This window comes from Pinus tabuliformis, chromosome 2_2, assembly GCF_031772625.1.
Source record: "Pinus tabuliformis cultivar Carrire ecotype Pingquan chromosome 2_2, CPIR1, whole genome shotgun sequence".
Lineage (NCBI taxonomy): Eukaryota > Viridiplantae > Streptophyta > Pinopsida > Pinales > Pinaceae > Pinus > Pinus tabuliformis.
Window position 1 is genome coordinate 372,020,160 of NC_142300.1, and position 288,358 is coordinate 372,308,517.

The following is a 288,358-nucleotide window of genomic DNA, read 5'->3' on the forward strand; positions in this document are numbered from 1 at the left end:
TATGCCGGAATAGCCTCTGCGAAGTCTTATGCTAAGACAAATGGTTGAGTCGTTGCCTATGTCGTATTCTTTTAGCTTGCACTCCTCCTGCAAAACTTTTCCTGTGTAGATTAGGAGTTGTTTGTAGGGTGGGATTCCAATCCTTTCTTGTATCCTCTATTTGAGTGTTTTTATCGCCTCCCATTTCCCTATCTTGATGCATACTGTGTTCCCTTCCATGGATCTGATAAAGAGAGTACTTTTGCTACCTTCGAGCATTTCAGGAGCAAATGCTTCAGGCTCCAATGTTGGGATGTTTGCTTGATCCTGCATAATCATCGCATCTCTCTATTACCAGCTCTAATCTATGATATGAGGCTATGATCTAGGGCAGAGAGGAGACTTTTTGTGATCAGGCCTCCAGATTTGGGTTTGGTGTAGACCAATTTGTTTGTTGAGCACCAGATCTATTTGGTCAATGGCAGATCTGAGGTTTTTACACCAATGGGCATACAAATTGGAGCTTCCTGCAGCTTCTCGATTACACCCAGTTTTCCATGTTTCATGTTTAAAGAAGGTTATAGACGACAAGCTCCCAGTTCAAACAATATTGCCAGAACATGACGAGGAAGGAAAAATTATATTGGAACCGGAAGCAGTCACAGAAACAAGAACTCGACAGCTACAAAATCGATCAATTTCAGAGTATCTTATCAAGTGGAAGAACTTATCCGCTGAAGATTCCACATGGGAGGATGAGAATTTTATGCAGAAGTATCCAGAACTACTCAAGCGTCGAGGAAAACACTTTTTTTGAAGGAGAGGGGCATGTTGGGTCCCTATAATACTAGTGATTACCCCATTACTATTGTAGTTATACCCCTTATTTATATTGTTGTGCCCCTATTACCCCCATGTTGTTATTTCTGTGCCCCATAGAATCCCTCTATTGTTATTTTTGTGGCTTTATATTATTATTGTTAGGTCGGCTGGATTATATTGTGACTCCTTAGACTCCTATATATAGAAAGGAGGTTTTGTCATTTGTATCATCGAAGAATTGTTCATTTATGTAATGTAAAGGATGTTGCCCCCTCGAAGAGGTTGAATTCTAAGGCGTTGATCTATCTTTTCTTGAGCTGGTTTCATAACAAACGCAACTATGGAGAAGGCAATCAACATCCAAGGACTAGAATATTTGACTATGATATATCCATGGGAAATATATGAAGATCCTAATAAAGTCTGAAAAAGAAAGAGACCCTTGACGTTGTATAGATTTTTGGAGATGTGTCAATACATATGTAGGATGTTGATTCAAACAAGGAGATGTCATGATGAAAGACCATCATAAAGGTAAATTTTATTTAATGTTCATTTTCTATTTTTTAGTAATATCTGGATGGGCTAATGCAGGGCTAATAAAGGAAGAGTTGTAGATTTCATCTACAACTGACACTCATGTGGTAGGATGAAAGAAGCTAAAGGAAACATGATGCAAAGAAGGTAGCAAGGTATGAATGAAAGGCCAAATATGGACTAATGAGTCACTTTCCAATGAAAGAAACGATGACATGACTGGCATGATTCATGAATGAAAGTGATGGATGGTCGATGCCCTACGAATAAGTCCCAAAAAGATGAAGACTCATGAAAAAAGAAAAAGAAGTTCATGACATCGAAAGGAGGAGCTCTTCAAGCAATTGGTTATCCCATGATCCCCACCTAAAGAGCTGCTGGAAGCAAGTCCCTGGTCAAGAGGGAGCTTGGTCAAGTCCTTGATTAAGAGGGAGTTTGGGTACATTCCTAAAAACATTCCTTCACTGGAATGGGCATATCCTCCCTAATTGAGAGGCAGAGATAGACACATCATTCTTGTCTTCACCTGGGAAGATAAAATGGAGGATTGGGTAAGCATCTGGCATCTGATACTCTTTGAGGATGTGGTAGGGCATCCAAGATAAGAGTAGTTGTAGAGGACTAATATTCTTTGAGGACTGGGAATCCAAGATAAGAATAGTCCTGGTGGAACATACTTTGAGAGAACTCAGGTGGGGTATGTTCCGAGAGAAAATGATGAGGGTGTCTATAAATTATTGGTCTCGCCAGCATTGTGCTTTGATCTTGTAGAGAGATAGAGTTGTTAGTCAAGGTCTTGCTATGTGATAATGCTAGATGATATGATGCTATACAGAGGGGTTACCAATTCGACTCTTCTTATGAGAATTCTTCGAATTAAGAATTTCGAAGTACTTTGTATGGATTATGAATACCTCCCTAGTTAAAAGGGAGTGTTGAAATATGTAACTAGGTTCGGTCTTCATAATGGATGTAATCGTGATTTTATGTATTTAATGAGAAGAGAAAAACAAATTTATTATTTGTATTCTTAAGGCATGGGTTTCATGCTCAAGGGAAATTTATTTTTAGGTCAAGCACCCATTGAGTGCTTCTAGGTTTTTCATGAAGTCAATTAAGTCATTGTCATGTATTAAAGACCCATTTGGACATGTTACATATGGTAAAGAAAAATGTATTGAGTCAAAAGACCCTCGAAGACCTCGTCATGGCACAAAGATCAAGTCGGCCTACATGAAGGGACCGGTTGACCTCAAGATAGCGATTTGTACCCCTCACAAATCTATAAATAAGAAGGAATTCAACCTCATTTGCACATTAACTCAAGCAAGTTTGATCTCCTCAAGATAGAAGCTGGAAAAAGACGAAGAAGAAGATCAAGATCGAAGTTTTTGGGTCTCTCTCTCTCTCTCTCTCTCTCTCTCTCTCTCTCGTTAGGGTTTCTACAATTTCTAGGCAAGACGCAATTCTGCAGTTGCATCGAAGCTGTGAAACTGCAAGGTTGAAGTTGTGAAGATGCCTCTAGATCAAAGTTGTGAAGCTGCAAGGTCGAAGCTATGAAGCTGCCTCTAGATCGAAGCTGTGAAGCTATTAGGTCAAATTTGTTAAAGTTGCATTGAGGTCGAAGCTATGAGGCTGTCAGGGCGAAGTTGATGACATTGTTAGGTCGAAGTTGCAAAAATTGTTGTTGTGGATCAAAGTTTGTTGCTGGAAGTTGTGCAAATCAAGAAGGAAGGTTGACTTGGTCTTGGAGGAGCCTTGGTCAAGGGTCAGGTCTTGGATTCTTGCAGGTTTTCCTCTGAAGTTGGAGATGTTTTGGCCCTAGTTGATCGCCTATATCTAGTGTCCTTTGTCTTATTGTTCTTTATGGTTTGGTAGTTGTTTGATGAAGAGAACACAATAATAATCAAGTTCAAAAAGAAGCTAATCAAGATAAGCAAAAAGATATCACAAGCAATTATCAAATAAGAGAAATCACCTAATTTAGTTGCCCCCCAGATTTTTCAATGATTTCTAGCATATAAATTGAAGTTCCCAAGTGATGACCAGATGAAATTGAACTGCTCTCTATATATACACATCCAGGAGGTCGAATAGGTCCCTTCCAGGGCCAACTTGTCCACGCAGGGTTGACTTGGTCTTGTGGAGACAAAATTTACTATTTTGACTCAAATAAAATTATTTTTCCACTTTCTTTCAAAAGTCCAAATGGGACTTGACTCCAGTATAATAAATTGACTCATGGAATTATTTTGATTCAAAAAACCCTAGAAGCATGTAGAACATACTTGACTAATGAAATAATTACTACTATTATTATTATTCTTTTGTTTTTTCATGGAAAATACAATGATAATTATGAAGACCGAACCTAGTAAATTTTTCCAATAATAACATCATAATATCATAGAATCTACATGTCATAATAAGAATACAACTCATCATTAAAAGTGCATGAAATTATCATATGCTATAAAATCATGAAATTTCATCATAATGTTATAACATAAACACATCTATCAAATATATATTATTATATCAACATCATAAATAGAACCACATGTTAGTATAGCATCATATCAATATTATAATCATCTCAACACATCACATAGAGAGATACATAATCATAACCATGCTTATAATTCATGAGGCAAAATCATATTCATTAACATGCATAAATAGTGAATATTGTCTATCTCATTTAATGTAACAATGTTATTACACATCCATATCGAAGCTATTTGGCTAAGTTAGTCAATCTAGTTTGGATCATTAGCACTATGAGTGTCTTGTTCTCATCAAGATACCAATCACTTTCCAATAATCATTTCCACTTGTTTCAACTAAGAAGTTGACAATTTACACGGTAGGTATAGTCATTTAAGTACATTGTCAAACTTCAAATGAGTCTCATTATATTGAACCTTAATCTCTAGTCATGTATTCTTCCTTCCCCAAGGAAATTCAATGCAATTCATCATAAAGATATTACTAGTCGCAAAATCATTCCTTAAATCATCAATATCAAAATTAAAATTCCAAGATCACTATACACATTTTTATTATCCATTATAATTTCATTCTACTCAATGGCACACAACACTAGGCCATCATTGTTTGAGTTTGTTATAATGCTTAATTCACTTGCACAAGGGACTTTTGATCCATGACGATTTATCCATTACTTAGTCACTATCATTGTTCATCCTCCAAAAGATGTGCTTATCTCATCAAGTTCCCGTCTCAATATCACAATGGATCTCTTGAATATCCACTTTAATGATATTCTCACAAACATGGCAAACTTCCAAAGTCAAATTTAAAGAACAAAAATTAAAAATACTAAAACTAGTGTTACAGTTATTGCAATAATATCGGAATTATCGTGATAATATTGGCAAAACCAACCTCGACAATAATATTAGCTGTAAATATCACAATAATTTTCCCTTTCAAAATTATTGCCTTGTCTTTGTCAATTTCAACTTACTACCATTTTTTTTCTTTTAATCATACTTTTTTAAAAGTGAGTTAAGGGATTGAACTATGAGGATATTCTGACTATTTTTATCAAGCAAACAACGGGTAATCTACTACTTTCATTTTCCATGATTCATCTCATGAGAAACATACCTTAGTAGTTAATGGTGATATTAAATTCTTAAAGTAAAATGACTTTTGCTTACCATTAATTGACTTAGGGTGTTTGAGAGTGGTCTTGAGCTCATTGGATTTCATATGGAGAACGTAAAATTTTAGATCTCACTCAAAATCCAGCAGACTTAACAATTTTTAGAATTTGAGGATTGTTGGTATTGCAATATTTCCACTGGATTTTGTGATGTATGAAGGTATGGAACTAACATTTAATCAAGATCACCAAGCCCTCTATGTACCTCAATGTTGGTGGCATTGATTGTTGAGCTCCTCCATGACCCTAGTAAAAATGTACACTTCACTCAAGAAAAATCATTGATTAAGATGTTAAACATTTTCGATCTTATTTTAATTCTTAGAGGGTGATCTTCATGAGGAGTATCCCAATATAGGCAATTATTTTGATGCTATGTAGCTATTTGTTATAGCATGATTTTCGTTGGATTCGGAGGCCATTTAGAGCCTCTATTGATTCTATTTTGATTCAGAGATGGATTGCATTCAATGATATTTTGGTTCTATGCACCTTTGCTATATACATGAAAAATTTTGCATATTTTTGTATAATAATTAAGTTTCATATATACACATGTATTATAAGTTTTTTTCAAAATTTGAACCGTTTGTATCTTTTTTGGGCAACAAATCTTTTCGTCCAATTTCGATAATATTATTGAAGATGTTGTGACCATTTTCCATAAAAAAAAAAACAAGGGAAGATCCATTGTTTTCATGTTTTGATATGATATTTGTATCATTTTATTAAATCTTATGACTTAAGACAAATATAATATTTCAATATACATCTTATATCGATTTTATTTTCCTATATATATATATATATATATATAAACTTTTTTATAATTTCCAATACTTCTCCCAATATTACTGATAATTTAAATTTTGGATCCCTAACACTAAATAATCGAAAACCATAAATGTAACATTGACTAAAACTATGGAGCATGCACGGCGAATAACAAGAATTAAAGTCATTATATAGACACTTCAAAATCGATGCGTTTTTGAACATTCAAAAACTCTAATTTTCTCAAAAACTCTAATTTTCTCATCCCTATTTATAGAGATTAGTTTTAAATGATCAACTTCTAGTTTTAAAAATTATTCTTAAAATAAATTACTTCTGGACTTTTCTTTTCCAAGGATTTTTAAACTCGGCCATACTGCTGATACAATTAAGTGACTAATAAGATTTGATACAATTAAGTGAATAATAAGGTTTGACGGTACCTTAGCAGCACCATTACAATAATCTACCTGAAGGCTACATCAAACAATAATCACTAGCTATATCTGGCAAAACCCCGCATAGGGGAGGTAAATGTCCCCCAGCAGCACCATTACAATAATCTACCTGAAGGCTACATCAAACAATAATCAATATGATCACAAGCTATATCTGGCAAACCCCGCATAGGGGGAGGTAAATGTCCCCCAGGATTTGAACCTGGATCATTGTTATAACAATCGCACCAAGTTGCCACTAGACCATACCCGAACAAATTACTACTAGACTTGAAAACAGTATGTGGATGCTATTTTATTATCGCTTCTTTTTGTGACACCTTAACTTCTTTGTATTTTACAGTCAATTTAATATACAACTTTATATTGGTTTTCCTCACCTTTTGTGGGGATGGGGAATGGGGTGAAGACCTGAACTTTCTACAAAATTTCTATATGAGAATTTATTGCAACTCATGACTTCTTGTGACACTTTAACTTTGTATTTTACAGTTCTTGATTTAATTTACAACTTTATATTGATTTTTCCTACCTTTTGTGGGGTTGGGGAATAGGGTGAAGGCGTGAAATTTCTAAAATATTTATATAAAAGGAACTACTCTACTTTGAATTTTCGAAATTAAAAAATATGATAGGTTTAAGAGTTGTCTTGAACACTTATCTTTGAGACTGAAAAACATGGTAACTGCTCAATTCAAAAATCACAATTGCTATGAATATTGATTAAAAAAAGGCATACAAGATATGAATGTGGGGTTGTCTCCTCAGTTCTGCATTGAAGATGGATGTTTTTCTTGCCTCTGCATGTCCATGTTTAACCAAATGAATGTCTCTTTGTACTCTTACCTACCTTCCTTGAAGCGACTCCTCCAACTTTGCAATGAACTTAATTCCTATGCCATAGCATTTCCTTTTGAGAACCGCTAAGTTTAAGTTATGCGCTGTCAGCTCTAGCAGAAATAATACCCACTAAACACTCTCCCATGCGGATAGATCTTGCAATTTCCTCAAAGCAAAGCAGAGTAGGGAACAAAGTAAAAAATTAAATAGAAGATAATGAGCACTGATGAACAAATAGTTTCCCTGATATCTAAAGTCATTTACAGTTCATATGTGCTGCTCTTCACTGACAAGAAACTTTCCAGCAGGCATACATATGAAATATGCTCACTCTCGAACTAGATAGTATTTACTGAGCTGTCTGCATACAATTTCTTTGGGGTAACATTAGTAAGAAAGTTTGAATGTGAGTTGCGATGAGCATTTTTAGCATTGTTACAAAAGGGTAACAAAAGCCAGTAAATGGACAGAAATGGCTCATCCAACTGTATTGGAGGAATCATATGTCTCCATTGAATTTATGTCCTAAATCAACCAATGAAGTAGGATATTGGTATACCACTTTCAACAAGTAAACTAGACTTTGCTTCTGGATCAAAACATAACTGACAATGACCTCATATTCTTCACATTCTATGGTGCCACTCAGTGCATCACTGCATTGAATATGTCCATAGTGGTTGGACATTAACAGAAAAGTTGTTCTGATTAGAATCTATGACAACTGTCACAGGTTGATTATATCCTATTCTTGAACATGAATTTTACCCCAGATGAGCCCATGCCAGTTCTCCTTGCCGTTATCTGCATCAAAGCACCATCTACAAGCATACGCTGCAGTATACGTGTAATGTTTTGTGCATCATCAATTCCTACATGATGTGATCCAATTATTGGCATACTCAAGCCCTTCAGCATTGTCATCATTCCTGCAGCCTATCATTAGCAATCCCATCCCATTAGAGCAGGGAAAGGCTGTTTGTACATGAGATTACTCATGTTTAGATTCTGGAACCGCATGGAAAAAAACAGAAACCAGTATTCATCGAAGACAGCATGAAAATCCTCCAAACCATTGTTATTGGAACACATTACCATATCATAAAGACAGTGGTGGTAAACTTACCCGATGATTGTAGAAATTCAGATAGACATCCTTTATATTTATCCACTCCATAAAATATGGCGGCAGCTTTATCCCTGAAACTCGGCATTGTTCTGGAATCTTTGTCTTCACATCCCAATTTCCACTAAGCTTCAACAAAAACAAACAGATCAAATTGGGATACAACTAAAGGTATGATAATAAGATAGAAAGTGGAAATAAATAGCAGCTTGGTGCAATGATCCTCTAGTAATTTATCAATCATTTGCAAAGTACACATCATACTGTCTATAGTGCCTCTTGAAATTCAGATATTTCATTTCAAAATATTGAAACAAATTCACATTATACAATTTTAACAAGTATCTTAAAGAAACAACAATATAAAACGTCACAATTCTCTAAACAGCAAGCTAGCTCATAATAACTGACATTGCAGAGTTCCATAAAAAACATGTTTAAATTTGAAGAATGAAGACTAAATAAATATCCAGCTTTTTTATTGTACTAGCCTAGAGTACACTACATAACACAAGTAACTTTTCTCACGTTAGGAGCACCAAAAATAACTTTGTGATAAAAGCTATTATAAATAGATCATAGTTATTTTAATGCTCATTATTTCCTCCCTACTTAGGAAATTGCCATGAGTTTGGCAAAGTTATTAAAGGGTAAGATTATTTTCCAAGTAACTATTGATTTTTGTGTAGCATCAGGAGGTATTCCTGCATGCCAAAGAGGTCTTCAGGTCGGCCTAAGAAAATTAAAATTAAAATTTATTTTTGAGGCAACAAGTTGGTCCAGCTCATGAAAGGGTGTGTTCCTTGGGTTAATTTAACCCCATTCGACTAGTATATATAGATGATGTGACATCTCATTTTCACCACCAACCAAGTGAGTTTCTTTTTCATTTTTTTGAGGTCTCTTGGACAATTGAACAAAGAGCGAGGACTATTCTCATGTGGAAAAGGGAAGCAAGGAGCCAAGCATGAAGGAGGCCAAGTTAGAAGGCTTCAGGGCCTGATTTTTGACATAGTTGACCAGGGTTGACAAGTATGAGTTTGACCAGATTTGACTAGTATGAGTTTGACTAGGTTTGATTGGTAATTGACTTGGAATATTGGCACAGATTTCTAGACAAATTGTTGATTTGTAAACCTTGCTAAAGAATAATTTCTCCTAAAGAAAAGTTGTTGGATTTTCTCCCAAGGTTGGGTTTCCTAGGGTAAAAATATTGTCTCTATTGTGCATGGTTGTCTTTCTATGATCTTTCTTGTTTCCACTGCACTAACTGTTGATAATAGATATTTTCCGTGTATAATTGTTCAATGATATCAGTGGCATGAGATAAATTGATTAAAGATCATTAAGTACTAATTATCAAATCAGAAAATTGTTTTCTTCTGCTCACTTTGTAGAAAATTCAACATGGTATCAGAGATTTGTTGAAAGATCAGCCATTGAAGTCAGCCTATGAGACAAGTGTTCAACAACTTAGACTGGTTTTTAGATCTCTTACCAAATGGTGCCAAGTCTCAGAATGAAAGACGGGTTTGATTGTGTTACAATCTTTAGAAAGAAGTCATTCCAGAACCAGAGGGAGCTAAGAAGAAAGTCAAGTATAAGGCTAAGAGAATATTGGTAGATTCCATAAAGGACCACTTGATTTCTCATGTAGCTATATTGAAGAGGAAGTATATGATGCTTTGGTAGAATGAGAACATCAACACTAGCAAGAAGCTAACCTTGAGAAATTGACTCCATGATGACTAGATCAAGTTTTGTTGTCTTGTATCTCATGAGAGTCTCCCGGATCAGAGATGAGCTTGTTACAGTGACTCTCAATGGATTCCCTTTCTCATGGGAGCCATTTATTCAGGGAAGTCGTGCATGAGAAAAACTGCCCAAGTTTGATAAGCTATGAACTGGTTGTTTCCTTGAAGAGGCCAGGTTGTTCACAAAAATAGCTTGCAAAGTCCGTAGGACGAGGAAACTCCAGCCCTTGCAGCTCATGAAAGGAAAAGGAAAGGAAAGCAGCATGCATCAGGAGCTTATGTGGTAACAAATATGAACATCCACCACAGAAGAAGACAAAGGAATCTAAGCTTGATGAAATTGCAGGAATTCTGCGAGGAGGGGATCAAGAGGGAGTTGATTGTTCCCTACAATCCTTAGCAATTTCTACCTTAATCAAATGATAAGTACTTCATATTTTTCTCCCTTGATTATTACTATTATTTTTATTTTTTGGTCTGCCTCTTGTCCTTGTATTTTGCTTGGTTTTAAGAAAGAATTGTGGAGCCTACCAATGCATGATTCATGCAGTAGATGGAAGCATCAAGAAAGACAAAGCAAATTTTGTGGCAAGAGGGTTCTCCCAGAAAGAGGGAGTGGACTATGAGGATATTTTTGCTCCAGTCACCAAATGTTCAGGTTCTTGTATGTCCTAAGAGCTCGACCATAGATTCAACAGGAGTGATTGATATTTGAGAGGAAGGATTGTACATATTGTTAGGACATCCAAGACCATGTCAGATGATTGGAAGAGCTTTCATTTACGAGGAAGCAAACAGTCAGGCAAAATGGAAGGAGAATTCTTCTAAGAGGATGTCATGGGTTGAGATTGTCAGACTAGATGCTCAGAGACGTGAGGTCTCTAGGAGCAGTATGCCTTCTATGAGAGGACCATGCCAAATGGCAAGATATGCTTCAATGACAGAGGGAACAAAAGTGGCAAGAGGATTTTCCTCTATGACAAAAGGGAGTAGCTAGGATTGCCACAAGAGGATTTGCTTTAGTGTCAGAGGGAGCACCTAGTCAAGGTGACTAGAAAGTAGTTGCAGTGATGGATACAAGGAAGGAAGTTGGTCAGTTTTTGGTTGAGCTGAGGCATGCGGAGGTACTTGCATCGTACAATTGGATATGGTTTGATATATGTCTTAGATGGTGAAGTGAGGTTGTGAGGATATACGGATTTAGACTGGGCAAGGAGTGCACAAGGAAAAAAGTGTTGAAAATGTAACTAAAATGTAACTAGTTCCGGACTTCATAATTATCTTTGTACGTGTATCAATATGTATTTCATGTAAAAGCAAAAGAAGAAAAAGAATTTATTATTATTATTATTAGTAGTAGTAGTAGTAGTAGTCAAAGCATGTCCATGCTTTTAGGGTTGTTTGAGTCAAAAGAAAATTTGTCATGAGTCAAGAAAATGTGAGTCAAAGTCCCATTTGGACTTCTTGTATGAAAAAGAAAAATATTTATTTTTAGGTCAAAGGAGTCAAAAATGTCACCACAAGACCAAGTCGGCCCTCCTTGGGAAACAAGCTGACCTGGGCTCCAACAGCCACCTATTCAACCTCTTGGATGTGTATATGTAGAGGGAAGCTTGACCACTTTGGAGACAATTCATTCACTCACTCATGTACAACGATTTATGTGCCAAGAGAAGATGTTAAAATTTGGCAGCTCATGGATGAATTTCTCCTAGAAGACATCATATCTTTCAATTTTGTTTGAACCACCTGTAATAAAATTTCATTTCTGACAATTCTAATATGACTTTTCAAAATAGTAAGTCACATCTCAATTTGTAAGTGACTTTCCAAAATAAAAAGTCGTGTCTAGACTCTAAATTATCAAGGATGATCTTGACATATGGAATCCACTTTAAAATCAAATCAATCATGATTATATAAGTCAAGAACTAATATTTTTATCCTTACTAGTATTATTATTATTATGATACCATTATTTATAAAATAGCCTAAAGTGTCAACCCTGAACCCCAGAGTAAAATTTATTTTCCAAACATGACCTTTCCATCGATCAATGCCACCTTGAATCCTTTGTCCTCCATGGCTGAAATGGACACCAGGTTCTTCTTGAGATCAAGTACATATAGTACTTCTTGCAAATGAATAGTGTTACCTTGATTCAATTGAAGGGTAACATTCCCTACTCCCTTCACGGGATAGGTGGCATCGTCTCCAAGGATGATCTCCAAGTTTGTCTCCTTTTCTATCAAATTAGAGAGGGCTTCCTTGTATCCGGTGAAGTGCCTTGAGGCACCACTATCAATCAGCCAATTTCCCAAAGTGTCCGAAGGAGAGGCAGTGGAGAGGGCCGATATAAGATAGTACTCTTTTTGCTTATTGTTAACAACATTTGATTCTTCATACCTGGAGTTCCTTGATTTCTTGGAGGGTCGACCATTTCCTTGATGTCCCGCATTCCTTTTTCCTTTGCCATTGGACCTGCCATTCCTTTGATCGTTGTTGTTGAAGTTGCCCCTAGAATGATTGTGATCATCATCATGTGATGTGTCCCTTCTATTTGGACACTCCCTTGCATAGTGGCCAAACTTATTGCAAACAAAGCACCTGCCCTTCCTTCCTCCCTTAGATCCAGGCTTTCCATGGAAATGACCTTTAGACCCTGCATTATTTCTCCTTTTGGCATGAGCGAAGAATGCAGTGAGGTTGCTTCTATTAGAAGCAATTTCTTGCTCCATCATTCTTATTTCTTCTTGAATGCATCTCGACATCAATTCTTCAAAACCTGGAATTCGATCATCGTTGAGGACAGTGGTTCTAAATACATAACAGTCAGGTGGGAGTCCTCCAAGGGTGGTGAGAGTAAGTTCCTTGTATTTCTCCTTTTGGCATGAGCGAAGAATGCAGTGAGGTTGCTTCTATTAGAAGCAATTTCTTGCTCCATCATTCTTATTTCTTCTTGAATGCATCTCGACATCAATTCTTCAAAACCTGGAATTCGATCATTGTTGAGGACAGTGGTTCTAAATACATAACAGTCAGGTGGGAGTCCTCCAAGGGTGGTGAGAGTAAGTTCCTTGTCAGGAATGACTTCTCCAATCAAGAGTAGATCATTCTTGATCTCAGTAATCCTCAAGAAATAGGATTGAATATCCTCGTCCTTGCCCTTCTTAATATCCTTCAACTTATTCTTGAGAAATAGAATTTGATTAGCATTACTAACCTTGAACATGTCGACCAACCTGTCGTAGATCTCCTTGGAGGTCTTCAATTCAGAGATGTAGGCCACCAGATGCTTGTCAATGGAATCCCTGATAATCTTCTTTGCTTTGACTTCAGCCCTATTGTACTTGGTCTTTGCAGCAGTCGGTGCATTTGAAGGAGGTTCAAGGATTTTACCCTGCACATAGTCCATCACTTCTTTTTCTTCCAAGGTCAAATCAAGAGACATCTTCCATCCATGATAGTCAGATTTATCATGGAGCTTGTCTTCAGCCGAGAAGTAGGATGAGGAACCCATTGAACCTTTTGTCCTTATCCAACTGTCTTTGGTGATTGCTCTTTCACTCTTGCTTGGGCTTTGTCTTCACCTCACCTCTGATACCATGTTAATATTAGGAAACAATGGTATGTTCTATGCTTTAGAGCAATTTTACTTCAATTTCTTTATTAGCCCAATATCAATATTCAGCTTAGCAATCACATCAACATGATAGTAAAATGTAGATAGAACATAAACATAAACAGTAGAAGACAAGCCAAGACAAGAGGACACAAGATGTGGGGAAACCCTTGATCAAATCTTCTTTCAGTCTCCAATAGTTCAACAGATAGGGATAGTACAATTTACAAATCTGATAATTTATAACAGCAACAAAAGAGCCCTAACAAGAAAAGTCAACGTTGGTCAATAGGGAATATTTGACCCTCACCAATCGGTCAACTTTAGTCAACTTTGACCTCCAAACAGCAAGATAAAACAACCCTCAAAACAGTGAAATTTAGCCCAATCAAGGTCTGGTCAAACATCCCACCTGTGGTCAACCCTAGTTGCAGTCAATGCTGGTCAACAGTGAACATTTAGCCTCAATTTTTGTGCTCAAAAATGCGGCCTACCCAAACAAAGATAGCCCTCACAAAAACGCAGTCAAAGGAACCCATTGAACCTTTTGTCCTTGTTCAATTGTCTTTGGTGATTGCTCTTTCACTCTTGCTTCGGCTTTGTTTTCACCTCACCTCTAATACCATGTTAATTTTAGGCAACAATGATATGTTCTATGCTTTAGAGCAATTTTACTTCAATTTCTTTATTAGCCCAATATCAATATTCAGATTAGCAATCACATCAACATGATAGTAAAATGCAGATAGAACATAAACATAAACAATAGAAGACAAGCCAAGACAAGAGGACACAAGATGTGGCACCAGCCAAGGACAAACCCCAATGTGGGGAAACCCTTGATCAAATCTTCTTTTACTCTTCAATAATTCAGCAGAAAGAGATAGTACAATTTACAAATCTAATAATTTATAATAGCAGCAAAAGAGCCCTGACCAGAAAAGTCAACGTTGGTCAATAGGGTAGATTTGACCCTCGCCAAATCGGTCAACTTCAATCAAATTCAGCCTCCAAACAGCAAGATAAAAGTGCTCAAAACAGTGAAATTCAGCCCAATCAAAGTCTGGTCAAACAGCCCACCTGCGGTCAACCCTAGCTGCAATCAACGCTGGTCAACAGTCAACATTTAGCCTTGATTTATGTGCCCAAAAATGCGGCCTGCCCAAACAAAGATAGCCCTCACAAAAACGCAGTCAAAGAAACCCATTGAACCTTTTGTCCTTGTCCAATTGCCTTTGGTGATTGCTCTTTCACTCTTGCCTGGGCTTTGTCTTCACTTCACCTCTGATACCATGTTAATTTTAGGAAACAAGGATATGTTCAATGCTTTAGAGCAATTTTATTTCAATTTATTTATTAGCCCAGTATCAATATTCAAATTAGCAATCACATCAACATGATAGTAAAATGCAGATAGAACATAAACATAAACAGTAGAAGACAAGTCAAGACAAGAGGACACAAGATGTGGCACCAGCGAGGGACAAACCCCAATGTGGGGAAACCCTTGATCAAATATTCTTTTAATCTTCAATAGTTCAGCTGAGAGAGATAGTACAATATACAAATCTGATAATTTATAACAATAGTGAAAGAGCCCTAACCAGAAAAGTCAACATTGGTCAATAGGGAAAATTTGACCCTCAGCAAATCGGTCAACTTCAGCCTCCAAACAACAAGATTAAACAACCCTCAAAACAATCAAATTCAGCACAATCAAAGTCTGGTCAAATAGCCCACCTGCGGTCAACCCTAGCTGCAGTCAACACTGGTCAACAGTCAACATTTAGCCTCGATTTTTGTGCCCAAAAATGTGCCCTGCCCAAACAAAGATAGCCCTCACAAAAATGCAGTCAAAGGAATCCATTGAACCTTTTGTCCTTGTCCAACTATCTTTGTTGATTGCTCTTTCACTCTTCCTTCGGCTTTGTCTTCACCTCACCTCTGATACCATGTTAATTTTAGGCAACAATGGTATGTTCTATGCTTTAGAGAAATTTTACTTCAATTTCTCTATTAGCCCAATATCAATATTCAGATTAGCAATCACATCAACATCATAGTAAAATGCAAATAGAACAAAAACATAAACAGTGGAAGACAGGCCAAGACAAGAGGACACAAGATGTGGCGCCAACCAGGGACAAACCCCAATGTGGGGAAACCCTTGATCAAATCTTCTTTTAGTCTTCAATAGTTCAGCAGAGAGAGATAGTACAATTTACAAATCTGATAATTTATCACAGCAGCAAAAGAGCCCTGACCAAAAAAGTCAACGTTGGTCAATAGGGCAGATTTGACCCTCACCAAATCGGTCAACTTCAGTCAACTTCGGCCTCCAAACAGCGAGATAAAACAGCCCTCAAAAGAGTCAAATTCAGCCCAATCAAAATCTGGTCAAACAGCCCACCTGCGGTCAGCCCTAGCTGCAGTCAACCCTGGTCAACAATCAACATTTAGCCTCGATTTTTGTGCCCAAAAATGTGGCTTGCCCAAACAAAGATAGCCCTCACAAAAATGCAGTCAAAGGAGGTCAACGCATGCTGATCAATGCTTGGTCAAACTATCCAAAAATTCGGTCTCCTGAAATTTCGCCTTCTTGAAATTACGGCCTCATGAAATTTCGCTCTCCTAAAATTTCGAACATGTGGAGAGAGCAAGGCCCAGAGATCCGTACCAAATCAATGAAGAGAGAGAGAGAGAAGTGTGAAGATGAGTGTGTCCAAATGAGGCTAAGTCACCTTCTATTTATATGCAACGTGTTGGATGAATAGACGTGACTATTGGGCCTCTGAGCCTACATAAGTTAGTTGGCCATCCTTGACAATTTGACCATAATCAAATAAATTCATAACTTCATTTGTACATGTCAAAATCGAATGATCTTTAGATCAATCTTACACCTCTCGGAGAGAGGAATCCAAAATAAATATCCACTGTCATAAATAAGATGACCCATGTGGAGTTTGGCCTTAGTTGCCAATTTTAACAAGACTCGTTTTGCAAAATCACCTTAGACTCAGAAAACTTGCCAAAGTCATGAGTCTCAAACCTAGACTAGAAATTCTGACTCTCGACCAAGAAGATGGCCACATGTGCAATTTGACTTATCAAGCTTGTTTTGGAGGAACTATTAGGAGGGAAATAAAGCATTTGAGAGTGTATAAACTTTTATTAAGACATTTCTTTCCTCATTCTTTCTCATTCCATACATCTTCAAGAGCCATTTCATCCTTAGAAGAGAGTTGTGCACTATCACTATGAGAAGGTTGAGTTCATCATCATTTACGAAGGTGATTGTAGGTGGTTTCATCACCATTAGTGATCACTGCCTTGCATGAAGGAGACTTCAATTCATCATTGGCTGCTATGTGGAGGAGTTCAAGGAGGTATAAGAGCTCAACCTTCAAAGTTCAGGTAAGTGGGCAATTTTCATTTTAGGTTTAAATACTACAACCTGTTCTGTAGGCTATAATGTCGGCCTACAGGCCTGTAGGCTAACATTACAACCTACGAGCTTAGCTTTTTTTTGTTTTTTCCAATGTTCCACCAAGACTTCGGGATGGGGAGATGCAGGTGCAGGGAGACGCACAAGGGGGACGTGTGGGAGTACCCTCAAGTTTTAGGTAAATTTTGGGGGGACGGGGGGGTGTCGGGGTATATAGTTTTTTTTCTTTTTTATATATATATATATATATATATATATATTTCAAATTCATATTCATATTCAATAATGAAAGCATAAATACAATGATACATACATAATTGAATTAAATAATAAAATATATTGATCCATACTCATCATCCTTACTAATACATACATGATTCATCCATAGACCACGAGATTCAATAATGAAATACTCTGGTCCATATTCATCATTCATTATTCACCATTCTAGAATCTACATTGATTTAAAAATTAAAGTCATCATTCATCATTCTGGATTCCAAAATTGATTTAAAATTAAAATTCATCATTCATCATTCTAGAATCTAATTAGTACTAAGCAAAATAGACTATAGTAGATACTGAAATCTGAAGACTAGAATAGTAAATTGATATAAATAAAACTCAAAACCAATGGAGTGATGAGTCTAAAAGTCACTCTAAAGTACAAAGAGGGCTTGGTGCTCTTGATTAAATACTAATTCCATACCTTTGTACATGACAAAATGCAATGGAAACATTGCAATCCATTGAACCCTAAATTCCTGAAAAACTGTTAAGTCTGCTAGATTTTGAGTGAAATCTAAAATTCTACTTTCTCCATATGAAATCCAATGAGGTTGGAACCACTCTCAAACATCCTGAGTCATTTCATGGTAATGTTAAAAATTTAAGTAGAAGGATGCAAATGAAAGATAAAGGAGAATGTCACATTTACTAGCATTAGTAGGGCAATATGGTAAATACTAGGCTTCCTTTGTCATAAATCGTTGTTTACAAGCAAATTTAAGGGGGGACGCATAGCCCATTTTGAGGGGTGTCCCCCTTTTGGGGAGTCGCGTCCCCCACAATTGGGAAACATCCCCCCTTGCGTCTCCCCAAAAGGGGGACGTGGGGAACCATTTCCCCAGACGTCCCCCTGTCCCGGTTGTGTGGGGTGCAAGGGGTGCGCACACCTAACCTTGGAGGATGCGTCCCCATGGAACACTGGTTTTTTCTATTTGTTGAGTCTTTACCAAATCGCCAAGTACCAGGCCAGTTGAGCCTTTGCCACACCCAAGTCTGACAACTTTGGTTAGAATATAAGGCTTACATATGTAACAAGCTCACCATAGTGGCTTAAGCTAAAATTTAGGATTTTTGGTTACTATTAGTTTTTAGAGTTTTGGACAAATATGACCTCTTGAACTCCAAATAAGAGCGATGAATCTCATAGTAATAGCGTGAAGTATTTCCTAATCTGTCTCAAATCTATGGTTTTGACATTTAGTGATTTGGCACATTTTGTGATAAGCCTCCTAAGCACTATATGATCATAACTTTAAAGTTTATACCTTACATTACAAAATAATAATCCTTAGCTCATTTATAAATGGTTGTATTTTACATAGCACAATTGTTATGTCCAAAAACACAACAATGATGATAAAACTGGTCCTAATAGAAATCACTGATCACTAATGAATATTTCAGAATAAGAGGTGGGGGGAAGGCGAAACAGTGGAACTGCGAACGAATAGCTAGGGTTTCAGGTTTCTGAGATCCATGGAGGCGCGCAAAGGGGGGAGCTCCACTCCCTCCTACAAGCAGGCAGTGGCCAGTCGCGGTAAGAAACCTTTAGAATCTATCAGAGGGTCTGCTGAAGAAAGGAAAAAGAATCTGGAAGAGGATCAGGAGTTTACCAAACCAAGAGAGGTCAGTAGCATGAAAGACAATGAGGAAGAAGACAAAAAACAGGGAGCAAAAAACAAGGCACAAAAGGGGCCATGTAAATTCAAGACTGTGGTCACTCCCAAAGTAGTTTTAAATGACCCTGCTCTGCAGGCACATAAGGACCACATGCAGACCTATGCTATCATTTGTAAATTCATGGGATTATGGCCCACTAAAAGGCATTATAAACGTGGATTAAATACCACTGGAAACCAAAAGGAAGTATAGACCTACACCTTGGGTCAAAGGGATTCTTCACTGTGGTCTTTACAAATATTGAAGATAGAGACAGAGTGTTTGAAGGAGGACCTGTTAAATTTGGACAACTAGGTCCAAACTCCATGTTCTGATGCTCAGATTAAGAGGCTAATATTTTTGTTGGATTCCTCTTTCTGAGAGGTGTAAAATCCATATAAAAATAGTCTTAATCCGATGAGCAGAACTTATATTTTGAATTTATTATTCTTAATAAATTATATGTGCAAGGTCAGCCAGTTTTGTAATGTAGGCTCACATGCCCAACAGATGTGTCACACACCCTCATTGATGGATATATATACAGGAAAAGTTGGAGAGAATTTGAACTCAACTCAACTCACATCTTCCTCTCTCATCCTTAAAATACGAACTACCAGGAGGGTTGTTGTGACACATGCTGGGCTGGCTGACCAAAGGAGACTTTGCTGGTTGAAGCATCCTGTTGACCGCCAAAACGAACACATTCATTTTTCTTGTTTCTGATTTGTCTTCTGAAGATCTGCTTATATGTTCTATCTGCATTTTGCTTATCTACTTGTATGATTGCTGTGAGTAAAGTGAAATTGCTCTTAGCATAGAACATCTACAAATCTTAACATGGAATCAGAGCTGAGGTGAAGACAAACTCTATCTATAGCAATCATCATCAAAGAATCGGTCTCTCTCTTGAGTATCGGAATTTAGCTCTGCGTAACGGTGAAGGAGTGCGCGTCTCTTGTGCGTGACTCCGAAGATACAGATCTGAAATAAGGTGCTGAATTAAGGTTGAGGGATCGGTTGGGATCTAAAACAGTATATATCCTTGCGCAGGTTTATGAGCGTTGAACGCTCAGATAATAACGCAAAGGGATAAATATATTCGGCCAAGCTGCCTCTATCGAAGGGCGACTATACAATGGTTATAATCGAAGCAGCGTGCGCATAATTCTGTACAAGGTTATGGACGCTGGGGTGTTCAGATAATCACACGGAAGTTACAGGAGGGCCGCGTGGACAAGGTCCTGTAACGTTCGCAGTCGCTGGCGGATGGGCACGTGACTGTGATATATATATATGCGCAGAGTTATGCGGCAGAACGTTCGGAAGCAGCCAGCAAAGTAAGAAGCAGGTCTACCGGGAGGTAGACACGTGGGCGAAGTCGATAATACAACCCAGATTGAATATGCGTATGCTGGTACGTCGAAGTAGAAGACGACGCGTGGACAGATACGTATAGACGCAGGCTGAACATATATATGCGGTGCGTTGAAGGGGCAACGCGGAACTATATATGGACAGCAAACTATAAGTGGCATATCGGTTGACTGTGGAAGACACGTGGATAAGAACCGTCGACAGACGCGCAGCTAAGATATATATGTGCTGGATCATATATATATGTGTCGGGGCGTTTGGACTGTTGATAAATTGACGCGTGGATAAGAGTTACAACACAGCGCTGAGAGGTTCGAGAGATCGGTGTGTTGGGAGTAATATCCGAGGCAGCGGATTGGTGGTTCAACACATCAGTGAAGCAGGTTGCCAAAGACTGACGTGTGGCAAAGGTATACGGCGCAATGGAGGTTGGATTGCGCGGTGTATCCAAGCACCGGCACGTGGATAGTAACAGCATCTTGCAGAAACGAATTAAAAGGATCTCACGTGGGATGCGGTTGTGAATACAGTTCTATAGCTTCGGGTTTATATACGACCGGAGGACGTAACCGTGCACAGGTTTATGAAGCGGGGTACGCTGAGATAAACAGTGCAAAGGTTCTTCATATATATTGGACTGTCGGATTAATAAAACAGTTCATATATATATAACGGTGCGGGATTATACGAATGTCTGGGACGTTCAAGGTATAAATGCGTAGAGATTTACATGTGAACAGTGGGCTGTCGAAGTGTTATCGGTGGATGGCTGTAGAACTGTCACGTGGACAGACCAGAGGGCTGCTACGTGGGCAGTAATAAATATATTGTGCAGGTTTTTGGGTGTCGGTATAACAGCACAGAAATTTGTACAAACAGCGAGCCATTGGGTGGACAATCGTGGACGTGTTCATGTGCAGGTTTATGAGAGCGTGGAACGCTCGAATAAACAGCACGAAGGTCATGTAGGCTGCAGGACTGTCTCGTGGACGGACTAGAGGTTGGTACGTGGACAGAAGTATACCATTACACAGGTTTATAAAGAGCGTTGGTGGACTCTAATAAACAGCGTAGTAATATACGCATGCAGCTGACTGTTGAGTAAAAGGTGCACGATATAGCGCAGGGGTTTGTGCAGTCTTATCGTGGAATTATCCTGTGTACAGAGATACGGTTTGTACAGCACATATATGTGTAAAAGCAGAGGTCTGTTTTGTATATATTAAGTGTGGCCGAAGGTTTGCCGGCACACTTGCTTGTGTTGTAATTCTGATATATCAATTATAAATGGATGCCTGATTTTGGAAATAATCATAAAGGTGTATGTAAGGGCTGTGCTGAAGGAAAACATACATGGGGACCTTTTCCCTCAAGTGTCACAAAGACATCTGAGATATTGCAACTGGTCCATTCTGATCTTTCCGGTATGTTGCCTGTAACATCCCTGGGGGGATGTTCTTACTATATGGCATTTACTGATGACTTCTCTCGCAAAACCTGGATATACTTCTTGAAGAAGAAGGATGAGGCTTTCATGTGGTTCCGTACCTTCAAAGCCTTAGTGGAAAATATGACCGGAAAGAAGATCAAGATTTTGAGGACTGACAATGGCACTGAATATGAGTCAAATGAGTTCAAAGACTTTTGCAGAGAAGCTGGCATTAAGAGGGAGACTACCACTGCATATACTCCTGATCAGAATGGTGTTGCTGAACGCAAGAATAGGACTATTGTGAAAGCTGCCCGTGCCATGCTATGTGACCAGGGTCTTCCAAAGTTTCTGTGGGGAGAAGCTGCAAATACTGCTGTGTACATTCAATACCGATGCCGTCATTCCGCTTTGGACTCCAAAACTCCCGAAGAGGTTTTCTCTGGTAAGAAACCTGATGTCTCACATTTTAGAATTTTTGGATGTCCTGTCTATTTTCATGTGCCGAAAGAAAAGAGAAGTAAGCTGGATGCTACTGGAAAGAAAGGAATGTTTGTGGGCTACAGTGAGACTTCTAAGGCATATAGAGTCTATGCACCTGGTCAAAGGGAAGTAGAGATAAGCCATGATGTCACTTTTGACGAAGATGCTTCCCTGAAGAAAGTAGTAGATCTTCCTAGATCTGAAGAAAACCATGAAGAAAGACCTGGAAATCTGGAAGAACCCCAGGATGAGACTATGCCTGATGTTGAAGGGCCAATGGACCCCATTGATCCTTCCCCTTCTCTAGGAAAGAGGCCATCATGGCTCAGGGACACCCTCGAAGATGTTGAGGGTCATGCTGCCCCAAGGGGAACATTCCGAGAAAGCAAGAAGCCGTGTAGATACCAAGGGTATCTAGCTGCCATGAGTACTATTATACAATCTGAACCTGGATCTTTTGAGGAAGCCATCAAGCATCAAGTCTGGAAGGATGCTATGCATGAAGAATATGAGGCTATTATGAAGAATGATGTCTGGGATGTGGTCCCAAGACCGAAGGACAAATTTGTTGTCACCGCTAAATGGCTCTACAAGATTAAACATGGATCTGATGGGAGTGTTGAAAAGTTTAAGGCAAGATTTGTTGCCCGTGGCTTCTCTCAAAAGGAAGGAATTGACTATGACGATATATTTGCACCTGTGACTCGATATACCACCATCCGATCCATCATAGCCCTTGCTGCTACGCAAGGATGGAGTCTTCATCAGATGAATGTCAAGACCGCTTTTCTGCATGGTGCAATAAAGGAAGAGGTGTATGTAGAACAACCTCTGGGATTTGAAGTTCAAGATCGAGACACTTATGTCTGCAGGTTGAAGAAAGCCCTCTATGGGTTAAAGCAAGCACCCAGAGCTTGGTATGAGAGGATGGATAGTTACTTGATGAAGCCGGGCTTCACTCGAAGTAATGCTGATCCAAACCTTTACTTTAAGGTTGAGGAAGGAAAGCCTCTCATTCTATTGCTGTATGTGGACGACCTCTTCCTGACAGGTGATGACCCTCTCATTCATCAATGTAAGAGGGAGCTTGCTGCTGAGTTCGAGATGAAAGACCTAGGACTGATGCACTATTTCCTAGGCCTGGAGGTCTGGCAGAGACCTGGAGAGATTCTCCTTTCTCAAGGAAAGTATATTGTGAAGCTTCTGGAAAGATTTGGGATGGTGGACTGTAAGTCCGTGTCGACACCAATGGAACTCAACTTTAAGAAGTTGAGTGGCAGCGCTGCAGGGCCCATCTTGGCCAATCCTACTGAGTATCGTCAACTCATAGGAGCTTTGATGTTCTTAGTGAACACCCGTCCGGACATATGTTTTGCAGTGAATACTTTGAGTCAACAGATGGTTGAGCCTCATCATTTTCACTGGGTTGGTGCCAACAATCTTTTGAGATATCTTCGGGGCACGATAAACCATGGGCTGAGATACACTGCCGGGAGTGTGATACTCCGGGGATATACTGATGCCGATTAGGGCTGGCAGTGTGGTGGATCGTAAAAGCACATCTGGATGCTGTTTCAATCTTGGTTCTGCTTCGATCTCATGAATGAGCAGGAAGCAGAAGTCGGTGGCTTTGAGCACCGCGGAGGCCGAATACATTGCTGCTAGTATGGCCTGTTGTGAAGCAGTTTGGTTGAGGAAGCTCTTTAGTGAGCTGTTCCAACATGTGCTAGATACCACTGTAATACTCTGTGATAATCAGAGTGGGATTCGTATGACTGAGAATCCTGTGTTCCACGACCGATCCAAGCATATTGATATCAGGTACCACTTTATCCGGGATATGGTACAGCGAGGCGCCGTAAGGCTCGATCATATAGGAACTGATGAGCAGGTCGCGGATATTCTCACTAAGCCCCTGGGGAAGGTCAAGTTCCTAACCTTCCGTGAGAATCTTGGTGTCGTGGAAAGACCCTATGATATGGGTCCTGTTGGACGATGAGCTCTGGGAGCTCTGGGGGGGCTTTGGGGATAGCTTCTCGGAGCTATAAGCACTCATAATGCTTCTGCCCCACCTTTGTGATTATTGAGCTGGTTCGCCACTCATTTAATCTGTGCCCCGTATGCATCCTACCCATTGAGTTCAGGGCTCATGGGAAGTACCTCTCATTTGGCCAATGAGGTGTGGAAAAGCTAGAGACTATTAGCAAAGACTGATGGACGCATCAGAGATTGCCGTACTCTCTATCTAGGATGGCATGGTACAACCACTTGATCTGGGATCAAGATTTGTGAGGTCTGGGACCTCTGGACTGATTATGTCAGTCGGGGAATGATGTCTTTGTGACTGACCCACTTCTGTTCTGAAATAAAGAAGCCAGCAAAGCAAGTTTCGGCGGGATGACTCACGATGTTAATTGCACTAATAGATGGAGTTCTCCCTAGTTGAGAGGGAGTGTTAAATTTGGACAACTAGGTCCAAACTCCATGTTCTGATGCTCAGATTAAGAGGCTAATATTTTTGTTGGATTCCTCTTTCTGAGAGGTGTAAAATCCATATAAAAATAGTCTTAATCCGATGAGCAGAACTTATATTTTGAATTTATTATTCTTAATAAATTATATGTGCAAGGTCAGCGAGTTTTGTAATGTAGGCTCACATGCCCAACAGATGTGTCACACACCCTCATTGATGGATATATATACAGGAAAAGTTGGAGAGAATTTGAACTCAACTCAACTCACATCTTCCTCTCTCATCCTTAAAATACGAACTACCAGGAGGGTTGTTGTGACACATGCTGGGCTGGCTGACCAAAGGAGACTTTGCTGGTTGAAGCATCCTGTTGACCGCCGAAACGAACACATTCATTTTTCTTGTTTCTGATTTGTCTTCTGAAGATCTGCTTATATGTTCTATCTGCATTTTGCTTATCTACTTGTATGATTGCTGTGAGTAAAGTGAAATTGCTCTTAGCATAGAACATCTACAAATCTTAACAGGACCCTATTTCTATGCGGCAGCAGGCCTCCACATTCGGCCATGGATGATGAATTTTGTCCCAGAGCGTGAAACTTTTACTTCAGTCCCAGTCTGGGTTAGACTCTACTCCTTACCTCTTGATTACTGGCAAACAGAATCGTTATCTGCAATAGGTAATAAACTAGGGCATTTTGTTAAAGCCTCTAAGGCCACCAGAAGGGGAAAATATACTTCCTTTGCAAGAATATGTGTAGAGATGGACCTATCGGGAGCCCTACCAGATGAAGTTATCTTGGAAGTTTTTGATGAAGAAAGGGTGTAAACAGTAGATTATGAACATATTCCTTTCAGATGTCACAGATGCCATGAGTATGGACACCTATTTAGAGAATGCACTCTCAGCAAGACAAAGAACAGAGGCAAAACAACCACAATGAAAGACACTGAGATCTTTCACAAAGTGGGTCATAGAGGAAAAGGGGGCAAAAGGGGGCCAAAGCAACAACAAACAGAAGGGCAACAGGCCAGTCTGAACAGGTTCCAAGTTCTCGAAGAAGAGGAAGAAATACCAAAAGAAGATCAGGTAATGGAAGGAAGCTCAGGGGAGAAGGAGAAAGAAGAAGATAGGGAACTAGCACAAGGTGTTACTAAACAGAAGGAAACAATGATGAGCGATGGGGAACTTGAGATGGATCAAGAAATGACTCAAAGTGAGATGGAAATAGAGGATAATGAACTACAGGAGATTCTGGAAAGAGAAAACCTAGATCTAGAAGGATCCTTGAAACAGGGCACCATTGGAGGGGTAGACTCATTACCTCAAGAAGAGTTTAACTGAGTACAACAGCTATTTCTATGGAAAACTCAGGCAAAAGAACAGGAAAGGCAAAACAACAATGATAGGCAAGGCAGCGAAGGAGTGAAAACTATGAAAACCACACCAGGATTAGCTCCCAGAAATCCAGGAAAGAAACGAGGCAGGAAAAAGCTGAATGAGCTACTAATGGAATGTGGAAAGCTAATGATAGATTCAGGTAAGATGAAAGATCTATCCAGTTACTCTTTCACAAATCTTTAATAATGAAGTTCACAACTTGGAATATCAGAGGCTTAGGTAGTAAAAGAAAACAGAGAATACTTAGCAATAGAATGAAACAAGAAGCTCCAAATATGATCTTTATCCAGGAAACTAAATGTTCCATTCAAAAAATCAAAGAAATTCATAGTAAATGGCTCAATAGATTTGAGTTTCTAGAAGTTAAAGCAGATAACACAGCAGGAGGCATACTCACTCTTTGGAATCCCCAAAAGATTGGCATAATAGATGCTGAGGCAACTAGGAATTATTTATCAGTGATTATTCAGCCTGTAGGAGACAACGAGACTTATCTGGTCACGAATGTTTATGGCCCACAAAGAATGGATGACAAACTCAGATTTCTAGATTCTCTTGTAGAACTAAGAGATAGGCATGCAGGAGTTCCATGGATCATGGGTGGGGACTTCAACATGATCAAATCACTGATGGAAAAAAAGGGGGAACAAGAACTTTAAGCAAAGATTCTACAACTTTTCAAACTTTCATAGATAATATGAAGCTAGTTGACACTGAAATGAATAATGGCCTTTTTATTGGAACAACAAGAGAGGATGGGAGTCTCAAAGTTAGACAGATTCATTGTTTCAGAGGACCTTATGCTCACAGACAAGGAAATGATAGTGAGAATTCTCCCCTTTGGAGGCTCGGACCATTGGCCTGTCCAAATGGAGGTACAGGGTATTGGAACACCAAAGAATAGACCTTTCAGATTTGAGAATATATGGCCTACCCACCCAAATTTTATCAGCAACATAGCAAGATGGTGGAAAGAAGATCTGAATATTCAGGGAACAAGAATGTTTCTGCTCCACAAAAGACTAAAATACATCAAGCTCAGACTCAAAGACTGGAACAAGAATGAATTTGGCAACATTTTTGCAGAGAAAAAAGAGGTTGAAGATAAAATGCAGACTCAATCAAACTCTTATTACAAAGGGTTTTGATAGCGGCAGAGATGAACAAGTCACCAAACTTCATCAAGACTGGGAGAACTTATGTAAACAAGAGGAAATGTATTGGAGACAAAAATATAGAGTGCAATGGCTAAAAGAAGGGGAACGAAACACCAGTTTTTTCCACAGACCCACCATGGCAAACAAATCCCACAATATGATCTCTTCTATCAAGGACGAGGAAGGTCATCTTTGCAATTCCCATGAAGAGATTGAAATTGTGTTAGTACAGCACTTTCAAGGTATAGCGAAGGAAACCAATGCAGACAGAGACCATTTTATTAGAGATTTAACTAGGCATATACCTAGACTAGTTTCAAGAGAGGATAATTTCAACCTCAACAAGCCAGTGACTGAAGAGGAGGTAAGTGAGGTAGTTAAGGAGATGCAGAATGGCAAAGCGCCAGGCCCTGATGGTTTTAAATTTTAATGTGGATTTCTTTAAAGCCTGTTGGAGCATTGTTAAACAAGATATTGTGAAAGTAGTGGAGGATTCTAGATTGGATAAAACCATTCTGAAGGCGCTCAATACTTCTTTCATATCCTTGATCCCCAAACAGGATAATGCTTTGTCTCCAGACAGATTCAGACCCATAGCTTTGTGCAATGTGATGTATAAAATAATATCCAAAGTGGTTGCCAATAGACTAAAACCCCTTCTTCCTACTCTAGTTTAAATGGAGCAGTCAGGTTATGTGAAGGGTAGACAAATTCTCAACAACATCATTCAAGCGCATGAAGTGGTACATTCATTGTTAAGCAATAGGAAGGCGGGAATGATCATGCAATTGGACCTTGCCAAAGCATATGATAAACTGAATTGGACCTATATTAGGAAGGTCCTAGCCTTTGGCTTCGATTATAACTGGGTGAGATGGGTCATGGAATTGGTCACTTCCTCTAGCTTTTCAATTTTGGTCGATGGTTCTCCTTCCAAGACCTTTTCTCCTTCAAGAGGTCTTAGACAGGGAGATCTGCTCTCTCCCTTTCTCTTTATCCTCATGATGGAAGGACTTGGGCGATCCATCAAGCATGCAAAGAAGGGGGTACCATCAAGGGTATCCAACTTTCTGAAACTGGTAAAGCTTTGTCCCATCAACAATTTGTTGATGACACTATGCTGCAGGGAATCCCCACGGTAAAAGAAGCTCTTGCTTATAAACAAATCCTACGAGACTTTGCCATGGCCACAAGTGTGGAGGTAAATCTATCCAAATCTAAGATTTTTTTCTTTAATACTAATGTCACTATTCAGAGAAATATCTCTAGAATTCTAGGTTTTCAAGGGAGGTCCTTCATCCAAGTACCTGGGAGTCCCTCTAACTGATAAACCCTTGCACAAAAGCATCTGGGAGCCGGTCATTAATAAGATGCAAGACAAAATCAGAAAATGGACTATCATATCTTTAAACTTGGCGGGTCGGTTGGTGCTGACAAAAGCAGTTTTGCAATCAATCCCCGTCTTTATGCTTTCAGATCTTCCAGCTCCAAAGGGAGTTTTACATCAATTCATAACCATTCAAAGAGACTTTCTTTGGGGTAAGGGGGAGGAGAGAAATAAATGGGCCTTAGTAGCCTCGGATAAGATCTGCAAACCGAAAACCCACGGAGGTCTTAGTCTGGATGATCCTGATGTACTCAGCAAGGCTCTAGGAGCAAAATTATGGTGGCGTTGGGTGAAAGAACCAAAGGCTCAATGGGCTAGTGTTTGGAAGGAAAAATATGCCAGCACTTGGCAAGATAATGATCACATAAGGATGACGGGTAGCATAAAAGGATCCCACATTTGGAATAAGGCATGGGAGAACAAAGACCTAGTGCAGAAAAACAGTTTCTAGGAGATCAGAGAAGGAGACCTGGCTTTGTTTTGGGAAGATAAATGGCAACAAGAACCTACACTGTTAAGAGAGGACCTTTTGGACCTTAAGAGAGAAACTGACACCAAAGGGCTTTTAAGGGTTAGAGATTTTTGGGAACAAACCAGTACAAAAGACAAATGGAGAACCTGGAAGAATTTAGAATTTGGGAATTATAACCCCTTGAAAGCAAAAGCAAAAGCACTACTGACTATTTTGGAACAAAGGAAGATTCTTGTTTCAGAAGGGCATGACCAACTCAGATGGGGCAACAACAAAGAAGGCACCTTCAATATTAAGGAGGCCAAAAAGATATTGCTTGAGCGGAATTACAATGCACCAGACAAAGTGTGGCAAAACCTGTGGAGGTAGCAAGGTTGGATGAAAATCAAACTCTTCATGTGGTTGGTGCATCATAAAAAAATTCTGACTTGGGACAATATTAGAAAGAGGGGTGTTCTGGGACCTTCTAGATGCCAGCTCTGTGAAGCTCAAGAGGAGACAATGGAGCACCTTCTCAATGATTGCATCTTTACCTCTAGGTTGTGGGACACCTTTGCCACAATTTTTCAATAGACGGACAGGGACAGAGAAAGCATTAGCAATACCCTAAATAACTGGAGACGAAACTTCTCGAGTATGAGTTTCTTCGCCTGGCATGGGTTTTAACCAGTGTTGTTAAAAGCGCGATTAAATCGCGCTTTTTTCAAAAAATCGCACTTGTTTCCCTAAGCCGATTTAATCGCGCGTTTTATGGGAATGAAGCGGCTAATTTTTTTGGGCGCTTTTTTCCGAAAAAGCGCGCTTTTTTCAAAAAAAAAGGCGCTCTTTTTTCTAAAAAATCGCGCTTTTTTCGGAAAAACGCGCAGGGTGTCGGGGCAACGGGTTTTATAATCCGATTTTTGATTTTTTTTTGTTCATTTGGACTGTGGGCGCGCGTAGGAGGAGGAGAACGTCTTGGAGAGAGCAGCTGGAGGGTTTGTGAGCAAATCTAAGTGCTTGTAGGACAAATTCAAGAGGAGACCACCAATTTCTCCATAAAAACGGTATGTGGATTAATTTTTTTTGTTTTCCTTGTTTAAAAACATTGTTTTTCATTGTTTTTGGTTGGGAAACTTCATATGGGCACCATTTTCCTTTTGTTTTCATTGTTTTTAAAGAATTTGTTGTATTTTTTCATTGATTTGGGATGGGTAAATTGGTATGACTATGGGAACCAATTTTTTTTTTTTTCATTTTTTTTAAACATTGTTTATGTTTTTTCATTGTTTTTGACATTTGCCATTTGGTTGGGTAACTTGGGTTTGGAACTTTGGATTCTGGAAATTTGTAACTTATAATTTTGTAAATGCTAAATTGTAATCCTAAATTCCTATTTCCTAATCCTTATTTTCCCATAGGTTTGCAAATTCAAAATTCAAAAACAAACATGCCAAGGAAATTGGATCCTTTCTGGGAATATGGTGAACCTAAAGCTCCGAATGATAGACAAAACTTGAATTGCAAGTTGTGTGGAAAAGAGATACGCGGGGGGGTGTACAGGTTGAAGTTTCACCTTGCACAAATCCCTGGACATGATGTGGGGCCCTGTATAAATACAAATCCTGAACTTATCCAAAGAGCCATGAGAGCATTGGGAGAATTAGAGCACACTAGAGAGGCCAAAGAAGAACTCAAAAGGCAACTAAAAAGGTCAGTTGAAGGAAGTGGGCCAAGTGGCACTGGTTCTACTGCAGCATCAGTCAATCTGGTAGCTGCATCATCATTTTTTGTTCCTCGAACCACACCTGGTTCACAACCATCTATCGGTTCAATGCTAAAAAGAACTGAAAAAGAACAGGCTGACAGGTTGATGGCAAAATTTCTCCTCTGGAGTGATATTCCTTTCAGCATTGTAAGGAATAATCCATTTTTCCAACCTACTGTTGATGCTATTGCCAGTGTTGGCCCGGGTACAAAATCCCTTCTTATCATGATTTCAGAGGCCGGATTCTTCAAGATGAAAAGCATGACTGCACCCAAAGATTGGAGGATTTTAAGGCATCATGGGCACAAACAGGATGCACTGTTATGTCAGATGGTTGGACTGACCAAAAGGAGAGAACCCTTATAAACTTCTTGGTTAGTTGTCCCAAGGGGACTATGTTTATCAAATCTGTTGATGCATCTCATCAAATCAAAGATGCAAAAACTTTATGTGATTTGCTGGATGTGTTTATTTTGGAGGTGGGTGAACAACATGTTGTCCAAGTCATAACGGACAATGCTGCAAATTATGTTACTGCTGGTAGAATGCTTATGGACAGGCATCCTACTTTATTTTGGACACCTTGTGTTGCCCATTGTATTGATTTGATGTTAGAGGACATAGGGAAAATTCCCTTTGTCAAAGATATTGTTGACTCATCAAAAAGCATCACAAAATTTATATATAATCATACATCTGTGCTTAGCTTAATGAGAAGATTCACCAACAACAAAGAGTTGGTGCGCCCCGCCATTACACGGTTTGCCACGAGTTTCATATCTCTTCAATCCCTCGTGAATTCTATGTGGGACGTGAAGAGAATGTTTCTTTCAGAGGAGTGGCATGCTATGTCAATGAGCCGCAAACCAGAAGGAGAGGCCGTATGCAGATTAGTTTCATACCAGGAAGACTTCTGGGCGGGAGTGCAGGAGGTGTGCGCCGTTACTGAACCTTTGGTAAAGGTTCTTCGGTTGGTTGATGGTGAGAAGCCCGCAATGGGCTATTTGTATGAAGCCATGGGCAGGGCCAAAGAAACCATTCGGACCTACTATGATGATAAGGGAGATGATGGGTTTCAGAAACAACTCCTTCTATGGGGAGTGATTGATGAGCGATGGAACAACACACTCCATCGTCCCATTCATGCTGCTGGGCTTTTCCTGAACCCTGCATTTTCTTATGCATGTGGGTTTGATTTTGATGTTGAGATCATGGATGGATTCATATCCTGTGTCCAGAAGATGGTGCGATCTCCAGAACAACGTATAGAGATCTCTAAACAAATTGAGACATATAAGATGGCAGGTGGCACATTTGGCTTTGAGATGGCTGTCACTGATAGTACGATTAAAATGCCAGGTATTTTTTAGTTTGTAACTTTGTTTCAAATTTCATTATCTCTTCAAATTCCATTTTTTTCTTATGTTTATTTAAAATATTATTTGTAATTTTGTTGTAGATTGTTAAAATTGGACAACTAGGTCCAAACTCCATGTTCTGATGCTCAGATTAAGAGGCTGATATTTTTGTTGGATTCCTCTTTCTGAGAGGTGTAAAATCCATATAAAAATAGACTTAATCCGATGAGCAGAACTTATATTTTGAATTTATTATTCTTAATAAATTATATGTGCAAGGTCAGCCTGTTTTGTAATGTAGGCTCACATGCCCAACAGATGTGTCACACACCCTCATTGATGGATATATATACAGGAAAAGTTGGAGAGAATTTGAACACAACACAACTCATCTTCCTCTCTCATCCTAAAAGTACGAGCTACCTGGAGGACGAATTTCAGCCACACGTGGGAAGGACGAAGAGGGTTTCTGCTGCTAGGGTTTCGTAGAAGTTTCAGGACAGCGCTGACTTTTGTAGAACTGACTTGGGTTGACTCATCTACTGGTTGGAGGGTTGTTGTGACACATGCTGGGCTGGCTGACCAAAGGAGACTTTGCTAGTTGAAGCATCCTGTTGACCGCCGAAACGAACACATACATTTTTCTTGTTTCTGATTTGTCTTCTGTAAGATCTGCTTATATGTTCTATCTGCATTTTGCTTATCTACTTGTATGATTGCTGTGAGAAAAGTGAAATTGCTCTTAGCATAGAACATCTACAAAACTTTACATGGTATCAGAGCTGAGGTGAAGACAAACTCTATCTATAGCAATCATCATCGAAGAAAATGGATTCCTCTAAGCTGGAAGTCATCACTTGGAGTCATAAGCACAACCTCTTCATGTGTAGTCTCCTCCTCTCCACGTCTGGGTTTTTGGTGAAGGAGAGAGACACCATGAGTGATACGCTAGTCTTCAAGTGATGCCCTAGCTGTTGTACATTGCCCTAGCCGCAGAGATCTTAACGCAGTCAAGGGAGGCATTGTTACGCTGCACAAGAAGCCTTTATACGCTGCCTGTAGCAGCCTAAACGCAGACTTGTTCACGTAGTCAATGGAGGAAGAAGAGCCGCAGTCATCAAGCATAGAAGAATTCATAGGAGATCTGGCCGCAGTTGAAAGGAGACCTGTAGCTGCCAAGCCAATACGCAGTGTGAAGGTTCACGTAGCCCTAAACTTCAGCCACGTCCCTAAACGCTGTAAAGGAGAAGACATTATGTATGCACAGCACTATACGCTGTCATGATACGCATACGAAATTAAGGAAACTATACACACAGCGTGGACATCTATATGCTCAGTTATGGACAGTCTATACGCTGTCACCTTATACGCAGTTATGGACACTATACGTTGTCACCTTATACGCATACGCAGCAAGTCTATACGCTGTCACCTTATACGCAGTTATGGAAACTATACGTTGTCACCTTATACGCATACGCAGCAAATCTATACGCTGTCATTATACGCAGCAATGGAGAATCTTCGCATAAGGGAGCCGCATCCGCAGCAAGGTATTGACTGCACCATGGTGCAGTCATGACACTCTCGGCATCCTGTAACGTTCGTTGATCTGGCAGCGTGGGATCTGGCAACATAGATCAGGCAGCGTGTATTAAATGATCTCGGCATAAGGACGCAGTCACCATGAATGAATACCCTCGACCTCCAACGATATACCTGTAGTTGATCTATTATAAAGCAGTTATACTACAGCATGGGATCCGTGTTAATGCCACGTAACTGTAGGTAACAGCGTGGTAAAATCCAACGTTGTCTATGAGAAGAAGCAGTCTTGACACCAGATCTTGGTGGTTCTTCTATAGATGTTTAAGTATATTGAATAACAGTATGAAGATAATCCAGTAACGTATCTATTGCAAACAGTGATCTGAATTACAAGAAGTGACAAGGGTAAGGATCTCGGTTGGATGAAAATCTCGAATGAAGGGACCGAGTTATCTCACACAACAGTCCTGAAATACAGTCTCGGTGAAATCTCAGTAAAGGATTTCGGTGCTATCTCAGGGACAAGGTCTTGTTACTATCTCAAGAAAAAGTCTCGGTGCTACCACAAAGGACAGTGACTTCAATTCGGTGTTGTAATTTCAGTTTCGGTGTTATTGCAGAAGGAGAGGTTCAGTGCCATTGTAGAGATAAACTCAGTGACCACAAGATTCGGTACTATTAGAGTGACCTCAGCTTGGTACCATCACATGACCACTATGAGAGGACGTTCTACTTCAACAACCTTAGTGATGCATGAGATCAAGAGCAGCATGATGATGCATGATGCATATGCAGTGGTGCAGCTTGAGAACCTGATGTAGGATGATGATAGGTGAAGGAGTCACCTTGGAGGATCAGTTGAAGCAGAATGTCTTCAACTGATCTCATCGTTATATGAGATGATCTATGCTCAGATCTAGACAAGTCAAAGTGTTGACTTCTGTTGTAAATGTACACTCTCTCTCCTTCTCTGCTGCACTTTGAAGATAAAAGAAGAATTGATCAAGGGTTTCCCCACACAACTGATCTCATCCTTGGGGGGATGTTCTTACTATATGACATTTACTGATGACTTCTCTCGCAAAACCTGGATATACTTCTTGAAGAAGAAGGATGAGGCTTTCATGTGGTTCTGTACCTTCAAAGCCTCGGTGGAAAATATGACCGGAAAGAAGAACAAGATTTTGAGGACTGACAATGGCACTGAATATGAGTCAAATGAGTTCAAAGACTTTTGCAGAGAAGCTGGCATTAAGAGGGAGACTACCACTGCATATACTCCTGAGCAGAATGGTGTTGCTGAACGCAAGAATAGGACTATTGTGGAAGCTGCCCGTGCCATGCTATGTGACCAGGGTCTTCCAAAGTTTCTGTGGGGAGAAGCTGCAAATACTGCTGTGTACATTCAAAACCGATGCCCTCATTCCGCTTTGGACTCCAAAACTCCCGAAGAGGTTTTCTCTGGTAAGAAACCTGATGTCTCACATTTTAGAATTTTTGGATGTCCTGTCTATTTTCATGTGCCGAAAGAAAAGAGAAGTAAGCTGGATGCTACTGGGAAGAAAGGAATGTTTGTGGGCTACAGTGAGACTTCTAAGGCATATAGAGTCTATGTACCTGGTCAAAGGGAAGTAGAGATAAGCCATGATGTCACTTTTGACGAAGATGCCTCCCTGAAGAAAGTAGTAGATCTTCCTAGATCTAAAAAAAACCATGAAGAAAGACCTGGAAATCTGGAAGAACCCCAGGATGAGACTATGCCTGATGTTGAAGGGCAAATGGACCCTATTGATCCTTCCCCTTCTCTAGGAAAGAGGCCATCATGGCTCAGGGACACCCTCGAAGATGCTGAGGGTCATGCTGCCCCAAGGGGATCATTCCGAGAAAGCAAGAAGCCGTGTAGATACCAAGGGTATCTAGCTGCCATAAGTACTATTATACAATCTGAACCTGGATCTTTTGAGGAAGCCATCAAGCATCAAGTCTGGAAGGATGCTATGCATGAAGAATATGAGGCTATTATGAAGAATGATGTCTGGGATGTGGTCCCGAAACCGAAGGACAAATCTGTTGTCACCGCTAAATGGCTCTACAAGATTAAACATGGATCTGATGGGAGCGCTGAAAAGTTTAAGGCAAGATTTGTTGCCCGTGGCTTCTCTCAAAAGGAAGGAATTGACTATGACGATATATTTGCACCTGTGGCTCGATATACCACCATCCAATCCATCATAGCCCTTGCTGCTACGCAAGGATGGAGTCTTCATCAGATGGATGTCAAGACCGCTTTTTTTTGCATGGTGCAATAAAGGAAGAGGTGTATGTAGAACAACCTCTGGGATTTGAAGTTCAAGATCGAGACACTTATGTCTGCAGGTTGAAGAAAGCCCTCTATGGGTTAAAGCAAGCACCCAGAGCTTGGTATGAGAGGATGGATAGTTACTTGATGAAGCTGGGCTTCACTCGAAGCAATGCTGATCCAAACCTTTACTTTAAGGTTGAGGAAGGAAAGCCTCTCATTCTAGTGCTGTATGTGGACGACCTCTTCCTGACAGGTGATGACCCTCTCATTCATCAATGTAAGAGGGAGCTTGCTGCTGAGTTCGAGATGAAAGACCTAGGACTGATGCACTATTTCCTAGGCCTGGAGGTCTGGCAGAGACCTGGAGAGATTTTCCTTTCTCAAGGAAAGTATAATGTGAAGCTTCTGGAAAGATTTGGGATGGTGGACTGTAAGTCCGTGTCGACACCAATGGAACTCAACTTTAAGAAGTTGAGTGGCAGCGCTGCTGGGCCTATCTTGGCCAATCCTACTGAGTATCGTCAACTCATAGGAGCTTTGATGTTCTTAGTGAACACCCGTCCGGACATATGTTTTGCAGTGAATACTTTGAGTCAACAGATGGTTGAGCCTCATCATTTTCACTGGGTTGGTGCCAAGAACCTTTTGAGATATCTTCGGGGCACGATAAACCATGGGCTGAGATACACTGCCGGGAGTGTGATACTCCGGGGATATACTGATGCCGATTGGGCTGGCAGTGTGGTGGATCGTAAGAGCACATCTGGATGCTGTTTCAATCTTGGTTCTGCTTCGATCTCATGGATGAGCAGGAAGCAGAAGTCGGTGGCTTTGAGCACCGCGGAGGCCGAATACATTGCTGCTAGTATGGCCTGTTGTGAAGCAGTTTGGTTGAGGAAGCTCTTTAGTGAGCTGTTCCAACATGTGCTAGATACCACTGTAATACTCTGTGATAATCAGAGTGGGATTCGTATGACTGAGAATCCTGTGTTCCACGACCGATCCAAGCATATTGATATCAGGTACCACTTTATCCGGGATATGGTACAGCGAGGCGCCGTAAGGCTCGATCATATAGGAACTGATGAGCAGGTCGCGGATATTCTCACTAAGCCCCTGGGGAAGGTCAAGTTCCTAACCTTCCGTGAGAGTCTTGGTGTCGTGGAAAGACCCTATGATGTGGGTCCTGTTGGACGATGAGCTCTGGGAGCTCTGGGGGGCTTTGGGGATAGCTTCTCGGAGCTATAAGCACTCATAATGCTTCTGCCCCACCCTTGTGATTATTGAGCTGGTTCGCCACTCATTTAATCTGTGCCCCGTATGCATCCTACCCATTGAGTTCAGGGCTCATGGGAAGTACCTCTCATTTGGCCAATGAGGTGTGGAAAAGCTAGAGACTATTAGCAAAGACTGATGGACGCATCAGAGATTGCCGTACTCTCTATCTAGGATGGCATGGTCCAACCACTTGATCTGGGATCAAGATTTGTGAGGTCTGGGACCTCTGGACTGATTATGTCAGTCGGGGAATGATGTCTTTGTGACTGACCCACTTCTGTTCTGAAATAAAGAAGCCAGCAAAGCAAGTTTCGGCGGGATGACTCACGATGTTAATTGCACTAATAGATGGAGTTCTCCCTAGTTGAGAGGGAGTGTTAAAATTGGACAACTAGGTCCAAACTCCATGTTCTGATGCTCAGATTAAGAGGCTGATATTTTTGTTGGATTCCTCTTTCTGAGAGGTGTAAAATCCATATAAAAATAGTCTTAATCCGATGAGCAGAACTTATATTTTGAATTTATTATTCTTAATAAATTATATGTGCAAGGTCAGCCAGTTTTGTAATGTAGGCTCACATGCCCAACAGATGTGTCACACACCCTCATTGATGGATATATATACAGGAAAAGTTGGAGAGAATTTGAACACAACACAACTCATCTTCCTCTCTCATCCTAAAAGTACGAGCTACCTGGAGGACGAATTTCAGCCACACGTGGGAAGGACGAAGAGGGTTTCTGCTGCTAGGGTTTCGTAGAAGTTTCAGGACAGCGTTGACTTTTGTAGAACTGACTTGGGTTGACTCATCTACTGGTTGGAGGGTTGTTGTGACACATGCTGGGCTGGCTGACCAAAGGAGACTTTGCTGGTTGAAGCATCCTGTTGACCGCCGAAACGAACACATACATTTTTCTTGTTTCTGATTTGTCTTCTGTAAGATCTGCTTATATGTTCTATCTGCATTTTGCTTATCTACTTGTATGATTGCTGTGAGAAAAGTGAAATTGCTCTTAGCATAGAACATCTACAAAACTTTACATAGATGCATGGTGGAAGATGTATGGTGGCAGAGTACCCCTTTTGCAAAAGCTTGTCGTACGCATCCTCAGCCAAACATGCAGCTCCTCAGGATGTGAGCGCAACTGGAGTGTATTTGAAAAAATACACAACAAGAAGTGCAACAGGTTAACACTTACACATTTAAAATATTGCAAATTTCCAAATAAATTTTTGAATTCATTAAACAATATTTTTTTTATAATATTAATTATTAATTATTATTTCATGATCTTTGTACAGGTTGGAGTCCCAGCGACTTAATGACATGGTCTACGTCTACTACAATCTTCGATTGTGGGTGAGGCAACTTGAGAGGACACCTGATGTGGATGCCATCTCATTGGATGGGATTGACACCACTGCTGCATGGAGGGTTGAGGCCGAGAGGCCTCTCATGGATTCTGCTGATGATTGGTTAGTGCAGGATGTAGTGGAGGGGGAGGAGGAGGAGCAGGAGCAGGAGGAGGAGGTGACACCGCCTACCCGGGCTACCACTGCCACCAGTAGAGGACGTGGTCTACCTCCTGTAGCTCATACTTCTAGTTCTTCAGCTTCTAGAGCACATCAGACTCCACTGCCATTTCCACCAGCATCTACATCTAGAGGGAAAGGGAAAGTTGTGACATTTTCTCGCAAGAGGGGCAGAGGAAATCAATAGGATTAGACTTTCATTTTATTGTATATGAGTCTATGACATTATGACATGATGAGATACATTATCATATTTTTTGTTGATATTTTGAGGCTGAGCTGGGACTCAGGAGTCAAGACTTACTATTCAGGACATGATTCAATGTTATGTGTGATTTTAGCGCTAGAAATGATATTAAACATCTTATATATTAGTTTTTTATCATATTTATGTGTTAATGTATTTATTTATGTTGTAGATGGTTTAGATATTAAAAAAATTGAAAAAAAATGAAAAAAATGAATATTTTTGTACCAAACGCTTTTTCCCGCCTTTTTCCGCTTTTTTCCCGATTTTTCCGATTTTTTCCGCTTCATTCCCGGCGCCGATTTAATCCTGCTCGCGCTTTTCACAACATTGGTTTTAACTCCAGGCTTCTTAATTTGGAATGTTTGGAAGGAAAGGAACAATAGAATTTTCAAAAATATTCACAGCACCACCCATCTCATTTTTGAGAGGATCTTAAGACAGCTCAAAGAGATGGTGGGCACTATTGTGAAAAACTCCCCAAAAAACCCTCCTTCTGAAACAGAGATGCAGATTCTGCGTCGGCTGGGGATGCAACGGCTAATACATGGACAAGAAGCTTATGAATCCTACTAATAAGCCAAATTATTGGCATCCTCCCCCTTAGGGTTTTCTGAAATTCAACATTGATGGGGCCTCAAAGGGAAACCCAGGTCTTGCTGGTTTTGGAGGAGTGCTACGTGATGAGAATGGTTGTATTCTCTTTATCTTCCATTGCCATCTAGGAAGAGCTACAAATAATATGGCTGAATTAATGGCTCTTGAACAGAGTTTAGATTTCCTGAAGCGGGATAATCTCCATAACACTATTATTGAAGTCGATTCTGAGTTGATCATTAACTCGGTCAAAAGAATATGTTGTGGAACAGAGCCGGAAAAAGTCTCAAGTAATTGGAGGCTAATCCAGGTCTTTCAAAGGATACAAATTCACCTCCAAGATCTTCGCACGGTGAGTTTCACTCATGTCCAAATGACGGCCAATAAACTGGCAGACATTACGGCCAATCAAGGAGTTGTATACACTAAAAACAGGGTCATGTTGATATGGCGAGAGATGTCTCAGAACAGAATAAAGGAGCAGTGTTGTGGTTAGGGGGAAGAGGACAATAAGATTTTATGAAACAAGGCCATGGAAACGGGGCCGGATTGATTTTTTTTGCACTTGTAAGTATGCTTTTAGCGTGCAGGTACCAGAATGGCAACAGCGTACCAAAAATGTCAAGGAGATGGTCGAAAAAAGGGAGCTTTATCTTCCTTTGGTCGGGAACCGGAATCCAGTTCTCCGCGGCAGCTGCAAAACCACATTTTATTTCGGTAGTGACTTTACCACCCTTGAAGCGGTTTCCGATATTTCGCACCGCTTTTAGGATGGAAGCGGTTTTTTTCATTTTGGGGCAATTCCACTCACGACGCAACACGTGGCAGAGAGTGGGGAGGAAATACCGCCCCTCATCGCACGGTAAACTTTGGTGGGTTTAGGTTGCGCGATATCAATTGCAACTGTTGGATCAATCGCAATCAACCTACGGCCAGGATTTATCGAGCTAGTTGGTGGGTCCATTTTGGGGGTTAATGTTCGAGCTGTTTGCGCGTTTCTTCTAGAATCGCACGCATTCGACAGATTTCGGGAGGAAAACTACATGATGGTTATGTGGAAAATAGACCCGATGTATTTATCAATTGAGAACTATTGAATCCTTCAGGTCCGTTTTACCTGGTCAACGGTGTGCTTGTTGGCCACCTGATTTGTTTCTCAGCCGCTGGATCTTTCGATCTAGATCTAACGGCTAGTTGTGGGCTTATGCCTTTTGTATACTATTTCTTTTTTATAAATATGAATAGAAGGATCCACTCTTGCCTTAGCAAAAAAAAGAATATTTCAGAATGAGAACTGACGCAAATGAAGAGAAGATAACCATTGCAGCAAATACCAGATTAGAAAGTGTAAGTTGAAAACGAGACAATAGCATAAAACACTATCCAAAGGGTCACTCTCGCCATCCTTAATACAATAGCATAGCCAAATCCACAAACAAGTTGCATTGGTGGCAAAAAAACAAAATTAAATTAAAAGGCAATATCCAATCATAAGAGCCAACCAAATTCATGAGCCAATTCATTAGCAGCAAAAAATGCAGTTATATTGAAAGACAATACCAATCCCACAAGAGCCTGCATATCTAGCCCAAAACTCAAGATTGTTTGGTCTACTGTTGCTTTGCTTTCCCAATTAATACATAACACAAAGGATAATCGCATTCTATTCATTTTAAGTGATCCATAGCACATACATATTTCGATTTCTCATGCACACAAGCAGACAAAAACCTATGCAAAGCTTATCGAGTACATGAATAAATGAAATGAAAAAAGTCTCCAATTAAAATAAATAAACTCTGTTTCAGACTTGCAGCTAATTTTGCAGGTCTAATGTACTAGTGCAGGAAAGAAACCAGTCAAATTAGAAAAAAAACTCTGTGCAGAAATGTATAATCCACTTTAACACGCAAAAAATTATAAGAATATTTCAACAGATTTCAACAGCAGAGACATAATTGTAGGTAGAGATACAAATCCTCTTTGATACCCTACAAGAACGTAGAAGATTTAAATGTTTAATAAATAAATTAAACAATAAGCAGAGTATGTGACAGAATCTAGAGTTCAAAATTTAAATAATAGATGGTGCAGCTGACCAGGTGACAAATGCTGCATGGTGAAGGGTCAAGGCCCCTTTTTCCCACAACTGATGATGTCTCAACCAATTTTCAAACTGCTGGAGCATTTCTGCAAATGGGATAGACGTATCATGCCACACCCTGTCAAATAACAAATTGCCTTATTATCAAATAAGAAAGAATCAAAAAGACATTAAGGAAATGTACTATGTAATCAGTTAATGCAGAGAAAAGCAAAATATGTACATACTGCACAAAGAACAAGGGGTTAGCTCAATTGATTGTTGCCAACGTTGCTGCCCATTTGACTAGTTTCATACTAGCAGGTATCCCATTTGACTAGTTTCAGGTTTCCCTGTGAGGTTTCCTTGGAAAAAAGAATATGTACATTTTGCACAGAGTGACATGAATAGGGAAATAACCAAACTTCTACTAATGGCATTATCTCTTTAAATTACAAATCATAATACATGAAAACTTTCTTATGAGTGGCTAACTAGAATATGAAAAGATTATAAACCATTAGCCTCTGACTGAGTAATGATGATTGACTATGGTTGAAGTTACATCACCAAGAGTAATGTAGGATTTGTGTTGGGAGTGGGAAGAAGTGGAAACGGTAGAGAGCCAATTCCCAGAAAACACTGGGAGTCAAGCATCCCAAGTGGGTGTTATATGAACCATGTAATTTTTATATATTTTAATGCACATATATTCAGAAAAAAGATGCAGAATAGCAATTTAGTTGCAGAAAATTTTATTTGTGCTACTTATATATGATTACTTCATTTTGAAGAAGCTAAACTGTAAACCAGAGTAGATTAATCATTAGAGGAGGATCCATTTAGTACACAACACCATTCAATGAACTATCAGTCCAAAAGTTTCAAAAAATCACTGTTAACATCTATCATCAAAATATAACAGATAACATCGACCATGAAATGAAATAGGCCATTGGACATATGACAGAGTGTTATAATATGCACTAAACTCTTATAGATTGTTTACAATGAAGACCATGTTACCAAATGTATAAAATGCATCGTAGAACTAAAAACACTAAAGTCTATGACAAGCACATGACAAGTTAAGAAATGAAAAAAGACAACAATTCATCATTATAATTCTACTATCTACCTGGTTGTTTTCTTGCCACAAGGCACTTCTTTAATTTCCCATGATTTAATACTAGGTGCATTGTGATAAACACTCTGGTAAATTCTCCACACAACTATGGATGTCCTACTTATGCAGAAATATCGAAATAATTTTTTCCCTTTCAAGGATACTTGACTTCTATTACTCACTAAGTTTTACCTCCTTTGTTCAAGTTTTTTTAAGGCATATTGTTTTGTACTAGGAAATTTGACGTACATTGTGGAGTAGCCAACACATAATGCACCAGTCAAACTGAACCCCAAGTATTTATGAAACAGCTAAGTTCATTGCTATTGTATCATTCAAATGTTCCCCAAGCATTTTCTTCTTAACAGGAGTTCAAATCCTAAATTTTGATCTCATAATCCTAACTTGCCCACTTCGGGGGTCTAGGAGAGAAAGGGTTGCACTGCCTCAATTCACAAAATGATAAAATGTTGAAATGTCAATCTTTACTTTCTCTTTGTGAGGTACCATGGGTCTGAATCCATTAAAAAACATCCAGAAATTGGATCCCAGTTAAACTTTTAATTTTGAAAACTCAAATTACTGTTGATATTTATAACCTTATAACTTATATTTCACTTTTATAATGGTAACAGTTAAATAACATTCCAAAACCTCTAGGAAGTGTTTTGCTTAGGGTCAGAAGTGTGCTATCCAAAATGCTCCCTGTTACCCACCAGAAAGTGGGTAACCACCCACAGGAGAAAATTTTTCTCCTCTTTGGACAGCCGGCCAGCCAGCTAGCAGCCCTATATGATCAGCACATAACATTATGCCAGGTATCTCCACATCTTTCTCCGGTCAGATTTCTCTCCCATCCAACATTCCTTCTTGAAGGATGGTGTGTCATCCATTGGCAAGTACTTTAATACTAAGTTGCACGAAATGTCAAAATGTCTAGAAGTTTCCGAAATGGGTACAGGTCGAAATGCAACCCTTGTAAAATGGAAACATCACACACACACACACACACACATATATATATATGAGTTAATAAGACATTAATTTGCAAGAAAAGAAGAAAAGAAAGAATGAGACACATAAATGATGTTTTAGAAGGAAAACCAAGTCTACATTAACTCTCATAGATCATTACATGATGCAAAAATCCAAAACTGGCCTTCATAGATGAGGCTATATGTGCTAAAACTGAAATAAAACATCAGCTAAAGGCAATCACTGGCTACATTAACATGCCATTAATCATAAAAATCCTCATCCTTATCAGCAAAAATTGAACAGGATGTTTGTTCAGCAGAAGAGGCAACTCTACTAGTACTTGCAAGTTGCACTTGCAGTTCCACTTGCATCACCACTGGCGCTGCTGCCACAAAATCTAGTAGGCCTTGGAGAGCTGCACCCTACAAGACTAAAACTAGACCAAGTGATAACAATGGGGTGATGACCCACTGTCATCACAAGCCAAAACCCCCTTCTTTTTATGGAGTTTCACCAATGAAAGGAGTCTCAGTATGTGAGGAGGTCACCTAATGGATATTCTAAGGTTAGGGTACAAGGTGACACAATGAGGTTCTCTACAAGAAAGGCACAATTTAGGCTCGAGGCTCCAATTGGAGGCAATTTGCTTTCTTGACAAAGACTTATTAGATGAGGCAGAAGACCTTGGGCTTAGTTAGTGGGTTGAGTGTTGGGATGGCCAAAGGTCATGGCGAAGGATAAAGGGCTTCCAACACTAATATTCACAAGAAAAAGGTACATGAAACCCTCAAAAAGTGCCCAAGCTGAAGCTAAACCCAAACTAAGGTTATCTTAGGCCTAGTAACTAGGGCAAAGAAATTTATGCAGGAGATTGAAGTGAATCCTACAAAAAAGGGATTTTATGGCAACCAATCTTCTCTTGGCATTTAGATTCTCCAAATTCGAAAATTCCTCCTCCCTAGAAATTCACACCAATCCCTTGCTTGGTCGCTTGGCCTTAAAGGGATTAAATTAGGACAAAGGAGAGGAGAAATTAATGGATTAAAAATTAAATTGATTATCCACAAGGACGGCCAATGCCTAGATCCTTGCAAGGGTGGAGTCTATGTTGTTTTTCCATGGCACTAGAGAATCTAGGTTAGGGTCTTAGAATATCTTACTCAACTAACTCAAATGCCACAAAAAACTACTTTGCACAGCAGAATAAATACAACAACAAATCAACTACTGCACAGATAGACAACTTTTTACAATTTTTCAACAACCCAACTTCGTCATATTATCAATCTATAAAACAACTATCTAGGGCTCTTGTACCAGGGATCATGACCGCAATCCAATCATTGATACAAGAATACAAACTAGGGTTTGGTGTCAACAACTATGACCAACAATCTACCCTGAACAAGATATCAAATGACCTACTAGCTGATGTACTACACTTCACAGTTCCACTTCATCCATGTATCCTGAACACATTTATTGATCCTTCTACTCCCAATCTGCAACAACACGAATCTGCCTCTATCAATAAATTTTGTTCCTTTAGGTCACTGAACACGGCTCATCAAATGTTTGCCCTCTAGCTGATCATTAGTCCATCAATGAGTCAACACATAGGGACTTTTGTGAGTTGTTCACAACTCCGTTTGTGAGAAGCTCCTAAGTTGCCAACTTGTTGCTCCTTGGTCCTTCAAAAACACAACACTTTGGGACTTCTTCCCACTACTTCCTTCCTTTGTTGCTATACAAAGACGGACTTAGGGCATGGAGGTCTCCCTCTATTACTGTCAAAAGTCCTTCTCCAACAGTCAACTTAGGACTATGCAAACTGCTCCCTTGGTTGCCCTTTTATCCCTTCAAAGAACAACCCCTGGCCTTCAAACTTCTGCCACTCCTAGTAGACCTAATAGTCCTTCACAAGTCTACATTTAGGGCACACAAGACACCTTGCTGCTTCCCTCCAAACAATCCATAAGATGCCCAATCTGATTGTCCAAACTACGACTCTCATCCACTAGCAACAAAATCAACTTGAAAACACCATTAAACATACATTTTCATACATTTTGGGCCTATGCACACTGTTGTAAGTTCTCGGCTTGGTTAGTGCTTCCAACAGTGCACGTTAGCCCTTCCTTTATGTTCCCAAAAACCTTCCTCAAGTTGTGGTCCTCCTCTGCCTACAAGCTCCTTCCATACAATGGCTTCTAGGGTTGTTTCTAGCCCAATGTTAGGCCTTTTGGGCCTCTTCAATTCCGAAGTGACGAGCTTGGCCCTCTTACCCAAAATGCACAAAATTGCGGCCTAATTTCAGACAGGTTACACCACTAAAATTTAGCACAAAATGTGAGATTTCTAATACAAAATTCTACTGCAGTAATTGATTTACTTCACCTACTTATCTCTCACAATAAGTTATTTACGAAAACCCTTCAGTAAACATTAAAATAAATTCTACTTCAGTTATCACATAATTACATGGAGAAAATAACAGTGATATACAAGCACAAAAATAAATCACATCAACACAGTTGTTTTTGGACAATTGTCCCCGGAAAAACCCAATGTGGGAAAACCAGTGCAACACATGAGGGTTTTATTAATCTTCAGCAACAATTGCTTTACAAGGAATGATTCCACAGAGAAACTGAGATACTTCTGAGAGAAAACACCTGAGACAAAGTTCCTCCTCTTCCTGGAAAAGTTTTGACACCTTGGAGACCCTTCACCCACCTCTGCATCACTTCTGCGTCAACCTGTGTGAGGACTGCATCTCCAATGGTGTTGTTTGCCTGCTCTTCCCTCTACGTTGTCTCTCGAATGCCCTGCATCACCTCCTCCTCAGTCATTGACTGTTATTAATGCCCTCCTCTTCCTACACCTTGCAACTCTCCCTCTGAAATCAAACTCCTTCTCCTTGAGAATCGATTTCCCTCAGGACACTGAGTATTTGCCCAGTGTGTTTCAAAATGACTCTCAAGTCTTCTCTTATAGTTTTCCTATTGATGAATCAATGGCCAAGATTAAGTCTCTAATCAACGGCTAAGATTAAAATAGACTTGATCCTCGTCTCTTAGAAGCTTCTCACCCATATCTTTATTAATACCCATTAATATTTTTATTTTCCTAAGTTTAGACTTAGGAACCCATTAAAAATATTAATTATTTTAATAACTCCTCATCTGGGTGGAATTTCTCCAAACGATTTCTAGGTCTTGGAGATCTCATGTGTTCTAGCCCCTCCACAAAATTTCGGAGCTAGAGCACATCCGATGCTACCCAAAATCAACACTCCCTCTTAGCGAGGAATGTGCCCTAGCAATACTTCCCAACAGAAGCATCACACTGATCCACAACATCAGTCCTCTGCATTGTTGATGCTCAGTCAACTGCCCCTCATCCACTGCAATGCTGCAACCTGTACTGCTGCCCATGACATTGTAAATGTCACTGCTACATTTGTACCATAGCTCCCTCTAAATATGCTACATCATGCTGCCCATAGCACTCACTGTTAACTATTGCACTGCAACTCCTTATGCTATTCGCTTCTACTACTGAAACGGATTCTTCACCATCCACATCTTCTCCCTAAACTTTGTTCTTTCTAGGGCCTTGGTGAGAATGCCTGCAACCTATTCTCCTGTTGGGGTGTACATCCACTGTACTGCCCCTCGTTGGACACAGTATCTGATAAAGTGACACCTAATATCAATGTGCTTCGACCGATCATGAAAGAATGGATTCTCAGAGAGCTTGATGCAACTCTGATTATCACACAAAATACTGGTCGCTTCCACCTTTCTCCTGAATAGATTCACAAGCAATTTCCTAAGCCATATGGCTTCGCACGAAGCTGTGCTAATTGCCATATATTCAGCTTCACCTGAACTCAGAACCACGGATTTTTGTTTCCTACTACACCAGGAGGTCATTCCTAATCCAATGTTGAAACAGTACTTAGTGGTACTTTTCCGATCTACTGAACTTCCAACCCAATCTGCATCATTGGACCCACTCAACCTGATGTCATTGCCTTGGGTGTACATTAGTCCATGCTCAACTGTTCCTCATATATATCTGAGAACATGCTTGGTTGCTGCCTAGTGTGCCCTCTTTGGTTCTACCATGCACTAACTGAGGGTGTTGACAGCATGGCAAATGTCTGGCCTGGTATTCACCAGATACATCAGGGACCCTATGAGTTGCCTATACAAGGTCGGATCGACTTCTTTATCTTTGGATGCATCAATCTTCTTCCAGTTGGTGATCATTGGAGTAGCCATAGGTCTACAGTCTTTCATTCTGAACCCTTCCAAAATCTTTGTAGCGTATCTCCCTTGCCCTAGGAAAATTGCACCCTTTTGCTGCCAAACTTCCAACCCCAAGAAATAATGCATCCGTCCCAAATCCTTCATGTCGAATTCTGTGGCTAGGTTCTCCTTGCAATCTTTTATGAGCCTGGATGATCCTGTCAAAAAGAGACCATCCACATATAAAACTAGGATTAGAGGTTCATTCTCTACAACCAGATAGTAGAGGTTAGGATCTGAGTCACTCTTAATGAATCCCATCTTCTACAAGTATTCTCCACCATTGTCGATGTATTCTCCACCATTGTCTGAGCGCAATATCTTTATCTTCTTTCCTGTCAGATTCTCAACTAGAGCCTTGAACTCTTTGAATCAACCAAAAACCTCATCCTTGTTTTTCAAAAAGTAGATCCAAGTCTTTCTGGAATGGTCATCAATGAAGGTGACGAAATATTCGGCACCACTAAGAGCTTTTGTGGACATGGGTCCGCAAATATCTGAGTGTATCAATCCCAAAACACTCTTAGCCCTATTGTTGCTGTTGATTTGGGGTAGCATCGGATGTGCTCTAGCCAAGAAATTTGGTGGAGAGGAGAGGTTGAGGCACATGAGATCTCCAATACCCAAAAAGGGTTTGGGCAGATTCTAAACAGATCAGGAGATATTAGAATAATTAATATTTTTAATGGAGTCCCTAAGTCTAAACTTAGGGAAAATAAATATTAATGTGTATTAATATGAATCTATGTTAGAGTGGTCCAAAAGACATGGATCAAGCCAAATCTAATCTTAGCTGTTGATTAGGGACTTAATCTCGGCCGTTGATATGTCAACAGGAAAAGTATAAGAGGAGGCTTAAGGGTCACTTGGAGAAGACACAAGAGTGATCAGTCATTCTATTCTCTAGAGCGGGGTTTGCTAAGAGAGATAGAATCAGTGATCAGAGAGCAGCTAAGGGGCATTGAGTACAGAGAGACAGAGAGGCAGAGATAGTGCCGAGAGAGCAGCAGAGTAGCCAGAGAGAGTGACGCAGGAGCAACCAATGCTCATGCAGGGCCACGCAGAAGCAGCTAAGTGATGCGCAGAGCACCAGAGAGGCCAGCGTAGCTGACGCAGGGCTTCCTGGGGCTGACGCAAGCCAAGATAGGCTGACGCAGGGCTAGCGCTGGGCTAGGAGAGGCCGACGCAGTCCAGATTGGGCAGACGCTGGGGTTTCTGGGGCAGATTTGTGCTGAGTAGCTGCCAGAAAGATTATCCGGGGTTTCAGCCAAGAGATTTGTCAGAAACAGAGAGTTATTACTGCCAAGGAAATTCTCTGTTGGGTAGGCCAGTTTCGGCACCCAAATTGTACTCTGATATTGCTTAATAAGAAAACCCTCAGATAGCTGCACCAGTTTTCCCGTATTGGGTTTTTCCAAGGACATTGGTCCAAAAATAATGGTGTCATGTGGTGTGTTTGTTCTTGTTTCTTTTAGTTGTTGATCTGTAATATGTTGAGCATGCACTGGTGTTTATTTTCAGTATTTACTTTGTAAATAACTTGTTAAAGAAAAATAACAAGTAGGTAGGAATAAATCAGAAAAAGTGCATGAAGGGTTTCTAAACTAAGTAAACTTAGAAATTTCAACATGGTATTAGAGCATGACTGCAGATCATGGGAGGACTAAAAGACATCAGCCGAGCGGAGCAATAGTAGCAGAAAACAGCTGTCCCGAGGTGACAGAAGTTGTTTCTAGCAGCGCAGAAGCCAAGAAGTGTGACGCAGAGCCAGCCAGAGCCACGCAGAAGAAGCTGGGAGCTGCGCAGAGCCTCAAAGAGGCCAGCGTCGCTGGCACAGAGGGCCAGAGGGCTGACGTAGGGCATCCCAGGGCTAATGCAGACCCATATGGGGTGACGCAGAGCCAGCGTGACGCAGAGAGGGGTTGACACAGTTCACATAGAGGTAGTTGTTGGAGTCTAGAAGGCTGCAGAAATATTGCAGAGTGGAGCTGGTGAGGTAATGTAGTCAGAACAGTACCTGATAGAGCAGGGCCAAAGGAGTTGTTACTGAGGGTTTCTAGCCGAGGAACTTGGATCAGCAATGCAGTTGCATAAGACGATCAGAGTAGGGGGCATCTCAACAAGCGGCAGAAGGATTTCTAGGAGGGAAATCGGGACTCAGAGGGAGTCCAGAAGAGAACTCCCAGACGAGAAGTAGAGACTCAGAGGAGTCGAACAGAGAACTTCTAGGAGGGAAGTAGAGGAGCGTCATGGCACTACATGGGGTAAGAGACCAGGACAGACTGGACGAAGCATCGAACTTCGCAGTCTGGAAGGCCAAAATCTTAAAAGTGCTTGACAGAAATCGTGTCAAAAACTTCGCCTTGAAGGTTATAGCTATCCCAGTCGACCCCAATGATAACAACAAGTATGAAGAGGCGATGGCGAGGGCCAAGTGCATTATCCTTGACAGGGTCAAGGATCATGTGATACCACATATAGCCAAGAAGGAAACGACATTTGACATGTGGGAGGCTTTCAAGAAGTTGTACCAACATACTTCTGTGCAGAGAAGAATGTTGCTCGAGAATCAGAGGAGGTCGTATCAGATGAAGAAGGGTCAATCGATTGACACCTTCCTTGGAGCACTAAATGAGATCCGAGACCAGTTGACTGCTATAGGAGTGACACCAGATCAGGAGCTTATGGTGAGGACAACCCTGAATGTTGTCTCAAAAGATTGAGAAGTATTTGTCCAAAGTATCCTGAGCAGAGGGACTCTCCCACCTTGGGACGAGATGTGGGCAGCTCTTCGCCAGGAAGAGATCAGATGGAAATCGAAGACAGGTAGCAACAACAAAGGGATCAAGGTCAAGCAGGAGGAGGAGGATGCGGCCCTAGCATCTGAGGGAAAGCAGGAGAAGCGGAAGAAGAAAGATCTCTCCAAGATCAAGTGCTTCCACTGAGGGGAGCTGGGTCATTATGCGACCCAGTGTCCAAGGAAGAAAAGTAAGGGAGAGTCTTCCGAGACTAAGGTAGCGCCAGCATAGGCAAAGAAGGAGGTTTTGACAGACGATGATTGTGCCATGAGTGGGCACATGCCACTTGAGCGGAAGTGGGGAGACATCGAGCTGTAGTCAGGCGGACTACAGGCGATGAGGGTTAGGATCCTTGAGGTACCCAGCGTCTTGGATTAGACCTTGCTACGGGATCCCCGACCAGGAGTAGCAGGACTGGCTGGGTGGGTAGAGACAAATGCGGATGGGGCGACAGAGAGAGCTACAGTGCAGGAGTCCCAAGACAGTGCGAGGCTAGCAGGCTGCAGTAGTGCGAGAGGCACAAGAGTGTTGCACCAGTGCAAGACGACATAGAGAGGTGTGCAATAGTGCGAGATGCAAGAGAGTTGTTGCAACAACATAGAGATCAGAGAGGGAGCACTTGTCAGCAGCAGAGGGAGCTTCAGCATCCGCGGGTGTCTCTAGCCCAACAGGGAGGTCAGTTGGGAGATCAATTACTTACTTCTCAGTAACTGAGTTGCAGTGTAGCAGTGAGCAACACAACGCAACATGATGAGAGGAGGTGCAGTGCGGATGCAGTGCTGGGAGAAAGGACCAATAGCAGCACAGATGCAGAGGGAGCTGTCGTACAGATGCAACAGTGGCAGTGGCAAAACCATGGGTAATAGTACAGGAGGCAGCAGTACAGAGGATGTTGGGCAGGAAGGCCTAGCATCAGCACAGGTACCGATGTCGGATGATCAGAGTAGTACTCAGTGAGGAGTATTGCTAGAGCACAATCCTCACTAAGAGGGAGTGTTGATTTGGGGTAGCATCGGATGTGCTCTAGCCACAAAATTTGGTGGAAAGGTTGGGGCACATGAGATCTCCAATACCCATAAAGGGTTTGGACAGATTCTAAACAGATCAGGAGATATTAAAATAATTAATATTTTTAATGGAGTCCCTAAGTCTAAACTTAGGGAAAATAAAATATTAATGTGTATTAATATGAATCTGTGTTAGAGTAGTCCAAAAGACATGGATCAAGCCAGATCTAATCTTAGCCGTTGATTAAGGACTTAATCTCGGTCGTTGATATGTCAACAAGAAAAGTATAAGATGAGGCTTGAGGGTCACTTGGAGAAGACACCAGAGTGATCAGTGATTCTATTCTCTAGAGCGGGGTTTTCTAAGAGAGATAGAATCAGTGATCAAAGAGTAGCTGAGGGGCATTGAGTACAAAGAGATAGAGAGGCAGAGATAGTGCCGAGAGAGCAGAAGCGCAGCCAAAGAGAGTGATGCAGAAGCAGCCAGTGCTCACGCAGGGCCACACAGAAGCAGCTAAGTGATGCGCAAAGCACTAGAGAGGCCAGCGTAGCTGACACAGAGGCTCAGAGAGCTGACGCAGGGCCTCCTTGGGCTGACGCAGGCCAAGATAGGCTAACGCAGGGCCAACGCTGGGCTAGGAGAGGCTAACGCAATCCAAATTCGACAGACGCTAGGGTTTCTGGGGCAGATTTGTGCTGAGTAGCTGCCGGAAGGATTATCTGGGGTTTTAGCCAGGAGATTTGTTAGAAACAGAGTTATTACTGCCAAGGAAATTCTCTGTTGGGTAGGCTAGTTTCGGCACCCAAATTGTACTCTGATATTGCTTAATAAGAAAACCCTCAGATAGCTGCACCGGTTTTCCTGCATTGGGTTTTTCCAGGGACATTGGTCCAAAAATAATGGTGTCATGTGGTGTGTTTGTTCTTGTTTCTTTTAGTTGTTGATCTGTAATATGTTGAGCATGCACTGGTGTTTATTTTCAGTATTTACTTTGTTAATAACTTGTTAAAGAAAAATAACAAGTCTGTAGGAATAAATCAAAAAAAGTGCATGAAGGGTTTCTAAACCAAGTAAACTAGAAACTTCAACAGTTTCTTCTGGAAAATGTTGCCTTAGCGTACTTGCCTAGTGCGCATCCTCTGCATACATCATCTCGTTCGGTATTTAATTCTGGAACTCTTGATATTGTTTTCCCTAGAATTCTTAGAGCCCCATGGTGTAAGTGTCCCATCCTCTTGTCCCATAGCTCATTCAAATCTTTATCCCCACTGCTGCCTATTAAGGTATTAAACATATACTTTCTCCTTAACGAAGAAAACTTCATAGCCCTTGTTTTGAAGCTGAGATACAGAGAGTAAGTTCATCCCCAATCCTAGCACACGCAACACATTGGTTGCTCGAAGCCGATCCCCTACTTCTATTTTAAAGGCTACAGTACCTCTTCCTACGGGGGAACACTTTGCCTTATTTCCCATGGTGATCTGAAAATTCATCTTTTCTTCATGATAATTCGAAAAACATTCTCGTATTCCTGTCAAATGCCAGAAAGCTCCACTATCTATATACCAAACCTCAGAGGAGGCAGAGCTTGCTAGGCAAGCGACTTCTTCTTCCAGAGTAGAACCTAGCATAGAATAATTATGATCCATGTTCTTCGTGCTCTCTTCTAGAGACCTGTGTGAGTCCCTCTAAGTTGATGCCTCGTCATCATGCTCCTGAATCATAGCAGATCCTTCTATCATGTTTCCCAATCTCTGCTCTGATACCATGTGAGAATTTCTAATATGAAATTCTACTGCAGTAACTAATTTATTTCACCAACTTATCTCCCAAAAAAAGTTATTTACAAAAACCCTTCAGTAAACATTAAAATAAGTTCTACTTCAGTTATCACATAATTACATAGAGAAAATAACAGTGATATACAAGCACAAGAATCAATCACATCAACACAATTGTTTTTGGACAATTGTCCCCGGGAAAACCCAATGTGAGAAAATCGGTGCAGCAGACGACAATCTTATTAATCTTCAGCAACAATCGCTTTACAGGGAATGATTTCATAGAGAAACTGAGATACTTCTAAGAGAAAACACCTAAGACAAAGTTTCTCCTCTTCCTGGAGAAGTTCTGACACCCTGGAGACCCTTCACCCACCTCTATGTCACTCTGCACCACTTTGCGTGAGGACTACGTCTCCAATAGTGTTGTCTGCCTGCTCTTCCCTCTACGTTGTCTCTCGAATGCCCTAGTCACCTCCTCCTCAGTCATTGACTGCAACTAATGCCCTCCTCTTCCTCCACGCTGCAACTCTCCCTCTGAAATCGAAATCCTCCTCCTTGAGAATCAATTTCCCTCAGGATATTGAGTAGTTGCTTGGCGTGTTTCCAAATGACTCTCAAGTCTTCTCTTATACTTTTCCTGTTGATGAATCAATGGTCGAGATTAAGTCTCTAATCAATGGCTAAGATTAAAATAGACTTGATCCTCATCTCTTAGAAGCTTCTCACCCATATCTTTATTAATACCCTGCAACTCTTCCTCTGAAATCAAACTCCTCCTCCTTGTGAATCGATTTCCCTCGGGATATTGAGTATTTGCCTGGTGTGTTTCCAAATGACTCTCAAGTCTTCTCTTATACTTTTTTTGTTGATGAATCAACGGTCGAGATTAAGTCTCTAATCAATGGCTAAGATTAAAATAGACTTGATCCTCATCTCTTAGAAGCTTCTCACCCATATCTTTATTACTACCCATTAATATTTTTATTTTCCTAAGTTTAGACTTAGGAATAGGAACCCATTAAAAATATTAATTATTTTAATAACTACTCATCAAGATGGAATTTCTCCAAACGATTTCTAGGTCTTGGAGATCTCATGTGTTTTAGCCCCTCCACAAAATTTCGGAGCTAGAGCACATCCGATGATACCCAAAATCAACACTCCCTCTTAGCGAGGAATATGCCCTAGCAATACTTCCCAATAGAAGCATCACACTGATCCATAGCATCGGTCCTCTGCATTGTTGATGCTCGACCAACTGCCCCTCATCCACTATGTTGCTGCAACCTGTACTGCTGCGCATGACACTGTAACTGTCACTGCTACATTTGTACCACAGATCCCTCTGAATATGTTACATCATGCTGCCCATAGCACTGTCACTGTTAACTGTTGCACTACAACTCCTTATACTGTCCTCTTCTACTACTGAAACGGATTCTTCACCATCTCCATCTTCTCCCCGAAGTAAACAAACTTTGTTCTTCCTAGGGCCTTGGTGAGAATGTTTGCCACCTGTTCTCCAGTTGGGGTGTACCTCAACTGTATTGCCCCTCGTTGGACACAATCTCTGATAAAGTGACACCTGATATCAATGTGCTTTAACCGATCATGAACGACTGGATTCTTAGAGAGCTTGATGCAACCCTGATTATCACACAAAATACTGGTCGCTTCCATCTTTCTCCTGAATAGATTCACAAGCAATTTCCTAAGCCATATGGCTTCGCACGAAGTTGTGCTAGTTGCCATATATTCAGCTTCAGTTGAGCTTAGAGCCATGGATTTTTGTTTCCTACTACACCAAGAGGTCGTTCCTGATCCAATGCTGAAACGGTACCCAGTGGTACTTTTCCGATCTACTGAACTTCCAACCCAATTTGTGTCAGTGAACCCACTCAACCTGATGTCATTGCCTTGAGTGTACATTAGTCCATGCTCGATTGTTCCTCGTATATATCTAAGAACATACTTGGTTGCTACCCAGTGTGCCCGCTTTGGTACTACCATGAACTGACTCAGGGTGTTGACAGCATAACAAATGTTTGCCCTGGTATTGACCAGATACATCAGGGACCCTATGAGTTGCCTGTACAAGGTCAAATCGACTTCTTTATCTTTGAATGCATCAATCTTCTTCCAGTTGGTGATCATTGGAGTAGCCATAGGTCTACAGTCCTACATTCTAAACCTTTTCAAAATCTATGTAGCATATCTCCCTTGCCCTAGGAAAATTTCACCCTTCTGCTGCCAAACTTCCAACCCCAGAAAATAATGCATCCGTCCCAAATCCTTCATGTCGAATTTTGTGGTTAGGTTCTCCTTGCAATCTTTGATGAGCCTAGATGATCCTGTCAAAAAGAGATCATCCACATATAAAACCAGGATTAGAGGTTCATTCTCTACAACCAGATAGTTGAGGTTAGGATCTGCGTCACTCTTGACGAATCCCATCTTCTACAAGTAGCCATCAATTCGACCGTACCATGCTCTAGGTGCCTGTTTAAGCCCATACAGATCTTTCTTCAATCTGCATACATGAGATTCCTTCTCATGTGTCTCAAAACCCTCTGGTTGTTCAATCTATACTCCTTCTTCTATCACCCCGTTCAAGAATGTCGTTTTGACATCCATCTGGTGAATCTCCCACCCCATCTTAGCTACAAGGGATATCACAGATCTAATAGAAGTATACCTAGCTACTGGGACGAAGGTTTCTTCTTAGTCTATCCCTTCCTTCTGAGCAAACCCCTTAGCCACAAACCTGGCTTTGTATTTTTCTACACTGCCATTTGCAGCGTATTTGACTTTGTAGAGCCATCTCGACCCTACAACTGACCTGTCCTGAGGCCTAGGTACCACTTCCCAGACATCATTGACCATTATGGAACTGTATTCCTCCACCATAGCATCTACCCATACTTGATGTTGAACGGCCTCCTGAAAACTGGAGGGTTCTCCAACCTGAGCCACCAAGGCTTGGTATCTATCTGGCTGTCTACGCTCCCTTTTCTCATTCCTGGGCGCCCCGACAAAATCCTTTGCATCTTGTAGTATCTGTTGAAGTTCCCAGCTCGCTCTACCACTGGTAGTGGGTATATCTATCTGCTCCTCCTCTTCCTAAGGCTCCACCTCTAGAGTTTTGTCTTTAGGAGAAATACTAGCGCTAGTTTCCGCTAATCGAAGTGGCTAAACCAAAGGATCATCCTTTGACTTCTCCTCGAAAGGCATTTCTCGGATTTTCTGAAGGCTCTGTCCTCCATGAACTTCACATCCCATCGAATTACGATCTTCCTATTCCCCGAAAGATACATTCTATATGCCTTAGCATTCTTGCTATATCCTACAAGATATCCTTTCTCTACAGTCTGATCCAATTTCTTCCTCTTCTCTTTGGGTACATGGTAGTATGCCAAACTCCAAAATATCTTGAAATGACTCACCTCAGGCTTCTTCCTTGTGAAGACACTTTCCGGAGTAATCTTATCTAATGCCCTGTGAGGAGTTTTGTTCAGGATATACACTGTCGTGTTGCATGCTTCTGCCCATAGAAACCTGGGCATATCCTGATCATGCAACATTGCCCTAGCTGCTTCAAAAATAGTATGGTTCTTCCTTTCTGCTACTCCATTCTGCTCCAGATTATAGGGGACGTCCACTCCCTTCTGATGCTGGCCCTTGCGCAAAAATCAGTGAAGTCCTTGTCGATGTATTCTCCACCATTGTCTGAGCGCAACATCTTTATCTTCTTTCCTATCAGATTCTCAACTAGAGCCTTGAACTCTTTGAATCAACCAAAATCTCATCCTTGGTTTTCAGAAAGTAGATCCAAGTCTTTCTGGAATGGTCATCAATGAAGGTGATGAAATATTCGGCACCACTAAGAGCTTTTGTGGACATGGGTCCGCAGATATCTGAGTGTATCAATCCCAGAACACTCTTAGCCCTATTGTTGCTTCTGGAAAATGTTGCCTTGGCGTACTTGCCTAGTGCGCATCCTCTGCATACATCATCTTGTTCGGTACTTAATTCTGGAACCCCTGATATTGTTTTCCCGAGAATTCTCAGAGCCCCATGGTGTAAGTGTCCCATCCTCCTGTGCCATAGTTCATTCAAATTTTTACCCCCATTGCTGCGTATTAGTGCCATTGGAGATTCTAGTTGTAATCTATACAGCCTGTTACTTCTAATTCCAATTTGGGCCTTCTTTTTCCAACTTGGGTGTTTGACATATACTTTCTCCTTAATGAAGAAAATGTCATAGCCCTTGTTTTGAAGCTGAGATATAGAGAGTAATTTCATCCCCAATCCTGGCACACGCATCACATTGGTTGCTCGAAGTCGATCCCCTGCTTCTGTTTGAAAGACTACAATACCTCTTCCTATGGGGGTACACTTTGCCTTATTTCCCATGGTGATCTGAAAATTCATCATTTCTTCCTGATAATTCAAAAAACATTATCGTATTCCTGTCATCTGCCAGGAAGCTCCACTATCTATTTACCAAACCTCAAAGGAGGCAGAGCTTGCTAGGCAAGGGACTTCTTCTTCCAGTCTGGAAGCTAGCATAGAATAATCATGATCCATGTCCTTCGTGCTCTCTTCTGGAGATTTGAGTGAGTCCCTCTGAGTTGATGCCTCGGCATCATGCCCCTGACTCATAGTAGATCCTTCTATCCTGTTGCCCGAACTCTGCTCTGATACCATGTGAGAATTTCTAATACGAAATTCTACTGTAGTAACTGATTTATTTCACCTACTTATCTCTCGCAATAAGTTATTTATGAACACCCTTTAGTAAACATTAAAATAAATTCTACTTCAGTTATCACATTACATACAGAAAATAACAGTGATATACAAGCACAAGAATCAATCACATCAACACAGTTGCTTTTGAACAATTCTCCCCGGAAAAACCCAATGTGGGAAAACCAGTGCGGCAAATGAGGGTTTTATTAATCTTCAACAACAATCACTTTACAAGGAATGATTTCACAGAGAAACTGAGATACTTCTGAGAGAAAACACCTGAGACAAAGTTTCTCCTCTTCCTGGAGAAGTTTTGACACTCTGGAGACCCTTCACCCACCTCTGCGTCACTTTTGCGTCAGTCTGCGTCAACCTGTGGTTGCGTCTCCAATGGTGTTGCCTCCTGCTCTTCCCTCTGCGTTGTCTCTGAATGCCCTGCATCACCTCCTCAGTCATTGACTGTTGCTAATGCCCTCCTCTTCCTCCACCTTGCAACTCACTCTCTGAAATCGAACTCCTTCTCCTTGATAATTGATTTCCCTCGGGATACTGAGTATTTGCCCAGTGTGTTTCCAAATGACTCTCAAGTCTTCTCTTATACTTTTCCTGTTGATGAATCAACGGCCAAGATTAAGTCTCTAAACAATAGCTAATATTGAAATAGACTTCATCCTCGTCTCTTAGAAGCTTCTCACCCATATCTTTATTAATACCCATTAATATTTTAATTTTCCTAAGTTTAGACTTAGGAAACCATTAAAAATATTAATTATTTTAATAACTCCTCATCCGGGTGGAATTTCTCCAGACAATTTCTGGGTCTTGGAGATCTCATGTGTTCTATCCCCTCCACAAAATTTCGGAGCTAGAGCACATCTGATGCTACCCAAAATCAACAAAAAATACTTCCCAGAATATCCCTTCTTGTCACGACTTGCACTCCTAATCAACTCGGCTCTCTAGTTGTCACAAAAATCACCCCAAAACAGGTCTCCTTCCTCCTTTGTTGAGCTCCTTCATCTATGGCCTCATTTAGATAATGTTTTCCTATGATTTGTTGCACTTAGGATGCTGAAATGAGCCTCCCTCCTCACTCTAATTATATAACTCTATCAGGGCAACGTCTAGCCCTTAAGGGAACCCTTAGGCCGACTTGTCTTTAGTGCCACAATCCCACACAAAAACACATAAAAATTTATTTCTACCAAACGACACGGGTTGTCCCCTTGCTCCTTTAAAGGTGCTCCATCATCTCCAAGTGCCAAATCATCAAAAACATGCTTAATTGCACACCCACAAGCTAGAGTTCAAAACCCACCTCTTCGGGTTTCGTTGCCAAAATCTAGCAGGGGTCCTAGGAGGGGTTTCTAAGGGATGACTACTTGACCAAATGGAAACAAGGGGACAAGTACCCATTGTCACCTCAGTCAATGTCCCTTACTCTTTACGGACTTTCACCAATGGGAGGAGTCCTAGCATGAAGGAAATCACTAGAAGGATGAGGTCAATAACAATGTACAATGTGATTTCCAAAGCCCATTCAAAGGAGAGGCTCAAATAATGGCTCACTTGCTTCAAGAGCAAGAGCAGGGTTCTCCAAGAAAGGCTTATTGGTAGGAGGCCTAGACCTAGGTGAAAGGGTATTCAATAGAAGATTTATGCCTAGATCAAGGTTTCCTAGAAAGGGAAAAGGACCTCTCTTAAGGTTTTGTGAGATAGAGATCATATGATGATTGGGACCACAAGAGAGACCTAAGGGGTACCAAAACTAGGCTTAGGGTTCGATAGATCAATGTGGGAATAGATGCCCTAAAAACTAGTAAAGGTAAGATAGGCCAATGAATGGTTAACTTCCAATGAGTTTTCAAGTAGAATTGACCTATGGGAAGCCACTAACCAAAGAAACCTAGGGATAAAAATGATGTTGGAGCTAGGGCTTGGGGTTTCTCCAAATCTAGCCACAGGATTTGCTTCAAAATTGGAGGGCACCTAGAGAAAACCCCAACGCAGTAGCTTGCCAATTTGCACTTCAAGATGACCACCCTAATGCAATTCACACTAGGCCCTAGGAGACCCTCTAGGGTTAGGGCAGAAAATGGGAGAGGGAGAGAAAAGAAGAATTTGATGTGATCAAACTAGGATTTAAGACCAATGACTAGCTATTGGGAGGATTGGAGTCAAAATGATCCTGACTTTGTCACCTTCGTTCTTCAAGGAGGCCTAAAGCAGTAGCTTCACTATTTATGGATGCAACTACACAACAACTTTAGACATTTATACTTCGATGGCAAATATTATGGATTTCAAAGATGCACATGCAAATGATCCCCTAGGAACATTCATTCATTCATCATCTTTATTGAGTAACACATGCAAAATTTTCCAATAGCATCAAGTCCTAAAATAAGTTTTTTTATGAATTAGGGCACAATAATAAACATAAGAAAGAAATTCCATCCATTAGACTATCATTATTTTAGAAATATAGCATTAAAAGGCACTTACAATATAATGAAAAATATATCCAACCACAATATTGCAACAAGAAGCTCCAAGAAAAGATAGCGAAGATGTAATGTCCCTTCCTAAATTATTTTGGAACAAGATTAATTTCTACATTTTGGGGGCAATTTTGGAGGCGATGGGGCCCATTCGATTTTATTTAGAAGACTTAGGAGTTAGAAGTAAGTTATTTTGGTCTATTAGTAGCGTGTGGGGGCCACCACACTAGGAAATACTCACTCCCTAAGCTAGTGGGTCAAATTTCATTGAGAGGGAAATTGAAAGGTTAGTGCGTTGAAGAATCTAGGGAATTTAGGTTGGGGTGAGATTCTTCTGACGATGATAAATATTTGTGAAGTACTTTTTACTTTTTCTTATTAGCACAATGTACTCTTATTATTATTAGTGTGTGTTCTCTTACTTCATCAAAATGTTACCAAAACAAAAGAGACAAGAACAAAAGATGTTGGCTCTCAGCTAGGCCATAACCTCTCTCTCCTAGAGAGGAAAACCCTTCTGCAAATTTCTCTTATTGAAGCTTCAATTGACAAATGCCAAACCCTAGACCCTTGACTAGTAGATCCTCCAAGCACAAGACACAATCTCTCTTTTGAACCTTTTCTTTCTGTGAAAATTCTATCACTGCAACAACTGATTTACTTTTCCTGCTTATTTCATCATAAGTTATTCATGAAATTGCTTCAACAAACATTAAAATAAATACTGCTGCAGATATCACATCGTATACAAAAACAAAAATATGCACACATTGACAGTTATTTTGGACTAATGTCCCCGGAAAAACCCAATGTGGGAAAACCGATGCAGCAAGGGAGGATTTTATTGTTCAGCAATTTTCTTTTACAACAAGGTGCCAAACTGGCTTACCCACAGATAGACAAACTTCCAACACTTTCCTAAACTCAGCGTAGGCCCTACTGACCTCTGCTACAGCCTGAAACCCTCTGCGTCAGCCTAATAAGGCTCTACGCAGCCTCTCTGGGCTTCTGCGTCACTCCTGCAGCCTCTGCGTGGATGACGCAGACCCTTCTGGCTTTGCGTAGTCTTTGCTGCCTCTACGTGGCTTCCTCTAGCTCTGCGTCTGCCTCTTCTATGCTGATCTCCCGTCTCTCTATTCCGTACTCGCTGCCTTCTAACTGCTCTCCAGACCACTGGTTCAATTTCTCAGCAAACTCCGCTCTAGAAATTGAACTGACTGGTCTCCCTCAGTGTATCCTCCAAGTGCCTCTCAAACCTCCTCTTATACTTTTTCTGTTGATATCTCAACGACCAGGATTAAGTCCCTAATCAACAGCTAACATTAGATTTGGCTTGATCCATGTCTTTTGGACCATTCTAATACGGATTCATATTAATACACATTAATATTTTATTTTCCCTAAGTTTAGACTTAGGGACTCCATTAAAAATATTAATTATTTTAATATCTCCTGATCTGTTTAGAATCTGCTCAAACCCTTTTTGGGTATTGGAGATCTCATGTGCCCCAACCTCTCCACCAAATTTCGTGGCTAAAGCACATCCGATGCTACCCCAAATCAACACTCCCTCTTAGTGAGGACTGTGCTCTAGCAATACTCCTCACTGAGAATTACTCTGATCATCCGACATCGGTACCTGTGCTGATGCTAGACCTCCCTGCCCAACATCCTCTACACTGTTGTGTCCTATACCGCTGCCCATGGTTCTGCCATTGCCACTGCTACATCTATACGATAGCTCCCTCTGCATCCGTGTTGTTGTTGGTCCTTTCTCCCAGCACCGCATCCGCACTGCACCTTCCTCTGCATATGTGCTGTTGTTGGACCTTTCTCCCAACACTACATCTGCACTGCAACTCCCTCTGCATCTGTGCTACTATTGGTCCTTTCTCCCAACACTGCAACTCCCTCTTCATTCGTGCTGTTAACACACTACTTCTGAAAGGGGTTCTTTACCATCCCCATCTTTTCTCTGAAGTAGTCAAATTTTGACTTTCCAAGGGCCTTGGTGAGGATATCTGCCACTTGTTCCCCTATAGGAGTGTAGCTCAACTGTACAGCTCCACGTTGGACACAATCTCTGACAAAGTGACACTGAATATCAATATCCTTTGACCTATCATGAAATATCGGATTCTCAGAGAGTTTGATGCAACTCTGATTATCACACATGATCCTGGTCGCCTCCATATTTCTTCTGAATAGGTTTACCAGCAGTTTTCTAAGCCATATGGCCTCACACGAAGTTGTGCTTGCTGCCATATATTCTGCCTCACACGAGCTCAGAGCCGCGGACTTCTATTTCCTACTGCACCAGGAGGTTATTCCTGATCCAATGTTGAAACAGTACCCAGAGGTATTTTTCCGATCCACTGAACTTCCTGCCCAATCTACATCAGTATATCCACTCAACCTGATATCCTTCCCCTTGTTGTACAAGATCCCATAATCAACTGTTCCCTGTAAATACTTGAGAATGTGCTTGGCTATTGCCCAGTGAGCCCTCCTTGGTTCCACCATGAACTGACTGAGGGTGTTGACAGCGTAGCAAATATCTGGCCTAGTATTGACTAGATACATCAAGGACCCTATGAGCTGTCGGTATAGGGTGGGATCGACATCCTTGTCTTCTGATGCATCAATCTTCTTCCAGTTGGTGATCATTAGCGTAGCCATAGGTCTACAGTCTCCCAACCCGAACCTTTTCAGAATTTCTATAGCATACCTTCCTTGCCCAAGGAAGATTTCTCCTTTCTGCTGCCAAACTTCCAACCCTAGAAAATAGTGCATTCATCCCAAATCCTTCATATCGAACTCTGTGGCTAGATTCTTCTTGCGGTCTTCAATGAGTCTGGATGATCCTGTCAGGAAGAGATCATCCACATATAATAATAAGATACGTGGCTCGCTCTCTACGACCAGATAGTAGAGATTCGGATCCGCGTCACTCTTGACAAACTCCATCTTCTGCAAGTAGCCATCTATTCGACCATACCATGCTCTTGGTGCCTGCTTCAGCCCATAGAAGGCTTTCTTCAGTCTGCATACATGAGACTTCTTCTCATGAGTTTCAAAGCCCTCTGGTTGTTCAATGTATACTTCTTCTTCTATTACCCCGTTCAGAAATTCCGTCTTGACATCCATCTGATGGATCTCCCATCCCATCTGGGCTGCAAGAGATATCACGGTCCTAATAGATGTGTTACCTGGCTACTGGGGCAAAGGTTTCCTCATAATCAATCCCTTCCTTTTGAACATACCCATTAGCCACAAACCTGCCTTTGTATTTTTCAATACTGTCATCTGCAGCATATTTGATCTTGTAGATCCATCTTGAACCTACCACAAATTTGTCTTAAGGCCTTGACACCACCTCCCAAACATCGTTTACCATTATGGAGTTATACTCCTCCACCATCGCATCTAGCCAGACCTGATGCTGAGCTGCCTCCTTGAAGCTGGCAGGCTCTCCATCCTGAGCTACTAATGCCTGATACCTGTCTGGCTGTTTTCACTCCCTTTTACTGTTCCTTGGCTCTCCGATGAAGTTCTCTGCATCACGCAGAATCTGACGAAGTTCCCTGTTGGTTCTTCCTCTGCCAACAGGTGCTTCTGTTTGCTCCTCTTCCTCATCCTGAGAATCTTCCTGATCTGAGGAAGGATTCTTCACTTCCGTTGGTTGAAGAGGCATGACCAATGGATCCTCTTTCAACTGCTCCTTGGAAGGCATTTCGCGAGATCTTCTGAAAGCTCTGTCCTCCATGAACTTTACATCTCGTCGTACTACTACCTTCCTGCTCCCTGGAAGATAGATCCTGTATGCCTTAGCATTCTCGCTATATCCTGCCAAATACCCCTTTTCTGCAGTCTGATCCAGCTTCTTCCTCTTTTCTTCGGGTATGCGACAATATGCCAAACTCCCAAATATCCTGAAATGACTGACTTCAGGTGTCTTCCCAGTGAAGACTTTCTCTGGAGTAATCTTGCCCAATGCCCGATGAGGAGTCCTGTTATACTTTTTCTATTGAGTCTTCAACGGCCGAGATTACATCTCTAATCAACGGCTAAGATTAGATTTGGCTTGATCCATGTCATTTAGAACCTTCTCACCCAGTTTTATATTAATACCCATTAATATTTTTATTTTCCTAAGTTTAGAGTTAATAACCCATTAAAAATATTTATTATTTTAATACTTCCTTCATCAGGTAGAATTTCCCCAAACCATTTCTGGGTCTTGGAGATCTCATGTGCTTTAGCCTTTCCACCAATTTTCATGGCTAGAGCACATCCAATGCTACTCCAAATCAACATCTTCCTCATACCCTAAACTGAGTCCACTTGGCCCCATGTGGTCCCACTCCTTTGAAATACCATTCTTCAAGAACCATCCGGGATACCAATTCTAACAATGATTTTAGGGATTGGGAAACTCCCTCACAAGTCTTATCCCATAAACCGACTCCTCAAATTCTCTCTTCCTTTTCCCTAGATTACCTATTACCTTGCTTACCAATCAAACAATCTTTATCCTTCAAATTCTGGGAAAGGGTTATTCGATTCACTCATATCCATTGACTTATCTTTCATTGGTGACTCCACAAATACCAAGTCTCCTCCCCTCGGTGATAGTCGTAAATAGAAGGGAGGCTTAGCTGAGGTGACAGTGGACTAAGACTCCATTTGTTGCCCTTGGCCTAGCATTTTCCCTTTAGGGATTCCCCTTAGGTCCCGTGCTAGTTTGAGCGGTAACAAAGACCATGTGCACTATCAAAGGGAGAGGAGGTTGTGACTGTGAAATAATTTTTGATATCACCCTTCTTTTTAATTTTACCCTTGCCCTTTTCTTGAATAGACTCCAAAGAGGGAGGAACACAGTGAAAGGGGTTGACCGTTGGATGCATCAATGCAAGGGATAGATGAAGAGCCCTCATAATCAAAATTGGGGTTGGCAGCGATCATGTGTTTTATACTCCTCTTCCTCCCAATTTCAACCACTATTTCTTTTTGCCTAGATTTTTCTTCCTCAATCTTCTCAAATTCTTCTAGCAACCCCTTCCTAATATCCCCAATTTGTTCTGTTGGTGCTGCACATGGAACAATTTGGCCTCTAATACCCGCCAAGTGTTGTTTCAACCTATGAATGCCCCCTCCACCTCCCTTAATTTTTTAATGACAAAAATTGCAATGCATTTGATTATCAATCATCTCAGCATATGCCCAAGTAGCATCTTTCATTCTAGGAGCCATTTTCTGATATTTGGACTTGGAAATGAAAGGACAAAAATCTGAAAATGAAAGAAAAAAAAACAATTCTTCAATGTTCATTTGTTTTACAAAAATTACTCTTTTCAATTTCCAGATTTGCAAAAAAAAACAAGCAAAGGAAAATTTGAGAAGTGAAAAAAAAAAATACCTCTAGGCTCTAGCCTCCTCAACATTAGTCCAATGACTGCCATAGAAGCTCCACATTGTTCCTCCAATGATTTCCCAAGAGACTCCTCACTGCTGCTCCAAAAACCAACTCCAACTCTTCACAAACTCCTCACAAATGCTCACACAACTGCAATGAGATAGTTGTGAGGAAATGTGAGGGAGTTCGGTAACTTTTATAGGCTTGGGAGAGGTTAGATGGAGTGCAAAAAACCTAAGACCCAGAAAAAAATCGTTTTGGAGCCTGCGTTTCTCTCCTTTTTCCATCGCGCACTGGCTAGGCATGGTTATGACGGGCTCGTTCGAGCCAACCAATCCGTTACCGAACTGGCAGAGACGATGATCGGCTCGACCAGTTCGGTAACGGGTCAGCCTTTGGTCTGGTTTTTGTACCAGGCTGGCTCAGGCAGGGGTCCGACTCGATCAACCAAGCCGACTTCGTTTAGATTCGACTGATTTTTAAAACACTAGTTATTATGAATACCTCCCTACTGAAGAGGGAGTGTTGAACAATGTAACTAGGTTCAGTCTTCACAAATGTATTTGAGTCATTATGCAATGAAATTGTCAAAAGAATGAAAAAGAAAAATTTTATTATTATTACAATGACTTATTAAAGCATGGATTTCATGCTTGGGTCATCTTTTATTAGTCAAAGTCCCCATTGTGGACTCCTAGGGTGTATATTGAGTCATTAGAGTCATTGTACATTTTATGAGACCCTTTTTAGGCTTTTGAATCATGTAAAAAGGATTATTATTGAGTCAAATGAGGTATTTGGCACCTACACACCAAGTAGACCTCAAAATGGGCAATTCGACCTCACCTAAAGGGTATATATACAAGCAATTGGAATTCATTTGGAGCATCTCTCTCACAAGTTCATTATCCAAGAAAAAGAAGGCAAAAAAAGTGTGGAATTCCAAGAAGAGAAGAAGTGTTGGAAGGATCAAGGTCGAAGGTTTTGGGTATCTCTTTCTCTCTCTTATCCGAAGTTACTAGTTCAGTTGTTGGATCAAAGTTTTACAACTGGAATGAAATTCTAAAAGTGTTGGGTCGAAGATTCTGTTGTTGGAAGGCCGAAATTCTGGATTTACTAGGTCGAAGTGTTGCTGCTGCAAGGTCGAAGTTGCTAAAAGGAGAGGCTAACTTGGTGGTTGGAGGAGGTCTTTGTCTAGGTTGAAGAGTCTCAAGAAAACTATTGAAGGAAGAGATTTAGACTAGGTTTTCCCCTAGGTAGGGATTTTGCCCTAGCAGAGTGCCTACATTTTGTGTCTCGTGTTTTTGTGATCTTCATACACACATAATATAGTAATTGCTTGGCGAAAGATAATATAACAAATAAGTAAAAGAAGCCAACTCAATTCACAAGTAATTATCAAGAAAGAGAAATCTAACCCTAACTCTACTACCATTGATTTCTCAACAGTGAAGACGACTTTGAGACAAGAGTAATCACCCCTTGAAGATATCTTATCTATTGTTGAAGATCATTTGACTTGGTCAAGATTTCTACCTCATACTTCAAGATTGAGGAGAAACTAAATGATTCCCCAAACTTTGTTGCTTGGAGGGCAAGGTTCGATCTCACTTTGGAAGAGAATGATATTATGGAATATGTTGAAGGCAAGGTACTTGAGCCTCTGGAGAATGCAGTTGCTGCTATCAAGTCCAAGTATAAGATAGGAGAAATCAAAGATAAAAGGATCATTATTGATTCTTTGAAGGATCATCTGTTTGCTTATGTGTCAAAGATGAATATGTCTAAGGAAATGTATGACAAGTTGATTGGAATGCATGAGGTCAACAATTTGAGCCTGTTGACCACTACGTGTCAACGACCCATAGCAATACAACCCCCTTTTTTTCACAAAAGGGATAGCACCTAATCGATGAGTCTGTGTCATTCAGCGATCATCATCAGCCTGATTTCCAAGATGTTATAATGTAAACCCATTCTGCATGTATATGATGTAAATAATCTTAGCAGATCCATGTCATGTATGTAACGACCTAGGTAAACCTACTTTTCTGGTGACAATCTACATTTTGGGAGGTTTTTTGTCTCACCGATCCATTCTTGGATGGTTAGCAGAGTTTTCCTTCAATCTTACCCCAAAGCTGGAATGGATTTTGTCGCTAGGATCTTAAGCAAGTCCTAGTGTTTTAGATCGAGTCTAATGTAAAATTGATTTGGGAATAATCCTAACTATTTGGTTAAGTTATTTTATTACAAATTGTTTGGTCTGTTGGATTATATTTGTGTCGCAAAAATGGGTAGTCTGTGAGGGTTTATTATAAATGGGTTTTCCCCCCTGTGATGTAAAAAATATGAAAATCAAGATGTTAAGTGTCTTGAGGGTTGGAAAAATAATTTATTCCCTCATAGGTTAACTAATTAAATTTTTTGGCCAAAAATTAATTAAAATCTTAAACCAGAAATTTAATTAATTTTGGGTCCTACATAAATTTAAATTCTCCAAAGACAAAATTCGTCGGTCCTAAAAAATAAAATTTTAAAAGGTCCAGGGACTAAGGTAAATTAATTATTTTGATAAATTTTAAACCTTTGATCCCTGGGGTTAAGTCAAAATCAAAATTTTGGAGAAATTAACTCAAAATTTTAATTTTTTAGTTAATTAAAATACATTTAATTGAAAAATTCGAATTTCCTCAAAAATTAAATATTTCGACCGATGAAATTAAAAGAAATTTTAATCTTCATCAACGGTCGAAATTACTTTGACAATGATCACTCAAACTAGCCGTTGGAGGATTTATCTTTAAATAGCAAGTCATTTGTCAGTCGATCGATCCAATCATAAAGTTGTGTGCTAAGCAAAAAGTTCGTGTAATCTTTTTTTCTAGCTAATAAAGAAAGACTTTGGGATTAAATTCCGTTGGTGTTACTCTTCATGGAAATATTGTAAGATGTGTTGTTTTCATGCATAATTTTTTTAAGCCATTGATGATAGCTTCTGAAGAGTGATTTGAGTACAGGTATCTTGCTCAGTCACTGAGGTTTAAATAATTATTTAAATTTTGAACATAATAGCAGGTATCTCCATTTGTCTAAATTTTATTATTATTTTCTCGCTCTATTTTGACAGTTGGATTGAGTTTTGCAGGAAAATCTTGATTTTTAGATCCTCGAGTGTTAGGGGAAGCTTTCAGTTGGACCAATCAACTCCCGATCTGTGTTTTTTGGAGAGCCCAACTAAATTAGCTCTAGGCTTGTCATAAGATTTTATTGGTGATATAGGAAGGGTTTTGAGTTAAGCACCTCCTTTAAAATTTAAAAATTTAATTTTTGTGGGGGAAATTGGTAGATCTGGCTATTGAGAGCCTTAGATTATTAAATCTGGAAGCGGAGTTGGACTCATACTCAGATCTGATAGATCTACCATTCTTGTGCATAGACCTATAATTTTTTTTTGGTTTTCTGACTTCAGTTTCTAGGGTTTTATTTATTTTTGTATATCTGGGCTCTAGGTGTTTTTGTTTTCGTTTTTTGCAGGTATAGGTTGTAGATCTAAAAGAGCAGTTTGATTTGAAGCCAGATCTAGGCCCTGGAGGGTAAGATCTGGCCTCAATACCATTTTGCAGAGAAATTATTCAAAATATTTTACAGTCTTAAGGGTTTCAAATTTTCTGAGGATTTCATTAGTTTTGTGAAAGAAAATTTTAAGCAGGACGTATCATTTTCATCAAAATTATCTAAAATTTTACAAGGGTTTCAAGGCCAAATCTAAAGCATAAAAAATATATTGATGTGATATTCCTTTTTTTGGGGTTTATTTTGGGTTTTTAAAGCTACCATTGGCTGCCTGGAACAGTTGTCTGGGTTTTTCTTTTTTATTCTTCTTGCTGTAGAAAATTTCGAATTTCTTTTTAAGAGAATCCTTTTGCAACTCCTTGTCTTTGATGCATTCTCTCCATCACTTCCTGCATTTTCACTGCTCGAAGCTCCCTCTTTTTTGATTTGCAAGGTAAAGTCGTCATTCCTTGCAGCTCCCTCCTTCGAAACCCTTCTCTGTGGCTCCAATTTCTCTACGGTTCCCTCTTCCCTGCGTTTTCCTCACTCATCTATTTGCAACCTCCTCAAACCACCTGCAACTCCTGCTTTTCTCTCTTACACCGAGGCTCTCTCTCCATCGCTGCTACAAACCCTCCATCCATAGTGACAACAAGCCTACTTCCCTTTCCGCTTTTCCTCCTCGCATGCTCTCCCTTCCTACAAACCTACAACCTGCAGCTACAGTTGCCTCCTCCCTATCTCTGTGTTTTTCGCTGCCATTTCCCTGCTTCTCTTCTGTCAAAAAACACATCCCTACCCGCGGCTTCTGGTGCTCCCTCTTGACCCACAGCTCCCTCCATCCTGCATCCTCATTTCTCCGCTGCCCAAACTGCTTTTCCTCTACGTACTGCCTCCTCTCCCTCGCTCGAGCTCCTCTTTGCCGCCGTCGTCCAAACCTGCAAGTAAACAAAAAACAATAACATTCAAATTCCTTTTTTTTCCTTCTTATGTATTGGCTTGTTAGGGTTTTAACTCTAACAAATTCAATTTTTTTTTCTTTAGGTTTCATTTATTTATTTTTTAGTTTTCTTGTTTCAAATTTTTATTTTATGTTTGATTTTCTTCGAAAACTTCGAAAGAATTAAAAAGCTTTTTGATCTTAATCTTTGTGACATTTGAATTTTTTTAGAAATTTAATTTTTCTTATTTTGTCTCACATTTTGATTTTGTTCTTTCACTTATGATTTTTTGTTTTTTTTTTCGTTTAAAAATTTTTAAAATATTTAAAAAAACATTAAAAAAAAATCATATTTTATGTGACTTTGATATTCCTAGAAATTTAAATCAAAAGAGGATTTGTGCTTTCACATTAAAAAAAATCAATGTAGCCTATGGCCCATTAAAATTTCAATTTATTAACCCTTTTGATTTACTTTTGTCACATTAAAAATTCAATTTCTTCGTTTACCACATTAAATTGATTGCCTAAGAGATAATTAACATTCAAATTTAAAGTTCCTTGGTGTCATTGGTGTTAAGTGTAAAATTTTAATTTTTGTGGTATTGATTTCTCTATTAGCAAATGCGATTAATGTTTTGAAAATTATATTGCTTGTATGAGAAATATAAATCCTTCTAGATATGGGATTTAATTGCTAGAAACTCTTGCATGATAAAGTTTTGAGCATTCACATTTAAGTTTTCATGATCGTCGTTTTGCAACATTTATAAATTTGCTCTGGATAACTTGTTTTTATTTAGTCTATGGTTAATTCAATATAAAGGCACTGGCGTATAATCAATTTTATCTTGTGGTCTATCCATCTCAATTGACCAAGACTTGTTCTAAATTCATCAAGTTGTTAATTCTTAAAATCTCCTAAAGCCTATGTTCCACAGACTATCTTCATCCATTCACCTTAGGGACTACCCCACTTGACTTGTCTAGGAGAGAGTCGAAATGGAGTGAATAAATATTAGAGTGACAACCCTTACTCTGAGTGTTGTCGTGGTGCCTAGACACTTTGTGCGACAACATTTCTTGGCATCGTTGCCGAGGACAGAGTTTTCTGTCCTTGGTCCTCTCAATCTCTTCTCATCATTTGACCCATTCATCTTCATCTCATTTTCATCATATCATCTTCTGTGTCTAAGTTAGATTTATGTCCAGGTGGCAACTCCACTTCCATCATCTTCTACAGGGGCGTGTACTAGGAGGAACCCAAGTATCTTGGCTAATCATGCTTTGAATCCTGAAAGGGCTCTCAAAGCTAGATTACACAAGCTCTCTTCTCGTACACTCCTTGACAATCTCGGCTAGGAAGCTCTCTGTGACATCCATTGACTCTTCTTGAATCCTCCCGTTCCAGACATCATGGATATCTATGGGCCTCTTAACTTTGCTAACATCTAGGGTTATCCCCATAACCTTTCTAATAATGGTCTAGACAAGCTACCCGCTTTCCAAGGAAATAATGCAATCACTATTAAAAATCATTTATATGCTTTTCAGACTTGGTAGGCTAAATTCACTCAAGCTCAAAATTATGAGGATGTGCAAATGAAATGCTTCGTCTTGACCCTTTAGCAGGATGCTATGGATTGCTTTAGGGATAGGCTTGATCATAGCATTGATTCATATGATTCCCTCCTTAATGCTTTTAGAGAGAAATTTGGTGATAAGAAAGACGATCGATTTCTAGCAAAAGCCATTAGCGTCATTAAAAAGAAAGAAAATGAGATGTGTGAAGAATTTAATAGAAGGTTTAATGGTATGCTTAAAGAAATATCTACTGATTACAAACCAACTGAGAAAATGCTTCTAGAATACTATCTCGATGCTTTCAATACTGACACTTCTTATGAACTAAGAAGGTCCAACACTAGTGACTACAAGGCTTGTCAAATCACAGCTGAAGAGCTGGAAAAAGATAAGAAGGCTTCTGGAAAATCTGAAATTCCTGGGTTTGATAGATCTGCTATTAAATTAAAAGAACCTAAAGGAAAAGAAAAGGAATTTGAAGAAGAACCTATGCAAAAATTGCTTAAGAAGTTAGAAAATATGGAGTTAAATCAAGCTAGGATGATTGTTGATCATGCTAAGGAGATAACTACATTACAGTCTAGGTTGATTCAAATGGAACAAGCTCAAATGCATCAACCTAGGGGTCAGAATAATAATAATAATAATAATCGGAATAATTGGCAGAAGAAAGGTCAGTATAGTGAGTAGAGGCCTCCTCACCCTCTTGAAACGGATAATCTTGTGAGGGATACCCCTCCTTATTGTAGAGCATGTCATGAGCTTCATGAAGAAGCCACTTGTCCTATTATCAAGAGAATCATGCATGAGATGCTTGGGACAAGCAACCAAACAAATGTGGTTGGTAAAAAATATTGTTTGTCGCAGGAAAATGGGAAGAGGTCAAGGGAAATAGTCAATCCGTCAGACCTTTTACATCTTCATATAGTATCAATAATTTTGGTCATGAAACTGATGTCTTAGTTAAGCTCTTTGGTGAGAAACCTCCGCCTCAGCGAGTCCTTGAAATCGCTAAGGACAAGGTGTTAACTTATCAAAGGAGAAATCAAAATGATAATCTAGTTAATTCTCGAAGTCTTAATTTTGGATCAGTTTCTGGAATGAATATTGATTTAGGAGGTTGGTTTAATAACTCTAAAGTTTTGGTCCCTGTCACCGAAATAGTAAAGATTCCCTCCCAAAGGACTAAGTTATTGAATGTTATTAGTAGCACCCAGGTAAATGCAACTCAAGAGGAACCTCTTGAGGCTTTCTATCAAGATGCTCCCATATACTTGCAAAGTATGGACTCTGATAATAAAGAACACTCTCCGTTCTTCATTATTTTGCTTGTGAACAATTATCGCTTATATAACTGCATGCTTGACTCTAGTGCTTCCACTTGTGTAATGACTAAGAGAGTCATGGAACAACTTAATTTAAGGATATCTAGGTCATACTATAACATATAAACCATGGATTTAAAGAAAATTGAAATTCATGGGTTGATTAAGGACTTACAAGTCCATCTGTCTGTCTACCCTGACATCATGATTGTCATGGACATAGTTGTGGTTGATGTGCCTGATGCTTGGGGTATGTTGTTGTCTAGGAAATGGGCCTCTGATTTAGGAGGAAGCATACAAATGAACTGGTCATATGCTATGATTCCTTCCCCTAATGGTCAAAGATATCTTAAGTTAAACAGAGAGCCTGAAAGGAGATTCCATGTGGAAGATCCTAAAAGTCCCCACAATGAAATCATAAGTGAACAACCTAGCCTAGGGAATCATGCTATCCTGCCTAATTCTATCATTCCCTTAAAGGCCATGGTTGAAGAAAAAGTGGGTAATTTAAAAGATAAGGTTTGGTATTTATACTTTGATGGTGCATCATCTAAGCATGGTAAAGGTGCGGGGATTGTCTTAAAATCTCCCCTTGGTCATATTTTCAAATTTTAATCATTCATTGATTAAAATTTCTAATAAGAAACTGCTAATAAGATCACAGACGATCTTATTTGAATAAAATACATAAATGAGCATTAAACACTAAAATAGCAGTATTCTAATACCCTCCCTTAAAGCTCAATCTATTTACAACACCTATAGACCCTCTGAATTTTACAAACTTATCAGGACCAAGGGGCTTGGTGAAGATGTCTGTTGGCTGCTCCGTTGTGGGAACATACAGCAACTGAATGGATCCATCTTCAACAAGCTGTCGAATGTAGTGACAATGGGTTTCCACATGCTTTGTTCGTTCATGGAAGATTGGATTCTTGGCGAGTTTGAGCACTCCCTGATTATCACAAAATAAGGGAGTAGGACCTGCCTGGGAAACATGCATATCCGCAAGCATACGTCGAAGCCAAACTGCCTCACAAGATGCCTTAACTGCTCCCCGATACTCTACTTCTGTCGAGGAGAGAGCCACTGCCTACTGCTTCTTACTAGTCCATGTGACAGCACCGGATCCCAGACTAAACACATACCCAGCCCAGTCGGAATCTGTGTAACCACTGAGCATAGGATTTGAACTCCGAGTGTACAGAAGTCCATAATTAAGAGTGCCACTCACATAACGCAGCACACGCTTCGCTGCTATCCAATGATCAGCTTTAGGAGCTGCCATGAAGCGTGAAATGTAGCTCACTACAAAACTAATATCAGGTCTAGTGGTAGTAAGGTAGATGAGGTTGCCCATTAATTGCCTAAATAAAAATTCATCCACAATTGGTGAGGATGACTGAGCTAAAAGTTTGAGCCCTGGTTCCATAGGATTCGTGGAAGGTTTGCAATCTTGCATTCTCAACCTATCCACAAGACTGCTGGCATACTTCGACTGAGAGAGAAGGATGTTGTTCTCAGTCTGCCAAACTTCAACCCCCAAACAGTAATGAAGAAGTCCCAAATCTATCATATCAAAAGTGTTGCACAAATCCTATTTGATCCCATGGATCAAATGCGCTGAACTGCCAGTAATGATAAGGTCATCCACATAGACAACCACAAACAGAATATCATCACCAGTATGCTTGATATACAGGTTTGCATCAAATGGACTCTGCTGAAAGCCACGATATGTTAGGTACTTATCAATTTTCATGTACCAAGCCCGAGGGGCTTGTTTCAGACCATTGAGTGCTTTGACTAATCTACAAACTTTCTATTCTTGACCGGCAACCTTGAATCCTGGAGGCTGCGTCATGTAGATTTCTTCCTGTAAGTCACCATTCAGAAAAGCACTCTTTACATCCATCTGATGGACTTTCCAACTGAACTGAGCTGCTAAGGCAAGGACGAGCCGTATGCTACTCATCTTGGTTGTAGGAGCAAAGGTCTCCTCATATTCTATGCCTTCCTTCTATGAGAACCCTCAAGCAACAAGGCAAGCCTTATTCTTGTCTAGGGTTTTGTCAGCTTTGTATTTCACTTTATACACCCATTTGCAGCTAATGGGCTTCTTCCCTGCAGGAAGATCAGAAAGGGTCCAAGTGTGATTCTTCTGAAGACTCTGGAATTCAGCTTCCATAGCCTGTTCCCACTCAGGTATACCCTTAGCCTCTGAATAGGTTTGAGGCTCAAAAACACTGTGTAGGTTAGCCATAAGAGCAAAATTTACTGTAGGCTGTTGTTTGCTCTTATTTCTGGAAGTTCTACCTTCAAGGAGCTCATTATCCTGGAGATCACCAATAGTTTTAGCCCACCATTTAGGCCGAAGAGTAGAAGAACCAATATCTGGAGTAGGTGGAGGAGGCTCAGGAACAACAGGAGCAGCGAGAGGAGGATTATTTTCCGGAGGGAACTCAGGTAGTGCATCATCAAATACTGATGCTGCATCATCCCTCCCATCAGGTGGACCTAACGGAAGAAGAACACTATGAGGCTGATCCTCAGAACACTGCTCAGAAGGAGGGGACTGAAAGAACCCTCTGTCTTCATCAAATACTACGTCCCGACTGAAGATAAGACAATCAGTGTCTATATCTATCAGCCTATAGGCCTTGTGGTGATCACTATACCCTGTCATCATGAGTTTCTGGCTTTTGGAATCCAACTTAGAGCGCTTAGCAGCTGGAATCCAAACATATGCAACCGAGCCAAACACTTTGAGGTGACTAATCTTAGGCTTACGGCCAAACCAAACCTCTTCTGGAGTCTTCCCCTTAATAGCCTGAGTAGGTGATCGGTTAAGAAGATAGACAGCAGTAAACACTGCTTCAGCCCAAAATTTGTTCAGAACACTCCTGTGTTGTAACATGGAACGAGCCATTTCAACAACCGTACGGTTGCGACATTCGACAACACTGTTCTACTGAGGAGTGTAGGGTGTAGTTAACTGGCGTTTGATGCCATGGGTATCATAGAAGTTGGAGAAAGAAAAAGAACAAATTCCCCCCCCCCCCCTTATCTATCCTAAGAGTTATGATCTTACAGCCAGACTCTTTTTCAACTAAGGACTTAAACTTCTGAAAGATACTAAATACATCAGATTTATGTTTTAGAAAGTACACCCACATCTTTTTACTGAAATCATCTACAATAAGCAAAAAAATATTTGCAACCAGTCACTGAAGATGTATTCATAGGACCACAAATATCAGCATGAATTAACTGGAGTACCTTAGATGCGCGCCAAGATTCTCCATCCTTGAATGAAGACCGATGTTGCTTGCCAGCTTGACAGGCACCGCACACTCCCAAATGTTGAGTCTGAATATCAGGTAACCCTGACACAAGTCCCTCCCGAGATAGCTGAGAGAGATACTGAATGTTTAGATGCCCATATCTCTGATGCCACAGAGTGCTGATGGGAGAAACACAAGATGCTAGAGCCACTTCTGGAGAATCACCAGTGTCAAGAAGCCTGTATAGGCCATGATCCTCTAGGCCAACAGCAACCGTAAGATGAGTTTCCTTGTCAATAATGGAGCACTTGTGCGCACTGAACACCACATCGAGCTGAGGAGAGTTCCTCATAATCTGGCTGACAGATAGCAAATTAAGTTCCATACCAGGAACATAGTACACATTTAGGAAGATGAGTGTGTGCCCATCAGACTAGATTTGAACTGCACCTCTGCCAACCACTGTGTACTCCTCACCTACGCCGAATACCACAGAATCACTGAAAGATGAGAAGTCAGTAAACCAATCACGCTTGTGAGAGAAATGACGTGATGCACCAAAGTCAATGTACCAGGCAGAAGACGGGGCATGATCTGAGGACCTCTTAGCCATAAAGGCATAAAAGGCAGATTCCTTCTGCTCGGAATGTTCTGCAACATTCGCTTTCTGATGAGACCCTCCCTGCTTCTTTTGTTTAGAAGCAATCCTCTGTCGGCAATCTTTCTTCATGTGGCCGAACTTGTGACAGTAATTACACTGCACATTTTTCTTCTTAGCAGGATCAGAAGGCTAAGAAGAATTTTTCTGTTGAAAGGACTGAGAGGACTGATATTTGGCAGCAAAAGTATTTTCTGAGGATGTTGATGAAGCACCACTACCAAACTGTTGTTTCCAACGATCCTGCTGCAAGAATTTGGTGCATAACTCCGGAAACTTCAGATCAACATTAGTGGAGGTAATGTTGAGTGTTTCTATGAAGTGCTCATAAGGTTTTGGTAGACTTTTCAGAGTGATGACTACCATATCTTCTTCCTCCATGGTCCGACCAATGGCTTTGAGCTGATCTCGAATGTCTTTAATCTTGTTAAGATGTTCCTGTAAAGACATACGTTCGTCCATCATGATGGAAAACAATTGATTCTTTAGAAAGAAAGCTTTGCTCTTGTCGGATATCTCGTGCAATTCCTTCAAATGTTGCCAGATTTCGGCAGTTGTCTTGCCGGAAGGAATCTGTGGTAACCGATCATCAATCACAGAGAGTTTGAGAAGCATAGCAGCGTCTCGATTTCGATCATCAAACTTATCTTGATCTGCACCAGGTGTACCAGGACTGAGCTCTTTGCCCAAAATGATCTGGTCAAGACACCTATATTCAAAAATGGTCAACATTCTCTGTTTCCAGATGTTATAATTGGTGCCATTAAAGCATTGATTGCCTTCCAACATCAGATTGGTTAGCGAGGCCATCTGCACGTTTCCCAAGACACAAAAAACAACAAAGGAGTCTGGCACGGATTTCAATGCAAATGCCGGCTGATCCAGACAAAATCTGACAGGTGCTGGTGCAATATGAAATAGAACCAGAAATCGTTCTGAGAAGCTTTGGCAGGGAGAAACTAATTACATGCCCAGAAACTAACGTGTATGCAAAAAATCTATGTTTTTTGAAGACAAAAAACATATACTGTGAGAGAGATTGATACGGGCAGGCATGGGCAATCTGGACGCAGTAGGGATCCGTCCACGCTGGATTCGAATTTGAATATGAGCTTGCGTGGCGGCACCTCCGGGCGGCGGGAGTACTACGTGGGTCACAAGGGCAACGCCAAAACTCCAAGCAGAATTCAACCTCGAAGAAACAGGCACCAACGACAGTTGTCTCACCACCACCACCAGCAGATCGAGGTTTTCTGGGCCAACTAGATGCACGAAATCAAGCACACTATCGATTTCAGAAATCACAATCTCCTTCTCGCGAGAATCAAGATGATAATGAAGTCAAACGACGAGAATGTCAGGATGATATCTGCGGAGGCTCCAATGGTGTTTTCCAAGGCCTGCGAGACGTTCATCAATGAGCTTACTCTCAGGGCCTGGATTCACACTGAAGAAAACAAGAGACGAACCCTGCAGAAGAATGATATTGTTGACGTACACATGAAGCTCGAAGCCCAACCTGCTTCGAATCCCAAATCGCAAACTAACTCGCACCTGTCGAACTCCAGCGGAAAACAAACGCGACGCCCAATTAAAAAAAAAAACTGTGGCTCAGAAATTGTGACGCCCAGTAAAAAAAAAATTCAGACTCCTAAAGAGCAATTTCGAAATGAAGCACGAAATTTTTCAAACAATGAAAATTTATTTCAAAAAAAATACCCGAGCTCTGATACCATAATCAATGAATGAATTGAATTGATTTACAATGAGCAATGAAGCTCAATAATTAATACAAATGTATTTACAGAAACAAGAAGTTTCTACTAAGAAACAGAAATAGCGAGTTTCTAATAAGAAACTGCTAATAAGATCACAGACAATCTTATCTGAATAAAATACATAAATGAGCATTAAACACTAAAATAGCATTACTCTAATAAATTTGTCTATCGGTTAGAATTTGAAGCGACCAACAATGTGGCTGAATATGAACTTATGAAGCCTTGTTGTTGGATATTGAATTGGAAAAAGCTTTAAAAGTTAAATTGATAAGTATCAAGGGTGATTCAGATTTAGTTATCATGCAAGTTAAAAATAAATTCACATGTAAAAATCAAAGATTAAAAAATTATAGGAATGTTGTGTGAGATACCATGGAGTATTTTGATGTCATTAACCTTGAAGCTATCCCAAGGGAACAAAATAGTTTGACCGATGAGTTAGTTGTTGCTGCTTCCACCATGCAATTATCTGATAATTTAATCGAAGATAAAATTAAGATGGAAATTGTTTTTAGATCTTCTGTCCCAGATAATTCTGAGCATTGGCAAGTCTTTGACGATGAAAAACAGATCATTCACTTCTTAGACAATTTGGATGAGTTTTAGGGTTTTCAAGTAAATTACAAGGAGGATGGACTTGATATCGATGAAGATATTTTAAATCCTACTCCTTGGAATGTTGTTGCTCTTGAGCAACACTTTGATTGGCATGATGCTATTAAGAAGAAGAGGAAAATAAAATTGATCCTGGAGAGTTTGTTGAAGTAGACATTGGTACATCTAAAGATCCTAGAATTATTAAAATTGGTAAAGGTACTAATGAAGATGAAAGAAAGAAATTAATAAATTTACTTCTCGAGTATAGGGATGTTTTAGCTTTTTCTTACGATGAATTAAAAGGCTATAGGGAAGATGTTATGGAACATACCATTCCCTTAAAGGCTGAAAATGCGAAGCCATTTCGTCAGAAACTTAGACAAATAAATCCTAAATTGGCACCCTTAGTCCAAAAGGAGCTCACAAAGATGTTGGTTGCTGGCATTATTGCTCAAACTAGACATTCTACATGGTGCTCAAATTTGGTGATCGTCAGGAAAAAGAAAGGTACAATCAGATTGTGTGTTGATTTTAGAAACCTTAATTTAGTTTGTAAAAAGGATAATTACCCTTTGCCTAATATGGAAACCATGTTGCAAAGAGTGACAGATCTGGGATGATGTCATTGTTAGATGGTTTTTCTGGATTAATCAAGTTTGGGTAAAAAAGGAGGATCGACATAAAACGACTTTCACCACACCATGGGGAACATTTGAATAAATAAGAATGTCTTTCGGTTTAACGAATGTTGGGGCTACTTTCCAAAGGGCCATGGACTATGCTTTTAAAGGTTTAATTGGAAAATTCATTGAAATGTATCAAGATGACCTTACTGCGTTTCCTAAGAATTGTATTGATCATACAAGTAATCTTAGGCAAGTTTTTGACAAATGTAGGGAGTTTGACATTTCCTTAAGTCCTACTAGATCTCTCTTTGGGGTAACTAAAAGGAAGTTACTTGGTCACATAATATCAAAGGATGGGATCAAGATTGATCCTAAAAGGGTTGAGGCAATTCAAAAGGTTCCTCTACCCATAATCTAAAATCCCTCCAGTCCTTCCTAGGAAAAATAAATTTCCTTAGAAGATTTATTCCGAATTACGCCGAATTAACAAAGCCTATTCAAAGTCTTTTGAAAAAAGATGCAAATTTTATGTGGAAAGAAGACAATAGAACGACTTTTCAAGAATTAAAGAATGCTATAGCCAAATCTCTTGTTTTAATCAATCCCACTTATTCCAAGGATTTCATGATTTTCTCTTTTGCTTCTGAGGATACCATTGTTGGTGTCTTACTTCAGAAAAATAAGGAGGGGCAAAAACAATGAATTGTTTTCATGAGTAGAGCGCTTCAGAATTCTGAGTTAAATTACACTACCATGGAAAAGCAAGCTTATGCCCTAGTTAAATCTCTTAAGCATTTCAGGACATATGTGGGATATTCCAAAGTCATAGCTTACGTCCTGCATTATGTTGTCAAAGATATATTAACTCAAACTGATTGCTTAGGGACCCGTGCTAAGTGGGTAATGAAAATTCAAGAATATGATTTGGAAATTAAACCCACCAAGTTGGTCAAGGGCCAAGGTCTAGCCGAGATGTTAACTAAAAATAACAAGAAAGCTCTTGGTTTGATTTGTCTCAACGATTCATCTTCACCTAAGCTGCAAAGGTTAGGAGAGCATGAATGGTACAAGGAGAGAATGCAGTTGTTGCTATCAAGTCCAAGTACAAGATAGGAGAAATCAAAGCTAAAAGGATCATTATTCATTCTTTGAAGGATCATTATTGATTCTTTGAAGGATCATTTGTTTGCTTATGTGTCAAAGATGAATAAGTCTAAGGAAATGTATGACAAGCTGATTGGAATGCATGAGGTCAACAATTTGAGCCTGTTGACCACTATGTGTCAATGACCCATAGCAGTATAGCCCCCTTTTTCCGCAAAAGGGATAGCGCCTGATCAATGTGTCCATGTCGTTCAACTATCAAGATCAGCCTGATTTCCAAGATGTTATAATGTAAACCCATTCTGCATGTATATGAGTTAAATAATCTCACCAGATTCGTGTCATGTATGTAACGACCTAGGTAAACCTATTTTCTGGCGACGAACTACATTCTAGGAGGTTTTTTGTCTCACCGATCCATTCTCGGATGGTTGGCAAAGTTTTCCTTCAGTCTTACCCCAAAGCTGGAATGGATTTTGTCGCTAGGATCTTAGGCGAGTCCTAGTGTTCTAGATCGAGTCTAATGTAAAAATGATTTGGAATAATCCTAACTATTTGGTTAGGTTATTGTATTACATATTTCTTGGTCTGCTGGATTATATTTGTGTCGCAGAAATGGGTAGTCTGTGAGGGTCTATTACAAATGGGTTTTTCTTCTTGTGATATAAAAAAATGCAAAACAGGATATTAAGTGTCTTGAGGGTTGGAAAAATAATTTATCCCCTCATAGGTTAATTAATTAAATTTTCTGGCCAAAAAATAATTAAAATCCTAAGCCAAAAATTTAATTAATTCTAGTTCCTAAGTAAATTTAAATTGTCCAAAGGCAAAATTCGTCAGTCCTAAAAAATTAAATTTTAAGAGGTCCAGGGACTAAGGTAAAATAATTATTTTGATAAATTTTAAACCTTTGATACCTGGAGTTAAGTCAAAATCAAAATTTTGGGGAAATTAACTCAAAAAATTAATTTTTGAGTTAATTAAAATACATTTAGTTGAAAAATTCAAATTTCCTCAAGAATTAAATATTTCGACCAATGAGATTAAAAAAAAATTAAACATCATCAACAGTCGAGATTGCTTTGACGAGGATCACTCGAACTAGCTGTTGTAGGATTTATTTTTAAATAGCAAGTCATTTGTCAGTCGATCGATCCGATCTCTGAGTCGTGTGCTAAGCAAAAAGCTCTTGTGTAATCTTTTTTTTGGATAATAAAGAAAGACTTTGGGGTTAAATTCCGTTGGTGTTACTCTTCATGGAAACACTGTAAGATGTGTTGTTTTCATGCATAATTTTTTTAAGCCATTGAAGATAGCTTTTGAAGAGTGATTTGAGTACAGGTATCTTGCTCAATCGCTGGGGTTTAAATAATAATTTAAATTTTGAACGTAATAGCAGGTATCTCTATTTCACTGAATTTTATTATTATTTTCTTGCTCTATTTTGATAGTTGGATTGAGTTTTGCAGAGAAATCTTGATTTTTAGATCCTCGAGTGTTAGGGGAAGTTTTAAGTTGGACCAGCGAACTCCTGATTTGTGTTTTCTGGAGAGCCCAGCTAAATTAGCTCAGGGCTTATCATAAGATTTTATTGGTGATATACGAAGAGTTTTGAGTTAAGCACCTCCTTTAAAATTTAAAAATTTAATTTTTGTGTGGGAAATTGATAAATCTGGCTATTGAGAGCCTTAGATTATCAGATCTAGGAGAGGAGTTGGACTCATACTCCTAAGATCTGATAGATTTACCATTCTTATGCATAGATCTGTAAAAAAAAAATTGGTTTTCTGACTTGGGTTTCTGGGATTTTATTTATTTTTGTATATCTGGGTTTTGGGTGTTTTTGTTATCGTTTTTTGCAGGTATAGGTTGCAGATCTGAAAGAGAAGTTTGATTTGACGCCAAATCTAGGCCCTGGAGGGTAATATTTGGCCTCAATACCATTTTGCAGGAATATTATTCAAAAGATTTTACAATTTGAAGGGTTTCAAATTTTCTGAGGATTTCATAAGTTTTGTAAAAGAAAATTTTAAGCAGAATATATCATTTTAATCAAAATTATCTGGAATTTTACAAGGGTTTCAAGGCCAAATCTGAAGCATAAAAAATATATTGATGTGATATTTATTTTTCCGGGTTTATTTTGGGTTTTTAAAGCTACCATTGGCTGCCTAGAACTGTTGTCTAGGTTTTTCTTCCTTATTCTTCTTGCTGTAGAAAATTTCGAAAATTTTTTTAAGAGAATCCTTCTGCAGCTCCTTGTCCTTGCTGCATTCTCTCCATCACTGTCTCCATTTTCGCTGCTTGAAGCTCCCTCTTTTTCAACCTACAAGATAAACCCCTCATTCCTTGCGGCTCCCTCCTTCGAAACCCTTCTCTGCAACTCCCATTTCTCTGTGGCTCCCTTTTCCTTGCGTTTTCCTCACTCATCTATTTGCAGCCTCCTCAAACTACCCGCAGCTCCTGCTTTTCTCTCTTAAACCGAGGCTCTCTCTGCATTGTTGCTGCAAACCCTCCATCCGCAGCCACGCCAAGCCTGCTTTGCTTTCCGCTCTTCCTCTTCGCGTGTTATCCCTTCCTACAAACCTGCAACCCGCAGTTACATCTCCCTCCTCCCTAGCTCTACGTTTTTCGTTGCCATTTCCCTCCTCTTTTGTCAAAAAACGCATCCCTACCTGCGGCTTCTGTTGCTCCCTCTTGACCCACGGCTCCCTCCATCTTGCATCCTCATTTCTCCGCTGCCCAAACCACTTTTCCTCTGCGTACTACCTCCTCTCCCTCGCTCGAGCTCCTCTTTGTCGTCATTGTCCAAACCTACAGGTAAACAAAAAACAATAACATTTGAATTCCTTTTTGTTTTCCTTTTTATGTTTTGGCTTGTTAGGGTTTTAACTCTAACAAATTCAATTTATTTTTTTAGGTTTCATTTATTTATTTTTTAGTTTCTTGTTTCAAATTTTTATTTTAAGTTTGGTTTTCTTCGAAAACTTGGAAAGAATTAAAAAGCCTTTTGATCTTAATCTTTGTGACATTTGATTTTTTTTAGACATTTAATTTTTCTTATTTTGTCTCACATTTTGATTTTGTTCTTTTACTTTTTGATTTTTTTTTTCATTTAAAAATTTAAAAAAACATTACAAATCTAAAAAAATAAAAAATCATTTTTCATGTGACTTTGATATTCCTAGAAATTTAAATCAAAAGAGGATTTGCGCTTTCACATTAAAAAAATTTAATGTGGCCTATGGCCCATTAAGTTTTCAATTTATTAACCCTTTTGATTTACTTTTGCACATTAAAAATTCAATTTCTTCATTTACCACATTAAATTGATTGCCTAAGGGATAATTAACAATCAAATTTAAGGTTCCTTGGTGTCATTGGTGTTAAGTGTAAAATTTTAATTTTTGTGGTATTTATTTCTCTATTGGCAAGTGCAATTAATGTTTTGAAAATTATATTGCCTATAGGAGAAAGATAAGTTCTTCTAGATCTAGGATTTAATTGCTAGAAACTCTTGCATGATAAAGTTTTGAGCATTCACATTTAAGTTTTCATGATCGTCGTTTTGCCACATTTATAAATTTTCTCTAGATAACTTGTTTTTATTTAGTCTATGGTTAATTCAATATAAAGGCACTGGTCTATAAATCAATTTTATCTTGTGGTCTATCCATCTCAATTAACCAAGACTTGTTCTAAATTCATCAAGTTGTTCATCCTTAAAATCTCCTAAAGCATGTGTTCCACAGACTATCTTCATCCATTCACCTTAGGGACTACCCCCCTGACTTGTGTAGGAGAGAGTCTAAACGGAGTGAGTAAGGATTAGAGTGACAACCCTTACTCTGAGCGTTGTCACAATGCCTAGACACTTTGTGCGACAACAAAGCCATATCATCACTTTGAAGAATAAACGCAGGGACATCAAGATGAATAAGGGTGAGACCATTCAAGCATACTTCATGAGGATATCACAAGTCAAGGATCAACTTTTGTCTATTGGTGAAATTATATCTGATAGAGAGTTGGTGTTGGTTACACTTGGAGGCCTCCCTATGTATTGGGAGACATTTATCACAACCATTAGCAACAATGACAAGCTTCCCACATTTGATGAGCTCTTAGGCAAGTGCACTCAAGAGGATTCCAAGATTATCTCTAGAGGAAGAAATCAAAAGCATGAAGAAGGAGAACCGATTGCATTTTCTACCCAAGCCAAGAAGAAGAAAGACAAAGGAAGGCCCTAAAATTGGAAGTCAAGGATTCAAGAAAGACATGATCCAAAATGGATCTAACATAGACTTCTAAGTCTATGAATTCTCCTCACAAAGGAAAAATGAAAGTCAAAGGATGCTCTTGGGAATAGTCTCATTGCGTAGATCTTTTCAATCTGAATCTACTGCAATTTGAATGGACTAGAATGGACTCCGAATGAAGGAGTTATTGCAAAAAGAAGATTGCCCATTATCCTTAGAAAAGGAGGCAAATCCCTATAGAAATGGACTTAAAGGCTCATTGAAGGAAATCGCATTGAAAGAGTTCAAAGGGAGGACTTAAGCAAAGGCGAAAGGACTCCCCGATAGCGATCTCCGATATATCGCAGTGGAGGAAGGCCTTCGTGCGACATCGAAACCCTGGGTAAGCCGAATTGCGATGTGCCGATATTGCGATGTGTGATAAAGCGATCGGCGAAGGAGCGATATGAAAGCGGACCCGAAATACTATATTCCGCAACCTAAAACCCTTATCGAATCTGTAAGACATATCGGATCGAAGCTTTGAAGGGATAAAGGCCTGGCCGGAGGACATTGCAATATGTGATATGCGATGCGGCGATAGCGCGATCGGTGATCGGATCGCAACAATGCAGAGGGGAGCGCTATACCATGCGACATGTGATTGCGACTTGCGATAAAGCGTGGACCCGATAAGGCTTATGGACGCGATTTCATTTAATTTGAAATCCGGCTTTGCGGATTTTCTTTGTATTTTCCGTGTATTGGGTTGTTTTGGCCTACACAATGCAATTGCGATATTGCGATAAAGGGACGGACCCGAAGGGTTTATAAATGTGGCTACATATTATTTGAAGTCCGGGTTAAAGGCTCACAATGTGTTTTTGTGAGTTTTCCTGTGTATTTCCATTACGAACAGGAATGCGTTATTTCGTGGATTTCATCCTGGAAAGTGCCCGCTGGTTCATTTCCATTTGGAAACAGCCATCACACCTGTGCCACGCTATGAGCGGGCGTTTCTGTAACAATGATGTGTTATGTAATACGCAGAGCCACAGAGCTAGCGAGCCAGATGGCCAATCGCAGAGCCACAGAGCCAGAGAGCCAAAGGGCCAGTGGAAGAAACGCAGAGGCAGAGGAATGATTACACACAGAGAAATGGATAGGAAGTCGCAAAGCCGGAAGGATGCCTCACAAAAGCCAAAGAGCACAATTGACAGGGAAGCTTGGAGTCGCTTGGAGGTCGAGCGAAACCAGAGAGCTCAATTGACGGGAGTCGCTTGGACGTCGAGCGAACCCAGAAGCTCATGAGAGCCAGAGCCAAGAGCCAGAGCCAAGAGCTAGAGCTGAGAGTAGAAGCAAAGGCCGCCAGAGGTTGGAGGCAGTTGCAGAGAATAGAGCCAACGTTCATTCTCAAGGTTCCAATAGTCGAGGTGACTATAGGGGACTGCTAAACCCATTGAGATGGAGTTCAGAAAATCCTGAAGACTTCTAAGAGCCATGGAGCAGCAATGAAGTTTCAGAACAACAAAAAGATAAAATGATCAAGCTATTGCTGATGTCCAAAGTGTGTTGAAAACAAAAGAAGGAATTCCAGAGACAATAAAAGAATTCTGAGGGAGTTGGTGCAAGCAAGGAGCTCAAGATAGCCCAGAGCGCTGATTGAATGAATATAGTCCAAAGAAGCCTAGATCTGTCTGCAGAGTAAGGACAGCCAGGGGTAAGATGGTATTCTAAGCCCATAGGTACAGTTGTAAACCTATGGAGTTAAGTGTGGAACTTGTAAAAGAAGAATTACCATAATCCCAAAGAGCCTAGCCGAGTTGATTAGCGCTCAAGGAGACGTAGCCTAAGAGATTTGGGTGAACTCCATATTATATTGTTGTCTTATGTGTTTGTTTATTTGCTGCATTTTACTGTTATGTGTGTTTATATATCAATCATAAGCAAATAAAATTAAGGAAACTAAGCAGTCAAAGGCAAATGAAAAGCATACACCTATTTCTAGTTATTTATTCCGCAAATTATCACTCATAAGCATAGATCTTGGGAATATATAAGCTTTGGAGTGGGAGAGTTTCTTGTAAGCATGACAAGAAGCCGTTAGTGCCCCATTTCAGATCAAGACATGTCCAAGATCCAATGCTACAATTGCAACAAGCATGGTCACTATGCTCGAGATTGTCTAGAAGGAAAAAGTGCTCCAAGGAAAAACTTTCATCAAAGAAGGAAGAGAGGAGGACCCCCTACTCGAAAAAAGATCAAGGAATTCAAGGTATTAGAATATCGTAATAATGAAGTTGAAACACAATCTGAATACTTACTTATTTCCACTCTTTCTAGTTCCTCTCCTCTGAATCCTTTTGATAGATGGTTGGTAGATAGTGGGGCTTCTAGACACTTCACTGGTTATCGTGAAGTTCTCTCAAACTTGGTTGAGAGGGAGTCAAATTTGAAAATTATTCTTGGAGATAATGTTACATATCCTATTGAGGGAACTAGGTTTGTTTCCTTCCATTTGGATTTTGGCCAAACTATACATCTACAAGATGTTTTGTATGTGTCGCGATTGAAAAAGAATCTTGTATCTATATCTGCCCTCAAGGACAAAGGATTCAAAGCTGCTTTCATATATGGAAAAGTCCTTGTCTGGCCAAGAGGGTCGAACTTGAAGGATGCCTTCACTTTGGGGTCAAGAATTGAAGGCCTTTATAAAGTCAATGGAAGACCAATCCAAGCATTGGTCCATGGTAGTACTCATCAATGTGAGTGGTGGTTGTTAGAATTTCTAAGTTTAACCCGTTAAAAATTCTTCCTATACTATCTAGTTTATTTCTTTCTACTTGTTCAATTATTTAACAAGTTATTTACCATGTAAACACTGAAAATAAACACAAGTGCAGTATCAACATCTACATATCATCAACTGAAAGTAAACAAGCACACAAGTGACACCGTTATTTTTGGACCAATGTCCCCGGAAAAACCCAATGCAGGAAAACCGGTGCAGCTATTCAGAGGGTTTTATTATTATGTAGTTTTCAGAATACAACCAGGGTGCCAGAAATGGCTCACCCAACAGAGAATATGCCCTCGGCAATAGTACCTCTCCTCAGACACAGATATTTCGGATGATAAATCACTGGATGAACAATCCCACAGCAACAATTGCAACTTCCACTGCTCTACATCACCCTATCTAGCAGCTAGCTCACCAGCTCCCAGTCTATCCCACAAAATCCTCCTAGCATTACCTCTTGGCCCTGCGTCAGCTCTGCTAGCCTCTAAATTAGCCCCTAGACCCTCTACATCTCACACGCTAGCTTGTCCTAGCTCTCCACAGCTCCTAGCTGCCTCTATGTAGCCTCTAGCTGCCTCTGCGTAGCCTCCAGCTACCTCTGCATCAACCTCTCTAGGCTTTGTGCTGTCTCTCTGGTACCAACTCTGCCTCTCTGCTATGTATTCACTACCCCTAGCTGATGATCATTGATTCTATTTCTCTTAGCAAACCACGCTCTAGAAAATAGAATGACTGATCACTCTGGTGTATCTTCCAACTAACCCTCAAGCCTCCTCTTATACTTTTCTCTTTGGTCCATCAACGATCGAGATCAATGTTGCACGAAGCGCCCCCCCACCCCCCCCGGTTCCAAGCCTGGAAGCGCGTCCCGTGCGGAAGCGTCTAGGAAGCTTCGGCGGAAGCACGCTTCTGCCTGATTTTGCCGCTTCGTGGAATTTTTCTGAAGCGTGGCTCGGAAGCGCGCTTTGTACGGCGCTTCGGCAGTACGAAGCGTGGCACTTCGGAGGGCGAAGCGTACGCTTCCGTACGATTCCGGAAAAACGTTTAGAAAATTGTTTTTTTTTCAATTTTTTTTTAATTTTAGGTGAGTTTGCTTGTTGGGGGTGGGTCCACCTTGGGTTAGGGTGAGGAATGAAGGCAAAAAAAATATTAAAAAAATATAAATATAGCAGATGCTCCCTCATGGTAATGTTAAATTCTTAAAGTAAAAGTGACATTCTCTTTTATTTTTCATTTTCATCCTTTTACTTAAATTTTTAACATTACCATGAAATGACTCAGGATGTTTGAGAGTGGTTCCAGCCTCATTGGACTTCATATGGAGAAAATAGAATTTCATATCCTATTCAAAATTCAGCAGACTTAACAGTTTTCAGGTGTTCAGGATCAATAGGATTGTGGCATTTCATTAGATTATATCAAGTATGAAGGTATGCGATTAGCATTTAATCAAGAGCACCAAGCCCTATATGTACCCTAGTGTTGGTGGTGTTAATTGTTGAACTCCTTTGTCACACGGGGCGCCCTTAGCAAAAAATTACCTTTCAATCAAGTCAAAATCATCGATCAAGCATGTTAAGCTTTTTCTACCATATTTTAAGTCTTGAATTAGGTAGTTTGATCAAAATTGGGCAATGTTGAATAATATCCCTAGACAATCGAGGTAGAGGCAAAGGCTAGACAAGAGGAGAAGAATCTAGATTCTAGATGGTTGATGCATCTAAATGGTTGATGCTCGAATAATTAATCATTAATGTACAATGGATGTTATATCTATCTTGATTTATGCAAAAATATGCATGTTTTCATGTCTTCTACAACTAATTTGGTATTTGGGATGTTTGTTTTGAGTATAAATGCAAAAAAATATAAATATATATATATATAGCAGACGCTTCTGCAGACACTTCGCTTCCTAGATTTTTGGAAAATGACGCTTCGGCATCCCCGCTTCCAAAAAAGTCCCCACTTCGTGCAACATTGGTCGAGATTAAATCTCTAATCAATAGCTAAGATTAGATTTGGCTTGATCCATGACTTTTGGAACATTCTAACCCAGTTTTATATTAGTACCCATTAATATTTTATTTTTCCTAAGTTTAGACTTAGGAACTCCATCAAAAATATTAATTATTTTAATATCTCCCAAACCGGTTAGAATCTACCCAAACCCTTTCTGGTCTTGAAGATTTCATGTGCTTTAGCCTCTCCACCAATTTTCATGGCTATAGCACATCCGATGCTACCCCAAATCAACAGTGGCATCGAAGGTTCACTCACCTTCACTACAAAGCTTTGCCTAATGTGAGAAAGATGGTTTCTGGGATGCCTGAGATATGACTAGATCATGATGGAGTTTGTCAAGCATGTGCAAGTGGAAAACATGTGAAGGGACAATTTCCTTCTAGGAGCAAGAGTAATGGAATACTTCAACTTATACATTTTGATCTTTGTGGACCTATGCCTGTGACCTCTCTTGGTGGCTATTTGTACTATATAATCTTTGTGGATGACTTTTCCCGCAAGACATGGATTTTCTTCTTAAAGAAAAAGGACCAAGCATTTGACATGTTCAGGGACTTCAAGGCACTAGTGGAAAATCAAACTGGAAAGAAGATCAAAATTTTGAGGACTAACAATGGAGGAGAATTCACTTCAAATGAATTCATTGACTTTTGCAAGGAAGCTAGAATCAAGAAGGAGACCATCATACCTTATAACCCTAAACAAAATGGTGTAGTTGAAAGGAAGAACAAGACTGTCATGGAAGCATCCAAAGCTATGTTGCATGATCAAAAGCTGCCAATGTTTCTATGGGGAGAAGTTGCTAACACTGTTGTCTATGTTCAAAATAGAACTCCTCACCGAGTCTTAGGTGACAAGACTCCTGAAGAAGCCTTCACAGGTATGAAGCCTGAGGTTGGACACTTGAGGATCTTTGGCTACCCCATTTACTTTCATGTGCCAAAGGAGAAGAGGACCAAACTAGAAGCTTCAAGAAAGAAAGGTACTTTTGTTGGTTACTGTGAAAATTCTAAAGCTTATAGAATATATGTACCTAGTCAAAGGAATATAGAGTTTAGCAGGGATGTGACATTTGATGAAGATGTTGCTCTTGGGAAAGCAAGGGAGACTCCTACCCCTACCAATGTTGAGAGAAAGGATGATGCCATGGATGTGCAAGAAAAGCCTCCTATGTCTGAGCCTGTGCCTAATTTTGTTGATGAACCCATGGATCCTTTGGATCCCCCTCTGTCGGATCCTTCCCCTACTAGCAACAGACCCTATGGCTTTGTGACACTTTACATGATGCTGACAGAAATGTTGCCCCGAGAGGAACCTTCAGAGATAGCAAGAAGCCATGCTAATACCAAGGATACGTTGCAACTATGAGCAACATTATACAAGTAAAACCATGCACTTTTGAAGAAGTTGTTAAAGAACAAGTTTAGAAGGATGCTATGGCTGAAGAATATAAGTCCATTATGAAGAATGATGGATGGGAAGTGGTTCCTATTGGAAAAAGTAACTATGTTCGGTCTTTAATAATGTACATTATGTAATGTACTTGTCAAAAGAATAAAGAAAAGAATTTTTATTATTATTATTGTGACTTATTAAAGCACGGGTTTCATGTTTGGGTCACCATGTTTTAGGTCAAAGTCCCCAATGGTGACTTCTAGGATTTACTCTGAGTCTATAGAATTATTGTACATTTAAAGAGACCCTTCTTGGGCTTTTGAATCATGTAAAAAGGTTAAGTATTGAGTCAAACATGAATTATGGAACCTCCACACCATGTCGGCCTTAGGGAAGATCAACTCGGCCTAAGACCCTATTCAACCCCACAAGAAGCCTATAAAAGGAAGGACATCGAATTCATTTGGAGCATCATTTCTCATCTAGTTCGAATTCTCTCTACTAGGCAGAAGTGCAAAAATTTGTTCGTTGGGCAGAAATGCGAAGTGGGTAGCTGGGAAAGTTTGTTGCCAGGAAGCCAAAGTGAATGCGAGTTTGGATGAGTCTAAGGAGTCAAGGAAAATCGAAATTTTGGTGGTGGTCTCTCTTTGTTTCGTGCTCTGGATTAGGAGATCAAAGTCTTCCAAGTTGGATTGCTGCTGCAAGTTGCTGCATAGTCGAAGTTGTTGGGAAGAGGTCAATCTTTTGGAGGCTGACTTGGTGTGGAGGGAAGATCTGGTCAAGGTCTAGGGTGAAGAGTCTCAAAGAATACTATTGAAAGGAAGAATTACTTTGACTAGGTTTTCCCCACGAGGAGGGTTTTGCCCTGGCATGGGACTACATCTTGTGTCCATTGTTTTATGTGTTGCTGCTTTTGGTAATTGCTTGATGAACTAAAGAAATAAGATACAAAGAATAATAATAATAAGAAACATCACAAGTAATTATCAAGATCGAGAAAATCTTTACTTCCTTTCTGATTTTCCAACAGGTCCCAGACCGGAAGGTAAATCTATTGTGACTTCAAAGTGGATCTACAAAATCAAGCATGGTGTTGATGGAAGTGTTGAATAGTACAAGGCAAGGTTTGTGGCTAGAGGATTCTCTCAAAATGAGGGAGAGGACTATAATGAGATTGCTGCACTTGTTGCTCGATATACTACCATATGATCTATCAATGCTCTTACTGCTAACCAGGGACGGAAACTTCATCATATGGATGTGAAGACCACATTTCTTCATGGCATGCTCAAGGAAGAAGTATACTTGGAGCAACCACCAAGCTTTGAGGAGCATTATAGGAAGACTTATGTGTGCAGGTTGAAGAAAGTCCTTTATGAATTAAAGCAAGCGCCTAGGGCTTGTTATGCTCGAATTGATAGCTATCTAATGAAGATTGGATTTACTGGAAGCAATGCTGATCTGAACCTCTACTACAAAGTTGACCAAGGTATGCCTTTGATTCTGGTACTATATTTTGATGATTTATTCTTGACAGGTGGAGAGCCTCTTATTCTCTAGTGTAAGAGGGAGTTGGCCTCTGAGTTTGAGATAAAAGACCTTGGTCTAATGCACTACTCCCTGGGCTTAGAGGTGTGACAGATACCTGGAGAGATTTTCCTTTCTCAAGGAAAATATGTCGTCGAATTGTTGGAAAGATTTGGAATGGAGGAATGTAAAACCATGGCCACACCGATGGAAATGAATTTCGGAAAAGTATGTGGTGAAACTGCAAGACCAAATTTAGCTAATCCTTCTGAGTACCGGAAGCTGATTGGGGCATTGATGTTCTTAGTGAACACTAGACCATACATATGTTTTGTTGTCAACACTTTGAGCCAATTTATGGTGGAGCCATTACATGCACATTTGGTTGTTGCTAAGCATGTGCTGAGATAACTGCATGGGGCTATCAATCATGGATCAAGATATACTTATGGCGAGATGAGACTTCATGCATGTACTAATGTTAACTGTGATGGTAGCATTGTTAAAGGGAAGAGTACATTTGGGTGTTGTTTTAGCTTGGGGTCTTGATCCGAATTGGATCCATAGAAAGACTGTCGAGAACCATGATTGGATCAGGTCGAACAAATCTCTAAAGAAATCCAAAACAGTATGAAAAACACCCTGAACTAGTGGCCATGGTAGCCGACGTGGAACGACGAGGACCTCGGTCAAAACACGTTGACCGAGGCCCATGGAGACCGTTCAGGAGGCCAAAGTAGCCCCTGGGAGCCCCGGAATGGGAAAAGGAAAAGGTTTTTGATGCGCGATTAGCGCGAATAGGGCCCTGAAGGGGAAGCCCGAGCACTCGGTCACATTGGGAGCCAGGAAACCACGGGCAGAAAAAGCAAAAAAGGCTAACGTACGAAGGCGAGACCCGCGCACTGGAAAACCGGCGGTATTGATCGAGGTGCCCTTAAACGGTAAGAGGTTTTGGACAGGAGCGGAGCGATTCCATAGACTGATCGACGCGTGGCAAGCGGAGGTGAGAGAAAATCGTCGTTGATTGCGCGCTATCGGTCGAGCAAGTCAACCGCGCGAAACGTGCGTCTGGTGTCGGATCTGGAGGGCCTAGATCGGACGGCTAAGATTGCACCCGATGGAAAGAAGCGGAATCGACAAGGAATTAAGTCGTGTTCTAAAGGGATTTGGAATCCATTTGCCCGCCACAGTGGAGGAAAAACGCATCCACAGCGTAACTGAAGAAACGAACCGATGAAGCATGCTGGCGTCATTTAGAGGAGGACAAGTGGCCACTCCCTGAGCGTTCATGATGACGTCGAACGCAGGGAACTCCAAGCGCAACTGCAGAAGGTGAGTCAACACAGGCAGAAGTGGAACCGAACAGGCATAGGGATCGAATGGCTAAAGCCGTGAACAGAGACAGTCGAATCAGTTAGATTTGGAGTCAGAATTGAGAAGAGTCCAAGCAACCAAGAGAGACAATGAACAATGAACCCTGAGAGGAGGACTGAACACAGAGAACAGTAAAGCTAAGCAGAAGAGACAGAGGGCCGAGCTGACCAGAGGCAGCATCGAGCACCAGAGAGCTTGAAGATTCAAGCCTTCCCATAGAGGAATCTGTCCGGACTGAGCATCACATTTGGCTCTTTCCACTGTAGACCAAGGGTCACAGAGCTAGTAGGAAGAAGAAGAGTCTGTGTACTCCAAGTAGCTTGGGGAATCCAAGAACCACCCTGCCAAGCAAAATCTGCTTCAGAGAACTCATATTGAGTCCCTGCATTGTAATTTCTCTGCTGAAAGACACAATAAAACAAGGCTACCACTAAAGCTCGACCGGAGACGTAGCCCTGGAGAATAGGGTGAACTCCTTATTAAAATTGCTTGTCTTTATGATTGGTTACTGTATTTCTCTGTTGTCTTTCCATTTTATTTGTCTGTGTATTGGCAATCTGATTGATCCGTTGTTTCAATAACATAGAACACACACCAGCACATGAGTCTCTAATACCTTAGTTTAATAAATCTTTAACTTATGGCGCTCATAGGGTGAATATCAGATCAAGTGGTATTAGAGGCTAGAGCTCAAGGTTGTAAGGTTAGACAAGCTTGTGTTGGTATAGCTGTGAATGCTCACAAGATCAAAGCTCAAATTAGGAGAAGGAGAGTTGGTGGAAACTAATACTGAAATTGGAAGAGTCTATCCTCGAAAGACCATGTCAGAAGAAAGTTCTATGGGGCCAGACCCTCAATTCATAGAGAGTTTCCTAGCTATAAAGTCTATGGTTGAAGAAATGTGCAAAGACTTTAGAAAGCAAAAGGAGGAAGATGCATCAGGCTCTAAGCAAGAGAAAGAAGAAGATGAGTCTCACTTCCATGACAACTCCAAAGGAAAGGGGAAAGAGGAAAACTTTCTCACACCTCCTAATAGCCGTGTAAATAATAAGAAAGCATCTTTGATTAAGTTAGATGTTAAATTTGATTTGCCCATATATGATGGAGAGCTAAATGCTGAAAAATTTGACAATTGGATTAGACAAATTGATGTGTATTGCAGGGTACAGAACATAAATTCAGACAAGAGTAAGATTTCGCTGGCAAGCCTACGCCTAGGAGGCACTGCCTTCGTTTGGTGGGAAGGTAGAACCCAAGCTGATATGAAAAGACATGGTAAGACCATCTCTGTCTGGAGTGACTTTGTTTCTGCAATCAAAAAGCAGTTCTATCCATTGGCCTACATGCAACAAGCCATGATGAGTTGGCAAACTCTTCGGCAGTTGAAGGGGCAAAGTGTACAAGGGTATACTCAAGAGTTCAGAAAGAGAGCATTGATGTTGGGTATCTCACTAGACTCACCAGAGACTCTTTTGAAGTACATTGGTGGTCTACACAGCTACATGAGGCATACCATCCTCATGTTTAATCCCACTAGTATAGATGAGGTATCTGTACAAGCTACTCATCTAGAGGCTAGAGGAAAGAATGGCAATCCAAAAGTTGGGGGACCATCCCAACCCACTATAAGCAAGAGCAAGGAGAAAAGAAAACAGAAATGGAAGGCAAGGAAGGCTAACACTGCACAAAAAGCCAAAGCTTCATGCACTCACTGTAAAAAGGAGGGGCATGATGCTGAGCATTGTTGGATTCTGCATCCAAAGCTGAGACCTAAGAAGTCCGAGGGCAAGAAGAAGAACATAGCTGCAACTATTCAGAGAGATTTGGGGTCAGACTCAGGAGATGAAACAACTATAGCAGCCACAGGTATAAGAGGTAAGAATTCTGAAGCATCTACTAATAATTCTGCTCAATCTGTTATTGATAAAGAAAATGAGAGAAAAAGACATGAGCTTTTCCATATTCGAGTTATTTCCAAAAATCAAAAGATTGATACTTTGTTTGATAGTGGCTCTCAAGTAAATTTGATTTCTGAAGCAATTGTAAAGAAATTGGGATTAGCAACTACACCTCACAAGAAACCATACGCATTAGGATGGTTGAATGATAAAGCACAACTACAAGTGACTAGACAGTGCAAACTCAAGTTTTCTTTTCGGTCAGCTTTTGTAGATGAGGTTGAGTTAGACATAATTCCTTTGGATATATGTGGAATTGTTTTAGGAAGTCCTTACTTGTATGATAGAAAGGCTATTTTCTATAGAGCTGAGAACAAGTATCTACTGGTTAAAGATGGAATCGAATACTTTGTAAGAGCTTATAAGCTCAAGAATAATTATACTCGCATAAACTCAGGACAGATGAAAAGAATGATTAATTCATGCAAAAAATTCTTACTGATGGTTGTAAAGGAAAAGAAACCTGATAAAACCAATGTATTTGAGCGCTGTAATGCTGAACAGCAAGCTAATATAGAAAAGGTTGTTTCAGAGTATGACGTCTTGTTTCAAGAACCTAAAGGTCTGCCACCCAGAAAGGGAATAGTACATGATATTATTTTGCAGCAAGATGTTCCATTGCCTAACATTGGGATGTACAGGTTGTCTGCTTTAGAGAATGGTGAAATCAAAAAGCAGGTGCAGGAGTTGCTCGAGAAGGGCTTCATCAGGCATAGCACATCACCATGTGGGTCACCAATCGTTTTGGTGAGAAAGAAAGATGGTAATCAATGTTGTGGAGAATGTGCATTGATTACCGAGCACTGAATAAGATAACAATCAAAAATCGTTATCCCCTTCCTCGCATAGATGATCTTTTAAATCAATTAAAAGAAGTTGTTTATTTCACCAAGCTGGATTTGCACAATGGACCATCAAGTCAGAGTTGCAAAGCAAGATGCATGGAAGACTGCTTTCAAAACAAAGCAGGGATTGTATGAATGGTTGGTTATGCCTTTTGGCTTAACTAATGCTCCTGCTACTTTCATGAGATTAATGATGATGTTCTCAGACCTTTTCTTGATGATTTTGTTATTGTGTATCTGGATGACACTCTGATTTTTAGTAAAATGTGGGAAGAACATTTAAAGCATGTTAAGCAGACATTAGATGTTTTGAAAAGAGAAAAACTTTATGTTAAACTCTCAAAATGTGAATTTGGCAAAACACCTCTAAACTACTTGGGTCATATAGTAGGGGGAGGTGAATTGAAAATAGATCCCTCTAAAGTGGCAATCATTGTGAACTGGCCTAAACCCAGGTCTGCTACAGAAGTGAGAAGCTTCCTAGGAGCAGCACAATATTGGAGGAAGTTCATTTCTAACTTCTCCTCGATTGCAACTCTCTTACATGCTTTAACAGGATTGAATAAGGTGTTTCAGTAGGGAGGCAAACATCAAAAAGCCTTCGACAGCTTGAATGAGAAAATAAGTACAGCACCTGTACTAGCACTGCCAGATTTACAAAGACCATTTGAGATCCAAACAGATGCCAATGAGTATGCTATGGGAGCAGTGTTGGCACAGCATGGAAAACCCATATGTTATCATTCTGAGACTTTTAATCCTGCAATAGTTAACTATCCTACGTATGATAAAGAATTGTATGCATTAGTTCAGAGTGTAAAAAAGTGGAAACATTATTTAATGGGCAAAGAGACAGTAATACATACTGATCATCAGCCACTTCAATATCTGCACTCCCAAACTAAGTTGCAACAATCAAGACATTACAGATAGATGGGTTTTCTACAACAGTTTCACTTAGTCATCAGATATAAAAAGGGCATACATAACAAGGTTGCAGACATGTTATCTAGACCCATTATAAATGCATCTACCATACTTAAGCATAATTCTGTGCTACATGAAAGCTACATAGAACAATATGCTCAGGATATGGATTTTAAAGATGTATATGCAACTTTGAGTCAAGGCAAAAGAGTAGAAGAATTGGACTATCATATAAGGGACCGACTCTTATACCATTGTGGGAAACTCTGCATTCCACAAACTGAGAGGATAAAGATAATTAGGGAAGCACATACTTCTCTGATATCAGGTCACTTTGGGGTAAGCAAAACAGTTGCACAGCTGCAAAGATTCTGCTATTGGCCGAAAATGAATGAGACAGTTTCTAGATATGTAAGAAGGTGTGCCATGTGTGCTAAAATCAAGCCCAGCAATAGAAAACTAGGCTTGTACACTCCATTTCTAGTTCCTTCTCACCCTTGGGAAAGTGTTTCCATGGATTTTGTTGGAGGACTGCCTAAATCTAGGAAAGGTCATGATTATCTATATGTTGTTGTGGATAGGTTCAGCAAAATGTGTATTTTGATACCTTGTAGTAAACAAATCACAGCTGAACAGACTGCAAAATTGTTCTTTGAACATGTATGGGTTCATTTTGGATTACCCACTTCCATTGTATCTGATCGAGACACCCGATTTGTGGAGAAGTTTTGGTCTAGTTTGTGGGAACTGATGGACACCACGTTAAAGAAAAGCACAGCTTTTCATCCACAAACAGATGGCCAGACAGAAGTAGTAAACGAGACTGTGATCCAGTTACTAAGAGGTTATTGCAGTAAACATCCTAAGCTTTGGGATGAACACTTGTGTTATGCGCAGCATGCTTACAACAGAGCCAAACACTCCTCTACATAGAGATCTCCTTTTGAGACCTGCTTTGGTTTCACACCAAGGTCTCCTTTGGATTGTGTCTTTGGTAAAGACACCATGGTTGATGGACACAGTGATGTGGACAAGGCAACCAGGTTCATTGAACAGATCTAGGAGATCCATTAGGCAGTACAGGAACAGCTGGAAAAGAGCCAGGCCAAGTACAAGGCTAGGCATGATAAGCATCGGATGGAGCATAGTTTTCAAGTTGGAGACCAAGTCTGGTTGTATATCAGCAAGGACAAGATGCAAGGTGAAGGTAAAAAGCTAAAGCCTATCAGGTATGGACCTTTTAGGATACTTGAGAAAATTGGTGAAAATGTGTTTCGCCTTGATCTACCAGCTTACATGCACATCTACTCAGTCGTAAATGCAGACTGCTTGAGATTGTTTGAACCTTCAATGATTGAGGACCCTGAAGAGCAAAGTCAATTGCCTTCTATTGATGACCTGCTACCTGAATACCTCAATGAGTTGCAGGAAGACACCATGTTGGACAGGAAGGTGAGGACAACGCGCAGGGGAGATGTTGAGTACCTCAGGATTGGGCTCAAAGGTTCAAAGCCGAGCAGCGCAAAGTGGATTGAGATTGGACAAGTGAAGAAACAGTATCCTCACTTAGTCGATGCTTGAAAACCAACTTTTGGTGGTCCAAAAGCTTTTTCAGTAGGGAGGCCGTGATCCAAATTGGATCCATAGAAAGATTGTCGAGAACCATGACTGAATCAGGTCGAACAAATCTCTAAAGAAATCCAAAACAATATCAAAAACACCCTGAACCAGTGGCCATGGCAGCTGACGTGGAACGACGAGGACCTCGGTCAAAGCGCGCTAACCGAGGCCCATGGAGACCGCACAGGAGGCCAAAGTAGCCCCTGGGAGCCCCAAAATGGGAAAAGGAAGAGGTTTTTGATGCGCGATTAGCACTTAGCTAGGCGAACAGGGCCTTGAAGGGGAAGCCCGAGCACTCGGTCACATCGGGAGCTAGGAAACCGCGGGCAGAAAAAGCGAAAAACACTAATGTACAAAGGCGGGACCCGCGCGCTGGAAAACCGGCAGTATTGGTCGGGGTGCCCTTAAACGGTAAGAGGTTTTGGACAGGAGCGGAGCGATTCCATACACTGATCGACGCGTGGCAAGCGGAGGTGAGAGAAAACCGTCGTTGATTGCGCTATCGGTCGAGCAAGTCAACTGCGCGAAACATGCGTCTGGCGTCGGATCTGGAGAGCCCAGATCAAACGGCTGAGATTGCACCTGATGGAAAGAAGCGAAATCAACAGGGAATTAAGCCGCGTTGTAAAGGGATTTGGAATCCGTTTCACTGCCATTGTGGAGGAAAAACGCATCCATGGCGTAACTGAAGAAACGAACCGACAAAGCATGTTGGCATCATTTAGAGGAGGACAAGTGGCCACTCCTTGAGCATTTATGATGACGCCAAACGCAAGGAACTCCAAGCGCAGCTGCAGAAGGTGAATCGACACAAGCGGAAGAAGAACCGAACAGGCATAGGGATCGAATGGCTAAAGCCGTGAACGGAGACAGTCGAATCAGTTAGATTTGGAGTCAGAATTGAGAAGAGTACAAGTGACCAAGAGAGACAGTGAACAACGAACCCTGAGAGGAGGACTGAACACAGAGAACAGTAAAGCTAAGCCGAAGAGACAGAGGGCCGAGCTAACCAGAGGCAGCATCGAGCACTAAAGAGCTTGAAGATTCAAGCCTTCCCATAGAGGAATCTGTCCGGACTGAGCATCACATTTGGCTCTTTCCACTGTAGACCAAGGGTCACAGAGCTGGTAGGAAGAAGAAGAGTCTGTGTACTCCAAGTGGCTTGGGGAATCCAAGAACCACCCTGCCAAGCAAAATCTGCTTCAGGAGAACTCATATTGAGTCCCTGTATTGTAATTTCTCTGCTGAAAGACACAATAAAACAAGGCCACCACTGAAGCTGGACCAGAGACGTAGCCCTGGAGAATAGGGTGAACTCCTTATTAAAATTGCTTGTGTCTTTATGATTGCTTACTGTATTTCTCTGTTGTCTTTCCATTTTATTTGTCTGTGTATTGGCAATCTGATCGATCCATTGTTTCAATAACACAGAACACACACCAGCACATGAGTCTGTAATACCTTAGTTTAATAAATCTTTAACTGATGGCACTCATAGGGTGAATATCAGATCAAGTCTGCCATGATATCTTGGATAACCAAGAAGCAGAAGTTTGTTGCCCTTAATACGGTTGAAGCTGAGTACATTGCTACTAGCATGGCTAATTATGAGGCAGTATGGTTGAGAAAGCTCTCTGGAGAGTTGTTTGAGCAGGTACTAGATACGACTGTGATATACTGCGGCAATCGGAGTGGGATCCGACTTCCGTAGAATCCCTTGTTTCATGATAGGTCCAAGCACATTGAGATTAAATATCACTATATCCGGGATATGGTGCGGAGAGGAGTAGTGAGGCTCCAACACATCTCAATTGATGAGCAGATAGTTGACATTCTTACTAAGCCTTTGTCGAAGGGGAAATTCTTGGTCTTTAGAGAGAAGCTTGGATTGGTGGATGTGATCCTTCCGGGAAGGGGTCACAATTGATCATGAGCATTGAGCTCTGGGAGCTCCTAGAGGCATGGGGTACTCCTTGGAGTTATAGGGTTTGGAGGATCCTTATCATTTTGATAAGTTGATCTCCCCCAGTCAAGTTAGGGACTTGACAAAGTACATACCCCAACATGCATCCTACCCACAAGCCAGGCTTGTTGGATTGCCACTCATCTGGCCAATGAGTGACGGGACTTAGGTATGGAGGATCCTTACCTATGGTGGACGCATCTGGTAAATTGACCAAAATTGTTGGGTTAAAGGAAGGCCACATTCATTGTTGGGTTGACTGAAGTTGTTTGAGCAAGTTTGACCATTGACTTTGACTGGTTAGGGTAGGTCATTGATTGTGATATACTGTACTTCCACAGGGTCGAAAATTGCAGATTGGTACTTTTACTAGATTTGACTTTATCTCTCATCTTTGATTGGTTTTTGGATTGTTGATTTGGAAAGTCAAGGCATTGACTTTGGCTTATTGATGGATGTACTATTTCTTTGCTAGACATTTGATAAATATCTAAAGAAGAAGAATTTGGTTGTGTTTTCTGAGTTCTCCCTTGTAGGGTTTTTCCCTAGTCTCTGACCTAAATCTCTATGTCTCATTGATCTTGGTTGTCTTCTATTGTGCATATTGTTTACTATTCTATCTACAATTGCTTATTGTTATTGGGTGATTGAATTTTATATTGGGAAAGTGAATGCTATTAGAAGAAGAAATTTTTTAGGTGATTGTTACAACATAGAACATTGTGAAAAAATAACATTTCACACTCGCTAAACCGTAGCGAAGGAAATCTATCACCAAATGTTCATGGTTTCCAATCTTCACTTGATGGTTTGAGCAACATTGTGGTATAATCCCTCTTCACTCTTGCTCAACTTTATAGCAAGTCGTCACTCTCATGGTTTAACTCTGATGTGCCAAATAACACACATTAAGGCTTATAAATTTCATATGTCCATTGGTTATCCTTATTGGCATATTGGATATTTAAACTTTTACTTTCTTATGGGCATAATTACCTTGATGGATTTCAATTTCATGGTGCATAGTTGAGATGAATCAATCCCTTAACCGAATCACGCTTAAACTTGTTCATTTCACATAAGCGATTATTAATTTTTGGTAGCATCGGATGTGCTCTAAGCCTAAAAATTTACAGGGAGGCTAGGACACATGTATTCCACAATACCTAGAAATCGTTTTGGGAAATTCCACCCGGAGATAGTTTTATTAAAATAATTAATTATTTTTAATGGGTACCTAAGTCTAAACTTAGGAAATTAAAATAATTACAGGGTATTAATTAAACTGGGGGTGAAACTTCTAGAAGAAGACAAGGATCAAGTCAATATGATCTAAGCCAATGATTAGAATCTAATCTAGGTCGTTGATTACTCAACTAGAGGATTATAAGAAGACGCTTGATGGGCATTTGGAAAACACATCGGAGAGAGATCAGGAGATCGAATTTCTTAAAGAGGGCAGCGCAACAGTTGCTAGAGAAGAGATCGAAGTGATTTCTTGCAGTGAGGGCAGCAATAGTTTCCGAGGGAATTTTCTCTGGTCCAGAGAGTACAAGGCAGAGAGGGCAGAAAAATATCCAGAGAGGTTGACGTAGGGCCACGCAGAGCTTCAGAGGGAGACCGAAATTCTACTAAGGAACAATTGGGATCTAATGCCGGAGCCAAGGTGTGAGATCGAGAGGCCAAAGGCCCGAAGTTTCCAGCCAGCAGAGGATCAAAAGGAGGTGCAGCGTAGTCCCAGCCGCAGTGACTGTGTGGGTGTGACGCAGTACTGCGTAGAGGCAGCATAGAGGCTCAACTCCAACATAGATCAGTGTCGGTTCTTCTAGTGACAAGGTGAGATCATCTCACTACTTTATGCCTAGTTAGATATCTATATAGGATTGCCAGTTTGGGCATCCGAAGAATTGTATTCAGAAAACCACTGCTTAATAATACAAACCCTCAGTTGCTACATAAGTTTTCCTGCATTGGGTTTTTCCAAAGACATTTGTGCAAAAATAACGGTGTCACTTGTGTTGTGTATTTCTTCTTGCTCGGTTCTTGTTTCCGCATATAATTTTAGGTAGTGAAGGCTGTAGTGTATTGCTTTCGATATTTACTGTAGAACACAGTAAATAATTTGTTCATTTATTTAACAAATAGAAGAAACTTAATCAGTTGTTGCAGTAGTGATTCGGGTGGATTCTCGAATTTTCACATGGTATCAGAGCATAGGTGACGCAAGAGAGCAAACCAGAAGAGCCAAGCATTGAAGAGAAAGAGGGAGATCAAATTGTTGCATATGCAGCAAATCGAATCCCTAGAGGGATTGCGTAGTCCAAGCCAAGAGGGCAAGACTCTTGTGGAAAATCTCTCTCTGAGTGAGGTGACAGAGGGGTAAGATTTCCAGATCAAGATTTGTTAGTGGCAGAGGGAGCACCATAGCAAAAGCTTCAACGCAAAGTAGTCTTCAAGTTAGATAGTTTTTTGCAACAGTTGCTGGGGTAGAAAAACGTCAAAAGAAGGAGACACTTTTGAGGGAACTTCTTCCTTAGAGAATTCCTAGCCAGGGAATTCGATTTCTCAAACGCTGAGCGGCAGCAAAGAGGAGCAGATCTACTAACTCCAGCAAGGAGTGCGTAGGCCAGCCTAGTGTTGTGCAAAGGAGAGAGGAGGCGCTTCAACATTTCGTTGGCAAAGATGGCAGCTAATGGGTTAAGAGATCAAGATCGGCTGGACAGGGCATGGGTTGAGAGATCAAGATCGGTTGGATAGGGCATCCAACTATGTGATCTGGAAGGCTAGGATCTCCTGTCTTCTGGATGAGCATAATATCAAAGCCTACGTCGATAGTCTAGTAGTTGTACTTGAGATGCAGATCCACTCAAGAAATACAAGGCAGAAATTATTAGAATATTTCTATTTAGTATTTAATGCTCATTCTTTTAGTTGTTGCTATTTTTATTCTTTTAGCAGTTTCTTAGATGAAACTGATTGTTTCCATATTCTACATAGAAACCTGATGTTTCTATTATTGTAAATATCTCTGTATTATCATTGAGCTGTTTGCTCATTCTGAATTAATTCATTCAACATTCTTTTATGGTATCAGAGCCCTAATTTCCTGAACAGTTGTTCTCTCTGCATTCTAATTTCTTGAGTCCTTTCTTTCATTCCTTTCTAAGGTCGAGCCCTCTGTAAGCCAGGTAGCCTTCACTGAGTCTTAGCCTCGGCTTTGCTCACTGTGATAAATGCTTACAGTCGTCTATCTCGATACAGAAATGGATTCTGCTTCTGGATTCTTTCTTTGAGTTACTGTCGTATTCTTCATTTAAATCCCTCATTTAAATCTGTATTCTCTGTCGTTTTCTCTGTCGTATTTTTCTGTGTCTCTGCTCACCGTGATAAACGCTTCATAAATTGGACGGGATCGTGGCCGGTTTTCTCGTGCACGCACAGCGCAGCACGCACGGAAGATCAGAGGCGACGGGGAAGTCATTCCAGACCAGCTTCATGCTTTGCAAGAATCGAAACCCTACTCGATTGAATGTGACAGTTTAATCGCATTAGCATGTGTGGTTGGAGGCAGCCAAAGGTTTGAAATTGGATGTCAAGATCGTGGCAGCACGTATAAAAGCACGCACCGTGGACGGGATCGGGACCGTGAAACCGCTTTCGAATTATTTGTTTGCTCCAAAATCTACGAATTACGTAACGTGTGATCCCGTTGACTATCTCAGAATTCTGTACACGGAGGGGTTTGCTATCAGTGTTTTGTTTAATATCGTGGGTCATTTTCGGCGGCTACCACAAATCCGATTACAAACCACGTAATCATTCCTGGTGTGCGTTTTGCGGCAGTCTCTCCCTTTAGTGGCGTTGCACCATCGATGTATTTGTGACAGCGGCTTTCTCCAGCAGTAACAGTCGGCAAAATTTGTTTTTTTATGCAACAGTCAGCCTCTTCAGCTATCGGTTCAACATTTCTTGGTCCGAAAGAGGTGACTTTGGATTAGTAAAGGCAGCGGAAACCATAGAGAGCATCCATACTGCAAACAGCCGGTATTTCAGATTTAATCGGACAGCAGCTTGTATTTTCAAAATTTTCAGAAGTTTTCTGTACTTCATTTTTTCAGCAGATTTGAAATTTGTTTCCAGCATCTGTCCAAATTTTGTCCGGATCAGCCGGCATCTGCATTGAAATTCGTGCCAGAGTCCTTTGTTGTGTTTCGTGTCTTGAGAAACGGGAAAATGGCCACGCTCACCAATCTGATGTTAGAAGGAAATCAACGCTTTAATGGCAGCAACTATAACATTTGGAAACAAAGAATGCTGACCATTTTTGAATACAGGCGTCTTGATCAGCTCATTTTGGGCAAAGAGCCTCGTCCCGGTACAGCTGGTACCGATCAAGAAAAATTTGATGATCGAAATCGAGAGGTTGTTATGCTTCTCAAGCTCTCTGTCGCTGATGATCAGTTACCACAGATTCCTTCTGGCAAGACAGCTGCCGAAATCTGGCAATAGTTGAAAGAACTGCACGAGACATCTGACAAAAGCAGAGCATTTTTTCTCAAAAATCAGTGGTTCTCCATCATGATGGATGAACATATGTCTTTACAGGAACATCTCAACAAAATTAAAGACATTCGAGATTAGCTCGAAGCCATTGGTCGGACCATGGAGGAAGAAGATATGGTAGTCATTACTCTGAAAAGTCTACCGAAATCTTATGAACACTTCATAGAAACACTCAACATTACGACCACAAATGTTGATCTGAAGTTTCCAGATTTATGTACCAAACTTCTGCAGCAGGATCGGTGGAAACAACAGTTTGGTAGTGGTGCTTCATCAGTGACCTCGGAAAATGCATTTGCTGCAAAATACCAGTCCTCTCAGTCCTTTCAGCAGAAAGGCTCTTCTCAGCCTTTTGATCCTGCTAGGAAGAAAAGTGTGCAGTGTAATTACTGTCACAGGTTCGGTCACATGAAGAAAGATTGCCGACATAGGATTGCTTCTGAACAGAAGAAACAGGGAGGGCCACATCAGACAGCAAATGTTGCAGAACATTCCGAGCAGATAGATTCTGCCTTTTACACCTTTATGGCTAAAAGGTCTTCAGAACATGTTCCTTCCTCTGCATGGTACATTGATTCTGGTGCATCACGCCACTTCTCTCACAGGCGTGACTGGTTTATTGACTTCTCACCTTTCAGTGATTCCGTGGTATTTGGTGGAGGTGAAAAGTACACTGTAGCTGGCAGGGGTACAGTTCAAATTCAGTCTGGTGGACGCACACTCATATTTCTGAATGTATACTATGTTCCTGGTATGGAAATTAATCTGCTATCTGTCAGCCAGATTATGAGGAATTCTCCTCAGCTTGATGTTGTGTTCAGTGCACACAAGTGCTCCATCATTGACAGGGAGACCAGTCTAACAGTTGTTGTTGGCCTAGAGGACCATGGTCTATACAGGCTACTTGACACCGGTGACTCTCCAGAAGTGGCTCTAGCGGCACGTCTATCCCATCAGCACTCTATGGCATCAGCGATATGGGCATCTAAATATGCAGTATCTCTCTCAGCTCTCTCGAGAGGGACTTGTGTCAGGATTACCTGATATTCAGACTCAGCAGTTGGGGGTATGCAGCGCCTGTCAAGCGGGAAAGCAACATCGATCTTCATTCAAAGATGGAGAATCTTGGCGCGCATCTAAGGTACTTCAGTTACTTCATGCTGATATTTATGGTCCTATGAATACAGCTTCTATCACTGCTCGCAAATATTTTTTACTTATTGTAGATGACTTTAGTAGAAAGACGTGGGTGTATTTTTTAAAAAATAAATCTAATGCTCTTAGTACCTTTCAGAAGTTTAAAACCTTAGTTGAAAAAGAATCTGGTTGTAATATCATGACCCTTAGGACCGACAATGGGGGGGAATTTTGTTCCTCATCTTTTGCCAACTTCCGTGATATTCATGGCATCAAACGTCAATTAACCACACCTTACACTCCCCAGCAGAACAGTGTTGTCGAGCGTCGCAACCGCACGGTTGTTGAAATGGCTCGTTCCATGTTACAACACAGGAGTGTTCCAAATAAATTCTGGGCTGAAGCAGTATTTACTGATGTTTACCTTCTTAACCGATCACCTACTCAGGCTGTTAAAGGGAAGACTCCTGAAGAAGTTTGGTCTGGTCATAAGCCTAAGATCAGTCACCTCAAAGTATTTGGCTCAGTTGCATATGTTTGGATTCCACCTGCTAAGCGCTCTAAGTTGGATTCCAAAAGCCAGAAACTCATGATGACAGGTTACAGTGATCATCACAAGGCCTATAGGCTGATAGATATAGCCATTGGTCGTCTTAGCTTCAGTCGAGATGTAGTATTTGATGAAGACAGAGGATTCTTTCAGTCTTCTTCTTCTGAGCAGTATTTTGAGGATCAGCCTCACAGTGTTCTTCTTCCGGTCGGTCCACCTGATGGGAGGGATGATGTAGCATCAGTATTTGATAATACTCTATCTGAGCTTCCTCCAGAAAATAACCCTCCCCTTGCTGCCCCTATTGCTCTTGAGTCTTCTCCACCTCCTCCTGATATTGGTTCCTCTACTCCTGATATTGGTTCTTCTACTCTTCGGCCTAAATGGTGGGCTAAAACCATTGGTGATCTCCGGGATGATGAGCTCCTTGAAGGTAGAACTTCTAGACATAAGAACAGACAACAGTCTACAGTCAATTTTGCTCTTATGGCTAACCTAGACAGTATTTTTGAGCCTCAAACCTATTCAGAGGCTAAGGGTACATCTGAGTGGGAACAGGCTATGGAAGCCGAATTCCAGAGTCTTCAGAAGAATCACACCTGGACACTTTCTAATCTTCCTGCCGGAAAAAAGCCCATAGGCTGCAAATGGGTGTATAAAGTGAAATACAAAGTTGATGGAACCATAGACAAGTATAAAGCTCGTCTTGTGGCTCGAGGGTTCTCACAGAAGGAAGGCATCGACTATGAGGAGACTTTTGCTCCTACAGCCAAGATGAGTACCATAAGGCTTGTGCTTGCCCTAGCAGCTCAGTTCAATTGGAAAGTTCATCAGATGGATGTAAAGAGTGCTTTCCTAAATGGTGATCTCCAAGAAGAAGTCTACATGACGCAGCCTCCAGGATTCAAGGTGCTGGTCAAGAACAGAAAGTGTGTCGGTTAGCTAAAGCAATCTATGGATTGAAACAAGCTCCTCGGGCTTGGTACATGAAAATTGATCAGTACCTGACAGATCAGGGTTTTCAGCGGAGCCCATCTGATGCAAACCTGTATATCAAGCATACTGGTGATGATATCTTGTTTGTGGTTGTCTATGTGGATGACCTTATCATTACTGGCAGCTCTGCACATTTGATCCATGGGATCAAACAAGATCTATGCAGAACTTTTGAGATGACAGACTTGGGACTTCTTCATTACTGTCTGGGGGTTGAAGTTTGGCAGACTGAAAATCAGATCTTTCTCTCTCAGTCCAAGTATGCCAAAAATCTTGTGGAAAGGTTCAGAATGCAGGATTGCAAACCGGCCACGACTCCTATGGAACCAGGGCTCAAACTTTCAGCACAGTCACCCTCTCCCCTTGTGGATGAAACTTTATTCAGGCAATTAGTGGGCAGTCTCATCTATCTTACTGCTACCAGACCTGACATCAGTTTTGCAGTAAGCTACATTTCCCGCTTCATGTCAGCTCCTAAAGCTGATCATTGGATAGCAGCAAAGCGGGTGCTACGATATGTGCGTGGTACTTCTGATTATGGCCTCTTATATACTCGCAGTTCCAATCCTATTCTCAGTGGCTACACTGACTCTGACTGGGCAGGTTCGGTTGATGACCGTAAATCTACAGCTGGGTATGTGTTTAGTCTAGGATCTGGTGCTGTTACTTGGACTAGTAAGAAGCAACAGGCAGTGGCTCTCTCCTCAACAGAAGCAGAGTATCGAGGAGCAGTTAAGGCATCCTGGGAGGCAGTTTGGCTTCGACGTATGCTTGCAGATATGCATGTTTTCCAGACAGGGCCTACTTCTTTGTTTTGTGATAATCAGGGAGTGCTCAAACTTGCCAAGAATCCAGTCTTTCATGAACGAACAAAGCATGTGGAAACTCATTGCCACTACATTCGCCAGCTGGTTGAAGACGGCTCAGTTCAGTTGCAATATGTTCTCACAACAGAGCAGCCCGCTGACATTTTCACCAAGCCTCTTGGTCCTGATAAATTTGTAAAATTCCGAGGGTCTATTGGTGTTGTAAATAGATTGAGCATTAAGGGAGGGTATTAGAATATTTCTATTTAGTATTTAATGCTCATTCTTTTAGCTGTTGCTATTTTTATTCTTTTAGCAGTTTCTTAGATGAAATTGATTGTTTCCATATTCTACATAGAAACCTGATGTTTCTATTATTGTAAATATCTTTGTATTATCATTGAGTTGTTTGCTCATTCTGAATTAATTCATTCAACATTCTTTTAGAAATGGAAAAAGCCAAGCAGTTGATACTCGATGGAGTGAGGGCTCACGTAGCGTGTCACATTGTTGACAAAGGGATTGCCAAGCAGATGTGGGATGCCTTGGCCAGGTGGGATCTTCCGAGCAGTAGAAGATGTACTTGGAGCAGAAGATGAGATCACGACGATGCAGAAGGGGAACGCATTGATCCATTCCTAACGAAGCTTCAGCAAACCCAAGACTCATTGGCAGTTGTGGGATCAACACCTCAGCGTACTGAGATGGTGAGGTTGGCCCTGAATTCAGTCTAAGAAGAATGGCAAGTGTTTGTCCAGACTCCAAAGTATCATGGGAAGAGAGAGATTGTCGGATTGGAAAGGGATGTAGGCCGCTCTTTAGTAGGAAGAGATGAGGAGAGACTTAGTCAAGTGTAAACTTGATAGCAGCAGCAGTGGGACGAAGCCGAAGATGAATGAAGAGAATGCGGCCCTTGCATCTAAGGGGTAGCAGGAGCAGCGGAGGCGGAAGAAGGACGTCTCGAAGATCAAATGTTTCCGATGTGGTGAATTTGGTCACTACGCTACACAGAGTCCTCTCAAGAAGAAGGACAAAGACGAGAAGCATGATCCAAAGGAGTTTGCCATGGTTGCCTAGATAGCTCCAGGGGAGAGGTGGAGTGATTTAATACTATAGCTCGAAAGAACTGTTGATGGGCAGCATCCTTGAGGAGTCCACCTCTCAGATCAATACCTTGCTATAGGAGCTCATATCAGTAGTAGTAGGATGGACCAGTGTCAGTTGGTGCAGCGCAGTGCTAGAGTGAGTTGCAGTGGCTAGGAGCACCAGAGACTGAGCAGCGCAGAGCAGAGTTGACAGTAGTGTAGTTGGCACAAAGCAGAGGTCAGCAGTAGCGCAGAGGCCTCAGAGGGTCAACACAAAGACTAGCAGCAGTCAGAACTCCAGCAATAGATGCATCACACTGAACACCTGTTCAGTAATTTTGGATGTTTTTCTGTTGTTGATGCAGTAGCAGCAGTAGTTGGAGAAGGTTGCAGTGTAGATGCAGTGTTGGCAGTGGCAGGGCCAGCAACAGCACAGATGCAGAATTTGCGAGGGTTGCAGTACAGATGCATTGTTGGCAGTGGCAAGGCCAGTAGCAGCATAGATGTAGCATTTGCGCAGTAGTTGGTGGGCAATGATGTCAAACATCAGCAGCATAGAGGGAGATGTTTCAAAGTCAGGGTGGTGCTTCAGCAGGTTGCATTACTAGAGCACATTCCTCGCTAAGAGGGAGTGTTGATTGTTGGTAGCATCGGATGTGCTCTAAGCCTCAAAATTTGCAGGGAGGCTAGGACAATGTATTCCACAATACCCAGAAATCGTTTTGGGAAATTCCACCTGGAGACAGTTTTATTAAAATAATTAATTATTTTTAATGGGTACCTAAGTCTAAAATTAGGAAACTAAAATAATTAAAGGGTATTAATTAAACTGACGGTGAAACTTCTAGAAGAAGACAAGGATCAAGTCACTATGATCTGAGCCATTGATTAGAATCTAATTTGGGTCGTTGATTACTCAACTGGAGGATTATAAGAAGAGGCTTGATGGGCATTTGGAAAACACATCGGAGAGAGATCAGGAGATCGAATTTCTCAGAGAGGGCAACACAGTGGTTGCTAGAGAATAGATCGAAGTGATTTCTTGCAGCGAGGGGCAGGGATAGTTTCCAGGGTAGTTTTCCTAGTCTAGAGAGTACAAGGCAGAGAGGGCAAAAAGACGTCCAAAGAGGCTAACGCAAGGCCATGTAGAGCTACGCTGTGGAAGCATAGAGCTTCAGAGGGAGACCTAAATTCTACTGAGGAAAAGTCGAGATCTAGTGCCGGAGCCAGGGTGTGAGACCGAGAGGTCAGAGGGCCGAAGTTTCCAGCCAGCAGAGGATCAGAAAGGTGCAACATAGTCCCAGCTGCAGTGACGCAGTGACTACATGGGTGTGACACAATATTGCATAGAGGCTCATCTCCAGCACAGATCAGTGCCGGTTCTTCCAATGACAGGGTGAGATCATCTCACTACTTTATACCCAGTTATATCTCTGTATAGGATTGCCAGTTTGGGCATCTGAAGAATTGTATTCATAAAACTATTGATTAATAATACAAACCCTCAGTTGTTGCACCAGTTTTCCCGCATTGGGTTTTTCCAGGGACATTTGTCCAAAAATAATGGTGTCACTTGTGTTGTGTATTGTTAAAATTGGCAACTAGGGCCAAACTCCACATGGGTCATCTTATTTATGGCAGCTGATATTTTTCTTGGATTCCTCTCTCCGAGAGGTGTAGGATTGATCTAAAGATCATCCGATTTTGACATGGACAAATGAAGTTATGAATTTATTTTGATTATGATCAAATTGCCAAGGACGGCCAGCAAACTTAAGTAGGCTCAGAAGCCCAACATTCACGTCTATTCATCCTCAACGTTGCATATAAATAGAAGGTGACTTAGCCTCATTTGGACACACTCATCTTCACACTTCTCTCTCTCTCTTCATTGATTGGGTACGAATTTCTGGGCCTCTCTCTCTCCACACGTCAGAAATTTCAAGAGGCCAAAATTTCAGAAGAGCGAAAGTTCAGGAGGTCGAAATTTCAGGAGAGCGAAATTTCAGGGGACCGAATTTCTAAACAGTTTGACCAAGCGTTGACCAGCATGCGTTGACCTCCTTTGACTACGTTTTTGTAAGGGCTATCTCTGTTTGGGCAGGCCGCATATCTGAGCACAGAAATCGAGGCTAAACATTGACTGTTAACCAGTGTTGACTGTAGCTAGGGCTAACCATAGGTGGGTTGTTTGACCAGACTTTGATTTGGCTGAATTTGACTGTTTTGAGGGTTGTTTTACCTTGTTGTTTGGAGGCCAAAGTTGAATGAAGTTGACCGATTTGCTAAGGGTCAAATCTGCCCTTTCGACCAACGTTGACTTTTTTGGTTAGGGCTCTTTTGCTGTTGTTATAAATTATCAGATTTGTAAATTGTACTATCTTTCTCTGCTGAACTATTGAAGACTAAAAGAAGATTTGATCAAGGGTTTCCCCACATTGGGGTTTGTCCCTCACTGGTGCCACATCTTGTGTCCTCTTGTCTTGACTTGTCTTCTATTGTTTATGTTTATGTTCTATCTGCATTTTACTATCATGTTGATGTGATTGCTAATTTGAATATTGATACTGGGCTAATAAAGAAATTGAAGTAAAATTGCTCTAAAGCATAGAACATATCATTGTTGCCTAAAATTAACATGGTATCAGAGGTGAGGTGAAGACAAAGCTCAATCAAGAGTGAAAGAACAATCACCAAAGACAGTTGAACAAGGACAAATGATCCAATGGGTTCCTCACAGTGTTGCAGGAAACGTCCCCCCCCAGATCAAAACCGCGATCCGTACGAATGCGTGGGGGAAGCGTCGTCCAAAACACGTTTCGGGTTGATAAACACGCTTCCTGGAAATTTCAAGAATCGTGTGCCCGAAATGCATTTCAGTTTTTCCGAACAGCGTTTCGATTTTTTCGAACCGCGTTTCGATTTTTTCGAACCGCGTTTCGGTCTTTTCAGAACCACGTTTCGGTTTTTCCGAAATGAGTTTCGTACGGCGCTTCGGCCGTATGAAGAGTCAAGCTTCCGAAAAAAAATTATAAAAAAATGCAAAAAAAATATAAAAATATATAGATATAGCAAAAAAAATATAAATATAGTAGATGCAAGTTTTGAATACAAATGCAAAAAAATGTAAAAAAATATATATATAAATATAGGAGACACTTCGCTTCCTAGATTTTTGGAAAATGACGCTTCTGCATCCCCACTTCCAAAAAACGTCCCTGTTTCGTCCTCGCTTCGTGCAACATTGGTTCCTCATCCTACTTCCCGGTTGAAGACAAGCTCCATGATAAATCTGACTACCATGGATGGAAGATGTCTCTTGATTTGACCTTGGAAGAAAAAGAAGTGATGGACTATGTGCAGGGTAAAATCCCCGAACCTCCTTCAAATGCATCAACTGCTGCGAAGACCAAGTACAATAGGGTTGAAGTCAAAGCAAAGAAGATTATCAGGGATTCCATTGACAAGCATCTGGTGGCCTACATCTCTGAATTGAAGACCTCCAAGGAGATCTACGACAGGTTGGTTGGCATGTTCAAGGTTAGTAATGCTAATCAAATTCTATTTCTCAAGAATAAGTTGAAGGATATTAAGAAGGGCAAGGACAAGGATATTCAATCCTATTTCTTGAGAATTCTTGAGGATTGGAGAAGTCATTCCTGACAAGGAACTTACTCTCACCACCCTTGGAGGACTCCCACCTGAGTGGTATGTGTTTAGAACCACTGTCCTCAACAATGATCGAATTCCAGGGTTTGAAGAATTGATGTCGAGATGCATTCAAGAAGAAATAAGAATGGTGGAGCAAGAAATGCCTTCTAATAGAAGCAACCCCACTGCATTCTCTGCTCATGCCAAAAGGAGAAATAATGCAGGGTCTAAAGGTCATTTCCATGGAAAGCCTAGATCTAAGGGAGGAAGGAAGGGCAGGTGCTTTGTTTGCAATAAGTTTGGCCATTATGCAAGGGAGTGTCCAAATAGAAGGGACACACCGCATGATGATGATCACAATCATTCCAGGGGCAACTTCAACAACAACAATCAAAGGAATGGTAGGTCCAATGGAAAAGGACAAAGGAATGCGGGACATCAAGGAAATGGTCGACCCTCCAAGAAATCAAGGAACTCCAAGTATGAAGAATCAAATGTTGTTAACAATAAGAAAAAAGAGTACTATCTTATATCGGCCCTCTCCACTGCCTCTCCTCCGAACACTTTGGGAAATTGGCTGATTGATAGTGGTGCCTCAAGGCACTTCACCGGATACAAGGAAGCCCTCTCTAATCTGATGGAAAATGAAACAAACTTGGAGATCATCCTTGGAGACAATGCCACCTATCCCGTGAAGGGAGTAGGGAATGTTACCCTTCAATTGAATCAAGGTAACACTTTATTTGCAAGAAGTACTATATGTACCTGATCTCAAGAAGAACCTGGTGTCCATTTCAGCCATGGAGGACAAAGGATTCAAGGTGGCATTCATCGATGGAAAGCTACGTGTTTGGCAAAAAAAAAAAATTAAAGATGATTTTACTCTTGGGTTCAAGGTTGACACTTTGTATCAAGTTGGAGGAAGTCCATTGGGAGCCATGTCTTGCGACACATCTCTACAATATGAACTATGGCACCGGAGGTTTGCCCACCTTCATTATAAGGCCCTACCCAATGTAAGACAGATGGTGACAAGTATGCTCGTGTTCAAAGTAGAGCATGAAGGTGAATGTACAAGATGTGCCGAAGGAAAACTTACAAGGGGACCATTCCCCTCAAGTAATAGCAAGACCATAGACATATTGCAATTGATCCACTCCAACATATTTGGTATGATGCCTGTAAACTCCTTGGGAGGATACTTATATTATCTCCCCTTTGTGGATGATTAGTCTCGCAAGACCTGGATCTACTTCTTGAAGAAGAAGAATGAAGTGTTCACCTAGTTCCAACATTTCAAAGCCTTGATCGAAAAGAAAATCAAGATATTGAGGACTAATAATGGGACCGAGTACGATTCCATTGAATTCCAAGATTATGGTAGAGAAGTTGGCGTTAAGAGGGAGAATACAATGCCATACACTCCCGAGCAAAATGGTGTGGCTGAAAGGAAGAATCGCTCTATTGTAGAAGCAGTTTGTGCCATGCTTCATGATCAAGGCCTTCCGAAGTTTCTATGGGCTGAAGCTACAAATACCGTCATGTACATTCAAAACCGATGCCCTCATCAAGCATTGGACTCTAAGACTCCCGAAGAAATGTTCACTGGTAAGAAACCCGATGTCTCTCATTTTAGAATTTTTGGAAGCCCCGTTTATATTCATGTGCCAAAAGAGAAAAGAAGCAAATTGGATGCATCTGGGAAGAAAGGAATCTTTGTGGGCTATAGTGAAAATTCTAAGGGATATAGAATCTATGTGATTGGTCAAGAGGAAGTTGAGATAAGTCATGACGTCACCTTCGACGAAGATATGGCCTTCAGGAAGATCAACAACCTTCCTATCCTAAGGAAGAACAAAGACGCTGACACTGGAAATCAGGGTGAAAAAGAGGACGAAACGATGTCTGATTTTGATGAACCTATGGATCCTATTGATCCTCCTCCTCATGAGCCCTCCTCCAAAAGGATACCCTCATGGCTTAGGGAGACTTTCGAAGATGCTGAGACGCACATTGCACCAAGGGGGACTTTCCGTGAAAGCGAGAAATCGAACAAGTATCAAGGATATTTGACCACCATGAGCACTATCATTCAAAATGAGCCTTCATCATTCGAAGAAGTCGTGAAGTAACAAGTATGGAAGGATGCTATGAATGAAGAATACAAGTCAATTATGAAGAACGATGTCTAGGATGTGGTCCCTAGACCCCAGGACAAATTGGTTGTCACCTCTAAGTGGCTCTACAAAATCAAGCATGGAGTTGATGGAACTGTAGACCCTCTCATTCACAAATGTAAGAGTGAGTTGGCTTCTGAATTTGAGATGAAAGACCTAGGACCGACGTACTAGTTCCTAGGGTTGGTGGTCTGGCAAAAGCCAGGTGAAATTTTCCTCTCTCAAGCAAAATTTGTGAAGATATTGGAAAGACTGCAAGCCTGTGACACTGCAAGACTGCAAGCAAAATTTGTGAAGATATTTGGGATGGTGGACTGCAAGCCTGTGACTATTCCGATGGAACTTAACTTTAAGAAGTTATGTGGTAGTGCTATTGGACCTGAATTGGGAAATGCTTCTGAGTATCGTCAACTCAGATACAATCACTCATGGACTGAGATACACTGTCGGAGATGTGAGGTTGCATGGTTATTATAATGTTGATTGGGCTCGCAGTGTGGTGGATCGCAAGAGAACTTCTAGATGTTGTTTTTCTTTGGGTTCTGCTTCGATATCCTAGATGAGCAGGAAGCAGAAATCGTTTGCCTTGAGCACCGCCGAGGTCGAATACATAGCTACTAGTATGGCCTCCTGAGAAGCTGTCTGGTTGAGGAAGTCCTTTAGTGAGTTGTTTGGACATGTGCTGGATACCATCGTGATCCTCTGCGACAATCAGAGTGGGATCCGATTATTAGAGAATCTCGTGTTTCATGAGCACTCCAAGCATATAGATATCATGTACCACTTTATCCAGGATATGGTACAACGAGGAGCAATAAGGCTCCATTACATTGGGACTGATGAGCAAGTCGTCGATATTCTGACAAAGCCCCTAGGGAAGGTCAAGTTCTTGGCCTTCCGAGAACGACTTTGGAGTCGTGGAAAGAGCCTCTTATGAGGGTCCTGTATGAGATGGACATTAAGCTCTAGGAGCTCAGGGGGACTTGGGGTACTTCTTGGAGCGATGAGCAACCATAGCGTGAGTGGTTCAGCCTTCCCCTAGAGGTTTGTTGTGTATAGGGTGAGTGGTTCAGCCTTCCCCTGCGATATCCCTTGGCGACATGTAGGCAGGCTGAGTGGTTCATCCTTCTCCTACTGAGACATCCTACCCATGCAATCTGGGACTCATGGGAAGTACCTCTCATCTGGCCAATGAGTAGGGAAATGAGGATAGGGACCATAGTACTACCGATGGACGAATCGTGTACTATCATACTCCCTATGCTAAGATGACCGATATTGATCTGAGATCAATGGGAACTGACTTTGAGTCAGTAAGAGTGGTATGAGATACTCTCTTTTGATTGGAATTGACTTCGGGTCAGTAAGAGTGGTATGAGACACTCTCTTTTTATTGGGACTGACTTCAGGTCAGTAGAGAATGGTATGATACATTCTCGATCACTTCTTCTTCATAGTTCAGCAAAGCAGAGCAGTGCATTGATGGCAGAGATAGTACAGATTGGCAGATGGATTAGCAAATAGAGTTCTCCCTAGTTGAGAGGGAGTGTTAAAATTGACAACTAGGGCCAAACTCCACATGGGTCATCTTATTTATGACAACTGATATTTTTCTTGGATTCCTCTCTCCGAGAGGTGTAGGATTGATCTAAAAATCATCTGATTCTGACATGTACAAATGAAGTTATGAATTTATTTTGATTATGGTCAAATTGTCAAGGTCGGCCAGCAAACTTATGTAGGCTCAGAAGCCCAACAGTCACATCTATTCATCCTCAATGTTGCATATAAATAGAAGGTGACTTAGCCTCATTTGGACACACTCATCTTCACACTTCTCTCTCTCTCCTCATTGATGGGGTACGGACTTCTGGACCTCTCTCTCTCCACACATCCAAAATTTCAAGAGCGCAGCATATCAGGAGACCGAAATTTCAAGAGAGTGAAATTTCAGAAGGCCGAAATTTCAGGAGAGTAAAATTTCAGGAGACCGAATTTCTGGACAGTTCAACCAAGCGTTGACCAGCATGCGTTGACTTCCTTTGACTGTGTTTTTATGAGGGCTATCTCTATTTGGGCAGGCTGCATTTCTAGGCACAGAAATCAAGGCTAAACGTTGACCGTTGACCAACGTTGACTGCAGCTAGGGCTAACCACAGGTGGGCTGTTTGACGAGATTTTGATTGGGCTGAATCACTATTTTGAGGGTTGTTTTATCTTGCTGTTTGGAGGCCGAAGTTGACTAAAGTTAACGGATTTGCTGAGGGTCAAATCTTCCCTATTGACCAGCGTTGACTTTTCTAGTTAGGGCTCTTTTGCTGCTGTTGTAAATTATCAGATTTGTAAATTGTACTATCTCTCTCTACTGAACTATTGAAGACTAAAAGAAGATTTGATCAAGGGTTTCCCCACATTGGGGTTTGTCCCTGGCTGGTGCCACATCTTGTGTCCTCTTGTCTTGGCTTGTCTTCTATTGTTTATGTTTATGTTTATCTACATATTACTATCATGCTAAGATACCGGATCCGGCAGAGGCAGGTGGAGAACCGCCGGATCCACGGATCTGAACCGGATCCGGATCCGGATTCGGCAAAATACGTTGAAAAATACGTTTTTTTTAAATCGCGGTTTTTTTGAAACGGCTCGCCTTTACCGGATACGGATCCCGCCGGTGACGCCGGAAGCGGTGGATAGGTGGCCGAAAAGTTAAAAAGCGAATCGTTTTTTAGGTTTTGTGGTCCCGCACGCGGTGTTTTTTAGGTTTATTATAACCCTTCTTTTGTCCGACTCGACTGTCATTCCTGCACAAACTGTTTCGTTCCGACCGCCGGCCCCTCCTGCACAGTAATTTTTGGTTGATTCGTTCCGACTCCGGCCCCACTGCACGCGGTGTTCACTGTTAACTCAGTCGGGCAGAGTGTTCACGCCGGTTCCCCTGCACGCGGTGGCGGTGTTCACTGTTCAGACAGTCGGGTTTACAGCTTAACAGGTATTCTTCTGCGCGTGTTTATTGTTACAGTGATTTAATATTTATATTGTTTAATATTTGTGTTTATTATATATATATGTTATATGTATAATGTTATATGTTTATTATAATATTTATGTTAAATATTTATTATATATATATATGTTATATCATTATATGTTATATATGTTATTAATAATTATATTTACGGTCATATAAACAGTTATATATGTTATACGTATCAGTGTGTCTATTATTTAATATTTATATTATTTAATAATTAATATTTATGTTTATAACTTTAAATTAATATAACTTTATAACTTTATGTTTATAACTTTATAACTTTATATTAATATAACTTTATAACTTTATGTTATACGTATCAGTGTGTCTATTATTTAATATTTATATTATTTAATAATTAATATTTATGTTTATAACTTTATATTAATATGTTATATTAATATAGCATAGTGATAATAATAACAGTTATATTAAAATTTAATATTTAATATATGTTATTTAAATTTTTTAAATGTATTTAAATTTTAAATTTAATTTTTTTTAATGTTTTAATTTTTAATTGTTTATAAATAATATTAATATATTATAATTTGATTTTTAAATGCAGTTGCAAGTAACTCTAGAGTCTATACCATTATCATAATGGAACCATCACAAGATTCACAACATGAGCATGGTGAAGGGGAAATCATCAAAACAGATCCAAAATCTCCTCTGTGGCAGTATGTGGAGATTATTGGAAAAAATCCCGGAGGTGGTTCATTTAAATGGAAGTGCAATGAATGCCAAGATATAAAAAATGGCTCATATACTAGAGTGAAGGCCCATCTCACCGGTCAAACTAACACAGGGGTGCAAGTATGCACCGGGCCAAAAGATGCAAATGGCAAACCTGGCCAAGGTTTGAGTCCTGGAAAAATGAAATTCTATGCATCTTTGCAAGAAGCTGCTGATAGGAAACTTGCTAAGGGAAAACACCCTGTGCAAAGTTCTACAACTAGGGCTCCATTGCCATCTAGGCCTGTTGCTACATCTAATAAAAGGGCCACTCTAGGCCCTCTTGAAGCGTGTTTCAATAATCAAGGTAGAGACATCGCTGATGAACATGTAGCTCGTTGCATCTATGCAAATGGGCTAGCATTCAATTTGGTGCGTTCCCCTTACTGGCAACAAATTATTAAGGCAGTTAATGAAGCGCCAAAGGGGTACAAAAGCCCTGGATATGAAAAGGTCCGCACTACCTTGTTGGCATCAGAAAGGCAATCCGTGGATAGACAGCTACAGGCAATCCGGGATACATGGGCAGAAACAGGGGTGTCCATCATTTCTGATGGATGGAGAGACCAAAGAAACCGCCCATTAATTAATGTTGTTGCAGTATGCCCCCAAGGGGCAATGTTTTTGAAGGCTGTTGATTGCAGTGGAATAGAGAAAGATGCATCTTTCATATCCACAATTCTTATTGATGCAATAGAAAGTGTGGGGCCACATAATGTTGTCCAAGTCATTACGGACAACGCACAGGTTTGTAAAGCTGCAGGTTTGATTGTGGAGGGTCGATATGACCACATCTTTTGGACTCCATGTGCAGTCCATTCATTGAACCTGATGCTTGCCAAGATTGGTGAGATTGAATGGATTAATGAAATATATGTAGCATCAAAAGAAATCCAAATGTTCATAACAAATCATTCAATGTCCCAAGCCATTTATCGGGGTTTTGCAAAGTTGGAGCTACTGAAGGTAATTTTTTTAATCAATACTATTTGTATTAGAAATAATGAAATTCTTATTTTTAATTACAAATTTATATATGGTTTCTCATTTGAGATTTGGCCTTTTGAAACTTATAGGTTGCTCAAACTCGTTTTGCCTCCCACACTCTTGTCATAAAGAGACTTGTGGAGGTGAGACAAGCACTACAAGCAATGGTCATTGACCCTCTTTGGGAATCATGGAGGACTTCCACTTCTGATAGAGGGCAAAAAATCAAGTCCATCATTCTTGATGATGCATGGTGGGACAAGGTTCAATATCTTCTACGGTTCACTGAACCAATCTTGACCTTGATCAGGGCATTTGATACAGATACACCTTGCTTGGGGGAAGTTTATGAAAACATTGATAGTATGTTGGAGAGGATAAGGGAAATTATCAGGGCAAGTGAAAATGACCCTCATGAAACATTCTATGATTTAGTGAAGGACATAGTTACAGAAAGGTGGAACAAAATGACCACGCCATTACACCTTCTGGCATATGCATTGCACCCTAAATACTATCATTCTAAAACTTTGTCTTTACCTGGTAGAGCAGCACCAAACAAAGATTCTGAAGTGGTACAAGGATACAAGACAGCCTTGAAGAAAATTTATAGAGATATGGGAGTTGCAATGGAAGTCCGCCAAGAATTTGGAGGGTTTGTACAGTCTACTGGTAGCTTTTCAGATCCAGTAGCTATGGATGATCGAGGACATCTTGATCCTATTACTTGGTGGGGCTTCCATGGTGGGGATAGCATTCATCTGTCTACTCTAGCCACTAGGTTGTTATCACAAGTTGCTAGTTCCTCATCAGCTGAGAGGAATTGGAGTACATATGGCTTCATCCATTCAGTGAAGCGAAACAGGTTGGGAGCGGCAAAGGCTGAGGACCTTGTTTATGTTCATTCCAACCTCCGTCTTCTATCACATGTTGAACCAGAGTATAAAAAAGGTCCGAGCAGGATGTGGGATGTGGAGCCTGAGATCTCTGACTTGAACCTGACACTGAATGCCATGACTCACCTCAACCTACTTGAGGATATTGTTCCACCACCAGTTCAGCCTACTGATGCAACTTCCTACATTCCAGGACCCCCATCATCTATTCATGATGTAGAGTTGCAATATGCAGAAGATATAGATCCATTTGAGGATATGTAAATGTATTTACTATTATCATTCATGATATTATGAATCATGATCCTTAGACCTTTTTGTTACTTTGTATGAGGGACGATGCACCATTTCAATGTTTTAACTTTTAAGTTTTAATCTTCATATTTATGATTTTATGATTTATCATTCAATGTTCTAAAAATGTTTGATGGTTTCATGGAATATTTGATTTTTTAGCTTTAAGGTGTTTTTTAAAAGTTTAAATATATATATATATATATATATATATATTGATTGTACGTGACGTATCCTTGCCGTATCCGGATCTTAGATTTTCAAAAAACTAGCGGATCCGGATCCGGATCCGTATCCGTATCCGTATCCGAATCCTGGTAACTTAGCTATCATGTTGATGTGATTGCTAATCTGAATATTGATATTGGGCTAATAAAGAAATTGAAGTAAAATTTCTCTAAAGCTTAGAACATACCATTGTTGCCTAAAATTAACATGTATTTCTTCTTGCTCAGTGCTTGTTTCTGCATATAATTTTAAGTAGTGAAGGTTGCAGTGTATTGGTTTCGATATTTACTGTAGAACACAGTAAATAATTTGTTCAGTTATTTAACAAATAGAAGAAACTTAATCAGTTGCTGCAATAGTGATTCGGGTGGATTCTCGAATTTTCACAGCAATTTGAAGCTTGAATTAACTAAAGCCCAAAGTCTCTACCATTAATACAATGATTAGGCTTGAGTTAACCATTTAGGTATTACCCCTCAACAAGGAGTTTTCATTAATCAAAAATGAGAGGCAAGACCACTGAGGTAATGGGTGGCTTGCCTAGTAGTTGCCTCTATGTTCTCACCAATTGTAGTTGGGAAGTTTTACACCTAATGAGAATTTGAGCAGTAAAAATAGACATAAATGACAGTTTAATAGAAAACTCATGTATATGTTAGCTCCCATAGATGATTACACTTAGATCTCAGCTTCATCAAACTCTTCATTAGGGAAAAAAATATTTTAAACTACACCCGTGGTGGGCATTGAGAACGAGTTTCAAATCTAGGTATGAAGGATATGGTGTAAGGACTATGATCCAGTGTCCTAAGAGTGGAATGGTGCCAAATGTAATGGATTACCAATATGCCCTATGTTTTTTACACTGTAAACAATAGCCTCTCACTTTTCTTTGTTTATAAAATGAATTTGCAGCACCAACATGGCATTGTTCACTAGTGATGAAGACAGACTATTAAGTCATCCACCAAGGTTCCATTTTATTGTTGTCTACTCCACCTGAATGGCATGAGGTCATAAAGGATGAGGCTGGATACAAGTCCTAGATAATTTTGGAAGAATAGCTACCCCTCAGAGTTGGCACCTAAGCCAAGAAAAGTCTGCTCTATATAGTGCAACCCCTAAGGGCATGTTTCTCAAAGCACTTCCAACAAAATGAAAAAACAACTAAAAAGGTAAGGGTTTCCTGCACTTCAAGAAATGAATAGAAATAGTAATTTTCTCCCTTTCCTTATTCATGGATGTCACCTTATCTCTCTTAAAAAAAAAAAACATTACTTGGGGTTATTCACCAAATTATCAGACCGAGAACCTCTAGAGTTTCTGTCAACGTAAGAACTCTCTAAAAGCAGTATGTAGCATACTTTCTCAAATCCTTTCTAAATAAATACTTAACCAAGTAGCAAAACAATTATGATTTGAACAATAACCAACCAAGGAAAGCTGAGGCCATACATTTTAATTAAACAAATCTTGAGTTTTCAATAAATGGCACGTATGAACCTGATTCCTACCATTGTTTAGCACAGAATGACTTGTCTCCAGTGAAAAGCATCCACATTTAGTCACTGTGACTTCAATAACAACACTATCCAGAATTGCACGCATTTAGATTGAGTAAATTGGGAATCAACATACCGGTCAAGACGTAGCTTGCCATATTTTCCGTTAATGTACTCTTCAACTCTTTTCTCGCTCATCTTGATTGGTCTTACAAATCTGTAGATTAATATACATTTCAATGTCAAGGGACAAACTAAGTTACCTCTAAAATAGGACTGAATGAAAATTTCTCTGACTGATTGTAAATTGCAATCTAATCATTTCTATTGAAACAAAGACAGCATTTACCTGAAAAGGATAGACACAGACAAGAATGGAATTTTTAAAGAAGTTATGCATTCATGGGTGAGTTCTGAAATTTTAAATGTCTAAGGTACATGAAGGATTCAATGATTATCCTGTCAATCTCAGACTTGTAGATTTTCCGCAGGAATGCAGATAGGAGAAAAAGAGCACTCTGTACGTTGCAAAGAATATACTTTTAATATTTTATAGAGAACCGTTCTGGAAAGTTTTTTTTTGACAAAGTTAAAATTTGTTCAATAAATGTCCTGAACGAAGGTACGAATCATGACAGTCTCTGAAGTCTCTTACATGTGATCAGGCTGCTAGTAGATGTCTAGAATAAGTACTAGATGGATCTAATTACCAGGGGGCATATTTTCTCTTTTTTGAAATGCTGTTATATTACTTCATGAAACCAATAAGTACATCGTATGTTGGAGAGTTACATCACACAAATGGGGGTAACGGGAAATTCCCACCCTTAAAACAAAAAGAAAAGCATATGTTCCTGCACACCAAGAGAAAGAGACTCAACACCAGTCAGGCAGATACTTTCCTGTTTAGCTGGGAGACTAGAGGCCATATTATGTGAACAAAATTTGCTTTGATAATTAGCTTCTAACCTCAAAAACTAGGTGTTTTATTCAATCCTCGTTTGCTCATTAATGAAGTATATGCTACATTGTCAAAATAATAAATCTACATATAGAATATTTTTAGTATGCTATATCAATTATTCGTATGCCATATCAATTATGATTCATGACTGTTACCGCAAAATCTAATAGGCCTAGTGCAAAGCTTCACTAGGCAACCCAGGTCTTATAGCAACAAGAGATCAGCCACCATTGTCACCTCAGTGGCTTCTCTCCATCGGTTTAGCGGTGGATATTATCCCCACAAGCAAGGCTTCCCTAAAAACATCACCAACAAGATATTCAACTAAAGAGGGCTCAAGGATATTCCAAGGTCTAATAATTGAAGAAAAAGATATTGCCAAGCCTTGAAAGGTTGAGATAAGAGTTGCCTAGAGTTCATGTACACTTTTCTAATACCTTTATAATTTAGAAGAAGGTTACTCTAAGTTAAAGCTTTTATGATATGCAGATTTAGGATATACAATGGCATATAGCAGCTTGGTAAAATAACCCGAGTGGTATAATCAACAAAGGAGCAAAGGCTCTGAAGGAGGCAAGCTAGGGTTAAGTAAACGATGGTTTTTAATGGCCGAAAATGCATATGACAGCAATTAAAGTCAATATGTCAGCCCTAATTTTGGGGTGAAGACATGCAATTAATGCTAGATTTTGCCTTCTCATATTTATTAAGTGCAATCCATTTCAATATGGAAACAACAAATGGACAGTAAATTGCTATTAAATACAAGTTTAAGCTAACCCTAACCCTAACCCTCGTTACCATAAATTTTGAGAGAAAAATAATAAATTTAAATGACCACAACAAGCTAGTCTAGTGCCTTCTCTCAATTGGGCAATGGAGTTAATGATGGTGAGGTCAAAGATAGAGGAATCCGAATGAGGTGGGTGGAGGACTAAGAAGCCTCTCCTAGAAACACTAACAAATTTCTTTATGTGGAGATTTAAGATAAAAGGAGGCATATACAAAGTTCCTTTGATGGATTCTTCAAAGACTAATTTTGCAAAGCATAAAGAAACAGGGTTTCATAGAAGATATTGCACTTTTTAATATGGCACAAGAAAACCAGAAATTTGCATGCAAAATGGAAGAAATCTAGTAATAAACTTACACCATTCAATCAAGAATAACCTCATCAATCCAAGACAAGTCTCCTCATGGAAGAATATCCCTCCCAAGACAATTCACTCCACCAAGATCACATTGCATCCAACGGAAAAGAGCAAGAGAGATAGTGTGCACTTCTGAAGAGAGAGAGAAGCGATGTGAAGTGTGATGATTCAAAATGAAAGTGACTCCCCTCTATTATATGAGGGTAACCAAGTCACTTCTCATTAATTTACAAGTAAATGCCCTAAAAGTTTACTCGAGCACTCAACTAGGCCTAAAGGTTGTTGAAATTCCAATGCAAGGGAGAATTTCTTAACATGATAATTACATGTGAAGTTATTTAGTGTTCTTCTTTATTTTTCCTTTCTTAGTCATCAAACAATTACCATTCAAAATGAGAAAATAGAGATCATAGTGCACAAAAGACAAGAGACAACAGAAATTAGGCTCCAAGCCAAGACAAAACACCACGAGGGGGAAAACCCAAAAACAATCCTTCTCTTATAAAATTAGATCAAAATGAGATATCCAAGACTCAAAACTGCCACCAAAAGCTCCAAGCCCAACCCTCCTCCAAGTCACCTCCGAAGTCAAAAGTCAACATAAGTCAAACTAGTCTTCCTAAAATTCAACGCTTGAAATTTCGGGCCTATTACCCACCATTTTGTGAGTGATATCCCTAGCAGAAATTTTTTCTCCAAGATGGTCCGTAGTCGGTAGCTAGCAGCCCCTTGTAGCGACCAACTAACTCGTTGTGCCACTTCTCGCCACCTGAGCCAACCATGTGGTCCATCGTATGTTTTAAGGTAGGCCTCCCGAGCCTAAAGGTATGCATTGTCATTTGGTAATTGAGTATTGTAGTTTGTTTATCATGGACACTTATAGGCATGGATTAATGGGGGGATTCGGCGGAAAGAATGGGCTAGGTTTGTGCTCTTGTCCCCAAGACCCCCTTTTGGATGTTAACCTTGGATCTAGTCTTGTGGGATCTCTCTTACTAACCCTTCGGCTTTAGGGATGGTATTACATGGGAAACCCTGATTTTGGTTGCGTGGTCCCGCTCCCTCATCCATATATATTACTGCCTTTCCACTCATTATAACCCCTTTCGTCATTTCTCCACCTAGGTCCACCTTCCTCCACTGGGTCCACATAGAGTCATCCTTCCCCTCCCCCTTGCCCACACCTTGCGTCAGGCCTGGATTGATGCCCCAGAGGTTGATTCAGTTGAAAAGAAAGTAAAAGCATAATTGGCCACACTCAACAGGAAATGTACCACAAAATGCCACAAAGATGGCCTGGACAAACACATTTAGCACGTGGGCAAAAGCCAATACATGAGCTCTACCCCATCATCATGGCCATCACCTTGGTTCCTATAGGCCCTAGATGAGCCTCCTTCATCATATAGGAAACCATGATTGTCCCAAGTTCCAACCCCTGGTGGGCAATGAACCACCCTACCTTAAAAGGGGGTATCCACTGCTATAACTCACACATCATGCTCTTACCACTTGAGCCCCAAGCAGTTTATTAAAGAAAAATCATAAAAGGCATATAAAAAATGGTGGAAAAATCAAGGTCGGGGCACCTCATGTACAACGATTGCTCCCTCCTATACATTATATACCCAAGTGTCGGCTTCCCTTTCACTAGCTACCCTTGTACCCCAATATGTGGCCCAGGGTTGTCCCTTTTCATTCCCCACTCCACTCATCTCTTTACCACATGCCACCACCTTTTGAAGGATGTACCTTGGGCATATTATCCCTTTCAGAAGTAGAAACCACTTAATAGGATACTTGGTTAACCCCATTTGGAGCTTGGAGACATTAGCACATGCCAAAGCCCATTATGGAAGGGCAGGCCATTATTAAGTCCATGGATCCCTAGAGATGTTTAGAGATTGCTCGAGGTTCACCTATTGGATGAGGAAGATGCACCTAGTTCACCTTTGCCTAGCCTGCCCCATAGTTGTACCATGCACTTGGAATATGACCCAGGACTTGTATGTTGATGTGGCATCACTTACACCATCATCTAAGCCCTTACAGATGGTCTACATGCATCTTCGACTTACTTGGAGACCTATGAGATCACTTGTGTGCCCTCATAGCCATTGAGAGCACTACAAGTTTGGAAGTCCAACTCATCATTTTGGCACTAATGGACCTCATCGGGTCTCTTAAAGAGCCCAACGACATGCATTATTGATTATTCAACCTCTTGGGAGGCTTATTATTTTATTTATGAGCTAGTTTGGTGAGCTTGTCACCAATAGATAGTTATTTGCACATTATTTTAGTTGATGGGCTAATGTAGGCTCAAATTAGGTAATTCGACTCCTAATGAGTGTATAAATAGGAGAGACATGAATTCATTTGTATCATCACTTTGGATTGGATCATTCTCTCTCTTGAGAATTTCGCATTTCTTTCTTGGAGGATGAATTGGAGCATGGATGAATTTTGATGTTTGGATTGGATTTTCATATCTTGGAGCTTCTTTATTGGCAAATGTATTTATGGTTGGATATATTCTCTTACATGTAAGTACGATATTGATGCTTTTTTTCTTTTACTTTGTCACATACATTGATCATGGGATTTTTGCTATTTTAGGGCTAATTGTTGCATGCATTTATTGCTTCATTGTGGAATAATGTTTCTATATAGTATATCTCTATGTATGGGCCATGTTTGTTGAACGAATTGTCTTAGAGATCGAAGTTATCTTGATAAGCAATCTTCATTTGCAAGCGAAGTATAAATGCTTTAAGGTCACTTTCTTTTTTGCCCTAACATAGGACGAAGTTGCCCCTAGAGCCTCCTTGAGCTAGAAACAAGATCCTTCTTCATAATTCTTCCCGACTCCATGTCCCAAAAAGGAATTAGGCACCGATCCACCATAAGGTGATCACCTTAAAACCTTTTCCTTCACCTTTTTCCCCTCTTTTCTAGGTCTAGCCACGTTGGGCCACCTAGGGCATCACTTTCTCGACAAAGTAGCTATAGAAAAAGTTCGATCTTCTAGACTCTACTGCATTAATGTGTCCTCAATTTCTCCTCCAAATTTGAAGAAATTCCGACGGTGGGATTGTGAGATACCCCAAGCCCTAGCTCTCAGATCAAACTTTCCCTGTGTTCCCTAGGCTAGTACCTCATAGGATCAATTTGACACCCCTAAGTGAAAAGTCTTGTTTTGATCCTTTCCCCTTCCTTGCTTGGGTTAAGATCACCACTAGTTGCTAAACTCCCTCACCTTAACCTAGGTTGGGTCCACTTAGTCCCGTTTGGTCCCATACCTTTGAAAGGTTAATTCTTCAAGAACCACTTGGGAAACCAAGTTCAATAAGGATTATAGCAATTGGGACACTCCTTTACAAGGCATATTCCTTAAACCTAACCCTTGAATCCTCAACTCCTCCTAGAAAGCATAGTACCTTGCTTGAAGAGCAAGCAAGCTCCATTCTTAACCTCCTTCTAGGAAAATGATCATTAAGGTCACTTCACATCCATTTGTTGATTCATACTTCACAAGTGACTTTCCATATACCGGATCTCCTCCCATCAGTGAAAGTCTATAAAGAGGAGGGAGTCTTAGCTAAGGTGACAGTGGGCTAAGTCTCCATTGTTGCCTTTGATCTAGCTATTGTCCCTTTAGGAGTCCCTTTTAGACCCCCTGCTAGTTTGAGGGGTAACATTTTGGCGTTGTTGTCGGGGACACGAGATGTGTGTTTTGTTTCCCATACGACATATTGACATATCATTATTGGCGACTCCATTGGAAGAACGAAGCCCTGGTTCTTCATTGAGCTTCAAAGTCAATGCTTGTAGGGTGAAGCAAGCATTTGTTAAGGCAATTTTAGTTCACTCTGGCGACTCCCATGAATAAAGATCAATGGCTTCTAAAAAGCTTCATGAGTGGTTTCCTGGTTTGGATATCACATGGGTTCCAAGATACCCAAATGGCCTAGATTGGAAATTTCTGCAAAATATGCCATAATTCAAGGGTGATCCATCCACAGCAATGGACCACATAGAAAAACTTATGAAGCATGCTTCCGAAGTTAATGTGGTCCATCTAGACAACCTCATGGAGTTATTTATTGCTTCTATTGAATACAAGCACCGAGGTTGGCTCGACTCGTGTGAGCTTGAAAGCATTTCATCATTTATCAAGTTGCTCAACAAATTCATAGAGTATAAGGGACCCAAATTCCAATCTAATGAAGTTGCTTGTGAAAGCCTAGAGGAAGCCCTCCGAAGGGAAGGTCTCATTAGTCAAGATGAAGAAGTTGGAGATAACCTTGAGGATCTTAGTGATGAGCAAGAAGATGAGTCCTCATTAGGTCCACATAATGAACAAGAAAGCACAGGTGCTGGAAGGATGATTTTATGGAAAATGAAATTGAGACCAACCTTACCTTTCTCAAGGATATTACTCCCGATGGCTCCTCTTTTGAGAACCTTGAGAAAGTTGATCCCATTAGCCCCTTGGAAGATGATATTGAAGAATTATTTCCGCATTGAAAGGGAGAAATGGGAAGTTTTTGGGCCTCAATTTGATTATGCTCACATTTATGATATCGACAAAGAAGATGAGGCTAAGATTGGTTTTCCCTTTATCATGGGCATTACTTGCGATGACATATCCATCAATACCCTTGGGAAGGAGAGTTATTATTTTCCCTTGCATGAAGAGGGTCAGTTGAAAGTAATTGATTCTCCTTTTAATGAAAACCCAATGTTTGATGTGTATAATGAGGAAAGCAATGAGGTTCCTACCTACCCACCTTATGATTATATACTCAAATCACTTGAGCCTTTAGATTATAATTTTGGGGAAGGAAAACCCGTTGAATATGACACTTCACCCTTCCCTTTGCCTTTCCCTCTTGTTCATCATCTTGAGTCTTCCTCAAGTGAGTCCCTCATCCCTTTTGGTATGACCTTAAGTGACCATGACCCTTTTCCCCCTTCTGAATATGTTGTCAAGGAAGAACCCTTCATTGAATATACTTTATCCCCTTTGACTCATCCTCAAGATTATGATCACTCCAAGACCTTCCCTCCCCAATGTGACCATCACCATGGGCGACCTATTTGTTGCACTCCTCCTATCCCTCACCCTTCGTTCCCCTCTCATCATAACCTTGTGGCATCTACAAAGCATAATATTATAAGAAATGATTGTGATAGGGAGTTCTGGAGAGTGATCTTTCATTCCATCATTGTGTACTTAGAGGGAAAGCCCTGCACTTCTAGATCGACCTATTCTCCTTCTCTTAGGGCTTCCTTTTACATCAAATGGAGATCATGTTTTCCCACCTCCCACCCACTTCACCCTCCATGTGATTGTGTCCACATTCGCTTTGGGTTTTGTTTCATGAGTAATCATACTGGCAGGCATATGTATAGTGACATGATGATATGTTGGTTGCACTAGCTTTATGATTACACTTAGTATTGCTCTTACTATATGCATGTAGAGTAGGATGCATTGCATGTTGATTTTTGCATTAGAAGTAACATCATTTGATATTTCTCATAATAGATTAGTTGCATTTAGATTAAAGCTTGCATATTTTATTTTTCTGTTGATTTTATGGCCTAACACTAAGCATGGGTGATCATAAGACACCGTGAAAAACATGTTGCCCCGTGGGTTCAATCATTGATATGTGCAGTTAACAGGTCTACAGTAACCAAGAGATTGTTGGAATTCTCATGACCTCCCGTTCGAGTAGCTTCATCCAGCTCTTCTAGAGATCACGTCCTAGTTGGAGCCAAATGTTACCCACCATTTTGTGGGTGATATCCCTAGGAGAAAAAAATTCTCCAAGATGGTCCTCAGTCGGTAGCCAGCAACCCCTTACAGCCACCAACTAGCTCGTTGTGCCACTTCTCCGCCACCTGAGCCAACCATGTGGTCCCTCACCCATCTGGCATGATCGTATGTTTGAAGGTGAGCCTACCGAACCTAAAGGTATGCCTTGTCATTGGGTAATTGAGGGTTGTAGTTAGCTTATCATGGACACTTCTGGGAATGGATTAATGGGGGGATTCGACGGAAAGAATGGGCTAGGTCTATGCTCTTGTCCCCTAGACCCCCTTTTGGATGATAACCTTGGATTCTAGTCCCGTGGGATCTCTTTTACTGACCCTTCGGCTTTAGGGATGGTATTACATGGGAAACTCTGAGTTTGGTTAGTGGTTCCATTCCCTCATCCATATATATTACTCCCCTTCCAGTCATTATAACCCCTTTCAACATTTCTCCCACATGGGTCCACATTCCTCCACTGGGACCACATAGGGCCAGCTTTCCCCTCCCTCTTGCCCACACCCTAGGTCAGGCCTGGAATGATGCCCCAGAGGTTGATGCAACTGAAAAAAAAAAAAAAAGAGTAAAATCATAATTGGCCACACTCAATAGGGAATGTACCACAAAATGAAAAATATGGCTTGGACAAACACATTTAGCACATGGGCAGAAGCCAATACATGAGCTCCACCCCATCATCATGGCCATCACCCTGGTTCCTACCAGCCCTAGATGAGCCTCCATCATATAGGAACCTATGATTGTCCCAACCCCTGGTGGGCAATGAACTGCCCTACCTTAAAAGGGGGTATCCACTGCTATAACTCACACATCATGCTCTTACCCCTTGAGCCCCGACCAGTTTATTAAAGAAAAATCATAAAAGGCAAAAGTCATATAAAGAAGGGTGGAAAAATAAAGGTCGGAGCACCTCATGTACCATGTTTGCTCCCTCCTATACATTATATACCCAAGTGTGGGCTTCCCTTTTACTAGCTATCCTTGTACCCCAGCATGTGGCCCGGGGTTGTCCCTTTTCATTCCCTAATCCATTCATCTCTTTACCACATGCCACCACCTTTTGAAGGATGTACCTTGGGCATATTATCCCCTTTAGAAGTAGAAACCACTTAATATGATACTTGGTTAACCCCATTTGGAGCTTGGAGACATTAGCACATGCCAAAGCCCATTATGGAAGGGCAAGCCATTATGAAGTCCCCACTTGTGGTCCATCATTTGTAAGCTCTTTTACTCTATTTCCTTAATGACTTGTTGTACTAGAAGGCTAGGAGACGCATTGGATCTTATGTAGGATTGAAGGTGGTCTCCATCTTGGGTTTGATCTCCCTATACGGGGTCCTAACCCTCCAAAGGGCTACATTTGCACATGTAGGGTCTGTGTTGAGAGCCATGGGCCTCCACAGCAGTAAACAACACTCCATGGATCCCCAGAGATGTTTAGAGATTGCTCAAGATTCACCTATTGGACGAGAAAGATGCACCTAGTTCACCTTTGCTCAGCATGCTCCACAGTTATACCATGCACTTCGCAGATGACCCAAGACTTGTATGCTGATGTGGCATCACTTACACCATCATCTAAGCCCTTACAGATGGTCTACAGGCATCTTCGACTTACTTGGAGACCCATGAGGTCACTTGTGTGCCCTCACAGCCATTGGGAGCACCATAGGTTTATTACGTGGAGAATAAGGGGCTTGTTGAGAAATCTAGGGCAATTTAAGAATTTGATTTCTCTTAATTATGATCACTGCTTGTGATATTCTTTTCTTATATTCTGCTTCTTATTATTAACATGTGTTATTATCATCAACCAGCTATCAAAACAAGAAGATCAACAATGCATGAGTACACAAGATATTGGCACCAAGCCAGGGCAAAAACCTCTCCAAATCGTGAGAGGAAAAACCCTTCGAACTCTTTCTTATAGAATCTTTATTGATGAATTCCAAGACCCAAACTTTGACTCAAGAACACCTTCAGAAATCAAATGACAATACCTCCAAAATGTACCCAAACAATTATTTCTTGTTGCAACTTCAAATAGCACAGTAGGTCTGCAGCAACACTATGACAGTCCGCAAATGTAATCAAGGACAGGCTCACCTAGCCTTCCTATGTCTTCGCTTTCCTTGGAGATTGATCTCACATATCATGACCCTTTGCCTTGAGCTTGGAACGAGCCTTCTTGATGCCGAGAGAGTGACTGTCCTAGAACAACGAGGATAGATCTGTCAGCTTCAGCATACAGTCCACACGTGTGAGGAGGTTAGGGCTATTCTAACCCTTCTATGACCTCGTTCTCCTTGCAAACTTCTTCTAGATAGCTTGCTCCTCCCAAGTGCTGCAAGATCGAGCCTTTAACCCAACAACGTGCCCATGCAAAATGATGCCCTAGCTCGAATCTGATTGCCGCGTGTAGGAACAAACTTCTTAAGTGATTTCGGATGAGGGAACAGACTTCCTCTTGTACTGCGGCTTCTTCTCTTCGACCTTTTCTCTTCGTATATCCTTCCTTGAGAGAATGAGATAGATGTGTGTTGGAGGAGGTATCAACGCTACCTTTATATAGGCTTGTGTTCTCATCTCCTAGGCCGACATGATCCCTTGACTAGGCCGACATGATAGGAGGCTTCTAGACTGTCCAAATAAATAATTTCCAGCGGCTTCTTTGCATCAATTCGGTGGGTACATTTTGGAGTATTTCATTGATGATCTTGAAGGACTTTTTGACTTACAACAATTACATTCATAAGTGTAACAATACATGATTGCCTTCATTTTACATGACTCAACCTAGGGCTCTCAATGGTAGCCACAACTAGACCAAGAAACTTCTTGAGCATGAAACCTATGTCTCAAGCAAAAATTTAAAAATTTTCTTGATAAAAAATTACATCATTACAAGATTTGTCATTATGAAGACCAAACCTAGTTACACTATTTTCAACAAGGCCAACCCCTTGTCCATTATTTTTGGAAGTTCAACCATCATTTTGGCCAACAACATGCATTATTGATTATTCGACCTCTTGGGAGGCTTATTATTTTATCTATGAGCTAGTTTGGTGGGCTTGTCACCAAAAGATAGTTATTTGCACATTATGTTAGTTGTTGGGCTAATGTAGGCTCAAATTAGGTAATTTGAACTCCTAATAAGTGTATAAATAGGAGAGACATGAATTCATTTGTATCATCACTTTGGATTGGATCATTCTCTCTCTTGAGAATTTCGCATTTCTTTCTTGGAGGATGAATTGGAGCATGGATGAATTTTGATGTTTGGATTGGATTTTCTTATCTTGGAGCTTCTTTATTGGCAAATGTATTTATGGTTGGATATATTCTCTTACATGTAAGTATGATATTGATGCCTTTTTTTTTCTTTTACTTTGTCACATACATTGATCATGGGATTTTCGTTATTTCAGGGCTAATTGCTACATCATTCACTGCTTCATTGTGGAATTATGTTTCTATATAATAGCATATTTCTATGTATGGGCCATGTTTGTTGAACAAATTGTCCTAGAGATCGAAGTTATCTTGATAAGCCATCTTCATTTGCAAGCGAAGTATAAACGCTTTAAGGTAACTTTCTTTTTTGCCCTAACATTGGACGAAGTTGCCCTTACAACCTCCTTGAGCTAGAAACGAGATCTTTCTTCATAATTCTTCCTGACTCCATGTCCCCAAAAGGAATTAGGCACTAATCCACCATAAGGTGATCACCTTAAAACCTTTTCCTTCACCTTTTTTTTCCCTCTTTTCTAGGTCTAGCCACGCTGGGCCACCTAGGGCATCGCTTTCTCGACAAAGTAGCCATAGAAAAAGTTCGATCTCCTAGCCTCTACTGCGTTGGTGTGTCCTCAAGATCTCCTCCAAATTTGAAGAAATTCCAACAGTGGGATTGTGAGATACCTCAAAGCCCTAGCTCTCAGATCAAACTTTGCCCTGATGTTCCCTAGACTAGTACCTCATAGGATCAATTTGACACCTCTAAGTGAAAACTCTTGTTTTGATCATTTCCCCTTCCTTGTCTGGTTTAAGCTCATCATTGTCTACTAAACTCCCTCCACTTAACGTAGGTTGGATCCACTTGGTCCCGTGTGGTCCCATACCTTTGAAAAGTTAATTCTTCAAGAACCACTTGAGAAACCAAGTTCAATAAGGATTTGAGCAATTGCGAAACTCCTTTACAAGGCATATTCCGTAAACCTAACCCTTGTAGCCTCGCCTCCTAGAAAGCTTAGTACCTTACTTTAAGAGCAGACAAGCTCCATCCTTAACCTCCTTCTACGAAAAGGATCATTAAGGTCACTTCACATCCATTTGTTAATTCATCCTTAACAAGTGACTTTCCATATACTGGGTCTCCTCTCATCGGTGAAAGTCCGTAAAGAGTAGGGAGTTTTTGCTGAGGTGACAGTGGACTAAGTCTCCATTGTTGCCCTTGATCTAGCAGTTGTCCCTTTAAGAGTCCCTTTTAGGCCCCCTACTAGTTTGAGCGGTAACAGGGCCTACAATAGTCACAGAAAATTTTGGTTATTTTCCTTCTTCATCCTACAAATAGTCTCCTTCTTCGTCTTTTTGTCCATTAATTAGGTGCAGAAGATATGTATGATGATCATGAGTGAATGTCCTTCAAAGTGATCAAATTGTCTCTCTCTCTCTCTCTCTCTCTCTCTCTCTCTCTCTCTCCATATATATATGTCCAGGAGGTCCAATAGGTGGCTCTTGGAAGCCCAAGCCTACTTGTTCACAAGGAGGGTCGACTTGTACATCTTGGTGGACTTTGACTCAATAAAAATTCAAAAATATTTTTCTTACAAATGTCCAAATGGGACATTACTCAAGTACATTTTCTTTGACTCAAAATAATTTCTTTTTCTCTTATAAGCATGAAGAACATGCTTTGACCAAAAATAAATAATAATAATAATAATAATAATAAATATGTCAATGATAAAAATTACATTTTATTACATTAGGAAGACTGACACAAGTTACATTCTTCAACACTCCCTCTCAACTAGGGACGTATTCATAATGACAAATCAGGATACTCTCAAGTTGAAATATTCCTATAAGAAAGCATGTGGATGGATAAGCATGAATGATGATTTGCATCATCATAGTCATCATGTTGGCTTTAAGGGGTCCTGACCCAGGTTCAGAGTTAGTTGTGCCAAACAAAACCCACACTACTGGCCCTTTCGGCATCAATCCGCAGTGCGCGGACTAAAGTCTCACCCAAAGCAGTATGGGGAGATGCTGGAACCAAGTTTCTGCATCCAGATATCAGTGTGATGTCATTTTATGCCCTAGATCTGCCTCCGTGCAAATCTATAAGCCCTTAGGGCTCTGTACTGCATGTTCCTTCGAACGGCCTTTAAACCTTCACGAAGGTCTACAACTGGCTTTTGCAAACCCTAAACAAACAAATTAACTACTTACGCGCACCTTAAATTACTCTTTGATCAGTATGTGTTCATATCTACCCAAGTGTTCAATAAACCTAACAGAAAGTGTTATGATCTTCGTGTAATCACTTAACATTAATTGTGTTCAGTTAATAAGACAGATCCAGTAAATTCGCGCATCAATACATCATTATTTCATAAAGACATTATTCATTACAGCATATATCGCAATCATAAATAACAGAAGTACAGAGATAAAACACAGGAATTTCTACAACAGTCTTCTTTATTGATCTTCAGTATAAGTTTACAGACTCAAAACTTCCCTACGCACTTAGCTGCAAGGGTTCGCACACTCAGCTGCGGACACTACTCTAGGCCTTTGCGCACTCAGCTGCAGAGCCTTTTCCCCCTCTAAGACTTACTTTCCTACGCTAACTCTCTAGACTCCTTCCGTCGTACCCATAGACAAAGACATAGATCTGCCTTAGACTCTCTAAGACACACCTATTTAGACCATGGGTAAATCTTCCAAAACCGACTCAAGTTTACATAAACGAGGGTAAAAACCCTTTTTGACTTCTAACTAACTACGCACTCCACATCCACAATTTGTGGAGACTTTGCATTTTTTTATATCAAAACTTGGGCTTTTGCCCCAAAGCTGACCTAGGGGACCCCATCCCAACAAGTCCCCAACACAAAGGTCGTGACTCGCTCTCGAGTCACTCGGCTGGCGCAATGATGTTGCTGCGAAGATCCCCTAGCTCCACCTGCACAACTGCTACTTCAGCGCGCTTTGCCTGGCTGCCTGGTTCACTTGTTCGACCAGCTGCTCTGTGGGTGGTACTTTGTCAACTCGCTTGATCTTCTGCTCTGTGAGCTGCAAGTTTGTCAGCTTTTCCTGAATGTTAGTGGAGACTTGGTAGGCTTCTTCCAACCAAGGATCCAACCTGGCCTTAAGCATTGCCTCTTTTTTCTGTGTTGCTTCCACTTAAGCGAGGAGATGCTTCCCTTCCTGCAACTTGGTGAGGCGTTGTACTATAGCAATGGTGTGCGTCGTCGCCCTAACCTCATCGTACTGCTTTTGGAGCTCGCAGACCTCTGTACTCAATATCTGCAAGTTGGGATCTTCCTGCAGGGTTGTCACCACTTCCATGGCCTATTCGAACAAAGTTGTGCAGTCAACGACCGCGGCATCCACAGTAGCTATCCCTTCCTTGATGGCAGCTCTGCGTTGTTCCCTGACCTCAAAAACTCTAAGGGTGCAAAGTCTTCTCTACTGGACTGGCACACGTAATTTATAGGAGAATTCGAATTGAAATCCGACTGTTCCCCCCAAAATCCCTCCATTAATGCCGATTTGGCGGCAGATCTCCAAAGATTTCAACCTTAAATGCCGCCCACCCACTCCTCTTAACCGTCTTTGGGCTGTCAAATCATGAACAATGACTCTAACGGTCACTTTCTGGCTGTGCTGCACGGTATCTCCATCCATAGCGCAGCTCCCTTCGCGTGACTTTTGGTACTGTGACATCAATTTTTTTCACGCAGCCCCCCTGTCGCATAGTCCCCAAAATCGGGCAGTGTAGTTTATAGTCTTGTGCTCCCTTGCAGCTGCCTGGAGCACTAAGACTGTCTGGCCGTCATATAGTCATTGAGCCAGATCTCCTGCATACGGCTTCAATCGACTTCCATTCACTTTTCCCGGAAAAGGTTCTCCGTTCAGCTTTGTGAGCTGAACCGCGCCCCCATCTGTGATTTCTTTGATGACATATGGCCCCAACCAGTGCATCTGAAACTTTCCCGGAAACTTAGCAAATTTACTGTCATATAATAATACCAAATCATTTACCTTGAACATGCGTAGTTTGATGTGTCGATCGTGCCATGCTTTTTCGCGTTCTTTCTATACTTGCTGATGAAATCTAGCCAAGAATCTGTCATCTTCGAGCTCCATCAGCTGTGCGAGCCGCTCTTCCAAGGCTCCGTGGTCCGCCATCCCTGTGAAAGTTGTTATGCGCAGACTAGGCACGATATATTCCATAGGCATCATAGCTTCTACGCCATAGACCAATCGAAAAGGTGTCTGACCTGTTAGCTTTTTGCAAGTAGTCCTATACGCCCACTACAAGTACGCGTACGTCCCAATCATTTCGTTGTGCGTTGCAAATCTTTGTTAGCGCATTCTCCAAGATCTTATTGAAGGCCTCAACTGTTCCATTAACTTGAGGATGATATGGTGTACTTTTCTAATGATATACCTGGAACTCTTTCGTCAGCGCGCTGATCATTTCATTGAGGAAGTGCGTACCGCGATCACTCATCAATAATTTTGCACAGCCAAACCTGGTTAACACGTACTCAAACAAGAATTTAGCCGTTGTGGCTCCTGTACAATCCTTCACAGGTTGTGCCTCCGCCCATCTGTTTAGGTATTCCGTCGCGGTGATGATATAGCGCGCACCTGTTTTTTTGCCTGGGGGCTGGATTGGTCCTACAAAGTCAATTGCCCATTTCTCAAATGGTTGTAACGACCCCTGAGGGTTCAGAGGCAACTCATCCCTTCGCACTAGTCTGCCAGTTCTCTGACATGCATCACATGCCCTACAATATGCTTTAGAATCCTTATGCAGTGTAGGCCACCACAACCCAGCGCGCAAAATCTTCTATGTCGTTGCACTTCCTGCATAATGTCCTCCCGTAGCTCCCCCATGAGCTTCAGCGAGGATGTTGTTTCGTTCAAAATCAGGTACATACTGTCGGAGTATCTCGTCTGAACCCATCTTATATAAATGTCCTGCAATTACGGAGAAATTTGTTGCGCGCACTACTAACTCTTTCTTCTGCTGACTGGTGTATCCTTCTGGAGTCGTTCCTGTAGTCAAAAAGTGGATAATATCTGCAAAATGGTTATCCGCTACGCGCACCACGAAGAGCTGCGCGTCAGGCAGCCCTTCCTCCAAATTAGTAGGCTCCTCCCCTGTTTCAATTCGCGACAAATGGTCAGGTCCTGCATTCAACCTTCCTGGCTTCACAATTACCTCAAAGTCATATTCTTGAAATAGCAACAACCATCTGCATATCTTCCCCCCCAACACAAGCTTATTGACTAGGTACTTCAAGGCGGAGTGGTCTGTGTACATCTTGAAATGTCTGCCCAATAGATAGTGTCTGAACTTTTGGAGCGCGTATGCCATAGCCAATCCTTCGCACTCTGTCATTGAGTAGTTTTTCTCAGCCTTTGACAACTTTCTACTCGCAAATGCTATAGGATGATCCATCTCTCCTTCACCAGCCTGTATCAGCACTGCCCCCAATGCAATACACGAGGCATCAACGTGCACGTGGAATTCCTTCTTCCAATCCGGGAAGACCAAGATCGGCGTGGTGACCATCTTTCTTTTAATACATCCAGACTACGTTGACATTCTTCATCCCAACAGAATGTAGCGTCCTTCTTTAATAGCTTCTCCATAGGCGCGGTAATCTGGGCATAAGCCTTGATGAACTTTCTATAATACCCAGTATGGCCCAGCATTGCGCACAGCTACTTGACACTCATTAGGGCCTCCAAGTTGACTATTACCGCGATCTTGGCAGGATCCACCATTAGTCCTTGCTTGCACACCACATGCCCCAGCAAAATTCCAAAGGGGACACAGAATAAGCACTTCTTTAGGTTCAACACGATCTGATACCTTTGGCATGTATCCAACATTAAGCGTAGACTGGCTACATGGCGCTTTACTAACCCAAACACTGTCCAGTCATCAAAATATACCTCCAAGAATTTGTGAATAAACTCCTTGAACGCCGCGATGACTACGCGAGAGAATATCGTCGGCACATTCTTGAGTCCAAACGGCATCACAGTATACTGGAAACAACCCCATTCTGTCGCAAAGGTTGTTTTGCTCCTATCCTCTAGCGCGATCTTAATCTGATGGTATCCAGAACCCATCAATGAATGAGTAGGCCTCTTGTCCTCCAACATTATCCAGGACCTCATTAGTAAACGGCGTTGGGAAAGGATCATGGACGCAAGCATCATTAAGCTTTCTTAGATCTACGCAAATCCTTATCTCTCCTTTTTGCTTCTTTTCATGAACCACCATCGGCCTCACCCAGTCAGATTCTTCAACTGGTTCGATGATGCCTGCTTCTAGCATCTTATCCAACTCTAAGGGAACCTTTTCCTTGTATTTGGCATTAAGGCGATATGGCCTCTGCTTAATAGGCTTCGCATATGGTTTCAAAGTTATTTTCATTACACCCAAATCGCCTATAATGCCCTTCAAGTCCGAAAATTTTGTAGGAAACAGATCCTGATATTCGTGGAGCAATTCAGCAACCTTATCCACTGTGGCATCATCCCAATAATCTCCAATCTTTGCAAATTTAGGCTCCGCTTCAGTACCAATATTCACTTGCGTAGCCTTTAATGGCGCAGTGATGTTTGGGTTCTCTATCTGCCGACCTTCAACTTCGCAGTGGCCTTCCGCTTCTGGGATATTGATTTTTCTTGAATCCTCATCCTCCCCTTCAGCAGTCATATTATAGCATTCCAGTGCATGGCACAACTAGGTGCTCCAATCTGGTTAAACCAATTCCAAAGGGTCCTGCGGAATTCTAAAGATCGTTGACTTAACCTCCTGCAGAGCTTCATCAATGCTTTCGAACCCATCTTCAAAACTGAAGGTCATCAAAAAGCCTTCCCTTAAGATATCCCACTCTGCAGTGTCGTGGCATAGCTCCGTTTCCAGGTACCAATTCATAGGGATTATATCTAGAGTGTGATAGAATAAGTGCACCCACTCTGGCTGCGGCTCCGTTCCATAAACTTTAGTCCATTTTGCTAAATGATCACGCGGATCATTCCTCCCATCGTATTTCTCAGTCAGCCGAACTTTTGGGCAACCAAATCGCAACCTCATCATTCTCCTATAATCGCACCATTCATCAAAGTTGTCTTTGTGCGTACCCCACCACCGTGCGGACGTAGCGCGCAGTGCCAAATCCAGCACTTGAAAGCGATGATCCTCCAGGACTTCTCTTTCAAAAGCATCCAAAAACTTATCTACATTAGTCAAACCATCGTAATAAGGTAAATTTCTTACCTCCGATGACACACAGCGCAGCGATTTAGTCATCATGTTGCATAGTGTAGATACTTCATGCAACCTGTTCTGCCAGTGCTCCAATTCTTCATCTGAATCCGATGTACAAGAGCTTTCGCGGTCCCATGCAATCCGTCCATCAGCTGTTGGATTAATCCAGTCTTGGTCTCACGCTGAAATTTTATAGATCTAATCCAAATCGTCATCACTGTCCTCGTAGTCGTGGACCGGTTCGGTATAGCACGGTCCTTCTACAGGGTCCAATGATACTCAACGCATAGTGATTTCCTTTCAAACGACATGGTCCGCTTTTTCAAATTAATTATCCCATTCATATCAATAGCCCAATCAATTCCAAGGAGCGCGGGGTATGGATTGTTGTTATCAACAATTTCTATCCCTTCAAAATCAGCCAGCGCGCTTGCACCTTCTATATCTACGGTAACTCCATGCAGACATCCCATGGGTATAATCTTCTGTTGCTTCGCCATCCTCAACTGAATCGGAGACCACTGCAGCGCAGGCCTCCCCATTCTCTCCCATGTTTGCTTAGGCAAAACGTTCGCATCAGATCCCAAATCCAAAATAACCTAGTCCATCTCATAGTCTCCTATTTGTGCAGTGAGCCTCATCTCACGCCCTGTTCTTGCCTTATGTTTACCGATTTTTCAGACTACACAGTGTCCCTCAGGAGCATTCTCCTTACCAGCACACTTGTTTATCAATTCTTGTAGCCCTTTCACAGCCTTGCTATCGCGCAGTAGTTTCATACAAGTCTCCAAGAAGGTGGTAAGCACAGAGGGGTCAACCTCTGTAGGCGCGCTGGTTTCTGGCAATTTGTCCTGACTTCCTAAGGTAGAGGCCTCAGCGAAGCTTTTCTTCGCCTCCATAAACGTTTCCTTCGCGCGCTCTAGATCAAACCCAATCTCCTTTTTCGGGGCCTTACGGACCCATCCATCCTCTTCAGGTCGTTTTCCCTTATCGTCACCAGTCATGATCTCGCTTCTCAGCACGATATTCACATTTGGATCCTCTTCGCAGGGCTCGGCCCTCATCATCTGTAAGTTCTGGGTAGGATGTTGAGGTTGCGCCTTCTTCTCCTGCATCTTAGCTATCAACACAAGGCATTCTTCGATTGTGTGGTCAAACTGAGTGCAGTATTGACATGACGGGCGCCTTTGATTCGTACACTCTCGTGCGTAGTGCCCTGGTGTTCCGCAATTATAACAAATGACCTGTCCACGACCTCTACCAGGTCCTCATCCTCGACCTCATCCGCGTCCCTGATATCCTCTGCGCGCTCTTCTAGCGCCCTGATCCGAAGACCGAGTTTTTGGTTGCATTTGATACGTAGGTGTCCTTTCCATCATCAATTCGTAGCTACGGCAGTGGCGCTCATCGTGACCCACCGATTTATAGAAATCACAGAACAATTGTTGTGTTGTCTGTACAAACTTTTGCAGCAAATGAAAGTTATCCGTTACATGTTTTCCAGCCACCTAACAAATAGCGCACTAGAGCGCATGCCCCATACTTGGTCCTGCTAGAGCTTCCTGCCTCAAGGGCATCGCCCCCCCCCCGTGATATAATTTGCGAAGACTGGGTAGTGATTTTTATCGTGCCCCTGGCTCTTACAGTTGAGGCACCAGACTTCTTCGCACACCTCTGGCCTGGCCTCCTTTTCTTTCTTCAAGCTCTGCAATTCCAAACAGAGGTTCTGCAATTGTGAGTGAATTTGTTGGACTCCCAAAGATGCGTCCTGAATAGGTGTTTCACGCAATCTAATCATGATTTCCAGAGCTTCCGCCTAAGTTCCTATCTTTTGCTACGATAAAGCAATCCTTAGATGGGACAAGAGCGAGGCTATAAACCACTTGTGGTGCTAACTATTTGTGAGATGCATATTAGCCTCGCGGATCATGCACTTCAATCTTTGATTTAACTCCTAGGGCATTTCACCGGCCCTCATCATGATTTCCTTAAATCCAATTACTAAGTGCGAGTCATACTTAGGCTTACCGAACTCTTTGTTCAAAGCGGGCTTGAGTGTCTGCTAAGTTGCTAACGACGCCAACGGTTATCGGTGCAGTACTTAATGTACCATGTCAACACGTAATCCTGTAGAGCGGTAACCAACTGTGTCTTCTTTATATTATCATCCGTAATATGTTGTGTTGTCCACACAGCCTTCATAACAAACCAAAACTGATTTGGATCCTCACTTCTTAAGCCCTTGAAAACTGGCAACTTCATTGTGTTCGACATGTTGAACGACGATGGTGGTGGTGGTGTGGGCGAAGGTGTATGTTGTGGAGGCGAAGGTGTATGTTGTGGAGGTGAAGGTGGAGGTGACGTGAACGGATGATGTATTCGCGGAAAACCCTACTTTATCAACTAGACAGCGCTCTGCGGTGAGGCCTGTACTGCTCCCTCGTCGTCACTTGAAGGAGGTTCTATCAACGGGCTATATTCAAGACCTACTTTTTCATGGTTTTTAAAGCTTCATCCACTTCGCATAGATCCAAACATCAAGGCAATGGCATAACCCATTTTTCACACAAGAGCATCTTAATCCAGGTATTCAAAGATCTCAAATACTTACCTCACGGTCCCTTGAAGAAGCGTCGCTCTGCTTTGTTGTAACTGACTGAGGTGTCAACCGCGAACTCTGTAACAAATCCTCCTATAACCCGATCAAGCCAATGGTCAATAGCGCATGCGATCTTATCTTCAGAGGCTTCCAACCTCCGCACTAGCTCCGGAGTCCACACTATTGGACTGTCAAGCCTCCACCTTCCTTGGTTGTCTGCCAATTTAGCTATCCACTCATATAGTTCAATCGAGAAGGTGCAGAAGAAAATTTCGTGTATTTCTATGTACAAATATCTGTCCAGCCACTGCTCTTTTGTCAAGTGCGGATTTATGTTCTCTTGCGCCGCAAATTCGTGGATCTTCCTATCCAACCACTTCTCAATTTCCTTTTTGGTCGGATTCCAGTGATGCGACATCACACATCTCTTTATGCAGATCCCGGTCCTGACAACGGAACAATTTGTTGGCTTAAGGGGTCCTGACCTAGGTTCAGAATTAGTTGCGCCAAACAAAACCCTACACTACTGTCCCTTTCGGCATCAATCTGCGATGTGCGGACAGAAGTCTCACCCGAAGCAGTATGGAGGGATGTTGGAACCAAGTTTCCGAATCCAAAGATCAGTGTGATGTCCTTTTATGCCGTAGATCTGCCTCCGCGCAGATCTATAAGCCCTCAGGGCTCTGTACTGCAATTTCCTTCAAAAGGCCTTTAGACCTTCGCGAAGGTCTACGACTAGCTTTTGCAAACCTTGAACAAACGAATTAACTACTTACGCGCACCTTAGATTACTCTTGGGATCAGTATGTGCTCAGATCTACCCAGGTGTTCAATAAACCTAATAGAAAGTGTTATGATCTTCGCATAATCACTTAACATTAATTGCATTCAGTTAATAAGACGGATCCAGTAAATTCACGCATCAATACATCCTTATTTCATATATACATTATTCATTACAGCATATATCGCAATCATAAATAACAGAAGTACAAAGATAAAACATAGGAATTTCTGCAACAGTGTTCTTTATTGATCTTCAGTATAATTTTACAGACTCAAAACTTCCCTACACACTTAGCTGCAAGGGTCCACGCACTCAGCTGCGGACACTACTCTAGACCTCTGCGCACTTAGTTGTAGAGCCTTTTCCCCCTCTAAGACTTACTTTCTTGTGCTAACTCCCTAGACTCCTTCCATCGTACCCATAAACAAAGACATAGATCTGCCTTAGACTCTCTAAGTCACACCTATTTATACAATCGCATGGTCCGCGAACCATGGGTAGATCTTCCAAAACCGACTCAAACCCTTTTTGACTTCTAACTAACTATGCGCTCTGCGTCCACAATTCGCAGAGACTTTACATCTTTTTATATCAAAACTTGGGCTTTTGCCCCAAAACTGACCCAGGGGACCCCATCCCAACACAACATTGTCAAAATAGCAAGGCCTTGACTAACAAGCTCTATCTCTCCATTAGATCAAAGCACAAAGCTGGGAGGCATAAATTTGGACACCACCACCTCTCAGGTGCATACCCCACCCGGGTGTTCTTAAGGTATGACCTCATACGACCATTTCCTAATCCAAGGAAAATTACATCCTCTGGACCATTCTTTACCAAGTCCATGTATCCAATTTAGGATGTTAATCCTAGTCAATCACAATACATGACTCACGAATGTACGTCCCTAATACTTATCCAATCCACCATTCTCCGTACCAGTGCCTTTACTAGGCTTACAACTGTTAGTCCTAGCCATAGTAGATGGAGAACATGGTGTCCATCCTCAATCCCTCTCAACCAGGGAGGAGATTTTCACTCCCCCTCAAACAGAGATAAATAACCACAAGCCTAAATTTGTCTCAAAAATACACATCAATGCATCGGCTACTTGTTCTTTCGTGGAGATTTGTTGTAGCTTCTCGGCTCCTATATCAAATCATAAAGCACTTTGACCTTCCTGGTTTTTCTGATAATCTTCATGCAGCTTTGAATCCAACATGTCTTCAAGTAGTTCATCACGATATTTTATGGAGCAAACTTCTTCTCAACTAATTGTACCAACTGCCACAGCTTCCAAGAAATCATATCAACTCCCAATCATCAGTAGTATCTCTATCGGCATTAGTATTGTCAACCCATTCAATGTGTTCCTGAATCGAACCAATCAGTTGCCAGTACAACAATATCAAAACTCATCGTCTTCTTGCTAAAGGATATTTCCCTAAATCTATCATTTTTTCTTTTGATAACAAGTTTTTCTGAGTTTTTTCCAAACTTCAAGTATCATTGTATCCATCCAAGATCTTATAGCTCCCTCTTTCCAGCTGAGGTAAGTGAACTTCTTCCTTTTATGCTGCCATCTAATCAAATTCTTTGATGCATACTTCAATCTACTCCCTCCTTCTTAATCTTCATGCTTTTCCACGTTCTTCCAATTCTTCCATCTACTAGTCAAGCTTAGATAGATTTTGTCTTGACCTGCAACCTTTATTAGAAGACTATGAAAGAATAAAAAGACAAAGTACAAAGATAAAATAGCAACATTAATAATTAAATAAAGAAGGTGTAGAATACTTATCTCTTTGAGGAGAGTCAACTCCCTCTTAATCTTAGACCTTTTCATCAACCTTGTCCTCAAATGATGTCAATCTTGTCATACTCAAGAGCTAGGTTTTCTTCTTATAGCGGAAACAATTAGTTAGGGATTTTGTTCCTAGGGTTTTCTAACTCAAACCTTTGCTAGGGTTTACAAACCCTAGATGATACAAGTTCCAAGTTATTTAAGACCTACTTTAAAAGTCGCAATTTCAAGCACAACTTTGTTAGTTGCAAAACCCTAGAATGTCGTTACTAAACTCTCTATACGTGAGATTGAATTTACTTCTTTCCTTGATTTCGAAATCCTAGTCCCCATATGCAAGGAGAGACTTCAAATGTTATATCGATGATCTCTAACATATCTACATAGATCTTTTTAATAATACAACGCTAAATTTCAAAAGAGCATAAGATCATTAGCTTGTTCCTCATGTGAGTTCACCATGATCAAGAAAAACTTAGCATTATATGCAAGGCAACTTAGAAATGAACAAGAATTATATATACCTCTTTTGTCCTTACCTTGTCCCTTCTTGCAAAGATCCGATCCTTTGACTTTTCTTCAAATGACATGTATCTTTTTCTTCCAACAGACATCAGAACTAGCAGACTTCAGCGTATCAGATAGATCGGCTTTGTGTATGCAATTTGTCTTTATGTATAAGAAGGAGGTTTTGGCAGTATGATTGTTTTATGAGCTTCATAAAAACTTCAGATATCTTGTCACGGAGTCCACAGAATCTCGATTTTTATTTTTGGTCTCTTCCTTTCAATGAGCCAATCCATAATGTCATAGATCTATCTTCTACAAGGATATATAGCCATAGAACGATGTCCCTTAGGTCCTCGTATATAGTGCCACAGAGATGAGCTTCGCATACCTTTTGGATATCTTATCACAGTTCTTCCACAAAGTTTTTGCTTTTAATTTCGAGAGAAGATTTATGGATCTGTGGTTCCTTCTAGATTCCCAAAAACATTGATTCTTGAACTCAACCTACAAACCTTCAGGTTGCTTCAAGAAATTATCCTTGCAATGCTACAAAGACCGAGGTAACAAGACTTGTATGAACTTCAGGGCTTCTAGATGAATGTTGGACTTGCTTTCAAACTATTTCATAGATTAATTACTACTTCCAGGAGGTTGGATCATATGTCACTGATTTGCATGGTTCAAATGTTACAGAGGATGCCTTGGATTTATCGTGAAGATACCTTTCATGCTCGATCTAATTACTATTCTACAAATTCAAATGCCATGAGAATGAGGCTTGACATAGGTATAGGCTTTGGATCTTTATGATCATAGTCCTTCAACTTCATTATTCTTCTTTGTCTTGGATTTAAGTCTTAGAGAAATGCCACAGTAAGCTTTAGGTGCTACAGTTCGGATTATCCTTTTTCTTGCTTTGAGTGAGGATATACAGTACTTCGTAGATTACAGAGGTGACGGCTTGTGGCTTGTATCAATATGGGAGAAAATGTCTCTGAAATTTGTGTCATTATGTACAGTGAATTATGCCATAGATGTGTTACAGCCTCAGGAACCTTGCATCATGTAGAAAAATATTCCACAGAAATTCCCATCACAGAGAGGGAGATATATCACAAAAGTTGCATCACAAATTTTGGATCATATGCACAGGTACAAGCTTCAGATTTACATGTCACATATTTTTTGCTTTTGATTTTCACAACAAAGGTCTTGAACTATTATTTTCGGTCTCAGTCCAAATTCCTCTAGTGCTCAGCCTAGTAATCATTCTCACAAACCATAGAAACAAATTTCAGATAGCAATGAGAGTATAGATTTCGGACCTTCTTGACATACTTTAGATAGATGCTACAGATCTCAGACTTCTATCTCAATCCCTAATGTAGGAAACAAACCATCACCACAAAGTCTAGATGTGTACTTCAAAACTTGATTAAATCACCACAGAGTTTGCATAAATGTTGCATGAAGCAGGGACAAAGCGGGGACGTTTTTTGGAAGTGGATCCATGGAAGCGTCATTTTCCGAAAATCTAGGAAGCGAAACGTCGAAAGCGTCTACTATCTATATTGTTGATTTTTGGTAGCATCAGATGTGCTCTAAGCCTCAAAATTTGCAGGGAGGCTTGGACATATGCATTCCACAATACCCAGAAGTTGTTTTGGGAAATTCCACCTGAAGACAGTTTTATTAAAAAAATTAGTTATTTTTAATGTGTGCCTAAGTCTAAACTTAGGAAATTAAAATAATTAAAGGGTATTAATCTCACTGAAGGTGAAACTTCTAAAAGAAGACGAAGATCGAGTCCAAATGATCTGAGCCATTGATTAGAATCTAATCTTGGCCGTTGATTACTCAAGTGGAAGATTATAAGAAAGACATCGATGGGCATTTGGAAAAAACATCGAGTGAGAGATCAGAGATCGAATTTCTGAGGAGAGCAGCACAGCAGTTGCCAAAGAGAGATTCGAAGTGAATTCTTGCAGTGAGGGGCAGGGATAGTTCCGGTTGGAGAGTTTCCTAATCCGAGAATACATTGCAGAGGAGGCAGAGAGAGATCTGGAAGAGGCAGCACAAAGGCTACACTGGGCAGTATAGGCTGATGCAGAAGCAGCACAGAGCCTAAGAGGAGATTTGTAGAGGTCGAGTTCTGAAGCCAGGCGCCGGGGTGTGAGATCGGGAGGACAAAAATCGAAGCCTCAGAAGCAAATTGATCAGCAGAAGGAGTGACGCAGTCCTCAGAAGTTGTGATGCAAGGCCTACGCAGTAACTGTGCAGAGGCAACAAGGGACTAGCCATTCTGTGGCTGGATCAGTCAGGATCACCAGCGATAGCGTGAGTTATATCTCACTCGTCTCTCTGTCAATCATATTCTCTATATTGGATAGCCAGCAAGGCATCCAAAGATTGTATTCAGAAACTACTGCTTAATAATACAAACCCTCAGCTGCTGCACCAGTTTTCCCGCATTGGGTTTTTCCAGGGACATTTGTCCAAAAATAACTATGTAGATGTGTGTGATGTTTATTTCTCTCCTGTGTTGTATTTAGTTTCCATAGTTTTTATTTGTGTAGGTGCAGTGTATTTAATTCGATATTTGTCGTAGCACACAGCAAGTAAATTGGTTAATCGAATTAACAATTAGAAGAATTAACATCAGTTGCTGCAGTAGGAATCGGGTAACCAGTTTTTCACATGGTATCAGAGCACAGATCGTGAGAAGAAGAGCTCAAAAGAAGAAAGGAAGAGGAGTTCGAAATTACTGCAGAGGCAGCAATTCGAAACCCCAGAGGTAGCGCAGTTTGTGGGCCAAGGAGGTCAAAGTTTTGAGGAGAATTTGATTTCTCTGAGTGAGTCGACAGAGAAATTAAATCTCCAGATCGAAGCTTTCCAAAGGCTGACGGGAGCAACATATTTTTCCTTGCACAACAGATCTTCAGCTAGGCTGCAGATATTTTGCAACAGTTGCTGGCAGAATATCGTCAGTGGGAGAGGAGACACTCTAGAGGGAATTCTTCCTCAGAGAATTCCTAGCCAGGGAATTCGATTTCTCTTTTGTAGAGCAGCAGCGGAGAGGAGCTGATCTACTAACTCCAACAAGGAGTGCGTAGGCCAACCCAGTGCTGCACAGAGGAGAGAAGAGGCAGTTTGACATTTTTGTTGGCAAATATGGCAGCTAGTGGGTACGAGATTAGGATCGGTTGGATGGCGCATCTAACTATGTGATCTGGAAGGAAAGGATCTCATGCCCTCTGGATGAGCATGATCTCAAAACCTACGTCGACAGTGTGGTAGGTGTACCCACGAATCCAGATCCGCTCAAGGAATACAAGGGAGAGATGGCAAAAGCCAAACGATTGATCCTTAATGGAGTGAGAGATCATGTGGTATGTCACATTACGGCAAGGACACTGCCCAGCAGATGTGGGAAGCATTGGCCATGCTATATGAAGGATCTTCTGAGCAGCGGAAGATGTACTTGGAGCAAAAGATGAGATCCACGCAGATGCAGAAGGGGGAACGCATTGATTCGTTCCTGACAAGGCTTAAGGAATCCCGAGATTCGTTGGCAGCTGTGGGGTCGACACCTCAGCCTTCCAAGATGGTAAGGTTGGCCCTGAATTCAGTTTCAGAAGCGTGGCAAGTATTTGTCCAGAGAATCCTAGGCAGAGAGAGATTGTCGGATTGGCAAGGAATGTGGGTTGCCCGACCACTCTTCAGCAAGAAGAGATGAGGAGAGACTTGGTCAAGTGCAAACTTGACAACAACAGCAGCAGTGGGACGAAGCCTAAGGAGGAGGAAGAGAATATAGCCCTCGCATCTAAGGGGCAGCAAGAGCAGCGGAGGCGGAAGAAGGACGTCTCAAAGATCAAGTCCTTCTGGTGTGGTGAATTTGGTCACTATGTTACACAGGGTCCTCTCAAGAAGGACAAGGATGAGAAGCATGATCCAAAGGCTGCATCCACAAAGATCGAGGAGGAGGAGTTTGCCATGGTTGCCCAAATACCTCTCGGAGAGAGGTGGGGTGATCTAATATTGTAGCTCGAAAGAATTGCCGATGGGCAGGATCCTTGAGGAGTCCACCTCTCGAATCAATACCTTCTACAGGAGCCCATATCAGTAGTAGCAGGATGGACCAGTGTCAGTTGGTGCAGAGGAATGCTGGAGTGACAGTTGCAGTGGCTAGGAGTGCCAAAGACTGAGCAACGCATAGCAGAGTTGGCGGCAGTGCAGTTGGCACAGAGCAAAGGTCAGCAATAGCACAGAGGCCTCAAAGGGTCAGCGTAGAGACTAGCAACAGTCAAAACTCCGCAATAGATGCATCATATTGAACACCTGTTTAGTAGTTTTGGTTGCTTTTCTGTTACTAATGCAATAGAAGTAGCAGTTGGAGAAGGTTGCAGTGCAGATACAGTGTCGGCAGTGGCAGGGCCAGCAGCAGCATAGATGTAGAATTTACGAGGGTTGCAGTACAGATGCAGTGTTGGCAATGGCAAGGTCAGCAGCAGTACAGATGCAGTGTTGGCAGTGGCAGGGTCAGCAGCAGTATAGATGCAACATTTGCGCAATAGTTGATGGGCAATGATGTCAGACATCAAAAGCGCAGAAGGAGATATTACAAAGTCAGGAGCAGGTTGCATTACTAGAGCACATTCCTCGCTAAGAGGGAGTGTTGATTTCTGGTAGCATCGAATGTGCTCTAAACCTCAAAATTTGCAGGGAGACTTGGACACATGCATTCCACAATACCCAGAAACCGTTTTAGGAAATTTCACATGGAGACATGTTTATTAAAATAATTAATTATTTTAATGTGTGCCTAAGTCTAAACTTAGGAAATTAAAATAATTAAAGAGTATTACACTAAGGGTGAAACTTCTAAAAAAAGACAGAGATCGAGTCCAAATGATCTAAGTCATTGATTAGAATCTAATTTGGGTTGTTGATTACTCAACTGGAAGATTATAAGGACATCAGTGGGCATTTGGAAAAGACATCGAGTGAGAGATCAGAGATCAAATTTCTAAGGAGAGCAGAGCAGCAGTTTCCAGAGAGAGATTCGAATTGATTTCTTGTAGTGAGGGCCAAGGATTGTTCTGGTTGGAAAATTTCCTGATCTGGGAATACATTGCAGAGGAGGCAGAGAGAGATCCGGAAGAGGCTACGCTGGGCAGCATAGGCTGACGCAAAAGCAGCAGAGCCTGAGAGGAGATTCCTATTTTGCTGGAGAGGTCGATTTCTGAAGCTAGGAGTCGGGGTGTGAGACCGAGAGGACAGAAATCGAAGCCGTAGAGGCAAATCGATCAACATAAGGAGTGACGCAATCCCCAAAAGCTGTGACGCAAGGCCTACGCAGTAACTGTGCAGAGGCAATAAGGGACCAGCTTTTATGTGGCTGGATCAGTCAGGATCACCAGTGATAGTGTGAGCTATATCTCACTCATCTCTCCATCAGTCATATTCTCTATATTGGATAGCCAGCAAGGCATTCAAAGATTGTGTTTAGAAACTATTGCTTAATAATACAAACCCTTAGCTACAACACCGGTTTTCCCGCATTGGATTTTTTCAGGGACATTTGTGCAAAAATAATTGTGTAGATGTGTGTGATGTTTATTTCTCTCTTGTGTTGTATTTAGTTTTCGCAGTTTTTATTTGTGTAGGTTGCAGTGTATTTAATTCGATATTTTTCGTAGCACACAGCAAGTAAATTGGTTAATCGAATTAACAAATAGAAGAATTAACATTAGTTGCTATAGTAGGAATCAGGTAACCAATTTTTCACAGATATATATATATATATATATATATTTGCATTTATATTAAAAAACCATCCAAAATACCAAATTAGTTGTAGAAGACATGAAAACATGCATACTTTTATATAAATCAAGATAGATATGGCATCCATTGTACATCAATGATTAATTATTCCAGCATCAACCATCTATAATCTAGATTCCTCTTCTCTTGTCTCGCCTTTGCCTCTACTTCGATTCTCAAAGGATATTAGTCAAAATTGCCCAATTTTGATCAAATAGCCTAATCCAAGCCTTATAATATGGTAGAGAAAGCTCAACATGCCTAATCAATGATTTTGACTTTGAGTGAAGGGTACATTTTTGCTAAGTCCATGACAAAGGAGTTCAACAATCAACAACACCAACATTGGGGTACATATAGGGCTTGGTGCTCTTGATTAAATGCCAATCACATGCCCTCATACATGATATAATCCAATGAAACGCCACAATCCCATTGATCCTTAAAAATGTTAAGTCTGCTAAATTTTGAATGGGATATGTAATTCTATTTTCTCCATATGAAGTCTGATGAGGTTGGAACCACTCTCAAATATCCTGAGTCATTCATGGTAACTTAAAAATTTAAATAAAAGGATGAAAATGAAAGATGAAGGAGAATGTTTGGAAAGCATAGTTCCTCACATAATAGTTCAAAATTTCCAAAAAAAAACAAAAAAGCCCCGCAGAATCGTGTGAAATGTCCACCGTCTATCGGATCCGCAGCAAATACATGCTTGAACCTCCATGGGTTTGTGGCCAATCATTTCCATGTCCGTAGATTGGGTAGCCAGAACTACGGATCAAGCCCCCGCGGATCCGATTTTCCACAAATCGCCAAAAATTGGCATCCGATTTTCGGATCTGCAGTTCCGTCGAAAGATCAGTGGCAGATCTGTACGGGACACGGTTCCGCCTCCTGATCTTTTGGGGGAGGGACGGATCCTGCAACATTGGTTTGGATACAGACCGTTATCAAGCCACCATAGAGATTTAGATCATAGTCTAGGATAGTTCGAATCATTGCCACTACTTCTTTTCTTCTTATATTGCTTAGTCCTGATTAGGGCTTCTTCAATGTGCTTCTGCCTTCACCATAGCTCTAATACCATCTTGAAATTCCAATGCAAGGGAGAATTTCTTAGCATGATAATTACTTGTGAAGTTATTTAGTGTTCCTCTTTATTTTTCCTTTCTTACTCATCAAGCAATTACCATTCAAAACGAAAAGATAGAGATCATAGTGCACAAAAGACAATAGACACCAGAAATTAGGCTCCAAGCCAAGGTAAAACCCACCAAGGGGGAATACCCAAAAACAACCCTTCTCTTATAGAATCAAATCAAAATGAGATATCCAAGACCAAGACCAAGACTCAAAACTACCAACAAAACTCCAAGTCCAACCCTCCTCCAAGTCATCTCCAAAGTCAAAATTTAACATAAGTCAAACTGGTCTTTCTGAAAATTAGTCCCTGAATTTTCGGGCCTGCAATAGTCATAGAAAGATCTGGTTCTTCTCCTTCTTCTTCATCCTACAAATAGTCTCCTTCTTCTTCATCATTTTCTCCACTAATTAGGTGCAGAAGATATGTATGATGATCGTGAGTGTCCTTCAAAGTGATCAAATTGTCCTCTCTCTCTCTCTCTCTCTCTCTCTCTCTCTCTCTCTATATATATATATATATATATATATATATATATATATATCCAAAAGGTCGAATAGGTGGCTCTTAGAAGCCCAGGCCAACTTGTTCCCAAGGAGGGCCAAAGTGTACATTTTGGTGGACTTTGACTCAACAAAAATTCAAAATTCGTTTTCTTACAAATGTCCAAACGGCACATGACTCAAGTACATTTTCTTTGACTCAAAATAATTTGTTTTGACTCTTTTTTACTCATATAAGCATGAAGAACATGCTTTGACCAAAACTAAAAACTAAATCATTTTTTACAAGACCAGGGGTATGGTTGTGTTGACCACTCTATGTCAACGACCCCATAGCAGTACACCCCTTTTTTTCGCAAAAGGGATCCATCATGTTCGAGTTTCCGTGCCATTCAAAGTTCATCATCAGCCAACAATTTTATGAATATGTCAGCCCATTTTGCATATGTAAAATGTAAATAATCTCAGTATGATCGCATCTGTATGTAACAGCCTAGGTAAACCTATGGTTTTGATGACGATCTCCATTTTAGGAGGTTTTTTGATTCACTGATTCATCTGTGTCTCTAGACACAAATGATCGACAGAGTTTTTCCCTCCACTCTTACCCCAAAGCTAGAGTGGATTTTGTTGCTAAGATCTTAGGCGAGTCCTAATGTTTTAGATCGAGTCTATGTAAAAGTGATTTGGAAATAATCCTAGCTAATTGGCTAGATTATTTTATTACAAGTCACTTGGTCTACTGGATTATATTTTGTGTCGCAGAAATGGGTATTTTTTGGGGTCTATAACGAACGGGTTTTCCCTCTTTATGTATTAAAATGTAAAATCTTGATGTAAAAAATATTTTGTGCATGGTACCTTATAATTACACACCATGGCTAAATATTAGAGGGTTGGAAAAATAATTAATCCCCTCATAAGTCAAATAATTAAATTTTCTAACCAAATTAAATTAAAAATTTGAAGCCAGAAATTTAATTAATTTTATGTCCTACGTAAATTAAATTCCCCAAAAGTAAAATTCGTGGGTATTAAAGAAATTAATTTTTGGAGGCCCACGGCCAAGGGTATATTGAAAAAATCAAGAAATTTTGGACCCTTGGGCCTTGGTGGTTAAGTTAAAGTCAATTTTTTGAAGTAATTAACTCAAAATTATTATTTTTGAGTTAATTAAAAAGGAACTAAATGAAAAATTCGAAATTCCTCGAAAAATAAATAACTTCAACAGATGAGATTTAAAGATAATCAAATATTTTTCAACGGTCGAGATTACTTTGACGGGGATCAAACAAACTAGTCGTTAGAGAATTTATCTATAAATTAGAGGTCAGTGTCAATCTATTTTTCGTCCGATCTATGAATCATGTATTAAGCTCTCGAAGCTCTCTTGTAATATTTCTGGAATATAATGCAAAATTCTTTAAGGTTTTACTTGATGGTAGTGTTCCTCTCCGGTATTTTATGATAACATGTGTTTAATTTTTTGTTAATCTTATTTATAAGTGTTGGTTAATGGCTCTTGTAGATCAATTTATTGCACAGATATCTTGCTTAAATTGTTGGGTTTTAAGATAGCATTAAGATTTTATTCGATTAGCAGGTATCTCCAATCTTTGAAGATTTAATTGTTAATTTATATCTCTATTAATTTGACGGTTTATATTCTAAGTGTGCAGAAGTCATCTTTATTCAGAGATATTGGGCATCTAGGGAAGTCCTCGGTTGGACTAGCCGACTCCCGACACTTAAGATCTGGAGAGGCTTCTGGATTAAAACTCCAAGATTATCTAACGATCTATTTTTCTGCATGGTGTTTCTGAGCTAGTACTTCATTAAAAAATTTATCTTTTATAATTTGTGCTAAATAGTTAGATCTAGCTAGCAAGAGCCTGAAATCTACAGATTTGGGAGCGGAGTCAAACTCATACTCCTCAGATATGTAATTTAATTGTATAGTCTTTGTAGAATAATTTTGATTTCCTAACCTTTGGGGTTTTGGATTTTGTTTTAAATTTTATGTTTTGGGGTTTTTAGCTTACTTGCAATATTTTTTTAGATTTATTTTGTAAATGATTTTTTTTTGTAAGCTACGGTAGGACCTTTCTTTCTCTATTTATATAAAAAACAGGTGATACCAGATACAGCGTTTTGGTGGCCTCAACCCGCCCAAATGGGAAACCAGATCTGTTGGCCACCTTAAGTTTTTATAAGCCGTCCAATAACAAAAAAGAATAAGTCTACTAATCCATGCTAGATAAACTTCACAACAGCAACTACTAAGCTGGTTCCAGACAGTCATTAAAACTACTAACAAGAAAAAGAAATACTATCCTCAAGGAGCAAACATGGTAAGCCATTGTCTTAAACTAAAGGATTAATCTTCCACAATCTCAGGAGGTGCTTCTGCGTCCCTCGTTGCTGGAGCAATCTTCTTCAGCTGTTGCTAGATTTCGTCCAGCTTGTTGTCCTGCATGAGCATAGTGATTTGGAGATTCTTCATTTCTCTCTTCATATTAGGCATACCCTGGGCCAACTCAGCCATTTCCCCTGCTACCTGCTCCATCGCCTTGGCGAGTAAACACTTCAGCACCCAATAAACATGTAAGGCCTGCTTATATAAGGTCATGTGTCCCCTAGTGTTGCCCGGGTCAGGAATGAGGTTTCCCCATTCTTCCATTTCAGGTTCCGAATCTTCTTCCATTACATTTGCCTCCAATTCTTGAATGAGCTTACGAATGTCCTCGTCAGTTCCTTCTCTGTATGCCTTTTCCGCCTCTTGCACAGTATGTCTCATGGTTTTTCGACTGCGTCTCTGAGATGCTGGAGAGGAGGGCTTTGTTTCATGTCGGCCTGTCTGGTTATGTCTGCCTCTACCCCCACGCCCCCTTCCTCGACCTGGGCGTGCCATTTTGTTCTTTACTGCCGCCTGATTACCATGGCCAACAAAAAATGTTAGATTCTCCGTAATTGCTTCTATTCCAGTCTCCTTTGCTTCCCTCTCCCAAGTCTTACCCTCCCCCTTCCACGTTTTTCCAATGGTTGGGTTATTCCCAAGCTTTCCTCCCCCTAGATGTGGTTGGTGAATGTTCTCGGTAGTCTTCTCTGCCTCCCAGACAGCTTGTTTAACCTCCTCAAGCTGCCCCTGTTCGCTACATGTACAGAATCCCGGCATGCCTTTACCCTGGTCTTCACAATTCCCTGCCTTACTAGACTCTTCCTCAGCATTTCTCATCCTGCCACCCTCTGCCTCCTGACTGCTTGTAGCAGGAAATAATTCCAATTCCCTCTCGCTTCTCCCTCCCTCTGCTGCGCCTAGCTCTCCCCCCTCTTCCTTAGTACTATTAAAGATTGAAAGAAATGCAGGGCGTGGTTTTGAGAATACGTACCTAGCCCTTTGCAAAGTTTCAGAGAACACCAGTTCGCACCAAGCTTCAGCCGTCTCCTTCCTTTGCTATTTTGTAAAGGATTTTTAGATTTCAAAAGCATAAATATTTATTTAATTTAAGTTTTAATTTTGTAGTTTTAATTTTTTTTAATTACTTTTAACTTTTAATTTTAATTTTTTTTTTTATCCCACGTTCAAAACTTGAAAAGAGTTTCTCTAATTTTTATCTATACATACTAACCTTTCACCTTGTATTTTCTATTATTTCACTAACCCATTCCTTCTTGTATATTTAAAATCTTAGGTTTTTATTTTTATTTTAAAGTTTAGTAAATATAATTTTGTAAATGTTTATGTTAAAGTTAAATAATCATAAATATTTTATTTGTAAGTATTCTATAATACTTGTAAATATTTTTTGCCCTTTTATGACTTTGTAAATTATGTAAATATATTCTAAAATCCTTGTATCTCTTTCTATAAATTCGTGAGGCTTTTTTTACTGAGATGAGAAAGTGTAGGGTTTTAAAATAGTTTTATTTGCAGATATCTCCATTTGAGTTTTGAAGAAGCCGAATAGAGGAGAAAGTCCCAGCCTTGAGGTCGAGAACAGGTCCTCTTAAGAAAATCTACGAACCTTAATCCATCGCAAAGCATTTTGGAGACAGAACTTTGGAAGAAATTGCTTTTAAATTTCTGAATTATTGGCTGCAAGGGTTTTCTCAGATATTCTATCCACTTTAATATTGCCATGGGTCTGAGTCTGTATTTGAAAGGATTTTGGCATTAAAATTTCTCTCGCTCAGGGTTTGACTCATTTTGAAGAAACCGCACATTTTCTTGTGCATTTCATTGACCAATCACAGATTTCTGTGAGGTTTATGACCCGGACTGCAGGCATTCAAGGTTTATTTTGCATATTTTCTTGCCTCATTAAATTATTATTTTGCAGTAAGGAGACAGGGAGAATTGTTTCAAGGTATTTGCTGGGCTTTAAACTCAAAAAACCCAACAAATTCTCTTTTAAAATTTGACAAGATTTAAAGCTAAAATAGAGAACAAACCAAGAGGATCAAAGTACTGTTCCTACCCCAAAGTGAGTGCATTTGCATCTCTGGTCTGAAATTTCTTAAAGAGGCTGAATTTGTGGCAAGCATATTCTCTGAAGCTTCAGGTCCTTCTTATATATATATATTCACATCTTCTAGGGCTTGAAATTCAGAAATTTCAGTGGTCACAATCATCCTCTAAGGCCAGAAATCTTTCCATTATTTAAGAACTAACTTCTGATTTGCAGGAAGGGTTTCATTAAACTTCAAGCCTTCACCTGGAACTTAAAATCCAGAATTTTTTTTGGAGAATCTATCATTAAAGATTTAATCCTTCATATCGCAAAGACTGATCGTTGTTTTCTGAGTTTTGGATTGAGGAAATTGTAACTTGAAGTCAAAGTCTGTCAACTCACTTCTGTATAGGCAGTAAGTTAAAGGCTTGATCACTGGTGTAAGGATATTATAGAGATTGAATTTCTTCTTGCAGGGATATCAGCTTGTTACACAACTGATATTTATCACTCTTAGAGATATCAATTGGGAGAGTTACATTCCTTTTTCTGCCATATCTTTTGGTGCGGAAAACCCTTATTTTTGGGTTTGAATATGCTGCAAATAAATAAAGGATATTCTTCAAAGAGGTTTCAGGCTTGTTTATTGAAACTTGAAAGGGACCATATCAAATTTTAGGGGCTTGAGATTCATCACATCTGACTCACTGGTTGAATTCCCTTGTTGGTTCAGATTTCATTTGCATTCATTGACTGGATTTGATTATTCATTATTAGGTTGCTGCATATTAAGGTCACTTATTTATTTTGAGTTGCTTTCACTTCTTCCTAATTGCTATTTAACAAAGTGAAATAACTCTAACCAAGTAATATAATTCAAGATATATTATTGTAACTCATTGGCATATCATTGGACGAGCTTTGCTTCAAGTGATACTTCATAAGTTGGATGATAAGTAGCTTTGACATTGCTCGCATTGAAGCATCTGTCAATTGAAGCAGCCTAGCCTAATTTCCTGAATTGCATTTTCTGAAATTTGGACACAATTGGTTAATCTAAGAAATGGTTTTCATCTTTGATTTATTATCTCATTTACCATTCATAATTGGTGTTCTTTTACCATTCATAAGTGGTGTTTTCCTCAAGAGCTAGTTGCTTATTTCAACTGTCTAAGTAAGGAACACTATAAAAACACTATTGGCGTTAAGAGAATTTGTCATTGTTCCACAGAGAATATCTTGCAATCATCCTCTCACAATTTACTGCTTTTAGCTTGAAGTATCATTGTGCAAGTTCTTAATTTATTTGAGCATTGGTTATTAAGGCACTTGTCTCTTATTTTCCATTATCTCATCATTTGCATCTAACTCTTCCTTGCAGCAATTGTCTATCTGGTAACTTGGTGTATTAATCCTTGTTGTGCAAACACTTTCTAAATTGAAGGCACTGATCTCTCACTACAAGATCTTAAGAATCTAATCAATTGTGCTTGATAATTTTGCTGGCCATAAAATTTAAGCCAAGTTGTTGGGATATGCATTTGTATCTCATAAGTTTGTTGATCCTCAACAAGCTCCTCATCTATTTCCCCCTAGGGACTACCCCCCTTAGCTTGTCCAGGAGAGAGCTAGAACGGAGTGAGTAGGGATCAAGGTGACAGCCCCTACTCTAAGCGTTGCGCCTTAGGTGTACACTTTGGGCGACAACAAGCTAGATACGGCCTTCATTGCAAGTAAAGCTGAGGCAGAGGATGTGTGCCAAGTTGAAGGAAGAACTCAGAGCAACTGAGTGTGATGTGGAAGTTCACTATTGTGAACTAGAGCATGGATCAATCCTTGGAGAAGAAATTTATGAGAAGAGAACTTTTGAGAGTCTCACAAATTGTTTGGAGGATCAACATATGTGATCCGAACTTAAACAAGAATGCAACAACTTACAGATATAATTATAAACACAGAGATGCAGCAGAAAAGCACTCCCTTTCATTAATAGAAAAACATTGAACTATGCATACAAACAGAATGGAAATAAGATAGCTCGAGCGATGGTAGCTTATCTCTGAGAAAAAATGTGGCGGCTACATGCCTCTGAACTGAGTTACAATGAGGCTCAAGGGCCTTTTTATTATTGAAAAATAAGAAAAAACTCTAAACAACCAAAACCCTAACTTGAGGAGATGTAACACCAAGAGTTTATGGGCCATGTTGGGGTTAGTTGGGCAACCAACTTCCCGGGGTCGTAACTTGGTCATATTATCTCTGTTTGACGTGTATGATACCTCGTTGGAAAGATCTTTTCGAGGACTACATCGACCGATGCAATTGCCACAGCAATCGGAATTTTGCTAATAAAACGTCGTTTAGGGCCTCAGAATGGCTTTGGAAGTTCAGAACCCGAAAAAACTGCCAAAAATAGTAAATTGTGCTACAATTACAGAAACAGATGAAACTCACTGGGGGGGTCTAGGTAGAATAGGCAGGTGGCCACCAATATCCTCCTGGATCAATATGATGGCAAAATCATTTATTGAGGTTAAACGGGCCTATTGATTTTAAATTTGATAATTGGTATGTGGATGCAGAAATTGTTGTAGATGATGGACAGAACATTAACTTTGTTCTATTCAGAGATGAAGAATAGTCACTAAGTATTGTTATAAAGATGTGAAGACAACAGAATGTGAATTCTCTTGAGAGAGAAAGGAAAACAGAATTGTCTTGTAAAGGCAATCAAAGTGGAGACTATATGCCATGGGTAAATGTAGCTACGGAAGAAAAGCTTGAGATAGAAAAGTTTTTATTTTTGGACAAGATGCTTGAAATAGAAAAGTTTCTATTTTATGAAGAGGTGTCTGAGGTTTACAAGCTTTTAAATGAGCATGTGTAAAGATACTGAAGATGTCAAGGAAGAAGTTGTTACAGTGGAAGAAACAGATGGACATCTGATGAATGGCTTGAAGGTTCTAGTGTTGCATAAAGAAAGGATGTTGGAAGCACCTAAGGGACTCCAAAGTCTCATGTTTTTTAAATTAATGCCTGGTTTGTGTTTGCAGGTAGTGAAGAATGTAAGAAAGGACAGACTCATAACTCTGTCATTTTAGTGGAGAAGACAACATTGGGAAGATATGCAGCAGATATAACGAGTGCAAGTAATGAAAACCAACGTTGCAGGAAGCGCCCCCCCCCCCGGATCCTAGGCCGGAATCGCGCCCCGTACGGAAGCGTTCCGGAAGCGCTCCAGGAAGCGCGATTCCAAAAATCCCGAAGCGCGATTCCGAGTTTTTAATGCGCTTCCTGGTTTTTATGAAGCGTGGGCCCCGAAGCGCGCTTCGGATGGCGCTTCGGGCCTCCGAAGCGCCACGCTTCGGGCCTCCGAAGCGCCACGCTTCGGGCCCGGAAGCGTACGCTTCACGAGCGCTTCGGAGCGCTTCCGAAAAAACCGCGCGGGCAAGGAAAAATGTCTCATTTTTTTTAATTTTTTTTTTAAGTTAACTGAACTTAGCAATGAGGGGGTGGGTTAGGGTGAGTTTAGGGTGAGGAATGAAAAGCATAAAGCTCCCATTCATTCCTCATTTTCTCACTTTGAGTTTATGAGAGTTGGAGAAGAGAAGAGAGGAGAGGAGAAGAGAAGAGAGGAAAGGAGAGGAGAAGAGAGGAGAGCTTGGAGGAGTGAAGAATGAGGAGCTAGGAGAAGGAGGAGGAGCTTGGAGCAAGAGCTTGGAGGACTTCATCTACAAGAGCTAAAGAGGTAAGTTCAAACCCCAAACTCCCTTGTTTTTTTGAAAAAAAATTTGTATTTTTCTCCTCCCTCTCCTACTCTTTCCCATTGTTTCTACTTGCTCCTTTATTTACAGGTTGTCCACCACCTATATCCATATTCCAAGATGGTGTTCTTTTGGCTTCTATGTATCATTCCACTCTTGGTTTTAATGATGGCAAGGGTGAGGAATAGAAGGGAAGAGGAAGGGGATGAACTTGGTCCTAATAGTAGTGACCCAATGTATGATGAGGAGGAAGGGTTTGAAGAGGAAGGGGATGAACTTGAAGGGGACACTGAAGCACAAGATGGGAAAGGTACATCAACACCCTTGTGGAACTATGTGACCAAACTTGATGGGGGAAAGGGTGGTGGATCTTACAAATTTGTGTGCCCTCATGGTTGTCATGGAGGAAAACCATATTGTGGTTCATATACCCGTCTGAGGAGGCATCTTTGTGGAGTGCTGGACAGTGATGAAAAAAAAGGTTCTGTGGGGGTACAAATTTGCCCAAACATTTCAACTGAAGAAAGAAGAAAATACATCCAAATAGAGATGGCTGCACAACAAAAAAACAAGAAACAAAAAACTCATTCTGAATCAAGTGCAACCTCTAAATTTGGTAGTTGCCCATCTCCTCATGGTACTTCTGCAACCTCTGGAGGTAGAAGAACAATAGGGGATTTCCTTAATGTTGCTGGGAGGGATGATGTGGATGGAAAGATAGTCCGTTTTCTTTGTGCTTGCGGTGTACCATTCAATGTGCTTCGCTCTCCCTATTGGCATGACATGGTAAAGGCCATCAATGAAGCCCCAAAAGGATACAAGGCCCCCAACTATGAGAAAGCTAGAACAATGTTATTAGAAAGAGAAAAAGCTAAGGTTCAAAGAGCTTTGACACGTTTTACACATGAGTGGGTGGATTCTGGGGTATCCATTGTATCAGATGGGTGGACAAATATTAGAAACCAACATTTGATAAATGTTCTTGGTGTTTCTTCTAGTGGTGCAGTATTTATTGCATGTCATGACTCCTCCTCCATCAGTGCAACTGCACAAAACATTGCAGATCTCCTATTGAAATCAATCAAAGATGTTGGTCCGAATAATGTGGTTCAAGTGATCACAGATAATGCAGCAAATTGTAAGGCAGCAGGAAAAATTATTGAGCGTACTCATCCACACATCTTTTGGTCTGGGTGCCTGGTTCACACATTGAACCTTTTGATGCATGATATTGTGAAACACAAAGATTGTGGGTGGATTGCTGAGGTTTACAGGAAAGGGAAGCAGCTCATTAAATTCATCACAGGGCATACAAGGGTAAACTACTTCTATGGCACTTACTCCAAGTTGCAATTGCTTAAAATTGCAAAGACAAGATTTGCTAGTTATTACCTCACCTTTAGGCGGCTAGTGAGGGTGAGACAAGCTTTAACTAATCTGGTGTGTGCTGAAACATGGGATGAAATTAACACTGACACAGATGGTGCTAATGCAGTCAAGGACACTGTTCTTGACAGTTACTTTTGGTCACAGGTTAAATATGTTTTGCAATTCACCAAACCAATTTATTACATGATCAAGTTTGCAGATTCAGATCGACCAGTAATTGGGGAGGTGTATGAGCAAATGGATAGCATGTTGGGGCAGATTAAAGACATTGTTGAGCCTAGAGATACCACCTTGTACAATTATATTCGTGTAGAGGTGCAAAACCGATGGGAAATGCTAAATATTCCATTGCATGCATTAGCATATGTTTTGACACCTAAATACTATCATCCATCATGGCTTTCAACACCAGCACCTGGGGGGGAAGCAGGAAAAAACCACACCAAGATAGAGAGGTTCACGAAAAATATATGGCTGCATTGAGTAAATTAATCCCTGATGAGGAGGAGGCTGCATTGGTACGGAGACAGGTGAGCAACTATACGCTCAACACTGGTCCATTTGGGAGCATGCATGCAATTCAAGATCGAGAGACTTTTTCTGCTCTTGAGTGGTGGAACATGCATGGAGGGGGTACTCCACTTCTACAGAGTTTGGCATTGCGGGTGCTATCACAGGTGGTAAACACTTCTTCTGCAGAGAGGTGTTGGAGCTCTTATTCTTTCATCCACAGTGTTAAAAGGAACAGGTTGAATTTAGACCGGGCAGAGAGCTTGGTTTATGTTCATTACAACTTGCGATTGTTGTCCCATTACTGTGAAGATGCAAAGTCTAATAAAGACTTGTTGATTTGGGACAAGAATCCAGAGGAGCCCAATTTGGAGGATGGAGTGTTGCGACTAGAGCAATTAGAGCATGCTCTTATCCAGGTATGTCCATTGTGGTATGAATTTTCCAATTTTCCCTTATAAAGCATTTCTCTAATTCATATTTTTAATTTTTTTGTTAACTAGTGTTTTTTTTTTTTGCATGAATTTTTTGAGCGATTCTAGGATGATGATGACCGTGTTGATATGCCACCACCCCCACCCCCATCTGGTCCCTTGGTTCCTAGGTTCCATGGTTCAACACCAACAGCAGGGGGTTCTTCTTCATCAGTTTCAGTGCCACGACTTACACAGGCACCATCTTCTTCATTGCCACCACGTGGAGGCCCGCCAACACGTTCTATTCGTGGTGGAAGGAGGAGAGATTAGTAGATATATTCACAATCTACTACTTTTTGTCATAGATTACTCATTAGACTTGTAGACTTGTGAATTTGAATTTTGAACCTTTTTGGCTTGGCGGTGACCAAGTGACATATTTTGTAAACATTATTATTTGAATTTTGGACATGACAAATGTTGACAGTTGCTCACTTGCTAGATAAATCATAATATGCTCTATGTTTTATGTTTTATAATATGCTTAAATGTTTTATGTTTTATAATATGCTTAAAAATTTGATGTATGTTTGTAATAGCTAGAATATAGATGATTGTTGTACATACTAGTAACTACAATGGAATCATGGATGCCATATCTATCTTGATTTATGCAAAAATATGCATGTTTTCATGTCTTCTACAATTAATTTGGTATTTGGGATGTTTGTTTTGAGTATAAATGCAAAAAAATATAAAAATATATATATATAGCAGACGCTTCCGCGGACGCTTCGCTTCCTAGATTTTTGGAAAATGACGCTTCCGCGCTCCCGCTTCCGCTTCCGCGCTCCCGCTTCCGCTTCGCTCCCGCTTCGTGCAACATTGATGAAAACTGTCAAGAGGATAAGAGCTGGCTTGGAGATACTTCACGTTATAAGTACAAGAAACTTTGGAAGAGTCTATGCAGGACTACAGAGGAGCAATCATGGAACTTGCAAAAGAAGGAACGACAACAGGAGTGTGGAGCAGCACCATGGAGGAAATCTTGTATAAAGGTATAAATTGTTTATGGAAAATCTGTCATTTTAGTAAGATTCAAAATGTGAATTTGTTGGAGCAGGCAGAAAACCTGAATTTGCTGCGTCTGAGGAAGGTGCAAGGAGCAACGAGGGAGACAGATCCAAATCAGCCAAGCAACATTGAACGACAAATATAGGGCTTGATCAGTTGGATAACTCTAGGTTTATTGTTTCCCAAAGGGCCATTTTCCCAATAAGAGAGTCCAAGTAGGTTCTGAAGATTTAATGAAGCACTGAGAGAGTGCAAGTAGGTTCTGAAGATTTAATGAAGCACTGTTGATTGGGCAGAAAATTTGTGTGTTTATGTGATTGAGATTGGTTTATTTAATTTGCTTTCACTGAATGTGTAAGTTTAAACTCTAGCTATGTTTTTATTTAGTATCTGATCTGCTAGGAAATAATAAACCGAGCACTAAGGTTAGAAATTTAACAGACTAATAGACAAATTGTATGATGAGTTAAAAGTTTTGTTTGGACTACCATTGAAATTTAATATTTGAAAAAAGGAAAGCTAAAATTCAAATATGGAAGAGACTGAGAGTAGTACGGAGATAGATATGACATGCCTGTAAATAAAGTCCTTTCTATGATTTAAAGGTAATGCAAGGTTTTTCTTGGTAATTATTGGCCTATTATAAATGCCATAAGTATAAAAGATATAACTGCGTGCAATACCCCAATTACGCTAATATGGATTATTTGTAGTGCAGGACAGTACAGTTTCGAAAAGAAATTTTGCTGATCTTAGCATTGATTTGCACCTGTGGAAAGCATGTAGATAGTATTGATTTGCACCTGTGAAAAGCATCAACAAACTCCAAAGAGTGGCATCGATCATCAAAGAAATTTGGTTGATGTTAGCTTGGTTTTAAGAGTATTGATTTGCACCTGTGGAAAGCATCAACAAACTCCAAAGAGTGGGCATCGATCATCACCACTGGAAACTCAAGAATTTCAACTTTCCCTTCCAAGTCAAGAACTAAAAAATAATCAACTTGCTGAGGCTGGAGATTCTTCAAACCATCTGATCCCACTTGAAGTCGAGAGGAATAACAGTGACTGAATTTCTCCAAGTGCTCAGGGTCATCCATCTGCCACAAGAAAGAACCACAACTTCACTTTATCACCTAACCTTCTGCATCTCTTTCTCCCATAGTCTCTCTGTCTTGCCATTCACATTTTCTTCACTCTTTTTAATATATTTCAATTGAGGAAAGGAACATGATACCAGCATGTGTTGTAATCAGAAAACTGTTAGAAATGGAATGGTAAGCACAGTAATAAGGAAATTGAGAATGTAGATGGAAAATGAAATAAACGTGAACACATAAACAAAGGTAACAAAGAAGAATTAGCTAAAATCATGTCCAAAGCAATCCTTATGGACATGATGATACATGTAGGCCTTAATTTTAGCGATGTAGGTGATAAAGGGCCAAGACCTCCAACTGGATTCATCCTTGTCGACAACAGGCCCTAAACACACATATAGGAATAGCAACATATAGACACTTTGGGTCACAACCAATGTAACAAGTACAACACTAAACCATTCAAGTCATGTTGATGAATAAAGAAACTCAACTTGAAATAAACCTAATTAGGTTTCTGTGATCTGGATATATCTACAAAACAAACCACAGAAACAATCAGAAAGAGACACAGACCAAAGCAAGGTTTCCCTGATCCAAAAATGGATTTGCAGTAAACATCAAAAGGACTTCATGGCTCAGCTCAGTGAAGAAAACTCAGCCAAACCAGATGATTGGTTATGGAAGTGAAGCTCAAGGCTATGAAGTTGATGGTGAGGTAGGAGGAAGCAGTTGACAGAGTGAATGGCCCCATGCTTGTCTAATCCACTACTACTCACCAAAAAAGTGCTGCATTGCCAATGAAAACATAAAAGGAACTAAATTAAAAGAAGAGATAAAAATAAATGACAACAGAACTCTGACTGAAATGCTGCAAACAAAAGGGCAATGGAGAGGAAGGGTGCTGGAGTTAGGGAGCTGAAGAGTAGGGGATGCCTGGCCTTCCAGCTGCACCAAGAAAGCTAATTCTGCCTATAAACTTTTGCACAGCATTGGAAAGGGGGCTCTTTGGCAGAGAAGAGAAGGATTGCTGAAGAAATTTCTCATTTTGTAATCTGTAATGCTACAGAGAGCCAAACACCATTGCAATTCTGGAATTGCTGAAAAATAAATACTGAGCAAGATATTTGGCACTCGCATTTTGATATTTACTTGGGGTTTTCTCCTGGGTAGCCTCTGTGTCTATGTTGTACAATTGATTGTATGGTTGTTTGTTTCTATTCTGGATTCGTCCTGTATGTGTTAACCATCCCTTACATCCATTGGTGTAGAAGCATTGCTGGTGCTCTATTTAATCACCTTATAGGCTTATACTATACAGCTCAAATTACCACGAATTGGATCACTGTTTATGCATCTTTAGCACTATTGCCTATTTGTCAGACTGCTGGCATGATAATTAAATGCAATGGCCTCATATCCTATTGGTTTTGACTCCCACATAACAAAAATCAGATTAATTTCATTGCTAGCAAAATTTCCAATGCTTGGATCAATGGGCGGTTTCCATCTATGTCACAAGGTTAGTCGAACTTTAACCTTGAAGTTCGAATTTTGGCGAACCTTAAAAAAAAATGAGGTTCGGTGAACCTCATAACCATTTTCCAATCCATAGATCAAAACTCATAACCTCGTGTCACAACTCAAGCTTGTAATTTATCCTTGCAATTTCCATGTCCGTGATAGCATTCTTGATGTTTACTGATGTTGATTTCTTACTATTTTATCCTATAATTCATTTTAAATATATATATAGACGAACCTAATGATGAACCTCATCAAAAAATTTGAACTCAAACCGAACCTAATCATTGCCGAACCCGAAATCGAGCCCGAACCATGTGACATTGGTTTCTATAACTCAATTGACTGTTTATTTAATCATTGGTGTAATCAATTGCTCTGTAGTAACATATGCTACAGCCCCATTTCCAGTTTCCTCTGTTCAATGGTTTGATAATTGCTTGAGCTTGGATAACAACCTATAGCTCGATTTCACACATTTAATTATCAATTCAATTCTCCACAGCACTTTTTTTTGTTCTTTTGAATCGTTGGGTGGAATCCAGAGTCAAAAAATTCATTTGCTTGGTTGTTGGCATAGGGAACAAGCTTTTGTGCTGTGTGGATTGTTAGATACAGCTATATTTGCATCGTATACTCTTTGAGGCTTGGGAATACTAGCAACATCCATTCTCTTCGCTCTGTGCAAGTCAAAAACCATCAGAATGCAGCTACAGCCATACATCTCGCTGATCTATTCAAGTCAGATAACACCAAGACGCTCACATCAGTGTGTTCTCCAAGCTGCCATGGTGGTTTTTACCTACAGCCATCTCCATAAGAAATTATATATCTATATTTGATATCTCATGGTTGCTGTGATGGAAATGGCTAGAACAAAGTGCTTTGCATCTTGTTAACTACTTGAACGAACATACTGAATAGGCATAGGTATAGTTGATAGAGAGATGGATTCCATATTTAAATGGAAGAATGTGATATTTTGCCGGAATAACAGAATTAGAATGCAATTGTATTCATAACTGGGATTGGCCTTGGCACCATAAGCAAATAAACCAAACAAACCAAGCCTTGGGAACCAAGTCTGAACAGAGCATTCATGCTGGTTAATGAACAGTGAGTGAAGAAGCTTGAACTCAGTCAAGAATAAATGCAATAACCAAGTGATCATAGGGATAACATTGTGAAAAATAAATAAATAATTGTTTCAAAAGATCTTTAAGCACTTGGGTCATTAACCTATACCATATATTTACTCCGCCCTCTAGATACAAGTAAAGATAAAAACCATCTAAAGAGAGGCATAAATCTGTTTGTTCATAGTTACCAGGAAAAATAAGGTTGCAGATATATGGAGGGAAAAACTATAAAAAGTATACCAACATTTTCCCTTCCAGGAAAAATAAAATTTCAAGGGGTGAAAAAATAACGATGAAGCCAATAGTAAGACTGAATCTCTAGATGGGAGGTTGATATATATAGATGAAGACTTAATATAAAGGGGTGTTGGTGTGTGTCTATAGTTGCCAAAATTGGCAAATTTGAGTAGCAGGGATACAACCTATACAAAAGATGCGAAGGCACAAAGAAACAAGAGGCTCGTGCCCCGCTGCATGATAAATCATAATTTTGTTAATAGAACTAAGGAAAATTAACTCAAACTAAAATAGACAAAATTGGTTCTAAAATTAGATGCAAATACCAAAGACCAGATCTCAAAGGACAGAAAAAAAAAAAAAGATAAGAGGATTTTTTCAAACTTGAGGGCCTTGGCAGATGACATCTTTCAAGAAACAAATCCACATATAATTGAGCGAAAGGAGAAAGGTGTAGTGGCATCAAAATGCTTGACATGAACGATCAAAATGGAGGGTTGGCAGTGTTACCCCTCTATTAGTGGGGATACATAGATTTTTCAAGCAGATCATTCAACACCATTGTAAGCCCAAGGTCACAAGTCAAAGCCTTGTAAAAAACCATGTGAGACCATGTATTAGGCATCCTAGACCTGGTGTCTAGTCTTTTGAGTCTATATTGTCTATTGTCACAGATTCCTAATGGCATCAACCCTGTCAGGGTTTTTGGCCTAGCTTGCTCTGTTAGAAGTGTTTTATCATTCATGGGGTTAATAATTCCTAGGGTTCTACAGTCGAGTTGTGACCCTCGTTGTATTTATATTCACTCTCAGCTTACAGCCTTGCGACTTTTATACAGTTTTATTTGATATTTCGCTCCACATCTGTTGAACAGTATATGTTAATAGAAGGATTGGCTGCTCGGTCTAACCCTCTTTCAACTGAACAGTTAAAAAATATTCCCGTTCTTGGATTCATAACACATTTACTGTTTATTATTCATTAAGCACTTATTATAGCACTCTGGAATTATACACAGTTGCAAATTTGTTTAGTTTTAGTTTCTGTTGTTGCCTGTGGTAGAGAGGTTACTCTTGTTTCTCTGCAACTGATCATGACATCACTTATTTATTCTAAGTTAATTTCGGTATTGCCTTGGTATATCTCAACCTGTTGATAATCGACCGGTCTTATACTAAATTTCTTGTCTTCACACTTACTGTTAGATTTTCTATTTAAATATTTGTAAGTTCTCACAAAGAATTATTCCAGTTTTTCCTTTTCGTTTGTTTGTAATTTTAAAAGGTTTCTAAAGGAAAATAATGTAATTCCATTACAGGTTATTGGTAGTTCTTGTATACATCTTTCCTCTGGTTTCCATAGAATGGTTTTGTTTTTATATTTATAACTCTTCTCCTATCGAAGGAACTAGTCCCCATATGGTGATTATAGAATTTCTTAATGAACTAATATTAGACCTTTCCTTCTTTACCCCTCATTTGTATTCTTCAATTACAAATAGTTGATAGTATTTATTTACTTAGAATTTAAAAAGGGAATTATTCCCTGTCCTGGCCTCTTTTAATTAAACAAATAGGGATTGTTCCAGGCAAGCTGGCCCAAGTCGGCTCCGACCTGGAACTAACCCTTAGATATGGATTTTAAATAAAACAATAGGGATTGTTCCAGGATAACTGGTCCAACCTGGTTCCAGACCAGAACTAACCTTGTTACACAAACATAGTTTTTCACACGCAATATAGCAGAATATGAATTTTCCTTAGTCCTCCATAGTCTCTTAAGTATTGTAACCTACCTAACATTACTTCACATCAGGCCACTGTGCAATCATACAAAGCCATATAGAAATCATACATAAAGTAAATAACATTCCAAGACAGTAAATTCCACTTATCTGTTTTTTTTTGCTCTCTTCAATTAATTAAGCCGGCCAAAAAACTACAGGGCTTAGAAACTTGGAGGAGATCCTATTCAATGACAAGAAGAAAAGAAAAAATAGCGAAGGTTTGAACTTCATTGTTCTCTGCCACACGAGTGATTTTTCTGAAGTATTACAGAGCTATCCTAGGAGACTGAAATCTGCAGAAGAAAGATGAGAGGGATCGAAACTCTAATTAGCATGATGTTTTACTTATATATGAATGTTATGAAACCAGCTCACAAAAAGATAGAAAAGATAAATAAACGCCTTCAAAATAAGCCTCTTCGAGAGGGCAACCTCCTTACTTTACACAAATGAACAATTCTTGGATGATACAAATAACAAGACCTCCTTTCTATATATAGGAGTCTAAGGGGTCATAATATAATCAGAGCCAACATAACAATAATAATGTAAGGACACAACAATAACAATAGTGGGTTTATATGGGGCACAATAATAACAATATGGGTACTACATGGGCACAACAATATAATAAGGGGGTTGAACTAATAACAATAACGGGTCACACTAGTAGTATAGGGACCTAACATGCCCCTCTCCTTCAGAAAGTGTTGTCCTCAACGATTGAGTAGTTTTGGATGCTTCTATAAAAAATTATCAACCTTCCATGTGGAATCTTTAGCGGGTAAGTTCTTCCACTTGATGAGATACTCTGAAAATGATCGATTTTGTAGCTGTCGATTTCTCGGTTTTGTGACTGCTTCAGGTTCCAATATGATTCTTCCTTCCTTGTCAAGTTCTGAAAATATTGTTTGAATTGGGATCTTCTACAACTTTTGAATGAGTTCCCACCCTGCTTTGTCATTATTTCATTCATCCCTTGCTTTGTTTATCGAATTTGGTTGGATAATAGAAATGGCGCACAACAATGCTTCCACATCCTCATCCTTTCTTGAGAGTGCATCTGCCACAACATTTTGCTTCCCTTTTTTGTAGATGATTTCAAAGTCATCACCCGACATCTTTGTGACCCATTTTTGTTGCTCTTCAAAGGATAATCTTTGTTTTAAAAAGTATTTAAGACTATCATGATCCGTTTTTACCTTGAAGTGTCTTCCCATTAGGTAGGGTTGCCATTTCTTAAGTGCATGTAATATTGCCAACATTTCTTTCTCATAATTAGCTTTGTGTAAATATTGTCCTTTGATTGGACAACTTTAGAAAGCAATGGGTCTTTCATCTTGCATTAAAACAGCACCAATTCCATTTCTTGAAGCATCACATTCCACAATAAAGGTTTTTGTGAAGTCCGGCGTAGCTAAGACCGGTGCTTGGCACATTGCCTCTTTAAGATGTTCGAAGGCCTTTGTTGCTTCTGGAGTCCCATGAAAATGCATCTTTCTTCAATAATGTTGTTAGAGGTGCTACTATTCTCTCATAATCCTTAACAAATTTGCGATAATACCATGTCAACCCGAAAAATCCTCGCAAATGCTTTATGGATGTGGGGATTTTCCATTCCTTAATGGCTTTAATTTTGCTAGGGTCTACCTTAACACCTTCATGAGATACAATATGACCCAGATATTCCACCTCTTGTACTCTAAAGAAACATTTGGAGCTTTTTGCATATAATTGTTTCTCCTCCAATAGTTTTAGCACCCTGTCAACATGTTGAACATGATTCTTCCAAGACTTGTTGTAGATTAGTATATCATCAAAAAATACTAACACAAATTTTCTAAAGAAGGGTTTGAAAATGGAATTCATCAAACCTTGAAATGTAGAAGGTGCATTGGTAAGGCCAAAAGGCATGACCAAAAATTCATAATGACCCTTATGAGTTCTAAATGTTGTTTTCGGAATGTCTTCAGTTTTCATTCTAATTTGATGATATCCTGAACGAAGATCCAACTTGGTGAAGTAAATTGATCCATGTAATTCATCCAATAATTCATCAATGACAGGAATGGGAAATTTATCTTTAATAGTGAGCTTGTTGAGCTCCCTATAATCCGAACACATGCACCATGATCCATCATTCTTGTGCACTAATACTATTGGAGCAGAGAAAGAACCTTGACTAGGTTGAATTATCCAGCCTCTAGCATTTCTGCAACCATACGTTCAATTTCACTCTTTTGGGCATAGGGATATCTGTACAGCCTGATGTTTGAAGGAACACTTCCTGGAATCAAATGAATAGCATGATCATGATCATGAATAGGTGGGAGGCCTTTGGGAGTCTCAAATACCTTGGAATGATTGTCCAAAACTTTTTGGAGATCTGGAGAAATAGATGATTTCGATGTGGGAACCTCTAGCGAACATAATTGTGCAATTACGCCTCGTTGTTCCTTCTTTAGAAGCTTTGTCATACCATTAGAGCTGATTATCTTTCCCGGTTTCCCTACAATACCCCTTAATTCAACTTCCTTTTCTTTCGCACAAAATTTCATGAAAAGTTCTTGAAAATTAAAAGCGATTGTACCCAAGGATGGTAGCCATTGGACTCCTAGTACAACATCAGCACCACCCATTGCAATGGAAAGCATTGGGCTATACAATACATATTCTCCCATGGATAGCTTGATATTATGGCACTTTCCAGAGCAATTTATGGTTCCTCCACTTGCAACCATCACTTGACACTCTGGTGTTGGACATAGGAAGCAATTAAATTTCTTGGCCATCTTACAAGAATAAAATTGTGGGTACTTCCCAAATCAATCAACACTATTACCTTTTTCTTCTTGATATGTCCTTCTAGCTTGATAGTTTGAGGAGTGGTAATTCTAGCCAATGCATTACAAGATATGGTCGGATTCATTTCTTTATGTAGGGTTTGTTCCTGGAGTATATCCTTTTCTTTTGACATTTCTTGTTCCTTTTCTTCCTCCTCTTCACAATCTATGTAGAATAAATTCTTCTCAGCACACTTATGACCTTTAGTGTATTTGCTATCACAACTGTATCAAAGCCCTTTTGCTCTTTTTTCTTCCAATTGTTGTGGTGTCAACCTTGTAGGTTGTGGAAGGCTAGGGGCCACAACACTTCCATCTTTATAGTTGTGAGTGGTAGGCTTCCTGGTTGCCATAATTTTGCTTTCTATTCTTGCTAACTTGAATGTCTTCTCCAATGAATCAGGTTCCCAAAGGCGAACCTCATGTTGGATATTATCCTTTAAAGTCCCTATGAACACATCAACCCTATGCTCCTCTGGAATATATTTTACCCTTATGTTCAATTTTTGGAAGTCCTCAATGTGCTCCATCATTGAACCCTTTTGTTTGAGATTTATCAATTGGCTAAAAAAGGTGTCGCTTTTTGTATCCTCATAATGTGCTATCATTTCTTCCGTAAAAATTGCCCAAGTGACAATTTGTTTACGAGAGCAAAGCCATTGATACCATACAAACTAATTTGGTTCCAAATATAAAGTTGGCATACGTACCTTTTGTGTGTTTTGCACATTATGGAGATCGAAAAATTGCTCCAACTATAGTATTCATGTTTCGGGATCCTTGCCATCAAACTTTCTCATATCGATTTTTGGAACATGGTGGGTCTTCAATCCAACATTAAAGTCTATGAAATCATGATTAACATTTCTTTTGTTCTCATCATGAGTTTCTTTTACTACCCTTTCACCATAAGTAACCATATCTTGTAACAAATTATTCAAATTTATCTTCAATTTTTCCATCTTAACATCCATGCCATTCATCTTAGCTTCCATGCCATCCATCTTAACTTGCATGTCATTCATATTAGCTTCCACGCCATTAATCTTGGCTTCAGTTACCTTTTGTGAGAGTGAAATTTGTTGTACTATCATGTTGCATTTATTCCTCTTCTTCACGAGTCATGCTAGAGCTTTCAGGTTGCTTACTAGGTGTTTCCATTTTCTTTCTTCGGGCATCAATTAATGCTAATAATTCTTCACTATTCCCTTTGAATTCCTTCAAACTAATTTTTCAAACCAATCTTATGCAAAATTTTAAAAAACTACACACCTTTTTTTTTTTACTTTGTAAGAGCTCGATATTGAATCTGTTGTATCTCTGTAACTGCATATCTCGAATATCTGAAATCGCAACCTACAGTAGCCCTTTGAGTCCTTTTTCTAACCCGCAAGTCTTATCAAGATTGGATTCTCCTAGGAAGAGTTATGCCAAATCTCCCACGGTGCCCTGATTATAGACTAGTTCAATAGAGCAAACTTGTACGAAGTGCCACATGTCACTATTTCGACCTTAGTACCTGAAACTGATATACAAAAAACTACAGGTCGTCCTCTTTTTGAAACTTCTTACGAAATTTCAATCTGATGCTCAGAACAAAAGTTATGACGATTTTCCCCAAGTCACCTGTTTGGAATGTAATTCGGGAGTCTGCAAAAACCCTAACTTCCTCAGATCATATCTCCGAAAATATAGCGAGACAAGCTCTGAAATTCGGACCCGAAGTTCAAAACGATTTCGGCTCAAATGGGTTTTTTTTTAGCTTCTGAAACGTCGCAGAAAAAAATTTATAGCGAAAATGCCACGATGACCTGTTTGGAGCAGCGAAACCCTAGAATCCAAAGCTCTGATACCAAATGTTATGAAACCAGCTCACAAAAAGATAGAAAAGATAAATAAACGCCTTCAAAATAAGCCTCTTCGAAGGGGCAACCTTCTTTACATTACACAAATGAACAATTCTTGGATGATACAAATGACAAGACCTCATTTTTATATATAGGAGTCTAAGGGGTCATAATATAATCAGAGCCGACATAACAATAATAATGTAAGGGCACAACAATATAATAAGGGGGTTGAACTAATAACAATAAGGGGTTACACTAGTAGTGTAGGAACCTAACAATGAAAAACTAATTTGGTGGAGTGAAGAAGGTCATTTGTCTTGGTCTTGAGTTCTAGTTGTCTCAAATTTGATTTGAATCTACTATTGGAAGAGTTTGACTAGGTTTTCCGCTTTATAGGGGTTTTACCTTGACTGAATGCCTATGTCTAGTGTCCATTTTTCGTTGATGATCTTCATGTTTTTGGTAGTTGTTTGATGAAAAAATAACATAATAATAATAAGGAGAAGAAGAATTTAAAATAATGCCACAAGCAACTATCAAAGTTAAGAGAAATCAAAATGAAATTAGCCCTAACCTAGCTGCCCCAAATTTCTCAATAGACCATCCCCGATTTTTTTTTGGGGGAGAGATTGGGACAAGTCACAGCATTCCCAACGATGTCCCCAATTATTTTGCAACATTCCTAGACCATTTCTAAATTCTAAGTCCCTAGAACGTTGGAACACTAGTTACGAAGGGTTTTTGGGGGCACGATTCTCCGTGCAGAATAGAAACAAGAAACAAACCAATGGTCTTTGGCACTAGACGAAACCCCTTGGTCAACTCAATGAAATATATTAGACTATTTTGAGAGAAGGATGTTGCTGCTCCCAAATCCAACAACGCTACAAAATAAATTCAACTATTTAGAGAGGAGGATGTTGTTGCTCCCAAACCCAATGGTAAATGATAGGATGTATTAAAAGTGTTTCTATGAGATTATATACAGTACCTAAGAGTTTGCTTATGTTGACAGAAGAAACCTAAAGAATTTATAGCATATGTAATTTGAATCCACTCTTCTTTGCCAGTTGTTGAATGAAAATTGTTGTCTATTCTCCCCCATTCCTGTTTATGTTAAAGGTATGTTCACTTGTAATACTTGCAGCTCTCGAGGATGTAATAAACAGGGATACCCTTCTAAAGGACTTGGCATGGGTTTTTTGCAATGAACAAATTCCCTCCCACTGTGTCATAGACTCATAAACCCTCAATCTAGTTGTGTTCTCCATAGATAATTAGACTTCAACATTTTAATCTACTCATCTTTTCCAATTTGTTAGATTTCTTGAACCCATATCAGATTTAATGTTCGATCAAATTTCCCTGAACAAAAATAAAACTAATTTCTTCAAATCTCAAAATTTACAATAAAAAATACTCTAGGTTCCTAACTCAATTATGCACAGCAGAAATAAAACAAAAAACCAAGCACATTAAAATATATATATTTGACACGATTTTTACCCTAGAGACCCCAAAGTGGGGAAACCAGCAAATGTGGGCTCTCAATTCAGCTTTAGGAAATTGATTATAACAATCCTTTCTCAAGAATTTCACAATGGAAAATCACTCAAAATTTTCAACACTTCGACCCAGCAAAAGAATAGCTATACGTTTTGATGCAAATCGGCCTGTATGGCCAAGCCAATCAGTCCACAATTTGGCCTTCTTCAACCCACACGAATTTCCCAATTCAGCTTGTCAAATCAGCACGATTTCTACTCCATCAAATCGACTTGTAGAGCCTGCTATGTCAGCCTCCACAAGTTTATTTGTTGCCCCTAAAAGATAGCATCTTCGCTGATCCAAACCATGTTGTTAATTTGATCTTTTGTCACTATTGAATGCCTAGCTCTCGTGCCAAATCGAATTGATCTCTCCAACAGCCATTTTTTCGCTTTTTTAATTTTCTGACCTAATCTCCAAAGTGGTGGAGGGTTGAGATTGCACCTCCATACTTGAAATCAACGGTCATGATATAATCGTTCATTGACCTCTTAACCTTTTTAAAAAGACGCCAATAAAAATCAAAAATTAAATTATTGATGCTATGCCCAAGATCCAAACTTGGGAAATATTTAAATAATTTAGTTGTGAGAGAAATTTGGTGATTTACTACATTTCATGGCACTTGACTGATGTAGAATCAGCTTCCAAGCTACATTTTGAACACTCCTCCCTCTTAGCGAGTAAGGTGTTCTACACCACCCCCATCTTATCTCTACAAAATACAAATTTTTCCTTCATAAAAGCCTTTGTCAAAATATTTGCTACTTGCTCATCCGTTGGTACATAATGTAGCTTCATTGGCCCCTTCTGCACACAATCTTGAATAAAGTGGTGTCTGATCTGAATGTGTTTAGACTTGTTACGAAACATTGGATACTTCAAGAGCTTGATGTTGATTTATGGTAGCATCGGATGTGCTTTAAGTCTCAAAATTTGCAAGGAGGCTTGGACACATGCATTCCACAATACCCAGAAATCGTTTTGGGAAATTCCACACAGAGACAGTTTTATTAAAATAATTAATTATTTTAATAGGTGCCTAAGTCTAAACTTAGGCAATTAAAATAATTAAAGGGTATTAATCTAACTGTGGGTGAAACTTCTAGAAGAAGACGAATATCGAGTCAAAATTATCTGAGCCATTGATTAGAATCTAATCTGGACCGTTGATTACTCAACTGGAGGATTATAAGAAGGATTTCGATGGCCATTTGGAAAACACATCAAGAGAAATCAAGAGATCGAATTTCTCAAAGAGGGCGGCACAGCAATTGCTAGAGAAGCGGTCGAGGAGATTCCTTGCAGTGAGGGGCAAGGATAGTAGACCGGAGGAAGTTTTCCAGATCCGGGGAGTGCAAGGCAAAGAAGGCAGAGAGTAGTTCAGTTGCCACGTAGAGGCAGCGCAGAGCTTCAAAGGGAGTTCGAATTCCAACTAGGAGAGACGAGATTCGATGCCAGAGCTAGGGTGTGAGACCGAAAGGCTAGGAGGTCAAATTTCCAGATAACAAGAGGTCAACAGAGGGATTGATGCAAAGCCCAGCCAGAGTGACGCAGTTCTGCATAGGGTTGACGCAGAAGTTGCACAAAGGCAGCGTAGGGTTAGTCAGCAACCCCTGATCAAAGTCGAATCTCCCAGAACAGTGTGAGATTTCTCGCTAACCTTTTCGCCAGTTTTTCTCTGTATCGAATAGCCAGTTGGGCATCCAACAAATTGTACTCAGATTTACTACTGCATAATAATGCAAAACCTCAGTTGTTGCACCCCGCATTGGGTTTTTCCAGGGACATTTGTCCAAAAACAATGATGTAATGTGTTGTGTAATTCTTTCTTGCTCAGGTTCTTGTTGCCTCATTTAATTTAATTGGTTAAGGTTGCGGTGTATTAGTTTCAGTGTTTGCTGTAGGAAGCAGTAAATAATTTGTTCAATAATTTAACAAATAGAAGGAACTTAATCAGTTGCTACAGTAGTAATTCGGGGATTCCGAATTTTCACATAGCATCAGAGCTACAGGTGAAGCAAGAGAGCAGAGTTGGAAGAGCCCAGCACTGAAGAGGAGGAGGGAAGTCAAAGTGCTGCGTAGGCAGCAAATCGAATCCCTAGAGAGATTGCACAGTCCAGGCCAAGAGGGCAAAAATTCTCGAGGAAGGTTTCTCTCTCAGTGAGTCGATAGAGAGGTAAGACTTCCAGATCAAAGTTTGCCAGTGTTAGAGGGAGAAGCACAAAAGCTTCAGCAAAGAGGAGGTTTCTAGTGAGACGCAGTTTTCTGCAGCAGTTGTTGGGGCAGAAAAACTTCAAAAGGAAGAAGAGAGACTGTTGAGGGAATTCTACCTCAGAGGACTTCCAACCAAGAAGTCTGAATTCTCATTTGTTGAGCAGCACCAGGGAGCAGCATAACTACTAACTCCAGCAGGGAGTGCGTAGGCCAGCCCAGCAACAACGCAGAAGAGAGAGGAGGCAATTCGACATTCTCATTGGCAGAGATGGCAGCTAGTGAGTTACGAGATCAGGATCAGTTGGATGGTGCATCCAACTATGTGATCTGGAAGGCAAGGATCTCATGCCTTATGGATGAGCACGATCTCAAGACCTATGTCGACAGTGTGGTAGTTGTACCTGCAGATCCAGATCTGCTCAAGAAGTACAAGGCTGAGATGGCAAAGGCCAAGCGACTGATCCTTGACGGAGTGAGAAATCATATCATGTGTCACATTGTCGAAAAGGATACTGCCTGGCAGATGTGGGAGGCATTGGCTACGCTATACGACAGATCTTCCGAGCAGCGGAAGATGTACTTGGAGCAAAAGATGAGATCCACGTAGACTCAGAAGGGGGAACGCATTGATTCGTTCCTGAAAAGGCTTCAGGAAACCCGAGATTCGTTGGCAACTGTGGGGTCAACACCTCAACCTTCCGAGATGGTAACGCTAGCCCTGAATTTAGTTTCAGAGGACTGGCAAGCATTTGTCCAAAGCATCCTGGGCAGAGAGAGACTGTCGGACTGGGAAGGAATGTGGGTCGTTCTTTAGCAAGAAGAGATGAGGAGAGACTTGGTCAAGTGCAAACTTGACAGCAGCAACAACAGTGAGACGAAGCCCAAGGAGGAGGAAGAGAATGTCGCCCTTGCATCTAAGGGGCAACAGGAGCAACGGAGGCGAAAGAAGGACGTCTCGAAGATCAAATGCTTCCGAGGTGGTGAATTTGGTCACGATGCTACATAGTGTGGGGTGATCTAGAACTGTAGTTTGAAAGAACTACAGCTAGGCAGGATCCTTGAGGAGTCCACCTCTTGGATCAATACCATGCTACGGGAGCCCATATTAGTAGTCGCAGGATGGACCAGTGTCAGTTGGTGCAGAGGAGTATCAGAGTGACAATTGCAGTGGCTAGGAGCGCCATAGACTGAGCAACGCAGAGCAAAGTTGGCAGCAGTGTAGTTGGCACAGAGCAGAGGTCAGCAGCAGCGCAGAGACTTAAGAGGGTCGACGCAAAGACTAGCAGCAGTTAGAACTCCAACAATAGATGCATCATACTGAACACCTCTTCAATAATTTTGGATGTTTTTCCGTTGTTGATGCAGTAGCAGCAGCAGTTGGAGAAGGTTGCAGTGCAGATGCAGTGTTGGCAGTGGCAGGGCCAGCAATAGCACAGATGCAGAATTTACGAGGGTTGCAGTATAGATGCAGTGTTGAAAGTGGCAGGGTTTGTAGTAGTACAGATGCAGCATTTACGCAGTAGTTGATGAGCAGTGATGTCAAATATCAGCATCACAGAGGGAGATGTTTTAGAGTCAGGGCGATGCTTCAGCAGGTTGCACTACTAGAGCACATTCATCGCTAAGAGGGAGTGTTGATTTCTGGTAGCATCAGATGTGCTCTAAGTCTCAAATTTTGCAGGGAGGCTTGGACACATGCATTCCACAATACCCAGAAATCGTTTTGGGAAATTCCACCCGGAGACAGTTTTATTAAAATAATTAATTATTTTTAATAGGTGCCTAAGTCTAAACTTAGTAAATTAAAATAATTAAAGGGTATTAATCTAACTATGGGTGAAACTTCTAGAAGAAGACAAAGATCGAGTCAAAATGATCTAAGCCATTGATTAGTATCTAATCTGGGTCATTGATTACTCAACTGGAGGATTATAAGAAGGATTTCGATAGGCATTTGGAAAACACATCGAGAGCATTTGGAAAACACGTCGAGAGAGATCAAGAGATCGAATTTCTCAGAGAAGGCAGCGCAACAGTTGCTAGAGAAGTGATCGAGGAGATTTCTTGCAGTGAGGGGCAGGGATAGTAGACCGGAGGAAGTTTTCCAGATCTGGGGAGTGTAAGGCAGAGAAGGCAGAGAGTAGTTCAGTTGCCAGGCAGAGGCAACGCAGAGCTTCAGATGGAGTTCGAATTACAACTAGGAGAGACGAGATTCAGTGCCAGAAGCCGGGGTGTGAGACTGGAAGGCCAGGAGGTCGAATTTCCAGGCAGAAGGAGGTCAGCAGAGGGATTGACACAGAGCCCAGCCAGAGAGACACAGTTTTGCGAAGGGTTGACGCAGAGGCAACATGGGGCCAGTCAGCAACCCCTAATCAGAGTCGGATCTCTCAGAAAAGTGTGAGATTTCTCTCACTAACCTTTTTGCTAGTTTTTCTTTATATCAGATAGCCAGTTGGGCATCCAACGAATTGTACTCAGATTTACTACTACATAATAATACAAACCCTCAGCTGTTGCACCGGTTTTCCGGCATTGGGTTTTTCTGGGGACATTTGTCCAAAGACAACGATGTAATGTGTTGTGTAATTCTTTGTTGCTCAGGTTCTTGTTTCCTTATTTAATTTAATTGGTGAAGGTTGCAGTGTATTAGTTTCGGTGTTTGCTCTAGGAAGCAGTGAATAATTTGTTTAGTAATTTAACAAATAGAAGGAACTTAATCCGTTGTTGCAGTAGTAATTCGGGGATTCTGAATTTTCACACTTGATATAGCTCCAATTGTCACATCGAATCAAAGTCAGCCCCATCTCCTAATCAAATAACCCCACGAGAAGTTTTCGAAGCCAAATTGCCTCACAAGCTGCCAAGTTGGCAACCATGTACTTAGCCTCAACAAAACTCAGTGTAGTTGACTTTTACTTCCTATTGAACCAAGAAACTGCTCCTGATCCCAAGCTAAAACAACACCCAAAAGTGCTTTTTCTATCAATTGTACTACCTACCCAATCAACATCAGTATACTCCTCTAACTTCACTCCACCTATCTGAGTATATCTCAGTCCATAATCAACTACACCTCGAAGGTATCTCAACACATGTGCAATCACATAGATCACTCGCTTGGGCTCCACCATAAACTAACTAAGTGTATTGACTACAAAACATATGTTTGGTCTAGTATTGACCAAGTCCATGAGAGAACCAATCAGTTATATAATGTAGGGTCCACTGCTTGTGGTCTGGAAGCACCAATCCTCTTCCAATTGGTCATTAGTGGCATAGACATGGGTCTGCAGTCCATCATCCTGAATCGCTTTAGGACCTCAATTGTACACTTCCCCTACCCAAGGAAGATTTTTTCATCCTTTTGCCACATCTCCAAGCCCAAAAAATAATGCATCAACCTTAAATCCTTCATGTCGAACTTTGTTGCTAGGTCCCTCTTGCCCTCTCGCACCATGTGAGAAATAAGCCATCTACATACAACACCAAAATGAGAGGCTCACCCTTGACCTAAATGTAATACAGGTTTGGGTCTGCCTCACTCTTGGTGAAGCCCATGCCCTGCAAGTAGTTGTCAATCATGGCATACCATGCCTTGAGAGCTTGCTTGAGTCTCTCTTCAATTTGCACACATGAGAATCCCTCCCATGCACCTCAAAACCCTATGGCTACTCAATGTAAATCTCTTCCTCAACCACACCATCGGGGAAGGCCATCTTCACATCCATTTGGTGAGCCTCGAACCCATCTGCGTTGCAATAGAAATTACTGCTCTAATGGATGAGTATTTGGCTACTAGGGTGAAGGTCTCATCATTGTCAAACCCTTCCTTCTGTGAAAACCCCTTAGCTACAAATTGGGCCTTAAAAAAATTTCACACGGCCATCTGAAGCATGCTTAATCTTGTAGACCCATCTAGAGCCAACCACAGATTTGTCCTCTGGTTGTGGCACAACCTCCCAAACATTGTTCTTCATGATGGAAGAATACTCTTCCACCATAGCATCCATCCACACCTAATGCTTGAATGCCTCTTGGAAGGTGGAAGGCTTGGCCTTAATCAGCTCACCCATCAACACCATATGACCTGAATATCTATGTGGTGCCTTGTTTTATCTGACCGAATATCTAGGAGTGCCCACGTACTCTTGTGCATCTCTCAATGTTTGCTCTGACCACTTGGCCCTCTTCTTGTTTGTGTTGGGAGTTTGAGCATGAGTGAGAGGAGCGCTCTGCTCCTCATCCTTTTCCTCCTTCTCGGCCTGCTCATTTTGCACACCACTCCGTAACACAATAACCTGAGGTATCTGCACTATCTTTGTCTTTGGTGTCACCTGCCTGCACTATCTTTGTCTTTGGTGTCACCTGCTCCTGAACCTCCATTGTAGAGGAATCTATGTTACAAGACTTCTTGAGAGCCCTCTACTCCTCAAACCTTACATCCTTGAGCAGCACTATTTTCCTGAGTGTCGGAATATATATCCTGTTAGCTCTTGAAGTTTCGTTGTATCCCACAAGAATTCCCTTCTCCATAGTAGGTTCCAATTTGGTTCTCTTTTTTTATGGAACACGGCAATATACTAGACAACCAAAGATACAAATATGTGACAAATCTAGCTTCTTCCCTATAAAAACCTCCTCAGGTGTCAACCTACCCAAGACCTTACGGGGAATCTGGTTCTGCGAATAAATAGCAGTGTTGCAAGCCTTTGCCCATAGAAACATGGGCAGCTCCTGGCCATGTGACATAGCCTTGGCCAATCCAATAATGGCCCTATTCTTCCACTCTGCAACCCCATTTTGTTGATGGTTGTATGGAACTATCAGCGCTTTTTTTATATGCTCACATGCACAAAAGTCCTTTAAGGAATTTGAGGTGTACTCTCCTCCACTATCATACCAGAGTGTCTTGATCTTTCTCCCTGTTTGGTTCTCAACAAGGGCTTTGAATTCCTTGAACCAACAAAAAAACCTTGTCCTTCTTTTTCAAGAAGTATATCCAGGTCTTCCTGGAGAATTCATTTATGAAAGTCACATAATAGTGGTATCCACTTAAGGAAACTGCTAACATGGTCCCAGACACATCTGAATGTATTAGGTCCAAGAAGCCCTTTGCCCTAGTATCATTGCTTGGAAAGTTGGTCTTGGGATACTTGCCCATTACACAGCCATTACACATATCATGTTGCTCGAGCCTAAACCCAGGCAGTCCTGTCACAATCTCCTTGAGCACATTGAGTGCTTCATGGTGCAAATGAGCCATCCTCCCGTGTCATAATTTGCCCAACTCTTGGCTGCCAATCAGCAATGCTTGTGCTAGTTCAAACTGAAGTCTAGACATGTTACCTTTTCTAACACCTATCACCTTGGTTGTTCTGGAATCCTTAGGTCAGATAAACACTTTGTCATCCTCAAAGGTCACAACGTAACCCTTGTCTTCCAAGGTAGGCAACAAAAATTAGATTTTTGGTCATTCCTAGAACATACAACACATCTTCTACCAGCAAGGGTTTTACAGACTCCCTTTGAAACTTGACAGTGCCAACTCCAGCTGTTGTGTACTTGGCATTGTCCCCAAGTTATATGTAGAAGTCCATTTCTTTGTCCTTCAAGTTGGTGAAATACTCCTGCACTCCCATCATATGGCAAGCAACCCCACTATCAACATACCACATGCTAGTGGCTATTGAACTCGAGAGGCAGGGAATGAGTGAAAACTCATTTTTGAATTTGGCTGCAAATTCGTCCACTTCAGATGTAGCAGCAAACTTCTTTTGCTTGCCATTTTTTTTATTATGGTATTGGCTAGCAAAGTGTCTTAGTTGATGACAAACGAAAAACATTATCTTACTAGGGCCCTTCTCTCCTTGAGAAGTCGACCCATTACTTAGCCCTTTCTTTGCCTTCATCTTACCCTTACCAGGGAGGGCAAGATTTTCTTCCTCCTCAAATTTCTTCTTCTAGTCACCATGCTAAGCCCCTTCTCTGATCTCTTCTTGAATGAAATTGTCCCAAATTCTTTCCCAAGTGGGAAGGTGCTCTCGACCTACAAAGCATTTGACGAACACATCCTACTATTTCGTAAAGCCATTCTAGGCTATATGCACCAATTCTGGTTTAGGTATAATTTCTCCTACAATTGCCATCTCATCCTGTGGTGGGGTGATCCTGGTCAAATAGCAAGCTACACCCTCACCCTTGGACATCCTTGTGTTGTGTAGTTGGTCCCTTGGTACCAGCTTTCAACTTTGATGGTCACTCTAGTACAGCTCGATGAGCACATCCCACATTTTTTCCGTCGTCTTCTTCTCGGACAAATGTGGGAAAAAGTGATCTTTGACTCAATCCGGAATATCCTTTGCGCTCTTGCTTCTTTTACCTCATGCATCTCTAGGGCTATTGGATTTGAAACTGGTGGAACCACTGTGGTATTGACAAAGCTCCCCAGCTTATTTTCCTTCAAAATGGTAGTGATTTGAACCCTCCATTGAAGATAATTTGAGGACCCTTCCAATCTGTATTCATATCAATGCTAGTAGCCATGGTGGATTAAAACCTTAAACACTTGCTTGTTGAAGACTCACACTCTTTTTAGCTGAAAATACTGCGTCAAATGTCCTTGGTTTTGTACTCAGAGACTATTGCTCTGATACCATGTTAGATTTCTTGAACCCAAATCAGATTTAATGTTCGATAAAATTTCCCTGAACAGAAATAAAATTAATTTCTTTAGATCATAAAAATTACAACAAAAAATACTCTGGGTTCCTAACTCAGTTGTGCACAGCAGAAATAAAACAAAAAGGCAAGCACATAATTAAAAAATAAATAAATAAATAATTGACACAGTTTTTACTCTGGAAACCCCAAAGTGGGGAAAACCAGCAAACTTGAGCTCTTGATTCAGCTTCAGAAAATTGATTACCGCAACCCTTTTTCAGAAATTTTACAGTAGCAAATCACTCAGAAATTCCAGCACTTCAACCCAGCAAAACAATAATTGTGCGGTCTGATGCAAATTGGCTTGTATGGCCTAGCCAATGAGTCCACAATTTGGCCTTCTTCAACCCACACAAATTGCCCAAATCGGCCTGAATTCTGCTCAATCAAATTGACATGTATGGCCTGGTATCTCGGCCTCCACAAGTATATTCGCTGCCCCTTAAAAATAGCCTCTCCGTTGATCCAAACTCTGTTGTCATTTCGATCTCCTATCGCTGTTGAATGCCCAGCTCTTGTGCCAAATCACATTGATCTCTCCAGCATCCCCTTTTCCTCTTTTATAATTTTTTGAACTATTCTTCCAAAGTGATGGAGGGCTGAGATTGCACCCCCATACTTGAGATCAACGATCATGATAAAATATTTCATTGACCTCTTAATCTTTTAAAAAAGTGGCCAATAGAATCAAAAATTAAATTATTGATTCTATGTCTAAGGTCCAAACTTAAGTTATATTTAAATAATTTAACTGTGAGAGAAATTTGGTGATTTACTGCATGTCATGGCACTTGACCAATGCAGAATCAACTTTCAAGCTACATTTTTAACACAACTGTTGAGTAACCATTGTTGTTGATTCTCCTCTATCCCCATTTCTGTTAAAGGTTCACTGTTCATTGGTTGGTGGCTCTGAAGAATGTGATGACCAGGGGCACCCTTTTAAAGGGCTTGGCAGTGGACTGTTTTAAATGATCAAAATCCCTCCCACTCTGTCACAAATCCTCAATCTCGTTCAGTTTTGCATAGATAATTAGAAATAGACATAAGTTTTGCTGCTGTTGGCTAAAGCGTTTTATATAGTAAGCTGAAGTTCTTCTCCCCTTGCTCTTTATGTGTGGCCTTTTCAGTGGCACAAGAAGCACGAGTCCTGTTCTTCACATTTACATGGTTGAGTAAATTTAAACTGTTCGGCAGACGCTTGTAAGGCAAGGTATTCTGCAAAATTATTTGTTAGGCAGCTTCTGGCTGTTTTGGCCATCCACAGACTGCCGCTCACTAAAGCCCTTTACAAGACCATTTTAGACAATTACCTGTAACAAGCACATTACAGTCAAGCAATCCATCTGTGTCAACTTATGCCAAGCATTTTTCCAAGTACCTGGCATCCAACTATAGTGACAGAAGTCCACATGTAGATTAACAATTGATGAGTCCTTAGTTCCAGTGGACTTGGTATCATCAGCAATCTGCCAAAAACCTCGTATTCAATGACAATAGCCCATTTTTCTGTGTTTCAAATAGAAGGAAATTTCAAATTATCTTTTTTTGAGCGTACCCCAAATTTTTGCCATACACCAGCCACCTCTTCTACCAACAATACTGACGTAAGTATTAGCATAGACACTATTAGTATTAACTAGTTGTATTTAACTTGACTGCTGATTGATGTATAAAATCCTGTTAACACTTTTACAAGATGAACTGTTTTAGGTCACTTCACAGGGTTGAGAAATTAAGTTATTTTATTTTATTTTTAAAAGAAAACCTGAGGGAAACACAAAATGCCTCCCATATTTTTTCAAATCAGACAATTATTAATATAGAGTTAGCCAATTACACAACAACATTTAAAATAATAATTCCAACAACTTAAAGGAAAGACAGATTTTTTTTCTTATTTGAGGGCCACTACTGACTGCTACAGATATTGGGATGAGCAAAATAATAAATACCCATTACTTCAGACGGGAATATGTCAAAGAAATCTGTTAAAGCGAGAATTCTATCAATACCTCAAGCCTTTCGCCATATTCAAAACCAAACCAAACGTACAGAGGAAAAAAAACATACTTCAATTTATGAAACTATGCAAATAGGTTTGTGGGTCAAGAATAGTGCACTGATGATACCTTGGTGCACCTGTTCTGAGTATAATAAAGACACATTGGCTTCCAGTATTTGGGTTTCTCTATTGCCCGGAAAGTTTCAGAGTTCGTGAAGGAGAGAGTACGTTCATTCGTATTCGTTTCTCTGTGTGGTTGGGATGAAAAGTGGAGTGCATTTGAATTTGTAGCGTTCACAGAAGACCCTCTTCTGGTAGAAATGAAGACGATGGGTTTTGTTGTGGGGATTGAGGAGAGCTTGACCTTCAGCTTAGGGATTGCCCACGTCCAAATATTGCTTATCGTCATCGCCATGTTTGCTGCTCCTGATTATAATGATTGAATACCGGTCAGCTTCGAAGAGAAGATAACTCAACCATGTCAGTATTTGGGACACAGGTATATACTTAGAAATGATTCAAGTGAGCTCAGTAGGTGGATATTGTGAGAAATGCGCCCGAATTTTAAATAATGTTGCAGAGTCCAATAATTTCATAAGGGCCAGCATCTTTTTACAAGGAAGGAAATTTAGAAAGGATATTTTTCCATGTTTGAATAAAGTATTTCATGAAGACCAACATCTTTAATTAAGATGTCAAGGTATATTAATCTATTTAATTAATAGAAAGTAACATCGAAGACTAAGGTATTAAGATAATCCCTTAGACTATTAAAAAGTGTTGTAAAATAAATGTGTGAAAGTTTGTATGCTAATATATTATGGGCAATGGAAAAACTTTCCAACTTTCACCACGAAAAACTTGTCACTTTTTATTATGGTCCGTGAAATCAATTCAAGGAATTAGTTGTATATGTTGAGTGACTTTATCATCTAATTAATTTTTTAATCTAAAGATATATTAGGCTATTTGAGGTGACTGGGAGATAAGATTGGAATTTTTCTTATTCAAGTTTAATTCAAATAGCATGATAGATGTTTAAAATATGGACACTATATTTTTATTTTTAATAAAATATTAAAAAAACACATATAAAAAATTATTAACTTGAGTTATAATTAAAAATTACAAATTATATTTTTTTGTTTTTTTTAAATTATATTTTTTATATGAAATATTAAAAAAACACGCAAAAGATTTATTAATTTTATTTATAATTAAAAATGTTAATTACATTTTTTATTTTTATTTTTTATTTTATTTTTAAAATAGATAATAATTTTTTGAAACAATTTATTTTATTGGTATATAACCAGTCTAGATTCATTTTAACTCCGGATCTATCAAGTCCCGAGAGGGATCAAATCTCTGGAGGTGCAAACATTTCTTCAAGTTTTGCATTCAAAATAGAGATTTGCACCTCAAAAGATTTGATCCTTCTGAGGGCTTGATAGTCCCTAAAGGGATCAAATCTCTGGAGGTGCAAACATTTCTTCAAGTTTTTCATTCAGAATAGAGATTTGCACCTCAAAAGATTTGATCCCTCTGAGGGCTTGATAGATCTGGAGTTAAGATGGATCTAGGCTGGTCATATTACATTTACGTTTTACATTTATTTACATTTACATTTACATTTACATGTTTATGTTTTTTTACATGAGATCTACCCCATTTCATTAGATTAAATTTTCAAATAACATTAAATTTATGTTTACATTTACATGTTTATGTTTTTAGGTGAGATCTTTTATTTACATTTACATTTACATGTTTATGTTTTTTTACATGAGATCTACCCCTTTTCATTAGATTAAATTTTCATATAACATTAAGTTTATTAGGTTTACATTTACATTTACATGTTTATGTTTTTAGGTGAGATCTTGTATTTACATTTACATGTACATGTTTTTTTTACATGAGATCTACCCATTTCATTAGATTAAATTTTCAAATAACATTAAGTTTATTAAGTTTACATTTACATGTTTATGTTTTTTTACATGAGATCTACCCCATTTCATTAGATTGAATTTTCAAATAACATTAAGTTTATGTTTGGGTTTACATTTACATGTTTAAGTTTTTAGGTGAGATCTACACCATAGGTTTACGTAGAGCGGCTCTCAGTGTAATTAAAAATATTAATATTTACTCAAAATCTCTTCTTGAGAATAAAGAGAACTAAGAATATAATAATAATGAAATACATTAAAATAATTAAGAAAAATAAAATAAAATAAACATGGAGTTGTTTAAAAAATAAAAACAATTATGTCTTAATTTTCTTTGAACTCAAAGATATTGTGGTCACTAATGATAACCTTAAAGAACCAAGAGGGAATTCAATGTAGTTGCATGTATTTGGAATCCAAAATCCCTTTACTTATTGCATCTTAGTTGCATTTATTTAATCTCCTAAATTGATATTAAGATGAGCAAAAGAGCTCCACATCACTATGTTCCCAATAACTACAAGGAAAGAGGAAACATTAAATTTATATTCAAAAATCCACCTCAATCATCCCTACTATACAAATCATTCTTGTATGCAGCATTATTACACCCTTAATGAAAAAAAATTAAAAAGGGAAGAACAATTGTTCGAGGGCATTATAACAAGATTGGAGAAGATGTTATGTCAAAATGGGATCTATTGGTATCAAGCCTAAGAATGACAAATACATCTAGAATAAAAGAAGAGTAGCCCCAAGTTTCATTTTCAAATTCCTCATCAATTTTCAAAGAACATCTTATTCTATCTTCCATAATCACCACTTGTTGTATTTGTGATCACATGCGCACCACCCTTAAATTATTCTTTCCATGTGATTTTTGTCAAATCACATTTAATCTCAACCCTTCGTGGTTTGATCAAGAAGGTCATTTTAATATTTCCTTACTCTTGGGCTACCTTAATAAAATAAGAGTAGCTTCAAGTTTAAGTTTCAAAACTTGGACATATTCCTTGTCAAATATTCTTTTTGGGAAGACCATCTTATTCTATCCTCTATGATCTCAAACACATCCTTGAAATAATATTTCCATGTGATTTTTATCAAAATCACATTTAGGCTTAACCTTCATGGCTTGATGAAGAAGGATTTTCAATGTTCCATTAGTCTCATCTTACCAAAAATTTATATGGGCTAACCTCTTATATATAGGAACAAAAAACAAAATGTTTAAGTTAGACATAAAACATTGTGTATGTATTAATTTCCAACATCAACACCTCCAAAGAAGGATTTGCTAGAAAAAAAAGTCAGAAGAAATGCAAGTTCAAGCTAAAGCAAAAGACTTTAATGAAAGCAAACAAGAAAATGGAAAGAGATACAATATTTTATCTTAGTGAAACCTATAATGAAGAGGTTATTTATTGGAGATTAAAATCTAAAAGCCTAACATTAAAATAAAAAAATAAAAGTTATCTCATAATCGACTACCTCTTTGAGACTATGGGGCACAAATTCATATTAATGACATGGAAAGTACTCTAAAAATACAACTATTTTTCATCTACAAATTGAAACAACTACATAGTCTCATAGTCTTTTTAGCAAATTCAAAATTGTTAGGTCAATCTTTTGGAAGCTTTATAACAAAAATAGTTAAAATATGTCAACCTTACTTGTTAGACTTTGGTTATTATAAATATATTTGGCTATGAAGAAAGTAGCATAGACCATTTAATATAATTTTTTTATAATGTGTTGTGGATATTTACAAATATAAATCAAGACAAGGTGAGACTCAATAATTAACACAAAAAATAATATTCATTTGCGATTTTTTCGAAGACAAGCAAAATGGTTGTTTGAGAATGATTTACCACTCAAGTATAGTCCATATAGTTTATAAATGTCTCTTATGAATTGATGCTATGAACTAACAAGGGTGACAATATTAACACTCAAAGGCATAAATATTTAACTTTCCTAGGCTTCAAATAAGGAACCCACCAACCTACATGTCAAAATAAGAGAGCATGACATCTCAAACATGCATTTGAGATAATGTTACAGTAATCAGTTAAGACTTTCTAGGCTATGTTATAGTCAAGTATTAAATTGTCATCCTTGTTCTAAGATGAGAACCCTTCTTATACTAGCATATGCACTAGCTAGAATGTCATAAACACCTCACAATCTATAGTACTTATGCCCTTCACCTCCATCTCTACAAGGATGCAAAAAAATCACAACAAAGAAGAAAATAGCCAGTCAAAACCAACTACCCTCTAAAGAATGGAATAACTCAACACCCCTATATAGTTAATTTTCCATAGCAATCTCATCCCAAGCTCCCATTTTTAGAAGTTGTTTGAACAAGAGATGACAATAATACAACAACATGGAAAAAAACATTAAATGTAGAAGTAATGAAGATTTCACATGAATGGAGAGCGAATCTTTTCAAAATACAAAATACAAAAAAAAATTATAGCAATTTGGTTATAAATGCATGAGAGCATATGGTGACCATTGTTTGCTCAAGGCACATATTCTCGTGCCATCTTTCACATGAAAAAGACAGAAGTTTAATGTGTGCCACATGCATGTATCACTCTCTCTCCCTTCTTACTATCACATATTGATTTATAACATATCCTCACATTTTAATTAGCCATTTCATATTTTCCTTTATATCGATTTAAATTTAAGATAACTTTATCATTAAATTTGTGTCTTGACTTTAGTAGAAGCTTGAAATACATAGTTTATGTTTTAGTAGGATCTTAATGTTAAGGCCTTATTAGGTATTTGCATGGCCACATACTTTCTCATGTATGCAATGTATACATTTTTGCTGCCCTTGACTCAACACTAGTGCAAAAGTCATAAGTTTCCCTTAGCTTAACATTTATGCAAAAAGTGCATATGTATTTACATGGCCACATTTTTTTCCATGGCTACATTTGATATTTACATATAACCTATGTAGAAAATAATGGACTCATAATGAGTTATTACATTCCCCTCACTCTTGGAATAACATCACCAACAATTAACAAAATAGTCAACATAAGTTAACTCCTTCTATAGTCAACATAATCAACATAAGTTAGCACCTTAAAGAGTGAACATAGTCATCATAAGGAATATAAACAACATAGTCAAGTTATTTCATGTAATCAATGTAGTGAATTCTTTCAATGGTCAACATATTCAAAATAGGATTGACATATTCAATATGTTGGAGATGTTATAATATAACATAACTGTCTTTTATTACTTAAATCTTTTCTTTTGTTTGAATGTCATAGGGCAATATTACCTCTTTTATTTATTTTAAATTATCATAATGTTTCTTAACCCTTGTTTGGTTTTTTTCAAACATCATAATATGACATAACCATCTTTTATTTCATTTTGATTGTTACAATGTGGTGTAATTTTTTTACCTTCTCCAACATCATTGTGTAACATAACTATTCATTATTATAATACAACGTTGTCATTTTTTTATTATCAAATGTTGCAAATGTGAGATTATCCTTATTTTATTCCTTTTCAAACATGATAGTGCGACATAACCTCTTATATTCCAATTCGAACATTGCAATGCAACATAACTCTCTTTCTTCTTTTATGAATATAAACATGGAAAATAGTTGCAAAGCAGCTAGTCCCTGCCTTTATAGCATGATTTCTAATTTTGTTTTGAAAGTCATTATGAAGAAAGAAAACTATGTTACAATTTGTCCATAATGGACTAGTTACAATTTTTGTTATAGAGTATATGCACCTAAAAGCATGAAAAAAGAAACATAGCATATGCATGAAAATCATGCAACACAAACATGAAGCCAAAAGTAGTAAATTTGATCTAAGTTCACATTAATCATTTAATCAGAAGAACAATGCATATCTACATGTTTAGTGGCTGAAAGAAAACAATTGTAAATGAAAATCTAATTCAATCAAATATAGGATTCACGGACAAGTTTTTACCTTAATGCTTCAATTAGAACAAAAGTAATTAGTTAGTAGCAAGTAATTTGAATTATACATTGTCACAATTGTTTAGAAATATATTAAGAAAATATGAACATTTCAATAGTGCAAAGTCTATTTTCTTGGAAAAGATCGGATTTACTTGTTCAAAGTCATCTTGCTCTTTAAATATTATTACAAAACAGATAATTACGAACTTAAGAAAGAAAGCAACTATAAATAAAAATATTATTCAATGAAACACAATATTCACACATAGGTTCTCGTGTTGATGCTTCAATTACAACAAGAGTAATTAGTCAGTAGCAATTAATTTCAGTCACACATTATCATAGGGATCCATATATAAATTATGAACTTTTCAACATTGCAAAGTCTACTTTCTTACAAAAATCAGAATACGAACTTAGGAACCTAAAAATATACAAATGGGGAAGTAAAATTTTGTTTTGATTTGCAGATAAAATAAGCCTTCATTCTATTGGAACAATGCTCAAACAAGTTTGAATGGAAGATTGCCATTGGGGATAGATATGTAGGAGTTCTGCAAGTTGTGTAGCAAGATCGAGTTGCACATTGGCTTGGCACTCAAATACACGTGCCTCAATAGTTGGCAATTCTTTTATTATTCTTCTAGTAACTAATTTGGTCATCAAAAAGTAACTATGTGGTTTGACCAAATATCTCCAGATATAGTCTAGGTCAATATTCTGAATTTGTGCAATTTTACTTTGATACTCATGTGAGTTGTTTTTTGCCTTCTTTTTCAGTGCATCTGCTTTTAGTGATTTGTCCTCTGAAATCTTTGGTTCTAATCATGTATCTTTGACTATTTGCATTACACATTGTATCAACGGGGAACAACTTTGTTCAACAATTTTAATCAGTTCCTTGGACCTATGCAAGTGAGCCTTCCATGCTTTCAAGATTGTTTTCTTTTGTATTACAGTAATTTGTGTTAGGTCGGGGTGGTTCTCTTGGCACTATTCTACCAAAAAATGAGCTCAGTGAGTTACTTATCTGCCTCCTCATACTCTATTTCTTTATCAATCATATTATTCAAAAATGTAACTATGAGTTTATGGTGAGATTGAACTAGACTTAGCTTACTATAGAACTATTCTTGTACATGAAGAAACTATTGATTGATGTCAATGGATTCTTGTCTAAACTTTTCCAAGTTGACTACATTATTGGTTGCTTTCGAAATTTTCAATTGCGGTTCAACCAATTGAGCATACTTCTATTGGATACTGACACAAAGCCCATGTTGTAATCTATTAGTCTCATTTTTCAATTTATGTTGCAACTCTTCTATCTTACCAACCTATTGCTGTTGAGATTCATATTCTCGCAATTTCAACTGCTATTGAAATTGATTTCCTTGTTGTAACAAATGTTGTTCCAACTCCAAGATTCTAGCATCATTTTGCTTTAGGATCTCCATTAGTGTGGTAACATGGTACACATTGGCATTTGTGTATACTCTGATAGAGTGACTCAATTCTTGAACTACTTTCTTTTCATTCAATTGTGAACCATCCCATACCACTTGTGCAAAATCATTTGTTTCTTCAATTCTTCTCTACTTTTTGCTTCTTTTAATGACTTAGTTCTTCTGCGGCCTGAAATAAAAATATAATGGAGGAATATTTTCAATTTCTAATGATGATAAGGAACTGACCAATATTTCTTCCTGTGAACTATTACTGAAAACAATGGTAATGGGAGTTTTCAACAAGACTTCGAAGGTTACTAAGCTAGTCTTGGTTTGGATAGGAGTATATGACTATTGCTGAACATGTTTCTTAGGAGTTGAAGTCTCAGTAGAAGCTTCAAACACTTTATTCTACTCAAGAACAATTATTGTAGTTTTTAGGAATTCATGTGCACTGTCAACAAAAATGGTACTAATTGGAGTTTTCAATAAGACTTTGGAGGCGACGAAGCTAGTATCAGTATAGGAAGGGATATTTAACTATTTTTGAGCATGTTTCTTAGGAGTGGAAGTCTTGGGAGGAGTTTTGGGAATTCTATGTTGTCAAGGAACATTTGTTGTAGTTTTTAGGGATACATTTGATTGTTGATATGTTTTGATTATAGTGGAAGTTTTTTCAATAATGTCCTTCTTCATAAGGTCATTAGTAACTTTTGCAAACACTTGTTCAATGTCTTATGAATCTTCGTCAAGGATGACTAGAAGAGTTTTAAAAGAAGAAGCATCTGCACTGCGAGCTTCACCACTTGCTTGTTGTATAATCAAAGGCAAGGATTTCTTTCTTTCTTCTCGGAATACAAGAAAATATTCGTACTAATTAGACAACAATTCTCGAGCCTTTTGGAAGGTCTGCTTGTAGGAATAGACTCTACAAAAGATATCATCATAGGGAGAGTTTTCATGTAAATACTTTCTCATAACGACTGTAACATAATGGTTACTTACAATCCCTAAAGGGTCGTGATGCTTTAAAGGAATTTAGGCTAGATTAAGGACATTGAAAGTCAATAATTCCTTTTTGGCATGTGCAATGTTTTCTAATGTATAAATACCAATTTGCATGGGAAAACTAGGCCAAATTCCCTTCGAGTTTTTACATAAGTCATAGGCAATGCCTATGTTGACTATCTGGTAAGACATTTCTTTATAGAATAATCTATCAGGAACAAAAAGGGGTTAGGCATGTGGGGCTGCATGACAACCATATATTCTCAGATAGGAGAAGTTTTCTTCAAAATACCAATCACCAATTGGATCAATGCCAAGTTTTGCGTCTTCCTAGATTCAGAGAGGTTTCAAGCGGAAAAACTTTTAATAAATGGGAATTATAACAAAATGGCAGATGGCATAGGAGTGGTCACCACAATTTTCTTCCCAAAGTTTTGCATGGTAAATGTGAATGGGGAGTGGCTCAAAAGGTGTCCATTCTGTTATCACATTGTTTAGTGTGAAATTTTTAAAAAGTGTTGACAATGACATTGTCAACGCAAATTTGTAATAAACATGGTTAAAGCACTAACAATGACAGTGAGCGTTATTTCAGTTTTGAAAATTTAAAATTGCACTGACAATGACAATGTCAACGTTATTGCAGTTTTGAAAATTTAAAATTGCGTTGACAACCAGAGTAGCAGTTCGAATTTCTGAAGACAGTCAATTAAACTTTGACAGTTGGAAAACCAGTGCCACATGCAAAATTCAAACTTTTTCATGACCAAAGAAATGTGTCGATGGAGTAGCATGTTTAATCTCGAGTGTTTCTGGATGGTGGAAGTACTTATATTACCATGAGTTAAAAGTTGTGCAAAGTTAATCATTTATATTGTTTTATCCACTGAAGTAAAACAATTGGTCTCCCACATTATTGTAATCAAATCCCACTCCCATCTTCCTTATCTATGTTTCTAGATGGTGGAAGTTATGACACAAGCTTAGCAGCCAAAGGGAAACTGTGCCAAAACATATTTGTGTTTACTTGACAAAACTCTATTTTTTAGACTGTTTTTCCTGTAAAAGGAAGTAAATTCAGGAGTGGTTTCCAAATATTTGGAGAAAAAAAATCCAAATATGAAGGAGGTTTTTGTCCACAACGGACCCATTTAAAAAAACTGCTCTCCTTTTTCTAACAAGTGTTACGGTATGAAATATTCGAAGGCATATTTGAGGGTTGTTTTTCAGGATTTTGCAATCCTGTTTTAGTAACTCTTTTCAAAATCAGATCCCGAACAAATGAGAATGAATTTTTCAACAAAAAAAAATTGTCTTTAATAGACCCATTTAAAAAAACCTCTCTCATTTCTCTAACAACTATCACCGTTTTGGAATTTCAAAGGGATCCCTGGACCCTATTTTTCCGGAATTCGTGAGGAAAAAACTCATGGACAGTTGTTGACTTGGATGCCACCTCATCAAATTCGACTTTTTGATCCTTATCTCCGGCCATGACTCCAAAACCAACATGATATTTAGATGTAGATAGGATTAGGAAGTTTTCTATATGAATGTATTTGAGAGATACACTTTATCTCTTTTATTTTTAATAGATTGTAATTAAGGATATGCTAGAAAATTGTTTTATCTATTGTACTCTCTATATAAACAGTTGCTGAAGAAGGAAAAAGGGTTGGAACTTATTTGAAAGTAGCCTTTTCATGTACTGTGTGATCATACTATAATAAAGCAGTTTGCAGAAATTCCTATGTTGCAATTCCCTGTCTGATTCTTGGTGTAATAATTTTCTCAATGTCTGAATGCTAAGTGGTTGAATTTGGAATTCATATTATTGTGCTCCATTTTCTTATGTTTCAGATATTTAAATACTTGCTTTTTTTCCCATATATATCACACTGCTTTCCTGAAAATTGTCAAAGGAATTGTTACTATCTCGCTTTTGTGATGTTTTCTCACTAAACCTGTGATTATATAAGTCTGATTGGGTAAGAATCCATGCCCAATGGTGAAACTTTCCTACATTTTAACTAACCTCCATTTTTCTTAAATAAATCTGGCCATAGAACTTATTGCAAACCTTCTACCATTGTGACCTTGGGTAGCTGAGTTTTTAGGGAGAGATCCCTCTCCAGGTTGAAAGGGTCAACTTTCAATCTCAAAGCAGTTTGAGCTTACCTTAGTTATTTCCTTCCAAAACTAGGGAAATTTCTGAGTGATAACATTTTGGCATCGTTGCTGGGGAGTGAAGGTGAAAATTTCCCTGGGAGAACAATAAGATACAAATTTGATTGTTGATGGTGAACATTTTTTACACATAAGCAAGTTGTGAATCATTCACCTGGCGATTCTAATCAAGCTTCAAATCAAATTCAAAGACTCCAATGGAGGATGAGACTTATTGACCAAAGAAATGCGTCGATGGAATAACGTGTTTAATCTCAAGTGTTTCCGAATGGTGGAAGTACTTATATTACCATGAGTTAAGAGTTGTGCAGAGTTAATCATTTGTATTGTTTTATCTACCGAAGTAAAACAATTGTTATCCCACATTCTTGTAATCAAATCCCACTCCCATCTCTGTTGTCTGTGTTTTCGGTCGGTGGAAGTTATGACACAAGCTCAACAGTCAAAGAGAAAAGGTGTCAAAACATATTTGTTTTTACTTGACAAAAACTCTGTTTTTTAGACTATTTTTCCTGTAAAAGGCAGTAAATTCGGGAGCAGTTTCCGAATAGATGGAAACAAATTTTCCAAATATGAAGGAGTTTTTTTCCACAACAGACCCATTTAAAAAAATCTCTCTCAGTTTTATAATAGGTGTTACGGTTTGAAATATTCGAAGGGATATTTGAAGGTTGTTTTTCAGGATTTTGCAATCCTGTTTTAGTAATTGTTTTCAAAATTAGATCCCAAACAAATGAGAACAAATTTTTCAAAACTAAAAGAGGTTTTTGTCTATAAAAAAACCGTTTAAGAAAATCTCCCTTGTTTTTTAACAACTATCACCATTTTGGAGTTTTAAAGGGATCACTAGACCCTATTTTTTAGGAATTCAGGAGGAAAAAGCTCATGGACAGATTTGACTTGGATGCCACCTCATCAAATTTGACTTGATGATCCTTATCTCCAGCCATGAATCTATCAACAACATGATCTTTAGATTCAGATAGGATTAGGAAGTTTTCTATATGCATGTATTTGAGAGATACGCTTTATCTCTTTTATTTTTAACAAATTGTAATTAAGGATAAGCCCGAAATTTGTTTTATCTATTGTACTCTCTATATATACAGTTTTTGAAGAAGGAAAAAGGGTTGGAACTTATTTGAAAGCATACTTTTTATGTACAGTGTGATCAGACTATAATAAAGCAGTTTATGTGAGCAGTTTGCAGAAATTCCTATGTTGTAATTCCCTCCCTATTTCTTGGTGTAATATTTTCCTTAATGTTTGAATGCTAAGTGGTTGAATTTTGAATTCATATTGTTGTGCTCCATTTTCTTATGTTTCAGATATTTAAATACTTGTTTTTTTCACATATATGTCACACTATTTTCCTCCATTATCCTCCAAATTTCCTGAAAAATGTCAAAGGAATTGTCACTACCTCGCTTTTCTGATGTTTGCTCACTAAACATTTGATTATATAATCCTGATTAGGTCAGAATCCATGCCCAATGGTGAAACTTTCCTACATTCTAGCCAACCTCAGTTTTTTTTAAATAACTCTGGCCATAGGACTTATTGCAAACCTTCTACCACTGTGACCTTGTGTAGCTGACCTTTTAAGGAGAGATCCCTCTCCAAGTTGAAAGGGTCAATTTTCAACCTCAAAGAGGTTTGAGGTTATCTCAGTTATATCCTTCCACAACTAGGGAAATTTATGAGTGATAACATTTTGGCGCAAGTGCTGGGGAGTGAAGGTGAAATTTTCCCTAGGAGAATGACAAGATCCAGATCTGATTGTTGATGGTGAACAATTTTCAAACATAAGAAAGTTGTGCATCATTTGCCTGGTGACTCCAATCAAGCTTCAAATCAAGTTCAAAGACTCCAATGAAGGACGAGCCTTATTGACAAAGACATGAAAGGACAATATGGGAAAACCAAGTATCAAAGCTCGAGTTTGATCCAAGATGTAATATTATTTTTTGTCAACTACTTCTTGTCCTTTCCTGAGCATATCAAAAGAATATTTCATTGCTTACTCTATTCGAATGCATTGTTGATCTTGACCAAGTGTTTTCATCTGAGCCATATGATGTCCATGCCCAGTCTTGTGAGCCTCATGTGATCAAAGCTTATATTACACCTCCTATACCTAATCTTATACCTTCTATGATTCAAGAGAGACACAGACCCTTAAGATTGTCAAATACCTTCCATGATTTTCCTCCGAAACATTACAATTACCTTCCCAAGTTTGACCGGGAAACTAATAACTTTGCAGCTGAAAAACACATTCAAGCCTTCAAGCATTTTATAGACCTTTTTGAAGTCGAGCATGTTGATGTTTACTTGAGAACGTTTTCTCAACCATTACAAGAGGATGCTAAATAATGATTCAGACATTTAGAGTCTGAATCAGTCGGTTCATGGGACGAACTGAGTGATATTTTTTATGATTCAAGAGAGATATAGACCCTTAAGATTGTCAAATACCTTCCATGATTTTCCTATGAAACATTACAATTACCTTCCCAAGTTTGACGGGGAAACTAACAACTTTGCAGCTGAAAAACACATTGAAACCTCAAGCATTTTATATACCTTTTTGAAGTTGAGAATGTTGATGTTTACTTGACAACGTTTTCTCAAACATTACAAGGGGATGCTAAATAATGGTTCAGACATTTAGTCTGAATCAGTCAGTTCGTGGGAGGAACTGAGTGATTTTTTTTTTTTTTTTTTTTTTGGGTGAGAGGAAATCCAAGAATCAACATTTTTCAGAGTTTCGTGTCATAGAGAAACAGAGTGATGAAACTGTCTCTGTGTTTAATAGGAAATTTTTTAGTCTTTATCACAAAATTCCTAGAGACATTCAACCTCCTCAAGTTGTTTCCATGTTGCATTATGTGTCAAACACACACATGGCAGCAACAGAATATGAAAGATAAAACATGAGAGTACATTTTTTTATTAACAAATGATATACATTTATAGTACATTATGTGACCCTTGGGTTCCACATCCCAAGGTCGCTTCAACTTCCTTAGTCTATTCCGCTTCCACACTAACCCATAGAGGATTAGGTGTCCAACATTCCCCCCTTAATCTGAAGGGTTATGTATGAGTCCAAGAATAGAGCTGTAATACAAAATGTGCAAAAATGCATGGCAGCACTAGGCTGAATGTGCTCTTTGAAATGTTGGTATAAAGGGCAGTGGTTTAAGGATGACCACCAACACTGGAATGCTTAGTGCAATTCCTAGAACTCTTCCAAAACTGGCAAGAAGCTGAAGTCTTCTGCTAGAGGAAGTGTTCCTATTGTTTTGAAGAGGGAAACCTTCAGCCATGAAAGGGAGGTCTCGCCTCACATAAAAGGAGAACCTAAACCTGAAAAGGGAGGTCTCAACCTGTGATGGTTTAAACAACTCTGGAATGCTTAATGTAATTCCTGGAACTCTCCAAGTCTGGCAAGAAGATGAAGTCTTCTACTAGAGGAAGTGTTCCCATTTCTATTCCTGGAACTCTTTCGAAACTGGCAAGAAGATGAAGTCTTCTGCTAGAGGAAGTGTCCCAAATTACCAACTATAGGCATGCTCAGGGGCATCTTTGTCTCTAGCTACAATTCTGAAACTGGTGTGGTAGGTTATGGCTCAGGCTCGCTTGATGTGACTTTGAAGCTTGTAGATGACCATCATTTCCCCCCCTGTCAGACACAAGGTGAGATGATGGAGAAAACTCAACTGAAAGACTATTCAATACTCTGGAACAAGTTCTGACATGTGTCTGGAATATCTTCTTGGTTGTTGATGCCCATTCCCAAGAAGCGATCCATGCAAGATGAATCTTTGTTCTTTCAGGAGGTTTGTTTCTGAAGCATCTGTTTGAAGAATGAGTGGTTTTATGACAGTGCTTACATGGATGAAGACCAAAATAGTGATCTTTCAGATGGCCAATTCGGTCACAGTGTTGGCATTTCACAATCTGTTGTTGTTGCTGTGGAAGAGGGGAAAAATCTGGAACAGCTGGAGGTGAACTGTCTTGAAGGAATCCAGCACTCTGAAACTGAATGGGTTTTGAGTAGTCTGGAATATGAAAGGGCAAGTCCTTGTCATATCCAAGACCAGTTCTGTACTTGTTGTGGACAAGTTGTTCCCAAGGTTTGATGATGGGCTTGGGAAGTGCAAACTGAACTTCTGCATCTGCTTGTACAACTGCTGCTTTATGGGAGTCTATTTCAATCTTTTGAACAGAAACAAGTTCAGAATGACCCCTCTATTTTAATTCTTCTTGCTGTAGCTAAGGTTCGAGCTACAAAAAATCAATTTTCTCTTGTGCATTTTGTAGACAGACCTGAATGTCTGTGAGAGAAACTTTGTTGAATTTTAATGTATCATGAGTAATAGACAATATCAGAGTTTTGAGGAACTCTAATACTTCATTGATTCTGGCCATTTTTTTTCTTCAATGTCAGAATTACACCTTAAAAATTGATCACAACTACTACTCAATGCAGAAAAGTAATACCCACTCATAGTACACAGCAATATCCTTTATAAATGTGCAGCAAATGATCAGTGTGCAACCAGAAAGCACCAATTACAATCCACTACATAAAAATAAGAGTTTACTCATGATTAACACTATGTTCTGACAATACAACCGACTAAACTTTCCTCCACAAAAGACTACTTTTATTTGTCAAAACATCATTGCCTTTATACAACCCACCAAACTCTTATGCACCAGTCAAAGTAACAAGGAACCAATGCATATATATGTAGATTGTGTTTGTATCTCTTCGACCTCCAAATCTATAGGTTACTTGTATTTCGCATGACACACAAGCGCCACAAAATTATGTTAATTGAAAATACTACAAGTATACAAACTTTAAGCCTTCTGCAATGACTTGAAGCATACCAGGAAGCAGCTTAAGTATTCATTCAACACTAGAATTCTTTCTTTGCCAAAATTTGCAAGGATCCAACAAACTAGACAATGCAGATTGGTTCTTATTGAAAACTTTTATATCTCAACACCTGCTGCAAACAAAAATGCCAAAATACCAATATGTGTTCCTACTGGAAAATCCTTTTATTTGCTGACTTCACTCTTTGAATGGCATAAATTTGTTCAAACTCAGAACCGCTCCTACAATTGTGACTCTTCTACTGACATAAACTTGTCTTCAATGCACATATAAAATTTATTGAAACCAAATCACGTATTTAACTCCAAAGTATAGCCAGCACACATATAGTCATATAATCTCAACTGATCCAATGTACGCGATCTTATGAATCAACAAAATATATGTAATTAAAGGCATATATGCTCACCACATTCAATTCAATATATATCGTTGAGAACACACATAACCAATTCAACGCTTTGAATTGACCAGTGTCAAAAAACAACGCATAAATATATAGTTTCGGAGAACGCCCAGGTCCCTCAACAGACACAGAAAGAATGAGACAATACGATGTATATGGACAGTGTTCAACAACTTATATAACTGGACAGTTAATGTATATAACCTGGAGCAGCCTTCTTTGCAGTTGGCTTCTTTGCTGGGGCAGCTGGTTTAATAGCCTCTTGTATGCTCTTCATAGCCAATAAATCACTTCATAATATTGGTTCCTTAGTGAGGTAGGTTTAGCTTCACACTCAGAATTCGATATGGCTCTCAAGAGTGATAGAATCTCATCCCTTCAACCAAAAACTCGACTCAAAACTAAGGTGATTCTTCCCATGATAAGGGTAATGTGGTTTGTCCTTTGTTCTTAGAGAACCACATCCAGACTGTAGCAAATAAATCTATTCTCAAGATTCGACCAGCAGAATAAGAAGGGAACTCGTTCTCTTTCCAGCTGTGGTTGTGGCTCAGTTGTGGCTTGAGTCTTCTACCTTATAAGTCTGTGGAAAAGCCCTGCAAGTCAACAATGTCAAAATATATGTTGAAAGGACGACCTCTCGTCTAAAGTCTCTAAAAATTAGGTTGTGAGGATAACGTCTTGCAGTTTATTGCCATCATTTTATTTTGTATCAAGTCACATCGGGCTTCAATCAGGTTTTCGTATTAAAATGACTATTATGGGGGAGATAGATCTCCAAAATTAGGAAGCCCAAACATCATTCGCAGATCTGGCTCGGTTGACAGCATTAAAGTTCATTTAGTCCTCAATTCCCATCGCATGATTCTTCCTCTTTACTATGGAGAATGTCGTATTCCAACCTGTGAATACTATTAAACTCAACTGGAAATCCCTTGCATACATAGGTTTCTACATGATTGTAATACACAAGACCCAATGCACAAAGAACTGATTCGAACTTAACCGATAAATTATACACACAGATTATAAATTATACAACATGTCAATAAAATCAAACTTAAATATCGGCTTTCGAATGCTCCAATGTTTCATGCGGGCTCCGAAGAGGAAATACCTTTTCCTCGACTGTGCATACTCAGGTATTTCTGGTGCAAGGCCATGAGCCTTCAAGACTTTACTGCCAGTGACACTCTTCGCAAGACTTTACTCTACAGTAAAAAATAGCACAGTACTTTTGACATTTTCTTTGCAAAATCAGATAGTGATCATGGAGATGGCCTCTCAGCCTTTACCATAGGCGTTTTATGTACCATGTTCTATGTATATGGGACTTTCGACAGGTTACCATGGCCTCCAGACGCTCTGCAACATAGTTGGCTCCAGGTCGAGGTTGATTCACTTCGTCACCTGTATTCAGAAACTCAGCAGCGGTTGCAATGGCTTCCCCAATTATTGTTGCTTGAACAACACGATCATGCCGAGGGTTGGACTCTGTTAGAGACAATGCAACGCCATCACGTACATTCCAGAGCAAATATCACCGAGCATATGCAATGTTAAACACCAAATGCAGACTTCTCTGGTCTGACCTGCCGGATGGAATTGCTGGTGGCTATGGTGGTGATGGCAGACACCAGTGATATCACCGAGCATAACGGTTCGAGGGCGAACTATTCAGAAAGAATAAAACGTATACTGACACCATCTGTATGGAGCAGGCTTCAGGCAATGTATACTGACACCACAACGTTTACTACAACGTATTATATGGGAAACTGAACTGGTATGGGCAGCGTATTATATTATACCATGTCAGAGCAGAGCAGAGGAGTAGCGCTTTTATATGCAGGTGAATAATAGATAGAGAGTAGTGTTTTGTATGCAAGGTATAACATAGGCATAATAGGGAGTTACAAAGCAAAGGGAAGCCAAAAACGGCGCTGGAGAAATGACATAGGTTGCAGCTAGAATTTAGCTGAGAAAATATTCATAAAATGCAGAACTGATGGCAAAAATGACCTACACATAAAGGCCATAAAACAAATGGCTCAAAGTAATTATGCAAGGCAGGAATACGCCTACTCTGATACCATGTCAAACACACACATGGTAGCAACAGAATATGAAAGATAAAACATGAGAGTACATTTTTTATTAACAAATGATATACATTTATAGTACATTATGTGACCCTTGGGTTCCACGTCCCAAGGTCTCTTGGACTTCCTTAGTCTATTCCGCTTCCACACTAACCCGTAGAGGATTAGGTGTCCAACATTATGCAACAACCTATCATTCAAAATTTTCTTACCTTCTCATGAATAAGAGATATGTGACCTTATAGCAAATGTTTAATGATGCTAAAGAAATATATGAGAATCTTCAATCATGTGAGAAACTCCCAAAACAAATCTTAGATGAAGTTACAGATGCAGATGAACAAGAGAATGAGCATGTTCAAAAGAGATTTGTTCTGAATCCTGATCCATTTCATTATGAGCAAAGGATTGATAATATCATACATTTTCTTGAAAGTCTCAATGATGATGTTTTTGTAGAGAGCAATAATAAGCTTGTTGAAAAGCAAGTTGCTGCTTCAAATTTTGATTTTCCTATATATGATGAATATGATGATTATTATGATGATGACTTTCATGAACAACCAATTGTATTTCCTTCAACAAAAATGTTCATTTTCAGTAGTCTAATGAAAGCACTCAACCTATATATCATAGTTACAACATTGGACATAAAGAGAGTGATCAATTAGCTAAGGGTAACTCTTTGCCTTTGTGATTTTCTTCATTCAAGTTGCTAAAAGAGAAATTTAAAATCATAAATGAAGAAGAGGAACTTGAACCGATGCAAAATCACATAGGTTTACTGGAACAAACTGACAACATTATAGATCAGCAGGAAGATTTTCATGTTTTTCATGATCTCGTGGCTTTGTATATGGAAAGTTTTGTCAGTTCAGATTCACAACCATTAACTTACAGGGATTTTGAAAATGATGATTGTAAGGATGCTAATTCTCAAAAGCAACCAAAGATATTTTCTTTATCAGAAAGTATTCCATTGCAACTGTCATATGAATATTTTTAGCCTCGTTATGACAACCATCAGATTGAGATGCATGGAAGCAAATATGCAGTTGAAGGGATTACACATCAAAGTGATAGTCTTTTACATTGTTGTGAGATCAGTTTGTAGGCATTTGAGGATCCTTTTGTAGTCTTTTTAGAATCATTAAGCAGGCCCAAGTTTTCACATTTTATCAATAATGAATTTGTTTTCAACTTTTTAAATAAGTTGCAAGAATGCAGTAAAGTAAAGAGTGATGGATTTATGCCTGCTAAAGCTAAGATTAAGAAAGGACAATCTACTGATGTGGAGCAAGGAAAAGAGCACAATCAAGGAGCTACATTATTTGAGAAGCTACTTGATTGGCTATATTGGCATTTTTGTATCACTTGATCTGACAGTTATTTAGCAGGTTAAAGTAGGATTGTGTGCAATAAGCTTGCTGGGGCAAGCATGAATTTCAGTTTGGTTTTTTAGCAGTGAGTTTTTCAATTTTTGTTTTTGTTTTGCAGTAAGAAGTGTGTGGTTTTCAGTTACAGAATAAGTGCAGGTTGCAAGTTGCAGTTGTTGAGTTGGGATCAGGCCTTTGGTCTATGGGGTTCTTGCTGCCCTCCATGATCGACAACATCCCCACGAAGCCAATTGTTTTTTTTTCACAGTAATGGTTATGGGTTGATTATGTTCATCTTGGCCTGAATGCCGATAGGAATGTTACATTGGGAAGCTCATTGCCTTGTTGCTGCTTTCTGCAGAGACTAAGAGTACAATTGAAGCTTGCAGAATTCCTAATTGCTAAAGAGTCCATGAATTCCATATCAGTAATTTTCCCCCACTTGAAGATGCAGACAAATTTGTTTAATAACCAACAATAAAACATGGCAGTGATCAGATTATGGGATGGGTTCCCAAGTTTCTTTTCCGTCCTTCAACTTAGTTCCGACAGGGAGGAGGACAACTTTATTGGCTTCGTTGTCCACCTCTTTGTTATGGATTCTCAACACATGATAATATCTCAAGTTCTGAAAGTGGCTTTCCAAGCCTTTAATTCTGGTTATCATTCTTGCTAACTTGAGATCCAAGACTGGGGAATTGGAAACCATGGAATTGATGATGATCTGGGAGTCTCCTATAATGTTGGCATCTTTTATGTTTAATTCTTTGAGGCTCTGGAGACCTTGAAGGAGGGCTAAAGCCTCCGCTTGGATGCTGGAGGCATATCCGAGGCCCCAGGCAAAGGAATGGACTTTTTCTCCTGATGGATTTAGAACGATTCCTCCTGCTCCCGCTTTGCCCGGGTTACTCTTTGCCGCCCCATCAAAAAAGAGGGAATGTCTCTCTTGCATTTTGATCCAGCTTTGCATATCATTTTCAGACTTCCTTATCTGCCAGTGTTTAATAGTAGGGGTGTTTTTGTCTGCTGGCCGGACTTGGAGGCCGAGAGTCAATGCCCAAGCAATGTCCTGCTGACTCAGATTAGAGTCATCTTTAGTATCCACCAAGCATTCCTTAATTTGACATTTAATTTTATTTTCTAGAATCCTATGATTGTGCTTTGTATCCCTGAAAGTTCTTCTGTTGCGCTCAAGCCAAATCTGCCAACTTGTGATCTTGGGGAGAATTGCCCACGCTGTTCTGATAACCTGGTTTTTAGGGGCTGGACCTGGATAATTGAGTGCCCAGGTAGAGAAGAGGCCTGCCGTGGTGCCGGGGAGCTTGAGACTTGGATGTGGACTGAGGGAGGACCAGACTTGCTTGGAGAATGAACACTCGAGGAACAAATGAACCACTGTCTCAGCGCTTTCTCTGCACAGCTGGCAGATGGAGGGTCCGTAAATTCCTTTTTTCTGGAGAATATCGAATGTGAGGATTTTGGTGTGGCAGAGCTGCCATGCGAAGAAATCAATCTTCGGCAGAGAGGGAATACACCAAACGCCACGCCATGGAGCTGGATCAGGTGGAGCGTAAGGGATCTCATTTAGTTTATTATACCCCTGATCAACTGTATATCCTTTGAGACTCGTGCCCCATCCCTTCTGGTCTCTTGTTCTCCTGTTGATGGGCGTCATTCCATGAAGACAGTCCAGGAGCGTGTCCCAGTCATTTTCCAGCTGCGCCGGTCCATCAAATTGAATCCAGCCTGCCCAGGAACCATTGTGCCACTTAGAAATGTCCCACACTGTGCGCAGTGAGTTATTGTCCATCCAGCTACGCAACGAGTTCAGGGTGACTCTGGATTCAATCGGCTCCTTATTCATAATACGATTACTCCAGATCTTAACCTTTTTACCGCTGCCTGGAATCCAGAATGAGTGATCAGTTATTAGATGAGCAGCTTTAGCATGGAGCTTCAGGAAGTTCAAATTCAGCATTTGGATGACGTTTTCTAAACACCTGGTGTGGGGGCCCCTGAAGTATTTCTTCCAGATTGCTATTTGAGCCCATCCTAGGTTGGGTACAGTGATTTTCCAAAAGATATTTGCTACCATTGCCACGTTCTGTTGGCTGAGTCTTTTGAATTTTAAACCCCCCTCCCACAGCGGCTTGGTTATGATTTCCCAGCTAATAAGAGGAATTTTTTTTCCATTATTTTTTCCTCCCTGCCAGAAGAATGTCCTGATGAATTCTTCCAATTTTTTGATGATGGATACCGGAGCAAGGAGGGCAGTGAACTGGAATAATGGGAGACTGTGTAACACTGATTTGATTAAAACGGATTTCCCAGCAGTGTTTAACCAAGTGTAGCCCCAGGCTTGGATTTTTTATTTGAATTTTTCCAACTGTGGAAGCCAGTCTTTGCATGATAGTTTTTTGTTGTGCACAGGTAGTCCCAAGTATTTGAATGATGCCCAGGAAGAAGAGGCTGCAAAGCCCAAGCATCTTGAGATATCAGACAACGCCCTTGGTGTAATGTTCCAACTGTATATATGACATTTGCTCTTATTTACAGCACAGCCTGTAGCCTTGCTGAGGTCATCTAAAACCCCTTTGAATTTTGATGCAGAGGAGAGCGTGGCAGGGCCCAGAAGTAGTGTGTCGTCCACGAACAATGCATGGTTTATGTTTTATTCCCCTCTTGTGATGCACAATCCGTTAATATCTTGATCTTGCATTCTTTTGTTTAGCAGGAAACTGAGGACGGAAGCTTGGATGACAAAAAGCAGAGGGGATAGAGGACACCCCTGCGTTAGTCCTCTCGAAGCTTTGAATAAATCCGTGGCTCTTCCATTCACTAATGGGGCGATCCATGGCTCCGAGATGCATGCCCAGATCCATTTAATGAACTTTTCTCCAAACCCAAATTTATTCATAACATTTAACAAAAAACTATGATTTACTCTATCAAATGCATTGGCTAAGTCGAGTTTGATTGCCATACCTTTCTCTTTACGGAGAAGACTTGAATGAATTTCCTCTTGGACGAGAAGGTAATTATCCACGATCTGCCTTCCTTGGATGAAGCCTCCTTGATTCTCAGGGATTATTTTGGGAAGAATGGGCTTCAATCAATTTGCTATTATTCTGGTAATTAATTTGTATCCAATGTTACATAGAGAGATCGGGCGAAATCTGCTGAAGGTGTTGGCGCCTTTTTCCTTGGGAATAAGGGCTAAGAAAGCAGAATTTGTGTTGCCTCCTATCTTCTGGATATTCTGAGATTTTTGCACCATTCTGAGCAAGTCCTTTTCTATAATCGGCCAGAAGACTTGGAGGAATCTAGCTGTGAAGCCATCCAGCCCCGGGGCCTTATCCGGATCCATATCAAAAAGGGCTTTTTCCACTTCCTCTTTGGTGATTTTGGCCTCAAGAGATTCCTTTGTTTGTTGATTTATTATAGAGGGTACAACATCTAGCAGATTTGAGTTTTGATTCGAATCCTTGTCCTCACTATACAAGCTTTGGAAGTGTAAAAAAGCTGTTTTCTTTATATATTTAAAATCTTTATGAATGACATTATCTGCTTTGATCTCAGAAATAGAGTTATAGCATTTCCTTACCGGGGTTTGTTTGTGAAAAAAGGCAATATTCCTATCCCCAGCTTTGAGCCAGAGATTGCGGGATTTCAGCCTCCAAAATTCTTCTTCAGCTAGGCAGGCCTTGTGATAGCTTTGCTGCAAATGAGATTCCTGATGAATCACCTCCTTAGTAATAGTGCCCTTCTCCATGCTCTTTTGGTGGTAATCCAGCAAGATTTTCAAGGATTTTCTGTCTGTGGTCGGATTAGACAGAGTTTTTGCCCATCTTTTGAGATCCCCTTTTAATCTTCTGAGCTTTTCTTCCCATATATAGAAAGGCGAGCGTTTGACCGCCTGGTTCCAATTGTCCTTGACAATTTGCATGAAGGCTGGCTCCTTGATCCAAAACGGGCTGAAGCGGAAATGGATAGGGCCCATATCCAGATGGGCTAGAAGCTCAAGTTTAATGGGTTTATGGTCCGAAATGCTATTAGGAAGGATGAGCATTCGTGGTTCTAGGCCTAGCAGCAAAAAGGAACTTTGAATAAAGAATCTATCTAGCCTGGCAGTTATATGGCCTGGGCCTAATCTTTTATTTGACCAAGAGTACTTACTGGAAGAGGGTTTGATATCCAGCATGTCCCAATCCTGCAAGATGTCCTCCGCCCATTCCCTTGCTGGATCTCGTACTATGCTGCCTCCCCTTTTTTCGGAAGAATGGAGAGTGAGATTGAGATCTCCGACTATTATGATATTCTCCTTGTTTACCAAATCAGCTTGTTGTCTTATGGAATCCCAATTTTTTTTTTCCCCCAGCAATTATTGGAGAGTAAACATTAAAAAGACAAAAAATTTCCTTGGTGACTAAATTCTGCATTTTCAGCAGTAACCAGTGGGTATTTTTGACCTCCCATAGGACTGCAAATTTACTCATATTCCATACAGTTCCTATTCCTCCCGAGGCTCCCCAGGCAGAGATTGCTCTTGCTTCACTTTTATACCAGATTTTCTTACTTGATTGGATGAAGACAGTGTCTTCCAGCTTCGTCTCTTGGACCAGAAGAATGTCTGGGGTTTCTGTTCTGATTAAATTTCTGATTGCTTCTTCCTTAGTTTTGCTCCCCATACCTCTGTAGTTCCAGGAGATAATCTTCATTATTTGTGTTTCTGATGGGCTCCCTTGGAGCCTTGGATCTGACTTTTCAACATCTTTGACTTTGGTGCCAACAGTTTTTCCAATGTTGGTTGGCTGCCCTGTAGTTTTTCTCTGTAGGTCTCCTGCTCCCTTTTTTCTTTGTCTGTTTTCCGTCCTCTGGTAGATCTTCTTACTGAGGTTTGAGACTCACCTATTTCCCCTTCCTCTTCTGATTCTTCAGTTTCAGGTTCTTCTTCCTCCCCTACTAGATTCTTGTCGTTGATATCTTTGATGGAGGGAGAGGGGTTACCTTTTTCTGGAGGAGCTGATTTATGGACTTCAGTCTCCTGGACCATTTATGTTTCTTTTTGGATCTCGATCTCCTGGGCGCCCTCTGTTTGCGAACTCAGAGGGTCGAATTTGTTTTCTGACGCAGTCTTGGTTGGAATCTGGTGGGTAGTATTCTGATGGTTCCCTTTGCCAGAAGGGCCTCCCGGTTTCTGATTCTTAGGGTGAGCTTTGGATCTCTTGACTTGGTTCCATCCGTCCTCCTTCCCTTGCGCTCTCTCATTGATGGAAGGGCAATCTCTGGCGAAATTCCCATAGACATGGCATTTCCGAAATTTGAAGGGCAGATGTTCATAATCCAATTTCTGAAGGTGCCTCCAACTTCTGACCTTTAAGGTAATGGCCTCCGGTAATACTTCCTCCAGATCCACCTCTACGCAAATCCTGGTGCAGTCATATTGATCTTTGTTGTTAGCTCGGTCTATGAATTTCCCCAGGGCGTTTCCAATATGTCTCAATGAATCCCATTTCCAACAGTAAACCGGGAGATTTGGGAGCCTGACCCATACCGGGACTGCTTTGGGCATGTCGACTGTCGGATCAAAGTCTGGGGTCCAATTGTTTAGGTACAATCCCTGAGGACCCATGAAATAGGGGCCGTTTTGGAAGATTAGCTCCTTGTCTTCTTTTGATGTGAATTCGAACAGGAAAAATCCCCTTCCCAGAAAGTATACGGTGACATTTTCTTTGATAAGCGGCGCCCAGTTTCTGTTAACCCAACTCTCGGTGGATTTTGGAGATGGCCATAAACCCGTAAACTGGCCGATGAGAGCCCTCTGTTGGGTCCCTATAATACTAGTGATTACCCCATTACTATTGTAGTTATACCCCTTATTTATATTGTTGTGCCCCTATTACCCCCATATTGTTATTTCTGTGCCCCATAGAATCCCTCTATTGTTATTTTTGTGGCTTTATATTATTATTGTTAGGTCGGCTGGATTATATTGTGACTCCTTAGACTCCTATATATAGAAAGGAGGTTTTGTCATTTGAATCATCGAATAGGTTGTTCATTTATGTAATGTAAAGGAGGTTTCCCCCTCGAAGAGGCTAAATTCTAAGGCGTTGATCTATCTTTTCTATCTTTTCTTGAGCTGGTTTCATAACATTTCGTATCAGAGCTTTGGATTCTAGGGTTTCAATGCTCCAAATAGGTCATCGTGGAATTTTCACTATAACTTTTTTCTGTGACGTTTCAGAAGTCGCAAAAAAAACCCATTTGAGAAGAAATCACGTTGAACCTTGGGTCCGAATTTTAGAGCTTTTCGCGCGATATTTGCGGAGATATGATCTGAGGAAGTTGGTCTTTTTCCAGACTCCTGAATTACATTGAAAACAGGTGACCTGGGGAAAATCGTCATAACTTTCTCTCTGGGTATCAGATTGAAATTTCATAAGAAGGTACAGAAAGAGGACAGACTGCAGTTTCTTGTATATCTTTTTTAGAACCAAAGATCGAAAATTGTACACGTGGCACTTCATACAAGTTCGCTCTTCTGGAAAGGTCTATAATCAGGTCATCTTGGGAGATTGTGCATAACTCTTTCTTGGAGAATCCAATTTGGATCAGACTGGTGGCATTGGAAAGAGGACACAGAGAGCTACTACAGGTCACAAATTTAGAACTAGATGATTAGAAAGTACAGAGATACATCAGAGGCAATATCGAGCTCCTACAAAGTGAAAAAAAGTGTGTAGATTTTTTAAATTTTTGCTTAAGCTTGGTTTGAAAATTTATTTTGAAGGAATTCAAAGGGCATAGTAGAGCATTATTATCAGTAACTGATGCCTCGAGGAAAGAAAATGCAAACACCTAGTAAGGAACCTGAAAGCTCTAGCATGACTCATGAAGAAGAGGAAGAAATGCTACATGATATATCAAAATTACAAGAACAAGTGCAACAAATGTCACGCTCACAAAAGTTAACAGAAGCTAAGATAAATGGCGTGGAATATAAGATGAATGGCATGGAAGCTAAGATGGATGATTTGAAGATAGATTTGAACACAAATTTGAAGACAGGCATGACAAATTTGACAAATTTTCTACAATAAATACTTACTAATGGTGAAAAGGTAGTAAAGGAAACTCATGATGAGAACAAAAGAAATGTTAATCATGATTCCATAGACGCTAATGTTGGATCGAAGAATCACCATATTCCAAAAATCGATATGAGGAAGTTTGATGGCAAGGATCCCACCACATGGATATTACAGATGGAGCAATTCTTCGATCTCAATAATGTGCAAAACGCACAAAAGGTACATATGGCAACTGTATATTTGGAACCAAATCAGTTTGTATGGTATCAATGGCTTTGTTCTCGTAAACAATTTATAACTTGGGCAATTTTTACGGAAGAATTGATAGCACATTATGAGGATACAAAAAGCAACACCTTTTTTAGCCAATTGATAAGTCTCAAACAAAAGGGTTCAATAATGGAGCACATTGAGGAGTTCCAAAAATTGAACATAAGGGTAAAAGATATTCCAGAGGAGCATAGGATTGATGTGTTCATAGGGTCTTTAAAGGATAATATCCAACATGATGTTTGCCTTTGGGAACCTGATTCATTAGAGAAGGCATTCAGGTTAGCAAGAATAATGGAAAGCAAAATTATGGCAACTAGGAAGCATACCACTCACGACTATAAAGACGGAAGTGTTGTTGCCCCTAGTCTTCCACAACCTACAAGGTTGACACCACAACAATTGGAAGAAAAAAGAGCAAAAGGGCTTTGTTACAGTTGTGATAGCAAATACACAAAAGGTCATAAGTGTGCTGAGAAGAAATTATTCTACATAGATTGTGAAGAGGAAGAAGAAAAGGACCAAGAAAGGTCAAAAGAAGAGGATATACTCCAGGAACAAAGCCTAGATGAAGAACAATTAAATCCGACCATATTTTGTAATGCATTGGCGGGAATTACCACTCCTCAAACCATCAATATAGAAGGACAAATCAAGAAGAAAAAGGTAATAGTGTTGATTGATTCAGGAAGCACCCACAATTTTATTCATTGTAGGGTAGCAAAAGAATTGAATTGCTTCCTGTATCCAGCACCAGAGTGTCAAGTGATGATTGCAAATGGAGGAACAATAAATTGCTCTGGAAAGTGCCATAATATCAAGCTATCCATGGGAGAATATGTATTGACTAGCCTAATGCTTTCCATTCCAATGGGAGGTACTGATGTTGTACTAGGAGTCCAATGGCTACAATCCTTGGGTACAATAGCTTTTAATTTTCAAGAACTTTTCATCAAATTTTCTACGGAAGGAAAGGAAGTTGAATTAAGGGGTATTGCAGGGAAACCAGGAAAGATAATCAGCTCTAATGGCATGACAAAGCTTCTAAAAAAGGAGCAAAGAGGTGTAATTGCACAATTATGTTCGCTAGATGTTTCCACATTGGAATCATCTATTTCTCCAGATCTCCAAAAAGTCCTGGATAATCATTCCAAGGTATTTGAGACTCCCAAAGGTCTCCCACCTATGCGTGATCATGATCATGCTATTCATCTGATTCCAGGAAGTGTTCCTCCAAACATTAGGCCGTACAGATATCCCTATGTCCAAAAAAGTGAAATTGAACGTATGGCTGCAGAAATGCTAGAGGCTGGTATAATTCAACCGAGTCAAAGTTCTTTCTCAGCTCCAGTAGTATTGGTGCACAAGAAGGATGGATCATGGCGCATGTGTCCGGATTATAGGGAGCTCAACAAGCTCACTATTAAAGATAAGTTCCCCATTCCTGTCATTGATGAATTACTGGATGAATTGCATGGATCAATTTACTTCACCAAGTTGGATCTTCGTTCGGGATATCATCAAATCAGAATGAAGATTGAAGACATTCCGAAAACGACATTTAGAACTCATGAGGGTCATTATGAATTTTTGGTCATGCCTTTTGGCCTTACCAATGCACCTTCAACATTTCAAGGTTTGATGAATTCAATTTTCAAACCATTCCTTAGAAAATTTGTGTTAGTATTTTTTGATGATATACTAATCTACAACAAGTCTTGGAAGGATCATGTTGAAAATGTTGACAGGGTGCTACAACTATTGGAGGAGAAACAATTATATGCAAAAAGATCCAAATGTTTCTTTGGAGTCCAGGAGGTGGAATATTTGGGTCATATTGTATCTCATGAAGGAGTTAAGGTAGACCCTAGCAAAATTAAAGCCATTAAGGAATGGAAAATCCCCACATCCATAAAGCATCTGCGAGGATTTCTTGGGTTGACAGGGTATTATCGCAAGTTTGTTAAGAATTATGGGAGAATAGCAGCACCTCTAACAACATTATTGAAGAAAGATTCATTTTCATGGACTCCGGAAGCAACAAAGGCCTTTGAACATCTTAAAGAGGCAATGTGCCAAGCACCGGTCTTAGCTACACCGGACTTCACAAAAACCTTTATTGTGGAATGTGATGCTTCAGGAAATGGAATTGGTGCTGTTCTAATGCAAGATGAAAGACCAATTGCTTTTGAAAGTCGTCCAATCAAGGGAAAGTTTTTAAGCAAAGCTATTTATGAGAAGGAAATGTTGGCAATACTCCATGCACTTAAGAAATGGCGACCCTACCTAATGGGAAGACACTTCAAGGTAAAAACGAATCATGATAGCCTTAAATACTTTTTAGAACAAAGATTATCCTCTGAAGAGCAACAAAAGTGGGTCACAAAGATGTTGGGTTATGACTTTGAAATCATCTACAAAAAAGGGAAGCAAAATGTGGTGGCAGATGCACTCTCAAGAAAGGATGAGGATGTGGAAGCATTGTTGTGTGCCATTTCTATTATCCAACCAGATTGGATAAACGAAGCAAGGGAGGAATGGAAGAATGACGAAGAAGTGTGGGCACTTATTCAAAAGCTACAACAAGATTCCAGTACTTTTGATACATTTAGCTGGCAAAATGATTCGTTATGGTACAAAGATCGCTTATACCTCTGTAAGAATTCCCAGCTAAAACAAAAGATTCTTATGGAATTGCACACTTCTCCCTTAGGAGGGCACTCAGGATTTTTAAAAACTTACCACAGGGTTAAGAAGGAATTTTTTTGGGATGGCCTTAAATCAGATATTCAAAAGTTTGTGGCGGAATGTTTGGTTTGCCAACAAAATAAAGTTGAAACAATTAAGACACCGGGTCTATTACAACCTTTATCCATTCCAAGCCAACATTGGGAGGAGGTTTCAATGGATTTTATCACAGGTTTACCCAAGTCTGAGGGAAAGAGTGTCATCATGGTGGTAGTTGACAGACTAACCAAGTATGCACACTTTTGTGCATTATCACATCCATTTAAAGCCAGTACAGTTTCTACTGCATTTATGGAAACAGTTCAAAAGCTACATGGAAACCCAAAGATTATTGTAAGTGACAGAGATCCCATTTTCACTGGAAATTTTTGGACAGAATTATTTTCTTGTCTTGGTACTCAGTTAGCTCATAGCTCATCTTATCATCCTCAATCTGATGGGCAAACTGAGATAGTAAACAAATGTTTGGAAGGATATCTTTGTTGCTTTGTATCTGATAAATAAACACAATGGGTCAAATGGTTGCCTCTAGCTGAATGGTGGTATAACACTTCCTTCCATACAACAACAAAAATGACCCCATTTATGGCACTTTATGGGTATCAACCACCATCCATCACATCATATTTAAGAGAAAATTCTAAGGTTCAGGCAGTGGAACATCACATCGAACATCAACAACAAATCCTCCAACTCTTAAAGGATAACCTCGTGTTGGCACAAAATAGAATGAAACAACAGGCAGATCAACATCGCAGTGAAAGAAGTTTTGATGTAGGTGATTGGGTATTCCTACGGCTACAACCATATAAGAAAATGTCCCTAAATCAAGCTAAGAAGGATAATAAATTATCACCAAAGTATTATGGTCCGTACAAGGTGTTGCAAAAGATTGGTACTATGGCATACAAATTGGAGCTTCCTGCAGCTTCTCGATTGCACCGAGTTTTCCATGTTTCATGTTTAAATAAGGTTATAGGCGAAAAGCTTCCAATTCAAACAATATTGCCAGAACTTGACGAGGAAGGAAAAATTATATTGGAATCGGAAGCAGTCACAGAAACAAGAACTCGACAGCTACGAAATCGATCAATTTCAGAGTATCTTATCAAGTGGAAGAACTTATCCGCTGAAGATTCCACATGGGAGGATGAGAATTTTATGCAGAAGTATCCAGAAGTACTCAAGCGTTGAGGACAACACTTTTTTGAAGGAGAGGGGCATGTTGGGTCCCTATAATACTAGTGATTACCCCATTACTATTGTAGTTATACCCCTTATTTATATTGTTGTGCCCCTATTACCCCCATATTGTTATTTCTGTGCCCCATAGAATCCCTCTATTGTTATTTTTGTGGCTTTATATTATTATTGTTAGGTCGGCTGGATTATATTGTGACTCCTTAGACTCCTATATATAGAAAGGAGCTTTTGTCATTTGAATCATCAAATAGGTTGTTCATTTATGTAATGTAAAGGAGGTTGCCCCCTCGAAGAGGCTGAATTCTAAGGCGTTGATCTATCTTTTCTATCTTTTCTTGAGCTGGTTTCATAACACCCTCTCTGCTAACAACAATGCGACTTGGATTGGGGTTTCAGGAGGAAGAGAGATCACCGGGATTTCATCTAATTTTTTTACAAACTTCGCTGCATCTGAAGTCCTCTTCTTTGGGAGGCCAGCCAGGAGCTGGGAGAAGGCCTCAGCTGGCGATCTCGGCGGGGGAGGCGGGGACTGAGGGGAGCCCAACCCCTCCATTGAAAAACCAAGGAGCTGGGGGGTCAGAACCCGGCAGCATCCATTACCCGCTGCATGCATAGGCTCAGGTATCAGGAAGGGAGTCCGATCGGCTGCGCAGGGCGATCCACGAGGCCAACCACTGCATGCAACGCAGGGAGGCCGAGAACGAGACTGTTCAGGTGCGCAGGGACCTCCTCGAGCTCAGTCGCTGATCCGATCCTGAGGCAGTCAGAGTGAGCAGTCTGATTGGCTGCACAAGGTTCTCCAAGATGAACGCGTAGGGGCCAACCACTGCATGCAACGCAGGGAGGCCGAGGACGAGATCCAGAACTGCACAGGGCACACTTAAATTAATTTTTTTTTCTTTTTTTCCCCACGAAGCCAATTGTTATCACATTGTTTAGTTTGAAATTTTTAAAAAGCGCTGACAATAGGATTGTCAGTGCGAATTTGTAATAAACAGGGTTAAAACGCTGACAACAACAATGTCAGCATTATTGTAGTTTTGAAAATTTAAAATTGTGTTGACAACGACAGTGTCAACGTTATTGTAGTTTGAAAATTTAAAATTGCGTTGACAACTAGAGTAGCAGCGTGAATCTCTGAAGACAGTCAATTAAACTCTGACAGCTAGAACATCAACACCAAATGCAAAATTCAAACGTTTTCATGACCAAAAAAATGTGCCGCTGGAATAACATGTTTAATCTCAAGTGTTTGTGGATGGTGGAAGTACTTATATTACCATGAGTTAAAAGTTGTGCAATGTTAATAATTTGTATTGTTTTATCCACCGAAGTAAAACAATTGTTATCCCACTTATTGTAATCAAATCCCACTTCCATCTCCATTGTCTGTGTTTCTAGATGTTGGAAGTTATGACACAAGCTTAACACTCAAAGAGAAAAGGTGCCAAAAGATATTTGTTTTTACTTAACAAAAAATCTATTTTGTAGACTGTTTTTCCTATAAAATGCAGTAAATTCGGGAGCGGTTTTCAAATAGATGGAAATAAATTTTCCAAATATGAAAGATTTTTTTCCACAACGGACCCATTTAAAAAACCTCTCTTTATTCTCTAATAGGTGTTATGGTTTGAAATATTCGAAGGGATATTTCATAATTTTGCAATCATGTTTTAGTAACTGGTTTCAAAATCAGATACCTAACAAATGAGGATGAAATTTTCAAAACTGAAAGAGGTTTTTGTCCATAACAAACCCGTTTAAAAAAAACTCTCTCGGTTTTCTAACATATATCACCCTTTTGGAGTTTCAAAGGGATCAATGGACCCTAATTTTCAGGAATTCGTGAAGAAAAAGCTTATGGACAATTGTTGACTTGGATGCCACCTCATCAAATTCGACTTGTTGATCCTTATCTCTAGCCATGACTCCAACAATAGCATGATATTTATATGTAGATAGGATTAGGAAGTTTTCTATGTTTATGTATTTGAGAGATACACTTTATCTCTTTTATTTTTAACATATTGTAATTAAGGATAAGCTAGAAAACTATTTTATTTATTGTACTCTCTATATAAAAAATTTCTGAAGAAGGGAAAATGGTTGGAACTTTATTGAAAGTCGTATTTTTATGTGTTGTGTGATCATACTATAATAAAGCAGTTTATATGAGCAGTTTGCAAAAATTCACGTGTTGCAATTCCCTGTCCATTTCTTTGTGTAATATTTTCCTCAAAGTGTGAATGCTAAGTGGTTGAATTTGGAATTCATATTGTTGTGCTCCATTTTCTTATGTTTAAGATATTTAAATACTTGTTTTTTTTCACATATATATCACATTGTTTTCCTCCATTATCATCCAAATCTCCTAAAAATTGTCAAAGGAATTGTTACTATCTTGCTTTTGTGATGTTTTCTCACTGAACCTGTAATTATATGAGCCTGATTGGGTCAGACCCCATGCCCAATGGTGAAAATTTCCTAAATTCCAACCAACCTTAGTTTTTCTTAAATAAATCTGGCCATAGGACTTATTGCAAACCTTCTACCAATGTGACCTTGGGTATCTAAGTTTTTAGGGAGAGATCCCTCTCCAAGTTGAAAGGGCCAAATTTCAACCTCAAAGTAGTTTGAGGTTACCTTAGTTATTTCCTTCCACAACCAGAGAAATTTCCAAGTGATAACACATTCCATCCCATGGCATGAAATAGAGTTGCAAAGAAAATGGCATCCATAATGTAGGTTGACATGTAAATGGGAGGATTGGATCTATGGGTGTTAGCTCTAAACTATTAATGTACTTGCATATATTCTCAGACAAGATAGTTTCCCAATTGAAAAACTCTAAAACTATTAATGTGCTTTCATATATTGTCATACAAGATAATTTTCCAATTGAAATAAAAATCCTTTGAAGCCCTTTGAATGAGTGGAACCCATTCTAAAGGAAAATGTGTAAATTCTTTTAGCTCCTTTTCTGCCGAAAATTTTGCAGAGCATGGAGGGCACAATGGGTGCCTGTGTTGTATTTAAAGGGGAAATAGAATATTTTTTGGAAGATTCTTCTTTTCTCTATTCATTGATCCTCCATGGTTTAATCAATTCATACATATTCCTTTTATACTCAACACATTATTTTTTAATGAATTTAAGCACAAATTGTTAGGAAACCTATACAAAGCCTGAAGGTTGTCAGAACCAAAAGAACCCACAATTGTGCCTCTAATAATGCATATGGAATGTGTATCCACATCTACATGATTTACAACCCATCGAATCATGTTTGTGTATGGAATTATTATGGGTCGTTCAATGATTTTATGCGACACTGACTTCACCTCATCGCACAAGGAGGTATTATGGATAGGCACACCTAGTTCTATTTCTTCTAAAATTGCTTCAATTTCATCCTCGAGTTGTTTATACATACTATACAAGGAAGAGGCAACATCGTCCATTTTTTTAATGATGGTATTAGAGAATATGTTACCATCAGGATTTTTATCCTCCGAGTCTTACTACTACTTTTTAGGCTTTATGTATCTTCTTGAGCTTTTAACCCATGTTTTGAGTTTTGGGAAAATTCTGACTCAGAGAGCTGAGTTGATAGAGAAGAATAGAACAAAGTTAAAATTTGGAAACAAGGTAATAAATATATATAATTTTCAGATGAAGGTCATTAAACACTCAAACGATGAGAATTGCATGCAAGGTGGCATCTTGATTATACACACATGAGAATAATGAACCTTGAAAAAACAATGCACTCGCAGAGGCGCATTTGGTAATGGGAGAGTTAAGCTATAATGACATGATTCGAGGTAATTAATGCTATGTCATGGTGTGACATGTTAGTTGTATTTGTAACAGTTCTTGAAAGTGGCATGGCGGGACAACAAATTAAATTTGTCAAAGGATGCGAAAAATCAAGGTTTTTCACCTTTTAACTAATGTTGAGTTAGCCATTGCTACTATTACATATATTGTATGGAAATTGATGATATGTTGTTCCATGAAAGGAACACCTCGCAAAGCTAAATCTGGAGTTTAAATCCACGTCATCAGGGAAGTGATTCACCAATGCAGTATTTAGTGTGTGATTTAGAAGTATCGGGAGTCACAAACTGCAATCTAACAGATGACTATAGATAGAAATCACCATGTTATTTAACTAGAATTCATGTGTCACCGCATGACTGTATGTAAGATTTTACGCCTTAATAACTGAGAGAGGTGCGTTAATAGGAAAAGTGTACAACATGTAACAAAATCAATTTTTTTTTTTACAGGTTTTTGCATGTCTCAAAAGCAAATAACCATGGCTTTTATACATATAAGGAAAAACCATAAAAGATGTGTTTTAACATAGGCAAAAGAAAGAGAGGAAGGTTAAGGAAATAAAAATGAGGGAACATGATTATAAACTAATGTTTATGTTTGGGCGCACTGCTAGAGCAATGAAACTTACCCTTAAAAGTGTACTTTTGCACATGTGTTTGTTCCACACAAAATTTAGCTATGCACGTAAGTCTTCCTGATTCGACAATCTTGCTAGGTCTAAAACTGGTGGGAGGCATGTGCAGATATATAACATATGCAAAGAGAAATGGTATTGCTCACTATAAACTCTTGATAGTTGACTGCTTTCAGATAGTTTTGCAATCATTGATGTTCTTGGCTCATAAATATACATGGCCATGCATTAATGAAAGACACATGAAAACATGTCATAGGTCATAATCAAAATATGCACAAACAAGTACAGTTACCTATGTATTTAAAAATGGTTGGTAAGACCATTTTTTTTACACCAATGGGTATATTTGATATTAATTTTGCACCCATATGCAACGAAATACCTGGGAAATGTTTACATTTAAATCCAAGCTATGAGTTCTTCAAAAAAGAACAAGAGAGAAGTTCTAAAAAAAATCTAGGAAACTACCGCTGACATACATTCTACTAACCAATCAACAACTATAAGCTTTGAAAAATTGACCACAAAAAAAATGAATTTATACTTGGAGATCATAATTCAGGAGGGGGATTTATTGAAATCTTACCGTACTAGCTTCCAAAAGTGTTGCTTTCATTGTTGCATTGTTCATCGTCAATCCTCAATTTTTTTTAACTCAACCAACTGGCATTGTAAGGCATTGATTTCATCTTCCTATCAATTCACTTAGGCTTTGAGCATTTACAATTCCTCAACCATAAAAAGGAATGTGTTAGACTGTTGATGAATTTTCCATTGAAGGTCCAGGTTCTCGACTTTATATACGATAGGGTGGTGTGGAAATTCATAACCTGGATTGATTAAAGTATACATATTCTGCTCCATGAGAGGCTAGCCAAAGGAAGGGAGACTATGTCCAAGAAGGATTGAATGCTAGATAGGCCTAGAGTTTGAACCAAAGGGATAAGAAAGAGTTGGGAGGTCAATCAAGGAAGAAGTGCCCAGAGTTGATTGTGGGGTGGGGGGAGGATTCAGTGCTCGAGGCATAGGAAACAAAGCAAACAAGAAGAGAGAAAGGCTAAGACCCACTAGAAACAGAAAAACTGGACTAAGTAGAAGAAATCTCTAGAAGTAACATGAATGCAGACAAAGGGATACCTTCAAAGAAAAAGGGAGCAAAATTTAGTATGAAGACTCTCACACTGTCGCTTCCATAGGAGAGAACCACCATTGTCCAGATTATGGAGGGATGGAAGTGCTTGAGCTAGCAAGGGGGCCTCGTATTTTTTAGAGAGGATGACAACTTTGCCTTGAAGGACCTTAGAATTGTCCCATTGAACATCCTAAGAGACCACAAACAAGCCAGAGAAGAAGAATCCACAACTCCTCGTCGAGCAAAAGAGAAATTTGGTTTCATAATCAAGCAGAGGCAACCACAGAGCTCTGATTCTAAATTTGTAATAAAAGGCTCATTTCACAACACAATATTGGAATCTTGTCTCTTGCTACTATTTGGTTTGACCTTGTGGATGGAACTTTCTTGAACTTGAAGAACCCCCCCGCACCAAGAAAATTTAAATTAGCTCCCATACAAACACTAGCTTCCTGAAACCTATATACTCATCACCTTACCACCATCCATGAGTTTAATCGCAGGATCCAAAAGCTTGAATGCAATAGAGATCATCAACATTGAACTCCATTAACTCCCACCACCCTAAAACCTCCAAGAAAGATGGTACGCGGGAAAAAATATGTTTGTAGTAATGTCCAGAGGATGATCTTACCACATGCAAGGGTTGTAAGGGCTAGGAGTCTGCATGGCATGATCTTCCTCCACAAGCCGCCTCAGCCATGACGACAGGACGACAAAACCAAACAATTGCTATAGGTTCAGGACTAAAGGAAGGATTCATTGATATCCTCCAAGATGATTTCCCCCCTTTTAGAATACCCATAAGCACTAATATTGAAATGATGAATAAGAACATGAAAGGAATTTATCATGGAATAACTTCCCATCCAAACATACCTTTAATGGCGATTTATCCTACCTTTAGAAGATATGCCCCATTTTCTTGTGCATCAACTTCCTTATTTTGATTTCTCAAGATGTGAAAGAAGGTCTTGTGAGGAAAGTAGTCCAAGGTACTAAGGATTTTGTAGAGAATAAGGATTAGGTGATTATTCTTAGGAAGAGATCTTCTTTGTAAATGTTGAATGGTGAGAAGGGAATCTCCCAAGATTGCTATCTTGGAGTGTTCCCTTTCTTTAGCCAAATGGAGCCCAAGCAAGAGCCCAATCTTTTCAACCAAATTGTTTGTCCTCTTTCCAAGTTCCCATGAATACTTCACATATTCTTGGTTTCCCTGAAGATTTAAGAGAATACCTCCCCCTCCTACCACCCCTTGTTGGCAAGACCATTTTTATGTTAGATACAAGCATAATTTATCATGAGAAGGCCATTTTCCTTTCTTCGCATCCAATGCAAAAAGGAATTCTATGACTAGATAAATCATTACACCGAAGTATAAATATCTATGTCGCTTTTTCAATACAATATATTCAGTATTTGGTTTTGGGTTTAGCTTGTGCGAGAAAGTGGAACTTGCCTTTTTATGTATGCAATTCCACAGATATTTTAGTTTTGCACTTGGTTTTGTTCAACACAGATTTCAGTTTTGCATAAGTTTTCATTTTGTACAGACTTGAACTCTGGACAAAGTTCAATAGTGATGAGTGTAATATTTTTAAAAATTCATGTCTTCATGGGTAATTGTGTTAGACTTGGTAAGGTTTTTGGAAGTGGGAGACTTGGGGCGCGAGCCTGAGGAGCGTGCTATAAAAGTCTCATGGTGTCACGTCAAATTTTTTGTTTATCATAAGATATTATTGTCTCCCTGTTGTCGTTAACCATGATCCATTGACTTGTTGTTAATATGTAAGTGCTTACATATAGTCTCGCGACGGGACACCAAACTTTCTGTTAGCTAATGTAGAAATCCGCATCTCATGACTCCTATATGGGAGAATGCGTATGCTAAGCAAATGCATATGCAGAACAAGAAACACATTTCTTTCACATCGTGGAACTTAACTTTTTATGTGCACAGTTCCACACATACTTTATTTCTACATATAATTCAGTTCCACACACGTTCTCATTCCATACAAACTTCAACTTCGAACAAAGTTTAGGTACAATGATGTGATCTTATAAGAAAAATAATATCTTAGATAATTGTGTTAAGACTTGGTAAAGTTTTTTCGAAGTGAGGGGATTACAGTGCAAGCCCAGGGAACACACCAAAGCTCCTGTGGCGTAACATTAAATTTTCCATTCATCGTAAATCTTTCTTGTGTGTCACTTGCCCTTAACTTCACTTTATTGTCTTACTGTTAAACCGTAAGTGATTACATGTAGTCTCATAGTTGGACGTTAATATATTTAAATGACAGAAATATTTGTCTTGTGGTTCATGTGTGGGAGAATGCATGCGCAGAGAAAATGCACATGTGAAGCAAGGAACGCATTTCTTTCGCATCCATGGAATTCAACCCTACTTTTTACACTTATTACTATGTATGTGGATTTGCATTATTAGTGCATTAATATACTAATGAGGTTGTAAGGACGAACTAGCTTTTAAATCCAAGTAATAATGGATCATAATAAATATTATCTCAAGCTAAATTCCACAATCAATGGATGATAATAATAATAATGGATGTTAGGTGCCCAGGAACTCCACATATATGGATCCTGTTAATAACTGAGAAAAATCCAAGTAACTAATAAAAATAAATTACTTATTGGATTCTGAAATACAGTTAATGCTAATTCGTGATGTGGGATGTTAATTGTATTTGCAACAATTCGTGAAAGTGGCACAACGGGACGATAAAATAAATTTGTCAAAGGACGCAAAAAGTCAAGGTTATTCACCTTTTAACTAATGTTTAACTGGTCATTGTCGCTGTTACAGATATTGTATGGCAATTAATTAGCTATTTTTCCATGACAAGAACATTTGAAAGAACTAAATGTAGAGTTTAAAGCCATGTCATCGCATAAGTGATATAATGGTGTGATATTGTAGTGTGTGATTTAGAAGTATTGGGAGTTGTGATCCTCAATCTAACATATGACGACAAACTAAAATTGCTATTTTATTTAAATGAAATAGTCACGTGTCACTGCGAGATTGCATGTAAGATTTTATGCCTTAATAAGAGACCGAGGTGCATCAACAAGAAAGGTGTAGGACATTATTGACGGTGTTGGAAATCCATCAACCAAGGGGGTCTTCCTAATGTGAAGTCCCAATTAGACCTCACATCATTTGGAGTAGGAGCTCCATCCGGAGTATCAGCCCGGTTGTCATGTATTATTATATATTTATCTTGGCTCTAACTATCAGCAAGAGATATGAACGCGTGTGAAAGAAAGTAAGTGTGCCTGGAGAGCGTTTGGTTGTAGGTGTGTCAAGGTTCTTCTACTGCGGGGGGAAAAGAAAGTGAGCCTCTGAGAGAGAGGTAATAGTACCACTCTGGTAGAAACATACATAATCAAGAGATATCCATCTAACATCCATAAAAATAGTCCACAAAGATGCAACAGGCTTTGCAACCATTACAACACATTTCGAGTATGAAAGCACTAAAATAACCAAAACAGTTGAACTACTTTAATACAGGTGAAAACAAACATGAATCATAAATGTTCACAGAACAATATTACAAACATTCATAATCCATGCATGAAGAATGTGTTGGCCATCAATTTTCATATATTAAGTGAAAGTCCCAAGACACATGTATACAACGAACACCACTAGCTTCAATAGTGGAGCGTTGGAGCCACTACTTGCTCCCTAAAAGAACCAGCTTGTTTATCTGATGCCTTATGGGAGGAGCCAAGGTGAAAAGTACATTTTCTCATAAAATGAGGGTGTATATATAACCAATGGGGTGATGCTTCACCTCCCTTATGACTCTTTGACTACCTCATGACTGTTTGACTTCCTATGAATTTTTGTCTTTACATGACTCTTCATCTTCTGTACATGTCCTTTAGACTTCCACTTTATGATACATTTTTGAATAAGACATTACATAATCCACAAGAATGATGTGGCATATGAAGACTCATGACATGACACTACTGACATGGGCTTCTTGATGACAGGGCAATGTCAAGCCATTCTTGTTGCTCCTTTCTATGTGTCTTCTTTAGAATACTCTTCTGTCCACCTTCCATATGGATTAGAGGTAAGAAGTCTTTAGTGATATCAGGTCTTGAGTCGTGGTAACAAACTGATGTCCTTTTTCTTTCTCTTGATTGATCGACTTGCATAATTAGTTACAAAGATGTTTTCTAACATGTTTCCCTTCTCCATCTCCTTCATCATCATCCTGTCATGGTATGATAGAGTACCTGCATCTACAATTCATTCATGAAAATACGACATCAATTTGATAAACCCCTCTAAGATGTTGCATGTTGATCCACTGACTGACTTGGAACCAGGTGACAGGCTGAGGGAGAGGCTTAGTGACTGCACAATTGTGCATATCAGGCAGTCAGGGGTGAAGCTTGAGCCTTGAGATCATGTAATGTGCAGTTCAGGTTGGGTTGAGCAAGCCACATTGTGTAATTTTGGAGCTCAATGAGCCAGGCTGAAGGGTTGAGCATTGTTTTGTCCCACTGCATAGTTCTCGAAGGCAGAGTAGGTCGGGTGATTATGCAATTATGCATCTCAGGAGCTCAAGGGCTGGGCTTGAGGTTAGAGACTATGCAATGTGCAATTGAGGCTAGGCTGGAGGGCTGAATTGTGTAGTTTTGGTGGCCAAGGTCTGAGCTTGAGCACTGAAACTACGCAGTGCACACTCCTGGAAGGCAGGAACTATGCATTGCACAATGTCAAGTGGCAGGGTTGCAGCTAGAGGGTTGAGACTGCGCAACACACAATTCAAGAGGGTTAGATGAGGCTAAGTTTCTCGGTTGGAGAGATTTGAAAATTTGACTAAGTGTGGGATAAATGAAGTTGATGTGAACAATGATAAGATTCGACTGTGATCACACACTTAGAACACCTAATGACACAACAACAGAGATCATCTAGGAGACATGAACAACATACTTCCCTCAGTGTGACAACTTTGCGACGACCGTGATAACACTTGTCTGACAGTGCTTGCAATTTTGTAAATGAGTGAGAAGGATATTTACATGGTAAGATCAACTCATTTACCCAAAGGTCACCCCTTGAAACCACCAAAACAAGCTCACATACATTGTGCAACACTTAACATGTAAAAATAAGACATTTTTCTTTTCTTGAAAAAGGGACCAAAACACTTAGAGAAAACAGATACAATGGATTTCAATGTTTGTGAAGATAATATGCAAGACCAAGGTAGGCTCCGAAATTTGGTGCAGGCCAAAAATTTGGAGGGTGTTGTAGCAGCGACAACACTTGGCGACACACTGGTAGAATTCCAGCTTCTCTATCTTGGTTGACTCTTTTGTGCAGGGTCTCAGTTCTTTAGGGAGTATTGATTCATCATGCAGATTACTTTGGCTTCCCCACTTACCCCGTGAATAAACATGGTCCCCTTTGTGCCTTCTTGGTTGAACAAAATCATAAGATTCAACAATATCACAATGTTTCGAATTAGAAAGGGTAGTGTAGTTTGCGTGCTTTCGATTTTCAGAGTATAGTTTTTCATCTCTAGTGTTGCTCCACTGCCAGAAAGCCTGGACAATACCCCAATAGAGTCAATACGAGAACACAAACATTGCTCCACTGCTAGTGAGCCTGGACAGTACCGTGGCGTTGTTGCTTGCTTCATCTCTCCGTGGAGGAAGCATTTCTCTTCTTTTGCTTTTATTTATATATTTAAAGAGGAATAAGCATAAGAAGTTATTAATTTTATGGGAAGACGAGGGATCTCGACTTATTGAGAGCTTAAGAGGTTGTTCCTTTAGAGAAGCATATAGAGACCTCTGATTTAGGTTTTCTCGTTTGAGTTTTTCCCCTTTTCCTCATCTACTGATTGGATATGCGTGAAAACACCTAAACATAAGGAACTGAGTATGGACATAAGGTTTCCAAAATAGACACATGTATCATGGTTCAACACAAAACTCTCCTTACAGACGAATCGTATTTTTGGTCAGAACATCATCAACCAAAAGGTGTAACCAAGACAAGGAAGAAGGACAAAGAGTTAGCCAAATGTTGCAGTGTCATAAAGTCCTTTTCTATTTTTCCATATTTCCTTTTGAGCCAACAGAGCATCTTCATGCAAGGTCTCACAAAATGAAATAAAAGACAACACACGCCCAGGAAAGAAAACTAGAAGGAAGCTAAACTAAACCATGACGTGAAACCAAAATCATAAAACACAAAACAAACTATTAAAATGAAACTAAACCTACTCCTAACCTAACTATCTAGTAGGTCGAGGTCATGTGTAATCAAATTTCCAATGAAGCCACTATAGCTGCTTCTAACCTGCATTCATAAAGATATAATCAATTAAAACAGATACAAAATATTGTGCCACATAAAAGATAAGAGCTTGAATGAATTGCATAACAAATAAAAGGTATTTCCTATTAGCATAGATATAGGCCATAGCCACTACTTCTAGCTAGTTCACATTCTTACCTTTTCGATGACCATTATAAGCAGACAAACCATGAGAGCTTCTTGTGAATGCACCTTCATTTGTGTCATCCTTCTTAGCAAGCATGAGAAAAGACCAAAACTTGCTATTAGCCAAAGGGATTGCTAAGAAATATGCTTCTAGGAAATCATAGATTGGATCGTGAAATTCAAAACAATCCTCTTGAAAACCCCATAATCCTTGAAAAGATAAATTTTCAATTAGAAGCACAGGGTCCAGATGAGAATCTTGTGAGAGACAATTGATCTGATCATATTCAGTCGGCTTGTCAAGACAATGAGGACCCGACATGACCATCAGTGAAGGCTGAAGTGCCTCAACTGTTTGACAAGTACTTGAAGGATGAGATGTTAAACCATGAAGATCAAAATATGTAAAACCACTGTCATTGGATGTGCTGATGGGAAAATGGTAAGTTGAATGACAATCATCAGAGACAAAATCATGGTCATATGGATTGATTGAAGCATCAGATTCCTAGTTAGTAATTAACCAAAATAAATCAATTTGAATAGCTCAACGAGTGTTCTAAAGAATAGAACCAACTTCCTCACATGCTGAATGTGACAAACCATTTTGTAATTGTGACAAATTGCACAAGCATCAAAATCATTGAAAGAATTGAAAAGGAATGCTAGTATAGAAAATATACAAAACTAGTCTGGATGTAATTGGTGAAAAAGAGGAACTTGATTCAACAAATAGCTCAAGTGCTTTCCAACACTCAAGAGGATTTCTAGTGTCATGAAGACATTCACAAGAAAAACTAGGAGCTGATTATTCACCATAACACTCAACATATATGGAATTTTCGGCCAAAGGTGATCTCCAAATTGATCAGCTTCATGATTCTGCACATTTATGAAAGGTATACACTCCAAACCTAAATTCAATACAAGAGATTTGCATGAGGATGAATTTAATACAACAATGTGATAAAAAAACCCGATCTCTAGAAACAGGAAAATTGTAACGAGGAATTCCAAAATCCATGAAGAATGAGTTTGCCTCCAATGAAACAAGACGAATGAAAGAATTATGCGAGAAAATCCAGATCTGACATGGTTCAGAAATTTTACCAGTATTGCAAGAACTTGACATAACCATCAACGAAGGTTGAAGTGCCTCGACTTCCTAACAAGTTCTAGAACTTTGGAAAGACATATAATCACATTTTATAAACTGAGTCAGATCGCAAATTGCATATGGAAAATTATTATTGATCAAGTTAACAAGATCACCATTATCTGGATGGCAGTGATCTACATCACTAGTTTGATAAGATTTTCCAACTTCAACAAACAGATTACTCAAGTCATGATATTCCTCTGATTGCAAATTTGAGGATGTATTCGCGATCACACTGATTCGAAGAGTTTCCCCCATACAAAACAAGAGATGATAAGGGATGGAATGGATGCTCTATAGTTTCATCACTTTCTTCTTCTTCATAAACATTCTCACTATTCTATGTCATTTCAAGATTCAACTCATGAGCTAACAAACTTGAAGCGAATTGAGAATATCCATCACAATTTGATGCATTGTAAAGAGTAGAGCACAAAGGATAGGGAGGTGAAGAGGAAGAATCACTCATAAGCGAATCTTCTTTGATAGAAACATATCTGTGATCTAGATCTTTCGAAACAAAATCTTCTTGAGAAACTGAAAGATCAGTTGGTGCACTTGGGCATTTGTGATCGCATACACCAATAGATTCATCATCATCGGAATGATTGTTACTCAAGGCTACAGATTGATCGGAATATTTTGTTGCATTTGGTTCACTATCGAGATTAGCAGATTTAAAATCATCCAAGAATGAAAGTGCATCATCTTGACATGGGGGACTTTGAAAAAGGGAAGATAGATCAAAAGTCTCTTCACTTTCCTCCTCCTCTACTAGTGTAATGGGACTACCTTGTATCTTATCATAATTTGAATCAACTCCTTGAAAATCAGGAGGACAAGGAATGAAAGGAGTCGTATGTTCCTCCTCTAAAATTCGAGGCATCTCATGATTTACAAGAGTTGGGGAGGTAAACGCATTAGGGGGTTCAGATTCACCGTGCACAGAGATATGAACAAAATGCTTAAAATTTTGTTTAAAGAAATCCCAATTCGTGTCTTCTCCCAAAAATTCATAACAAAGGTGAAGGAATCGATCCGGAAAATACTCAACTAATTCATTAAGCTTCATTCTTATTTGATTAATTCTTTTAAGAGCATTTCGGTAATCATACCTGTCAAATCCTTTATGAAGCTCCTTTACAAGTTGGTCGAATGAATGGATAGAAGCAACGGGTGATGTATGACACCATCGATTAATGTGACCTTCAAATGTGAAGGTGAGTAATTTAGCCATGATATCCTTGCAATGTATTCCATTATAAAAGCAAAAACAAACAACTTGAAATAGATGTTCACGAAGACTAAATTCACCCTTGCCATCAAACTTGAATTGGGACAGGTTACGGAAAAATTTCGCAGGGATGGTAAGATTTAGCTCTTTAGAAAAACATCTCGAGACTATGATTTGGGGAAGAGCCATTTTTTAATAAGAGATTCAAAGCAGACTCAATGGGCACAACCTATTGTTTGGTCCTCCTTCTAGCGCCATTTGTTGAAGATGTTGGAAATCTATCAACCAAGGGGGTCTCCCCGATGTGAAGTCCCAATTAGACCTCACACCTTTTGGAATAGGATCCTTATATGGAGCATCAGACTAGTTGCCATGTATTATTATAGATTTTCCTTGGCTCTAACTATCAACAAGAGAGAGGAACGCGTGTGTGCCTTCAAAAAGAAAGTAAGTGTGCCCGGTGAGCTTTCAGTTGTAGGTGTGTCAATGTTATTCTATTATGGAGGGAAAAGAAAGTGAGCCTCTAAGAGAGAGGTAATAGTACCACTCTGGTAGAAACACACATAATCAAGATATATATGTCTAACATTCAGGGAAATAGTCCACAAAGATGCAACGGGCTTTGCAACCATTACAACACATTTTGAGTACGATAAGCACTAAAATAACCAAAATAGTTCAACTACTTTAGTACAGGTGAAAACAAACATGAACCATAAACATTCACAAAATAGTCTTACAAACATTCATAATCCATGCATGAAGAACGTGTTGGCCATCAAGCCTCATATATTAAGTAAAAGTCCCAAGGCACATGAATACAACGAATGTCACTAGCTCCAATAGTGGAGCATTGGAGCCACTACTGGATCCCTAAAAGAACTATCTTGTCTCTTTGATGCCTTATGGGAGGAGCCAAAGTGAAAAGTACCTTTCCTCATACAATGAGGGTGTATATATAACTAATGGGGTGATTCTTCACCTCATTAGCTCAGGTAGTTAGGGTTGAAGCTTGAGCCTTGAGACTGCACAATGCATAATTCAGGTTGGGCTGAGCAAGCAGATTGTGCATTTTTGGAGCTCAGTGAGCTAGGCTGAAGGGTTGAGCACCATTTCTGCCCACTGCGTAGTTCTCGAAGGTAGAGCAGGTCAGGTGGTTGCAAAATTATGCAACTTAGGAGCTCTAGGGTTGGGATTGAGGTCAAATATAGCGCAATGCATAGTTGAAGCTAGGATGGAGGGTTGAATTGTGTAATTTTGGTGGCCAAGGTCCGGGCTTGAGCACTGAAACTGTGTAGCGCACAATCCTAGAAGGAAGGAATTGTGCATTGCACAGTTTCAAGATGCAGGGGGCCAGCTAAAGGGCTAAGACTACACAATGCACAGTTCAGGAGGGCCAAATGAGGCTAAATTGCTTGGTCAGAGAGCTTTCAGAATTTGACTAAGTGTGGGATCGATGAAGCTGATGTGAACAATGATAAGACTTGACTGTGATCACACACTTAGAACACTTGATGACAAAACAACATAGATCATCTAGGACACATGAAAAACATACTTCCCTTAGTGCAACAACTTTGCAACGATTTACGATAAGTGTGACATTAAAGATACACTTTGTGACGACCATGATGAAACTTGTGCGACAATGCTTACAACTTTAGAAATGAGTACGATGAATGTTTACATGGTAATATCAACTCATTTACACAAAGGTAACCCATTGAAACCACTAAAACAAGCTCATATACATTTTGCAACACTTAACATGCGAAAATACAACATTTTTCTTTTCTTGCAAAAGGGACCAAAACACTTAGAGAAAACACATGCAATGGATTTCAATGTTTGTGACGACAATATGTAAGACCAAGGTAGGCTTTTATATTTGGTGCAGGCTAAAATTTTGGAGGGTGTTGTAGCAGCGACAACATACATGTAACATAATCTATTTTTTTTAGGTTTTTGCAGGTTTCAAAATGATATAACCATTTGCATGTTTCAAAAACAAATAACCATGACTTATTTGCACGCAACCCAAAAAGGAATTCCATTACTACATAAATCATTACACCCTGTTGAATTTTTGTAGGTATGGTCGATCTTCATAGTTAATATTTTAATCATTGATATATTTATAATATTAAATGTAAAGCATGTTCATCATGCTAGTGTCAAAAAGAAAACATTAAGGCACATTTTTCATGTCCTTTTGAAAGGAGAAAATTTGAAATTGAATTTTTGGCTCCAAAAGAAGTCAATTCGACTCCACTCTAATTAAGTTTTCCGAGGGTTGAAGACACCCATTTGGCTAGCCAGGAAGATTATAAATAAGGCACTCGACCTTCTCCTTTAAGAACCATTCGATCTCTCACAAGAAGATACATTTCAGGCATCCAAGCAAAGGACAAGAAGGACGAATAGGACAAAAAGAAGGATGAATTCATCTACATCTCTCTCTCTCTTTTATTTTCACTTCGGACATGTGAAATCCTTCTCTCTACAACTTGCATGAGTTGGAATATTCTGGGTATAAGGCTAAATTTCTAACCAGGTCGAAATTTTGATTTAGGTAGATCAAGGACGAGCTTGTGAAGTAGATTGTACACTTGACTAGAGGTTGTTGAATTTTGTAGCTATGGTCGGTCTTCATAATATTTCATTTGTACTTGTAATTATGAAATATAAATTATATTTGTAAAAGAAAAATTATTTGAAGCATGTTCTTCATGCTTGCAAGAAAAATAAAATATTTATTGATTTATATTCAAAAGTAAATGTTATAAGGCATGTTCTTCATGACCTTATAAAGAGTGGGAAAATTTAATTTAATTTTGCATTCTAGATACCACAAGCTGCCTAAGTCAACCTCCCAATGATAAAGTTGGCCTTGTCTAAGAGACACCTATTCGACCCCTTCCAACATGTATATATAAACACCATTTGATCTCCACTCCAAGGAATTCACATCTCTCATGAATCATGTATTTTTGATATGGTATAGTGAAGGAGGACGAAGAAGAAGTTGAGTTCAAGAAGGAGTCTGGTCGAATGGGTGATATTGAAGGTCTAGAGTTTCTATGGTAAATTCTGGTCACAAGTCTAAAATTCTGAGATAAAGGAGAGGCCAAATTTGACCCTAGTGCAGATCTAGAGTGAGTTTGTGGAGAGGCTCCTTGAAGTGATTTGGAGAATTTTGACTTGGAAACTTGTGGTTGTCATCTTGCTTGTTAGTTTAAATTTGATGTATCTCTTGTTGCATTGATTCTCTAAGGAAAAGGTTGCCTAGGTTTTCCCCCCTGGTGGGTTTTCCTAGGGTAAAATCTTGTTGTCTCTTTATGCATTGCAATCTCTATTATTCTATTATCTCCATTGTTGAATTTTTGAATGTGTAATTGCTTAATGATACATTGAAAGTGAAAAATAATCATCTACATCATTGGATGTAATTATCAAGTTTAAAAAATAAGTGCTTGTATAATTTGCACAATAAAAGTCAACAGGGAAGCATGTCTAGGGTTGACTTAGCTATATTTTTGGTCATATTGACCTTGTATATGTTTAGATGTATCTCTATTGAACTAAAGAATTTATCTAAGGAAAAGGTTATTGGATTTCCCCCATGTGGGTTTTCCTAGGGTAAATGCTTGTGTTCCTAATTTAGTTCTCTTTATGATCCTAATGTGTATTGTTGAATATCTTTTGTGTAATTACTTAATGATTAGTGTGAATGCAAAAGAATCCAAGATGAATATCATTAGAAGTAATTATCAGATATAATATCTAAGAAAAATAAACACACCCATTTTAGCATAATCCAAGTAACTAACAAGAAGAAATTACTTAATAGATTCTGAATTTTCAGGCTATCTACAAAGACTAAAAACCTTCAATCATTGATTTTTCCAAAATTGTTTATAGAATTTTAAGGTTAAATTGTGATTGTAGAAGAATTATAAAACTAGACATTATTCAAACTAATTCTAGGTTATTACCAAGTCTTATTTTCACAAATAAACATAAATTGTACTTCAACAATTGTGTAAGAAATAAATATTTATTTCTCACGTACAAGAAAGAATTTTGGAACCTGAAACTAAACAATTTTATGACTTAATACCCAACTATAAAGGAATTATCATATCGGAAAATACAAGAAACTAGAAAGTGATATAATATGGGTTCCTTCTAACATCATACAACAAATTTAGTAGATTGAGTCAATCATTAAAATCAATAGTACACATGCAACACAAATCTAATATGCAAAATTGTTGTCGAATGCTTATATTCATATTGATAAACTATAGAACATTAGATATAATGTACAAGTTGAAAACAAAAGCTGAAAAAATCATGTTCAGTTAATACTTATAACCAACACAATAACATTCAAAAAGTACAAGATTTCATATAAAACTTTATGAAAATTATTTGTAGCATTGTTCAATGGACTTAGAACTTCTGATCAACAGAATAACATTCGGACAATATAGGATTTCACAGAAAAAATTGTATAGGAATTCTTCTCACCATTGCTTAACAACATCAGAATATACAAAGTATAATAGACTATACAAGAACAAAGTAATCAAACAACAAAACAATAAATCAGGATTTCCAACAAAGGACTAGAACTAGAATTGAAAACGAGCTTATGAACTAATCAACTTGATGACTTTCATTAATAATTTAACCTATACAAGAAGTAATTTTCATACACAAGTTCTAAACATATAAAAGGGAAACCAAACAACAATTTTCATACATATAGCTTCTAAACATGTCGTAGGGGAAAAACAAGAAACTACAAAGTGATATAATAAGCATTTCTTCTAACATCATATAACAAATTTAGCATATTAAGTCAAATTATAACCCATCAATTTTTCTATCTACTTTCCCATAACACACATAGAAATCTACAACTTCAATAAAAGTATGAATTAATAAACACATAAATAGAAACTTATCTAAATATGATATCCATGATTAGCAACAACCATCAAACTAAGTGATTTATGTAGACAATTTCCTTGTACAACTACATTACCTCGCCACAATATGATACTAAGAAATAACAAAATTTGGGTCCATTTTCTATCCACTAATATAATGATGCAAAGCGACCAACAAATCCACATTACCAAGAACTGAATCCAGATTTAAATCCCAATCATGATAATAATCATTAAAATCAATACTACAAATGGAAAAAAAATTAATATGCAAAACTGTTGTTGAATGTTTATATTCATATTGATCAACAACAAAACATTCGATATAATGTATGCGTTGAAAGCAGATCCTGAAAAAATCATGTTCAATTGATACCATTAGCCAACACAATAGCTTTCAATACAATACAAGATTTCATACAAAATGTTATCAAAATTCTTCACGGAATTGTTCAAGAGACTCAAAATTTGTGTCCAATGAGATAGGATTAAGACCAATACAAGTTTTCATAGAAAATATTGTCCCAAAATTCTGCTTAACATTATTTAATAGGGTCAGAATATATAAAATAGAATAGACTATACTTGAATAGAGTAATTTGACAACAAAACAACAGAGCAGGATTACCACCAAAGTACTAGAACTAGAATTGAAAATAGGTTTATGAGCCTGTTGTAGCTGCTACAACCAACCTCCAAAATTTTTCCTTAGCCTTGTTTTGGAGCCTCCCATCCAACGTTCACAGTAGCTTGCCTTGCTTTATCAAGTTCACAAGCTTCGGTGTCTTTCTTGCACAAAGGCAGCCTATCGGTCACAGGTTGATCCATCCCCCTCATAGGCTGTTCACCCGGACTTGGTCCAGTTGCAAGATGAGCAACTTCCCCTTGAAATTGCGCATTTTTGGAGGGTAACCAGCCTTCCCTCCAAAAATTGTGCAATCCTCTCTGGCAGCCTACTGGGCTCCAGGATTGTGCAATCTTGCTTGCCAACACTCCTAGTAGGATTTGCGCAAATTTCCCTAGCAAGGCTGATCTGTCATGCGGAAAGAGTCAATTTTGCGAACAAAACCGACCTCCCTAGAAGCTAAGGATTTCTAGTGACAAACAAGACAATTAAACAATATCTTTCCCTAAATATGCATTTAGAATACAAGTAATCAAGTGTTCAAAACATACCTTTAGTCCCACGCTATTTGTAGCAGTCCAGCCTCTCCGATCCGGATGAGCTCGTCCTTCTCTTCGAAACCTGCATTCACTAACGAGCAAACGATTACATAGCACCTGAATAACTCATAAAATAAAACATATTCATCATAAAGACCAAGGAGTATATGAAACAAATTATGTATAACAACTTGTTGAGAAAAATGAGCTTAATTGTATTAAGTGGAAACAAAAGAAACCATTACAACCAGTGCCTTGGTGTTGTGCAGGTCCTTCCCAGGGTCCAGCAAGAGTTCTCCTTTACTTGATCAGCTCACCCACTTCCAAATGAAGCTAAGAAAGGATGGGAATCTCTCCTCTCAAGCTCTATAAGGGAGTCCTAATTCCAGCAGCATCTACCCTTAGGAATGTTCAGCTTTCAACCTCCTTTGCCTCTGGCCCAATGCCTGTATTTATAATGCTTTGGAGGAAGTTAAACAGGTCCACCATCAATGGGATAAGCCCCTCTTTCAAAGGGATAGCTCCCCTCTTGATGGGATAAGTTCCTCTTTCATTGGGATGCATGAACCCTCTGGAGGCGCTCAATCCACGTCAAACCATCTTCTAGAATGCTCTAGAATCGACCGCAAGTAAGTTTTTTGAAGTAAAACTTGTGCCTTTTGACTTTTACAGGGGTACGCACCCACCCCTTTACAGACAGAGCGTACAAGTACGCAGGTATTATGTACTTGAGGTGCGGGCCCGCAGGTAAGAGTAAGAGAAAGTGCGGAACCAGAGTTATATTGATTTTTTAAAGGCTTTCTCTCTTTTTTGGAGTTTGACATGAGGAGCAGAGGTATAAGACTTGCCAAGGAGGACAGTATGGTTATTGATGGAGCCATACTGACTGCAAATAGTCATGGTGACAAATTTTAGTGTAACAGATTGCCCCCTAAAGTGCGAGGTCTGTAGTAGATTAGGGTTTTTTATCATCTAGGAAGGGTGAAGCACTTTATCATTTCTAGGATTATCTTGTGGAGAGCCCTGTCGGAAACTGCAAATATTCAACACAAAATACATATATGAGATCATATCATCGCTGAGGTAGGCATTCCCATACTCAGATCAAAACTGACTAGAAAAACTAACTACTGCTCTGACACAGGAATGATCTTGTAAAACATCACAAGTATAGACTCGTGTGAACACAGTATGAACGCAGCCATATGTTTATGAATAGTCCACAACATAATGAAATACAAAATTCCTCGCAACCTGGATGGTGGAAACTAGATCCAGGGTCTTCATTTCTATATCCCGAAATAGTACGATTCTATCCACGCGAATAAATGAGTTGATGTCGAACATGGTAGAAACCACTTGATTACCAGTCAATGATGTAAATTGTTAACAAGTGTGAGAGAGACCACCAGTGATGTCAATGGATCTCAAAGTACCCAGTACAATCCATGGGATGGGAATGATTGTGTTGATGTCGAACATGTCACGGAATCCTTCGATCGAAAGTCAATGATGTAAACTGTCGTCAAAGGCGAGAAACCTGCCATTGAGGTATGCAGATTTCACGGTACTGATGATTCCTAGATCATCTTTCTAGATAATGTGTTGAAGTCGATAGAAAGCGATCCGTCGTAGGCAAGCCCACAACACGAAATCATAGATCAAGTTGAAGAAATTTAGTTGCAAGGACTGACTCAGGGATGGTCAAGATGGATGAAAGATATTTTGCAGATGAATGGCTTATTGGCAGTGACCTTTTGAACACATAACGACACAACAGATGGCTTGGTGACAATTGACCCAAAGTTAATACCCAGAAACCGGCTGAAGACTTTCAATGTGGTTCGATCAACTGTTAGGCAAAGGTTTTCCCAACCCAGGTGAATGAAAAGTGTCGAGTTCAAGAGTGGTGATAAGGTTTTTCCGAGACAAAGTATAACAAATAGGCTCATTTTCCTCTCTTTTCCCCCACCATTTCTGGCAAGTACCTCTTTATTTTTTACAAGCTTGAGGAGGATAACATTTGGTTGATTATAAGCTCATCCTTCGGATGAGTCCAACTTAGTTTAGATTTGAACCCTAAGAAGGAGTGGTCCGTTCTTGTTTGTAATTGAATAGGTCCTTTACTGTGAAATTTTAACGAGTCCAGTATAGGAGAAACTCAACGTTTTTCAATTTTAGAGAGTCTGAAAAACTTAAGAAGACTCCAGGGTTGACCTTTTTCGTAAATTTGTGTCTCCCTAACCCGAAAAAGTATAAAATAATACTTGAGAGAACCGCTTGACTTTTTACGACCAAGGAGTATTTTTCGTTATTAGTGTCACTGATCCGAAAAAGTAAAAAAAGCGATCAACGACACGTCGTTTTATAACCAATATCGAATTCGAAACGACAAAAATCCGGCAATCTTTTCACGTTTTTTTTTACGGTCGGAAAAGAGCTGTAAGTGGACCGTCTTTTAATTCCGTTTTAATGAGTTTAAAAGAAAAACTCGGCAATCTTTTCATGTTTTAGGAGTCAGAAAAGGGCTTAAAGATGACTCTAAGGTTTCACTTTTTTGTAAGTTTTAACGAGTTCGAAAAAATGATAAAAATGTACTCATGGTTTTCATTTTCTCGTAAGTTTTAATGAGTTCGAAAAATGATAAAAATGTACTCATATGGGCGGCTTTCAATTTAATTTACGAGCAGGAAAAGACGAAAAGAACTCGACATTTTCATTTGTGTTACGAGAATGAAAGATAGCAAAATAATCTCGGGATTTTCATGAGTTTAACGAGTCTTGAAAATAACTGAAATTGACTCGAGATAGGTTTCATTTTTACAAAAGCTTGAAACAGAGAAAAACTATGCTTCAAAGTAGTTTCATTTTTACACAAGCTTGAAACAGAGAGAAAACTGTGCTTGATGCCCCCTAAGCATAACCAGCTTCATTTCATTCAACTAAGTACACTACTGGTAATTATTAGCTGGATGGAATGAAGGTTCAGTGACGAGATCATTTGAAAGACTCGACCTAAAACTGAATGCAATCGAATATGATAATGTAATCCTTTCAATTCGATGAATCCTAACTAAAGTAAGGAGAGAGTTTCCATTCACTTCCAACAATGCAAAAAATTGATCACTAAGAGAAAATATAACAAATTCTCTAATGCACTAATTTCATCAAGAAACACTAATGCAAATCAATTCCAAAATAGTTTTTTTATTTTTATTTTTTATTTTTGTGTAAATTCAAATCAAAGAAAACTGATCTAAATCTACGATTGATTTTTCAGAATGTAAACTATGCAATTGTAATCTATGCACAATTCACTTGAAAAGTATGCAAATGTAATCTATGCACATTTTTCATTAATATTATGAAAATGAGAATTCTAATTATGCAAATGTGATCTATGCAAGATAATTCTCAAATACAAGATGATTCTAATGTAATCTAAGAACCAATCAAGTGCAAGTTGAGAATATTGGGTGAGAGTTCCAAAGATAAAAAAATAAAAACACTCAAAGGCGATTAACACTCATACACAATTTAGGGGGAATTTTTTTTGCAAAAAACAAAAGCAAAAAGATGCAAAATTGTGAAAGGACTGAGAGAAACCTCCAAGTAATGACCAAAGGAAAACAAATCAAGAATTTCTCAAAAAGAGACTCAAAACACCCAATTGATAAAAGCTTAGAGCAGGAATGCCAATGAAATTAACCAAGGAAAGTTTTTGACAGGGAACAAGCAGGTCTGGGCAATGGCTAAAACCTATAAACAAATTCTAAACTGATAAAAAAGAGAAAAATTTAAAATTTTTCAAATTTTTGACAGGGTACGCAGGCAACCTGTTTACACACCTATGCTCTGTGCACAAAGCAAAAGTGCGTACTAGTACGCACTGTGCTTAACTCAGAGGGTGCGTACCTCTCCCAAAACTATGAAAAATGAAAACTAACTCAAAATTAACTAAATACTGCCAATCCCACAATCATCAAGTCAAAAACAGAAACATAAAATACAGTTTCTCAGGTCAAAGTATAGACAAAGAAAACAATCAAGTTCCCCAGCGGAGTCGCCATTTTGTCATGCGGAAAGAGTCAATTTTGCGGACAAAACCGACCTCCCTAGAAGCTAAGGCTTTCTAGTGACAAACAAGACAATTAAACGCTATCTTTCCCTAAATATGCATTTAGAATACAAGTAATCAAGTGTTCAAAACATACCTTTAGTCCCACGCTGTTTGTAGCAATCCAGCCTCTCCGATCCGGATGAGCTCGTCCTTCTCTTCGAAACCTGCATTCACTAACAAGCAAACGATTACATAGCACCTGAATAACTCATAAAATAAAACATATTCATCATAAAGACCATGGAGTATATGAAACAAATTATGTATAACAACTTGTTGAGAAAAATGAGCTTAATTGTATTAAGTGGAAACAAAAGAAACCATTACAACCAGTGCCTTGGTGTTGTGCAGGTCCTTCCCAAGGTCCAGCAAGAGTTCTCCTTTACTTTGATCAGCTCACCCACTTCCAAATGAAGCTAAGAAAGGATGGGAATCTCTCCTCTCAAGCTCTATAAGGGAGTCCTAATTCCAGCAGCATCTACCCTTAGGAATGTTCAGCTTTCAACCTCCTTTGCCTTTGGCCCAATGCCTGTATTTATAATGCTTTGGAGGAAGTTAAACAGGTCCACCATCAATGGGATAAGCCCCTCTTTCAAAGGGATAGCTCCCCTCTTGATGGGATAAGTTCCTCTTTCATTGGGATGCATGAACCATCTGGAGGCGCTCAATCCACGTCAAACCATCTTCTAGAATGCTCTAGAATCGACCGCAAGTAAGTTTTTTGAAGTAAAACTTGCGCCTTTTGACTTTTACAGGGGTACGCACCCACCCCTTTACAGACAGAGCGTACAAGTACGCAGGTATTATGTACTTGAGGTGCGGGCCCACAGGTAAGAGTAAGAGAAAGTGCGGAACCAGAGTTATATTGATTTTTTAAAGGCTTTCTCTCTTTTTTGGAGTTTGACATGAGGAGCAGAGGTATAAGACTTGCCAAGGAGGACAGTATGGTTATTGATGGAGCCATACTGACTGCAAATAGTCATGGTGACAAATTTTAGTGTAACATGCTCAACCCAAAATTTGCACAAATCTGGGCAGAAGTCAGCTACTTTGCCCAAAAATTTCACAAATCTCCTAGGCAGCCAGCCCAGCTCCCAACCAGAAATGCACATTTTTCTCCAGTAGTCGAGTATTCTCTTGCATGTGCAGCTGAGTTGACCAGTTCCCTCAGGGACTAAGCAAAATAGACTTTCATGCATGGGATGCTTCTCCCAAGGCAGCATGTAAAGGAATCCATTGTTTCAGGGATCTATGTTTAGTATTTGGAGGTTACATGCAAGGAGCAATTCCGAAACCTCCCACCAAGTGTCGCTTACCCTAGATTCGTGGCATGTGTGTCACAACCTCAATGTTATCAAAACTCATCAACTGAATGCTGCAGAGCTCATTCCTCATATTAGCCTTGCCGCTTTGACATCCCACATCACATCTAGGAGCAGTCGACACATTCAGCTCAGTTGTTCTGGGGTAAGCCCGCTTCCCATGCCTTACGTTGCATTTCTGTCGCTTTTTTGTGTTTTCACTTGTGCGAGTACTATTTGCTTGATATCTTTGAACGCTTGGTATCGTTTACTTATATAGTAGCTTGTCAGAGCTCTGTTTTAGTTTTCGTTGCTATCTCAATGTTGTCGCATGCATGAAACCATTTTGCAGGGATGTTCGCCCAACCAGCGAACTGCCTCACCCACATGCATGTTGATTTATTTGCTGAATCTTTCATTCATGTTTTGCATGCAATGTTAATCACTTCTGTTATCACTTAGTGTCACAATGCATTCACTGACTTACCTGATTTCAGTTGCCCATCAGCGAGTCGGGCCAACCTTGGCCCAGGCTTTGCCTTCACCAATGCTGCATTGCGCAATCTGGGTAAGGAAGGCTCACCTTCCTCTCCAGTAATGCGCATTCCTGCCCAGCACTAGCCTCCAGGACTATTTTGTGCATTTATGGAGGATAGTGGCTTCTTGGCCCAAGAAATTGTGCAAATCTGTCCCTGGGCCAACAGTCCTTCCCAGTTGGAATTGCGCATTGTGCAATACTAGCAATCAACAGCCAGAATGGACTATGCATTGCGCAGTTCCAATAGTCAGTTAGTCAACTAGTAACCCAGGTTGTGCCTTGTGCAGTCCTGGCAGTCAGTCTCCCGACCTCCCAACCGAAATTGCACAGCCTTCATGATCATTCACCCAGGTATGTTGCAAGTTAGTTGTCATGTTCATTTTGGTTTTCGATTGACATATTTCTTACCGTGAGTGTTGCCATGTCTCTAGGTATCGCATGTGTTCATCTGCCTCTCAGCAGTACAAGTACAATGGTTTCCAGGAGAGCAGAGACGAAGATGCCGTTCAGAGAGCACTTGGGAATGCAATCGATCAAGTGTCTATGGAGTTGCTTACCCATGAAGACATCAGGCTGTTCATCGACAAGGACGTCAAGACATGACAACAACAACATCATAGTGAGAAAAATCATGAACAACAGCTGAAAAGACAGCATACCAAATGCAACAAATGCAAGAGAAGGGTTGTTGAAAACACGGAGGCAGAACAAGGTTGCAAGCTCAAGGAGTTGCATGTGGTGAAGCAACAACTCAGGAAGAACATGAAGCTGCATAGACAAACGAATGAGTTGTAGCAGGAATAGGAACAACAGTGAGCGCAACATGCACTCACGAATGAAACTATGCTTGTACAAGTTAAAGATCCATCCCAGTAGCTGACACGGAGCAGACATGGTGAGCAGTGTTGGTGATCACACGCAAGGGATTCAACATCATGCATGTCATTGAGCGCACACATGCAACCCAACCCATTCCACACACTCACCAAGGCAGAGACAAGAAGCAAGTCCAACTGAAACTGAACATGTACTTCGGCAAGTTGATGCGCATGATCACCAACACACACTTGACGATCACCACAGACACTATGCATCAGTGTGTTTCCAGTTTAGCCTCACCCAAAAAGACCATGCGCACGTTAGTAGATGAGTTGGATGAAGGAGCCGAACCAATGCAACGGTTGCAATGGAGGCAAGAGTTCGCTTCAACAAGATGTCACCATGAGGTGCATGCACACCATCACGGATGACCAAGCTTGGCATTAGCTCACCACCTTCACCATCATAATCATGTCAAAGAGTTGGTATCATCACAGCGGACCGAGTGTTAGTGATGTCTTGCAAGGCTTGCTCAAGCCATGTTGTCTCACATGAGTACATGTGCATTGTAACGTGGAGTCATGTCAAGTGTAAGTCAAGTGTCAATAGTTGGATGTAACAATCATAGAGTAGGTGAAGAGTCACGAGGGTAGTTGAACTGTCACAAAGGGGAATGTCAAGTGTCACCCCACCCTTTGCTATAAATAGTCCCTCATAACTCATTTTATAGGCTTTTGGTCAACCAAGCTTCTACTAAGACTATCTTGAAGAAGGCTTGGACAATATTATAACGCGCCTTGGCTTCTCCACTGCACGGAGCTAGTACATCTCTTTGGAGGAGCAGGATGTGGCTGTAACGTTCCACTGTTGGGGCTAGCAGGTTTACATGGATGTATTGTATGATTGTGACTTACACTTCTTTATATAGTAAGAGCCAACACATTTTCATGCATATGTTGTTATTGTAGTTGGACTGCTCTGGTTGCTTTAATGATATATGTTGTTTAACTTACGTACTTGTGTATGAACTGATTCACATGCAATTATATGAATATTGTTGTTAATTTGTTGCATACGTTGTTAATGTTGTCACCGTCCGTGTTGGCTACTCTAACGGACATCAGATAGAACTTTCACTTTAACCTCGCTATAACAACCGTCGCACTCATCTTAGACTGATCCGTGAGTGTTGTACATGTTATCTCACCTCCTATGATGTGACTGCCACATCCAAGTGGACTGCTCCGCTAGAAGTTGTGCATGTCCTTTGTGTTGTGTGTTCCTAGCCGAGTTGGGACTGATCCCTTTCAACCTGGAACTCACCTTCATCTCCTCCCCCCTTTGAAGTGTTAGAACCTCTCGTACACCTTCCTTGACTCACTGCATTAGTCACACCCTTGCTATTGACAGAGTTATCTTACTTGCCTTTGTGCGACATTGCGGTCAAGGCATTACCTTACGACCCATTGCTGGGACTCCTACACCAAACGACCTGAGGTCTGATCGGGACTTCTTACTGGGGAGATCCCCTTGACATGTTGGCGGGTCCAGCATTGTCAACAGAGCCCTTGATTTAAATATTAAACAATGTCCAATTTTTTTGATATCGACAATAATGTTGGGTGCTTAAAGCACTAATAAAAAAATTGATACTTAATCGAAAAGGTAAATTCATTCATCCCAAGAGGGGTTTGGATCTTGTGAACTATAATGTAAATAAGGTACTTGGAAGGAAAACAACAAAGTATACTCAACAATGATCTTAAATCTTGCATAACACAATGAAAAAGTTGAATGCTCAAAGACTTGAATGAACCAGTCAAGTCATTAACATAATTGGTTGACAATAAACTTGGATTAATGATTTCTTGGAGGAATTTCTTTAGGCAATTTTGAATGTAATCTTTCACCGGAGGAGTCACAATTTCCATGTTGACACATTGGTTGAATATATCCTCTATTTCTTGAGCCTTCTCCTCTAATCACACAATGGAAGCACCCTGATCTTCATTGAATTTAAAAAAATTAACTAACCATTTGTTAATTTGCTCCCTCAATAAAACCATTTATATTATCAAAGTCTATTCCCATTAACTCTTTTAAAGTGTTCAATCCAGCCATTAACTCATTCTTTGAATTTAAACAATCATTATTTGTCATGCATGGACCCGACAGATCATCAATAATTTTAAGTGTTTTGAGAAAGGCATTGCCTCTTCTATCATTTATCTTATTACATTAAGAAATTATCACCTCTAGTATGTTGATTTTCGAATTCCATTCGACTTTGATTTGCTTCATTCGTTTAGCCCCTGAGAGCTTTTGCTCTCTTCTCCGTATTTCACAAAGTGAATCAACCTTCTGAGCAAAATTAGATATGTAATTATCTACGAAATTCTTGTCATGCTCAAGATCACTTTTATCCATTCAATAAAACATCTAATTCTTTGCGCTAAATTCTATAGATGGGAATCTAATTCCCATGCACCTTCAATACTTTTCAATCTTTTGTTTATATCACTGACAATAAATTATTTTACTCCATTTAGGAGGTAAGCCTCTTTCTTAAATCTATGGGGTGTGTTGGGGGTAAAAATTGTTGATGTTGGCGTCTATATTGGGAGTGGATTCATAAACAAAAGAACGAGATTTAGAGCTTCTTCTAACTCTTATATTCTTTTCTTGAGCCTCAAGTTTTTAGATTCCTGTTCCATAACAAAGTGTGTCAATTCCTCTCTGGTACTTTCATGTAAGTTTATGAGGCCAATGACTCCATCTTTAGACAGATCAATATCCATTTGTATTTGGCCAATAATCTTCCTACTATGAACCTTTACTCTTTTAACTTTCAATTTTTTGCTACCTTTGTTATAGCTTGCATTTTTCAATGTGACAAGATGATAATAAAAAATTATGACTTCCTCAACAATCTGTTCCATTATTCTTTGATTTTCAGCTAAATGAGTAATAACCCATAAGGTGGTTTACAAATCTCAACTTCCATGTCCATAATTTCTTCTATGTTTGGTGTTACTTTAGCACTTATGAATTTCGCCATTTGAGTCATGTGCACTCTCTTTGTGGTGAATTTTGGAGGGGGCTCATCTCCGCCACGTGGGAGACTATCATTACTCAGTCTAGCACTTAAAGTAACACTTCTTTTCCTTCAAATAATAGATGAACTTAGGCAAGTCCCAGGTGAGGAACTTGGAAGTTGCTTCATGGAATTTTTGCCTTTCTATTGTATCTGCCTCCCATGCTAGTGTTGGTTTCATCAACAAATTTCTTCAGTATGAATTGGCAACTCTTTCTTGTTGGGTTGGCTGGTGTTACTTTCTTCACTTTTTACTGCAACTCTTGTAAACAAATTATCGTATGTAACACTAGCTAGGTTTCTAGAAAATAGAGCTTCTGGATCACATCCTTTAATGACTTTAGCTTCACTTAAGTTAAAATATTTTAAAGACTCAGCAAAGTTTGTAAGGTGGGTCACATTCTTGATGACCACTTCTGCAATAGTAAATGGCAAAGAAATAAATTATTTTTCTTTTTGCCTTCAAATGAAACTAGCCATGGATAGTATTGCATATAAACTTCAACAACAAAATACTTATCCATAACAAATTTGGGTAGCAATAGTGGCTTATCTTGAATTCCAACTATATGAATCATGATGTTACTCTCTCTTGCTTCATGGATGCCTTTTCCCCACATTAAAGCTATCTTGTGCTAATAATTGGGTGTGTTCTCGTCTAACTATGATGTAACTGACTTTGCTTACAAATAAATCTTGTAGTTCATAAAAATGAAAACAAGGTTTATGCTTGCATAGTGTGGAATACCAGAACTAGACTAGTTCTTCATCTGGATTGAAATTAGGTCTATGGGGTAGATCATGAAACAAACAGTTGGACACAAGGGTTTTTATCAGATACGCCATCATAAAGAATTTATGACTTTTCAACAAATTGATTAACTGGAAAGACAACTCATTAGAAATGAGATCAACCTAGTCAAATAAATAATATCTTTTGTAAAAGTAGTACATGGAATAAAGTATGTGTTTGGGAAAAATTGTTATGGTTTCTCACCCAATCACACTAGGAAAAGTCTCTAAAAGGATGTCTAAATAGAAAAATATCTAGAAAGGAAATATCAGAAGGAACCTGGGAATTTGGCGAAATGAAATGTTGAATAATATTCATCCCACTTGCTTGAAACTCTAGGAAATTATTTGCTTCTGACAACTTTAGGCACTTATTCGACTCTAGTAGATTGAATATCCTTTTGAATGCCTTTGGAGTTTTTTTATACTCATAGTGTGATTGTTCTTGTCCATGGATCAAAATTCTTTGCACACAAATAAATATTTTTTTGAAATTGAAAACCTCTTGGACACATGCAGCTTTTGCCAATTTGCTCTTCCAAATTTTGTCACTATTTTTTTGTTTGAGTAACAGGTTCACATACCACTAGTAAGTAGTAGACCAGTGAAATTTCTTATCAATGCAGGCAAGTGAGTTAATTGTATCATTAAAAATAATTTCTTTCCTTCCTCTGCTAACTATCTCTGCTCTGTACTAAAAAATAACTACTTAGTCAATGATGTTATCAATGCCTTTTAACGGTAAACTCTTCGTTTTACATATAATCACCAATTCTTACTATTTCTTATGTGAACTTTATTAGACATGGAAGTTTTAATAAATAACAATTTAGCATACTAAGGTCGTCGTTTATGAGACACAGTGAAAACAATTCTTGAAATTGCAAAACCATCTCATCTATTTAATTTGTCACTTGCTCCAATTTTAATATCATCCATATTTTTTTTCATATGAAACTATCATAATTTTATTCAACTTGAAACAGGGAACATAATTACGTTATGTAGATGCTAAAAGCATTCGGTCAGATAAATCTCTCGACCTATGAGCAATAAAAAATAAAAACAATGAAACTACATAAAATATGCATTAGAGGACTTTTTAGGTCTAAAATGGGCCTCCTAAGAAAAATGTACAAACAAAATAAACTTTATAAGAACCAATAGGATTCAAGATGATGATGTCAACCATGGGGGATGATTCACCATTTTTGGAGTAAAAAAGTAAAAAAAGTAAAAAAATAATAAAACTATTTTTTCAACTCGTATTTTCAACTTATCTCCCTAATGTTTTACTCAAATTTCAAGTGGGAGTACTCATTGGATGCAAAATTTAATTCCTCATCCAAAGAGTACCCATGTTGCATACTTTTGATGGACCCTGCTACATGAAAAATGAGAAATACATGAAAAAACATGATTGAAATCACATTTTTCATGTATTTTTCATTTTCATGTAGAATGGTCCATCGAAAATATGCAACATGGGTACCCCTTGGATTAGGAATCAAATTCTACATCCAACGAGTGTTCTTGCTCAAAATTTGAATAAACCCATAGGGAGATAAGTTGAAAATACGAGTTGAAAAAGTAGTTTTTTCTTTTTTCCCTATAAATTTTGATGATGTAATCTAATGTTATTTTATTATTTCCACTATTATTTTATAATTTCCTTAGGAGCCCCATTTTAGACCTCAAAATTCCCCTAATGGATTTTGTACCCTTCTAAATGTGGGTTGCGATTCCTGGTTGAGCCGTAGAACTCCCTTCTACTTGATTACCCTATTGAACTTGAGCATCTTGGTTCTCTATGGATTCTTATTCTCCTTCTTCTTTTGAGAGGTGAGGGTCAGATACCTGCCATCCTTTTGGCTTATGGGCCTGCCTATTTTTATTTTTTGGATTCTTTTTTACCTGTGGTCATGTGTTTCGCAAGTTTCCTATTTGAAAATGTATTCAACATCTGAATGTCATGTTCTCACAATCTAATACTTGGGTCCACTAAAAGTTTTTCTGTTTTAGTTGAATGTGGTTAACTAGACCTTTATTGAGGTCTGTCTCTACACAAATTATGGTGAAAGTAAATATATTTCTTTGTTCTTTAGAGGTTCATATTTTTGAATTTTCCCAGAGTATTTCCAATATCCTCTAAGACCTTTTAGTGCTAGAAAGGAAGAGGGAGAATGGGTAGTCTCACCCATACTGACATTGTTGAGCCTGCCGTATTTGTGGCATCAAAATATGGAAACCATGGAGTAACGAAGAGCCCATCTCTGCCCCGAAACCATGACGCATCATTTATGACATACTTTTAGATCTTTTTGTGTATCAAATTGAACAATGAAGAAATCTTTGGAACATAAATAGATGTCACATTTGGGGATCCAAGAATAAAAAACCCACTAGTTTAACACATCATATTTAGGCTAGAAACCATTGAACCTGCATTTTACAACCTTGTATTGGAGAATAGTAAAAAGAGAATTTATCTTTGGAATATTAACTTTCAGGGCTGGTACTTGTTCCATTTGTTCTATGATGTAGGGTCCTGGGTTGTTTTGGAACTGATCAGTTGGTATGAAAGCCTTCCCTTGCATTGCATCCTTGAAAGATATAGATCCACTGGTTCTTCTAGAGAGAGAAACTTCCTTGTAAGATATTGAGATATCTAGTTTCATGGTACTTGTAGCTCCACCACACAACCTCGCAAGACAATGGTGGAGTTTCTTGAAATAGCATATTCATGCAGTGTAGAAGATTCCTTTAAATGCTTCCCTTCATGTATGCACTTCAAAAAAACGAAGATGCAAATCTGATACTCTATCTTTGTTTTACATCCACCATAAGATAAGATCTAGAAACCCATAAAAGGATTGACTTCTCACTTAGTGTCTTAATGAAAATTTGAAAACCCTCCTCCAAATTCAGGTTTTCAATCTAAGATCCTTTGGTATGATGTGAATAAGGTCAGGAAAAACACCAATGGGTATAAAAAGCTCGTGAATTAAACCAAGCACTCCAAAGAAGCCGCCATGTAGAGGAAAAATCCCTAGAAGCCAAGACAAACTACCATGTAGAGGCAAAAACCCCAGAAGTCAGGCCACTTCCACTCGAGGGGGTGAATAAGACAAAGAGATCAAAGAAAAACACCCCTAAAATGATCTCAAACAACCCCCTCATATACCTTCAAGCGCCCCCCTCGACCTCATCACAAGTAAAGAAAGGATGGTTGAGACACATAGCTATAGAAATGCCCCATCCAAAACACCAAAAAAAAGACCTCTAAGCAATATAGAGGAACAAGAAGGGAACTCTCACCCCTTATAGCACTCTCTAAGATCCAAGACAACCAAAGTGGGCTTCTGCAAAGATAAAAACTGACTGGAACCCTAGAAGCATTTTCCATTGATGTGTCCCTGATGGCCATAGGACCAAAATGATGTTTTCCCTCATCCCATAGTCACACACCAATGAATAGGCAGTCGTATCACCATAGTCTAATCCCAAAACATCCCATGTTTGACACCACGGTGGAGGAACTCTTCATCCCTTTGTCTCGACTCTCCTTCACCAGCAGGAGCAGTCTCGTATTTGGCGGTGGTGCTATGCACATCTTTGTAGAGAGAATAAACGCTAGCGCTCCATTCCATCCTCCTAAAAATCCCCTCTCCCCACTGTATATCCTCCATATTATTATCATAAGTCACATGATAATTTACGAAGTGAAGTAAATATGAAATTTTTTTGGTCATGGCATTTGGAATACAGGCAGTTAATAATAACATTAAGTGTGAAAGCGTGCAAGGACAAGTAGTGTTGTGCGCAAAAATTCGTATGTTGATGCATAAGTTAGTTAAATATAAAACGAAAAATCACTTATCTATCATTGTTCTTAGAAATATGAAACATAATCTCGATATTCTCAATGTTAATTAACTTTAATTTCATCGCTTGACTATATAATTACTAGCTCTTATTATCTCGCGTGACTTCTATTGGGTGCAACAAACCAATAAATAGAAAACAAGTAGATTAAGAGTGTTTTTTATTGAAAATCATGCAAATAAACCTCAAAGTTTTAAAACGATCTTGGCCATTTAATTAAAAGATTGATTCACTTTTAAAATCTGGCATATGAGTACCAATTAATGACAGGAAAAGTAATGAGGTGAGATAAGTTTTGGGCCTCCAAATGTTCTAATCATCACAAACATACAAGCAATCAATAATGGTGAGTGCTAAAACGTGTGAGAACTGACAAGTGCGGAACACAACCTAGAGTAAATGGAACACAACCTTGATTGTGCCTTCAATTATTGAGAACTATTTGAAAGAAGTCAAATTGCAAATGTTTATAGTTAACAAGCACAAATTACAATAAGCTACAAGTCCATCTCTTAAATCATTGCACTCTCTACTTCTAACGGAGATTGTGGTTGTTTCTCCCTTTATATGTATGTTGTGTTAAAGATTCCATCAACGAAACACCTAGAAAATTGGCTCTTGAATCTTGGAGTGCTCACCTTGAAAAACCCAGCGAATGAAGCAGTCACATAGTGCACAAACTCTTGAAATTGAAAAATACATTACTAAGTCTTTGATGAATCTTTGTATTTGATTTTAGTTTGGTTAAAGGTTGTCCATTGCAAGGTAGCCCACATAAAATTGGTGTTGCCAACTATTTTTTGATACACAAAATAACTATAATTGTTTATGTCTATCTGAATTTTGATCCACGACATTGTTTTTTGTGTTTTTGATTGTTGCATGGTCATGTATATTCATGAATAAGTAATCACACATGCCCTCATTTGCTAGATTTTTTTCTTTTCTTACAATAATTCTCATGGCCTAGCGTTAATTTTCTGTCGAAAAACACAATATGTATAATTGTAACTCTCCTATTTATTACTTAACAATAATTGAAGAGGAATTTATAGTTACAAAAACAAAGTTTAGCTTCTAAGAACAAGATTTATTGATTGTATCAATGAGAATATGTGCATATATTAATTTCCATATATTTGTGCAATAAATATCCATGAAGATAGTGACAATTGGAAAGGAATTTATACTTACAAGATAAAATTTTAATTTCTGACAATAGACTTTTAATTCTTGAGAACATTTATTAATTTCATTAATAGAAATATATGTGCATATATTAATGTTTATAGACTTGTGTGATATGTGTGCCACTTGAAGAATATTATTAACTCTAAAATTGGTGCAACAAAAACATTTGTTGAAGCAACGATTTTGTGTATATAACACATGCATAGAACCAAAGTTTTCCCTTTTGTGTCACCTTGTATGAAGGTAAAGTCTTCTTTTTTCCTTAACTTGTGGGGAGATAAAGCCTACTTTTTGTCACATCCTGTTCGCAGTAATGGAAGTTACCTTATCACCTTCGTACATACTTCCGCACATGTTATCTCTACACATTCTTGCTTCAGACATTAGCACTGTACATGTCTTTAGATAAGTGTCGCACTTCTATGTCAAAATCATTAGAAACTAACATACATAATTCATGTTTTTCACTTCTATTTGGCGCGCTTGCAATCTGAGAAACACCTTATAAAAATCTCACGATGCGATGTGAAATTTTCGATAAGAGTTTCTTGTCTCTTGCTTTTATTGTTAAGCTATAAGTCCTTGCAATCTTGAAACAAGATTTGAACCTCTGTTAAATGACATAAATGCTTGTCCACTAGCTACTTTTATATCGCAACACCCGACAATTTTAAACGATGCGCCATGAATTCGTGCCACGAAATTAGTCTTGCAGTGACGTGGTCTCAATCTCCAAGATGGTATTACATGGCACACCATAACTCTGCCACATGCTACCTATAATTAGTCAAATCAACGTTTATAAATTTCGTTTTCTGATTATTGCGTGTCATTATTTCGGGGTTGGCACGTTAACACTATACATATGTTCTTGCTCACACTTCCATTGTGCACATCACTTCTGCACATGTACTATACACAAATACTTTTTCGTAATTGCCATTGCACGATTTTCTCAATGTTATTAACTACTTTCACACTATCTATTATAATTATAAAGACAAATTGTATATTCACCCCATGAGACTTATATAAAGGCATGCATGTAAAGGTTATAACCAAAAGACAGGCTTTAGCTTTGTACATGCCTTTTTTCCACCAGTTTTAAACTTTGTAAGATTTTTGCAGGGGAACACTTTAGAAAATGTCACTACAAAAGTCATTCCTCAACACATACTCATAATGCATCGTTTAAAATTGCCAACAACCACTGATTGACAAAACTCGCGAGAAGAGATTTTGTCATTTAACATAGGTTCATGTCCCACACTCGCACTGCAGATAAATATTTACACGTTTACAACAAGTGATCGAAGAGTAGTTAACGAGAAATGAGAGATGGGAAAGTCTTATTATACATAACACAAAATTTGATGTCATGTTGCAGGAGTTTTATTAAGTGTTCCTTGGATAGGAGGCCACAATTTTGTATGCTAGTTGTTGTAAAATTTGTTGTGTTGTGGGACTTATGTAAAGGCACGTTTTTAAAGAGTAAGACAAAAAGGAAGACTTCATCTATACCAATGCCTTTGTTCTAGCAGTTTGACTCGTGTGCAAGAATGTGTGCAATAGTGCATAAGTGGCATCATGCAAGACAAACATATGAAGCGAAAGTGATAATTTTTCTTTAAATTCACAAATTGTTTATTTGCACGAATTTATTAAATTTGTTATATTCTACTTAGAAATATTTCCAATGGTATTTATACAAAATTTAAGCATAAACTTAGTAACAACGTTTAATGTCTATTAGACGTGTGCTATAAGTCTCGCTGCTTAAAAAATTCTACTACCTCTAAAAACTACTAAAATAAGGCACGTGTAGAGCTAAGGCATGCAACGAAGTAAAATGATAAGTTTCACTGCTCTACATAGGGTGGGATCAAATTCCAAATACTTAATTTATAATCATGTTGACAAAGCCCAACTATTTAGACTTGGGCATAAACATTAAAAAACTTTAAAAAGCCAATGCAAATGTTACAATTTATACAACTAGTTCATCTTTGCACAACTCTTCAACAATTATCCATACAATAACTTTAACAACAAACAAAAAAATTGAGGTCCATTATGTATACATTAACAAAATGAGATACATCAACAAACAAAGCTCAGAAGCAAGAACTAAAACCAAATTTAAAATCAATATTGTACATGTAATAACATCTGAAATGCAAAAATTTCATCGAATGCTTATATTCATATTAATCAATGAAAGAACATTAAGTAACATACAAGCTCAAACTAGGGCTTGCAACACTCATGGTCAATTAATACATCTGCCTGTTGTCATATGATTTAGAGCCAATGTTTAAATTCATATTGATTGATGATAAAACATTGCATATAATATACAACCTCAAAGCAAGGCTTGGAAAACTGATGGTCAATTAATACTTCTGCCATCGTGATAGGATTTAGAGCCATACAAAATTTTATCTAGAATTCTTCACAACATTCGTGAACATACTCAAAAAATACAAAATAGATCGAGTCATACTGCAACAGAGTGATAAAAAATGTCAAATCTTTTTGATGTTGATAATGATATCGCCCATTCAATTTGTAAAAGTTATAGCTGTTGAGAATCCATGTAACAGAAAACAATCTCTGAGACTTCTTGTTTGTATTGATCACTTGGAAGGGTGCAATTTAACTTGCCATCTCCATGCTTTATTGTACACTGCAAATTGTATTAATTAGAAAATAAGGTTTTGCAACCATAGTTTATGCAATAAAGCATGTTATCTACTGAACACTGCATTGTTCTAAGAAGTTGTTCATAATCGTTGCAAAATGGCTTGTATGAGGGAAAAACATATTAGTTGGCTTGAGTATTTTGTTAATCTACAATTCTGTAAGGATTAAAAAAATAAGCAGGGGAAAGATCAAATAATTGCAAAAAAAGAATAGAAAAATGCTTATAAAAAATTAAGATGCAATTGAAAACTTGCCTACACATTTTCTTTTGTGAGTTTGTGAATAACATTTCATCCATCCATTATTAAGTGCCTCAAAGAAACTCAATAGACATGTACATATGTTATTCTTTTTGAGTCACTTAACCATGATTTTGAACAAATGCATGATTATGTTTTTGCTTGTTATATTGTTTCGTAGTTCAGTAAAATTTTGTCTATATTGTTCACCCAAATGCACCTAACAAAATTGAACAAAAAAATTCAATTAGTTGCAACAAAGTGAGTACAAAAACATGAATTGTTTTAGCAAGAGGAAACTATAGCAAAAAAAGGAAAGGATAACAAGACATACTAGAGAATATTGTGGCATTATCATTGTTCGTTTCACCATATTTGAGATTTAAATTTGACAATTATTTTGTTAGCAGCCAGGACCACATACAATTCCAAATCGCTACACCAAATGAAAAAGGCTCTAATTAGGATTTTCAGACATATTTTCTATAATGTTGATCTGCTCAATTCTAGCCATCAACATGTACTGCCACTAATAAGTTGCAACAAACTTGTAGATTTGAAACAACATCACGAGACTAATGAAGATTCACTACTACTGTAGCGGTTTTAGTTGTAAGAATTTTTATAAACGTCTGCATATTAACTTTTATACAAATTACTAGAAACAAAACTAAGTTCTTTCTAAATATCATAGTCAAGAAATCTCCTCCATCCATCTTTGAATCACTTATCAACGAAAATAGTTTTTTCCTAATCAGTGTGAAATCCTTTCTTATCCTGGATATTCATATTGACGTTGTCAATTGTGTCCAAACTCTCAACTACCAAAGCAAATGTCTTTCCAAACTTACGTATAATAAATCTGTCTCACTAGCAATGTCGCACACATGACATTTTACAAAACAAAAAATAACATTCTAAAAGAAGTAAATAACTTAAATTACTATAAATAAGTCTAGTTACTAATGAAACATCTCAAAAAGACAAAAGAAAAATCTCAGAATTTACAAAACACAACAACAATGATAGTTTCCATCTTCGAAATAAAAAACACAAACACTAAATACACCAATAAACAAAAAAATATATAGTGCGCAACGACCACAGACAATGAGATTTGAATTTGATGAATATAACTTGTTTTGTGTCTATCTGAATCTGTACCATTTTCCAAACACACAACCACACTTTCCCATGATGTGTATTTAATTTGCAAAAATGAAGCAAACTTTTTAAGACATTATGTCTATAATCAACTCCATGACACATAATGACACCTGCAAGATTTAAAGTAAATGTTTTTTTTCAAATTGTCCACGAACACTAGTTCTTGGGTGTTTTGGTACACATCCTTTCAAATTTATTTGAATGTTATGTATAAAAAAAACACAAACATGATTCAGGCAGGAACCAAAAAACCCAGCAGTTGAGTACCGAGAAGAGGCTATCCGGGCGAAGGTCTTCTTTCGACGCATTCTGAACCTGAAGACTGAATGCCCGGTATGACATCCAGTAGAAGCTCAGGGACGGATTGAACAACTACTGTTAGGGAAGCTAAGGATCTCTATCATTGGTTCATCAGAATCCATCAAGCACGAAAGCAGCAAGGAGTGTGCTAGTGAGTCCCAAGCGAAGGAAAGAAGGACATGAGCACTTTATTTGGATAGACCCTAATAATAGATGCTTAGATAAAGACGGTAAGTAAGCGTAGAGAACTGGGTAACCGCCAAAGATAGGGTGGCTTAGAAAGAATGGCTATGGGAAAGAAAAGACTTACTGGGGTTAGACTATCGATGTTTCCAGTGACAGTTACCCGTAAACTTCTCATCTCCTTATATAGTTACCACCAGTCTCTCAAATGTGAAGTCTATTAGACATGACAACCTAAGAGATACAACTTAATATGAGATGATCACAATAAACCTTGAATATTTTAAAACCATCTTTTCCACTTAATTTAGGGATTCATTAAATCTTGTGATCATGACAAGTGACATACAGGAAATCTATAGTACATTGAGGCAACACGTCAAAAATGACAACTATCAAACAAACAATTGTATGCAACAAGAGGTATGTGAACATGGAAATCTAAATAAAATAAAAGAGTTGGGGAAGAGACAATATGTGTGAGAGAATAAATGTGTGGAGAAAATGTGTGCGCAAACCAAAGGACACAAAGTTTCTTCCGCACAAATAAAATTTGCCTAAGTATAACACTTAAGAGTCTCTCATGTGACTTTTGTTGGATGCCACAACCTAATAAATAAAAACTTAATAGACTAAGACCATCATTTATAGAAGATGATCACAATAAACCTCAAGCTTGTAAAATCATCTCTTCCACTTAATTCTCATATTCATTCGATTTTAACACACTTTATATCAATAACATTGATGACATCAGTCCTTCGAAATCTTGCGATCATCACAAGTGACATACAAGTAGTCAACATTATCTAGTGATGGAACACGTGAGAACTATTGTATTAGAAACAACACAAGAAGGATTACCAATGTTACCAATGCCACGTAGCTTTAAATTTCTCGTTTCCCTATATGGTTACCAACTATTAATCTCTTGCATGTTACTTATGCATGTGATAGCTTAATAAATAGAAAAGTAATACATTAACACCATTATATATAGGAGATCATCGCAATAAACCTCAAAATTTTAAAACCATATTGTCCATTGAATTCAAAGTTTCATTCGATTTTAACACCCTTTATATCAATACCATTGAATGATAGGAGAAGTCAATAAGGCAAGATAAATATTATGCCTTGAAATATTGTGATCATGTCAAGTGGCATAAAGGAAATCAATAGCACATAGTGTGAAAACATCAAAATTGACAAGCGTCGACCAAATTTATGTACAAAGCAAAATACTTATGGCTCAAGTCCAAGGAACATGCCAAAACTTTGACAAAGGCCATCAAATTTTCCATTATTATGAGACTTCGCCATCGTTGGCTTCCTGTCAACTATGACTTGATATCTTACTCTAAAAGCATAAGTGCTTACATGTAGTAGGGTGGTGTGACATCAATATTTCTGTTAAATGACATAGAAATATGAGCCTCATGACTTGGTCACATGGTCTCAAACTCCATGTTCGCACCAGGAGTTTCCATAGAACATTGTGACTTGTCAATTGACAAATTATTGTGTATTGGTCACATTTAATAATATAGTCAGTAATAATATTAACAAAGATAAAAATGGATCAATATTAAGTGTTACAATGCATTTACACACCAAGGAACATAAACTTTCTTGCGCATAAATGAAATTTGGCAAAAAACACTCACCGAAGCAATCTCCAGGGTCATGCACAAGGCATTTGCTAGGAGCCGGTATCTGCAAGAGAATCCATGTGTAGAGGAAATGCATTTGCAGACCAAGGAAAACAAAATTTCTTCTGCACAAATGAAATTTTCACTTGGCAACTATAAAAGCACTTGACAGAGCGATTTCCTTAGTCAAGATGCACAACATACATCAATTTTTCCCATATTCTCAAGAATTTTCTATCTTTGTCTTCTCATCAGCTATGACCCACTGTTTTACTCTTAAGAAATCGTAAATAATTATAACCTTGTATACTTATAACTTGTCACTCATGCGTGTGACATTCCTTGGACGGGACAAGTTAATAAATAGAAACTTAATACATTAAAGCGATTGTTTATGAGAGATAAAGGCAATAAACCTCAAGTTTTAAAACCATTTCGTCCATTTAATTACAAGATTCATTCCATTTTAACATCCTTGACATCAATACCTTTGAATGACATACAAATTTAATGACACATGATAAATATTGTGGATCAAAATGTTGTAATAATGACAAGTGAAAATGTGTGAGAAGTGAGAAATGTAGAAGATCTAGTTGCACAAAACAAGAGGAGTGTGATCATGTGCTGAAGAGTAGGTATTTGCACGAAAACCACTACAGAGACAATGTGTATGTGGACCAAGCAACAAAAACTTTCTTTCGCACACATGAAATTTGGCTAAGTATAAAAATACTTAAGAACAATTCCAAACTTCAATCTTGCACATCATGCAGTGTTTGAAACTAGATTTTATGAATATCATTTAGAAAAAACAAAACCTCAATGTAAAGAGTCCCTCATGGAAAATTACCAACAGTATGAAGCAAACACTTGATCAAGTTTCCAAAAGGCTCCCATATAGCAGGAGAAGCATATCCATGTTTATAAATACACACAAACCTGAAAATTTGCTTCGGATAAAAAAAACAACATCTATTACTAATTCTTGTGAATTAACAATGTTACATCCACAACCTCTTCATGCACATCATGTAGTGTTTGAAACTATATTAGTATGAATATCATTTAAAAAAATCAAAAGCTCAACATAAAGAGTCCCTTGTTGATCCGAATCTTGGGGGAGACCCCCAAGATCTAAAAGGTTGAAATAGATTTTGGGGGAGAGGCACCCCAAGATCTGAAAAATTGAAATGCTGGAATAAAAAGAGGATAATGCCCAATAAACAAAACCAAAATGAATTTTTTTATTAAAATGGAGAATAACTGTAAGAGCTACATTGTGGTGGACAAATTTTCCTTTTACAAAATGCGACTTGTTACTTATAGTATTTTTCAGTTACAATACCACGGGTCAATTCCATGGGTAGATGTCACAATGCCACGGGTCAATTCCATGGGTAGATGTCACAATACCACGGGTCAATTCCATGGGTGAATGAATACCATGGGTGGATGTCACAATACCACAGGTCAATTCCATGGGTGAATGAATACTATGGGTGGATGTCATAATAACATGGACAAATACCATGGGTGGATGTCACTTACAATACCATGGGTGAATGCCACTTAAAATACCATGGGTAAATTCCATGGGTGGATGAATACCATGGGTTGATGCCATTTTCCATTCATATCATTCCTCCCTCCTTAAGAAGAAATGGTCCCCATTGTGTGAAGTTCCCTCCTACGAAGCCTTTGTTGAATATGAAGAGTCACTGAAGATAAGGGTTTTATGTGGTTAACCCATAACCATGATGAATGAAGATTCGAGGATAGAGATACCTTGTAATGCTTGTGACCAACTGTGATTTTGATAGTGTGCGGCCTAGAAAATGGACTTCAATGAAGTGTGGGTTTGTGGATGATCCATAACCATGATGAACGAAGATCCGAGGATAGAGATACCCTGTAATGTGTGTGACCAATTGTGATACTAACAGTGTGCAACCTAGCAAATGGAATTCGATGAAATGTGGGTTTGTGGATGACCCATAACCATTACAAATGAAGATCTGAGGATAGAGATACCTTGTAATGCTTGTGACCAATTGTGATACTAACAGTGTGCGGCCTAGCAAACGGACTTCAATGACAAGGATTTTGTGCGGTTGACCCATAACCGTGATGTTGGTTGTTGATGAAATAACAGGTGCCTACATAGCTTGGGGTGGGAGGGCATGCCTCCAAAGAACCCAAGCCAAATGCTGCTATGTTGAAATTGATGAATGTGAAGCAGGTGCCTACTAAAGTGGGGTGAGAGGGCACGTCTCCAACGGGAACCCGCTCTGAATGCTGCTCCAGAATTAAAATGGACATAACTCGGTCAATATAACTCAGAATATTTATTATAACTTGGTTTTGGAAGTAGAAAGACCATTTTGCATCTTCCCATGTAATGGAAATCCTTATCTGGACACTCTAGAATCTCAAATTTTCCTTGCCATTTTTTCCGCCGTCACAAAAGTTCTGAAAAAATAGTTGATTTTAAATCAGCGATATCTCCCACATCTGAACTCCGATTCCACCCCTTTTTTTTTGAAATTGGGTGATTTTCCAAGAGGGGTTGAGATCTACAATCCTTCTTCTGAAATTTTGCACAAAAACTTCAAAAAATGATAGGAGAGTCACTGTCTACCAGTTGTTATCCAAAAAAATTATACAACATAGCTGATTTTAAATCAGCGACATCTCCCTCATCCAGACTCCGATTCGGTCGATTTTTTTTTTGAATTTTGGTATTTTTTCACAAGGAATCCAAATCTTTTATTTTTTTCCTGTAAATATTGCACCAAATGTTTCAGAACTGATCTGCAAACCCACTGCCCAAAAAAAAAATCCTGCATAAAATATGCTGCAAAGCTTGAAACTGAAATATGCATTAAACTCTCATTCCTATAAAATTGTAACCTGCTCTGATACCACTGATCCGGACCTTGGGGGAGACCCCCAAGATCTAAAAGATTGAATAGATTTTGGGGGAGAGGCACCTCAAGATCTGAAAAATTGAAATGCCATAATAAAAAAAAGGAGAATACCCAATAAACAAAACCACAAAGGATTTTTTTATTAAAATGGAGAATAACTGTAAGAGCTACATTGTGGCGGACAAACTATCCTTTTACAAAATGTGACTTGTTACTTATAGTATTTTTCAGTTACAATACCACGGGTCAATTCCATGGATAAATGAATACCATGGGTGGATTTCACAATACCATGGGTCAATTCCATGGGTGAATGAATACCATGGGTGGATGTCACAATACCAAAGGTCAATTCCATGGGTGAATGAATACCATGGGTGGATGCCACAATAACATGGGCAAATACCGTGGGTGAATGAATACCATAGGTGGATGTCACTTACAATACCATGGGTAGATAAATACCATGAGTGAATGCCACTTACAATACCATCGGTAAATTCAATGGGTGGATGAATAACATGGGTGGATGAGTACCATGGGTTGATGCCATTTTCCATTCAGATCACTTGTGGAAAATTACAAGCAGTATGAAGAAAACACTTAATCAAGTTGTTAGGAGTCTCCCATATAGCAAGAGAAGCACTTCCATACTTATAAATACACACAAAGCACGAAAAATTACCTTAGATAAAAGAAATCAACAACTATTACTAATTCCTTTGAATTAGAAATGTTACATCCATAACCTTTTTTGGTTGTTCTCTTATTCTGATTACATCTTCCTTTATACTAACAAAACAAGAGACAATTGTTGTTTTACAATTACTATAAACTGCCATCATCTTTATGCAACAACTATGGAATTTAATCAAACACAAACTCATCACACAAGCAACTCATAAACTTGGTAAAAATGATGTATAGATAATCGTCAAATTTGTGAACTTGTTAAATTCATTATACAAATAAAACCTTAGCCTATCCACAATTCCTGCTACTAATCTACAACAAACTTGGCAATTTGAAACAAGAAACCAAGAACAATGAATACTAATATCCATAATATAACCAAGAATATGACAACAAGAAAAACAAGTAGACAATAATTTAGAATTCAAAATTTCCAAATTCTAACCTCAGAAACTTTACAAAAAGCTAGAAGATCAAGTAATGATGTATCCAAAAAGAACAAATAATAGTTTGAGACACTTCCAAAATAATAGAACAATGATAATTTCCATCTTCGAACTCCATCGACACTCACATGAATACGAAGAATTAGAATAAGGAATTCGATTTTTATATCGAATGACCAAGTCTATATTAAATGATAAGTACAACAAAGTTTGTATATGTTCAATCAATGACTGTGACTACACTGAGGTGAAACAATGACAAAGACAATGCAACTATTAGCATATAATGAAACATCTACGTCCATGTATATATTTTTTCCATAGTTTACATACAATATATTGAATCAATGATTGTGTCTCTAGAGGTGAAACACAGACAAAGATAATGCAACAATTAACAATGAATGTCTTTATATGAACATGTCCCACCTTATAAACTGGTAGCCATATATAAGTATAATATACCGTATTAATGCCATATTAGAATGCGCTTTTCATTTGCCAAATTTTACCAATCCTTAACACAACAAGTCTCGCTAATCAACTTCATGATGCATAATGTCATTTGCAAAATTTGAATCTTCTTGTGTTGTTTTTTGATACATAGTAGTCCATGCAAGCTTGGACATCTTCAGATGATTATGAAAATACCACTTACATCTGGAATTGACAAACAACAAAATAGCAACCTCTAATCACTTAATATAGAAACCCAACATTTTTTTACTGATACACTCTTGAGCCTTAACAAAACCACATACAAAGATTTAAAATATCTACCAACCTGAGAATCAGATCCAATAAACCTAATACCCTTGCCATAGTAAATCTTTGCACCACTGAAGCGACAAATTTTTGTATTGCAAATATTGAAAACATACAATAAAGAGAAAAAAATAACATATAAATAGGCTATCTAGGAGCATAAAACATATTTGAATTTCCACAAATAACAAAATCAACCGATAGAACTAAAAAAAGGTACATCGAACAAATTTGGGAATGCAAGAATCACAAAGGCATATCCTGAAAAACACAAGAACACAAGAAAAAATCTGGCAAATTGCATGAAAATAGGGCCAAAAGAACAGAACACATAATTCTTTTAGAAACAACAATGGAAATCATTAGCAAAACCACAAGAAAAACCTTCATAGATCAACATTTTCTGATAATAAAACCCTACACACAATATTGTCCCACTATATAAAACTATGATAACATGAAACTTACTTCAGAACCATGGTAGTTGCACCTCTTGAACATACCTAAAAAACCATTGCAACATAATATAGTTGTCAATACAAAATTCCACTACAAAATGAAAATCCCCTCTCTATCATGACTCAAATACAGACAATGTCAGTCAACTTCTAGAAACAAAAAACCTACAAAAAGCTAAGAAAAGTATTTTTAACAAAAACAAACTAGTCGGGAAACCCTAAGAGCTAAAAAATAACGAAATTTATGCTATAGACACATAGTTGAAAATCCCAGAAAACACAACTGAAATAAAATTTGATAAATGCATGCCAAAAAAAGCTAAAAAACTAAAATCTTACTGGTAATAGTAAATTGTCTCAGACATTCTGGATGCAACAACCAAAATCCATTTTTAAAATCTCAAATAGGACAAAACTTTAAATTCTCAAGACCTCACACACTTGCTAAACATGAAACAACCAAAGGTAAATATAGCACAATAGATCTACAAAGCCCAAAACTCTTGCAAAGCCCAAAGAATACACAAAAATGACAAAAATCGCTTCAACAGGCCACACCTCCTTTCAAACAAAAACTATATTTGAAATGCTAATTATTGTTAGTGATGTGATGTGTACATAGTCAATATTTAGGCATTGTGTAATATATTAAAGTTTTATTTAATTTAATTTTTAATTTGTTTTAAAAATGTCAGATCCAATCACAAATAATTAGTTCAATCAAACTTTGTAACCAATCATAAAATAATTTAACAATAATTATTATTGTTTTTTTAGAAATATCACATCTAACACAATTAATTAGTCCAATCAAACTTTTTAGCCAATTAGAAAATAATTTACTAATTTTCAAATATTTTTAAATTCCATAAAATTAACTTTAGTAAAAGAATATACAAAACATTTGAAAACATTAGACAAACTTTTTTGTCAACAATAAGAGTTAAAGCACTTTGACTAAAAAATGATCTCTATATTCCTTGCTATGGCAGGGACAAATAAACTCTTTCATCAATTAAATATTGACTATAGTTTATTTATGTAAAATCATGCAACATTCAACATAATCAACATCGTCAAGAATCAATGTAGTCAACATAAACAATAGCTAACACAATCAAGCTAATCAACATAAAGAACCACCAATATGGCCAACATATTCAATATATTTAAGAGAGTCAACATAATCATCATACTTGCCATATACAATAGTCAACACAACCAAGTCCTTCAACAATCAATATAGTCAACATAATCAACAATCAAGATAGTGAACTCTATCCACATTTGCAATTGAAAACAACTACTTCAACAACGAACATAGTCAACTCCTTATATAGTCAAAATAATCATTATTGTCAATATCCTCACTGCACTGAACATATATCTGATGTAAGTCAACACCTTCTATCATCTTGAATATAAGTCAACCCATTTAATGTTAGCTAACACATTCAACATAAGTCAACTCCTTCAATAATCAACATATTCAACACCTCAATAACTTTCAAAATACTTTAATACTTTCAAAAGAATTTCTTCTTCCCATAAAATGATATGAGAGATGACAAATTACTTAGCTAAACAAGGGATATATATATATATATATATATATATATATATTAGTTAGCCATTCTTTCTCTGCCTCCCAAGCCAATATTGTGGAACAAGTTAGGGCATCCAAATGGTATTCGCAAAATCAACATGTTCTTCTAGACATAACACATGGTAAAATCTTAACAATTGAAAACTTGCATAAGCATGGGATCCAATGTCCATCTGGGTGCTCTCTTTGCTTAAATATGTAGAAACAACTCATCATCTTTTTTTTTGGACTATGAATGCATAGAAAACATTTGCATGAGTGTGATCTCTAGGATAGACCAAAGATTCAAAAAACTAGAATATTGGAGGAAACTGTTTGACAAATGGGGTAGGTTTACAAGGGCTCCTTTGAAAATAAATCGATCTCGAATGGACATGGATAACCATGCCCAAGTATATATGTTTGAAAGTTTTTCTAGTAAGAAATAGAGTGATCTTCCGCTAAGAAACTTTTATCCCATAATAAGTGGCAATAGGGCTACTATGTTATTAATATAACATCTCATTTCCAAGGGAGTTCACTTATTAATTCCACATGTATTAGAGATAGATGAAGCTTTATGGTTTACGTGATTCAACATAAGCTTCTCTCCCATTGGTACCCATGTTAGAAAATCATCAGAAAAACCATGTTGGTAGCTTCGATCAAATAATCCAAACTTCAAGAGATGGAGAAATAGACAAAATTCATATATATTTTTCTTTAATGGAGCCTCAACAAAAAATATTGGGGTGACAAGTGTGGGAGGGGTTATCTACAACTTTGGAGGGAAAACAGTTTATACTTATTGATCCAAGAGGATCTGTCAGTCCAATGTATCCAGAGAAGTCAGGTTGTCTTCAGCCTCGTCAATTTCACCAATGTTGTCAGTTCTCTCAGGGTTGTTTCATCGATAAGGTCTCATGGTGAAAATGTTACAATGTGAAAAATGGTTTTGATGTGGTTCATTTAAAGGGACATGATCTATGGTATGGTATGAAACCAGCTCACAAAAAGATAGAAAAGATAGATCAACACCTTAGAATTCAGCCTCTTCGAGGGGGAAACCTCCTTTACATTACATAAATGAACAATTCTTCCATGATTCAAATGACAAAACCTCCTTTCTATATATAGGAGTATAAGGAGTCACAATATAACCCAGTCGACCTAACAATAATAATATAAAGCCACAAAAATAACAATAGAGGGATTCTATGGGGCACAATAATAACAATATGGGGACTATAGGGGCACAACAATATTAATAAGGGAAACAACTACAATAGTAATGGTGTAATCACTAGTATTATAGGGACCTAACATGCCCCTCTCCTTCAAAAAAGTGTTGTCCTCAATGCTTGAGTAGTTCTGGATGATTCTGTATAAAATTCTCATCCTCGCATGTGGAATCTTCAGCGGATAAGTTCTTCCACTTGATGAGATACTCCGAAATTGATCGATTTCGTAGCTGTCGAGTTCTTGTTTCCGTGACTGCTTCCGATTCCAATATAATTTTTCCTTCCTCGTCAAGTTCTAGCAATATTGTTTGAACTGGGAGCTTGTCGCCTATAACCTTCTTTAAACATGAAACATGGAAAACTGGGTGCACTCAAGAAGCTATAGGAAGCTCCAATTTGTATGCCATAGTACCAATCTTTTGCAACACCTTGTATGAACCATAATACTTTGGTGATAATTTATTATCCTTCTTAGCTTGCTTGAGGGACATTTGTTTATATGGTTGTAGCCGTAGGACTACCCAATCACCTACATCAAAACTTCTTTTGCTGCGATGTTGATCTGCTTGTTGTTTCATTCTATTATGTGCCAACACGAGGTTATCCTTTAAGAGTTGGAGGACTTGTTGTTGATGTTCGATGTGATGTTCCACTGCTTGAACCTTAGAATTTTCTCTTAAATATGATGTGATGTATGGTGGCTGATATCCATAAAGTGCCATAAATGGGGTCATTTTTGTTGCTGTATGGAAGGAAGTGTTATACTACCATTCAGCCAGAGGCAACCATTTGACCCATTGTGTCTGTTTATCAGATACAAAGCAACGAAGATATCCTTCCAAACATTTTTTTACTATCTCAGTTTGCCCATCAAATTGAGGACGATAAGATGAGCTATGAGCTAACTGAGTACAAAGACAAGAAAGTAATTCTGTCCAAAACTTTCCAGTGAAAATGGTATCTCTTTCACTTACAATAATCTTTGGGTTTACATGTAGCTTTTGAATTGTTTCCATAAATGCAGTAGAAACTGTACTGGCTTTAAATGGATGTGATAATGCACAAAAGTGTGCATACTTGGTAAGTCTGTTAACTACCACCATGATGACACTCTTTCCCTCAGACTTGGGTAAACCTGTGATAAAATCCATTGAAACCTCCTCCCAACGTTGGCTTGGAATGGATAAAGGTTGTAATAGACCTGAGGTCTTAATTGTTTCAACTTTATTTTGTTGGCAAACCAAACATTCCGCCACAAAATTTTGAATATCTGATTTAAGGCCATCCCAAAAAAATTCCTTCTTAACCCTGTGGTAAGTTTTTAAAAATCCTGAGTGCCCTCCTAAGGGAGAAGTGTGCAATTCCATAAGAATCTTTTGTTTGAGTTGGGAATTCTTACAGAGGTATAAGCAATCTTTGTACCATAACGAATCATTTTGCTAGCTAAATGTATTAGATGTACTGGAATCTTGTTGTAACTTTCGAATAGTGACCACATTTCTTCATCATTCTTCCATTCCTCCCTTGCTTCATTTATCCAATCTGGTTGGATAATAGAAATGGCGCACAACAATGCTTCCACATCCTCATCCTTTCTTGAGAGTGCATCTGCCACCACATTTTGCTTCCCTTTTTTGTAGATGATTTCAAAGTCATAACCCAACATCTTTGTGACCCATTTTTGTTGCTCTTCAGAGGATAATCTTTGTTCTAAAAAGTATTTAAGGCTATCATGATCCGTTTTTACCTTGAAGTGTCTTCCCATTAGGTAGGGTTGCCATTTCTTAAGTGCATGTAGTATTGCCAACATTTCCTTCTCATAAATAGCTTTGTGTAAAAACTTTCTCTTGATTGGACGACTTTCAAAAGCAATGGGTCTTTCATCTTGCATTAAAACAACACCAATTCCATTTCCTGAAGCATCACATTCCACAATAAAGGTTTTTGTGAAATCCGGTGTAGCTAAGACCGGTGCTTGGCACATTGCCTCTTTAAGATGCTCGAAGGCCTTTGTTGCTTCTAGAGTCCATGAAAATGCATCTTTGTTCAATAATGTTGTTAGGGGTGCTGCTATTCTCCCATAATTCTTAACAAACTTGCGATAATACCCTGTTAACCTGAGAAATCCTCGCATATGCTTTATGGATGTGGGGATTTTCCATTCCTTAATGGCTTTAATTTTTGCTAGGGTCTACCTTAACTCCTTCATGAGATACAATATGACCCAGATATTCCACCTCTTGTACTCCAAAGAAACATTTGGATCTTTTTGCATATAATTGTTTCTCCTCCAATAGTTGTAGCACCCTGTCAACATGTTCAACATGATCCTTCCAAGACTTGCTGTAGATTAGTATATCATCAAAAAATACTAACACAAATTTTCTAAGGAAGGGTTTGAAAATGGAATTCATCAAACCTTGAAATGTAGAATATGCATTGGTAAGTCCAAAAGGCATGACCAAAAATTCATAATGACCCTCATGAGTTCTAAATGATTTTTTCGGAATGTCTTCAGTCTTCATTCTGATTTGATGATATCCTGAACAAAGGTCCAACTTGGTGAAGTAAATTGATCCATGCAATTCATCTAGTAATTCATCAATGACCGGAATGGGAAACTTGTCTTTAATAGTGAGCTTGTTGAGCTCCCTATAATCCGGACACATGCGCCATGATCCATCCTTCTTGTGCACCAATACTACTGGAGCAGAGAAAGAACTTTGACTAGGTTGAATTATACCAGCCTCTAGCATTTCTGCAACCATACGTTCAATTTCACTCTTTTGGGCATAGGGATATTTGTACGGCCTAATGTTTGGAGGAACACTTCCTGGAATCAGATGAATAGCATGATAGTGATCACGAATAGGTGGGAGACTTTTGGGAGTCTCAAATACCTTGGAATGGTTGTCCAAGACCTTTTGGAGATCTGGAGAAATAGATGATTCCAATGTGGAAACATCTAGCGAACATAATTGTGCAATTACACCTCTTTGTTCCTTTTTTAGAAGCTTTGTCATACCGTTAGAGATGATCATCTTTCCCAGTTTCCCTGCAATACCCCTTAATTCAACTTCCTTTCCTTCCGCAGAAAATTTCATGAAAAGTTCTTGAAAATGAAAAGCTATTGTACCCAAGGATTGTAGCCATTGGACTCCTAGTACAACATCAGCACCTCCCATTGGAATGGAAAGCTTTGGGTTAGTCAATACATATTCTCCCATGGATAGCTTGATATTATGGCACTTTCCAGAGTAATTTATCGTTCCTCCATTTGCAACCATCAATTGGCACTTTGGTGCTGGATATAGGAAGCAATTCAATTCTTTTGCTATCTTACAATGAATAAAATTGTGGGTACTTCCTGAATCAATCAACACTATTACCTTTTTCTTCTTGATTTGTTCTTCTATCTTAATGGTTTGAGGAGTGGTAATTCCAGCCAATGCATTACAAGATATGGTCGGATTCATATCTTCTTTATCTAGGCTTTGTTCCTGGAGTATATCCTCTTGTTTTGACCTTTCTTGCTCCTTTTCTTCTTCCTCTTCACAATCTATGTAGAATAATTTCTTCTCAACACACTTACGACCTTTAGTGTATTTGCTATCACAATTGTAACAAAGCCCTTTTTCTCTTTTTTCTTCCAATTGTTGTGGTGTCAACCTTATAGGTTGTGGAAGACTAGGGGCAACAACACTTCCATCTTTATAGTTGTGAGTGGTATGCTTCTTGGTTGCCATAATTTTGCTTTCCATTTTTCTTGCTAACCTGAATGCCTTCTCTAATGAATCAGGTTCCAAAAGGTGAACATCATGTTGGATATTATCCTTTAAAGTCCCTATGAACACATCAATCCTATGCTCCTCTGGAATATTTTTTACCCTTATGTTCAATTTTGGGAACTCCTCAATGTACTCCATTATTGAACCCTTTTGTTTGAGATTTATCAATTGGCTAAAAAAAGTGTTGCTTTTGTATCCTCATAATGTGCTGTCAATTCTTCCATAAAAATTGCCCAAGTGATAATTTGTTTACGAGAGCAAAGCCATTGATACCATACAAACTGATTTGATTCCAAATATAAAGTTGCAATACGTACCTTTTGTGTGTTTTGCACATTATTGGGATCGAAAAATTTCTCCATCTGTAATATCCATGTTGCGGGATCCTTGCCATCAAAATTCCTCATATCAATTTTTGGAATATGGTGGGTCTTCGGTCCAACATTAGAGTCTACGAAATCATGATTAGCATTTCTTTTGTTCTCATCATGAGTTTCCTTTACTACCCTTTCACCATTAGTAAGAATTTCTTGTAGAAACTTTTTAAATCTGTCTTCAAATCTTCCATGCCTGTCTTCCAATCTATCTTCAAATCGTCCATATTAGCTTCCACGTCATTCATCTTAGCTTCTATGCCTTTCTTTAAACAATCCATCTTAGCTTCTACGCCTTTCTTTAAACAATCCATCTTAGCTTCTATGCCTTTCTTTAAACCATCCATTTTAGCTTCTACATCTTTCTTTAAACCATCCATCTTAGATTCTGTTACTTTTTGTGCAAGTGACACTTGTTGCACTTGGTCTCATAATTTTGATATATCATGTTGCATTTCTTCCTCTTCTTCATGAGTCATGCTAGAGCTTTCAGGTTGCTTACTAGGTGTTTACATTTTCTTTCCTTGGGGCATCAATTACCGATAATAATGCTTTACTATGCCCTTTGAATTCCTTCAAACTAATTTTTCAAACGAAGCTTATGCAAAATTTTAAAAAAACTACACACCTTTTTTCACTTTGTAGGAGCTTGATATTGAATCTGATGTATCTCTGTACTTTCGGATCATCCAGTTCTGAAATTGTGAACTGTAGTAGCCCTCTACGTCCTCTTTCCAATGCCACCAGTCTGATCCAAATTGGATTCTCCAGGGAAGAGTTATGCCAAATCTCCCACAGTGACCTGATTATAGACTAGTTCAGTAGAGCAAACTTGTATGACGTGCCACGAGTCACTGTTTCGATATTTGGCTCTGAAAAATATATACAAGAAACTACAGTCTGTCCTCTTTCTATACCTTCTTACAAAATTTCAATCCGATGCTCAGAGAGAAAGTTATGATGATTTTCCCCAGGTCACCTGTTTGGAATGTAATTCAGGAGTCTGCAAAAATACCAACTTCCTCAGATCATATCTCCGCAAATATAGAGTGAAAAGCTCTGAAATTTGGACCCGAGGTTCAGTGCGATTTCGTCTCAAATGGGGTTTTTTTTAGCTTCTGAAACATCGCAGAAAAAAAGTTATGCGGAAATGCCACGATGACCTATTTGGAGCTCCAAAACCCTAGAATCCAAAGCTCTGATACCAAATGTTATGAAGCCAGCTCACAAAAAGATAGAAAAGATAGATCAACGCCTTAGAATTTAGCCTCTTCGAGGGGCAACCTCCTTTACATTACATAAATGAATAATTCTTCCATGATTCAAATGACAAAACCTCCTTTCTATATATAGGAGTCTAAGGAGTCACAATATAACCCAACCAACCTAACAATAATAATATAAAGCCACAAAAATAACAATAAAGGGATTCTATGGGGCATAGTAATAACAATATGGGGACAATAGGCGCACAAAAATATTAATAAGGAATACAACTACAATAGTAATGGGGTAATCACTAGTATTATAGGGACCTAACATGGTATTTAACTATGATTCAAAACCTAATAATGTTTAAATCTAAACCTAAACTACCACATTAATACTAATCCTAAGACCTAATCCAAGCATTACATTGTAAACCTATTTTCCTATGTATTAAAACCTATACATAAGACCTTACCACAACCCTCGGCCTATGTACATTATAAAATATTCAAATGTATTAAAACAGACCCTAATCGCTAGACAACTGACCACATCGGAGAAAGGCGGGCATGTGAATAGTCTAGCCAGAGTTATGTAACCACAGTCCCCTAACCGCGTGGAGACCACGTGGAGATTTCAACCGTAACTGCATCGGGAGAAAACCTCGACATGTGAACAGAGTTAGCCACACAGTCAGACTAACTGTAGCAGCTAACCGCGCGGGGAACGAAATCGTCGGCGGTAGTTGTCACATGTTGTGAAAAGACCACGCCAGTATCCAGAACCACCAGGGATCAGCCGCCGTGTGGCAGCCTACAGTTAGACCACAACTATTCACATGGTAACAATCATATTTTCCGCGTCGCTTATTGACCGCCAGCGGGATATATGTTATCCAAAGTTTTATTTTGGGTTTTCTTAATAGTTTGTCTACAAACCTAATGTGATGACCATCCAAACCAACACCTAAGGTGTCCTACCATAATAAGACCGAACCCTATGAACCCAATTTAGGCCAAGTTAATTCCTAAAATCAGTGGAAGGAGTTTGAATGTATTTGCAGGCCTATAAGAGGCAATTTAGTTCTTTGAAGAAAGGAGGAGTGGTTTTGATATTTTGTTTGCAGATTCTGGAGGTCATAGGCGGTTTTGTTTTCAGTGTTACAGAAGCATTCGGAGTCGGAATTGGGAACCATAAGAGGCGTTAGAAAGTTAGTTTAGAGGGCTATCTGATGAAAATGATCAGAAGTTCCTGCGTGCACATTCAGACTGATCAAATCTCTATGTAATCAACACCTTCTTCTCATTCCTAATAAAAACGGTCGCCCATCTTGAAAGTGGACCCAGAGACGTAGTCCATCAGGGAAGAACCCTATCATCAATCTTGCTGTCTGTTATCGTTGTGTTTTTACTATTTTCACTTTTGTTATGCATCATTTATATGTTTGATCCGCTGTCGTAAAGTATCCTTCTCAAGCAGTTTACCTCGATTTTCGTGCTTTCAGTTATCATTCAAATCATTAATGGTTAATCAATTCTACATCAATTTTAGTTAATGATCATTTCAGATCATATAATTTGGCATCAGAGTAGGTTGCGTTTATATAATTTTCCATTGAATGTTAACCAGGTCAAAGTCACAACGTGGAGAAGGAATCCTTGAGCAGATCGATCCAGAGATTGGAAAGCGACGAGTCGTTTATAAATCGACCATGTCAGGACCTAATGCAGGTGAAAACGCTGAAACTAAGATGAGTGAAGAATAGTTTTAGCAAGCATTGTTGACTATGCAGCAGATGTTGGGAGAATTGTACGAAGACAAGAAGGCGAGAGATGTAGCTTCTTCTTCAAATGCATCGAAGAAGGACAAAGGTAAAGGGAAGACTGATAAACCTCCTTCACCTCCATCATATCCATCATCCTCTTCTTCTTCTTCTCCAGTGCAGAATTTGAAACATAAAAGAAACCTAAGAAAACATCTCTTTTGAAACTTGATGTTAAATTTGAGTTACCTATTTGTGATGGCGAAATGAATCCTGAAAAGCTAGATAACTAGATTAAGCAATTAGAAGTGTATTGCCACATTCAGAACATTTCTAGCGATAAAACTAAAATTCAGTTAGCTACACTTAGAATGGGGGGAACAACCTTAATCTGGTGGGAAAGTAAAACTCAGATAGATGTAAAGCGTAAAGGAAAAGTCATCTCTTCATGGTCTAAGTTTTTAAAAGCTCTTATGAAACAGTTCTATCCTTTAGGATACATGCAGCAAGCTGTTATTGATTGGCAGCATTTGAGGCAAGGTAAAGGGAAAAGTGTTCAGGAATTTACTTAGGAGTTCAGAAAGAAAGCATTGGTGCTTGGTATTTCATTGGATACACGTGAAACTTTGTTAAAATACATCGAAATTTACATTCATATTTGTAGCATACTTTATTGATGTTTAATCCTGATGATTTTGTTGAGGTGTGTATTGAGGCCATACATATTGAATCAGGTGGCAGACCATTCAAGTTTTCATCGCAATCATCCAAAGAGTTGGAAACCAAAGATTCCAGTGATAGTAAGGTTAAGAACAATTCGAAGAGAAAGAAATCAACGATCGTTCAGAAGGAAATACCTACTTGTTCTCATTGCCAGAGAATCGGTCATGATGAATCGAAGTGCTGGAAACTTCATCCAGAACTTAAGCCCAAAAAGTTCCTTAAGGAGAAGGATGAAAATAAGGCCATTGCAGTAGTCTAGCAGGATCTAGGTTCAGATTCAGGTGATGAAAGGAGGATAACCACCATGGTTACGATAGGTAAAACTTCTAATGCCGCTTCAAGTTTGAAAACTATTGCATCTTCTTCAAACATAAATCCTTTACATGAGGATAAAAGAGTTGAATTTTTTAACATAAGGATAACTTCTAAGCATAGAAAGATAGATACAATGTTTGACAGTGGATCACAGGCGAATCTAATCTCTGAATATTTAGTTAAAAGTTTGGGTTTGGAAACACAGAATCATCCAAGACCTTACCCATTAGGATGGCTAAATAAATCAACTCAGATAAAAGTCACCAAACAGTGTCGATTAAGATTTGCCATAACAACTAATTACATTGATGAAGTGGAATTAGATGTGGTTCCAATAGACATATGTGGAGTTGTCTTAGGAAGTCCTTATCTTTATGATCGTGATGCATTATTTTACAGGAGAGAACATAAATATCACCTTAAGAAATACGGGGTTGAATTTATTGTCAGGGCACATCAAAACAAAAATCACTTGAACTCAGTTAATGTTAATCTGATGAAGTGATTAATAAGTTCAAACAAGAGGTTTGTAATCATGTGTGTAAAGGATCAACATAACAAACAACATGATTCTTGTTTAAGTTATACAACTCAGCTTAAAGATGGTTTGATTAAAGAGATAGAAACATGTTCAGTTCTATGTGGAACCAAACATCTTATTCATAAGCAGGGATTACAACATGAATTACAATTTGTGCCTAAAGCTCCTCTTCCTAATGTCAGAATGAATCAATACAGTTTAAGTTTGGAACTTAACAGTTGCAGGGATACAGGTCAGTATTGGGGAAAGTCAGTGTTCAATTTCTCTTGTATTGTTTCGCCATGTCATGTCTCGAATAGTTTGGAAACCTCTTTTCAAGTGGAGAGGAAACCTATTTGTTTTCACATCAAATCCTTTTCAAAAGCAGTGTCAAAGTGTCTAATGGGAACTTATGCATAAGGGGAAAGTGCTAATCAATGGAAACATTATTTAAATAAAGGAAAAGTGATTCAAACAAATCAACAATGAATTCAATACTTTCAAAATCAAACTAAGTCAACAAATTTCACCTTACAGTTGGATAGGTTCATTGCAACAAGTTCTCTTAGTAATATGAATTAGGAAAGTATGTGTAATCAAGTAGTTGGTTTGATGTCCAGTATATCTTTGATTGTCTCTCTCATTCCGCAAAATGGATTGTTCATACATGTTGATGGTATTAAATAACATCTAGTAGAGAGTGTTTTCAAAGATTGTGAATCACCAACTCATGATTCTTCGTGGAAGAAATCAATTATCATGTTCATGATAGGTTGTTATATCATTTGGGTAAGTTACACATACCACTAACAGAAAGAGCGCATGTTGTCAGAGAAGCACATTCTTCTCGCATTTCAGGGCATTTTGGAGTAAGCAAAACAATGGCACAAGTTCAAAGGTATTATTAATGGTTTCGTATGTATGAAACTGTTGCTAAATACATTAAAGGATGTGTGATGTGTTCGACCGACAAACCAGGCAATCGAAAGATTGGTTTATACATGACACTTCCAGTTCCTTTGCGACCATGGGACAACATTTCCATGGATTTTGTTGGAGGACTTCCTATGTCTAGGAGAGGGCATGATTACTTATATGTTGTGGGCGACAGATTCAGCAAAATGTGTATTCTTATTCCCTACAAAAAGCAAGTGACAACTGAATAGACTGCAAAGATGTTCTTCGATTAGGTATGGGTTCATTTTGGATTACCTACTTCTATTATTTCTGATCGAGACACTCATTTTGTAGGAGAATTTTGGTCCACCTTATGGGAACTCATGGACACAAAGTTGAAAAAGAGCACAACCTTTCACCCACAAACCGACGGATAAACTGAAGTGGTAAACATGACAGTTATGCATATTCTCCGAGGGTATTTGTAGCATACTTTATTGATGTTTAATCCTGATGATTTTGATGAGGTGTGTGTTCAGGCCATACATATTGAATCAGGTGGTAGACCATTCAAGTTTTCATCGCAGTCATCCAAAGAGTTGGAAACCAAATATTCCAGTGATAGTAAGGGGAAGAACAATCAGAAGAGAAAGAAATCAGCGATCATTCAGAAGGAAAGACCTACTTGTTCTCATTGCTAGAGAATTGATCATGATGATGCATGTTTTGAAACATGTTTTGGGTATCTACCGAAGTCACCAATGGATTTCATGTTTGGTGAAGAGGACAAAGTGGGTGAACATGATGATGCGAAAAAAGTAGTTAAGTTCATTCAACGGATACAATAGATACATGCAGCAGTGCAGGATCAGTTAGAGAAGAGTCAGGCCAAATACAAAATACGCCATGACAAGCATCGAGTCGATCATCATTTCTAGGTTGACGATCAGGTATGGTTGTATATCATTAAAGATAGGTTGAAAGGAGAAGGTAAGAAACTAAAACCCATCAGGTATGTCCCTTTCAAGATTATAGAAAAGATTGGAAATAATTCTTTTCGATTAAATTTACCTCCTTACATGCGAATTTACTCAGTTGTAAATGTGGAAAATCTGAAATTGTATGAACCTCCGATGATCATGGATCCCGAGGAAGATACACAGATTTCGACTATTGATGATTTGGACTGAGTACATGAAGATATCATCTTGGACAGGAAGATTCGATCTTCGAGGCATGGAGATGTTGAATATCTTCGAGTAGGACCCAAGGGCATGAATCCGAGCAAGGCAAGGTGGATGGAGATTAGAAAAGTGAGGGAATTGTACCCTCATATGGTATCTGCTTAAAATCAAACTTTTGTGGTCCAAAAGCTTTCAAGTGGAGAGGATTGATCCGGGAGGATCTTTCAGTCCAATGTATCCAGAGAAGTTAGGTCGTCTTCAGCCTCATCAATTTCTCTAGTGTTTTCAGTTCTCTTAGGGTTGTTTCATCGATAAGGTCTCATGGTGAAAATGTCACAATGTGACAAATGGTTTTGATGTGGTTCATTTAAAGGGATATGAGCTATGGTATTTAACTATGATTCAAAACCTATGTTTAAATCTAAGCCTAACCTATCACATTAGCACTAATCCCAAGACCCAAGCATTACATTGTAAAACCTATTTTCCTATGTATTAAAACCTATACATAAGACCTTACCACAACCATCGGCATATGTACATTATAAACAATTCAAATGTATTAAAACAGTCCATAACCACCAGACAATTGATCGCATCAGAGAAAGGCGGGCATGTGAACTGTCTAGCTGGAATTATGTAACCGTAGTCCCCTAACCGCAACGGTTAGCCGCATCGGAACCTGGACATGTGAGCGGATAAACCATCATGGTTAACGGTATTAGGGCCTGACCGCGCGGAGATTTCAACTGTAACTGCATCGGGAGAAAACCTTGACATGTGAACAGAGTTAGCCACATAGTCAGACTAACCGTAGCAGCTAACCGCGCGAGGAACGAAACCATCGGCGGCAGTTGTCACATGTTGCGGAAAGACCGCGCCAGTAGCCGAAACTGCAGGGGATTAGCCACTGGGTGGCAGCCTGCGATTAGAACGCGACTTTTCACATGGTAACAATCATATTTTTTGCGTTGCTTATTGACCGCCAGCGGGATATATGTTATCCAAAGTTTTATTTTGGCTTTTCTTAACAGTTTGTCAACAAACCTAATGTGATGACCATGCAAACCAACACCTAAGGTTTCCTACCATAATAAGACCGAACCTTATGAACCCAATTTAGGCCAAATTCATTCCTAAACTCAGTAGAGGGAGGTTGAATGTATTTGCAGGCCCATAAGAGGCAATTTAGTTCTTTGAAGAAAGGAGGAGTGGTTTTGATATTTTGTTTGCAGATTCTAGAGGTCATAGGCGGTTTTGTTTTTAGTGTTACGGGAGCATCCAGAGTTAGAATTGGGAATCGTAAGAGGCATTGGAAAGCTGATTCAGAGGGATATCTGATGAAAGTGATCAAAAGTGCCTGTGTGGACATTCAGACTGATCAAATCTTTATGTAATCAACACCTTCTTCTCATTCCTAATAAAAACGGTCGCCCATCTTGAAAGCGGACCCAGAGACATAGTTCATCAGGGACAAACTCTGTCATCAATCTTGCTGTCTGGTATCGCTGTGTTTTTACTGTTTTCACTTTTTTTATGCATTGTTTATATGTTTGATTAGTTTCCATAAAGTGTTCTTCTCAAGCAGTTTACCTCGATTTCTGTTGTTTAAGTTATCATTCAAATCATTAATGGTTAATCAATTCTACATCAGTTTTAGTTTATGATCATTTCAGATCACTTATGTTTGAGCCTTAGTTTCTTTTCCATAATATGGCTAAGGTTTATGTGCTCCTGCAAGGGTTAAATCTCACGAAATCTCTCAATAAATCAAACCTCACAATGGTAGGGGACTTCGACAAACTAATTATTAAATATCTAATTTATGATTTGTTTCCACTTAATTTATAGTTGGAATCAATTCTTGCAAAAATCAAGCACACTAAAGAATCATTTGCAAAGGAACATTGTTATCACACTCTATATGAGAATAATTTAATGGCGGACCACCAAGCAAGTCTAGTCACTAGCGGAAAAATGCAAACTATAATTATCAATGGTAAAACTTACCTACAAATCATCCCTTAATTATGTGATGAAAGGTCCTAGAATCTCCACATTAATATGCAACATGGAGAGATACATGGCACTCTCCTCCCATGATGCAAGGACTATAGCTATTTCTATAATTAAGCCCCTTGCTCACCCAAACATGGCAATCAAGGCATAGAGCCATTCAACTCAAGTGGAAGGGAAAGCAACATTGTTGGAAACAAATGAAGAAAAGAATATAGCAATAAGAGGCACAACATCAACAACTGGATGACTCTCCCTTTGAACCTTAAATATATATGTATTTTAAGGTTCATATAATATTAGGTCACTAATATTGAGTATATATTATTAGACATTTTAGAATAAATGTATCCTAGAAGCTACCCCCAGTTGGTAGCCTTAGACATAGTTAGGATATCTATTTTTATAAGCAAAATATAGACAAGAAGTCATTTTTATGTAATTTTTCTATGGGTTTATGTTCCATTATTTTATTATTACAAATTGCTCAAGTTTGTTTAAAAAAATGCATAGGTTAACACCTTCAACATAAGTCATCTCTTCCACCTTCACAACCAAGGTTGGTCCTCAAATATTAATGAATGTAACTATTTTAGTAGTAATCATAGTCAACACCTTCAACAAATATCATAATTAACATATTCAACAAAAGCATTATAGTCAACATTATTGCTGTTAAAAGTAGTTGATGATGACGCAGGTTGAATCACCAAGGTGGAGAATGGTCAAGGTTGAACATAGCCATGCTCATGTCCATGGACAACCATTCTAAACTCAACCATCATAATAGTTAACCATTGACCATGCTTAACCATGACCATGGTCATCATTACCATCATCATCATCATTATTGTCATTGTTAATATTTACAACATTTTTATTCATGTTTACTAGCCCTTTTCTTATGCCCTTTGTGTGGGTCATTCGCTAACACAATCACATAAAATGTGTTCATTGATTGATGTATTTTTAACACCATTTTTTAGTTCATGTGCTTATCCACATGAAAGATGCTTGATATACATCTATTAGTGTACAATAAACACATTTTGTGTTTTGTCATGTTATATAATTCAATAATTGTAGGTAAAATCATCTTTTTATATTTAATTTAAGTTTTGTATTGAGAAAAAAATTGAAGATGTTTGGAGATTTCCACTGTCATTCATGTTGATAATATTTTTTGGAATTGAACCGTGCGAAAGATTAGCCTATCCAACATTTTGGGTGGACACTACACCCATTATCACAAAACTAGAAAGGTAAAAGCATTGTATATGGATAATTTTTTTCACATCTTATTTATATAATACTAAAAAGAAAAGAAAAACCAATTTATATAAATATATATACACAAATTTGAAATCTCCATCCACATTAACCTTACATCTATACCTAAATACGTAAGAGATTGATAAATTTTTAAAATCCTTCCAATTTATAATACAATTTATAATAAAACATGGGTAGGAGAAATCTTCACACTAATTTTTATAGATATGTATATGTAACACTAAAAAGTATTGAATTAAATTGTTAGCCATATATCTCCATGGTAAGATGAGAGATTCACACTTTTTATTACTCTCCATGGATTTATGAGCTTCACGTTTATTGTTTTTTATCACTTTCCATGAATTTGTGCTACATAAGTAGCATATAAAGGACAATTCGAGTTTAATAATTTTTGAATTCTTATTTTGTGCCAAATAATTTCTTGTCAAATCTTATCTCATGTTAAGTAATTTCTCTATTATTTATAAAGCACTCACAAAACATGTGGACATTATTACATCATTTTGGTTTACATTGTAAGAGGACTTTTTTTTTTAATTGTTTAAAAATATAACCGAAAGACTATACATTTAATTGCCAATTTGAGGTTCGTGTGGAACTTGCGAACTGTCATGCACTCTATGTGCAAGTAGAATTTGTAATTGTAGTAATTTAAGGGAGTGTAACATGACAAGATATTGGAATGATTTCACAAGTCACCAAGAGAAATCTACTTGCAATCTAATCAGACTAGGAAAGTAAACATCACACTTGCGGGAAATAAATGGCACAAGCATTTAAGGTGACTTGCTCGAGTGTTAAAATGATCTTAGTTGCTATGAAAGAAATGTAGTTGCATGTGCAATATAATGTGATAAGTCACAAACTATCAAACCACGCTTTTCTCATAAATGGAATAGAACTATATATCTGACATTGTAAACAAAATAATCAAATTGAACCCAATAAAAATTAGAGTAATCGTAATTCTAGAAAACATGCTACTCTAGTGTTAGTGTGGAGTTGCAACAATGACCTGAGTCACAAATTGTTGGGTAAGTTCATGACAATGATTAGTCTATAATTAATAGTAATGTTAATGAATGAATTGCAACAATAAACCTACCATATAGAGTTGCAACAATAGGAAATATCATAGTTACAGTAATTGAAAATTAGAGTTGCAGTAATATAAATATTAGAGTTACAATAATTAAGCTTCAAAGTTGCAACAATATGAAATATCAATGTTACAACAATTTAACTTCGTTGCAACAAATGAAATATT

The 288,358-nt window shown here is 39.0% G+C and overlaps 1 protein-coding gene across 1 annotated transcript; it reads right to left on the reverse strand.

Moving 5' to 3' along the window:
- Window positions 1–7,284: 7,284 nt before the first annotated feature.
- On the reverse strand, window positions 7,285–192,204 carry LOC149192782 (putative exonuclease domain-containing protein At3g15140). Its single transcript, XM_089404714.1, has 6 exons — window positions 191,691–192,204; window positions 169,492–169,694; window positions 125,458–125,538; window positions 41,889–42,011; window positions 8,228–8,351; window positions 7,285–8,037 (listed from the first exon to the last, which is right to left on the reverse strand). The coding sequence occupies exons 1-6, from the start codon at window positions 191,976–191,978 to the stop codon at window positions 7,840–7,842; spliced, it is 1,017 nt and encodes a 338-aa protein (XP_089260840.1). The 5' UTR covers window positions 191,979–192,204; the 3' UTR covers window positions 7,285–7,839.
- Window positions 192,205–288,358: the final 96,154 nt, after the last annotated feature.

Coding starts and splice junctions, on each gene's coding strand:
- LOC149192782 (XM_089404714.1), bottom strand. CDS start 191,978: ATGGCGATGACGATAAGCAATATTTGGACGTGGGCAATCCCTAAGCTG. Junction 42,012..125,457: donor GGCAAGCTACGTCTTGACCG/GTATGTTGATTC, acceptor GTTATTTGACAG/GGTGTGGCATGATACGTCTA. Junction 8,352..41,888: donor CATGCAGCATTTGTCACCTG/GTCAGCTGCACC, acceptor GTTGAAGCTTAG/TGGAAATTGGGATGTGAAGA.